Source organism: Chiroxiphia lanceolata, chromosome 17 (assembly GCF_009829145.1).
Source record: "Chiroxiphia lanceolata isolate bChiLan1 chromosome 17, bChiLan1.pri, whole genome shotgun sequence".
Taxonomy (NCBI): domain Eukaryota; kingdom Metazoa; phylum Chordata; class Aves; order Passeriformes; family Pipridae; genus Chiroxiphia; species Chiroxiphia lanceolata.
In genome coordinates this window covers 3,914,601-4,202,958 of record NC_045653.1, presented here as the reverse complement: position 1 = coordinate 4,202,958, position 288,358 = coordinate 3,914,601, and the positions used below count along the sequence as shown (strand labels likewise).

The following is a 288,358-nucleotide window of genomic DNA, read 5'->3' as shown; positions in this document are numbered from 1 at the left end:
GAACAAGCCCTTCCAGTTCTGCCTCAGTGCCCCCTTGCTTTGAATCCCCCTGAGGTGTGCAGTGCTCGGTGTTCTCACTGCCTGGCTGCTCTGGCCACCTCCTGAGGTGCCAGTGCTGGGAGTGGTGCCCACAGCTGGGACTGACCCAGAGCCAGAGCCCACCTACCCCCAGGACGTGGTGCAGCAACAGCTTCAGACAGCTCAGTGCAGGAAATAGCCTTAATTTTTGCACATTCAGGAACATTTGGATAATAGGTGCCTTCAGAAAGACGCAGTCAGTTTTCCCCCCACACATTTTAAAGTGTATGCTGTATTCTCATCGTTGTATAAAACTTCCTGTGGGTGTCAGGGGAAAAGGTCAAATGGGTGTGTGTTCCAGCAGTCTCCATCAATTATTTTGTTTCTGGAGAACAAGCTAACAACACAGTTTAGTTTCTCATTAATTCCCTTAAATAAAGATCATGTTTGCTAGTGATATTAACACTGTGGTATGGAATTCTGGTCAATGCTGCTGGGCAATCATCTTCCTTGCAAGAATGTATATAATGACCTGTAGAACTCATCACTAGCTTTAACAGGCTTCAAAAGACTATAAAACATGAGGTTCACTGTTGTTATTGAAGCCCCTTTTCTAGGTTTCAATGTGTTTGAATCAAATTTTAATGAGTAAGCAGAGCCTCTGGACAATCTGAATTCAAAGGGATACAAATCATGAAGGCTGGTATAACAAACTAATCACCAGCTGAAGGCAGATGCTCCCCTTCTTTCCTTAACAACGTTCATATGTATTTCACGGATATAACACATACACCAGGTTAAGATTGTATTCAAAAAGCACAAAATGCCAGCAAAAAAAAAAGATTTTTCACTTTAATGCCCTTTCCTTCCGTTGCTCTATTTTATTTTATTTACTTATTTGTCAGCTTGATAGCCAAATCCCTTTATTTGTGGATTATACTGCTCGTTTATCCTGAGCAATGCAAATTTCATTTTCTAGGAACGTGAAGAGGAGATATCTGCACTGAGGGTCTGCAGGAGTTTACTGCTGCCTTCCTGCAAGGAAATCTGTATCTTAGCAGGGATCCCATTTCACCTGCTCACATGATGCCACCCACCAAGAGGCCCCTGTTCTCTCTATTATCTGATGCTGGGCAGACAAACGTTTACTGTAACTCTACACCTCTCCTCATCTGATTGGCTTCAAAAAGGAGGAAACAGTGTTTAACAAGTATCACCAACAATGTCAGTGGGAGTTAAACAGTCCTAAACAAGTCTGCTCGAGGGTAGAAAAGAGGCACACAGCCTCTGCAGCTCGTCATTTCTTGTAATTCCAGCTTGTCATTTCAATGTAATTTGGACAAAGATACCAAAAGGCCTGTTCAGTGACCATCTTTAACCTGCAAAAGGAGAAATTTAACACTGCAGCAGACCCCTGGCAGGAAAGCAGGTAGGACACCACTGAATCAGAAGAGCTACAGATTCTATTATTACTCAATTATTTCCATTTAGAAGTATACAGGATAGATATATGTGCTGCCTTTTCATTTTTTTAGAATCCTTTGCTTCCTCATACATTTACAGCCCCACATAAAGGCACATGACTGTCCCTTTCATCTGCCAGATGCACAGCAGAGCTCCCTCAGATGCACCTGTGCAATGCCAAATCCCTCATCAGTGTTCAGCAAGTGATAAATCAGATTTAACAACAATTTAAAAATTATTCCTACTGTAACTTCCTCATGAATCTTGCTTAAAGTTTTCTCCCATCAGAGAGCAAAAACAACATGAGATTCAAGGGCTGACATGCAAATAAGAGGTGAATTTTGGTGGGAGAGTCTTTTAATTTCTATCCAGAGATGTAAACTTCATATAAAAAAAATCACTTTATAGGTTTCCATTACAGTTTCACTACACAAATAATATACATGATACAATGGGTACAGTAAAAGTAAACAATATTATAACAATATATTATGCTGTTGTTAAAATAAAAAAACTCTAAATAAATTCTTCAGTGTTCAGAAAGTACTTCTAAATTAATTTAATTTTGGATATGGATCCTGCTGAGATAACCACAGCTAAAGAATCAATATAACATAAGCTAGCCTGAGGGAATTAGGGCCTGCAAGGGTTCAGAGCTCAGTCTGCAATGACATGTATCAGGGTAACAAAGCTCATGACAAGCAAGAGGAGGAAACCAGATGTGGGCAGGAGTGCACAGATCACTGCTCTCCCATCCCTCAGACCTGCTGCTGTGTGTTTGGTGTTCCCAGTCACTCATCCAGCAAAATTTTATTTTCTCTGTGCCTCACTCACCATGTTTCCAGTTCCATTCCCTGGTATAATATGTGGTACTAGAAGTTTGTGTCACAGTCCCTTGGGTAGGGAGTCTTCTATCCTCAGAGGCTGAACAGGAAAAAACATGAGGCTGAACTTTTCATTGTACACTTTGAGATTCAGGATTGATCCTTCTGCTCCTTCTGCAAAAACAATGTTCTTCTGCAGCCAGCTAATGTTGATTCTGCAGCTCAGATGGAAGGCATCTATTCCATTCTTCTGGGTTTCCAGACATAACCCTGCTGTTGCTGTAGGATGAGATGAGTACACTGAAGATTTCCTTTTTAATCTTAGGAACACACACATGTACATGGGCATGATTTCAAGGGACATTCATCCTACTGCAAAGTCAAGCAGTAGAACACACAGTCTTAATTCTGCATCTTTGAATTCCTGCATTATGAGAGAGTCTCAAATCCCAACTCGTTGCACATGATCACTTCAAACCAAAGAGCAGCAGAGACAAAAGGCTGTATTAAGATGACACAGGGGATGAGTAATCTGATTTATCTCTACACATGTTGGATTTTCCCTACATATATGCAACACTTCAAACTGCAGCCTTAGGAATATTTCTGAGGATATTCTTCATGAACTGAGACACACAGGTACTTCCCAAGATAACTTAATCCAGACCGTGTTACTTGAGAACATTAACTATATGATATGGCACAGATTAAAAGAAAAAATCCCTAATCAAAGCTTGCACTTGCCTTATTTTGGTCCAGTACAGCACAACAAATAATCTCTGAGGAATCCACTATTTTCAGTGTGAAATATTTCTGTCCAATTTCTGCTGTGCTTATGACCCCTGAAAACACTAAAACACTGATAAAATCTCTCACTCTTCATGAGTTGCTGGTGCCTTCCACTGGTTGTGAAAGTTGGATGATTCAAAGGCATTGGAAAGGAAGAAGTCCTACTGAGAAATTTTTGCTGCAAGAGGCACAGTAAGTCAGAATTGCCTACTTCACAGTTCACTCACCTTTTACTTTAGACTGACAAAATATTACTAATTTTAGCTAACAAAGCAGAAGGTTGCTGCTTGGGTCACGGGGCAAAGACTAGAGGGTGTCTTAAATCCCTCATTTGGAGAGAAACCCTGTCCTTGCCTTTGACATGCCTCAGCAAGCACAGAGAAAACTAAACTGGACTAATTTAGTGCTGGGTGGTTTTTTAACCTTTTAACCCTTACATAAATTATACTACTACTACCCCTTAAATTTACATCTCTTCTCTGAGATCTTGTCACATAAGAGAAAGCATTGATGTACATGAACAACTGCAGATCAATACAGTGTTTGTTTATCACTGATGGGGCAGAACTTTTCTCTCACTAACATCTAAGGACTGAGGTTAATTTTCTAATCAGACATGCATTTCCTCTATAACTACGTTTCACTGAGGACAATCACCTGGATGACACAAAACATAACAAATCAGTCATTGCTGCCGTGCCATTTTTGATGCTGACATGGTGACTTGGAATCCAATGAGTGCCTTGCACTGATGATGCCTCTCTGGTTTTGTGCAAGTTTTGCATTCCTGCACTTATAATGCAAAGCCAGATGATCCAATCAATCAGCGCCTGGCAGGTGGATCTTGCCTAGAAAACTGGGGAAAATGCCAGTATTCTTCACAGCATGGATGTTCTACCATCTTTACCTCTTGGCTTGAAGTTTATCAGAGGTTGGAGGGATCAGACTTCCCTTGAAGTCTCCATGCAAGCAGTTTTGGCATTGCACCACAGCTACAGGAAAAACAGCCAGGCTGAAGGCTTGAATTATGATCTTGGCCTTTCCCCTCTGCCTTCCACTGCCAGCATTTTCTTAATGTCCTTTCAAAAACCTGGCATTGTAACAGAATGTAAAAAAGTGGCAAGAATGATGTTCAGATTCCCTTGGATGCACTACTTTTGTTGAACCCATTCACAGTGAGCAAGCAGCCAGTAAGTTTGTCCTTGGGGTTCTCAAGCAGCGAGATAGCCTCACATCACCTTATTCTCTTTTCTTTCTTTTTTTTCTTTCTTTTTTTCTTTTTCTTTCTTTCTTTTTTTCTTTCTTTCTTTCTTTCTTTCTTTCTTTCTTTCTTTCTTTCTTTCTTTCTTTCTTTCTTTCTTTCCTTCTTTCTTTCTTTCTTTCTTTCTTTCTTTCTTTCTTTCTTTCTTTCTTTCCTTCTTTCTTTCTTTCTTTCTTTCTTTCTTTCTTTCTTTCTTTCTTTCTTTCTTTCTTTCTTTCTTTCTTTCTTTCTTTCTTTCTTCCTTCCTTCCTTCCTTCCTTCCTTCCTTCCTTCTTTCCTTCCTTCTTTACTTCCTTCCTTCCTTCTTTCCTTCCTTCCTTCCTTCCTTCCTTCCTTCTTTCCTTCCTTCCTTCCTTCCTTCTTTACTTCCTTCCTTCCTTCCTTCTTTCCTTCCTTCTTTACTTCCTTCCTTCCTTCCTTCCTTCCTTTCCTCCTTTTCTCCTTTCCTCCTTTCTTTCTCTATTCTTTTTAGCAAAATAAGGTGTGATTCGTCTTTACTTCTGGTTTTGTAGGGATTTGGATTATGAGAAATCATAATTAGCAGAAGTTTTTTTTGCTGATTCAACACAATCTGAGCCTTTGCATTTCAGCACCAGGAAGCATCAAGAATTGAAAGCTAAATATATATGATTTCTCTGCAGTGAAGAACCCACTTCCCCCCCCTCAAAGAGAGGTTCTATGAAAAGAAACCCTGTTAAATAGCTCCACAGAAACAGTTCTACAATTAGCAAAAGGCTTTCATACAATTAGCCCACTCTCCTTCAGAGAATTTATATTTTGCTGGCAAATAATGGTCCACTGTAATTGCTTTCCTCACTTTCTTATACATACAAGAGAAGGAAACAGAGCAAGTCTTGCAATTAGAGATGCAGGGGTTTTATCTGTAATAAACTATGTATGGCATGAATAAATCATTTGTTTGTAATTTTCTGCAAAGAGACTTTGGTATTTATGAAGCTGTTGGTTATGCATAACTTTATTCGTAAGTATATTACAGCCTGGCAGGGTTTGAAAAACTATTGTGTTTCAGTTGGTCTATTTGATACTTTGTGAAGCTGTTTGTGAGTTACATGGTCAGTTATTGTTTCTTCCAAGCTGGAAATAAATCATTAGCCTCTTTTTCTTAGCTGTCTATATATGTGCAGCCTTTCCCAGGAACTGGGACAAACAAAGGCCTGTATACATCATGAAAAATGAAAAGGAAAACTGAGTGTGAGTGAACTGAGTGCATTTGAATAAATACCCATGAATGCAGCTTCATAGTATTTCCTTAGCTTCATCCTTTAGCTTTTTTGGTTTTTTTTTAACCCAAGAAATAAGGACAGGCACATTTTCCTGCAGTATTATACAAGACACACCAGTTTTGCTCTCTTCTAGGAATTATGTCCTCCTCCTCCCAACTTAGACTTCCTAACCATTTCAGACACTGTGACTCACTGTAACACTAAAAGCAGGATGACAATAAGAGGCATAAATTCTTCTGCCTGCAGTAATTTAAAGCGGAGCCTGTGCTTGAGCACTTGCTTGTGCAGAATTTTCAAGCCAGGCCTCCAAAACCAGACTTGCCAGCCAACTTTGGTCATTTTGTTTCCACCAATAGGTGTGTATGCAGTAACACGTCAGGATGTTCCAGATAAAAATTATGGTTTTGGCTTGAGCTGTCCCTTCAGGATAAACACATTAGCTCCCCAGTGTTTATGTATCTGCTTGACAACTCTCCAGCCATGACAATGGAATTCTGCCAACCATAATTTTCTGTTTCATCCTTAATGTAAGCAGTTCCTTTGAAAGGCTCCAGGTTTATTGAATGAACAAATAACTTGTTTGTGTAAAATATTCAGGGGAAAATGTCCACAACCCTTCAGCATATAATTGCAGTTTGCCTTCAGACTCATGCAGTATATCAACAAGTCTGGGTTTATATGTGCAGGGGCTCTCCTGCCATAACTGCCTTTCCTGACAAAACCAGTGCTGGTAAGTCAGTTTATCTTGCAGAATATTGATTCTTAATAAGAATCTTATATAGATGAAGCACATCTCAACCATCTAGAATCAAGAATCTGAGTTAGATTAGGCTCCTGTTCTGCATTGCTCCTGTAAGAGATAGTGGAGGGACTATCTCTTTTTGCTGACTATGTAGGCATCAGACACTAGTCTCCCAACTTAGGTTTTTAGACCACATGCCTAAGGTTAAGCTGTGTGAGAACAATCATTTTACACATTCACTTTCCCCTCACTAAATTAACTGGGTAAGAATTCTCCTTGTTATGTTCTGTCACCTTCATGCATCAATAGCATGAGTCAGACCAGTGGTCATAAATCACCCTTTACTCTGTTTGCTTAGGATCTCAGCACCTCATTATTTAGCCACAGGATGGATATAATGACAGTTGCTGCCATTAGGGTGCCATTCATTCAAACAGGCTTGAGAAAAGTACTGGATAATGTTATGACCAAAAGATAACTACATAGTCATGGAAGATTACAATCCAGAAAAACATTAAGGTTCAGGGCTTACTTACAGGCTTCCTTATCTAAATTAGTAGCTCAGCACACACTGAGGGGAGAACAGTAACTGATTATCTTTTTGGGTTGTTTGTCTTCCACTAAAATGTCAGGAGCTGAGCAAAGCTAGAGTCCCTGGTGTACATCAATTACAAAGTGATCTTTAAGGTCCCTTCTGACCCAAATCGTCCTATGACTCTGTCAAAAAGTTTGGGCAAATGCTGGCATCTTTTAATAACTAGAGGATGTGTCAAAGTGAGGATGAAGTGTGTGCTCAGCACTGTGAATGGCTGCAAAGACAATGTCAAAGCAAACGAGCTCCACTTCAGGTGGCAAAGATGCCACATATATAAAGTCCAATGTACAAAGTTCTTCTTGGTCTTTGTCAAGCCCATAAAATAGAGGGACTGTATAACATAAGGAAAAGGAATTAAAAATTTATTTCTCTTGAGCTGGTAATAAGGGCTCCATTTCAGTTCAGCATTCTGTGCAAAAGCCAAACATGACAAAACACTGAGAAGAAAGGGGATGGAAGCTTTTTGCCCCATAACCTTTTATACTTGGGTCATTTTAATTGATTCTTACTCCATAGTCCCATAACTGGATTCTCTCAGCTGCCCTTGTTTTGACTGCTACCTGAAAGACAAAGAGTAAGTTCCCATTTCTCAGAAAGATTTAACTTCTCCCCTGCCAAGCCCTGTACTGAAGTCATGACCCCCCTCATAGCTGCAGCTCAAACCTCAGTTTAAGAGGGTGAACACAAGAAATAGGCTGTCACTGGAGCTGGTACAAGTCAGAAGAAGGGAAGACCTAAGATCAGCATTGTTGCACTAACACAACTTGAATAATTGCTAATCTATTAATATCTGACTACTGAAAAAAGAATAGTAATTGTCTATTTGGTATCTCTCTCTCATTTCTGTCTTTTGCTCATTTCTGTAACCTTGCTAGAGGTGGAAGTTTTGAAGGTGACATTTACAAGGCAATATAATTACTCACAGTTTGTTTCAAAAAGCCTGACTTCAGGTATTGAATTCAGAAGAATTTTGTTTTTCTGTGTTTCATGGCTAAAACATTTTCTATAAAACCCAACATCAGTAGCTTTGGAACAGTATTCCTAAGCAACCCGAAGAGCCTGCAGTGAGTTCTGCAATAGTGTGTATGAAGTGCAGGAATATTCATAATTAGAGCTTTTACATTTTCCAAAGTAATTCCTTGGAAGTTGAAAGAACAGAATTATTTCAATGAATGGTGCTTAGTGTAAGAGGTTTCCCTCACCCCAGGAACATGCTGGAGTAAATGGAGCTGAATGCCAACACGTGGCTGCATCACTCTCAATTCTGCCTCATGGACACTGTCCAGGTTTGTGACATCCTGGATATGAGACTATCAGACCAAAGCCCCAGCTTTCCATTTCTTACAATGATGCCAAGTGGAAATCATCCCAGCAGTGAGAGCCCAAGGAATACTTTATGCATCATTAAGCTCTGAAACAGGGATTTAAAATAGCTTTAGGCCCATGTGTGGGTCCTCTGTTGTGGAGAATCATATTTCCATTCATAGTCTCTCCTCAGCTCATTTCATTATCAGCAAAGCAACATAGAATAACATGTGAAGGTTAAAAATAAAGCATGAAGTCTATTTTAATGATGAATTTCACTACAAAGATTTTACTGTTGCCAGGTTCAGGGTTTTGATTTAATGTTTAAAAACCAAACCAAAGCAATTCCAATACTCCTTTGTGTGTATACTTTGCTTTTGGATTTCAAGGGGCTCCGTGGTTGTGCAGGCCCACATTTTATGCATATATATGTGTGTATATACAAACACACAGGCATGGCTGTGCACTGATCAACAGGACTCATACGTCTCTGGCAAATAACCAGCTAAAACATTCTGAATGTTCCTGTTTTATGCAACCTGCTGACAACAGAATCCTCATGACAGCCCATCTATGCTGGGCCACGCTTACCCCTGACAGGCAGCGAACACTGAATTTGATTTCCCTGCTGCTACGGGGGGAAAACAGAAACAGCACAAAGACAACAAGTCACATTGTGGTCTAAGCTTGAATTCCATTATAAAAACAGAGCAAAGCTACTCCTTTCATGTTTCGGTTCTGACCACAGCAATCTCGAGAAATAAGCGTTACTGAAAGATGGTGGGATTTATGCAGTATCCACCAGAATATTTTTATAAGCATTAATAGAAATACTTTTTAATAGAAAGAAAGGTCTCCAGCACAGTCATTAAAAGACAACAGGTTAAAAGAAAATAACCAAGTCCAAGAAACAAAGGAAGTTAATGGCAGCTTGGGTCCTAAATTACTTTTATTTGCATTTTAATGTGATGAGAGCCTTTCTTGACATCCGTGGATATTAGTCAGAATGACATGCTGCCTCTGATCTCATTGATTAGGGTGGAAGTCTCAGATTTCTCACTTAACTGAATATGATTTGCAGACATGAAAAATTCACACAAGCTCCTTATGTGAACGAATGAGAGAAGATTTGAGATCAGCCTTACTTAGAATAGCTCTGACTGATTTTTCACACTGCAGGGAAAATTCTTTGAAGAACTATCATGAGAGCAAGTGGAATAATTATTGCACAGAAAATATTCCCAGTCAGATAACCCTGTTTGTGTCTCATAAATGCACCAACATGCACTCAGAAATTTGGTTAATACATGAAATAAAAGGCTTGCTGTATTCAATTGGTGAACATACATAAAAGCCCATAGGAACCACAAAGAAGGTTCTTACCCAAAGTATTTGAAAGGACAGAATAGAAAATACAGATAATAGGAAAAGTGAAAGGCAACTACATATGTGTCTATGAAGTGACCTGACATAAATTTGTTGAGAAAGGAAAAGCAAAGAAAGATGTTTTGAATCAGACAAAATAAAAGCAATCCTTCTTTTCCATCCCTCTCACATACAGTAATTTGTAAATAGTAAATTTTAAACTTTAGAGGTTGAAAGGCAAACTTTGACTAACAGTGGATTAAGTGATTCCTGGAATAGTACAGAATATAGATCACATCTTGTGCTTCAATGCTCTGGATAAAAAACTGTGTCTGTCTAGCTTCATAAATTGTATGAAAACTTGCTACCTACCCAAGATCTCCTTCAAACATCAGGAATTGTTTTCTCGGTTAAAAGCTTCCTCATTATTGTTAAATTAGATCACACTGAGATTCTGAAGAGCTTTTGTCATCTCTCTTTTAGAAGTACACTTAAGGAATAATGATTTCCTGTTTTTCTGTGCAAACATCAGAATAAAAGATATCAACATAGTATATTTAACAAACTGTATCTCTGACAACGAACTGTTAATTAAAGTACCAGCTGCATCCAGCTCCATGCTTTGAGTGTAATGAGCAAATCAGGCATTTTAAATTCTATTTAAACTTGATTTAAATGTTTTGATGGAGACGGGTGAAGTGTGAATTCAAAAATGTTAATTTTGTTAAACAGCTGGCTAAAGCTCCAAGAGAATCATAGACCACTGTGCAACAACAAAGACATCTCACCATACTACATTAGCAGAAGAAATAGTCAAGTTAAAGTGAACAGCAGGTGGTAAGAGAAGTTAATGACAGCAAGTCAGTTTGACCATAAGTCAGTTTGTATTTATGTATTAATTTTTTAAAAGAGCTCGTCTTCTTATATCAGCAGAAGTAACTCATATGGCTTCTTTTGTCTTGTTTAACCAAGAGACCCGGTCCCACTGTTGGCTTAGAACTGAGATGCCATAGACTGCAAGACCTGACAGAGTGTGCTCTGTGTTTTCTTGTTTCAGCCATGAAAATAAGACAAGCTGATCGTGTGTGCAGAAGTAAAGGCCTCTCCAGGTCAGTTGTGCAGAATACATGCCTATCATTTACTTCCTAGGAAGGGTGAACACATCATATGAAAATAAACCAATTTCAAAGGCCATTGTTTGGGTGACTAAACTAGTTACAAGAATCATTTTCTTTCTGTGTTCAAACTTCAGCTGGTTCTGTTCCTTCTCCCCTATTTTCTGATAATTTGTTCTGTATTAAAGAACAAAAACCTTGGTAGCTTGAGAAGTGTTGTGCCTCAGCAATGCCCTAGGCCTCCCCCAGAGTAATAGTGGCAAACTCAGTTTGGTCAGAAGAAAAAAACAAAGAGAGCAGCTAATGTACTAGGCATTCATTAACAGCAGGGGTGTCCATTTCTGTGATTTCATCAGGAATTACAGGATAAACCATATATGAATAAACCATATTCATATATGAATCCATATTCAGTGGATTTATAATCCCAGTGATCCACTAGAGTGCTGAGTACTGTTAGGTGGGTGGAATATGGAACTGCACTAGGTTTCATTTCCCATCACATATGTAATGTATTGACCTATTTTCCTCTCTCAAGGTAAGATCTCTTCTTCCTTTAATAATTCAGTTCCTGCTAGCTTAAATTTTTTTCTTTTTTTTTTTTTTTTTTTTTTTAAATTAGAATACTGTACTCTCACACAACCTATAGCTGAGATTCCCCACTGAAAAATATAGCTGCCTCCAGTCTGGAAGTTCCTAAGCACTGCAAGAGCTGCACTTGAAATCAAGCCTACTGCCAGCAATTCTTCTAGCTTGTCTTCATTAATTGAAAAGATTCTAATGGATTGAAGAGTCAGCTGGGATCTTGCCACAATGGAATTAAAAATAACCTGGGGACAAGGAGTACTACATAAACCTCCATAACACAGGTTATTTTGCCAATGTCCCAAAGGTTGTGTGCCATTTTAGTAGCTGTTTAGATCTAAGATTCTTCTTGACAAGTTGCAAAATCTGAATCCATTAGAGAGGTCTTATAAATTCCAAATATCAATTCATTCTGGATGGTAAAGGAGAATGAAGCTAGATGTCTGGAACCACATCAGAAATAACTTATAACAAGTCATAGAGAAAGAGATGATTCCAAGCTAAAAAAAAATAATCATAGAAAATTAAATACTTTTTAGGGATTAACATACAAAGAATAACTTCATGCCAAGTTTTCTACTTATCTAGTTTCCCTGTAAGTTATGTATTACCACTATAATAAACCAGAATATTCTTAGCTTCTATTTTCAGCCATAGAAATATAACTGTCAGCAGCTTCTTTGCCTCCATCAATTCAGCACATTTTCCCCCATCTGCCAAGTGCAGTAAACAGAGACACAACAGCCTAATTTAGCTATCTATGAATATATAACAAAGTAAATCACCCATATCAATATAAGTTTAATTGTTCTGGTTGGCAAAAAAAAAAAAAAAGGTATATATTAGGCAACTACTAGATTTGACTTGAACAGCTTATCTGATTTGAAAAGAATTGGAGTTCTAGACCTGACTGCATGACATCCTGGTAGGTGTGCAGTAATGATCTCAGGAACAGTAACAGATCAAACAGCACTAACTGGATCCTCAGGCTGGCACTGGAGAGCTTAACTATCTTCTCACAGGATGCCACAGTGAGGAAGGTTGGAAGGGACCACAGTGGGTCATCTGGTGCCATCTCCCTGCTCAAGCAGGGTCATCCCAGAGCCCACGGCACAGAACTGAGTCCAGGTGGTTCTTGAATATCCAGTGTTATGAAACAAGGAAGACAAAAAGGAACCCGTTATAGTTTTCTGGCTTAAGTGTGGGGAAACCATTAATATGACCTCATGTTTGGCACCTAATAAAGCAGCCTAAGGCTCCTGTAACCTGTCACTGTCAGGTCTCTGAGTAACCACACTAACTCACAGAGCTGTCTTGTGGGAGAGAAGGTAGAATTGCCAACCACACCACCTCCTTTGGAAGGACTTAGAAAAGTTCACCTATTCCCATTTTCAGATCATCTGACTCAGGGCAGTTTTGAGAACTGTGAACCTTTTTGGTTCAATACATTTAAATTTCCAAAGCATTTCAGGAGCTTTCTTCATATTCCTGCTCATCCCCCCTCTCTCTCTTCAATGAGCACTGTGCCTTTCTTTGTAAAATCCCACTCTGTTTGCTCTGCTTTTTTCTCCACCCAGTCTTTTCCAAGAACACTGAAGGCAAGAGCAGAACTTTCCAATCTGCCGTGTTTGGAATGGTCTGTAATTAGGCAAAAGTGTGTTCACTGACACCTCCAGCAACTGCTCATTATGAAGAAGCTGAGAAAACAAATGAAGGAAAAATCACTAACTATGGAGCCATTTGAGACTTCCAGGTGCAAGGAACAGCTCTCTGGAACAAGAGGACACTGGCCACACAGACTGCCTGCTCTAGTGGACTGTTGAGACAGTTTTTTTCTGGCATTCCTCTTGACCAAAACCAGGTAAACTAACAGCTTTAAGAAGCTGTAAATATTTTACACATTTCAGTTGAAATGACTATTTACACATGAAAATGAGTGGCTTGGGCAGACTGTCACAAATGACACAGTAAGGATTTACCTCTTGCAAGCTTTCCCCTGACGTGATTTTACTTAAAGACATGCACTCATGTGGATTGTGTGGGGTTTTTTTCTTAAGGAGAGAGCCAAAGTTTGGTGTGTGGAAAAGTTTCAAAGCCTGCAGCTAGGGAATCCTTTTGTGAGAAATACATGGCTTTTGCTGGTTTCACTTTTTCAGAAAAAAAGCACAGTGAGTTTAAGCAAAGGAGAATAGAGTGGACAATGAGAATGCAGCTCAGTGCTAGGGCTACAGCAAATGTCAACTGCACATTTACATAGACATCATAAAAGTTTACATACAGACAATAAACATCTTGCATCAGAGCCCAGGTACGATTAAAGAAATGCAAAATTAAATGACTGGAAGAAACACCTTCCAGCATGTACCAATTAATATCAGTTTTTACAAAGGCAGGAGGGGGGATGTGTGGAGAGTAGAAGTATCTTCAAACCGTATTTTAATCTTTCCAAAACAAACCCATCTTTATTCATGTGTTGCAGATGGCTTTCAGCACCCTGCAGAACAAAGATACAATATTGTTTTGCATTTTTGAACACAAGCACTGGCTTTTCAAATCAATGAACCAACAGAGCAGATTTTTAAGTGAGTTGTACACCACACGGGCTCTGAAAACTGAATCTGACCCAAAGAGAATTGAGTGATTCCTGTCACCTTCCCTGGGACTGGAACCAGGTGTTTGTGTGTTTTCAAAGAGGCCAGATTGACAGCCCTGGAGACCATAAGTTCTATTTATCCTCATAACAAGCACAGTACAGGCAGGAGCATGTGATCTCAACCCACACTGAATCCCTTGACAAGGGCCTCAGTCCTTCACTGGAAGAACAGCTTTTTCAGGTGAAAAGGGATTTATTTACTCCTTGGCTTCTCTGATGAAGTTGCCAATTACAGTCAAATGTTAGCAGCTTATTTCTGCTTCCCCAAACTATTGTCACCACTGTTGTGGTGCAGATTTCATTGTTTTTGCTGCAAGTTGAAAAGAGGATTTGTAACTCACTCCAGCCACAGCTGCAGCTGACTGGACCAACTGGCTTTGCAGACTTATTTATTATGTTATCTTACAAAATCAACTAGAAGTGTCAACAGTCTTGAGAAAGCCCTGACCTTGAGGAGAAGGTAGTACTTCTCCTTAACATGTGTTTATTCGTGTGACAGCATGACAGTGAGAAGTCATCACTGACATCTTTGGTTCAGACACAGGGAGTGATTCTTGTGCAAAGGGCCAGCACAATCACCCACAAATTCCTCAGCAGAGGGTACCTTCCAGCCCCGGTGTCTCAGCTACTCCTTGAAACAGTTCAGCCACATTGAATTTCTTTTCTTAAAGGAAATACATGAAATAAGGCATTTCAAATATGTCAACATAAAAATAATCTCTGCTAATCTGCTATATGTTTCCTTTTATAAATTATTCCAGTTTCTTAAGCATATACATTTCCCACCCTGTGAATTTCAGGAAAGACTTCCATTATAGAAAAAGTCTAAATCAACCAAGCTTTGCTTTTTTAACAGTTGTATAGACATAACTACAAGAATATACATAAATTTGATGTGGAGTGGGAGCATCCTGCATTAATTTTAAAGAAACCCCAACCAAACAAACCCCAAACTTCACCATATTGAACTCTCCAAAAGGAATAGTATTGTTCAGTTCAATTCTACAGTGTCCCCTAGAAAGGCACTAAAACTCATAATTTTGCTTCAGTTCTTTCACCAAGTAAGTGTTTCAAATAATACCACTCTGGCTGAAACCCAAGTCCCTCATTTCCTCATTGCCCACCCCAACGTTCAGCAGCAGCAGCTCAGAAGTGAAGAATGCAGGTCTTGTCTCTGGAACCCACCCTGGAGCTGACAGAGCTCACGTGAGGGATGTGAGAGTCACGATCCCCAGCTCTGCAACGGGCTCTTGGGCAACTGCCATGGAAATCAGCCCTGCACAAGGGTGTAAGAGGTTTCAGGAGAGGGCCTCTGGTAATTTTCAGGATGTCAACCAGCTCTCTAAACACTTACCTCATGCTGTCCAGCCTTTTATCACCTAGCTCTGACACAACGCACACACACACAGAGAAAGCTTTGCAGCTCAAGAAACTGTTCAGCACATACAGATGAAGTCAGTGTAAATAGTTTCCCCCCACTCTGGTTCTGCACTGGGGCTAAATTGTTCTGTTCTTTAAGAAATCTACAGGAGAGAAAACGCCCATTTGGAAAGTCAGGGAGGTGCAAAAGAGTTCCAGGGAATTCTCTCCTGAGTTTACAGCCGTGTCAGGCTTTTGAGAACAAAGTTCAGGAGACTTTCTCAACAGGGAAGGGTCTTGTTCAGCTCAGGATCCCTCTAGAAGCTTCCCCTGATCTCATTGCTCCACTATTAGCAGAACTGCCACCTCACACTTTCACACCACACACTTTCACCTTTTCCACACTGGCACACAGCAAAAGAACTATGTGTAAAGCAGCCTTGACACCTGAGCATAATACTGTTTGCAAACTGTCACAATGCAGCACCACACATGGTAGACATTACCTTGCCTTTCTCCATTCCTAAAGATTTTGATAGTGCAAAAGTGAGCTTACCACTTCAGGTCCTATCATACATGAACATGGCCAGTACACAAAATGTTAACAGCCTTCACGGCATTTATCCTCAAGGCTTCTGCGTGGCAGGACAGGGCTTCTGTCCCCATTTCGCAGAAAGAGAAGTGTAGCCCAGAGGTTTGTGCTTAGCCCAGACAAAACTGTTTGTGTGTCTGACTCGTGCTGAAACCAGGGGCACGTGAAATGGGGCACTGAACATGTGGGTCTAAGGTTATTTGCATTAACTCTCATGGGAGGTCTGCAGCAGACTCATAACGACTCATTCTCCTTTATCCCCTGCTTCAGCCCCCACGTGCCTGGCCATTGCTTCAACAACACTTTTGTGACCTGGGCCAGAATCCTCTGTGTGGATCTGAAAGCAAATGGCATCATAACAAAAAGAGGCATTTCCTGCCTCTTTCAATTCTTTGCATTCCCCTCACCTGCTTTTGTTGCAGATGGGATATAAAGATGGGCTCTGACCCCTGACATCTTTATGGAAAATACATGGTATGAGTACAGTAGTTTTGTTATTATTTACCTTTTAAATGTGGAATGAGTTTCCAAGCTGGAAAAAAGTACGTCTCCAAATATTTGCTGAAATACAAACTTAGTTCTCTTTGCCTGTCTGCACCACTGTGAAACTGGAATTACTGTACCATAGGAGCACACCCAACTGAAATCTAAATAGATTCCCATTTTCCTTTCAGGATACTCAAATTTTCCAGCATCCCTGACTAATTTAAGGATTAACAGATCTTTGGGATCATGGCCCAGTGTAAGGAGGTGGACCAACATTTTGCCAGGCGCAGCAGGCGGCTGTGAGTCAGTGCAGAGCAGAAGGGAACTCCAGCTGGCACAGCTCAGAGCTGAGAGCTGCTGCCTGGTTGGGCCTCACTGTAAGGAACTAGAATTAGGACCCAAGGGACTATGGAAGGAGACTCAGAGCACCCTTCCAGAGGCTGCATCAGTTTGACCTGAGGAAATGGCAGAGGCTGAAAGTCACCCCACTTGAGGGATGCTAGCTGGCTAGTTATTACAGAAGAGCCAAAAACACAGAGCCAAAACCAGCACCTTTGTGCTCACAATGCCAAGGCATGCACAGCTTGTAAAAGACTGAAAGCAACATGGTGTGACATCTAAGTGACTGTCACATGGAATCACAGAATATCCTGAGCTGGAAGGGACCCACAAGGATCACCCAAGTCCAACTCCTGGCCCTGCACAGACACCCCAACAATCCCACCGTGTCTGAGAGCCTTGTCCAAATGCTCCTTGAGCTCTGGCAGGTTTGGTGCTGTGCCCACTGCCCTGGGGAGCCTGTTCAGTGCCAACCACCCTCTGGGGGAAGATCCAACCTAAACCTCCCCTGACACAGCTCCAGCCATTCCCTCGGGTCCAGTCACTGGTGGAAGCTGCAGGTGATGACAAGGTCTCTCCTCAGTCTCCAAGTCTCCAGCCTGACCATGCCAAGTGCCCTCAGCTGCCTCTCATGTGGCTTCCACTCCAGACCCTTCACCATCTTCATGGCCCTTCTTTGCATTCTCTCTAATATTTATGTCCTTCTACCCCCAAAGTGCACACAGGACTTGAGGTGAGGCCGCCCCAGCACAGAGCAGAGCAGGACAATCACATGCCTGTCAGCAGGCCGAGGAACCTACACCTTTCTGCAGACTCATGTACAGGCACCATAGACCAGGCATCATTTCTTCAAAGTTAATGACATTATATTCTCATTAAAAAACTCTTATGGTGACATGCCTTTGTTATCTATGGAAAAACAAGCATTTGAAAACTCCCTCCAGTACGAGGGCACATGTACAAACTTGAATGTTTGTGGTAGGTCCCCAGTCTTTTGCTTGTCTAAAAAGAGACCTAGAAAAGAATCTGAAGAGGATAACTGCACATCTTCAATCACATCTGCAGTGCCTCTAACTCTGGTTTTTATCCTCCTACTGGATGTCATTCAATCACTTCCCCTCCAAGGGAAAATGCTCAGCTATGGCATAGATGCATCCAACATGGCTGGCAGTAAACATCATGGACAGAAAATGTGACAGAAGTGACTTTTTGGCTCAATGAAATGCCAATTAGCTCAGTCAGCAGAGAGAATTTAGAACACATGCAGAGGTCTGATATCTTCCATCCAGTAGAGACCTACAAATGCAAGCATAAGTCAAAACATTGCAATTACATGGTTGCTTGGGCACAACAGTGAATTCCAAATATTTCTGCATCACTTCAGGATACAGCTTCTTTAATAGTTTGCCACTATCCTGGTTTTTGGCAACGGATCTTTTTACTGCTTTATGTCTGTAACTCATGTTCTGAGAGCTATAATGCATCCCCTGCATTTACCCTAAAAGCAGCAGATGAAATCACAGAAATTGAGTTGTATCTCTCATATCAGAAAATATATTTGGATTGTACTTCAACACAAGATCACTGGACTAAACAATCCCTTTACATGTGTTAGCATGAGCAAAAGACAAAGGAAAGAAACAAAACTTTGATCAGATGTTATATCTTGCAGGATTCTGGGTTTGCTTTGACCCTTGGTTTTGAACTACTGTTTTCATCTCTCTCTCCACCACCACTCTCACTGGAATCGTGTCAAATATAGCAGATTGGCATTCTAAGAAGCCAGTGAGATTTCAGTTGCCTGAAATCTGTCATTTTTTTCAATACAAAGGCAGAATGTCTGAGCTTAGCACAGGAAAAAAAAAAAAAATTACTCAGGATACTTCTTGTAAAGAAAACCACCAGCACAGGCCATATCATTTTATTTCCTGGCACAGTCACTGCTCTCCAGTATAATACAGGACACCCAACTCTAAACACTTAGTCTGCAGATCATCACAGTGGTGCTGGCTCAGGATTCTCTAGTTGTCATTATCTCCTTGCACTTTGCAAGCTTGAGAAACTTCTGTAACAGCAATTCCCAAGTTGTGGTCTACAGGGAGCTGCCTTGCTCTCCTCCTCATTTCCACAGAAGCCCTTGGAAAGAATATGCACCAGCTTAGCTCTTGTAACAAAATAAAATGAGATCAGCCAGCTGGAAGCTTCGTCTGGAGATTAAACAAGAAATGAAAGTAAATCAAATCAACTTAGGACTGAAGCTGCCAGCCATAAATAAGTCTTCAAGTGGAAGGAGAAACAAACCAACTGGCCAATCATCAGGGCAAAGAACAGAGAGAATAAAGTGAAATAAATGGAGGACAAACACAATTTAATTTCTCACTTCAAAGGTCTGACTGTACCGAAATAAAACTATGACCCTCCAGAATTGCTGCAGGCATGTTCACAGTGAAAGGGAAGATGGTGTCCACGTGGCATTTAAGAATGGCTCACCTGAAAATCACTGAACTGAGCTTCACAACAAAGGCTGAAGAAAGGAGGAAAATAAAGATATAGGGATCGTGGGAATGAGACAAAGCACAACATGGATTTAGCAACAGCAGATCATACCAGACTAATGCAGTATCTTTTTCCTAAGGTAATTGATTATCTCAGGAAGTGCAGCAGAAAAATACATCAGACTTAATGGACCAAAACTTCAAGGGATCATTTAATAAAATGCCATATCAGAAATATTTTATTACTAATGGTAGCAAAGGTAGAAATTAGACTGATGAGGAGCTGCCTAAAAAGCTTAATTTGTGTTCACAAAAGCTCCAGTTTCATATTTTCATTACATTCACAGAATGAGAACTGAAACAACAGAACCTGATGATGACAAAAAGTTGTAAGGTTTCATTAGTAAGAAAACTGGGGTATTATAGAGGAAGAAATTGGAAACTTGTGACCAGAATGACAGGATGCAATGTGTCTTGAGTTTATTATTTATTAAGTCCTCCATGGGCTTTCACACAAACAACTTTCAAGCAGTAGATCTAAATGGATGAAAAACTATTGGGACAGATTTTCTTTTTCAGGTTCCTGGCAGCCCCCATGAATTAGAAAAAACCCCAACTTCTAAAGCTTTAGTTTAAATCTTGTGATGCAACAAGGAAAATGTTTGCTCTGCACTACAAAACTAAATTCCAACAGGTATGTATTGCTTCTGCACATGCTGCACTTGTGTCCCAAAGTATGAAGAACTGCCCTGAAAATGAAGTTAGCATGAGTTGAAACCAGCTCACAAAACAGTTTAGGCAACAGATCCAACAAGGCTTCAAGCCTTGAGGTACAACTGTGAAATCCAAGATGCCATGAAGTCTGCCTGCAGTGGAAAGACTTTTGAAATATGGGGGAGGTGACAGTGAATGCAGACAGAGATAACTCCAAGCACTGTAGGGTAATGAAGACATGGGTAGGTCTTATTTTCTTTCAGACATTTCTTTTACATGTGCGTGGAGTCATCACAGAAATTCTCAGAAGAACTCACACCACCCACGCAGGACTTCCATTTTTTACAGAAACAGAAAAGCCATGATATCTTTCATGATTTTGAATGTCAACTCCAGTAAGATTTTCTTTAGTCTAGCAACAAGATTAAAAAGAACCGTTCCAGTATTAAATTTCAACTTGATTTTCAACATAAAACCCTACTATTTTAAATCTGAGGTATTGTTGTACAGAACTGATGAACAATTATTTCCTATCACCAACGAAAAGTTAAAGATGAGAAAATGTTCTATAAAACTGTTCCTCAAAATACTATGCTTGAAGGAAAAAAGAAAACCAATCTCCATATGGCCTCGTTCTCCTCTGTGAATCTGAGTTCAGACTCTGTTTCCTGCATTGCATCTGTCATTCCTCTGACTGAGCTTTCGTGTGCATCACAGGAAGTCCAGGAAATCACATACTACAGAAAACTAAGTGTACTGGTTCACAGAGGTGACTGGAATGTGTAATATTTAAATTAATATTTGCAGGAGAAACCACGGTGAAAATACAAACCTAAATTTAGGGGACTATCTGGAGATCTGTGACAAAAAAGCCAGGAGTGTGTGTAGAAGGTGGATCCTCTGATTAGTCAGAACAATTTCCTGGCTGTTGATGGCAAATTTTTGAGGAAGAAGCCTTGTTAACTCTGGTTTCAGGCACCTTTTATGAATATTTTCTCGGCTGGGTATTCTGCAAAAAGAAGACTTGACATTCTTGTGGTTTAACTCAGCAGGCAACTAAACACCCCCCAGCCACTCGCTCACCTCCCTGCAGCAGGATGGGGGAGAGAATCACACAAAAACTCATGGGTTGAGATAAAGCCAGTGTAATAGGACAGGAAAGGAAAGGAAAATAATAATAATAGTGGTAAAAGAATATACAAAACAAGTCCTGCACAATGCAGTTGCTCACCAGTGACTGAATGATGCCCTTAGCAGCAACACTGTTCTCCCCCTGAATCCAAAACACAGCACTGACCAGCTACTAGGAAGAAAATTAACTCTCTCTCAGCTGAAAGCAGGACATATAGATGGTGTTTAGGGTCTTGATTCTATAAATACTTCTGCACAAGAACAATTTTGTGTATACAAATGGCAGCCTCTTCTTAAACGGGATGTTCACTTGTATGAGGTTTCCCATTTAGGTCTTTGATATTGTAACTAAAACTACATTGGGACCTGGAGGAATTACATGTATTTAACAATTATTCATGTATTTAACAATTATTTAGCACCCTATCTTTTTTCCTTCAAAAAATTATTCATTCACATCACGATCTGTGAAGAATTCTTTGAAATACATGTTTTGTTGAACTCATGTCTTCTTCTTGGTTCTTCCCTCACCATCTGCTCTATTTCCTGCTATTCATTTTTACTATGGGATTGGCCATCCAAGCCACTGTTATTTTTTTCTATTTAGTTGAATGATTAGACTTCTAAACAGAGAAAAAAATGAGATATTTCAAGGTGGGTTTGTACTGTTTCTAGATGGAATGCAGGGACATGCATGTTTGGAAGGCACAACCTCAAAACTGATAACAATAATTTTATTTAAAGAATTTTTTTTCCGGAAAATTAATTTGAAGACATCACACAATTACTTCTCTCTTTAGGGTTTAGTTTTAATTTTTTAAAATGTATTTCCCAAAAATACTAATAAACCAAAGCTCTGTCCATCACATGAAGGTTTCTGAAAATGGCTCTAGTTCAGAGAACATTTTCCTAAATCATAGCTTGAATGCACACATATGAACTGACAAAACTTCTTTGGCTTGAGTATTTGTGCACATTCATCCTTTGCTCTTTTGTTTCACTTTATTTATTTAAAAAACTGCCTCACTTTATAAGGATACATTCAGCTCTATGAACAAATTGTGGTCTCCAGAGCAAGGGCAGAAAAGGGAAAAGGCTTCTCCCTTCCTTTCCTAGACACTGTGAGCCCCAAAACACTCACACTGACCTCTTGTCATATGTGCTGCATGACCAAAGTACAGTTGCTTGGAGAAACACAGAGGTGAATTGTAAAGATCCACGAAAATAGACAAGTGAAAAGGGATAAAAATATGATAGAAAAATATTTTCCAGTTAATGTCTATGGAAAGGTGGGCAGTGATCCTTCAACCAAGGGACAGGAGGAAGGTTGTACGATTCCATTGCATTTAGTAACACGAGCTCACTGAATAAATTGAAGTGACTGGTGTGTTTGAGACAAGGAATGAAGTAGTTGTAGAGAATTACCTGTTTACTATTACTTAAGATGTTCATTAAAATGATAAGATTTTAAACTCTTAGTGAATTCCTAGTGGCACTACAAACAGCCATCACTGCATTCTGGAATCTTCGCTGAAGGATCACACAAAGAATCCTCTGCTGAAAAGGCAGGGGAGAAAAATGGTCTGTAGGGAATTCTGTCTCATTTGCTTCAAATATTCTGCCTGCAATTCTCCATCTCTGGAAGACAAAGGAGGAGGAATCTTCTCCCCGATGCTAGTGTGAATTTAGCTTGTGTGAATTTAGCTTGTGTCTTTGTGTCTCCATGGAGACAATGTAAACACATCTGTTTTCTCTTTGTGCTTGAGATGGAAGCATTCTACACAGCATTCATCATTGCAGGGAGTGAAAACATTATCTCGGGGCAGAAACGGGGGGAATTCCTCACCACGGGGAAAAAGGAAACCTGGTTTAGTTCATTTCCATCCATGATCGGTGTCATCAGAAGAAAAGAGTTTAAAGTCATATCTTAAAACTCAGGATCTGTGTCTCTTGATAATTGGATTTAAGGGTTAATAAAATGATGGATATCAATCTCATGTTACAAGGGGAGAAAAAGAAATATAAATGCAGGATATTCATGGCCATCAGGTGAAATGAAACATTCCATAATTCTGAAATGTCAATAGGATGTTATAATGCTGCTACAGCTCTTATACATTTGTGTAGCCTCTACCAAGGAGTAATTCCCAAGACCAAACAACAAAACTACATTATCTGTAACTTTATTTTACATCTCCCCCAACATTTATGCATTGCCAGTTAATGAAAGAGGAAAACACACTACACTGTAGTGGTGTCAGACATTTGTTCCTCTCGTTAAAGACGTTTCAACTCCAGAACTGGCCAAGGAAAGCAGAAGTTTAAACAGCATTCATTGTTTCAAGAGCTGAATGTCCATTCAGTGCCTGAAGCATGTTGAGCTGGTTTTTACCAGTCCTAAGAATGTCCCACTTTCTTGTTGTTAATCCATTAACATAATGGAACACACCACTTGCAAACGTCACTGTCTGCAAAAGGAAGAAATATGAAAGCAAGGTTTCCTACCAGAATTTCAGTGTTTTTCACAAAACCAAAGCATTAATTTTAGAAAATCCACATTTATGACAACACACAACCTTCAATACTCATTCCTTATATTCCAGAATTTTCATTCATCATTCCTGCTTGTGGAAACTTTAGCCTGCAATATGAAATAGTCCCATGATGTGCTAATCAAATTTTGGCTGTGGCCAAAAGCCTAGAAATAAATTCTTTCTGTAAAGTATCTTCTCTTAAATAGAAGTGATTACTCTTCTCACAAGAGTAAAGAAACAGAAACGTTTTAAAGATCTATTGGAAATTGCCAATAACAAACTTTTTTGTTATAGACTATTAAAGTAGTAGTAGTTTGCTTTAAAATAAACCAAAACCAAATTTAAGGCATATTCTTTATAGGGGAAAAGTACTAAGACTATTAAGAATATGGAAAGCAACTCATTTGTATATTTAATACATTCTCATTCTTTTCTTTGTATCCTCCTTTGAAAAAAACCTTTGTAGGTATGTAAAATTTATTTCCAAAATCTAATCAAAATCCTATGAAAATGAAATAAAGTCTTCCATTAATTTAGATGAATACTAACTCAGACTCTGAACCATGAGCACAAATACCTGCAAACCAAGTAATTAATTACATATTTGTTGTACTGCATTTTAGCCTTTGAACACTGATAATCTGCTAAACATGGACTACTATAGTTCTTTTCCTCAGAATTGTCTTCTACTGTGTTATCTTCATAATGTTTGTTCTCCCCTTTGTGACAGTGTTTATGAAATGATATATTTTGATTTATATCGAGCTCCATTTCCTCTTAAGCTTGTTACAAGCTTCATTCAATTAACTGCATAGTTAGCTCCCTAAAAATAAACACATGTTTACTTTTGAGATGTCACCTTTAAGAATTTAAATTCATCTGACAGAGAAGAAAAGAGGTGGCTGCAGGTAAGGGTTCTAAATTAGGTTTTGTCTTTTTCAATCTCAGTAATTCAAATTATCCAGAAACTCACATGAGATGGGGGTCTGGGCACAACAGACTTTTGTCTGACCTTCATGCACAACTAACACTGAACAGATTGGCACTACTGGGAAGGTTTATGCCTTCCTGGCAAAGGAACTACCAATATCATGAGGAAGAATTAATCGCATGAAATAAATGAAGATTAAACATAAACTTTAAGATATTAACAAAAATAGCGTCTGCAAAACACCAGGTTAAGTTTAAAACACATGGCTTGGAACCATTGTGGTGACAGGCACAGGTGCTCTTACATTCACAAAGAATCATCCTTTTATTTATTTTTGGTTCCAGCATAAATCCTTCTCTACCTGTGCCCTACCCATAAACCAGGCTCACCTAAGCCTTCTTTTCTTTCCCAAGTCACTGGTAGAACACACTGACTTCCTACTCTGAGGGTAAAACTATTCCTATCATGCCAGTGTATGCCTCTAATGAACAGCACCTTACATGCCAGTTTTATGCAAAATCTGTTCCAATTCACACAAAAGGGACTTTGAATCAAGTCTTTGAACTCTAATCCCAGCATGGAATTGATGTGGGTGCAGAATAAAATACCTTATATCCAGGAGCAGGCAACAAGAAACTCAAATGTCTAAAATTAGACAGCACCGAGGCTAATGAGGAGAACCCCTTCTGTTCAGGTGAGAAAGGACTATCAGATTTGTTGTTTGCCAGTTTTCTGAAATTCAGGCAGGTTTCTAAAACTGAGCTATTGCTTCAATTTTCTTTCTATTTCTTTAAGAGAAGAATTTTACATCGTATTACAAAGGTTTTGAAACAAACTTCTGTGAGCAACACAAGTCTGAATAGCATCCAGGTTCTGTCTAATTAGCTCAATGAAAAGCTGAAAGGTGAAATTTTGGTAGTCCAAATTTAACTTTTATTGTCTTCTAGGACAATAAAAAGTACTTTCTGAAGAATTCGTATTTTCATTTCACTGTTCAACCTATCCATTTAAATATTTCGTATTTGCTAACCACACTTCCACAGGATTTATCCCACCAAATTTCAGAAATGGTAAATAGGCTGTAGCTTTCCAGCAGCACTGTGGCTCCGGCTCCTGCTGTTTCTTGGCCCTTCAGCTGAGCTGTTGTCCATGTCACCCTCACATGACACCCCCTGACTCCTCTGAGGGATGTCACCTGCTTCCCTGGTGAGCCCTATGACCTGAGGAGCCCCTGGCTCACCTCTGTAAGACTTCCAGTGTGCTGCAGTGTAGTCAGCACATCTCAGAGCCATGGATTAATACACTGGGCCCACCTATTTCTTCCAAGAAAACATAACCTGTACTCCAGATTCCCTCACCTGTCCCAAGGCCCTGAAGTCTCTTTTGATCGCCTCTGGACTCTGTGTTGTGGTTTCATCACCACCCACAAGGAAGGGCAGGGACAGGCAGTAATCCAAGGGCTGCATCAGGTCACGAAGTTTCCTGGTGATGTCCTTAACCTGGGCCAAGGGAAGCAGCAGCATCCCCTGGGAGGGTCTGGCACTTGGACCCTCTGTTCCCCTCAGAAGGGAGTTGCCTGCAAGTGTAACCCATGTTTTCACTCTCTGGAGGTGGTTGTGACACAGGGTTCGGTCTTTCTGTCCATGGCAACACCTCTGGCTTGGGTGGGTCATCACCCCATCGAGCATTGACTGGCCTTGTACATTCAGAGCCTCTAACCCCTGGGCGTCTGGGCAAGCGAGGTGGGCAAGGAGGGAGTGTTACTCCATTCACTCATTTCCCTTAAGCTGCTGTTTTCTGCCTAGCAGGGCAAGGACACACAACTCCTTTGATCTTACTTTTTTTTCCTGGTGCCTGTTCCTGTCTCAGGTATGGCAGAGCACGATTCCTCCAGTCTCTCTCTTTCTCAGACTCCCCAGTGCTCCTTAACCTTTCGAGTTCCTCCCACAGCTCTGCTCCTCAGTTTGGGCTGAGCACATCACCCACCTCGTCACCCCTCACACAGCTCTTCTCACCACGCCGAGGAAGGCTCTGGCACGTCCTTTGTCTGCCTCTTCTGGGAGCTCTGCCAGGGCTGCTACAATTGTCCTGGTCGGTGCAGAGGACATGGCTCTGCTGAGGGGACACCACAGCCCAGAAGGTCAGTGTGGAGGACACAGACACGGCTCTGCTGAGGGGACACCACAGCCCAGAAGGTCAGTGTGGAGGATACGGACACAGCTCTGTGCTGGGCCATCACAGCCCATTTCGTTCCCTCAGGGTGTTGGTGGCCCTGAGCCCTCGTGAGAGCCGCCACCCTGAGGGGAGTCGTGCGCTCGGGCCTCAGTTTCCCTGACAAACATCTTTCAGTACTTCATTTATTTATTTATTATCGGCTACCTCGCCGCCCATCAGGAAGAAGTGTTAGCATTCATGTCGCGATTCAAGCTGTTTAATTGCCAGCTAGCTACAGATGCAGCCCGAGTCGTGTTCTCTGGAAGGACAGCTCAGATGATTAAACCCGGAGCCGTTTCACAGTCATTTCACAGCTCCCTCGGCTAGGCCGCGATTTTTTCTGCCTTTCAGAGTACTTGGAGAAGGAATTTAATGACATTGCCATACTTAGAGTGAAAAGGGCACGGTAATTAGTTCAAAGCATGAAAGGAATTGGATTTTATAATGTCAAATTTTTGACTGCATAGTGCATAATGCATAAAAAAAAAGGAAATTATAACTCTCTGTTCAACAAAACCAGAAAACGATCCTTGGAGCCGATGTGAAAACTTCCCCTTGAGTTTCTGCGCAGTAAGACAGGAGTGAAAATGCCTCAGCTACAACACAAACGTGCCCTGTTACCAAGCCCCAGGTCCTGGTTGAGGTGCCAGGGCAGAGGTCCCCGGGCCATGAGGCCACAGCAGGGCCGAGCACAGCCCAGCAAGGGCTCCTGTGGCACACTGGGGCCCTTGGGCCACTCTGCTGGCGAAGCACCAACACAGATTCCAGGGCAGAATGAATCCACTGTAGAAATACACACTGTGGAACCTTCCCTTGGGAAAAGTAAAGTCCTAGCTTGTACTAAATCTATGTTTGAATGACGAACATTACCCAGGGTCCAAGCAATCAAATGCAATATGCAATTACTGTGAACAAATAACCAATTTTGGCCTTCTGTGTACATGATTGATTTAGATATTTAGTTGCATATGTAAACATATTTTACATACATTTAGTTTATTGTGTAATAAAACCTCATTCATAATATAATTAACTTAGCACTTCAGAAGTAGAAGAATGATGCCCAGCTCTTATGCAGCAGTTATCTGAACCTCAGGCTTTCAGGAATGATGTGCTAATGCCTTTTAGGGAGAAAAAGGTACAAGAGAAATCTAGAGTGGTGAATCAATTTTAAATTCTTTATTCGTTGAGTTCAGAGCTTTTTTAAACCTCACCCAATAGTGCTAATATCTAAAACATTTTTCAGAGAGGCTCAAGATTCTGTGTAAATAACTGTTTCCAACAGCTAAAAAAATAAAACTCCATGAATACCAAGAACAAACCAGGAAGGAGACATGTAATCACATAAAAAGAGGAGAGCTCTTACCACTAGGAAGTGTCAGTTAGAGCAAGCAACAGGGATAGCAAAACTAATCTACCAATTCTACAAGTCACCCTTTACTCCTTCATCACCTCCATCATTCACATACAAAATAAATAAAAGTAATAATAACTCTTCTGGTTCCTCATAGAAGAATTTAATGGAACTAATTGTTGTTGTAAAGTTCTGTAGAAATTATTTCTAAAAGAAACTTTACATAAAGCAAGATATTACTCATGTTAAAGCACACACATAAAATCAACTACATCTTTTTTAGGTCTTTTTGTGGGTCATGAATTCTTGTAATATTTGATGTTCTGCATATTGTCTAAGGAGCCCTACTTCTTAATATGTATCAAGTTACTTTTTCAGATTCTCACAAATTGTAGTTTGTTTTGGGGTGTGTATTTTTTTTTTAGGGGGGGGGAGAGCATAATGCATTTTGCAGTGACCTATGATGAACAACAATGTTTTTGCAGCTGCTAACCTCCTCCATCCCTCTTTTTAAATGTCTTGCATTTCTTAAAGGAAATTGTGAAGTCCTTAGGATTTTGAGGTACACCAAAGTTCTTCCATGGACTCAGATACTGTTCATCTAATTTATGAGCTTTTGTCTCAATTATACATACAAACCAGGTAAGTGCAAATTCAGCTGATTAACTGCTGAAATATAAACCTGAGTAACATCAACCAGAATTAACTGCTGATGCAAGTTGAGCAACAGGCAATTTATAGAGAAAAGAGTCCCCCTTTCAGTTCCTTCAGAGAAAGAAGAATCCACATTCCACAACAGTCCAGAAAACAGTTTTTATCACGGTCAAATAAGCAGTAGGGAGTGAGGGGAGAAATGATGATCAGGCTAAACAATTATCTCCGAATTCAGGCTTCAGCCTGCAGCAGATGATGTCAGAACTGTGTGCCTGTATGGAAAATAAACTAAAGAATCAGATGGGTCTACTCACAGACAGAGAACCTTTCCAATGGGAGACCAGCTGCAACACACGTAATACAAGTCATGACTCTGCATCTGTGCTTCCTGCTGCTAGAGGATCTAACTGAAGGTGGGAAACAAAAGGACACTGACATACTACACAGATCCCTTTCTATCCAAATTGACACTGACCAAAACATGCTGTGGGTCAGTAGAGACTGCACTGTGCTAAGGAAAAATTGGTTTTCAGTGAGCTGATGTACAATGAACAGGACTGAGAAATGATGATCTTGTTCTGAGTGACAGCACTGGCTTGGGGGATCAGATGGTAAGAGGGCTACTGAAAAAAACACTCACTTAAACATGGGAATTCAGGCCTCAGAAAAGTTCTATGACAGCCTGACTAAGCATTCGTAAAGAATGAATCCCTTGGCTCCAGAGCAGCGCAGAAAATGCTCCTCTGCCCTGTAGAAATCTGGGATTTAACTTTCTTTTTAACTTCAAAAAGGAAAAAAGGAGAAGCAGACAGACAGACCAAAAGGAGTCCAGAGTTGAAGGCTGACCAGTTGGCAGCTCTTGAGCCACAGGCAGTTTGCAAGACATTCACGTCTCATCCCCTTGCAGTGCTGACCAAGGGATGCAGCGAAGCCCTGCTGACAGAGGGACAGAGAAGAATTCAAATCACCCAGCAAGTAAGCCAAGTAAGTACTGAAACCAACAGCAGCAGGATCAACCATTACCTGGAAACCAGAAACAATATTAAAACCAAAAATTAGAGACCTTTGAGATCTTCTTTCTATAAATTCTTCTTTTGTCTCCAAATAATGTGATGCAAAATTCTGTGGCTCTGTTTTATACCTGAGTTTTGGTAGGTGGTCCTCAAGCCAGAAATAAGTCATTTGCCCCCCAAAGATCTGTCACTTTAATTGAGGAGATGGAAAAGCAATATTCAAACCTAGCAGAGAAAGAAACTGAACCTAAGGGCTCCTGCATGTCGGAGAACAGATAGGGAGAAGGTTGCTCACTGGGCTAAAGGCTCATTGGGCTCTAGTCAAAGACAAATTGGATTTATCAGCAAAGTATTTCTTCTAGATTGGAGATGAAATAAGTAGAGCTGCAACAAGAAAGAAATTCTTCATCCGTAAAAGCTGAAGGCTAGAAATGAAGCAAGAATTCCCTTGTTTTGAATATTGTTGCATCCCTTAAATTTGAAATCCTCAGTTTTCCTCAGTTTGCTAGGCCTTGCATGCTGCTTCTGTTTAGTATTGAACCCTGTTGGGCCCCAGTGATTCATTACATTGAACATTTATGTGTTATTACCCTCCTCACTTTTGATATGAAGAACAACAGGTAAGAGCCAACATCTTTGCTGGTTTCCTGATACTGACACAGAAGGAATGCACAAGCCTGCTGCTTGGAAACTTGAAACTGGAGCCACAGGAACCAACCCAGCTTTGTGATTTCACCTGCGGTGCAAACACCTTGGATTATCCTCATCTCTTCAGAAACACTTGAAAGAGTGTACTGACGTAGTGCACATCATAGGTAAACTATAATTAAAACAAGAGGCAGAAGCAATATGGTATGAGGGTAGAAGAAGCAGGCAATGGGAAAATCAGGATACAAAGGGCTGCTGTGGGGAGTTGGCTTTTGGGGAGCAGGAGGGTATAAAGGCAAAGGGTATAAAGGCAGGAGGGTATAAAGGCAAAGAGAGCCATGGAAGAGAGCCACACATACACATTACACCTACTCTGCTGCTGAACTGCAAGTAGATTTTTCATATATGAAACAGGAAAAAATGTATTTGGTTATTCCAGTGAAATGTCTGATTGTTCAGTTGAAAAGTAGCACACCTATAATAGGAACCATAACATCGCATGAACCAAGAATAGCATAAATAGTGAAGAAAAGATTTACTAATTCCAGTGACGAGTATTTCTGCTGTGTGCACCAAGAGTTCCCAGTCAATGTAGAAATTTTGCTGAGGTGGAGGGTCTTCGAATTACTACTGATAGTACAACAAGCATGTGAAAAAAAAAAACCTTGATAAAGGCAGTGATGTACCTTTGGTTCACAGATGGAAGCAATACAAAACCACCTCGGGACTAAGCCCTGCCAAGCTCTGAAGCACTGCTACATTAAGAGGCAAATGCTAAGGGACTGGTATATGTCCTCAATGGAAATTGCAGAAAGAATGTATATATAACTTATATATATATATATATATATATATATATATATATAAACTGCTGAGAAATGGTCCTCTGTCGAACAATGGAAATATTTAAAGTGGAATCCTCTGGGGGGTGGTGTTCTAAACTTAATTAAAAATATATTTACTATTATCAGTTTGGTTAATAAGATTCGAGGGTAGTTATAAAATCTGCTTGTGGCACGCACTTAAGAGGTTCTGCAAACATTTCAGAGGACAAGATGAGAATTCAAAATGATCTCGACAGGTTGGAGAGAATGTAAACTCAACAAAGTTAAATTCAATAAAGGTAACTGTAAAATGCTCTACACTTAGGAAGGACAAAAGAAATGCACAAAAGCAAAATGGGGACCACCTGGCAAGGAAGAAGTTCAACAGAAAAACATCTAAAGCTTATGGTGAATTAATAACACGATGCTCAAATAGAAAAGACTAATCTCTTTCTGGGAGGCATTGCTACAGGAATTATATGTAAGACACAAGTGCAATATATTGCACTTGTTTGAGAAATTGGGATTGTGTTTCCAGGTTGGGGAACCAGGTAAGACAAAAGTAGAAGAACTGGAGAGATTCTGAAAGAGCAGGACTAGCAAGAGACATGGACACAAAACTGGCAGAGAAACTAAATATGGGACTGTCTAGAATGTCCCATAACACAGAGCATCCAGAGTTATGTAGAAGGTGCTCCTGCAAAAGAGGTTTCACAATAGAAATTAATCTTATTTAAGGACAGAGAATCAGGAGATCTTTATCCAGACTGGCAGAGCAATAATCAGCCATGCATATAAAAGGTTACCAACTTTAACTTAACACAGAAACTAACTGAACTTCAGGAAAAGGCAGTCAATATTTTCCCTCATAAAAGTATAAAAATGAAACTCTCCATAAAGAAGGAACAACTCCTACACTTTGTAAAGCCTGTTCAGTACATACTGCAATATTTTCAGAGGGGAGGCAATTTAATAGAAGAGAATGAGGTAATAGCTAATTGCTAATAATCAAAAAGAGTGGGACTGTTCATATTTGAGATGATCCCAAGGTTACTGTTATCCAAAACTTTCTGACATGTTCTGTCCTTGTTGTAATTTAGAGAATGGCTTTGCCCCCCTTTCTGTGGTCAGCACATCTTCAGTCTGGGTGAAATCAGCCTCCAGCTTTTCCTTGTGTTGGCTTTTGGACAGGCAAGGGAGAGAGGGAGCTGAAGGCTCTGTGGGCACTGGCACAGGGCTGCAGTTCCCCTCACAGGGACAGTCCTGCTGCAGAGTGACTGAATGCAAGAACTGCAGCCCCTAAACCTCCTTGGTGAGCCTGCCCAGTTGTGAAGGAAACCTACAGATACAGGAGGATCCATCAAATCCTTTTAAATAAACATGGAATGCCAGGCTTAGCTGAGTATACTGTTATGCCAGCAGGCTTCTTAAACACAAAGATAACATTTAAAATTCTGCAAGATTATATAAACCAATATTCTGGCCATACTTATGTTACTATCATTTGGTCAGTTTAATCTTTTTTTTTTTTTAAATCCTAGACAAACTAGTCTATTTTCACAGTTACATTAACTGGTGTTAGGCATTAAGCTGTCTTTTTATTTCTTTCCATTCCTGCTTTGACCATTTCAGGGACCTCATCAGGCGAAACAGAGCCCACGAACTCACTGAAACTTCTCAGTTTGTAATGCTGACCAGCTCTGAAATCAAAGCTCTTTCTACTTAGCACAGACCTGGGGAAAAAGGGATTTGTGTATGCTGATGCACATTTTTTGAGAGCAGAAAAATAGGTTATTGCTGTTCCACTGCAAGTGGATTATTAATCTTCCTGTGAATTTACAATACTCAAACATTGACCAAGGAAATATTGGAGATATTTATGAGCATATAATCCCAGAGAAAAACGTGCTCTGTTTCATTGCTGGGATCCAGAATATACTCCTTCACAATGATTCAGCATTAGAAAGAAGTTCTTTGTATCTTCCTTTCTCCCTGTGACACATCAGCCCATTTCCATATTGTGTGTCTCATTATATGGGTTCTAATTTTCCACTGTCTTCTAGTGCACTGTTGACACTGAATGATGATACAACAAAAATATTACTTTCTTAGGATCATACTTGAGAGGCAGATGCTTCTTTGCTGCAAATCAGCACATCATCAACAATAAATTATCCTGCTACTCTCTGTTCTATAAGGGGGTAGGAAGGGGTGGAATTATTAAGAATCAATCAAAACCTCTGCTTGAGACCCTTATCCCCACTTCGCATTCTGTCCATTGGGAAAATAACCTACTGAAAGCTAAAGGGATTCTCTCAGGTGACAGGAATGGACTTCACTCTTTCAATTTTATCTTCAATAATAAAGATTTAAATTAACTTTGGAGTGTACAAATATTATCCCTGTGATCCTCTGGGAGCAGCACACACAATATCCCCTGAAAACTGCACTCCCAGAATTCAAAATTTAATTCATAGCACAGTGGCTCCTTCAGGACAAAATGCCAGACTCCTGAAAGCCTTACCACTCTCTCTGCTCTGCTGCTGAAGGATTGCTATTCCTGGAAGATTTCAGCTCTGTAAGATAAGTGCTAATACATTCTTTCTGCAGGTCTCCGGGGCCTGAAGTTTGAATTTAATGTGAACTGAATAAAATCATTTGCTTTTAATCAGCATGGTCCATGAACCGTGGTTTGAGGCCAATATGTGACTCTAAGGTAAATGAGTTTAGCTCCAACTCCCTAATCCCCAGATAAGATCATAAAATCACCACACATCACTCAGCACTGTTTAGCAGAAAATGCCTGCCTCTGTAGTAATAACAAAACCCCTGAATTATAGTTGCTGGCGTCTCAAAGATGATGGCTCTTGCAGGTTCAGGTGAAGTACGTGATTCTCTGTGGGGAGGATGGAGTGCTGCCAACGCAGCACAATAACCTCCATTTCACACATTTGATTTCTGGAAATCTACTTAAAAAATAAACCATCCTCTTGCCCACTCTTTCTCTTTTAAACAGCAAAACACACACCCTTTTATATGTAATAATTCTGAGTTAAAACTCATGCTCTGCCATAGGTAAAATTCCAGAATCAACGTGGGAGTAACTCCCGCTGTGGATTGTTGTAATAACAAATTTAGTTATGATTTATTCTGTTTATTCACATGCAAACGTGGAAACTCAAATGCAGAGACAGTTGCTGAAACAATTAGTGTTTTCCATAAAATTCATAAAATCACATATGCTAGAGAAGGAAAAGACTCAAATCTGCAACAGCCAAGGTGTCCCTGTTCATATGAATTCACTGTTATTTCATATATTGGTGCCACCTCTCTTGATTACTCGCCACTAATTTGACTAAATAGAAAATTTAGTAGCAAGAATTTCTATCAAGCAACTAAGGGCAAATCAATAGCAAGAATTTCACTAAAATAGACAAGTATATCTAAATTTCACCTCCCCAGCATGCAGAGATACTGCACATCTAACAGCATAAACCTGGCACGGAGCAGAAACAACCAATGCAACAAACCCTCCTGTTTAATAGGTAGAACCTCACCAAATGGAACACTTCTGTCAATCTAATGGAATAATCTTGAATGAGAAATATCCCTGAGAGAAAATGAGGAGGGAAAATACTCTGAACACACTATTTCTTACAATTTCTTCACAAAAGCCTGTGAGATCCTTTAAGATTCTTCACACAGTGAAGGATGAACTCAGCAGAAGACTCTCAATGTTTTTCTCCGAAGCAAGTGTCAGTATTTTTCATTTTATCATGTTATCTTTACAAGAACCTTTTCTTCAAGGGGAATAGACTACGAAACAAACACACAGTTAATAGTGTGATAAAAGTTTAAAGAACAGCAAATAGACATAAGCCAATAAATTCATGAATGCCAATGTTGCCCAGATATTTTTTGTACAATTTAAGCTACTACAATCAAGCACATTCTACTCTGGTGAGCTCTCGAGTGCCCTACTAAATTCAGAATCATTCCATTATTAAGGTGCAGGCAGAATAGCTCCAGATTTACCAAAAGCAGAACAGAATTTGTTCACAGACAGTGTTGTAAAAGCTTAATTTAAGATTCAACATAACCCTAGTGCTTTAAAACCATAGGATTTGCCAGTTTGAGTACGGTCCTTGATTAATCTGCACAAACAGCAAACCAGCCTAGAACGTGAACAGAGCTATCTCACAGCTGTCCACATCTTACTGTGACTATTAATTCAGAGTTAATTAGAAACATGTTTAAAGTAAGCATATTAATCAAAGAAATCTGAAGTTAGAGTCGCTAAGAAAATAATTGTACTGTTTAAACTAAACTAATACAAATCAGTGTGTAGATTAGTTTTAACAGTTTGTGTAATTCTCATTTGAACTTGAGTGCAGAGAATTATCTGACACCACCTCTCACAAAAAAAAAAAATAAATTAAAAAATCAAAAGCAGTTTTGATTTGGCACAGAATTTTTAGGCAAGGGTGCCAAATCCTGAAAATATGTTAGGACTATCCATTCATGCATACCTATTCTACACAGCAGTAAATAAAGTATCAATCTCTCTTGAAAAAAATCCCAAACCAAACCAACTGACAGTGATGTTCAAATAGGAATTCAGAGTTAGATGGTGGTATTTTAAGAATATGTGACTTTACCTCTTGGATTAGAGCAAACACACAGTAATCTGAAAACATGTTCATACTCAGTGATTCACTATTAAGTATGGATATATTATTATCACATTGCTAATTATTCCATGTGGATGTGCTGCAGCATTTCCTTCCAGAAGGGCTCACAGAGGGTCCAGCCCAGAAGTTTTCAGTGCTCTTTCTCCTGGTTCCTTTCTGACAAACAAGAACACGATCATCGTTGCCTTTGCCTTGTTTCAAGCTCAATCTCTTGCTTCGGTTTCTTCCCTCGCACTCCATCACCTCCCCTCCCTTGTTTGACCTCCTTCTGTAGAACTTTTGAGTCTACATTTTTTGCCCTTTCGACATTTATTCACTTTCATTTCCATGCTTGAATTTGTACATTTCCTGCCTACACACTCTGCACATGGCAAAATTCTCCACCCTGTGCACGTTCCTGCTGCTGCCCCTGTGCCCGGGCGTGTTCTCTGCAATGAGGAGCTGTGGGGCAAGAAACAACCACAGAGCATGGGGCAACTGCTTTAGAGAGCTCTCCAATGACAGATGGGAGCAAAATGCTTTTAAATCCCAACTTTTCACAGATGGGGGGAAAACCTCTGTTAATACCAAATGTATTGACTGGGTCAGATAAACCAAGCTGTCAGGCAATAAGAATGTTTAGAATATAGTGATGCATGGACAGGAGCAAAGCCTCAAAAATGCAGGAATTTTTTGTAACCTCTCTATTGTGTATTCCAGCTCGGAGCTAAAACATTCATAATACCCACCAGCACTAACACAGGACTGATAGTAACTCTGCTAAAGTTTCTTCTGCATTTGGTTTTGGGATGGGGAAGAGACGGGGATTTTTTTGTTTGCTTGGTTTTTACATAGCAAGAACTGACTTAGTCTTGGCTAAAACTTCAGCACCACTGAAATATTGTCAGGGTTATATTTGGATGCCAAATCCATCACATCTGAAGTGGCAAGAAACAACTTCACAGCATTTAGCTCAGGTGTGGCAGCAGAACACAAACACAGGGGAATAAGGAATACTTTCTTTCAAATGTAAACCTACACGGAGCAGGTAAAGTTTTGTCATCTGACAAGAGAGCTGCCTGCCATTCAGTGCATGTTTGCAGCAGTAAATGGGAACATATCCTACCTTGCCTTGTGGGACAGTTTGGGTTTGGATTCATAGGGATAAGCAGACAATGCATGCTTGTTGACTAACAAGACAGGAAATAGCAGTAAAGGTACCATTAATTCCCTGCTGTTTTAAACGGGCTCCAAACAATTAAGGACAAAGCATTGAGCATGTCAGGCTATTTGACTGTGGACAGGACTGGGTGCTCAGAGATGCTGCTGCAGAGATAATTGGCACTTGGCTGAAGGACCCAAAGCAAGGGAATGGGAAACACTGACAGAAAATGCCAAGTGGGAACCACGGACTGCTGTCATAATACCTAAAAAATAAAAACTGTCTTGATGGCAAGTTAGAACAAAAAAATATTTTAATTGCTCAAAGAAATGTGACCTCTGCTCTGATTTGGAAGGAGTGAAATCAGTACATGGCCAGAAGTGGATATTTGGGCTCCTACACAGCAGGGATTCGAGGAGGCAGTTATGTACCTCAAAAATGCAGAAGCCTGTAAGGTGTTTTTCTTTGAGCTGATAAATTAGGTTTCAAGGATAGTATTTGGGTGTCAGGCACACAGAGCCATGGGCTTTGAAATCCAGATGTAACACGCTTGACATGAAGATGTAGTTGTGTGACAGCCCGTTGCAAATATAAAACAAGCCTTCAGAACAGGAGACAAGGGAAAACACTGGGAACACTCAAGAACAACTATAAAATACTTTTCCCTGGAAAAGCATTTAACACATTATTATTGTAGATTTACAAGAAGAGTTTAAATTATTAGTAGGAATGATAATGCAGAGAAGTCATTGAAGAGTTATGAAGGAAGGAGATTGATCCATGTGATCTTTTCTGCTTCTGCCATTAATGATCTGAAGTAACATGATGCAACTGAAAGTTCTCTCTTGATTAGGGTTAGAGCTTTATCTAATTAAAGAATCATAAAATCATTTAGGTTGGAAAAGAACTTTAGGATCATCAAGTTCAACCATTATAATATATTATAAATTATGAATGATTGTACCTCAGATGAAACATCACAAACAATCAGAGCTAAGATATGGAATATAAATGGCCTCCGTGGATGTCTTATTTGATTTGCATATTTTAAAATTAAAAAAAAAAAAAAAGTGAAAATATGCTCTGCTGGGATTCATTCCCAAGCCTCCAAGATTAATCAGGTTGCCCTCTAAAGCCTTTGATATATTCCTTCCCATGAAAAGAACCCGCTTTACATAAAACAAATACCCACAAGACAAATTCTTCCAGAGCCATGTAGGAATCAGAAACTGTTGATCAATAAGTGGATGTGCCCTAAACACATCTTTAACTGAATTAAAATGGAACCCTCACACACCTTGCTAACCTCTATGTAAATGTCTCCTACAAAAATATGCAGCAGGCTATGAGCTGGCAGACAGGGCTAACTGAATGTAATTTTTCTGGTGTGCAGAGCCAGCTCTTTCCTTTTTTCCCATGTTACTGATCCTGTTGCTGCCTGATAAGCAAATTATATTTCTCACAATTGCTATGTAAAACATGCAATTAGCATTCCAGTGCACCAAATTGCTGCCAGCCCACTCTACTGGTTTGAGATCTAGGAATACTCAACTGATTAATGCTTCTGATACTGATTTCAGACCGTCCCTACAATTAAGTTGCTACTTTGCTATTTCACAGTGATGGTATAAAAGCTGGGTGATAGTTTGGAGGAAAAAAAGCTCTATTAAACTAGAGCTTTGATGGGAAATATGTGGGAAAGCTGATTTACCCTTGACTTGGCTGGTGTCTGTCTTTGATAAATGAGGAACAGCAGAAGGAATCCTCTTAAGTCAGGAACCTGAAATGTCTTTGATTCTTTTTTCTTAATGGTGGGCAAACATGTTAATTATTGGAGTGTCTTTTGCCGAGACAAAACAGTTTCATTTTTATATAGAGAATATCAATGTGAGGTCAAGAAAATAGCTTAGTAATAGTTTGATAACTACCCTGAGATATACATGTCACACATGTAAGAAATAGTACTCATGACTTAAACTAATACACGCAATCCATGAATGGGTGCTAAACAATGATGCTTCAGAGCTGTTTTCCAACTTCACCTTGCAACACCTGCAGCTCATTGTTTCCAGCAGGACAGGGTGAGAGTAGGAGAACTCTTGACTTCTGTTGTAAACTGATTCTTTCAATGATTTTGTGACTGTTTAGAGGGACAGACTTAAATCTGGCAGACTAACCAATTAACAAATATGCTAACTAGGCTTTTGCTAAAAGGTTGCAAGCCAGCAACCTGGTTAAAGTGTGTTTTGTTCATTAAAACAGGGACTTTCTTTTCTTACACTGTCTTTTATTTTTAAGACTTGGTTAGAGTCATCTTTGAGAATGGCATGATAATAATGTGATGAACACTTATAAACTGGATTTTGACTCTTTAGTAGTGGCACTGTCTGAACTCCAAAAAATATCAAAATAATTCTGCCTTTTTTATTTTTTTTTCTCATCAGAGTAACATTTTTCTTCCTATGTTATCTGAGTTAACAAGTGAGGTATAAGTTGTGCTCTTCTCTAACTGCCAGTTTTGGTCTCTCAGACAGTGCATTCACAGACTTTGCTATTAATTCACGTTTAGAGTGTCCTAAACTTGCCAAGTTGATTGTCATACTGAGTATGACAACTCCAGTTTTACAACATAAAGACATAGATGGTTTGTACTAACAGGCCTTGAAATTTAAATCTGATCCATTAGTCCCCCAGTAAACTTTGTAATATTCAGAAGGAAGGAACTGAAGGTCAGAAAATCAAATCTGATTTTGAAGTTCACCTCCAAACCCTTGCATTTCCTGAAACTGAGCTCATCAATAAAATTCGTTAGTTACCACAATTTATTAAATAGGCATTAAAGATATAATACCTTACGTTACTCTACAGTGGACAGAATGCTTCTAGATTTTACTTAACTAACAGATAAAACATCTTAACTCAGACTTGATATATGCCATAATTTTACCTGCAGGGAGTAATTCAATTTATGGTTTCCAACACAGCTCAGTAGCAGTGATGCCAGAACTGAAAAACTGGCCCTGGCACAGTGTAATTGGGGCCCTCCTGTGCTGCAGTCACTCACCCTTAGATGAGGAGGGGGGGCTCTCTCATATCCCATGGCAGAGCCCACACCAGGACACAGTTTAACCTGCCCCCAAGAGAAGGACTCCAACCAACCTCTGAAGGATTTTTGTGTGGCTACTGAGGCACACCAGGACAGGTAACACAACCTTACAGAAACTCTCCTAAGATAATGCAGCTTTTCAGAAGACAACAAACCAGGAATTTACCAGAGTTACAATTTCAGAACAGTCCTATCTGTCTCTCAAGACTGAAAGACTTTCCCTCACTGGAAGTTTGCTCCTGGAAATTACTCCAAGTTAACAAACGGTAACTCATTTCTCTCCTGCCACTGCTCTCCAGTTTTTCTATTGCAGTTGTACCTGATATTTGTATCTTGGATGACAATGCCAAGAAATGCTTTATGAGGAAAAAGAAACATCCTTACAAAATGTATGTTAAAAAACAGTAGCAGCGAGGCTGCTCTCAGTAATATTCTTAAATTGTTCCGTTTGAGTGTTGATGAAAATTTATGGAATTGTTTCCCAGCTGACCATTGTGGAATATTTAAATCATCTGATGACTCTGTAAAAAAAGTGAGTGCAAAATAGATCGATCAGGTACTGCTCTACTCATTAATATGCATTAAAAATGAGTGTGCCTGAAGCTCGACAGGAGATTTAGCAACCCTTGCATTAGCAAATACATGTCTGGTATCCCTTTTGACTCCCTTTACATTAGTTTAACAATGATTAACAACTCCCATTCTCACGTAAGGGAAAATGATTTAATTATTCATGTTGACAGGTCAGGTTGTAATCAAAGCCAATTTGCTACCCTTAAGGGCGAGGAACCAAAAGGTCTTTATTGCAAACACACCAAGCACACCGTTAAAAGAAGGGATCGATGCCTTCTTTTAATTGCTTGTGTTTTCTTTAAATGGGCAGAAGCATTTGCTTGAAAATTAATGTAGTAGTGGCCACTGATGTCACACTGTAGTCAGCACAACTCATAGTAATGGTAGGACAAGCTGATCTTATTTCCATCAACTAAGATCCAATGTACCAAGTAATTATATTTTACAAAGTATTTTAAGAGCACTTTAAAACACCGGGGAGTTCAGAAAAATAGCATATACCCTCTCAGTTCCATTCTTTGGATATACTAGATCTTCTAAATTGAACAACTAAAACTAGCATTTAAATGCTATGGAAGCTAGTGCATGCTGAAAGATTTATCAGTTCCTTCTCTTCTAGTGGCACATTGGGCCCCTCTAACTGCTTCTGAAAGGAAACCACCTTCTGAGGGTAAGCAAAGCATGCTCACCCTCACCTACATATCTGATAAATAATACTAATCACTTTAACTAAGAAAGTAAAATTAGAAAGTTACTTGCAACTCTTACAAAAAAAAAAAAAAAAGGCATGTATTAACCCACATTTTTATGAAAGACTTGAACTTGCAATATCTACGTGGCTTGAGGGTGACACAAAGATGGGTAACAGATAAAGGAATTGTTGTAATTAGTGTAGCTTTATAACACAACAAAACAGGATTTTTTAAGGCTTACCATAGTAGATCTAAATGGATAAGTTTATTCCAGTTATCTTAGACAAGAGGCAAGGATAATTGTTTATTAATATTTCTCTCAAGGGATTGACTGCTTGACTGTAAAGGATTCTTGTAAGTTGAGACAGACTTTGGGTTGTTAGCAAACACATGGGAAAAGTGATTGACTTGTAAAATAGGTATTGTCTGGGTTTACTAATTGGTGTCCAGGGTAAGAATTCCCAGGAAAATATGTGGAACATTTTTTGTTTATTTTTACAATATATAAAATGAAGTGTGTTATGACAAGACTGACCAGGTAAAGGAGTATGGAATTTGTAATAGACAAAAATGTTGTGAAGAAATAGTGATTTTAATGGTAGAATAGTGGAGCAAGATGAAGTGAATAATGAAGTTAGTATGATTTAATCTTGCTGTGACACATATGTTAATGAAATTATGGCAACAACAGATTTTCCCTGAGTTTACTGGGAGATTATGCATGCCATACATATAATTAATGAATATGTAAATCAGCACCAAGAGAAAAGGGATTCTAAAAATTACTTTTTACAGCTGTTCCTTATGGTCATGCTGCAACGCCTGCTGTATATTCTGTTCCAGACAAATTGTAGTGTGAGTAGGAAAGCTTTCTTTTGATTCTTCCAATAAATACAGCTCCTATCTATCTGGATTTGGCAGAAACTCCACTGCCTTATATTAATTTATGCAATATTTTTCCCAGGGACAAGCCATCTAACATCATTGACAGCCCCAGGAAATCCACGAGTTACATTTGAGGGCAACAGGATCATGTTTGCAGTGTGCAAACGCTCAGGGCTGTTTGCTAGAGGGCAGTTAACATCCTGCCTTGCAGTTCTGGCAGCTTCTTAACTCCCCACCAGCACGGTGTGAGTGTACAGACAGCTCAGCCTCATGCTGAGCTGAGCTGGGGCAGCTTTGAAGGAGCTGGAATCTGTGGAAGCTCCACAAGTCATCCCAGAGCTAAATCCCAAAGGTTCAGAGGTGGCACGGAGTGTATTTATATTGCACCTCCCTCCACACCTTATGGCAGCCAAACTATCCAGATTTTTCCATACCTGGGGGGGATCCTGTTCTCCAGCAGGTAAGAAGTTAACTCTGCACAGATCAAAGTGCCAAACCCAAACCTGTTCAGTTCCAGACTGAGCCAGTGGCTCCCGAGGCTGAGTCCATCTCTTCTTATTTTGCATTAATAGCCCCCAATGTTTCTTCAACTGCCACTGAATGGGCTGATGGACAAAAGGTGGGTGACACAAAATTACCTCCAACTTCGATGGGCTGAAATGAACTGCAACCTTCTGATCAGGAGTTTGATGGCTCAGGCCCCTCCTGCTCCACAACAACAGGGCAGGAGCAAATTACCAGATGTACCACGGTGACAAATGTGCTCATTAGCAGAGGTTGCTGCTTTGCCAGGGAAGACAAGCCCTTCAAAAGCAGAATTCTTCATGCTGGCAGACTAAGAACCACAGCAGCATTTTGCTTTTTTAGATCTCCAAATTAGTACACGTTTTTGTCACATCAGGTTTCTACATCTGTTTACATATTGCAAATATTTATGAATATTAATTACCATTTCTTCCAGAATAGCTGCAAATGAGTCAGTTGGGAACCTGTCATCTTGTTTATATTGTCTAAAGAAAAATTCAAACCACAATAGAATATGAAATTAAGCTAACATTCAGTCTGCAATCCCTGTTTTTGAATACATAAATTGGTGCACTCAGAGCCTTCACATAACCCGAGGTAATTTTTTGTCCCTACTGGTTATATTTTGACCCAATAAATAAATACAAGAGCTGAAATATATAGTGTGATCACATTCCATTAATAGTTAGGCAAAGCATGGCTCAAATGATTCAGTGTTGGACTCTCAGCTCAAAGAGACCAGCAACTTCAGGAGGTGTTGGACACAACAAGCTGAGAATTACAGAGAATAAACCCCTAAAATCAGCAATAAAGATAAATTACCAATAAATAAATTATATACTGACAAATAATAAAGGCTTAATTGGTAAATATTTAACATGGGAGCTTTCCTTCCCATACACCTTCTTCCAATATTATTAAGCTACTAATTTCAGTGTTTTATGAATGCAAATTGCCTTTTCTCCATACTCAGTTAATTTTGTCTCTAAACAATGATGAAGTGTCTTCATTCATTCACATTACCTGCTCTGGATCATTCATACACTCCAGCCAGCAATACTTAGGATTTATGTTCTTCCCTCCGTTTGGGGAGAATAGAACAAATATACAAATATAAATTGGCAACATAAGTGTAACAAAAGGTCCTTTGAAATATTTGTCTTTGACCCTTCTGTAAATATCACGCTTTAAAAAGAGGCTCTGCAGAAAGGCTCAGCTATAGCCAACTGTTGTTTTCATTAATATTGTAAGATCCCAAAGTTTTGTCTGTGAATTAGAATCCTCCCAGGTTTTGCCTTTCTCATTGAAGAAAGCCCCTAATCTAAGTCTGTTAATCAGTGGCTGCAAAAAAATAAATTAGCAGTGCCTTTATAAGGGGCAGTCTTAGACTGATAACACTCTGTAATGTTATTTCAGTGCACAGGAGAAAATTACTTGTATGAGGGACAAGCTTCTAATTGTCTAATGCCCAAATGCAAACCCCTCTGATATGGAGAGTGGTGAAGGAGACAAAGTCAGCCACCAAGTAGAAATAAATCTCACTCCATGATCTGCCCAAGGTAAGTGGCTTTTTGACTTTAAATTACTTTTGATGGACACTTGTTCACTCCTTTTCTATTAATTTTCAATTAAAACTCGCATGCATTAAATTTCAAAATTCTTTCAGAGAAGTCTGAAGATGCTTCCAAAGCTCCCATGCAGCTGAGACATAACAATCAGAAGTCTAGAATTTTACATATTGCTTCAGAAGAAGTCTCTGCACGCAGATTTTACATCATTTTTTTCCACTTTCATGCAAAGGGAATAATGTGAGGCATGTAAGTTAAAATAAAGGTTAATTCCCTCTCTCACACGTATCACCCCTTTTATGACTGACTTATGTGCAGCAGAAAACAATGTACAGAGTATGAATTAAAGCCCAGTTGAAGTTAATGACTGCTTTCTCTTTTCTGGGGCCATGGTCTCAGCTCAGTGGCCATCAATCCCCAGGAAGTGCCTGGTTCCTGGAATCATTATTGCTTAATTGAAAGGAAAGCAACCAACACAGTAGAAAACATATAGCCTTCTAAGCAGAATGTATGAAGTACAGGCTCACACTGAGGAACTCTTTTCTTCCATACCCTCAGATCAGGAGTTGAGAACAACCTGGGAGGGGAAATAAATCTGAGGATACAAAGAGCTTCAGCAACAAACCAGCAGGTCATAAATAAACCCCCCCACAAACACCAAGTGGCTTTGTTTTTCTTTTCTCTCTTTCTTTTCTTTTTTTTTTTTTTCTTTTTTAATCATTATTCACCCTGACATGAATCCTAATTAAAATTTTACACAGTGTGTCTTTTAATTAGCCATGGCTGGAGTGGTGAAAGCTATCAATATTTAGCAGGATAATTGTATGAAATTACTTTTCAAAAATGAACAGCAGGCATGAATCCACTCAGCAGCAGGGGGTTATTCAGCCACACACTGTGCAAGATGGGGTGCCTCAGATAATGTGTGAGAGATAATAATGCACACAGGGAGGGACACATGCTGCCATATTTTGTGCTTCATTGGTTTTCTGCAAACAGCATTTGGCTCTTGTTGCACTCAGGACATCAGGGTTCACACAAGCTTTAAGCTGGTGATTTTTATCTTTATGTTGTTGATTTATTTTAACTCAAATACAAGGATGTGTTTAACAACAAGGCACACAAACAAAACACTGAGACACAGCTCTGTGTATGACCTAGTTGGATTATACTTTGCAGAGGCTAACAGTGAACAAGATCAAGAACAGAGGTCTTCGTTCTTCCTCTTTTTTTTTTAGCAAAAAGAAAAGAAAAAAAGCCTTGCCCCATCCTGGCAGAATACAAAGCAGTAAATTAATTTCTGTTTTGCAAATCCATGGTGTAAGTGTACTCAGCTTGATTTTAAAACAGATTTGCAACAGTTCACTTCTCACATAATCTTTCTCTCCTTTCTTTTACAAAAGAACCAGGACAGGGAATTTGCAGCATGACATGTTTGCTATTTGCTTTCTGCACAGCAAAAAAAAAAAAAAAAAAGGCAGGAAACACCTGCAAATGTTTCCCACGTGCACCAAGGAAACATTCAGTGATATCCCAGAGAGTGGGGTTCTGAGGCACTTGTCACAGTGCAGCCTATGGGACAAAGGCCTTGAGGAACTATGTATCCAGGAGTAAGAACACAAATCCCAGCACACAGACTCCCTGCACAGCCAGCCAGGTATAAAAAGCCCAAATGAGAGCAGTAGCAGTAGCAGTTCAGGTGAAATGGATGCAAGAACCAGCTCGGTAGTTTCAGAAGATGTGAATGAATATGTCTCTTCCTTTACCATCACAACAAAGAGGATTCCCTCAGTTCCAGGGAATTTCCTCATCTCCTGCAACTGGGCAGGTAGAGCAGAATATTGGTGTATGTCCAAGGCTCTTAATAATACTAGAATTAAATGCAAAGGGCCAAACTGGTACTGAAATTTCTGCTCATCAGTAGGGTGGAAGATTGGTGACTGAAAACCGTATGGATCCTGTACAAGATGACAGCACTCATATGTTTTCAGCACACAAAAAAACCCACAGTGCAACAGCCCCCTAAAATGCACATAACTTCAGTACACTTTGGCTTTGTCTTTTTTATTCTTCTTTTCCTTTTTCATAGTGCAAGATGAATAGGAACAACCTGGGCCCACGATGCAGTATTTCAGCAGAAACATTAGTTATATCCTAGATAGGGCACATCATGCAGCACCAACTCATCCAAATCTTTTCTGTCATTCTTTACAGCCAAGTCAGCTATAAAACTCAGAGCCCAAAGACATCCAGCCACACTGTGGATCATCTCAATGCACAGCACACCAGCAACACAACAATTACAAAGCTGCCAGTGGAATTAGATTGACAGGGACACCAGAGCTTTACAAGGCGAGAGCAGCAGGAAAGACTTTTTTTTTTCACAGCTTAACAGAAGTGTAAAGCACTGAGGGTCAGAGCCCTGAGTTCAGCACTGCTGAGTGACCCCTCACAAGCTCAGACCTACAGCCCTGTGCAGCTACAGGAGTCCCTTCACTGAGCTGCAAAGCAAGTTTGTGTGCGAGCCTGGGAATCCAAAATCTTGTTCTCGATCCTGCCAGAGAGCAGTTGAGTGACTTCAGCCTGTTCATTTCCCCCTTCTCTGCCTAAGTTTCAATTTAAACAAAATCACAGCATTTTTTACAGCCTCCATTGAGTAACAGTTGTAAATCTCTTTCAGATTCCTGGGAGGTTGTACGCTGGTGCTAAGTATTTTTGACACTAAACACAATACTGTGTACAGAGCTGGCGCTTAATGATTTAGCAGGAAAGATAACAAACACAAAATATTGAGAGAATTGGAATGACACATCAAAATATCCTTGAGTTAAAAAATTAAAAAATAAAAGTTAAAATCCAAGATAACTCATTTACCCAACTAACTACTTTAAACAGTTCTGTATAAATACCAGAATTTACCCTTCTCTAAACGTGTATCAGATCACAATCAGAATTGGTTTTGTCATTAAAAAAAAAAAAAGAGGACAAAATATGAAGGGGAGGGAAAAGGTTGTGGAAGTAAAAGAAACAGACTTTCTTATGAGTCTGATGGACACAATGAATTTAGAAAAAGCAGCCTGACACATGATTAATAGTCAAAGAACTTTGGGTGGCAAAATTGCATTAAAATGACAACATAACTGCTTTGACTTCCAGGCTACAGCAGACCCTCAGTTGATATGCAGCACCTCTTAATGTAACACACCATGGAAGGGCAGTAACAAGAATTCAGAAGCACAGGAAGACTCACTGAGTGGTACAGCCACTGTAAGAAAAGAACTATTTTCATGATTCCATGGAGTGTCAGCACTGGGGACTGACCAAGGCTGACAATAGCAGCAGGCTGATGTTTGCCAAGTGTCCTGAAGATGGGAAGCTGTGGCTGAAGGCTGGAGTTGGGGGGAGGGCACTGGCACCAGCAAATTGCTCCTTCAGTTGACATAAACCAGCAAAGGAACGAAGTCCTCTGGCAGTATCTGTTACACACCTCGAGGGGCACAGCCTAGGCTTCAACACTGGTTGCACACCCTTGCTCCTACAAACATCACCCTGACACTTCCAGCTCCCACACAAATAAATTAGAAAAATAATTACATGCAATAATCCTTCTAGAGCCACCAGTATCTGGATTGGGTGAGTGACCCCAGAGATCTTGTTACACATTCACATCATTCACAATACATTAATCTTGCTGCCAGTAAAAGTAATTGCTTAAGAATTAACTTGGGTATTTATAAAGGCCCCCTATCCTTCATGTCATTTAGTGAGCCTTGCAAAAGATACAGTAAGAAAAGGGACATTTGGATTAAAAAAGAAAATAGTGTTGGAAGAGTGGGAATCTGCCATAAGTAAAAAAAGAGATCTAAACATAAAGTGCTACAGTAATCTATAAACTGGGTGGTTGTCTCTCCACAACGTTGATAGGTAACGAACACGAAAATCTCTTGGATGTTTTGAAGAAAAAAGGTACTAAACAATAAAGCCTGGATTTTAGACAAAATGAGTATGTAGCCCCGATAATCCAGGCCTGAAACAGAAGGTTTAACGGGCAGAAATACCTCAATAGAAGAGTAGTTGAGTCTATTTTTCGGAGGATAATGTGTGACTACAATACTGCAATAAAGAAGTCATTTAGTTGCATATAAGCTGTCTGAAACCTTGGCAAGTTTGCCATGCATTGTATAATGCAGGGCATTCATTTTAATTCTGCTTCCATCCAGAACTGGTGAATGGTGTTGATGTTATGAATGAAACGAACATAAATTTATTTCTCCTGGTTTTCTAAATACCAATTCACGTCATTATCTCTGTCAGAGCCACCAACATCTTGTGCTATGATATGTACCCTTGGTCTTTTAATAAGGAGCAAATGTGTAAGAAATATTCCAAGCAGAATTCACAGACCTTTAGTCCAGGAAACAGGAGAGAGAAGGGAAGGGAATGCATACAAGCTCAGAGGGCACTGCAGGCTGGACTCTGAGGGCAGGGATGGTCACTGGCAGGCAGTTGTCTGTGAAAGCAAACAGGAGACAGGGATGGGAAAACCACCCACTGGGAATAGGAGGGTGGTGGAATCCCTGCTGTGTAAGCAAGGCCCACTGCCCCCATCTCTGCTGCATCCCTGCAGTGGGTGTGATGCCCCCCTGCCACCCCAGTGCTGCAAGAGCCCTGCCCTTGCTGGGTGGCTTTGGCAAGGTGCTGTTCCCCTGCTTCTCCCCCTGCCTCTCTGCCATGGCAGGATGGGAAGGTGGCAGGTTCATCCTGCTCCCCCCACGGCTCCTGGGGCTCCCTCCTGATCATGGTGAATTCTCTGGGCTGAGGATAATGTCGGTGCTGTTGGGGGCACGACACTGTTGCTGGGGGGGAGCAGCTTCTCAGTTTGCACAGGGGATGGCTGCAATCAGGTGCCATCAGGTCCCCAGGTCCCCACCTCTTTTCCCTTTGGATTAACCAAGGCACAGAGAAGCAGTTAATAAAAAATCAAAGTAAGTCAATGGAAAACTCCTAAGTGACTTCTTGGTGACCTAAGTCATCAAGTCATTAGTCCTCATTCCTTTCCCAGCAGTAAATTATTCCTCAAGGGGTAAAAAGTTAACTTTAAGCTATCATGTCCCTGACAAGGGTAATATCCTTTATGTAACCTCTTCAGATTGCCTCTCTGTGTCAAAAGTGCTGTGTGCATCACTGAGGTCTTTAAAGAACAGGAATTCAGGAAGGTCAAGACCTAAATGATGTATTTCCCTTCAGCCTGCAGGTAAGAGAGAGCAAATTTTCTCAGCACAGTTTTAGCAGTGAGAACTTTAACATTTATCCTTCATATCAAAATCAATATTGAGTTAGGGCTGGGACACAAAGATGAAAACAAATCCAAAAATGTTTCAAGCATCTCCAGAAAGGAAGAACATTCTTCTTGGAATCTGTTTACTTTCTTAACTATCAGTCATCAAAATATAAAGTCATTGAGGAAAAACAAAAGACTATTGTAAGAAGTGAGTTAAAAACATGATTATGAAAGTGCAGTACTTGACCAGGTGAAAATATTATTTAACACCTTAATAAGAGCTTCAACCAGTTTCTAAAGATCCCAAAGCAAAAACTTCGTGAAAAAATGCCCCTAAAACTGAGCAACTTTATTTATAAAGTATTTTTGGTACCTCCAGAATAATTTTTGTTTGCACACTGATCCAGAATTTCCATGCCAAATATATAGAGAAATGAGAACTTCCACACATTCACAGACATGTTTTCACTTTAAAAATATCTTCTGGAGGGGTAAAATAAGAGGCAGAATGCTTTCTGTACAATAACTTAAATTATAATATTCATACCTATTCTGTTGCAAAGGAGATGCAAAGCTTAATAACTATGTGCTTTTTTAAATTTAAAGTTAAGAATAGCTTTTTTTGCTTTTAGATTAATTTGGAGCTTTAAGCAAAATTCTTCATTAATTTCTCTGAAAGCTTTGCTATGATCTCTCCAAGAACAGGATCAGAACTTCTATGTATTAATGTTAAGCTGTCTGTGCAGCACAGTAAGTTAGAAAAACTACATTATTTCAGCCATAGCAGGTGGAACTCACTTTAGAAGATGCCCTTTAGGCAGAGGTGAGTTTGACCCACTAACCTGTCCCAGCTGACTTGCAGCACTGTGGGTTTCTTTTTTATTTCAAAGTGATTTTAGCACTTGATACCTCCTAGATAATCCCTTTAAGCTCCTTGCTTCACAAAGCAAGAACACTGTGGAGAGGTAGCTGAGGAACTTCATTAGAGCCTGATTAGCAAAGACCAGAAAATGGGCATCAATTCAAATAACTCCAGTGGACATTCAGTGCTTAACTGGGAAGAGGGTGGAGATGACAGCAGTACTCTGCTCTTTCTTCCTCACAAACACCCTAAGACCCGAATGCATGAAGGTTATAGATGAGTTAATAAAATGTTTGTCTCCCTGTATTTACCAGATAACATATAGGACACATTCAAACTAGAATTCTTTGTCCCAAACAGCAGAGAGCACATAATCTGCTGCTGCCACGGGCTGTTGGCAAATGGTGCCACTTTTAACATCTCACCATCATTCCATTTAAAATAAGTGCAGCATCAGGATACAAGTGTTGGTCCCAGATGGAAAAAATCCCTAGAAGTGAGAAGCTGCAGATCAATTTCCAGAACACATTTTTTCTGATTGGACATTGTTCTTTAGCTCAGATTAAATGTTCACTTAAACAAGGTAGGTGTGAGGCATCAAGAGAAGACAGCAACCAGGTATGGGTTACTTCAGAATTCTGAAACAGGCTGATCACAGGTAACAGAGGACCTGAATTAAATCACCCTGCTTTTACCCTTTCAGCATAAGTATAGATGAGCTGTCATTCTACCAGCAGGAGAATTTATTTCCCAAAATAGCTTCTCAAATGGAAACACTTAAAATCCACTTTGAATTCACAGCTGAGTCAAGGTTGTGTTTATTCCTATTATTTCTGTCATAATGTACCTTAAATTTGAAAAATGTTGTTGAAGTATTTGTAGCAGGATAGAAATAAAGAAATGGCTTTTTTTTTTTAAATTTGTCTTTTTGTTCTTATTCCCTCTGGTGACCAGCATATCCCAATCCTGTCTTGCAATCCCTTCTGCTAGTTTATCAGTATTGTTTCATTCTAAATGAAACTTCTTATTTGTCTTCCTGGGGGCAATTAATTTTTTTTTTCTCATCTGGTCTGCCTAAATAAGCTATTGATTTTATTTTCAAGGTAATTTAAGGTGGGAATACAGCTCTTATTTGATAACTACCAGCCTAACGTTGAGTAAACAAATATTATGGTTCCAATTTGTTATTTCTGTCACCAAAATCGACCAAACAGCAGCTACTACTCATGTGGCTGGATTTGGAGACTGTCGTGGGAAGCAGTAAGTAACAATAATTCAGTAAAGTTAGTGACTAACTAATTAGTTACTGACTAACTAATTACAAGAGATGGGATATAACACACTCTAATGGCACAAGAAGCTTGTCATTAAAATATACCCTAAAGCAGGTGACAGTGGGATAGCTGCACAAAAAAAAATTGAAATACTGTACATTTTTAGAGGCCATACTTTCATTGTATGACTCACACAGTACAGCTACAGGTGCTGTCTGAGGATGTCCACCTGAGTGACATGGTAATCTTCCATCAGTGCTGGATTGCTCAGAAATCTGAAATAGTTTGCACAAAGTGCCCTTTCCAGCACCAGAAGGTCATAAAAAGCAAGTGGAGACAGACAGAGATAAACTGCCACTATGTTCATTTTCAACCTCCATCTTTTCTACAAGTTTAGAGGTCTATGTTCACATTTTCTTAATAAATACCCCTAATATCCATGTCTGTCTGTAAAGCACATGTTAAAAATGTATTATGAATTCTAGGACAAGTCTCTCAAACAGTCTGAAGGTTTCTCATGTTGTAGAATGAAAATTAACACTGCCCCCACCCCCATACAAGACTTTCATTTTTAAAAACAGCAGCAGCTCCTTAATCCATCTTTAACAACATGTTGCTCAGTTTTTCAAGAGAAAACAGTATAATCCTGTATTACTTGACACTAAAGCCTGGCCTAAACCAAACTCCACCAGTAACCATTTTCAAATGCTATGCTTATACTTTAAATATCCTCATAGAAAATTGTATTTTTCTGAATATTCATAATTCAGAATTAAAACATCCACAGCAACAGCTTGCATCTTTTTGGTGTTAATGTTGCAAGACCTGTGAAGAACCAGTAAATAACAAAATAGTTGGATTAAGACAGAGGGCCAGCTTCAGGACTAAGGAGTACAGAGAGGGATGACCTTCAGGAAGACTTGACAGGTTTCAAAAGGGAAAATCAATAGGAAAGGTGTATCTTTGGCAAAAAGAAAAGGTGACAAATTGTAGCCAGAGCCACCCACTAACAGCAATAATGAATTAGTACTTATCATTCAAGAATACTGCCTCATTTCCTTTAAAGATCAATATGTCACTGCATATATTTTTTGAGCCAATTATTTTCCCATTCTGGCTTATGCAAAAGAATATAAATCTGAATATAAATCTGAAACAAGACCAACTAGATTTTGAAAATATTTTTGCAGTGCATTAATACTACATTATTCCTTTTCTGTTGTGAAGCACATAATCAACAGTCTGCATCTGTTTAAATGTAGAACCAAAAGCCATCCAGGGGCTGACTGCAAAAGAAAGGAAGAGATAAAGCCTGATTTCAATGTTGAATGTACTTGATCTTTTATTGCTAAAAAGGTTATTGGGCAAATTTGGGGGAAAGGCAGAGAAAGGAAGGTCATTTGCTAAAATGTATAGAAACATACAGAAAGTGCCACAGGATTCAAATTCTGCTTCCAGTGCCAGATACTGAAAACAACTCTCATAAATGTGATTTTTGTAGCTCTTGTTAACATAATATCAATTAATTTGACCAGATACAAACACCATTTTAGTTCAAGAGCTGCCATAGACTGGGAAAAGCAGGAACTACCAGGGACTGTTCTCCTACTCTAAGCCTGTCCCCAAAGTCCTGCAGGGTCCTGTTGGAAGGAGGAGCTGTGGGAGCAACTCCCTTTTCCTTCCCCTTGTGCCTTTAAATGGCAACACCAAGACAAGTCAGACTCCTCTGCCCACCTGTTCTACATCCTTCCACAATTTTGCCAGCCTCTAACACCATCTCAGTTCTTTGAATCATGCAAATACTGAAAGCCTTCATATTTTTAAAATTTTCCTTCCTGCAGAGTTGAAGAAAAAAGCACAATGAGGGAGTCTCCAAATATTTAATTCCTGAAAAGCAAACAAAAAATTCTAGCTTTGCTTTTTAAATCTTATGGCTTTGGGTAGAGAGTGAGTGGGCTGACAAGTTAGCAGCTTAAAATACATTATGGTGTTTTAATTGTATTGACATTTCATTGTATTGACATTATTGTAAAGAAATGCATAAAAATGCCAGCTGAAAACCACAGTCAGCTACAAATCTGAAAGTGGTAATGAAAATTAAATTAAAAATAATACATCACAATGAGGAGGAATTTGGAGATTAAGAAAAATTCCAAAGCTGCACGAAAATCCACTCAGCCAACAAGCTTAGATGAAAGTGAGCTCCAAGGATTACAATATCTCTCCCCTCAGCTGCTTGACATTCATCAACAGGTGAGAATTTTTCACATGGAAAAGAAGGCAGCCTTTATGGCTGCTTTTTTAAAAGAAACAGGGAAGGAATTTGCCACTTCATGTGGAAAGGAAAATATTAAATAAGTTGCAAACTCTTCAGGTGAAGGAGAGAGTTACAATAAAAAAGAAATATCCATGATAGAGCTGTAAAAGGCAGGGCACAGGAACTTGCTGAATGGAGATGTCCAGGTGAGGGAGCTCAGCTGGTTGTGTCTAAATTGGAGACAAGTGGTCCCACAGGGCAGAGTTCATAAAACTGAGCTCTGTAAAAACACCTTCCTGTTAAAAATGTCTTTCTATGTCTGGACAGAGAGAGTTGATCTTTTATTCAGATGTTGCCTTCAAGTTCAGAGATCCAGACAGTCACAAGAGGGACAGGTTGAAGGACACCAACCACTGGGTTTCTGGAGGTGCAGTGTTCCCAAGACAGCAAAGCAAGCTGGAGTAGGGATGGTTTTGCTGCACCTCAGTCAGTGTAGGTAGCTTTTATTAAACAAAGTGAAAAGCAAAATGAAAGGAACACTGCCTAAAGTAGTTGTTTAATTTTGTTGTCATTTGTTAAAAAATAGCAGAGATGACAAAAACTTGGATTTACTGGAGATTGATCTTATCATCATCTTACCCCTGCCTTACACCTGGAAGAGTAAAAGGCCTGAAACATGAGCAAATCTGCACACTTAAATGTGCCTTCTTGCAGGAAAAAATTCTGTTCCCTCACAAAATTTCTTCCTCCTATTTGGTAACAAAAAAGGTAGTAGAATTTTATAATAATACATTTTAGAGCCATTTCAATAACCAGCTTTGCATTTTAAAGAAAAATTAAAGCCTTCAGTAGGGTCATTGACATTTAATGAATTATGAAGTGGGTCTTTGAGAGCATCCCAATCTGGTTATCTTGCTAGCCTCATTAAGGTTTTTTCATCTAGAATACCAGGCCTTTGATAATATCTCCTTCCTCTTGTTTTCCCTCTGACAGCTGTCACGGAGGAATGAATGGAATATGTTAAGATCTGTACCAGAGACAATTTTCTTCACATCATTTTGGTGGCATTACATGGCATGTTGGGTAAATCCTGTGCTCACTAGGTTTTTTAAGAGACACTCTCATCCAGTGCAGTCACTGTAAGCATGCCATGAATGAGCTAATGTAAATTATTCTCCAGTGATTCTGAAGAGCAGATCTTTTTCCTAACACTGTATCCTGCAGAGTGTTCATCACCAGACATAAAACTGGGATAGCTCCTTGTTATGGACTAAACTGCCTGTGTGTAGTCACCCAGAGCATGTTATTGAGTTTGACTTATTCATTGTCCTTATATGTAAATACAAGTTAGAATATAGATGGTAGTTAAACTCACAGTACATGGCAAGCACACAGAACATGATGATACAAAGACATCAAATCATATTTGCTGTAATCCACTGCTCAACCCCCATCAGTCCCAGGCATACTAATGTACTATATTATGTAACAGTGTTTCACAAAAAGAAAAAAAAAAAAAGACCTGCTAATTTACTAAAAGCAAAGCCATCAGGAGGCACAGTTACACCTTCTGCAAATGCTCCCACTCCAAATGTTTACAGTAATTTTGTAAATTCCATCAATAGCAAAGAATTCATCTTTGAACACACACACACATACAAACATTGCACACATTCACACATCCTGAACTAGCTTTCTGGTTGAAGTGCAGCTGCCCCACCTGAAAACTCCAAGTCCAAATCAATTTACAGTAAGCCTGCAAGAATCACATAGTTCTGCATGAATTTTGCAGCTGGTATGCTAAAGGAAGAGTTGGAGGACATCATGCCTTGGAGAGACAGGAGGAAGTTCTGTGCCAGCCTGTAAAGCAGTGGGGAAGAAAATCAAGACAACCGTGGATGGTGGTTTCCTTCCAGCACACAGGTCTGGACAACAGAAAAAGGCTTGCTTTAAACTGCAGTTTGCTGGGAGTTCTGCTTGAATAACAAACAAAGCATAGGCTGAGGTTCATCTGTCATCAAATTCGTAAACACTGCATGGCAGAAGAAAATCTAGCTCCTTCAAATAAGGTCAAAGAATGATAAAGATAAAAATAAGGATAATAATGATGATGATGATAATAATAATAATAGTAATGATGTAGGTGCAAGGTCACACAAATTTTAAATCTATTTCCTTAAAAGACCCATAAATCTTCAGCATTTGGGCTAGCCATAAATAATTTTTTCCTTTTTATTTCCAAGACACTACAATGTTTTCTCAAATGCCAGTTTCAAGTTCGGGGAAAAAAAACCCAGTACTTAGAAGGAAAAGACAGGTCTACCACATTGTCATAAATCAAGATATCAGTACAAGCACCGTATCAGGCATCAATACAAGCATGAGTAAGGGTGATTATATTAGAAGTACCAGGAGAGCTGCAAATCAAGAGTCCAAAGCACAAGAGTTATTGTTCAGTTATGCCAGACCAGGAATAGCAGGGTGCTTTTGTAGACATGGATCAGGTCTGAGGTTATTTGGGCTTTTTGTCTGTTTTGACACGCCAGAGCTTGGTCCATTTTGAGTAGATTTAATTTCTATAAAGCCCTCTGGCAATGTCATTTTGACTTCACTGTGATCTCTGCACAGTTCCTGTCTGGGAGCCCATTAAATGAAAAGAAGTTCAATAATCCATTCTGAAAACAGCGAAAGCAAAATGAAGTGTTTAACCTCAGGACATTAAAGGCAAAGCTCCCATCTAGTAGTGTGTGCTCAGAGATGAAATGCAAGTCTGGAGACAGCAACAGAAGGTATTTATTGAGATCTCAGTAGGATCACCTCAACAGGCTTCACTCAAGTGAAATTTGCTAGTGAAAATTTTTTCCAAGCAATGTAACATCGTGTGTTCCAAATGCCCTTTGGGTATCCCTCGTGTGGCACAGGCACAGCACGTGAGCATCAGGAGCACTGCAGCACAGGAGGGGCTGAGAACATGGATCAGTAAAAACTACTTCTGCAAGAGCTGAACATCCCACCTGCAAGGCACTACTTACAGGGGAAATACGACCAAGAGAGTTGGTCCTCAAATGCCTGCAATGAGCTGACAATTGCCAGGATCCATTCTGGCAAAAAGCAGTGGAACTGAATGGAATTAAGCTTCTGTATGATCAGAAGCAAGTGAAAAACCATAGAGTTTTCGGCACCCACTGAAGTCAGTTTTGCAGCTCTTCCAGACTTCTCCTGAGCAGCAAACCTGACATTCAAAGGCCAAACTTAACAATACCAGGGACTAAAACATCTGGAAAAGCAGGAGACTGGGACAAGGTCAGGCAGAGGATACAACAGTCACTCCAGAAGCAGCAGGGCAGGGCTTGATACCAGTGCTCAGAAAACTTTGCACAGACCACCCGCAAGGAAGAGCTAAAACACAGCCCAGCATTCTTTAGGAAAGCATAAAGGGAGTATTCAGATCCTTCAGCAAACACACACATGGTGCTTCCCATGACACAGCCTTTGGCAGTGAGCAGTGCCCTGCAAACAGCATTCTCTACTGAGGGGGCTTTAAGAGAAAGAGAATTCTTTCCACTGCCCACAAAAGCCTAACACTGCAGCAGCATTTCATGTCATGTTGAAGACCATTAAATACCTTATCACATGTAAAGCTATTATGCTTGAAATAGTTATTTTATTCCCTAGAAAAAAATCGTTTATGGAATATAATTCATCTTAGAAGTGCCTTCCTAAATACTGAAGCTTTGCACAAAACCTTTACCATTCTAATTTGGATCCCTTTGGGACATGCTAGATAGAGGTTATGGTCATGAAAGAGAGATGAAGTCTGATTTTTTTTTTTCCTAAAGGATGATGACAAGTAGGATTTGCACATGTTTAATCACTGGTTTCTTACTGTGCTTAGGCAGAGCTTACAGTCTCAGTGGGATATAGCAAATAAATCTGACCAGTTGTAGATCACCTGCAGAACAAGTTGTGCTGGTTACAAATGCAGATCTTCCAAAGCTAGAGTAGCAATCACCATCTCTTACCCTCTAAAACACAGATGGAAGCACCACCCCAAGTATGTAGGGTTATCTTTCCACACATCACAACTACAGCCCATGCTGAAGCAAGTCCTTGGCACCAGCAAGTAGATTTGCTCAGACTTTAATTAAGGACCCAGCTCATTTAGCAAATAATCTGCTCAGTGACTTTAAAATCCAGACTCTATATCTTAAACTGACTTCTGGCACACAGTAATTGCACAGCTTTCTCCAGTTTCTGTGTTCCCCTCAAACACTAAAAATTCAGACAAATGGAGGGCGAATGTTGTGGTTATGAACAGAATTCTGAGAGAAAAAAGCATAAATTTGGCAGCCTTAATGGTGACAACAGTGCCCTTTGGAAACAAAAACTAGAGCTCCTGTACATTCCCTTGTCACTTTTCCAAGCAAGAAACTAAGCCTGTGGTTCAAACAGCAATAATCCTCAGAGCACACTTATGTGAAACACAGATCATTGGCAACCTTTAGGGGAAAGGAAATTGTGCATTACCTCTTCTTGGTAATCACACACAGGCTGATGCAGCAAATAGACACTGCTCTCTCATTTACTTCACTTAAATATCTGATTTATCCAATATCAGCCAAATATGACAGCAGGCTCTGATATGTCAACTGTTCCCAGACACATCAAGTGAAAAATCCAAGCACTGAGCAAGGATAATACTGTAAATTACACAGGTGATTTAAATCGCTTCATTGCAATGATGCAGCCAATGATGAATGCAAAATGTAAAATTAATTGCATTTTAACAGCAACATATATTTCTTTAGAGTTTGAGCTACGTGTAACAGCACTGTATCAGAGTTTGCTGTATAAGCCTATTAAGCAAATCTAATGTACAACAGCTTAAGGGTGAGGCCATAAAAGAGCCTGCTACTTCAGAAGACATTTGAAAGCCATTAAGACTATAAACTAGAAGTAAAAATCTCTGAGAACAAAACAAAAAGCAACACAGCCTTTTTGACAGGAAAATAATAAACTTGTGCAAGACTTTCAGATGCCACACATTTTCAAATCACGTAATGTGATGTGTCACTGACACAGTGAAAACAGCAGTAAAAAAATAGTTACTCTTATTTATTAAACTACAGAAACTGATAACAGCAGATAATGTATGAGGGAAAGATCATCTATCCTTTTCCAACTATTTAGCAGAAAGATAAGGAATTCAGGTGAGACAGCTACAGCTCAGTCACCAAATCAGAAAGGGTCAGAAACACCAGTAATTGTTTCTGAATAGGACAAAATATTCGACTGCATTGGCTTAATCCTTAGTTAACAACAGCAAAACCAAGCAGTTCTTCAAAGCTTATTCTTCTGATCATACATCATAACCAATGAAGCTGTAGTATGAAGAATAGCTTGACAGTGTTACCCTGTGTTTTTCAATTTACCTATTGATTTAGGCAATTAATCTGTCCAATATACTGCATACATACCCAGCGTTGTCTATAAACTTGATGATAAACACGACTGTTAAAGACACTGAAATCTCAGCTGCAGAAGCAGACATCCATTTTCATTCCTATTATTTATTTTTTGCTACGGGTTTCAACGTGATTTAACAGCATACAATACAACAGGACAAATCTCAGCAGTCACAGGGATCATTGCAAAGAGGTGAATGACATCAGTCAATCCAAAACACGGTTTTGTGGGGGACACCTGCCAGCAGGCAACACAGCCTTTGTGGCAACACACAGACAAGAAAATTCTGACTATGGGTAAACCTTTCAAACAATTAAAATATTAAAGAAGAAGCTGTAACGGGGAGAGCACTGGTATCCTGCTGGGAATGTATTCTACAAAGGTAGTGCCTTACAGTCACTCACAGATTTCTGAAAAGCAGAAAAATATCAGCAAACTGGCAGTGCACGTGTTTGTGTGCATGGATGTAGGGGTGCATCAGGCAGGTTTTTAGTAAGGCTGCAGCTTGGCATGCCAGGGCTTTTGTTGTCATCAGCCAAGATCCAATTTCTTCTTGCCTTAAACTACACCACTGCAATCTCGACTTTTGTGCTCTGGGCCATGTGAAGTTATAAACAAGATAATTCTGTGGAGGGTTTAGGGGTTTCTTTTTTTGCTGGTAGATACACGTTACGATCCATGTCTCCACGTTTCACACAGAAAATGATCAACAGATAAAAAAATAAAATTCATCCCCTTATCTTAGCAGCTGGCATCACACTGATTACTGTACAGGCAGAGAACAACATGAGATTCTTGCTCCAGGAAGATAACAATCAAGAAGAGAAATAACAATACAGTTTGAATATGTGGTAACTTACTCAGCTGCTTGGGCCAAATTGGAAGATGCAATCACGAAGTTCTCAGGTTTGCTTTGTTTTCAAAATGATGAAGAATCGTCATCCTAAAATCTGACATTCGTTTATGGCCATGATCCAAAATGCTACGGTTTAATTTGGGAGTAATGCCCACATCTGGGCTGATTACTGGAACATACTGTCATGGTCTGGGGGATGGGAGATAAAGAGGTTGGATCTGAGGGATTTGATTTAAAGGCCAGTGAAAGGAATGAGGAGTAAACAACAGAGCAAGGATAATAATTCACGGGTCTTTTGCAATACTGATTAAACTTTTTATGTTATAAGCTAGTTTCAGTCATAATATTTCTACTTATGTTACTAAAGTGTTAAATTGTAATTTAATGTTATAAATTGAAGTAAATTAGCTGGCATAAAGAAACTCTAAACAAATTAATGCTACAGAAAATGAAGCCTTTGAAATAAGTTCCAGAAGAGTTTCAAACTGCATAACATCGTATCTGGCAATTTCTTTCTAGACATTTAACCATCTTCCCAATATGATTCAGATCCTTATACTTCTTTTATGTTAGAAAATATGCTTACAGGCTTCTTTTCCCTGAGTTAAACTGTATTTTTTTGCATTTTGAAGTTAATTTCAAAACTTAGATTGACAAACGCCTCAGCACCAAGTCAGTAGAACGCCAACAACAAAGCTTACAATTAAACCACGATTATTTGATCTTGAGCTGCCAGTAAAACAGCAGAACTCAGCACATCTTGAAAGAAACTTGAAAAAGTCACAAATATAATCAAATAAACCTGAAACCTGTTCAGCATTCATCATCTTCTCTGTCCTTTGATGTTTTCAGGCAGAGGTACAAAGTCTCATTTCTCAAAATCTTTTCCAGCACAATGATGTCATCCACTTCTCTCGTAGCTCCTGCACTGCATCAGCTGCTTTTTAAACTTACAGAGTTTTTGACAGAGGATACACCACATGGCGTGCACACCAAATTTCACTCATGGTTTGTATCACTCCTATTATGACATCAGTGGGCAATCTACAAACGAATTCTATAAATCTAAATATTTGGAGAAACTGAAAGTATATCTTGGACCTGTTTTGGACAAACACATCAAAGTAACTACAAATGTAAATATGTATTTCTACAAAAACACTGCTATTTGATCAACAAATAAATATTCCTGCGTTCCTCTGTATCAAGCATTCCAAATACATACTTTCATTATTTTTTAAACCAAATTTATTACTCTATTTAAACATGTACTTTTTCAGAAACAGGTTCATATTCCATATGCAAAATCCAGTTAGCATACATGTTGTTTGCTCAACAACATTCTGGCCATTGTGAACACTGGAGTTCAGTGAGCTCCAGCTACATCCTGGCCACACTTTGTTATCTACATAAGAAGGGCAGGGATATCTTGGTTCAGCTCTTTTTAGTATGCAGCCATTTTCCCATTAGCTTGTTTCCCAAAGTTTCCCCAATAGTAACAATTCTCAGATGCAACCAACTTGGGTCAAACTGATTTGTTTCTACAGCCTCATATGAACAATTCCACATGTCATTCCCAACCTCTTGACCCAGAATTGGGATTATTTTTAATCCAACACAGATGATCTGTATCTAGTACTAATCCAAAGATTCAGTCTCTCCCTTTCGTTTTAATTCCTTTTCAATCAAACAGCTCTGCAAAGGGGATAGAACAGGCTTCTGGATGTGTAATTGTGAAGAATAATACAGAGAATATAAAAACTTGACAAAGATGAAAGTGAAGTTACCCTTCTGGGTCTATCAGACAACATTTTAAACTATTTTAATCGCAGAAAGACTATTTGGCTGGAATGTTAATGATAAATGTTTTAATGGATTGGAACATTTCACATCACCTTAAAACAACAAAAACATCTTTAATTCAAAAGACTGGCAGGAGACATTAAAGAATAGGTCATGTCTTTATGTGAATGACACAGGGCAGTATAAAGACAAAAACTTACCACTGCCCCCTTTTTTTCCTGTGAGATTCTACAGGTTTCGACTGGCTAAGCAGGAATTATCTACACCCACAATTAATCTGTAATTATTTTTAAAACTTGCACCAGTAAAAATACCAGCAAAGCTAAACTGCAAACATATCTAAGAAGTGAACCATACTATGGAGTGAACCTAAGAAGCCTTTGAAGTAGCTGGAAATGGGCTGTATTGGCTTTAGCTTGGGTTACCTGGACTTCTCTGCATAAAGCACTGCCCAGGCTAATGGCAGAATGTTTGTTCCTGTGTAGACAGTTCTAAAACACTACACTGAAGAAGTCCAAATTTCTTCCTTTTTTTCTTGCTAATATTAGAATTAATATTTCTACACAGGAGCTCTCCTCACTCCTTTTCCCTGCCCTACCACTCTGCTATAAAATTATTCTAGACTGATATCTCAAAGATTTTTATCTTCCACAATACCCAGATTGGGTCCTTGGCACTTTGGGTTTCACATAACATGCCATTAAGGATAAAATGTCTCAGGGATTGGCAAGAAGTGGAGAAATTTGTCACCTCTGTTACCAGAATACATCCAAGACCAAATAATAAGCAAGAACATTACTGGTTTCCAAATTTGTGGTGGAATAGAAACAAAATACAACATAGGCCAGGAAAAGGCACATTGTGTAACTGGAGCAGATCAACATTTAGAAGCTGAGAATTTCTCCCAAATATCTCCTGGTATAAAATGCCACAACCTTTCTACCTTTCACAGGAGATACATCTCCAGAACCAACTGGTTTATCCAGGGTAGAATGTAACAACATCATAAGATATTTATAGAGCATAAGACACTAACACAAGTCCATGTCAGCAGAGTCTGGCCAGACTGGCCACCAGGGAGCAAGAAGTGTAATTAAACAGCTCAGCTGGGGATTCTGAGATTAGTGGTACACCACTAACCCACGAGCCAGGATAAGAGAACATAATGCCAGGGGCTCAACTCTGAAAGGAAAAGCTGGTAATTCCAAGTTAAATTACTTACACTGAATTTTACCTCTACCATACCTGCACTGACTAAACTATGGCTATGACAGTGCCAGGGCTGTACTGCCAGGAAAACTCTTAGTGGGGTTCTAATATTCCCATGGAGGGGAAGGGGCTCTTGGTGTGACATCAGGAGATGGGATGTGACCATCATGTAACCTGGAGACTCATCAATATGGGGTTTTTCTTGAGGAATGTAGTAGTCTAGTAAATAAGCATAGTTTAGAATATTGGTTAAGAGAGCTCGTATTTGGGGGTGCTCTAAGAATTCTCTCCCTGCTGGAGGGACACAGGTTTATACTTACACAGGAGATATCTTTCACCACATTTGGTATGTGAAGATGCCACCTCCGAAATGCCTTCTGAATCTCAGTGATGAACACACAGAAACACTTGGTACCTGCAGTGACTTTAATCACACAACAGTTTGCCTGCACATACTCAGGTTGGCTGCTGCTGGTAAAATAGAAGTGAGGCCTCCACGTTTGTCAGGTTCAAAATTTCAAAGCAGCTTTAAAACAAAACCATATGTACTGCAAGACAACAAACAATTAAGTTCTTTATGTCAGAAGAGGAAGCAATTGTAAAGGATGAATTACACACTATGAGGTAACTAGTTGTTGCAATCCTTTGCACGTTATCTGTTGGAATGATAACTCCCTTTCCATATAAAACAGTAAACTCACAAACTCCAACGTGCTTTCACCTCCTTACATTAAATATTAATAATACAAGTGGAAGCTTTGGTATGTGCATTTTTCAAACAAAATCCTCTGGGTTTTTGGCCAGTTTTATGTATTTCTGGATCCTATACCTAACCTAAAGATGTTAATATTATCATTTTCTATCTTTGTGAGCTCAGATATCGTATTTTGGTTTCACAAGAAATGGATTTGAATTTGTCATTAAATCCCTACTTTAATAAAAAACGCAAGACCTACTTACTCTTCATTGTGTCTGAATCAACATTTTGTAATAAACTACAGATGTTATATATAAAATAGTAAGATAAATAGGTCTTGGAAAAGGAACTGGAATCAGCATAAGTTTCCCAAAGGAAATGTACCCAGTTTCTTCACAGTAATAGTCAAACATTCCCATAAAGGGAGAAACAGCTCTTTTAAAAAAAGAAAAGATAAATACTCTAAAGAAATTTCACTTATTAAATGCTGCAAAGTCACAAATTTTCTGCTGAAAGAGCCCTTTTATGTGCACAGCATATAAATACGTGCTTAGGACACACACAGGAAGAAGATGAGCCATGAAAATTCATACACAGCTAAAAAAACACTGTGCAAGCCTCTGTGTTCCTATGGGAGGTTCGGCTTTGAAGGACAATATTCCAGATGTCTTTCTTAAAACCACTTGGCACAGGTGGCAGCCAAGGTGGCTGTTAGCCAGCTCTACCTCAGCCAGGGATTCCCTCTGGCAGGAGAAATCCCAGCTGCCAGCCATGGAAAGCTTTACAGATCCTTTCAGTGCAAAGGAGCCAGCACACACTCCATGGCTTAATATTTTTTTCCCCACTAAAGTACATTTTTTGGCAGTATGTACATAAAGAAGAGGCTTGCCAAAAAAAAGACTGGTAAAAGGCTGAGTCCCATACTCAGCAATTAACCTGGAGCTTAATTTTCCACCACCAATTCAGTGTAAGCAGAAATGTTATCATTTAGCTCTTTATTCACAGTTTGCAGTGACCTTGCATAAATCTAGTTAACGGTAGGGAAAGAATAAGCAAATTCAGGGAGTCTATTTCTTTTTAGCAGGTTTCCTTATTTTTTTGTCCTCTTATTCATATTTTACCCTTCTTTTGTCCTCCCATGCCATTCTTTTCATAGGTATTTTTGAATTCTGTGCTTTTCACTGTCTCTCAAATCAACAGGTGCCTATTAAGGTTAGAATGAATGAGTAAAATGGAATGTCCAAATATATCCATTGGAAATCACATCATCCCTATTCCAGAGGAAAATGTGTCTAAACTCTTGTAAAGCATTTGAAAGTGATGCCTCCAGGGAAGACCTAAAGGAGTCTGATGATTTTTAGAGGTAACAGATAAAACACATGTGGGTTTCTCTAATTATGGTGCTAGTCTACATCTTTATTGTTTATATAGCAGCATAAATTTGTGAAGAATGAAAGGATCCTGTTGCATACTGGGGCTAAACAAAAACTTGGGGAGGCAGGAGAAAGAAATAAAAATTCTATACAAAATTTTATTCTTCTAAGATAGAAGAACACACACAAGTTCTCCAGCAGAAGATCCCAGCTGTTAGGTTGCAAACAACATGCAGTTGTTTTATATTTTCTGCAGTTATTCTTTGTTTTACCATCGCAGTATAGAAATAAATATTATTACAAATATTTACAAATATTTAAGTTTACATTCTGCCTGTAAAGATCACGATCCTTACAGCTGCTGTTCAGGCATGTTAAACTAACTTTTGCTATAGAACTTTGGGGGGATAATTTAGTATACTGTAGGACAGCATATATTGAAAAAAGACCCTATCTGGTAAAATCTTTTTAATATAAAAGACCTCTGCTCCAATGGATTTTCCAGAGAAAACTCTGAACCTTTTGCAAAAAACAGAACCCACTTTTTCACTGTGTGAAATGTCAACCTACTTTGGTAGGATTTCATCTTAGTGATTAACGGGTTAAAACCCAAACAACGGCCTGGGCACTTTCTCTCACAGAACCATATAATGAAAATGTCTGTGTGGGATTCTCATCTGCTGCTCTGGCTTCCAAGGAGCTGCACAGCTCAGTCCCTCCCCCTTCATACACACAGTTGGATTTCTCTGCTCTGGTAATAGAAAATTAAAATGCAAAACCCGAGGATTCTAACAATTAGGGGCAGCAACATGTGATGTCGCTGTCACAGGAGCAGATACTTCTTTAATCAGAGTTTCTTTATGTAACAAGAAAACTGTTGAAACTGTTTATTATTTCTATGCTTTGTATCAACACGCCAAGCAGCAAGAAGAGCAGAGCATGGGACTGTACATTTGCTTTCTGTGTAAAGAAAGGGTAAGTGCAAAAAAGGTTGTTTTATTGTGATGTCTCATTTGTGACAAATACCTGTTTTACGCTTCACAATCCAATTTATACCTAAAGCTGTTTGACTTTAGCTCAACACTTGCCCATCCTTCAATAAAAGACATAATTATACAGATGCATGTTGTCTCAGGAAAAATCTTTACAACATAAAGACAGTATATATATGTATACCTATATATATATATATATATAGGTATACATTCAGTGCTTGTATTTGAGAAGAATAAAATCCAAAAGAAATTTTGCTTTTGCAAATATATTCTCTGTTCCCTCACATAAGCAAAAACCTTCAAGTCAACTATCCTTGAGAGCCTAAAGATTCAAAATATGGTTTCATACATGCTGACATGTATCTCACAGGTGCAGGTCTGGTTTGAGGCCAGGTATTAAGTCAAAAAAGGAAAATGGCAGTTCTGTTGGAGATTTTTAAGTGGTAAAGGCTAGCAGCTAAATCCAGATGTGACTGTGGTTCAAACTGCACGTCCCAAAGGTCAGAGAGTGTTTGATTTTAAGGCTCCAAACATAGAAGCATACATGGCACATGTCAGTAAGATACTGCATAAGAATATCTGTGGTATGGACCAGTTAGCACAGCAGAGACAGTGGTAATGTGTGAAGCTTGAAAGATTTGCTGCATAACCAGAAAACCAAGATGCCAGAAGATCAAGTTAAGCTGTCACAATGGTTCCTGCTTCTCTTAATATCTACAAATGTCTATTTGTGTGGCCTGGCCTATAGCTACACCTCTTGCTTTATTAGATCTTAGATCTGGAACAGGAGGCATGGAAGAAGTGTTTAAAGAGAGTGTGAATTAACCTGTGTGACTGAAAACAGCAGACGACCAGTGAGTGTTTGTTGCTGGTGAAGAGTGAAACTCAAGAGCTGACCTAAAGTCTTGAAGAGTACAGCCCTTACTGTTCTTCATCTGCAAATTGCAGATCCACTGGTTAATATACCAGTGTACCTGCAGCACTGTTATGTATGTGAAATACAACCTCCAGATACCACAAGAAATATTTCCCAGTGATAACTCTGTTCAATTCATCAACCACTTTTTAAAAATTTTTAAAAATGAAGAAATTGCATTTTTGGCAATTGGCATTACTTTAGAAATATACAAATAATAGGAAAAATCCATGAACTTGTAACCAGAAATATGCCACATGCACATTCAACCCACACAAACTGTAAGAATTAGATCTACGCACAATCTGTACATGCAACAGTAATTTCACAGATTCCCTGTGCTCTCAGTCTCGTTTTTAATTTGCCTCATTCAAAATGAAATCATCAATCATGAGACCTGAACCATATTTTATGGAATTATTTGATCTTTCCCATTAAAAACACAATTAAAGCATGTCACTCCTCCATACACATTGCATATGTAAGCACATGCATGATATATTGGCACAATCACAATTTTCTGACTTTGGTGAAATTGCAAAGCTTCATTAGAAAGGAAGAGACAGAGAGCCCTGGCAGTTTTCAGATCTTTAGGGGGTCATTTATTGCTGTAATAAGTTTCATTGTTTCTGTCTGAAGGGTAGAGTCTAAATACTGTAATAGAGCAATATTGAAGTATTTATTTTACTTTGTTTTTTTTCTTCAGCTGAAACCCTAGCAAGGGAGTGTTTTTCAGCTTGGCAGCCAGCCAGCCATTTCCCAGTAAGTAATGTGACCTCTGTCCTGCAGCGTAAAGCTGTACATCTTTTAAAAAAATATTCAGTCCCCTGCTAGAGTCTAAGGAGTCTTTGCTTACAAAGTGTGTCTGCAGAAGCTTCTACAGCAAGTAACTTGGCAGAGGATTCTAAACTATATTCAGTTCTTTCTCCCTCTGTCTCTTTTCCCCCAGTGAAATGACTTCATGTAATTGTCCTCCTTAAGATGTTTTTCCTCAGCATATCGGAGATAGGGATAAAAATTCTTTTATGGTCTAACTAAAGTGTATCACGCTCTGTCTTCCACCCAAACTGTGAAAAAAATCTGCTTTGTAACATCCAGTGCCAGATTCCCCAACTGTACCAAAGCAGCTGTGCCATCCATGCAGTGGCTCAGCCAGCCTCATGGGCAGGGCTCCATCAGAACTGTCCATGACTGTGCCACGCACTTCAAATGAAGAAATTCTGTGTAGTTACCAACAGCTGATGTTGTAAACAGGCCCTTAAAAGGGGAACTTTTGGATAGATGTCATTCAGATCTCCCTCAGGCTACCAGCTGGAAAAGGCAGGATCAGTGTTCTCAGGCAGAAGCTGTAGAAGGTACAAAGCCAAGGAGTCCTGTTCTTAACTAAAGCCAAGGCACTCAGTGTAAGTGAATGCACCCAGACAGGTGCATCTTGATGAATGGGACTGAAAATGCAAACTCCATCCTTTGTATGGGATTGTGTCTAAAATTAAATCAATTTTAGGTTAAATACAGAAACCTAAGTTTTGCTTCTAACCATGTGGAAAGTCAGAAAAGTCATTTCTGAGCATGTGTGAGTGGCAGAAGGAACTTGATGGCTGTGATCCTTCTGTCAGCACAGTAACCTGCCTTTGTGTCACACATCAAAGGGAAAATCTAACTTGTGGAAGGAGATAATGAGACTTTTTTTTTACCTCTGTTTATCAGCCAGCACCTCGAGAAAGGAAAAGATTTACAGCCATGTAAAGATTTAAGCACGTTCCCTGTAGCATAAAGAGCAGCTATCACTCCAGCACTGCCCCTCTGCATGTGCTCACTCACCCCACCCACAGCACAGCTCAGCCTTTAAGAGCCACAACAAAGCCCAACTGTTCAGTGGAAGGATTGCGTGCTTCCCCAGAACTAAACACAGAACAGATTAATTAATCAGTGGAGGCAAAGCCCTTTAAAACAGAAAAGTGCTCGAGAAGCTACAGATTGTTATTGCTGAACACTTCCCTGTTAGCACTGGAGTTATAATCCATTTCCCTTAATGTGTTCTCAGCAAGGGGATAGGAAACACGAGATTGCAGTTACACAGTTATGAAAGAACATGCAAAAACTCTCAGTCCTGATCGCTCTCTTTACATACAGAGACTAATCCTGGAGTCCAACAGACAACTATCTTACCTGCTGAAGTTCAGACATCTCTTTCCTTACGTACTTCTTGTACCTCTTGTTGCTATTGCTGCTTTACTGTTTTCCCCCTTCCCCTAACAGCAGAAGATACGGTCTCTGGGGCAAGGACATAACATTTCACTTGCCATCCGCTGGCATTTCCAGTGATTAGCACTGCCCATCCATGGTTTTGTTTTCTCAGGAGTGTCAGCAGCTACATGACATTTCAACCGGTTTCAGTTTTGCAGCTTCTGAGATGAATTTGTTTGTCCAGGTAAACAGATTACCCTAAACGTAGGCTAGGTCTTGCCACATTTGAAATAGCACATTCATTTTCTTAACAGTTCCTGAGTCATGACGGGCACATAACCAAAATAAAACAACCCCTAGTTTTTTGACAGTTTATAAAAAGTGGCAACATTACCACAAATCTGCTTTGTCTTTAAAACAAAGCAACTTCTTTATGACTAAGGCTCTAATGTATGTTGCTGATTAGTTTCTTCAATCCTGAGTTGGTTTTTTTTTCCCACTGGGAATTTAACATATTTCACAAAAAAAAAAAAAAAAAAAAAAAAGGAGGGGGTTATTAAAAATCAAACTTTGTCTTTGCACTCATATGCTGAGTTCCACTCTCACACTTTTGGCTGGTTCACTTCAGAGAACAGCCTGCTGCAAGATTTGAAACTAAATCAGTGGCCCAAGTTTGCACTATTTGGATCTCAGAATTTGCTTTTACATCCACGCTAATATTTAATTACCGATGCTATTAATGTAACTTGATATATCTTTATTTGGAAAAGGACAGTTGGCAAGAACAATCAGATGTGTTGGATTGATTAGGGTTAATGGATCTTCAAAGACATTAGGGATTAAAAAAATTTATTATTGCCGCTAGTGCATATCAATATTTTTAACTCTGCTGAGAGCATCACCCTCACAGATCACATTTCATTCAACTTTGCATAAAGAAAAGATGAGGGAAGAAAGTTACAGGGTAGCTATATGCAACATGCACACAACCACTAAAACCAAAATTCTCAGTGCAAACATGCAGTGTGGGAATGGCAAGAGATGTTTCTGAGCTTATTGCACTGATGAACACCTGCTGCACGTGGAAAACACACCAAAATAGGGTTTGAATAGTTTTGTTGGTGGCACCAGACCGTAATCTTATTGAACTCCTATAATTAATCAATCATTTTTTCGTGAAGAAAACATAAAGCTTTTCAGGGACACAGTGCTCTTCATCATGAACTTCGTGGAAAACTGTTCATTCTCCCTTTCTTCTCCTGAACTATAATTGCTCGCAGCTTTACCTCTGCACACACTGTTAATGCACTGCTTAACCAATTAAAAAATAGGCTTATTCTCTAGATGACTTTCACATGGGATCTTTGATGATTTTAAGATGCTTGCTATATTGGACAAACAATTCTGCCTAGTTTTTAAACCTTGTTTTAAGCACTATAGACTGCCAAGTGTATGCTGCCTAGAATGAAACAGGAGACAATACTGACACCATAGAATCATAGAATCGTTTGTGTTGGAAGGGACCTTAAAATCCATTTAGTTTCAGCCTCCCTGCCATGGGCAGGGACACCTTCCAGGTTGCTCCAAGCCTCGTCCAGCCTCACCTTGGACACTTCCAGGGATGGGGCAGCCACAGCTTCTCTGGGCAACCTGTGCCAGGGCCTCCCCACCTCACAGGGAGGGATTTCTTCCTAATATCAATCTAACCCTGCCCTCTGTCAGTTTGAAGCCATTTCCCCTCATCCTGTCACTCCAGACCCTTGTCAAAAATCCCTCTCCAGCTCTCTCAGAGCCCCTTTAGGCACTGGAAGGGGCTCTCAGTTCTCCCAGATGTTATGATGGGTAAGGACTGGATGTATTCAAAGGTGCTATTTACTACCTCATTTGTTATAGATAAATTCACACAATATTATTACTAATAAAGTGCTCCTCTTCAAATGTGACTATCACAGATCTCGCAGATGAAAGAACTATCACAGGCAAGCTCAGTAAATTGCCCAAGGTCACATTCCAAGATAGCAACAAGTAAAAATCCAGAAGAAAACCCCTGAATTGATCTTGCCCTATTCACATCCATGACATACACAATACTGATGCAGAATTTGACATATTTTTAATCTATACAAAAAAGTAATAGAAAGGGTAATGAACCATGGGAAAGAATCCATATATTTAAAAAAGGTAAACAACTGCTTTTGCAGTACTCATTTTGCTTGTGAAATAAACCACTTAATAGAGAAATATTACTTCGAGACTTAAGGCAGAGTTTTTCATATTTAACAGCAGTGTTTATTACAATGGACTGAGACAGCACTTACCTTCACATGCTTTTGGATTTTGCCAAGATTTCTTGTACAATTGAACAAGCTATTTTTATTTTCACTGTTTCAGAGGTCAGTTGTTTGCCTATAGATTTATTTCCAGCCATCCTTTGTCTTTCATAGATGATGATGATGGCATGCTCTTCACTCAAGTGAAGAGCATCTTTTTTTATGCATATATTGTTACCTAGGTCAGGTTATTTAAGACGTTAGAAGGAATTTCTATGTATTAATAAAATTAACAATAACATTCTTAAAGTAGTAAGACAAAACCTTGCATTAATGTTAGAAACTATCTCACAGAATTATGATGATGAGTCTTGATTAGAATATAGATGGAAATAACTTAGGCTTGAGAATAGCTTTGTAAGATTAATGGAAGATTCACTAGATAATTTCTCATTCTGGTAATTATGACTGTATAGAAATCATTCCTTAAAAGTATCTTGTAATGACAAATCACTCCTTCAGATTTAGAGGCATTTCACATGCATACTGAGGAGAAAATTTTATCCATTTGGAGTCTCAGAAGAAAGATCCCAATCATTTAGAGTATTTTTGAGACTTTTTTTGTAATAATAAGGTAAAGCTCAGCTGTCTTGAGCACCTTTAATGCAAAGATAAAACTTTCCTAGTGGGCAAGGAACAGATCCCATCTTTGAAAGTGTCTGTTTGGAGTAACACACTGAACCATTTACAAGGCAATTTGTAACAGCACTGGTATGGAATACAGGTGATTGGCTTTATTTCCAGAAATCATATTTTTTAATAGTAAAAGGACCTATTGTTAATTTAATTACAAGACTTATTTTGACTCTTTGACATTCACCCCACCTTAAAAATGATATATTATATCTCAAACCCTACTAGTCCTGCAAATTGTATCTGGTCCATACTCTGGTTTTAAATCTGTAATTTAATGACCCTGTTCTGTTGAGAAATAAGGACCTGACAGCTTCAAAAAAATGTGAACCCATGAAAAAATGTACATTTTCTTTCTTTCCACAGCGTGAATCTCAAGAATATTTTAAGTTGTTGCAAGTTGAGAAGAATTTGCATAATTTTCTTGACACATCTTCATACAAATATCACCCTGGGACCTGTTGGAATAAAGCTAGCTTCTTATTCCTTGGATTTTCTGTGCAGAAGCAACAGAAAACGTAGCAACCTGATTAAAAAGCAAGATATGGGAGGTCCGTAACAAGGAAATGATTAATGCAAAAAGAGAGGTAAAACAGGAACTGTGGCTCTGCTTTCGTGAAAGTTTACACCTGCACTGCGAACACCTGAACTACTGTTGCCGGGGGTGGAGACAGGGACCCAAAAATAAGGGACCAGGCACAAAAGGGGGTGTTTGGGGAAAAACCCTTCAATTGGGAACGTGAAAGGCTAAAACTCGAAACCCTGAAAGGGACCCGAAAACACTGAAAGAGCCCCGAAAACCCTGAAAGAGCCCCGAAAACCCTGAAAGAGCCCCGAAAACCCTGAAAGAGCCCCGAAAACCCTGAAAGAGATCCGAAAACCCTGAAAGAGATCCGAAAACCCTGAAAGAGATCCGAAAACACTGAAAGAGATCCGAAAACACTGAAAGAGCCCCGAAAACACTGAAAGAGCCCCGAAAACACTGAAAGGGAGATCTGCCTCGTTTGGGATAGCTCGGTCACAGGAGATGTCCGCGCCTAAACACGCACACATCTGGCCCTTCAGCAGGACGAGGCACATTCCTCCGTGCGACTCCAGCGCCGGCCTCCTGCCACCGCGCACGGGGGACGCCGGGGAATAGGTGGGGAGAGCATAAATTTTATCAGGTCAGGGCTTTATCTCCCCCAACCCCAGGGGGGCGAGACCCTCCCGCAGCCGCTGCTCCGCCGCCCACCCCCCGCCCCGCTCGCTGCCCCCGCAGCGCCGAGGGGCGGCGATGCCGGCGGGGGGAGGCGGGGGAGGCTCCTCGGAGGGGCCGCGGGCTCCCTGCGGTGCCCCCGGCTCGGCGGCGCTGGGGCGGGAGCCCCCGGCGAGGGGCTGGAGGAGGCGCCTCGCAACAGATGGTGGCTGCCGGCTCCTGGCGCGGCCCGCATTGGCCAGCGGCGCGGCCCGGGCGGGGAGAGGGCGGGCGGCGGCGGCCCCGCGGCGGGAGCGCAGCGCCCGCAGACCCGGCTCGCTCGCCTCCCGTGTGGCGCCCAGACCACCCCAGCCCGGGCCGGCCGTCGCCTATCACGGCTCGGGGCCACCTGTGAGTGTCCGCCCGGCGGGGCTCGCAGCCGGCCGGGGCCGCCGGGAGGGTTCAGGCGGCGGGGGCGGGAGGCCCGGAGGGCGCGGCTCCCTCACGGCTGCTGCTGCGAGCCGGAGCCGCCGCCTCCTTCCCCGCTCCGAGCCGCGCGGGAGGGAAGCGGGAAGGGGTGGGGGAGATTGTCCTCCCTGGGCGGGAGCCTGAGTCCGTGGCGGGGAGATTTTTATCACCTGTAGGTGAGGAACCCCCCGCGCCAATTCCCACCTCCCCTTCCCTTCATTGCAGCCTCGTCGGTGCGGAGCCACCTGTGAGTAATTAATTAGCCGGTGTCGGTTCTCGGCGCGCCGTGGCCCGGGGGCTGCCAGGTGAGGAGCGGAGATGCGCGGGGAGGGACTCGCCCAAGGTCATGCGGGGAGGCATTGGCTGAGCTGGGAAATAACATGTGCCGGGCTAAAAACTTCTGCTTCCCAGTCGTGTGCCGGGCTGTTCGACAGCCCTGTAAGGCTGCAGGGCTCCAGGCATAAATCTGGGAGAGCTGTAGGTAGGTCTCTAATTAGCTACTTGTTTTTTTTTTTTTTTTTTTTTAAATCATTATACTTTTAAGAGTTACGTATGGATGTTAAACCTTGCCGAGGTGCGGTATCTGTGTCATCCACCTTGTTTTCTGCGAGCTGCTCATGTGTGGATGAACACATAACTGATCGTACTTTTCTGTGACTAATGTGAAAATTCAATAGGAAACTAATGGCAAAAATATGATGGCTTTTTCTAAACTTTTCTCCTGGCAATAAATATTGTCTTTGCTATTAGCAGTGGATGTCGTCTCATGCCATCAGACAGCAGTTGTGAAAAGCTCCTTAATTGCTTAGGTGGCGGCTGCATTCCAAAATTAACCTGCAGTGCAATAGCTTTTTTCCTCAGTGTAGGTGAGATGTAAAGCGTGGTGGGCCATGCTTTAAGAACTTAAGCACTAGAGTACAGTGTGGTCAGGACTTCTCCAAAGGATGCAACTGGAGCAATAGTTTTGGTGCTAGCTGTATGCATAGCAGTTCTCTCTCCTTCCCTCTCTCGTCCAGATGTAATTTTAAGAAGTTTTCGTGAATGTATTCTTCTGCAGCTAACGTGCAGGGTTTCTTTTGAATTTCTCGTTATGTGAAAGTAAAACTGACACGTTCAAGGATGTCTTTTAGATTAAATGTATTATGTGAGTTTTCCAAGTCAGTCCTCTTCATAGAATTTGATTATTCCTAGCATTTCATAATGTGTCCTGCAGCAGTGAAACTTAAAAGTTTAAGCATGCTGTTCAAAGCCTAAACTGTTCCTGCTACCACCTTTCTGAGTTTTACCTTAGTTGCTCTGCTTGGTTTTTGGGTGGTGGGGGAATGGAATCAGCAAGAGGATTAGGGAAACACTCAAAATATTAGTGTAAATACAACACCTTTATTTTTAATCTGTATTAGGGAGTTAGGTGAACTCTGGACACTCATCAGCACAAATCATGGAATTCAAGGCAAGGTTTCTGGTAGTAGGGGGTTTTCATACTATAGATGTTTTGTTATTTGAATGTGGAGAGTTGTATGCGTTTGTTTCAGTCTCATTCAGAAAATACAGTGGTTTTTTCAAATCATTTAATGGATTTTTTTTCCTGGACTTTGATATTTAAAAAAAAAAAAGACACTCTTAGTTATGATTTGGCTATATAATACAAGGGGGGCTTGTTTGTTCCCTTGTATTTGGAGGCTTTTTTCTGCATTAGACTCCTTACAAGGAATCTCAGTCTGGGTAATTTCTAGCTCAAAGTATTTGCCCTTGCTACATAAACTCATTTTGGTTAGTTTGGCCTTTCACTACTAGTTTCTCTGTCATTTCTCCTAAATGGATAGGAAAATGTCTGTAGCTTTTTTTTTTTTACTTAAGTAGCTAATACTATTTCATTAAACAAGATGTTAAGTTGGAATAGATGATACTTTGCTATGGCTATGTTTTGTTTTCAAGCGAGTGTGTATTTTAGTGTTGTGACTTCTTCCAAGCATTTCTGTATTTTAGTGTTGTGACTTCTTCCAAGCATTTCTGTTGTGAGGATCTCAGGTGGGAAGAGTTTTACAGGTGCTTATCCACAAAATAGTAAATAAAAGAGACACGGTGGTATTAAATTTGCAAATATAACTTGATTTATGTACATGAATAAATGTACTCTCTGTTGCGAGTGAGAGATGAGGTGATGGAATAAAGCAAATACTTTTGCTGTGTAGTGGCAGATGTGTATTTTTGAGTGGGGTTTATTTTGTTTGTTTGTTTTGTCTTGTTTTGTTTTGCCGTTTCCTCCCTCTTCCCAGTCGTGTTAGTTTCCAATGCATGTGGATATTTGTTTAACTTTTGGAAGTTGCCGGGATTTCTCTGTATAGTTTATTGCTGGTTAACTGCCCCCCCCCCCCCACTGCCTGTCCCCACCACCCTCCCTCACCCCTCACACAAATGGTGCCAGGGGAGAAGTTCTGAAATGACAGTGCAAGTTCGATAAGGGAAGGTTTCAGGTAATTAGTGGTTGACCTCTGTGGGAAGAAAAAGGATGTGTAATGTTTCTGAATTCCATAAAAATGGTGTTCTAGTTTCTGTTGTTGTTGTTATTTTGTATTTCTGCGTATATTTTCTGGCATTGGTTCACCTTCCACAGTAAAATCAGAATAGCAGCTCGCAGTTCAGCGAGTTTAAGCAGTATGTTGTGAAATAAAAGGTCTGATGAGTAATCACTAGTACTAATTAGCCATATTTAATGGGTTGTTAGGAGATAGATTAATTTTATTCTGACACTATCAGGCTATTAGTTGTCGCTAATCTGCATATTGTATTCTAAAATGAAGGTTGCAACTTTATGGTGGTGGGTAAACAACTGTAAATATCAATACCTCAAAAGAAATAACATAAGTATTGGATGAAGTCTCATTGCTCCTGAAAGACATGTTCCATTTAGGAAGAGGCAGCATCTTATTTCAAGTTCCTGAAAAGAAAGCAATTGAATTGCCTGCCTTATTTGAAGACTTTAGCCAGCAATCATTGTGAAAGGCTGAAATTATTGATCCCCGAGGTAGGAAGTGCTGTAAACAGTGGTTCAGCTGTGATCTGACAGTTTGATCATCCCTGTCACTGTGTCCTGGACTATGACTCTCCAGCTTAATAGATGAATTCATTGTATTTAAGAACTTGTGGTTTCAAGTAGTATTTGGGAAAGGATGATTGTGCATCTAAAGGATACTGAAGTGTGTCTGGTGCTGATTTTATTTTCAGTCGGGGAAACTGAGTAAGGAAAACTTCTTAAAGAGGTTTTTGGTATCTGCAAGTCCTGATCAACTGACCTGTGACAGATTCTCTTAGATCTGCTTCTGGATTTTTCTTCTGGATTCTGTCTTTGTGGTTGAAGTGCTAACAATGTGAAGTTCTTTGTGCATCCTTTTTTGCAGTGTTATTTCCTGCATGTTATCCCAGAGCTAGCACTGTTCAGTGGAGGGAGAGAACACTGGTCAAAAGGACAGGAGTGTGTTTTAGGGTGGAGTTTTTGTTGCTCTGTTTTTACAGCTTTAATATGAGAATCCTAAGCCAATACATTTTACTTCTGTGACTGAAACATGAAGCCTTAGAAATTGCAGCTTCCTTCTAAGGAAAGTTAAGGTACCAAAACCTAAAGTTCCAATTCTTCTCCCACTCTAAATACTTGGTAGGTGCATGATAAGAAAAGACTAGTAGTTAATGGATTTTTGTTTTCCCCTGTATTACAGTATCAGCAGCATTTGAAGGACTTTCTAAATAATCTGACTCCCTTATGTCATCCTTTCTTTTTCAGAGGAGCTGGGTAGAAGACACGAATGGCTTAAAGATAAAATTATATGGTTTTGCTTTTAGAGAGCTTTTTTCATAGATAGTATGTGCAGAGAAGTTATTTTACAAAATGTGACTGAGCTGTGCATACAGAAGGGCAAGATGGTGTAGTTGCCATTGAAGACAACACTGCAACGTGTCTTCTGCCTTCTAAATCACTAAGTAAATCTTTAACTCTTGCTGGATGTCTCGTAGTCTCATGGTGGAATGGTTTTTGTGATCCTTTTGGACTCTCTTCTGACTGCACACTGATGAAAGTGGAGGCATCTGTAAGAGTATATATAAATGAGTTCTAATTAGTGCATCTAAATCTCTGTCAAATGGTCTGTCTTTAGTCACACTTGTTTGATAGTCTAACTGTAGAATCAAAGAAGTCTTTAAAATTCTATCACATTTCCTTGGTTGTGATATTTGTGTGGGTTCTCTTGGTGCTGTCTGCTGGAGAACAGACTTGCAACCACCAGAGCTTAGCTGTGATACGAGACCTTGTAGGTTCAGTAACTGTTCACAGTGTGATATTAATGGTGTTAAATTGGCATCATCAGTGGTATTAACTGATTTCCTCATTCAGACTGTGACATTTGTTTGGTACAAGGATGATTAAACATGTGCAAACATTCTACGTGCAGTAAAAGGTCTTTGGGCCCTGACAAATGATAAATGAGAAGATTACAGGTTGTAGGAAAATGTCATTCCTTGGGAATCTGTCCTCTGGCAAGACAAAAATGTTCCCCTCTAAGCAGTGAAGGATTCATTCTCCCTTTTCACATCCTTAAATAATGCTGGAGACTTTTTTACATACTTAACACATGTTGGTGTCTCTTCCTTTTTTTCAGGCACTGCTGTTGAATTGGGATTTGTCCTGGTTTTGTTAAGCAAATAGTCCAGCAGTGCACTGTAGAAAAGTGCTGTAGCCTCAATTAACCCCTCCTATAATCTTCTGGAAAATTTTAAGTCTGTCTTATGTTTTTGTTTTTAACAGCTGTAGTTCACTTATTAAGTCCTTTTCCATCAGATGATTGTACATAATACAAACTTGCATATTGAACTGGTGCATGCATTAATTGTACATAATACAAACTTGCATATTGAACTGGTGCATGCATTAATTGTACATAATACAAACTTGCATATTGAACTGGTGCATGCATTAACCACGACTTCAGAGAAGGCCTTTAGGGAAAGGCTCAGTCCAGTTTCAGATGTTCCTCGTGACTTTCTTCCCCTTCCTGTCTGTCACAATGTAAGGATTTGTAGTGTCATGTTGGAGTGCTAATAGTGCTTGCTACAGAACATAAAAGCTTCAACAATATGATGTATTTGCAGTAGTTTATTACCAAATGCAATTTATAAGTAAATTTTCTATCTTCTGCACCAATGGTGTAAAGTGTGACTGAGTACTGCACTTCAGCCACTGCTGTTCATCTCTTTAAAGGGTACAGCTGAAGTTGCTGTGCTATCAAACAGTAAAACTAAATTGTGAGTTCATCCTGCTTTTATATTGCAGTATGGCTGCAGTTTGAAAAGAACCAGACAGCCCTGACAGTTACAGCCATTTTCAAAATTACAAACATAATTTTCGGATACTTAAAAATTTTTTGCCAGTCTTTGCAAGAACGGAAAAGTTACAAGCAGTTAAAAAAACAGTTATGTGAAATTCTAAAAAGAATAAAAATAATTGAAAGGTTTAGCTAGCAAAAATATCTTTCTCCCCTTCTTCTGGAAGTGAGATTTGCAAATAGCAACCCTATAGGATTATTAGAGATCTGTATCTATTAAAAAAAAAACCAACACCTAAACCCAAGCACCTAAACACAGCACAAACCCAGGATTCAGTTTTTTTCAAAATTGAATGGACCCATTCCATTTAGAAGAAGGTCTGATGCCTCTGCTCATTCTGATACCTCTTGAATGTGGATTCTTGCAAACTTTTCTAGGACATGGCTCCCAAGCTATTGAGGCATGTAATTTGATTTATGCCAAGATAACTAATAGCCAAGCACAATCTAATGCGTTCATGGTTATTTGGATGGATCTGAGATAAACCACCAGATACTGAACTTTGCAAGTCTGATTCAGAAACAAGTGTTTTAAGCAAGAAAATGTTCTCCAGTGCAACAGGATCTTCAAAGAAGTGAAGGCTTTAATTTTTAAACAACTGTGTGCAGCACTGTGGGAAGGGAGATGAGGGAATGGGAATAGAACCTGAATTTGGCAAGTTTTATATAGCAAAGCAGAATGTATGCCTCATGATATTTTAGTACCAGGAGATAGAAGGAGTACCTTGGCACCAGTAATGTTTAAAAGCTGAACCTGCAATGAAGCACTTCCCTCATTTAAGTCTTTGGCTGCATTTCTAGAGATTGAGGAATTGTTTTTCATCCCATATTGCTGGGAGCTGTCAAATACTGGCATTTTTTCCTCTTAAGGAACTGTCCTGAAAACATAATACAGGAACTCCCTAGGAAGAATCTAGAGGAAAGGAGCAAAAGGATCTATGCTCTAAAATAATTATTACCCCAATAAGCAAAGACTGAATTAGTGTCCTGGAATTAGATGAGAAGCCAAACAGAATTCCTTCTTCCTAAGATTTTGAGAAAGCCTGTGATTTCTCCCCTGTCCTTTGACAAGGTGGTGTGCTCTGTGACTTACTCTAGTGATCTTGGGCAGAGGGTCCTGAAAATAAGCTTACAGTATGAACATGCAGTACGTGTGGGTGGGGCTGACATGGTCTTCTGCATTTCATATTGCATTTCAAAGAACAGGAGTTGAGTACCCAGGAAAGCTGTGAGAAGTTCAGCAGGTTAGATGGACATCAGAGCTCTATATACCTCCTTTCTCCTGTGGAGCAAAGGTGTAGGCTGGCTGAGCTCCAGGGATCCCTTCATTTTGGAATCAGCCCTCTGTGATCAGGTTGTACTTGATTGCTGTACTGCTGAGGTAGAGGTATATAATGCTTCCCACATTCTTATTTAAACAGTATAGTTACTTGTTAGAACCCCCATCCCTGTGTTAATATTTAGCAGAGTTGTAGTAGTGAACATTAAGCTTGAAGAGGGATCAATTCCCAGACTTTCTCCATTTATCAGTAACCTGCTGAATCAGGTTCTCTGAATAAGTACTCTTTTGAGTATTTTGATTTTTTTTTTAAGGTATTTCTGCTATGTGTATTAATGGAACTGCTTCAGTTGTGAAGCACTTAGTTTAGGTTTGTGTTTCTCATCAAATTCAGTTACTCTGATTTCTCAGTCTCAGAGTATCACTAGCAGGATGAATGTGTTCATGCTGTGGATTGTGTTTGTATCTGATTCCATGTTCCCTATACAGGATGGAGACAAGGCAGCTCTGGTGGCAGAGATGGGTGTGACAGAACCCCGTGAGATTAGATTCATCTCTCTGGATTTATTGCACTTGCTTCTTTTCAAGCTGCTAGTAACATCAAGGAAAGTAGATTTAAAACCAGCTGGGGCCAAAATCAAGGTAGTGATAGGAGTAGGAAGAATCTGGAAGTGCACCATTGCCTGGTTGTGTCAGGCTTCAAGAGGCACTAATACCATTCCTACTTTTCAGAATGTGTAAATATTCGTCTTTATACAGGATTTTAAGTTTGATTCCTGTAGTTTTCACTGGTATGGTATTAAGGAAAGAGAAATGGGTCTGTATGTAGAAGAAATCTGTGACAAAAGAGTATTTCAAAGACAGATTTCCTGTCTAAGATAGAAAATAAACTCTTTGCAATACTTACTTCAAATTGACCTTTTCCATGTGTGTATATAAAATGCTATCAATTACACTGCAAAGTAAGAATATATTTTTATTCTTACCTGAACCAACACTAAATCAGCTTGCCAGACACTGAAGTTTTAATGCTCAATAAGGTTTCCTCATGCAGCACTCTTAGTGTTTCTTTAATTGTCTGGGTACTGAATTTTGCCGTTCTCTTTGACCTCAGGGCAGAGGCTCAGCTCCCAATATCACGTTGATAACTCCCCTTTTTAGTCTTCCATGTGTGCATTCATTGCATGTGCAGTGATGAGGCAGCAGTTGGAGCATTCAGGATGCTCCCTGGGAGCTACAGAGGCTTAGGAACCAAATGTCTGCCCAGTCTTAAAAGCCAGTAGGAGTTATGTCTACATGTGGAGTTCTAAGCAATCTACCTGTGACAGGACTGCTGAGTGAGTTGTGAAAGGGCAAGGGGATATCTAATTTGTTAGAACAAAAATCAGTGGCAGTGGCTAGCTGGAGTTTTCCATCAGTTTACCACAGTGATGCTGGAATTAGTTCTTTTCTTTCATTAGTTCTTTTCTTTCATCTGTGGCATTTGCTTTTGTTTTCTCTTCCCTGCCCCCACGCACCTTGGTCCAGAATCTAGATTGAAAGCAGATCACTGAAAGGACACAAAATGAATTTCTGCTCTGTGTCTGTGATCCTTCTTAAGTTATGGTGTGTATTTCTGTATTCAGATCTTTTGAGGTATACTTGACAAATAGCTGCTCTGGAGTTGTTTAGCACTTTATTAGCCATGCCAGAATTTTTTCATATTAATACACTATTGTTGGGGAGTTTGAGAATTTGTGGGGATTTTTACATGTAATAAAGAAGTAATATGCCCTTATGGTGAAAGCAGGTACTGTTATCTTGGGCTTCATTAGGAGGAGTGTTGCCAGCAGGTCAAAGGATCTGGTCCTTGCCCTCCACTCAGCACCAGTAAGGCTGTGCTGGGTGCTCTGTGTCCATTCTGTGCTCACCAGTACAGGAGAGAAATGGTCGAGCTTGGGAGAATCCCCTGAAAGGCCACAAAGTGTTTAAGGCTGAGAGGGCTGGGACTGCTCAGCTGGCAGAACATAAGGCTTGGAGGGGGAAATATCTTCAAGTTAGATAGACACCTGCAGGAGGGGTAAAAAGCAGACAGTCAGGCTCTTCTCTGGTGTTCAGTGACAGAGGAGGCAATGGGCAGAGAGTGAAACACAGGAGGCACTGTCTGAGCATAAGGAGACATTTCTTTACTCTGAGAGTGACTGAGCACTGGACCAGGCTGCCTGGAGATGTTGGAGTTTCATTCCTTGCAGATAATCAAAAGCTACCTGGACATGGTCCCGGGAAATAAGCTTGGGATGGCCCTGCTCAAGCAGAGGGGTTGGACCAGGTAACCTCTAGAGGTCCCTCCTAAGCTGAACAACTCTGTGACAAACTGCAGACTGCTTCCAGTCCCGTTGCTGGTCAGCCTGCTGAGTTGGGCTGCCTCCATGTCTTCTGTCGTGTTGTGATTGTGCTTGGCACGATGTGTTTATGTAATTTTGTTTCAGTTTTGAATTTTGCCCAGAAGGCACTGCAGTGGCCAGTCACTTAACTTGTACAATTGGACTGTCCTGTAAACAATGAATTACTAAAGCTGGTGCACAAAAGCAAGGACTTTGCAAAATGGGGAAGAGAGAGCTTCCAGAAGAGCTCGGAGAGTGTGCTCTTAGAATGATGTATAAAAGAAAACTGGAAACTCTGTACTGATACCCTAGAAGTCTCAAGTGACTTGCAAAAGGACTGGGAAAATTATACTCTCTCCTAAATATTCTTTGGTTTTTTATATTAGGTGGCTGTGTACCTGGCAAATGTTCCCAGACTGAGAATGGCATGATGTGGAGGGCACTGCAGTGAAAGTGTTAAATGCCCCTTTCTTTGGTATGTTTTTACTCTTCATTGCATTTATAATGTGAATTATTGCAGACCTGTCTGTGAAATAATGATGGGATACAAGAATTCAGGGCTAACTTCATTGCAAGTCATCATAGTCACAGAGCAGGAAAAAAAATATCAGCTGTTGCATTTTCATCACTTGATGGATTATTGGAAATCACTTTGAAGAGGAGATGTCTGATGCTTTTCCATTCCTTGAGTAACTGATTAGATGTGAAGATTAGTAGTGCAATGCTATAAATGCTCTACCACTGAAACCATTTCACCTAATAAGTTTACCTGCAGAAAAACTACCTGGTTCTTCTCAAGGCTTTAAAACTTGCATTTCTGCTGTGGTTTGGAGGAACTGTAGAGGGTCTGAGTTCCAAGTAACTTCAGAAATTCTCACACCCATTGCACTAATTTAAAAATACATGCCTTGTTAATGAGCAAGTGTGCATCCATTGTGCACCTTGGGAAGAGTGCTGCTGTGGAGATTGTCTTACAGTTAGTCATCTTTCACTGTGATCTAGTCTTGTGGATACCCAAGTACCTTCTTCTTAGTGCTAATAAATTCTTTAATGCAGAAAACTCTAAATCCCTTAATTAACAGAAAAGCTTAATATGTGCTTAAAGGCTCTGCTGAGTTTCAGGCTGCTGCTTTTATGGATGCAGAACTGCTGCCAGAAAGATTCCAGTTCAGCTGGATACAAATATTGCAACATATAAGACTGACTTACACAGGATGAAATGGAGCTTCAGTGCACAAACACCTGAAGGATGAGCATGAGTGCCCTCTTTGGAAAGAGTTATTTGATTCTGCTTTCAGTGAAATATCAGATATTTAGTATTGCCCACTTTCCAAAAACCCCTTGCCACAGAGGGAGCCAACATTGCCAAAGGCAAAGAAATGGAATAACTGCAGGTTGTGTTTGGTGAGATGTGTTCCTTTGCAAGAATCCAGCACAATGCCAGGTTTCTGAGTTTCATCCATGAGCAGGAGGTAATGTTTGTGCTTGGACAGTCAGCTGTCTGGCTTGCAGACAAGATGACCTCTGCCCATCAATGTGAATTCTGTTTGGAAATGGGACTCAGAACTTCTGGAGTAGGCCTTTCTTGCCTAAAGTCTTAACTTGTGCTGTAAGGCAGTAATTTTTGAGCACTGACCATTTTAAACCTCATGCTGAACAACAAGGCGTTTTCCTCCTCTTCCTGTCACTGATACTTTTACTTGGCTTTGTTGGGGTGGGTTGAGAGCCAGCAGCAGAATTTAAATGAATTAGGAGTGACAGATGTCTGATTCTTGGATTTGCTATTATTCAAATACTTCTAAAATAATTACCTCTAGGCCAAATGCTTGGCTATTTCCAGTCCCCTGCCATTCCAGTTTTGCTTTAAGGTAAGAAATAAAGAGTTCCCTTGCATAGAAAAGCCTCCAGAATAGATCTAATGCAACATTCCCACGTTGGATCTACTGCCTCAAATCTTGTTTCCTCTTGCCACAGATGTAGTGGAGCATCTTGGGGAAGGGGCAAAAATACTGTGTGTTTGGGTGAAGCTGTCTGCTAAAAAATACAACTGATGGGAAGGAGGGTATCAGCTCTGGGTTCTACCTGTTGGGCAGACCTTTGTTCTAGGGTGGGAAAATGACTTAGAACTTATTCAGGTGTCTCTAAACTGAGCTCTGATCTGTGGACACACAGATACTCCAGATTTTGCAGAGTCTCTGCACTCTTGGAATTAGCTTTTATACAGCAGGTTAATGTGGTTTTGTACTTTTAATAAATATATTTGGATATCTGTGCTTAAATTTTTGAGGGGGAGTTGAAATAGCTGTGGAGTTGTATTGATTTCACTGGAAGCTCAGAGTTCTACAAATTGCACTGATTAGGTGTCGAAATGAAATTTCAGGATTAAGGCCCCTTCAGATTAGTATCTTTTTTATTTTCTTTTCTCCAACCAACTGGTCTACCAAAATCTTCAATGTTTCTGAAGACTTTTGGAGATAACCAGGTGAAAACTATAATTTACATCGTGTTCTGAAATAAACAAAACATTGTGAGGATATTGATTTGAACCTGATTTACTTTTAAATTTTTCTTCAGATAATTAAAGTTAAAATAAGTATTTTCTGCCATTGTAACGAAACAGTAAACAATTTTTTGGTGTATAATTCAGTGTTGCAGTTGCTAACTGTTGACCCTGGCTTTATACTATTAATATAGTATAATAGTATACTATTTATACAGGAATTTTTTTGACTGTGAGTTAGCAGTCAAGTGGAAGCCAAGCTGAAGCAACTACTCTGATGAATGACATCTCAAAACAGAAAGAATGTTTTTTAATAACTTAAGGCATTGCCTGTAGAAAGGGAGAACAGGATTTGCAGGCTGTTCATAACCTTAATTTCTGAAAGGTGCTGTGTGTGTGGGGGTGGTGCCTGTGTGTGTGCATTACAAATTTAAAGTTATTTAGAGAACCCAGAGAGAAAAAAGGGGCAAACCTAAAACTTTGAAGGCTTCTGATGTTTTCTGTGACTGCTGTGGTGGATAAACCAGGTTACTCTCTTGCTTTAATTACATGTGTGAAGAAATTTAATGGAGACTGCCTGTATAGTAAGGAAATTTTATATCAGCAGCAGAGAAATCATTAACACTGAATCTGAGCTCTTAGTTTCCGTGTTAGCACGTGCTCAGCTGCTTCATCCTTCATCAGCTAATGTGTAGTGAGATGCTGTTCTGCATTATTAAATTAAATTACTATAAGCAGCCTTGCAGAGCAAGGTTGTTGGTGCTGAGCACCCAACATCCATTGGAAGCTACTGTTGCAAAGTGATGTTGATTTAAAACAAACCTAAAGCAAGGTCAGAATTTTCCAGTGTGCTGATTTCCTTACAGACATGTGTTTGTAGCAATATGAATTTCAATATCTTGTTGACACTGGTGTCTAGCACATATGTCACAAATCCTAAGAAATGCAGTGTAGTCCTGTGGTGTAGTATTAAATAAATTTTTTTCAGTTATGCTTTTGAATTATAAAGAAAAGGCCAAAGCCAAACCTGAAATAAAATTTGAAAGCATCACAGGTAAAGGCAGTTAAAGGGTCTCTGTTTTAAAAAAAAATCTGCTCTGTGGATTTATCTCAGTGACTTAGTTCATTTGACTCTTGATCACATTTCTATTTTAAATTTTTTTTCCTGGTATGATAGTCCCAGAATTAGATAAACCATTTGCAGATCAGGATTTTAGAACACTGAACCACAATATGGTAGTTTCTATACTCTTTCTCCTATTCTTTCCTTATATGCTGTGAGAAAATGATCTGTCTAGTTTTGATTTATTTTGCACAACATGAACTCAGCTTGTTAAGTCCAAGTCAATTATAATGAAATGTTTGAGCATATGTCAGCTTCCCAGAAAATTGTGTTGTGTAATCCTGCACTTCACTATTCTGACAAGCTGAAGAAATATTTCCAGTAGAGGAATCAGAAGAAATGAATCATCATCTGTGGGGAGATGAAGGGGGAAAAAAAAAAAAGGCAAAAATCGTGCCCTGTATGAATTAAACTTAATTTACTTTTGAGTGAACTCAGGCTACCTCTAGAAAGGTTATAACCCAGAACAGCCCCTGGTACTGCAAAACAGTGTTCAAGTTGTTTGTTGTATTCACCCTCTGTACTTGGCTGACACAGAAGGAAAGATCATCAGCTGTGGAAGGAACTTCTTTGAACCCCTGATCCCAGATTCCGTGGCTGCTCTTGCAGTCAGTGGCCTTAGGAAGGGTATCTGTCAGACTTCTCTTAGTTTAATGTATCTTTAGTGCTGCTTTGTGTTCTGAAGGAAGTAGTCCAAGTTTAGTAGTTCCATTATATAACCTCCTGTTGAAGGAAATAAAAGTTAATGTTGTTCTGTATTATCCTCTTTCCTTTGTAAGCATGTGTTCTACAGAAACCTCTGATAGAGAAATTATTGCACTTCAGGTGGGAACCCCTGCAGAAGATGTCAACTGTTCTTTGTGGTACAAGCCTTAGAGTTCCAAGCTGGAGCTATTTACTGCAGATAGGAACTTGTAATTTTATTTGGGTTTGATCACCATATCTCAGCAATCCTGTTCGTGGTGCACAGGTTTTGGAAAACACAAGACTGAGATTGAAATCACTTTCAATACATTTTAGTTCACTGCAAATTGTTCTGATATGTCGGGGTTACTCTTCTACTTGAGTAGCTTGATTTGCTTTTACTTCTTTAGAAAACCTTGTGTGGCAATATCTAAGTAGCTTTTCTCTTTAAATGGCAGTAAAAGGAGGTAGCTGGGAAAGTGGCCACTGTAGTGTGCTGTGTTCACACTGATGGAGTTGGGAGAGGGGAACATCATCCATTTCTGCCTTGCTAAATAGGGCAAGGATGTTGCACAGCTGTTTCAAGACCTTCTATTTTGGGGTGGTTTTGTAAGCAGTACTGTGCTGCATAAGGTGGTGAAAACATATTTTGAATAATGGAGTACCTCTGTTTCAGCAGAAATTGGAAAATGGCATGTGTTTTATTGGTCTACTTAAAAAAAAAAATCTGTTTAAGAATCTCCAGAGTAAAAATAGTACTGGGACACTGCAGATAAATAACACACTGGTCTAGTCCATTATTTTCATTCTCACACCAAGGCAGTCACAAAGATGTGTCAAGCCCAGTGTTTTATCTCTTGTTGCAGCTGATAAAAGGCACCCAAGCATGTCAGAAGAACCCAGACGTAGAGAAATATGATACTGAGAAGTCCCTATGGCTCAGCAAGTTCTGCAAGTTGTACTGGGCTTACAGTGTCACAATTAATAAACCTTGATGGATTTTCTTTGCCTGTGAACGTATCTTTTCACTAAATTGAACCTCTTTTGTGGTTTAACAATTTTTGACCGTTTGTGTTTGGATTCTTTCATAACTGAAGCTTTCTTCTACATGGTAATTTGTAGTTTTGAGCCCTTCAGTGAGGTGGTATGAAGAGAAGGGAAATAACTTCAGGATAGGTGCATAAGTGTGATTAGAATAAGATTGCTCAGGAGAAAAAAGGCAGCAGAAAAAGAGAGGAAATTCTTTGTTAGACAAATGGCAGGTTGAAAGAGAACAGTTCCAATGAAAGAAAAAACTTAACCATTCTCTGTGACTTAGTTTTTTTTAAAAAAATAATACTTGTTAATTTAAAACTGTGTTCCAAGTCCCAGGCAAACTTTGTGTTCAGAAGAAGCAGCAATTAAAATTGCTTATCTGATGACCTATGAATGTGTTTGGTAGATTATGAAGGTTATTGTGTTCAAGTTGCAATATGATAAGGATTATTTTGACTCCTAGTAGGCAAAGAGCTGAGGCTGTTAATAAACTAATTGCCCAGAAAGCCTTTTGCAGGTTGATTTACTACTGTGTTATAAAAAGGTGTCTCAGGAAGGTGACACTGTTTAGCTGGCCACAAATTTGAGATATTGTTGAACATTACACATCATCTTCTGGAGGAGGGGGAAAACCAAACTCCAAACAATGACACTAAAGCAAGGACACTAAAGCATGTGGTGTGGAAACCACATTGTATTGGTCATGATTTGGGTGGTGGTTTTTCTGAACTCTAAATGCTGTTATGCTTCCCATCAGCTGCTCTAGACACCCTGTGCTGCAGAAATTGTACATTCACGTGGTTATGGAGCTGCACTGGATAGTGCTACAGAATTTAGTTTAGTTAAACACTGGTTTTATTTTTTTTTTCAGTTGTGATCTCGATGTGAGTTTAGGCAAGAGCCCCATTTCTGTAGCTCTGCAAGAAGTGGAGAAGAAAAATGTTATGTTTGCAAGTTCCTAATGCAGGTGCTATATGCTATAGGAAAGCTACATGCTTTTATAATAAGCTTTAAAAAATTTACTGCAGAGAATGAAAAAAAAAAGTCTTCTGTTCTTGCTTTAGATTTATTTAGTTGTTTATTCCATCTAATCCTATTTCAAGGCTTTAAGATCAACCTGCTTCAAAAGGAAAAAAAAAAGTAAATCAACACCTTTGGTTTGAAATCTGTTACACTTCAGTGCAAAACCAGAGAATGTTATTTTGCTTTTTTTCTTTGAGCTGCTTAGGTGTGGATTTTTGAGCTTTTCTACAGCTGTGCAAGATAAGAGTTAAGTGATTCATGAGGTCATTTAATTTCTAGCAGGTGGAGCTTTCAGAAAATCACCAAGCAGCAGATCCAGTCTGTGCTTGCAGTGGAACACAAACCTCTCGAAGTGCAGCTGCTGTCTGACACTGGGCTGGTACTTGACACCTTTATTTTGTTTGAGCCCTGGTTTGTTAATATATTATCTACACAGCTAATCTGTTGTGCAAAACGTGCTCTCACGTCCCTCTGCAGGCAGGTTTTTTCCTCTAACAAATTGCCCCTTTTGCTCTCTGCCTTCCAGCATTTCCATCTTAGTGTTCTGTTCCCCCCGTGCCAAGCTTTAAATAGAACTTGCTGTCTGTGTCCTTCGTGAGTCACCCATTCATCAGCGTGTGTGATACATTATTAATCCTTAATTTAAGGAGTCAAGTGTTGCTGCTGAAAACCTGCACCTTAACCTGTTTTAATATTACCAAGACGGGTTAAAAAAAAAATCAAAATCATAAATCACACTTGTTTTTCCTATGAGTGTTTTGGAACAAAATTGAACTGCTCTGTTTATACTTATGAAAGCTGATAAACTGGGACACAGGGGGGGAAATCCTTTTTACAGAGGGTGGTGGGGTACACAGTTGCTTCATTTAATGTTGTTCTGCCAGTAAGAACCACCTGCTATTAGTGAAGCTCAAGAACTCTGATCAGGAAGTGCACCTTTTGTGTCTTTAGATGTGTTATAAACAATACCAACTGTAGAAGAAGGAGAGACTGTTCAGATTTTGGGAAGCTTCAGTAGAACATATTATGGTGTGCTGAACTTTGGTAATGTCCCCTGATTTTAGCGTGATTTGTGTTGAGAGCAAAGATACAGGAAACAATGCACTACATGTCTACAAAACTTTCAAGAAATTATTCAGACCCTTTTTTACTCTGATCTTAATCTAGTTTACTCACCTGAGACAACAAGTTAGAGATGTAGAAACGAGTTTGTTTCATTATTAAGTGTGGCCACTTGGAGTTTTTGTTAAATATTCAGTATTTGTGCGTGTATTTGCATACTTGCATTCAGAACCATGTAAGTTGTATGCATGTGTGTGTATACATTGTGCTTTGTACATCAAAATGATGTGAAATTAGTTCAAAGAGGTATGAATTGTCATGACAGACTTGGTGCCCTGGTATCCAAGATACGTTAGCATGCTGATAAGTTACTTGTTTTCCTGCTGTGAGAACTGGTTGCTGTATTTGATTCTTTAGCTGAATACAAACTAAATTAAATCTGCAGTGACCTATATTGTGCTCTAGCTAATGACCCAGTTAACCTCTGGTTAATTTTCTGTCTCTTGGTGTCCTGGGAACAGGGACATGTTTACTTCAGTTGCCACAAACCTTTAGAAATGTGCCACTGGCATTTATTATTCTAGAGCTGTGTGTTTTAACAGAAATTAGCTAATGGGCCATGGGGGTCTGCAGAAGTTGTAGAATGCCAATGAGGAGCTTTCTTTCTTTTTTTTCTCCACCCTGATTTACATTACTAAGCTTTTAGCTTTTCTTGATTTCGTTTTTGTTTCTTGAGTATTGATCTGTCTCCTGTAGAGGAAACAAACTATTTGCTTAACGTGCAGGAGGACATTATTGTTGGCAGCTTCCCAGGGGCTCCCCTCTTTTGCATGCTTTAAATTAAACTAGAACCAGTACAGATATTGGTAGGCAAGTTTGTAACTCATGCAGTTCTGTTATTGCATGGCTGCGTTATGCAAATGAGTCCAAATATAACCATAAAATAATAATGAAGATCTTGTCTAAGGGCAGAGCTGAATACCACTTTTCTGATGCAAATGGGATTCTCTGGCACCTGGGTGGGCTCATCTGTGAAGTGTATGTTCTTTTTCAGGAAATGAAGTTGCACAACAATCCGGAAAAAAAGACGGAATGATTATTCACACCCATGTGCAGTAGCAGTTCATGTTGTCTGTCACAGACCTATTAAGTAATTCATGATCCAAAACAACCTGAACCTTTTCTGACATTTAGAGCATCCAGTGCTTACAGGGTGGGGCTTTGAGAAACAGCTGTTCTAGAGCAAATCCTTTCTGCTCCGTCTGTTCCTTGAAGTTTTTACCACACATTTCCTTTGGAGATGAAATCCTTTCTTATTTTTTCTTTTGCTCATGGAAGCAGCAACAACAGGTAGAAACAACTTCCTGAGTGCTCAGCCTCGTGCTGTTGTGGAGCTGCTCTGCAGAGAGCAGATGGAGACAGTTCCACAGCAATCCTGAGTCCCGTGTTGGCCGTGTAGACAGATGGGTTTGGAGGGGCACTTGGGCTGTTTCAGGACACTTATTCAGACACTTGTTTTATTTTGGGACTTGTTATGACCCAAGAATTGCTTCTTGATGATCATACATTAAAAATACATTGAGAGGGACAGAAGAAATTTCCGTGAGCGGATTCTTGGGAACTTGTCCCGTTCCTCCAGGTGGTTGGAGCACCACATGGAATCAGCAGTGTCTTTGCTCTGTGTGTGCCTTGAGCTCTGCAATTTTGCTTCAGGCCATCTACTTCCACCAGCTGGGGAGAGCTGGTGTTCTTTTTTTATGTGTCCTCATTTCCTTGTTACCTGTAAAAAAACATTGAACACAGAGAGAACATTCCTGAGACAGGACTGTACAACCTTTTTCACTTGCTGTGGAACCACTGCCACCCAAACTGGACTTTGTGTATATTCTACCTGGTGGTTAAATGAATTTCTCCTCTCTTTTAAGAGCCTGTAGGTAAAGGATCCACCACATTATATGCTATTGGGAACTGCAATCCTTATTCTAAGGGGGGAAAAATTGTGATTCTGTAGAAATACTACTGAAGTTATGGTTTGTTATGTTGCTATGATGAGGCTTTGTGCCTGAACTTAAATGATGGAAAAGTGTCCTGTGTTTTCCTGGTATTATTGTTTTGATTTGTTTTCTTATGGCAGAGGAAGAAGCAAAATACCAACCTCTGCCTTGTTTTGGTTTCCTTGCAAATTAAGTCCAAACCAAAGGAATTTTTAAGTTGCAAAAATCCCTCTCTCTTTACTGACTGGAGTGTCTTGAAGGTGAAAACTTTTCCTGTCAGTCATCAGAGAGTACAGGGAATGCTGTGTACAAAGGGAGCTACAGTGCCCCACAGCTTAGTCCCTGGGCTTTTCTGTTTATGAGCTTATTCTGTCAGGGTCTGTTAGTTTTGGTATTGTTAGTGGTTTAACAGGATTTCAGACTTGGTGGTGGTCTCCATGGGTCCTTTCCCTATTTCACCTCTGAGTATTCCTACTGCTGGAGGAAAAAAAGCAACTGTGACTGAGAAGATTGGAATTACACACAGTGTAATTCCCTTATTCTAAACATTTATAAGGGAATTGCTTCTCTTGGTTAGTGGTGCTGAGGAACCAAATTGCCAGCTTTTGAAAGAGTGGGAATATGCTTTTCAGGTATTTTGAATCCTAAGCTCAGTGATATCTCTTTCTTGTCTTCTCTTATGTTTAAAAAGAAATCAGTGAGAGAAGTTCCTTTATAGATGTATGTGATGTTACTATTAATTTGTACAAATCTGCAGTCGGTGCTCTTGTTCAGGTTGAAAGCTGAACCTGAATTCCTTCAAGACCAGGTGAGAAAAAATATATTGAGTGTATTAAACTGTGCTCTGGATAATATTCTCATGTGGTGTGTGCTCAGATTAAGTTTTGTGTGTAAAAATAATTTTGCCCTCTTGTTGATGGGCCAATCTGACATCATGCATTCATTTATCACAGGTAATTTCTGACTACCTTACAATGCAATGAATTGTCATCAACTCTCAAAGATGAAGGTGTGAAAGCACGAGAAGGATGAAGGAAAATGTTAAAACATTTCTGGAATAAGATTTCAGCAAGAAATTTCAGAAATGCTCTTGACTGAATAAGATTCTCATTGCATGTATTTGCAAAAAGGGAAAAGATTTTTTTTTTAAAATACTTTGAATTATCACGAGAGATTTCATGTAATGCTTGACGAATATCATAGTAAATAATCTCTCTGAAATGCTTTTGTTTATAGAAAAGAAATTGTCTTCCTAATGGTTCTTAACTTCCAATACTTAACTGAACTCTTCAGAGCTTCCAGTCTCGTGTTTGATTTCCCTCTTCCCTGTACTTTTACATGGATACCTGCAGGAAGGTTAAATGCTGCTGCCCACAGTGTGGGCACATGGGGAGACTTTAGATACCACCTCCATTTGTCTCAAAGGACTGGAAATACTTTGCATAAATATTCTGTAATATAGGTATGATATGAAGCTCATCTCACATTTGTGCTTGAAAATGCTTCTTTTTTGAAGTGCAAACACTCCAATGGAAAAACAGTATATTGTTTTGGGGTTAGATTTGTATTTAAAAGGCAAATATGTGAAAAACAGAGCTAGGTTTTGATCTTGCAAACATGACTGTAAGTGGTTTGGTAACGACATTAATGAACCTACTTGTTTAGCCTGATGGATATAATTTCAAAACCCTTCTTCCCAAAAGTTAAGATGTAAATTGCCAGGCAGCTCGAGGGGGAAGGACCACAGGAGGTTGGTGCTGGCTGTTTGTGGATGCTGATTCTATTACTGTAGCCAAGATTTGAATGCATATTTAGGGTATTGAAATCTATCCTGTTACATTTTTTATTTCAGTCAGAAATTAGACACTCCAGGGCTGGAACTGTGGACAGTTCATATCATGTAAATCTTGTTTTAAAAACAGCTTCTTTGAGCTTTAAGATGCTTTTAAGACTTGTTTCTTTTTGATAAGGAAATGGTATATAATGATGGTATATAATGCCCTTGAAGTGAATTAGTTTGTTAGATGTTTTGTTTTATAATGGTAGTATCCATGACAATTTAGGGAATGTTGAGTGTGAGACCCAAACCACATTACTCTAACAGAGCAGGTTCTATTTACTGACATGGTTTTGTGTGGGAACAACAGTTAAAATAGCTTATTAACATCTGATTTATCTTTATTAGGAAAATAAAATTTGATTTTTGCAACATCATTTTGCCTGCAACAGGAAAAGAATGTAAAATGGGTGAAGTAGTTTATGAAAACTTATTACACATAAAAAATTGGTGTATTTTTGTTACAGCTCTTGCCCTCCTCCCATTCCCCTACCCAGAAGATCTTGGGTTTATTGACATGAAGTCAGTGTGATGCAATATGATGGGATAGGAAAAATGCTTCCTGGGAAGCCCTATAAATGATGCTCTGTGAAACCTGATGTGCTGTGTTTGGGTTACTGTGCAGGGAACACTGTCAGTGCAACACTGCTCCTGTTTACACACTTAGAGCTGGGTTTGACAGTGGCCCAGTATTTGTCTAATGTAGTTTAAAAAAAAAATTAGATTTATGCCACAGTCTGTAGGTTTTACTAAATTTAAATATTTGGAAAAAACCCCAGTGTTTTCTTTATTGTGAAGTACAAATCTACAATTGGAAGTAGCTGGAAAAAAGAAGAACGGTGGTTCTTGGAAAACTGGTTTTGTATTTGCTTTTAGTGAACAGAAGTAATAGATTTCATTCTCCCATCCTAGAAACAGAGCAATATATTCCTGGTAAACTAACAAGATTTTCTTACTTTCGAGCATCCAGTTGACCTTGACTGCAGTCAGTGAATAATCTTATTCTGTCTTCTTGCTGCACTTGTTATTCAGTGAGCAAACAGGAGTGTGCAGATGTTTGTGTTTGACCTTCTGCATGGGTTGTGTGCCTGATGGAGTGGTGGGGCAGCCTTCTGCTGCTTTGGAACTTGGCTCTGCCCTCCTGCTCCTCGGGCTGGAGCTGTAGGTGGAAGGAGGAGACAACTTCCACTGCTGTGGAGCTGCTTGGAGAGACTGGTGACTTAGACATCAAACTGGCTCATAGTCCCACAAGATTCAGGTTGAGGAGCTGAAAGTGGAACTGAAGAATCCAAATTGTCTATTTACTGTTTAATTTGGGCTGGTTTTTTTTAGCTTTTCCTTTGCCTTTTTATGTTGTGCTGTGCATTTATTTTAGAAAAATGTTCTGTGTAAATCAGCTGAAAACTTGGCAGTAGACATCAGCTCTCACTTCTGTGGGTTGCAGGACCAAGGATCTCTTTTCTGCTGTGGTGTGTGGCTGATAAATTTTAATGTTACTTCTGTTAGCAGATGTTAGATGGGAAAGGATCTTGTTGGGAAGTAGGTGTTGAAGTAGATATGTTCATAATGCTAAAGGCCAGGCATGTATGGCTCGGCTATGAAACAAATCATTGCCTTTATGTACTTGCTTGGATTTTAGATAGGGGGAAAAAAAAATGGTGCTTTTGTGTGCTTTGTTTTTTTTAATTTGTCTAGTCTGAGCATTTGATGTTAGGAAGTGGTGAACTTGGAACTTTGGGACAACGTACTTCTTGCTGTTTATTACTTTGCTGATAACACTAGGAATATGTGGGGGGGGTTGTTGTGGGGTTTTCATGTTTTTGCTGTTTGGGTTTTTTTTTTTTATGCCAACTGTTCCCCATCCCCCCCAATATATAATAACAGATGTGTAGTTTTCATTCTGTGTTTTCATTTCATTTCATTCATTTCGTTTCATTTTGTTGCTGGGTAGATCACTTTGAATTTTAATACTTAAACTGTGTAAAGATTGCCTTCCTGCCTTTTGATCAAGCATCCGTGTTCATTAGAAATATGAAATCTAAGGTATTTTCATGCTGAACTTAGGAAGGTGCTGCAGCTGTTTGTCTCCTGTGGGTTATACCTACATATATTTGGTTAAAAACAAAGATGAAACAGATCAACAGAGAAATGACAGAAAGGAATAAAGCTTTTTACAAGTAAAATGTCCAAGTTATTTTCTGTGCTACAGGTGGCCAGACAAATGCCCGGCTGAGGGTCCAGTTGCATGCACTGAATTAGGCTATTTGTCATACACACTTGGATGAGTTGTACTGAGCTTTTTGTTAATTATTTATTTATTGTTTTGTATCATATTTCTCTTAAACCTCCTTTTAACAAAAAATTAGTGTTGCTGCTGCACTCTATGTGCACGAGAGTGCTGCAGCTTAAAATGTCCAAAATATAAATATGCTTTTAAGGCATGTTCCTTTTAAATATGTTACTGTAAATGGAGCAAGCACCAACATTTTTGTGCAGGCATGAATGCTAGCTTAAATTTACATATTCTGCTGCTGATGTTACCTCCTTTATAGCTCAACATGCAGGAGACATTTTTCTTGCTTGATGTGCAGTTTTGTCTCGTGAAGTTGCCATGAGTGTGACTGTGTTTGTGACAATTACTCATCCCTGAGCCTGAGCACAAAGTTCACCAAGCTGTGCTTGCTTGAAGTTTAGCTGGAAGGTTGAGAGTCTTCAGCAATAGCTGTGATTCAAGTTTGTGCTGCCAAAGTAGCCCCCAACTAAAAAGCAGGAATATTTCAATTTTAATGTCTCTCTGTCATCCAGAGATTTGTTTTCACTTGTTTCATCTGATCAGGCTGTGGCAGTTTCAGTTCATCTGTGTGCTTGCTCTGTACTTGGAATGAATATATAGAAATACAGAGAGTCTCATCTTTTGTAAGGAGCTGTGACATGCTGGTTTCCATTTTGAACCAAATTCTAAAGAGGAACAGCATTTATTTCTTAGTAAAAGCCTGAAGCTAATTCCATCTGTAAATTTGTGATGCATTCTTACAGTTAAAGGAAGCTGCAGTGACATGTCTGTGTCAGAATTCTGTCCTTTTTGAATGCTAATTCTTCACATTTCTCCAGACCTTGCTTAATGTGTATGTTGTGTGATGTCATGTATGATGAATTATGAGTCTGAATGAACTATGCTGCAAATTTAAGATGTGTTTAATTCACTGCATAAAAATGTAAGAGATTGGAGAAGGCTTCTCCTTCAGATCACTTCAGAATTTCTTCTGAACATTCTTGTAATGTTAGAGCAGCTGTTTGAAGAACAGTAATAATTAAAAATTTTAGAACCAAGATGCAGTAGGTTCTGCTCTGTGTGGCTTTACATGCACCAAATGCTTAGTGCTTGTTGTGCTGTGCTGTACATACCAATAATAACAACAAACTTTGGGTGATTTTATGGTAAACCGAAATCTTTTCTTGTACTTTTTGGCTGTACTTCTTTATCACAGAATAATGAAGGCTATAAGGGGCCTGTGGAGGTCATTTAGTTGAATTCCTTCCAAGCAGGAGATTACTCCAGAATTAAATTGCGATTTATTACTGCTGTCCCTTGCTTAAATAGGAACTGCCTCCTTCCAAGTGAGGTGCAGCTGAAGTGATATTATGTCTGACCTATTTATCCCATCCAGTCAGCCTCTGCTATGGAGATGGGAATCTCTGATGCCTCTGCTAATGCAGACTGCAACAGGAATACCCTACTGTCATGGAGAGGTGTCTTCATTACAATTAAGTTGTAGAAGCTACTAGGGAGAACCTGGAGTACTTGCTGAGTAACTCACTTTTCCACATGGCAAGTCTAGAATATGCTGCAAGTATCATCCACTCACCAGAGCATGTGCCAAAGAGAATGAGGAGACAATGTGGCTCCTGTGGAGGTCTCTGCTGGTACAGCTGATGTCTGGCAGAGGTGGCCTTGTGTGGGACAGAGACAGTTTCTGGCAGTTGTTACCCACCTGAAAACAGAGAGGAGGCTGTGTAGGATGCAGACCAGGGGTACTGGGAGCTCTTGGGTTTGCTGTGGCTGGATGGTGGTTATTTACTGGTTGAGGGGATCAAACTGAGTCATCCTGTCATGTGGAGCTGGAAGGAAGATTCCCGGGGTGATTCTGGCTCTGAGTCCATGGCAGTGACTACACTGGGGCTGCCCAGAGCCTGCAGATTATTTTATCCACTTTGTCCTCTCCTGAACTTACAGGCTGCTGCATTGGGAGCTCCCTTCCCCTGCACTAGCATTGCCTCAGCTTTTGCTGGGTTTAGAGGGAGCCTGTTCTTATTGGCACTTTGTTTTGTACTTAGCTAATTTAGCCATCAAACACAGTTTATGCTGGTGGCTAAAAAGGAGTTATAGCTGAAATTGTAAGAAAGGATAAGAGGTTAAAGGAGACAAGAATTTCTGTTCAGTTGTTCACATAGAATGGGTGTGGTGATTGGTGTGAAGGTGGGATGGGGAGAAGTTTGTGCATTGTATTTTGGATTTATTTTATTGCTTGAATTCAAATAGAATGGTCATTGTTTATTGTTTTTCATTGTTACCATCAAAAATCTGCCTGGTATTAGCATTTTTGAAGCTAAATTCCTTTTTTTTCCCCCCTCCCTGTCATTTTTTTGTGTTCTCTGTTACAGTTTCTTGCTACCACCATTAGTTTTGAATGTAGCTGCCTTTCACTGACAGTTTGTTGCAGAGAGTACTGTACCCCAAAGTGTTTAGCAAAATATGACTGGTAACAAATTTCACTGTTTCATTTTCTTCAAATGTTACATTATCTAGGCCATAGAATAAAATAACTGTGTAAATAATTTAGCATCAAGCTTTTGGGAGCTCTACACTCGATCTTACAATATAAGCACATTTCAGTTTAAACTGAAACTTTGGAATAACAAATTAAAGACAAATAGCAGATGGCTTCCTACAGAAAAATATCCAAAGCTGGCTTTCTATTTCAGAAGAAAGATACTTAAATGGGAACAGCAGCAATTGCTCTTACAACTTCTGGAAAATACAATAAACATTTCTTAATGTCCACAATATAATGCTGAAATTTTTTCCCAAATGTACCTTTTTTCTTAATGGATTTTCACAATAAAAATACCATACTCCATAACACACATTTACACATAATACACAGGTCAAAATCAGCATGCAGGGCGTGTGGTTAAAAGATGAGCACAGTTGGCATTTGAACATCAGTTTTAATTGAGGCTGTTCCTACATTCTGGACACTTCAAGGCAATTAATGGCAGTGTTGCAGTCCTCCAAGAAAAATTAATTGTCCCTGCTGATTCCTAATTCCTGTGCCTCCTTCTTAAAACTGCTTTCTGATAGCCCAGCAGGTTTGGAGAGCCAGTGTTTGTTTATACAGAATATTTCATTGCTTTGAGGGGAGGATGTGGGCATTTAAAAATTTAGCAGCTGTTTCAGGTCACTTACAGCTTAAGCAGCTCTTTCGTTTTGAATGATTTATTTAGTTGGGCTCTCATTGAGATGTCAGCAGTTTGCAGAGACTGTAACCATGTGAAGAAAAGATGCTAATTTGTCAGCTTGAGAGAAGGGGAGTTGTTTGTAGTCAGAGGGAAAAAAGCATGAGTTCATTTTGTGGGTCTGACACGTTGACTATCCGCAGATGCAGAACTGACAGAAGGGTGGCTGTCAGCCATGCATTTGTGATTAGAGACTGAGAAGGGGTGAGCATGTGAGGTTAAAGGAAGGTAGCAGAGATTGGAATAGGATCCTCCTCCAGAAAAACGTGAGAGAAGGTGCATCTGTACATCCTCAGAGGGAAAACTAGAGGGAGTTGTCAGAACTGTGAGCAGATGTGAATGCGGAGCTGCGCTTTCCCCCAGCTTGAGAATAAGATAAAGTACATGACCTTAAAAAGAAATGTTAAATTAGATATGACTGTAAAGTATATACCTCCTGACTGACTCATCTGCTGTGACAGTTCACAACAGTAGGAAGTTTGTCAGATGTATGGCACAATTGCTTAAAAAACAATAATTCAAAGTGAGTTTGACAAGAATGCCGAAGTCATTTGATGCAAACCTCATTTGCAGATGTAAATTGATAATTTCTGGAAATCAGAATGATGGATGTCATCTGTGTAAGCTGGAGTGCTTTGGCTGAACAAGTATTATGGGGGTGGTAGAGGGTTTCACTGTTTTCTGAAATACTGCATCTTGGCACTTGGAAGGAGTAGGACAACAGCAGGATTAGATGATGATGTTACCATTGAGATGATGCTTTTTTAAATGCCTATCCAAAAACTGTTTGCATTTCAAGTTGGTGATGCTTTTCCCCATGGATAACAGTAAGTATTATTGACACACTTTTAGAATTGGTTTTAGATGTCTGGTTTTGGTTTTGCTTTGTTTGCTTTTGCTGCAGGCCAGCCTGTGAGAGGGATGGATGGGAGCCTTCAGGTTCAAACCATTGTGTTGTAGCTAATGAGTGCAGTAAATGCTGTAGTAACACTTGTCCTCCTCTGTGTGTGAGCCAGCTGTGGGAAAAGCACGGAGGTGCATCTTGCCAGCGACCTAAATAGCTTTTTGGCAACAGCAAGAGGGCTTCAGCAACTGAGGGCTTCTAGGTTTACTTTCAGGTTCCAGAGGGAGGTTTGCAGGTGTAGTTAAAAGGACCCTGAATTCTGTTTCACCCTCCTTGGCTGTACTATCGGCCTTTCACCTTTCTGGCTGTTAGGAGTAATTAACAGCTAATGGGTGCCTGGGCTCTAATAGAGGAGAGAAACAGGTTAAAGACCTGTGACAGGTTGGCTCCGTGCCAGTGAATTTATGGCGTGTTTTAGATGAGTTCTGAGGATATCACATGAGAATATGGTTCACTAGAGACTAGTTAAAGATGTGTACTGTTTCAGAGATTCATTAGGAGGCACTTGGAAGTTGAGTGATGATATATACATTGCAAACCACACTAGGTTCTGCTTTTCAGCCTGTCTTTCATTTAGTCATCTCATATATTAAAACCCACTGTGTTTAAAGGGAAAGGATCAATTAAAGATGGCTGGGACAAATTGCACTGTCTGTGACACTTGTACAAGTAAATTTATTTGATTGTTTAACAGGGTGCATGTTTGTTGTGTAAGAATTATGGTTATTACTGTGCTTGAGGGCAATCACTTTAACGTTTTTGTACCCTATGAAATAGAATACTTAATAACAGAAAGAAATACTGAATTATGTCCTTGATCTTTAGTCCTATTCAGTTACAACACTAAACCCAGGGAGGGTTGAATAATCTTAAGGTAATCTGCAATAATGTTATGGTGAACTGCAAGTAAAAGTTATATCTGGTATATATAGTCTGCTGAGATAGCAGGCAAGTTAACCATTGACTTTTTTTTCGTGGATTTCTAACCTTGTTGATGTTGAACCTTTCATCTTTGGAAAGAGGAAATACAGTTTGGTCCAAAACTGACACTTGTAATACATCCTTAATGGGTTTTGACTCACTCAAGAAAGGTTTGTAGTGCAGTGTGAGACTCTGCTGGGTCAGTTGAGTGGATCCTGGTGTGGGCAGTTAGAAGCACACACGGGTTGTAGGTGTCCTAATGCTTCTGTGTCCAGGCCCATGTGATTATAGGATGATTAGGGAGATGGAGTGTGGTGTGCTGGGCTAGAAAGATGTTTGTCTTTGGAAGAGAAGTGGAAACAACTGGCCCAAGAAGCTTTGATCGTTTTGACGAGGTGGATTAATTGTGACAGTTAAAACAGAGGGACTGAACTTCCCAGGGCTGTGGATCAATGTAAGCTTATATAGTAAGGTTGGATATTAGGAAGAAATGCTTTACAGAGAGGGTAAACAGGCATTGGAATGGGCTGCACAGGGAGGAGGTGGATTCACCATCCCTGGAGGTGTTTCGGGTGAGACTGGATGTGGCATCAGTGCCATGGGCTGGGAACCACAGTGGGGTTGGATCCAGGGTTGGACTTGATGATCTCAGGGGTCTTTTCCAACCTGGCTGATTCCATGATTCTACAACTCTGTACTAGGGGAAACATTGGAATATGATTTGTGAAGCATCCCTAACACTGGCAAGGGGATGAACTGATATTCTACTGTGGGACAAACACAGTTCATGGTTATGCCCTTCGTTTTGGGCTGTCTGTAGAGCTGAGTAGAGATTAGTGATAACATTTTTTTTTTATTGCTTGATTTTCTTTGTGCCCCTGAGCTTTGCAAGTGTGTTTTAATCAAAAGCTGGAGTTCATCTTATGCACTGTCTCAGGCTTTAGGCCTGAGTGCTTATGCTGCATTCTAATTCTACCTCAAAGGTGGTGTTTATATATTTCTGAGAATATCTGTGTAATGGTACAGGCTTCTCCCTGTTGAAGAAGTGTGTAATCCCTATATTTGCTAATTTTAGGTCAATGTTTCCCTTTCAAGGTATCTGAATATCTCCATAAAGCACTGTCTGTGAAGCTGTAAGCAGTTGTCAAAGCCCTGCTGGTGAAGTCCACACTGCTCCAGAACATAAAAATGATCTGTTTGTTATCTGTAATGTCATGACTTGTTTCCTTGAGCAGTAATTGGTGTCGATTGGAGATGATGTCTATGAACTTGAAATTGTGTTGTTTATCTGCCAGGGACCTTGAGAGTGTGATCTTCTAACTCAGTCACAGTGGTATGGATTCCATTTGTAGTGCAGAAATTGTCTAGAGACATAAATTACAGCAATTAAAATTAGCTAGAGGAGAGAGAATGATGCATTATTAATTGGCATAGTCATTAAAGGGCTGAAAAGAACCTAAAAGAGATACAATGTCAATACTCAAGTACTAAAAGTGACAGGCAGCCTGCAAAGACCGTTGGTTTTATTCAAAGCCTAAGGTCATTAAGACACAGGCAATTATGTGGAATTTTATGACTGTGGGCTAAGATCACTCCAACATACTAACAATATGTTAAAAAGGGAGTTTTTCAGGAGTGGTAATGTTCAGATGACTGCTCTGAAGACTGGAGTCGTGCAATTAATTTCTACCTAAAGAAGGTGTAGCACTTTATTAAAATAAAGTTGGAACCAACAAAGAATTGTAAGGAAATCCCATCAGTAATTCGGTGAATTTAAACAGAAAATTAACATTTTTCAGCACTAAATGTAATAGTCTGAGCTCATACAAAGAAGAATAAATCCTGGTACACTGAGGAATGAAGATTTAATTAAGAGTCTCTTTATACTACAGAAACAAAGTCTCACCTGTGTCATGCTGAGAAATATGGCAATCTGAGTAAGAGGGTAATGGTAATGTAGCTGTATATCAGCTACTTAATTTTTCATAAAATTTCTTGTCAGTGAGTTTCAGTGATTTACCTACCTCAGCTAATTTGCCTTATTGGAAATAACGCTTGTTTTGTAAAATAGTTCATTTATAGTGCTATAAATGAGGAACCAATGCTGAAAAGGATCTGTCTTTCATGAGAGAGCAATTTCAGTAATTGATTTGCAAAGCAGAGTAGACTTCAAATACTGGAGGTGTTAGAACAGCAATTTACTTGTTTTGACAACTAGTGGGAGAATGTATGTCTGCTGGGTGGAGAGTTAAAACTCCAGACATCTCAGGTTTTTCTCATCTAAGGGAACCTTGGGAGTTTTTGGCTTTTAGAAACTTACCAACGCTTTCCTATTCTACTTGCTAAGAATTCAGATCTGGAATTCGCCTCACTGTCTGTCCCGAAGTTTAAACACTGAATGTGATTAGTTTTGCTGAGCAGATGTCGAATTGAATGGCCTCTGTTGATTCAGGGAATCTGAGGAGTGTCAGAGTTCAGTTACTGTGCTTTCAGGAAGGCCTCCTGTTGCCAAAATGAGCTTTCTTTTTTCTCTTTCCAAGCTGCATGCCAGAGTCTGGACCCAAGAAAAGCATGTATGTATAGCCACTGAAAGAGCAATACAAATGTGCAGCTACATCTTCCCTGAGCCACCCACACATTAGTTACTCTAGTAGCAAGGTGAGAGGGGCTCCCTATGTTAGAATGTACCTGTTTGCCCAGGTAAATGGTTTTGACCAGTTAGGATCCTTCTGGGCACCAAGAACCAGGGATGCCAGGACTCTGTTTAGCCTCTGACCAATGCTTAAAATCTGTCATGTAAAGCCAGCCTTACTCTTGCTGTCTCAGGTTATCTCTGTTCAGTGCAGTACAAGAGTTTGCTTGTTCCAAGTTTCATGATTTAGCCCTATCATTCTGAAATGTCTGCTTTGTTGTATTTTGTAGGATTTTGGTTTTAGATACTTTGCTGTTACATCCTCAAAACTCTGCCCTGGTTTGAATTAACTGTTGGGTAGTCAAAGCAGGTATCTTATGCTGCAGTGTATTTTATCATTGGTTTTGTTCTCTCTGGATGTTTCTATGATTCAATGCATGATGCCAACCAGAAACTGGAATTTGATGTCTCTGGGGACTGAGTAACTAACAAGCTTCCATTATTCCATTCCTGTCTTCCATTAATTTTGCTGCTGCTCTTATCAGGCTTTTAGGCTGTGTGGGGAACTCGTTTCCTGGAGCTGTAATCATGTCAATCATTAGACTTGAACCAGAATGGTGAATATGCATTTTAAGTCATATAGGTAAATAGGTTTGGCTCGTGTATTCAAACCATGTTTGATGTTGAATGACAGAAGCTGAGGAGATAAGAAACAGGGAAACAATGAATTAAGTCAGGCAATTCTGAAGTGAGTTTGTCTGGAGTGTACAAGTTCTGGAGGCTCAGTGAAATGCTGTCTGTGTGTTCAGCCATTGTGTGGGGATTGGCATTGTAGGATAATGATGTTAAAGTGGTGGCAGCACATTACTTACCCTAGAACAGCAAGCAACAAGCCATAAACCCAAGTGGTTATGTTTCTTCAAGAAGCACATTGCTGCTGTAAATTCACATGTTAGATGTGAATTTACCACCTTTACCTCTAGTAGGCAGAAGTGACCAATTTGGGAAAATAGAGGTGCTGTCTTGGCATTGGGAAAACAACCAGTGCTGTGCAGAACATCCTGTTGGCAGCAGTTTGAGTGGTGGGCAGGTCTTGTGAGCCAAGTTCTGCAAGTGTAATCACAAAGCCATTGTCAGATGCCTTGACTGTGCTCAGGAGCCTGTTGACAGCTTTGCATAGATGAGGTTCCTGACTGGCATTTGATGAGTCACATGTGGCCATCCTGTATGTCACTGGGACAGCAGTGGTCTGGTGTTAGTGCAAAAGCAGTCACCCCTTCAGAAAGGAGGTGTGTGCCCACCATCTCAGCTCTGTTCCACCCTGCTCCTTTGGCTCAGATTTCCTGCAGTGCAACACAAAAGTAAATCAGCTGCACAAAAACCAAACAACCAAATGCTTTAATACTTGTATATTAAAAGATAGCATATTTTATACAAAATAGCAGTCCAGATTAAACTGGTTTTACTGACACTTACTGCTGCTGACTGGTGTGAGCACTGAGCATTTTGCTTTAATTTATTTGAATTATGAAATATAACAGGGAAATAATTGAGTTGTTATTACAGTGTAGTGTACTCAACAGTGTCTGACTGTAGTAGAATGGCACTACTTTGTCACATAATATCAGAAAAGTAGTTATTATCTGCTTCCAGGGCTGTTTTTTCTATTAGCGGGAATCTGAAAATCATGCACGACATGAATTGATAGGATTATTAAGATGAAGACACTTCTGTTTTAAAAATGAAACATATAAAGGTTACAAATGTACTGCAGTGATTAGTGGAAACATTTATATAATTTATATTCTTTTTTTTAGCCGGGGATGGGGAAGGAATAATGAAAAATTATAGAGAAGTTTGTCTTCTCTCAGTCACCACTGGGTGAGCAGGAACCTTTCCCTCAGGTTGTGTGCAGCTGTGGGGCTGGTTGTTGCTTCCCTGCCATTTCCTCAAAACCCTTTATGGAAGTTGGGCACAGAATTACCACGAGCCTGTGTGACCATCCAGGCAAATCAAAAGAGTTCATGGAATGACTTGATTGAAGGGAGGTTGGAAGGTGATGCTGAACTTTTTGGATGCCTGTCAGAATTGTTGTTGCTTGTTGCAGATATGAAGCACCATCTGTTTCTGTTTGAGTAAACAGGAGGCCCTACTGCTCAGAATTGCTGTAAATAATGGTAATACTAAAGAAGAAAGAGATGTCAAATGAGGCCTTTGTGCTATTTCATTTAAAGTTACTTGAAAGCACAGTTCTGGTAACAATTATAAGATGCTGTCTTACAGTTCTCTGGATGACAGACCACAGGAAATAGAGCACATTCTTGGTACAGAAGGAACAGGTAATATCTCCTGTGATTGCATTGCTTGCTCTCCCTTGGCTTGCAGGAGCTTTGCAATGTGCCAAGGTCTCTTTGGGCTTTTTCTGGCAGTTTGACACTGTTGAATTTTGGGAAAAGACTATACAATAACTTTCTAGGAAAAGGAGAAAAAAGTTGAAGGAGAAATGATCATTTCCTTTTTTTTTTTTTAATGTGTTAAGAACTGCTTTCATATGGATCAGGGACTCAGGTTGGCCTGAGGAGTTTGTGGGAATGGTCTTTCTGATTTAACACTCTTGCTCAATCATGAAAACTAAAAAAAAAAATGTTGATTATATGATCTGTAGTTTCATTTGCATGTCTGGCAGCTCTCTTGGGAGGAAAAAAACCCACAACAAACCAACCCCATTTCTTTTGTAATGTCTTTTTCTCTCCTTTTTTACTTCCTGACCAATTAGTTTTTGCATGTGCTGTCCTTTAGAGTGACTGGACATGATTTATCAGGGTTCAGAAGGCCTTTCCACCAATTGTTCTTCTGATCTGCCAAGGCACTGAACACCTGCAGAAATACAAACCTTATATTTTGTTATTGCATTTTCTACACTGAACCATTTGTGAAAATATTTTTAATTATACAGTGAAAGTAAGTGTGCTATACATGAGTTACAGTGTATGAGCAGTAGCATTTTCTGATTTTGATTGCTTTCACTTTATATTTTTACTTGCCTTTTTGAAAGGGTTTTGATAGAAGAGCTGCTAAACCTTACTGGTTTAGCAAGGCTGTACTTTTGTTTTCCTGTATTACAGTTGTATATCCATGATGATGCAGCAGACTGTGAGAATCTGGCAGTGCAGAGAACCCTTTGGTATGACAGGGCAAGGCTTTGAAAATCCGAACAAAATACAGTAATTTGTGTCTGTGGTACAGTCTTGAAATATTCCATTTCAAATTTCTTCCAAAGGACCCTCTTTTTCTTGAGAGCATCTTTTGCCAGGCAGGTGGAAATCTGGCCAGGCAAGTTACCCCACACAGTTTGCACACATGGAGGCTTGTGTGTGCTATGTTTAAAGATGCATCAGCATTGATTTTCCTTTCTTGAGCTTCTTGTGTCATTTATCACCTTCCAAGAGTTCAACCTGACTTTCATAACCAGTTTTTCTGTGATCTCTGAGGTACATAGCCAGGGGACAGCAGTTCCCCTGCAGCAGTGCCACCTTGCAGGTCAGAACTCCTCCACCTGCATTCTTTGAGCCATGTTAAAGTCGTGCTGTGGGTCACACACCTTCCACACTTCTGTTTCACTTACAGTAAAATAAGTTATACTGGGATGTTTGTGGTGGCCTTTGCCAAAATAGATGATTTTAATTCACCTGCTGGAGATATTAGTGGTCACTGGCATGTGACCTGACCTACTTGTGCAGGGTAACTGTGGCACAAACAGTTACTGGCAGGTCAGTGATGTGGATGCAGGGTGCACACTGAGACTTTATGGGTGCAAAGCAGTGACTTCCACTTCTCCCCTGTAATTAGAACTAATTTTTAGCTTTAATGATGGGAATTTTTTATATACTTTCATATACTGACACTAGTTACAGTCCCATTCCCCCTTTCTCCCCTCCATTTATTGCAGAAAAAAATGCAAGATCTGAGCTAGTGAGGTGCTCAACAAAGAGGGGAGTTTTCCTGGTCCATGTAGTTTGCTCTCGAGAATATCTTTTGCCAGTGTGTTACACATTTTCATAGTTTGATATGTGGAAAAAAAATAAACATTATATTAATGAAACCTATTGCTTGATAATTTAATTTGATTTCCTCTGGTTCTCGTATTCTACACTGAGGGTGGTGGAATTGGGGTTGCATAACTTAGAAGAAGCAGGACAAAACAGGATGTCAAGGGTCACAAAAAAAGATGCTGAGGGTTCCATGGAAGAGCAATAGGAGCTTGAGCTCTTCTATTTTTAAGGCCACAAATCCTCACACTTTTAGTTGCTCCTCTCTAAAGAGAGAACATACATATAGCTGGGTTATACAAGGAGATGGACAATTTTAAGCACTATCTTATGCTTTTATTTTTTTACCTCTCTTCAAAAATATGAAACCACCATTACCATGCTGTTGACATGGAGTTGATAACTGCTTACATCTATTGTTTATTGCATAATTTGGTAGATATTGTAGCAGAAATTAAGGGCTTGTATGTGCTTTTTTTGAGATCTGGATGGAGTTTTTTGACTTTCTGAAAAATGTGTTTTTGCTAAGCAGAAAAGAAGCCAGCTGTCAAAATATTACAGTGTTATCCTTGCTATGGTTGCTCGTGGGGTGCTGAAATGATGCTCCCTCTGTTTGAGGGACAAACTGAGAATCAACTTGAACCAAATTACATTGTCTGGCATGTCTGTAACAGGACATGGCTTTGCATTTTTGTTTTTGTGGGAATTTGAAGTTGTAACTTCCTGCTTAATCTTAGTCTCCTCTTTCTCAGCAATGTGTTTTGCAAGGCAGACGAGTGCTTTGTACTCTGTGGTCTCTCGAGGTTATCTGCTGCAATTTTCAGTTGATTATAATTTGCTTTCTTTGTTGACTCTTAATTTCATTTTATCATAACTTGACATGTTGTTTAGCTCCTGTTTCCTGAGGTCTGCAGCTCCCCTGCCCTGGTCATGTCACTTTTGATTAAGCAGCTGCAAAGCCCTTTACCCAGCTTCTAAAGGGTAAAAGTCAAAAATCAATAATGTACCAGTCCTCCCGAAGTGCAGTAGCAGTCAGAGGTAAATGAATGATTAAACATGATGAATAACAGTGTAATGGAAGACACAAAGTAGGGAAAAGTGCTCACTTTAGCCTAAACTCGGAGATTTATTGCTGAGTACTACAAATAATGGAACCATCAATCTTCCAAGGACTAAAAAAAGGCATCTGCTGCAGCCAGTTTAAAATGCAATGAAAGAAATCTTTACCTCCTCATCACTGTCTGCTGTGGTCCAGTTATTCTGAGTATAAAATACATGCTGCATAAAGGGATCAGTACATAAACTTTGTAGTTAAAATTTGGTGCTTCTTGTAGAAGTTTCAAGTTGTCAAAAGTGTTGGCAGAGAATTAAAAATAGCCAGTATTGATTACTCTGAATGTGTGTACAAAGATGCCACTGTTCAAATGGTTTTGTAAGATGGTAATTACACTTACTGAAACGGGGGGGGGGGGAAAGGAATGTTGCTAAAGGGGTGAAAAGAGGAACTTGTCAAGGATATAAGGCAAAGGAGATAATTTAAAAGCTAGAGCTTTTATGGGATGATGGGAAAAATTTAATGCTGGATGCTTAACAGTGCCTAGTGTTTGGCTAATGACAGTGGAGAAGACTAGGTAGAGACAGGACCATTTTCCTTACTTGTTCACCAAAGATGAAAATCCACAGCAATGGAGAGTGTACCATTATTATATAATGGAAGAGTTTGTTGGCTGTTTGTAGCTGTAGCCTCTTGCAGTTAAAAGTTGTCCATGTCAGAGAAGAAAACCTAGGACAGCCCAGCTTCTGCAGGAAGCAGTGCTGTGCATTTCAGTTGAAATTCTGTTTTAAGAGTTCTAAATTTGCAGCCTGAAAAAGAGCAATACCTAAGGTATCTCAAAGCCATTCCTCCACAGCAAAATATGTCTCAATTTCTGATAGTGGGTGGGTGGGAACCAGCTCAGAGAAGCATGGAAATCTTTCCCTGGGGCAGATGTAATAGAGGGAGTCCTGACAGACTGTGTTGCAGCACAGAGCAACATCTCCATAGATGTGGGGCTACAGCCACCTCTTTCTGTAAAGAAGCATTTTTTGGCAAACAAAATGAAAAATAGAGCAGTGGTGAAGTTTGTTTTTTCTTTCTGTCTTTGAATAAAGGAAAGGTTGGTGTTAGAACTTGTTCTGTCTTTAGTATGAGAAGTCTTCAGCTATTCTGAGTTCAGGAACTCATCATTATCTTAGTTATCAGTACCAGCTTCTTGCACAGTTACATTCTAGATGCTCAGATTCATCCTGTGGTTTTTAATGAGATGTGTCATCACTCTTCTGGGTTTTATTCTCACCATCATGTCTCTTCTGTGCTTCCTTGCTTCTTCCCTATAAAAAAAAAAATCCCTTTAACTTTGAGATCTCTTTGCTCCTTGTGTTTCACATGACCTGTTAGCTCTTCAGAGAAATTCTGATCTATTCCTCCTTTGTACTCTCCTTACCCCCAGTACTTGGAATCCACTTACCTTATACATATGTATGTCTGCCATAATTATATGGAATCCACTTACCTTACACAGATCTGTTCTGAAGGATTTATATCTTCTCTATGAAACTTGAGAGTGCTGTACATTTAATTTCATCTGGTGATTCTGATACTTAATTCACTTTGGCAGTGAGGTCAGGGAGCTGGTGTAGAATGGCCTGCAGCCACCTTGGATCCCCAGATCTTTTGCCCAGCCTCAGCATTATTGCAGCAATCTCTTCATTACACATACTGTTAATTTGCCATGGAGTCTGGTATTGATCCTTCAGTCACATTGAACTCAGCTATTTTAATTTTAAAATCAACTATTTTAATTTTAACCCTTTTTCCTTGGAAGAACAGAATTTGTATCCTACCTGGGGTGTTTCCCAATTACTCCAAGTAGTTAATCCCCCTTTTATTTCTTTTCCATTCTTGACTGAAATACAGTGCAAGAAATAAAAAGAAACTTTCTTAAAGAGCTTGCAAAAGCACTGTCAGAAAGGGTATTCTGCCAGTGAGGAGAAGGAAGATGGCACAAACAAAGGCTGTGATTGACTTGCTTGCTAATTCTGCTGAGTAGGGTGATATCCATGTTCCTGGGCAGTTCATTTATGTTTGATATGATCAGTCAGGTCGCATCATTAAACTCTGAGGTCCATTTGAATGGGAACTGCACCATATTCCATTTTATTACGTGCAGTCTGTTGTTTCTTGCTGGCTCTCATTCTGTGCCTGATGCTCTCTTCCATTTTCTGGCTTTTACTGCATTTTGGAGCTGTTTTAAGGGAAGGGATCTAAACACATGGATTTATTGCTATTTACTGTCTATACCCACAGTTTAGATTTATGTGATCCCTCTTAATTATTGCTGTCTCTCTGCCAGTTTGGAATGTAGCTGGGATGAGTATGTTCTGGCAGACAGATTCTTGAGTTGATCTTTTCTCAGTCAGTGAACTAACACCACCAGTACTCCTGATATAAGATTTTGGGACTTTTTTCCTGCCCATACTGCAGCTCAGGGCATCAGATTTTCTGCCTCCAGCAATGGAATATGTTGCCCGCTGAGCTTTTCTCACTCATTCTGTCTTTTAACCTTTATTCATTTTACTGAGCATTGACTTCTTGTGTAAGCTTCCACCAGTTTTCTTCTCAGGTGAAAAGGGTCTAGAGAACTCTTGCTCCCCATTCCACTGGTACCTCATCTCTGTGCCTCACTGCAGCAGCAGAGAAGATGACAAAGCCTGGAGCTGAGTCAGAGGGCTCTGGGTGCTTAGAAAAGGACTTTTGAGTAGGGCATGTGGAATTCCTCAGGTGTCCCGAGGGCTGCAGCTCCATTCTGGGAGGCTCAGCCTGCATGTGAAAATCTCACAGAAGGATTTCCCTAAAGCAGAGATACATCTCATGGCACTGGGCCCTGCAAAGACAGACCAAAGCTGCCAGGCAAGGGACATCAGAATTGGACAGCAGGTTCTGCCTTCCTGTTGTGAGGAAAGTTTTTTTTGTGGCTTTTCTTCTCACAGCAGCTCTCGAAGTGTTCTGCCTTAGGATCTGCCACAGATATCACTTTGCAGAAGTGCTTCAACCACCTGTGAAACCCAGTATTGGGATGTAACAGAACAATCCAAGTTGTACTCCACAGGCCCTTTCTTTGGGGGTTTAGAGTCTGACCAGGCAAAAGGAATGTGTCTGTCTTTCCTCTCTATGGGCTTGCTCTGTATTAAAGTATAAAGAGTGAGTGCTTCAGGCAATCTGTGACCAAATGAAAGGTATATGAACTCTTCATTCCCTGTGCAGCTGAATCATCAGGGGATTAGACATATAAACAGGAAAACATATTTTAGGTTTCCAAGTGACTCTGGGCTTAGGTGAATAGCATGTTGCCACTGGGGTGTACACCCCAGTTCAGGCTGTCACTGCTTGAGAGAAACTCCTTAAAATACAGAATCTCCTCCCTCAAGCATTATAGAAGAAAAGGTTTCTTAATCAAACTCCCTTGAAGGATCTTGCAGTAGCTAAAATGGAAGTTTATAGTTTAAAAACAGTTTTATTTTAAAAAAAACCCCACAAACATTATATTTGACTTTCAGAGTTTGAGAAGCAGGAAAAATAGAGATTTACCTTTCCTGAAGTCACACACTGATTCTGTGCAAACTGCCCTTTCTCACACAGACACTGAATAACAATCACCAGTTTACAGACTTGAGACAGGTAGGAAAAGATCAGGATAGAGGACTTTTACCTTCTTAACTCCCATTCCTACTCTGTGATGCTGATATTTCTGTGGGTTTAGTACAGCATCACAGGTTTTCTTTAACCCTCTGACTCTGAATGTCAGGTTGTGGGGAGCTGGAGAGAGCCTGTGACACTTCATGAAGGATAATGTGCTCATCCTTTCCAGGAGTTCCATGTTGTGGGAGCATGTGTCTGTTGTAATGCACTGAGAGGGAAGGAGACCCTTCTTCTACCCCTTTTTATGTATTTGGATTCAGGGGGGCACAGGGAAGTTCAATCCTGGATAAACTACACCAAACTTGTGGTTGTCATCGCCTGTGAAAGTTGAATTTGATTCTTTCCCCTGTGCACATAAAGTATGTTATGTCTTGTCTCTCCTCAAGGCAAGTTCTGCACAATGGGAAATAGTTTCTACATCATATTGGAACCCTTATTGCTTATTTGAAAGGCTTGGCTTCATGAAATCTTGAACAACATGGTAACCATGCCAATCATATCCTCTTCATGCTGCTCCTCTCAAAATGACTTATGGTCTCAAAATCACTGCAAGCAAGGTACTAAAATCACTCAGCAGCTGGTGTACAGGACATTCTGGACATTTCTGACAAAATATGAAATGAATTTCCTTCCTTGAAGTCCCCTACTGACATTCCTGGAGAAAGCACAAGACACAGGTGGTGATTGGGAAAGCAAGTTAAAATTTGTCTGTACTGGCCTTGTTTATGTGGGAAATTGCTGCTGGGTCAGTTCTGGCATCGTTCTAAACTGTCTAAACCTCTGTTTAATATTAAAGGTATTGCTATACTCAGGAGAAAGTTCTGACACTGTGTTAGGTAAGAGATTTCTGTAAACATTGTTGATCAGCTCATCTGGAATTAAATTTGCAGAACTTCTGATTGACAAGGGTTTGTGCTAATGTACTTCTCTGTAGAGTAGAATGAGCGTTCAATCGATTTATGCTGTTCTGTCCTCGCAGGCAATGACATTTTGATGTACTCAATAACAATTTATTTAGCTCATCTTACTAGGAGAGACTCACTCCATGTGCTCTTTATGAGCCAACTTCATTGCAGTTCATTACACTGTTTTACTGGTTGGCCCAAACCTTCAAACCCAGGGCAGTTCCAAGCTGGATGCCTTTTGCTGTTGAATGTCGACTGCATCTTCATGACTGTTTGTCTCTCAGGAGCTGCTTCAGGAGTTCCTGGTGTTCAGGTGACATATTTCAATGCTGACCTCAGTGGCATTAAAACCATGTTGGAACAGATGTTGTTTCAGAAATCCCTAATGGTGGCAGCCCTTTTCCACAAGTGCAGTGTCCATTAATCACGCCGTGGACGTTGTTTCAACGCCGAAGGCTCCTAGAGGGTGGCCAGATGTCTTCCTTGTTGCTTGTCTGTCAGTGTTGGGGCACCAATATCAATGGTTTTTAGTCAATGTGTAACAGTAGGAACCTGTATCAGGAGAGGCAGTGTTTTCCTCAGAATCTTGGCTATCCTGATGGTTATTCTCAAAGTGAACTTGTCAGGTCGCTTATTTATTTTTAAAGAGACTGCAGGGGTTCTTATTCTTGGAGCATTATTTAGTGAATGCTCAATTCATGTTGAGACTTTTTTTTAATCTTCTGAAGCCTTAAATAATTAAGAAAAAAATCATTTTAACATTCACCTATTGACTTTCTAGCTACTACCAAATGACTTGAAATAAATAAATCATGAAAACAGCCTGACACTTCACAGGCAAACGTGTGCATTGATGAGGAATGCAGGAGTTGATTCAGCCAGGGTAGTGCTGAATGCTGCTGGAAATGACAGGTATGTGCAAAAATGCAATCCTGGCATATCAGACTCCATTCTAACGAATATGAGTACATTTCAAAGGGCTTTTGAAATGGTTTGCTTTGTTTGCAGGTGCATTACACCACACATCTGTTAGCATTTTTTGGTAGTGTTTTCTCTTCTAAATGATTAATTTATAAATCAGAAGAGCCAAAAGAGACTGTATTTTATTCAAGGCTTCGGGATTCTGAGTCCCACAGAAATGCATAAAAAGATGGAGCCTCTGCTCTTGTGTAATTTGATTACAAACGAGGCTGGAGGACAAACAATATAGTTTGAATTATCTCCTTTCTGTGTGGCTTTCTGCACAAACCAGCCCCCCAGCAAGGCTTCTGTTGTGTTTCCTTTTCTCTTTTAAGATGAGAAGACTCCTGGTTGTAGGCATTCCAAGGAAATAAGGAAATATATAAGATGAATTTTCTGCGTAAGAGTGTGAACAATAATCCGTCATGGAGGGCTCCACAGCTGCTGTGTAAGGCCAGTGTGTGTCATCTCTCTGCTCACTGCAACAGGGTTTCTAGGAGTATAAACAGATTAGGATATTTTCTCTGAAATATCTGCCGTGTGTTTGCCCTACAAATCCCTAGAGTGCCTGATAAATATGCAGTATCAGGTTCATTTATTTAAAGAAGCATTGGCACGTGGTGCTTCTTTGAAGTAAAAAGCTTTCTGGCTTAAGCTGTTTAAGAAAAAGATGATGCCCAAACCTTCCTTTTTATTTGTTTATTTATTTCTTTTTAATAGCAGTTTCTTAAATACATGTGTCTTGCTGTTCTGTGATTTGTCCCTTTCGTCTTTTTTTTTTTTTTCCCTATTATTCCCTATTAATTTGTTTTAGAAATGAGTGGTTTTGCCAAGGGGGGTTCGTTTCTTCTGTGCTGGAATTTTCCAAGCTAGAGTTTCGCAGAATATCTTACCTATAAACTTCAGCTCATTTATTGATCTTGTCAGTGTATGTTTCCTTTGAAAGCTCAAAGCAGTCTTGGAGATGCCTTATTTTCCTTGGACAGTGCAGCATGTGATGATATTTGTTCCTGGAGAGGTTCACAGGGCAGACTGTGTGATTCACTTTGTTTGGGCTGTTTGTTTTCTTTTTAATTTCATTAGATGTACAGGATTTCAAGAAGATTTTTTTTTTAATTCCTAGGTTTGCATCAGTTCAAACACCCTGTAACACACATACACCATATAATAGTATAACCCTCTCTGCTCAGTCACACTGTTCAGTTAGGTTTGTCCACGGAGCTTGCATGGACAAACTCGATTGGATTTAGGGCAGAAGTGGAAAACATGCAAGCAGAAATAAAACTTCAAAGGTTTTTTTTTATTCTTAAAATTGTCAATAAGCCATTATTTGGTCTTTCTGAAGTGATGCTGAGGAGAGTGCATTGCTGCCATGCATATAAGCTGCTGCCATAAGTGTTAGCAGGACTCTCATTTTAACATCTCCCTGCAAATATTTAGGTGAGCAGGTCCCTGTGTTCAGTCAGACCTGGTGTGCAGAGCTGAGAATAAAATACTAATTGCAGCCTTACTGCTTGAGTTTTGTGATGTGTTGAAAGTACCTTCTGCTACGGTTTTTTACTTTCCAGGTGCTTCTTAGTTTGGAAATTAAGAGTTTGGACCTTTTTTTTTTCCCAAGAAATAGAGCAAGCAGCGTCAAAGGCTTGAAATTTGCTTAGTTTTGAAGTATAATGCAATGAGTGAGGATGAAATCTTGTATTCTAGGAATTAGGTCTGTAGTTCATTTAAGTTTTATATTCATGCATAATTCTAAAGAAATGTATTTTTCTAAAGGGCAAAGGTGCTCAGACACACAGTTTTTCCTATTAGACAATTCAGAAATCTCTGAGCTGGTGTCTCCTAAAAAGCTGTAATTTGAATTAAGGTCTAACTGGAACAATATGAGCTTACACACTGTGGGTTCTGTGTAGAATACTTCTTTTTCTTCATCTTTTTTTAAGGTGAAAGTTCATGGATTTAGCATACCCTGAGCATATAAATGTGCTGGAGAACAATGAAAGGTGAACAGAACTGAAGAATAAAAATAGAGGGGAAAAATGTGAAAATACTGGACTGAATATGGATAAAGGCTTGTCAGGGCATTCTGATAAGGCCTTTGCTTTGGCAGATAAAGATGAGAGAACATCAGGGAAGTAGAGCTGATATGAGCTTTGTGCTGGAGACAGTGCACCGGTTCTGGGTGTTCTGGAAATGGGTTACTTGTGTAGGAACCTGGAGCAAGTGTGTTGGAAAGATGACACAATTTGTCATGTCCCAGAGTACAGCAGGTCTGGTGGCCATCAGCTTTGCTGAACTTCAGTGACTCAGATTTTAGAACTTTTTTGCTTAAGTGTTGAAGCCATTCTGTTGCTGTTCTTACACCATTCAGGTCAGGATGATGTCTTAGCACCTTTCAGTGTGCTGTCACATAAGCAGTTGTCCTTTTAGCTTGGATTCTCTTATTCATCCTCTCTTTAGGTGGAGGGGTGGATGTGCAACACAGTTCTTGGTTTCAGTAGATTATTTATTTACTTATTTATTTAGGGATGTATTGGATGAGATTTTATTATAAAACAGAAGTTTGACATGCCCTTTGTTTTTAGTGGAGGTGAGGTGTGAATTTTTCTGACCAGGGAAAAGTTTTGTCAGGAAAAGTAGAGGAATCAGGAATTCTTCATCCTTGTTTCCATTGCTCTGCATGTGTGTCATTATTTATGTTGGTATGGATGTGAAATGAGGTGGATAGCATTACATGCAAATATCTTGCACCTTCTTAGCTGCTCAAAGCAGTGTTTAGGTACTGCTGCTTTCTAATGGATCATGCTGGGATTTTGAACAGGGAACCACCTTTTTCTTACTGTGGCCTCCCTTGAAAAAATGGGTAAGAGTTATCAGCCACAAGAATAGCAGGACTGACGAGGAGGGTTCTTAGCTAACTGGTAAATTAGCAGAACTGTGTAACTGCAAAGAATTGAGAGCCTCAGTCTGTACTGCCTCTGTTTCTTTTCATGCTTAAACTGGTTTGTTGGGGACCAGAGCTTTAGAATTACAAAATTCTGAAATCTTGCCTGATTATTTTTTCCTGTTTGCCTCTGAAACTTTTGATAAAGACACTGAATCTTACGTATAACTTTCTAACGTATAGCAGTGCTTCTTTAAAAACCAGAAGAACTAAGATGACACTATTCCATTCTTAAGTACGTTCTATGTAGTCTAAAACACCGTGTGTATATGTGATACTGTCTATTTTCCTGACCTCTTCCTTTCACAGAAAATCTTTAATGGCTAACTGGAGGGAGGAAGCCCAGGCTACCAACTACTTTCTCTACTCACTTCTCTACTCACTTATCTAGACCTAGCTGTCTGTTCTTCCTATTAATATTTTTTTTATTGACTCCCCTGTCTAGCAATATTTATTTCTTTTTTGGCCTGGTTTTTCTGAAACAGTAATTTAAAATGATTATAAACTCTCAGCTTGAAGGTGCTCACTAAGGCACCCACTCAAACTTCAGCCAAGTTCCCTAGAATTAGGTGTTTGATAATCTGCTTGATCTGTCTGGTAAGTTGTGATAAAACTGTTCCCATATGTACTACTACATCAGAAAAGGTAAAAAGAAGTATTACTAAAACTGTAAATATCAAAGGTGCTGGAGAGTATTTACAAGTTTTTGAGGATGCATCACTGTTAATTTATGGAGTTGTTAAAATTTAATAGTCTAAGTGCATGGGAACATTGTCCAGATTTTCAGAGAGCGTTTCTTTTCATTGAGATCAAGACAGTAGGACACCTGAGTATTACCTGTTTGTCATGTAGCTTCATATGTGCATTTAATATTGAATTGCAGCATTGTCTGAGTATTGGTATGTATGAAAGCATGTGAAAATGAAAGCTGCATATTATTCACATTTTAATTGCACTTGAAGAATTCACAATGGTGTATTTAATTTGTCTATTGTAGTTCAGTCTTTTAAACTTAGGAACTGCTGCAGAGCTATTCAAGTCACTCAGCATTTATTTTTAGAGCTGTAGGTCAGGGAGGGAACGTGTAATGCTCTATTCTGGTGGAGATGGTGGGATTATGCTTCATTGTAGCTCCCAACATCCGTCTCGTGTGCAGCTGATATTGTGCCCCCAGGAATAACCATCCTTCCTGTAACCCTTAGGCTACAATATTGTGTCAGACAGGGTGCAAAATGTTCCGAGGCCTAAATTACAGAAGGATTCATCCTCGTGTGTGTAGAATGAGCTGTTGGACTATTTTGAAATGCAGCATGCTTCAGGTTGTAAAAATTAAAGAGGTTGGTTATCCTAATCTTACATAATGGTGTTGCTAAGCATAACCTGCAATTTCCTGTGTGCTGCCTCAGGGCAGTGCAGTTGGGCCTTTTCTGTCAGGTTGTGTCTCTCATTTAAAAGTAGTGTGGGGAAAGGCATGGAAATAACATTGTTTATGTCCCAGGGCTGACACAGAAAAGGGGCCAAGTGGGGGCTGGTGCATATCTTAAGTCAGAAACACTTCGACAACGTAAGGTTTAAAAATCCATCTTCAGTTAATACTGCCTATAACTGTTCTGTAATCATTTGCCACATTATTTTGTTGCTCCTTTCCACTAAACTGATCCAAGGTACTAAAACTTCAGCTTCTAACTCACCACAGTTCATTACTGCTACAGTCACTGAGGCAGGTCTGATGAACTTTTCTCTGCATTCATTTTTGTCAGGCTTAACAGTGAGAGGATAAGGAGATCAGCACATTGCAAACTGAATGAAGAAAAATGTGCCAGTAACTTTTTGAGAAGGCTTGCTATGGAGTTACAGTTGTAAAAGGTCTATTGTGACACTGCCTGCTAAATTGTTCCAGTCTCTTTACCTTATATTTAGGTCTGATCAGCAAATACTCCCACTCCCCAGCTTTGTTTTAAAGCAAAAAAAAAAAAAAAAAGGCACTTGTAGATTGCATTTGTAATCATTAAGATTAGATCTGTGCATGACTGGATTTACTGGAAGTATAAACTAGATTTAGATCTGTCTTTCTGCCAGATTGAAAGAAGCTCATGATTTATTCTGGTGAACTATGGGAGGAGAAGGGATACCTGATGTAGCACAGAGCTTCTTGGGATGAAGTTACCCCAGCAACATTTTTGAACATGTCTGAACTAGCAGAATGGCTTAAAGTCAGCCTTTCTGTTATTGCTCGGATCCTTTCAGGCTATCCTAAAATTCAGTAGAATTTTATTTATTAATCATATTTTCAGCAGTATTCTCACACTCAATTTGTGATTTGTACCTCTAGGTTCATCAGCCATATGCCCACAATTAGGAATGTGTGGGGAAAAATTAGAACTTTCAGAAATTGTAGAGAAGGGAAAGGAGAGAAAAGACATACTGCTTGAAGAGAAAAGTTCTAGTCTAAGGAAGGAGTGTTTTCAGAAGTCAGAACAAGCCCTTGAGGTTTCTCTGGTGTTCAGATTTGATCAGAGAGTAAAAACTGATGAGCAGTGCTTTCTAACTTCAGATGCTGTTAGCAGCAGTGGAGTGTCTTAATGGTTTGAAGAGAGTGTACACGACACAAATATGTCAGCATCCTCAAGGCAGGCTGTAATTAGGTACAAACTGGTATAGCTATGCAAATTCTTTGAGTTATCACCTTGCCTATTATCAACTCTGCAACAGATAAATCTGCGTTGTGCTTGAATTTTAATCAACATTCTAGTCTCTCAAGATCTCTTACAGTTAAGCACTGATGAAGGGGACTCAGTTGAAATGTGATATTTTCTTCTGGATCTTGAGCACTTGGCTGCAATGCTGGACACCATAATTCCAAATGTCCTCCCTTCCCTCTTCTTCTCCCAGCTTTTTATTGCTGAGCATGATGCCATATGGTGTGGAATATCCCTCTGGTCAGTTGGGATCATCCATCCCACCTGTGTGTGTCCCATTTTTCCCCCTCCCCCAGTTTCTTTGTGCACCCCCAGCCCACTTGCTGTCGGGGCAGTGTGAGGAGCAGAAAAGGCCTCGGTGCTGAGTCAGCACTGTTCAGCAGCAGCTAAAACATCAGCATGTTGTCAACACTTGTTTTCATCACAAATCTAAAATATAGCACTGTATTGGCTACTGTGAAGAAAATTAACTCTATCCCAGCAAAACCAGTCCAGATCCTTAAGGGATCAGAGTAAATGGACTGCCTGTTGACTGTTGTAGCAAGATCCCGAATCACGGCTTTCCATCATAAATACATTGATATTTCCCTACTTGCCTTTTTCTCCCCACAAAATGGACAGGACTTGAATAAGTTATAAGTGATTATATCAGAATCCTAGATATTTACTAGGATTTACTAGTTTTGAAACTTCCTCTTATGACTGTTTTATGCCATGTTTCTTGAGCACTTGGCTGTTGTGCCATCGATATGGATGTGTCTGCCTGGGTTGTCAGATGGCCCAGAACACCAGATATGGAAAGAATAAACTGCTTTACTAAGCAGGACTGATTCTGTTTTAATTTTAGTGGTTGGTGTAGAGGTCTGTGTGTTGTATGGGAAGGTTTTCTGTCTCCTTGGACATTGTACCCCACCTGTGCTCTTGTCCTTTCCCCTCTCCCCCTTTCTCTGCCTCATCCTGGACCCCAGAAGTGTGTGTATTGCCCCGTGCAGTAAGAGCTGGAGCTGCAGCACAGGGTAGTTGTGATGCTCTGGTGCATGCACAGAAACTATGGGAAACAAAGCAAAGCAAATGATTACATACAGTGTAGCCTAAAAATTTAATCTGCAGAGCCCCAGAGATCCACGGGCTTCAAGCTGGAAACTGTTAGGCCAGTAAATGCAACAGTGTTGTGAAGCCCAGATATCTGCCTCTGCCCTTGGGACCTAGGAGGAAAAAATGGAATTGTCGATTTGTTATTAAAGAGCAGCTTCTCTAAAAGCATAATAATTTGTATTTTAAGAATGCACAAAGTATGGATTAAGTCTCTCTTTTACTCTCAGTACGTTACCTGTACTGAGAGTAATGAACCTACCATGACACTATCAAAACTGCATATCTACTTGCTGATATTTCTCTGTATTCTCCAGAGAAAATAACCTGCATATCCTAATGCACCAAATGACCTTTCACAAAGTACATCAAGAAATCCCCAAGATCCTTGCAGGTGATCAGTAAGAGAGATGCCAATGACTGGTAGGTGAACATTTCTCATAAAGTAACTGCTCTTATTTCTGATGAAACAATCCTGACCCTCAAGGGACATCCACAAAGCACCTTCAAAAGATGAGCTTTAATATTAAAATTCATGACTATGTTAAAGGGTAAAAATTATAGACTTGTTAGAGATACTGTGTTTATAGGTAGAGTAGTTATCTTCTCATTTCTCCTGTATTCCCACTCCGTAATAAGTCTGCTTTTTTCAGGAGATGAGTAGTTATGTTATTTTAACAGACCAAACTGTGTCTCCTCTTTCTTTGTTAGCAAGCCTTCCTGTATCAGAGACAGGAGCTACTTTTCTTGCAGATGGTTGATTAACACCATAGTTAAATTCAGAGCAGTTCAGCTTTGAAGGTGGCTGCTTCTGTTTCAGATCTGAAGAAGTGCTTGATATGCCTGAGGCTTTGTCTGTTCCTTCCCATATGAAGCAGCTGATCTAATAACAGGTATCACATCTCACCATGAGCATTGCTTCACTTGTGCTATTGAGGCAAGAAAACGAGAAAATTACTTTCTCTGTGTGTGAAATGCTGGCAATTGTGTAATTTGCTCTTTTTGTATTTCTTGAAATGGTATATTTGAAGCCCAGGTAAATATTCAGTCAGATTTAGATATGTATATTACTGTTTAAAGTATTTGAGGTAGAGGGGCAGATTTGCTAAACAGTAATGATTAGAAGAAATAACAAAAAGCAGAGTAAATAAACTCTTAGCTTTCCTAAGGGAGGGGAAGTACAGGTGCATCCCTTTGGACTCTGTGCCTACAACAGGAGAGGTCTTTGTGAATGAAAGTACTTCTGCTGTAGGTGCATCATGTTCACCTGAACCTAAAAACTGCAACCCAAACTTTTATATGGCAAAAAGGACATAACACAGACTGGACACCTGTGCTAATTTGTGAGCCATTTGGAGGCAGGACGTGAAGGTGACCTTGGGGGGTGCCAGGGCTGCTTTGCTGGAGGTGGTGTGGTCACACAGATCCATCCTCCCCCAACGTTAAATGCACAGGGGCCACAGAGCAGAGTGAATGCTGTGGTGTTTGGGTGAGCCCTGCTGCTCTACCCATCCTCTGTCAGTTGATTAGACATTGTTCTGCTTTAAAATCTTTTTGAAATCGGAGCATAGTTGTTTTTAGACCCAGACTATTTCATCATTACATACCTCACTATTTTCTTAGGAAATGTTATTTAGATAAGGGGAGTGGCTGTTGTCTTCTCCAAGAGATTTCTTAGTAAAAAAATAATAGTCTTTTACATTTTGCATCACATGCCAAGTTGTGCTGAGACTGCAGCTAATCATCATTTTAAACAAGGTGTTCATTGTCCTGTTGCTCCATATCCATACAACATTCAGGTATTGGAACAGGGGGCAGCCTGAGCACTGTGTTGAAAGCCTACAAAGGAAAATTAGATCAGGATGTACAAAAGAAAAATATGAGCTCTTTATAAATAGAGAAATCCCTTATTAAAATAAATTATTAAAGAATTGCTGGTTTACAAGCAGCTGTTTTAAGGATAATTTATAAATGGGGTAAAGGGTGGTTTTTTACTGTTCTTGTTTCTTTTTATGGGCTCAATGACCAACAATGGTTGAGTTAACATCCCCTGTGCTTAAGATACATCCTTGAGTCTTAATAATAATAGTAAGACTCAGAACACATGTATTAATTTTGTATGTGAACTTCAGGATCATTCTAATAGTGTTTGATAATTTTCTGTTTGGCATTCCAGGAAAGATTTTTTTTGAGCTTGTCCAAAAAAGGCAGTCACTTTTGTCAGTGCACAGAGGTGTTACTTTTGTTACTGTTACATCTTCTCCGTCTTCTCTGCTGCTTCAATATTTTGCTGAGTAACTTGCTTTCACTGTTATGAGTTCTGATCAAAATTAATTAGAAACTAGTATTGATTAATCTTAAGCTAGAATTATATTAAACCTGGTAAGCTTATGGTTGTAACCAAAATCATAGAGTATACTATACATTCACACAGAAGAGTACAATGCTTAGCATTCAGCTCAAGCGAGCAAGGGTGGGGGGTTTTTTTTCCTTTCTCCTTTGCTTTTCCCATCTGTGTTCCCCTTTTTAATATTTTTGTAGTTTTTCCCCATAATGTGACAGCACGTTTATAGAAAGTGCAACTTGACTTTAAGAGTCAAGCAATTACCCATAAAATCATATTGAGCTGGAGTCTGTTGTATAAAACATGTGCCATGTGAGGGATTGAGGAGTGTTCTGATTTGTTGCAGAACCAGTATTTACACAATTTATGCAGCTGAAATGCAGTTGTTTAAAGTAATAAAAAATTCAGCTCTATATTGCCATAATAATTTGACTCTGTGATCCTTGTGGGTCCCTTCCAACTCAACGTATTCTGTGATTCTGGCTCTGACCAGTGTAATGGTGGACTGATTACTGTAATACTTTACACTGAGGAAAAGCAAGGGAGATCAGGCTTCTGTTCTGTTGCTGGTTTTATATTTAGGTCTTTAAAGATGACTCAGAGAATGTATGTATGCATGCATTAAAAAATATGAAAGCAGAGAGGAGAAATGAATATGACCAATGGTGTGAGAAGTTTACATGGGATGAGCTCCTCTAAAGCCAAAGCTTAGCAAGTTGGAAGGAGGATTAGAAGGCATTGACTGAAGTATGGAGAAGTGTGAAAGCCAGCCCTTCTTTTCTATTGCACGTAACATGAGAACAATATTTGAGCTCTGAAAGCACAATGTATCTGGCAACAGTGAAAAAGACATGCTTCACCCAGCATGTTGCCTAGCTTCTATTTTTGGGGTGGGTTTTTTTTAATGACTTGTGGAACTCTCTCTGACTTGTCTCCTTGTTTCCCAGAACTTGCTTCTCTGTACCACTGACGTGCTGCCCTTCCCTCATGACAGTTCCCCATGAGTGCTTGTTACACCCCTGAGTTTTAGCTGTTGTCTCAAAACTGATGAAAGCTTAAGCTGTGGACCCCCAGTATCTGCCAACTGCATCAAAGTAGTTCTCCCTTCCATGCCTCTCCATAGTTTAGTTCATAGTCCTACATGCACTGTTCTATTTATTACTCTGTGCCACACTACTTCAGAGTGAAGTGGACACAGAAACTGCAGATTAAATTGTTGGAGGAATTTATGTGGCTGACAATGTAGATGGATGTGTGATGGAATTTAAAGAAATGACCACGTCTGTTTTCTCATAACTTTAATAGATATATCCTAGGATGTTTGCTTAGACAAATTAGTTAGATAATAAGCAACATTTGTTATTTGAGGTAAAATAAATTCAAGATGTTCAGTGGTATGCTGTGAGAGAGATATGAAATTTATTTGGTGAAAAAGGTCTGGTGGTGTGGCAGCAAAAGGGAATGATCTTGCTTTTTCATTTTGTCTTTGAACTCCCTATCAGTTGTGATGATCCGTAGACACCAATGGAATCCTTTACCAGGTAGTGAATGAAATGAGTTTGTTCTGTTTAAAAAGTAGATACCTAAAAAATTTCTTCCCCACTGCATAAGGAAGCTATCAGACCTTCTTGTTTTACCAGTAATTTCACATGATTTTATTGCCCTAGACTTCAAATAAACCCCCAAATATCCCTCAAACTAGCTGAAATCAGTAAACTGCTTTAACTTTGAAATCAGTAACTGCTTTAACTTACATTCACTGAGTATGCAAATAGTTGTTACACATCCTGTTTTGTAACGGTGCCAGAACAAGTTCTTTCGAAATGCATGAGATGTAAACCCCATTCTCTAGAAGAGGAAGTACCTTTCACTTTGCAGGGTTGTCTCAGACCAGGGGGTATATTGTCCTCTTAATGCACTTACATAACTCCCATTAACAGTAATGGCAATTACATGCACTCCCTGTGAGGTGAACAGACCCTTTTGTTGAAATGAGCGATCCACTGCGACAGATTTTCCACTGATGTTAAGTTAAATTTAGATTGCTATACCAATGTCACTAATACTAGTTTTATAATCTGTTGTTGCTTGTAGTTTATAATAATGAAAACTCACAATGGAGCTTTATGTTAGGTCATGTGTTTCTTGTAATGGAAAATCCCATTTACTGTGCTCCAGAAATACAGGGACCTTGTCAGTCGTCTTCTCTGCTAGAAAATGCAGACCACTGTATGGCTTTGTGTTTTCTTTGGCTTGGTAGTTGCTGTTTGCAGTCCCTGTAGAGGTAGTTTGTAGAGGTGATGTGTTGCAGGTGGCAAACTGTTGGCTCGTGATTAAGACACAGGAATGCTGGGTTCCTCGTCCTGTTCCTGGCCCGAGAGGCTGTTTGGCTCAGGGTGACTCAGCTGCCTTATCTGACACTAATTCATGTCTCAGATGTGCAGAGTCAGAGCATCGTAGCTCACAGGTGTGTTGTAAAATTAATTGTCTGTAAATTGGTTCATTGTGAGTCGAAAGTTGTTAGCAAAAGGTCAAATGTTATCTCGGAAAGCAATAAAAGGATTTTATCAGAATGTTAGCAAGATGTAGCTCCTGTTTTATGCACAGCTCGTGGACCTGTGATTAGCGAAACTCCCTGTTAGGGAGTGGCTTATTTATCCCAATACAGTTGTGCTGTTGCAGCCCCTAGTGTGGACACGGTTGTACTGACACGCAGTGTTTCACTCGTATTGCTCGTTCCTGCCCACTTGGTACCTCAGCTTGGAAGAATTGTGCCATTTCATTTTTTGCTCATTTAGGGTCTGTCTGTGTGTAGCCGAGAATAGAGCCAGCAGTAAAAAATTGTTCCAGACTATTAGCCTTCTCCAGCAGAGTCCGGATGGAGTCATTGGAGGCAGTGCTTGTGTTAAAGCAAAAATCCAAATAAATCATAGATGGAACAGAATATTAAATACAGTAAGAAGAGTCAGGAAGTTCTGAGGTAACCTGTGCTGCATGGGGCACTGTCAGCGTGGGAATACTGCCAGAAAGTGTTTGTTTCTTATGGTTTTCTTAACAAGTTAATGTACTAGTATATCCTAAAGATACATACTTAAGAGGTCTTTAAAGAATACACTGAAGATATTACCTATTTAGTTAGTTACTCAGACAAGTTCCAAAAGTAAAATGTAACTGTAGTGTAGACAGCACCTGCAGCCCCTATCTCTAAGAGCTTTGGCTTTTCTTAGTTACTAATGAATATCGGGCCTTTAATTTCAGCTGCACAGGTGCAGCGGGGTCTGTGTTACCGACACCTGAGGAAGTGATCGGGCTCTCCCTCGCAGGGTCTCGGTGCAGGGCTCCGGGCAGACACAGCCCCTCAGCCCCTTCGGGGTCTGTCACGTCCCCCCCTCGGCCCAGCAGCGCTGCGGGGAGGGCAGCGCTCGGCAAACGATGGGAGACACGAAGAGCTGAGAAGACGAGGGGCAGTTCCCCGTCCCCACCCGTCCGTGGACTGTCCCCTTCGCTGGTGAAGGCTCTGTGCCTCCGGCGGGAGCTCGGCGTCGGCCCCTTCCCCTCGGAGGGGGCTGGCTCTGGGCCCCCCCGGCTGCCGGGCTGCGCCTTTGCCGCGGTGCCGCCGCTGGACTTTGAACGAGCCGGGGGCTGGTGGAACAGGTTTCCTCCCTGCGCGCCGCCGGGCATTGCGTCAATCCCGGGAGGAGGATCCTCGAGGTAAATGAACTTTTTAAACGGGAAAAGGAGAAAGAAGGGAGAGGAGGAGGAGGAGGAAGAAGAAGCGGGGGCCGCACCCGCCCGAGCGCTTCCTCTGAACGCTCCTCTTCGGGGAGCGGCTGCGGGCGCTGCCCGGCAGCGGGGCCGGAGGATGCGCTTGCCCGGGCTCGGCGGGCGGGTGCGGGGAGCGGCGGGGGCCGGGGCCCGGCACGGCTGAGCGCCGGCTCCGCGGTGAGTGCGGGGCGCTGCGGGGCAGGGCTGGAGCCCCCGCCCGCCGCACGGGCTGGGCACGGCCGGGCTGCCAGCGCGGGGAGCCCGGGGCACACGGGCTGAGCAGGGAGCTCCGTGCGGACCGCGGGGCGGGCGGAGGCTGGAGGCGATGCCGGGAGCTGCCCTGGAGCCTCCCCGCCCCGCTGCGGCCCTGCCGGCCCCGGTGCCGCCGGTGGCTGTGAACGGGGGCAGGGCGGAGGAGGGGACCCGGCCCCGGCCGTGCGGGCAGAGGGAGCCGCGCTGGGCCGGGGCTGTGCGGGGAGCGGTCCCCAGAGACCCGCTGGTGCCGGAGCGCTCGGCCCGCGGTTGGCACATCACCGGACGGGGCCGTGTCTGAACGCCTGCGTGTGTTTGCATCTCTGTGAACGCAGTGAGACTTTCTTTTTTCCTGCAAAAAACCCCGATCTCTTTACTCGCTAGAATGTATTTGTGTAATGGTAGCTGTTTTTACCTGCTTGTTCTGTCCTAAAACACTCGCGTTCATTCCCCTGTGGTATCTTCAGAAGTGAGAGTCTGTGGTTATTACTGTACTTAATACAAGTTAATATAATTATCTTTAAAGTCAAGGACAGTATCTCTATTACATATAATTACATGACGATAATAAGTGAAATAGCAAAATAATTCTTCGTTTCTTTGAAGTTGTTACTGGTTATTGCATGTGGTGCAGAACAGCGTGTTTATTATTGTGGATTTAGGGGATCCAAATAGCAATTTAACCTTTCAAAGGACTAATTAATTCTCTGTGTGTCACTGGGAAGCTCTAACAGTAACATGCAAGCAGTGAACAGAAAGAATAGCATGGATTCATGCAAAGTGTATTGGGCTGCTTAAAACGCTTTTTAAAATATCAAGTCCTAGGGAAAATTATAACTAATTTATAATTCTGTTTTATTTAAAATAAAGTTACAAAATAGGAATGAGATTTTGTAATGCGAGTAAGCTTCTCTGTGATAAATATTTAGTTTTGGTATAGAGTTCACCAGCATAAGGCAAGCGAAACAGAAGAATGTGTCTGAATAGTAATTCAGTGCACCAGTAAGTCTGGAAGCTCTGTTCCTGACTTTTAAAAAAATTGTAGATACTTGCCAATAAAAATGCTTTATCCATAGTTTTTGTAGGTAAATTGGCACAACTGCAGTTTTCAAGAGTCACATTTAGCACTGGGAATTTGATTTTTGTACTTTCTCTTAAATTTTTGACTACCCGGGGGGAAAAAAATCCAGAAAGTAGAAAACTATAAGCAAACACAGCATGTTGTTAGATTACAGCAGTAGTGTTGATACCAGCCTTTTCCATGAGAACCTTGTTTGATTGCAAACAAGGTTCTTCCCAATCCACATATAAAAATGTGTTTGTCTCTTACAAACGCAACGTGATGTTTTGAAACGATGGTTGACAGCTTCAGTGCAAGAGGAATGAGCATCATAACCGGAGCTGGATGCATGGGAGTGACCGAGGAGTTAAAAGAACAGCAGCACAGCTGAATCCATTTAACTGGCAGAGTGGTTTTAATTGGGTTGGTTGCTAGGGAATGGCTCCAGCACCGTGTATTCCAATGAATTGAAACCTTGGACAAATGACACACCTAGGTCTGCTTAAATAATACACCTGGCATTGGCTCCAGCCACACTGAGAGCAGGTCTGTGCTGCTTCTTAAGGCCACTTGGCCCCTACTGTGCCCTTCCAGTGTGTGGCTCACAGGCACTTACCCTGCTCTGTGGTGGCTGCTGGGCAAGTTGAACTTGTCATGCCAATTGTGTGTGTAATGGTTTGCAGCATGCTTATTTAAAAAAACCCCAAACCGCTTAATGTAAGCGTAACTAGAAGCAGCTTCCTAGAAGTAGACTCAGAGCAGGATTAACTTAAGGTACAGAATGAATTAGTTATGTGATTGTACCTTTTCTGTTTATGGGAAGAGTCAGATGCTGCTGTGGGTTATGTTGTAGTAACTGGATTCCCTGATTTCAGTGAAGTTGCACTACTGGGCTTATGCAAGGGACAGTTGTGCTGGGACTTGAATTAGTGAAGTTGGGAGCACCAATCTGTGCAAGCCACTGTCAGTTACTAATTTTGCACACACAGTGCCTGTTACATCTGTGCCAAGCAATACTAATCAATACCATGTTAAAAATACCATCTGGGGTGGAACTGTCATCAGTCGTCCCTGTGCATTCTGCCTGTGCTGCTGTAGAACTGACATTAGTTACTGAGGGCAGTGTTATAAATAAGCCTTTCCTTGGTGTAAATGCTACTTGGGAACAGCCCTCAGCTAAGTTCTTTTATAAATAGAGTAAATGTACTGAAGTCTGGCTTTATCTCTTCAACATTTGTAATGTGACTTAGTGTCACATTAGAATTGATAAGAGGACCAGACTTTCTCTAAAGCAGCCTGCTAGGAGGTTTCATAGGCTTAATAAAGCAAGATGCCACAGCTGAAGAACATTTCATAAATTTCTGATAGCACTTTCCTAAATATAAACCAGGAGTGACCAGACTTGTCAAGTTCATATGTGTAATCTAGGAAAAAAAATAAGAGGCATAGCTAATTCTCATGAGAGGCACTACAGATTAAGCATCTTTAATACTGGAGGATGGCCTGCAGAGGCACAGAAAGCAGTGGACCATCTGTACCACTCAGATCAAAATGCATCGTTGGAGAGGTGCTATATTAAAAGTGAAGGCAGATTGGGGCACTGCTGTGGAGCTCTTCTGGCTTTATCTGTGAGTAGCGGATTAAACTTGTTGACAGAAATGGGAAAAGAACTGTTAATAGAAACTTTGTCATATTTCTTCCCTGAAGTTCACCAAAGACCAGGGGTTAAAAAAACCAATCTGTATTTGACCACTGGCAATCCATGAGAGAGACTCTTCTGTTGCTATTCTGAGAGCTGTCTAAAAGCTGCCTTTTAGATTGTACTGCATATATGCTGTTAGTTGTGACATGTCTGTCTTTTATGAAAACATACTCTAAGAAATAGGTTATTTTCTAAAATTACTTTAATTTTCTTACCTAGTTACTGGTATGAGTTTTGCACATAATTACATACTTTGAATTGGTTCCCAGCAGTACTTACTCTGATAATAATAGGAACATAACACATCAGAATAGCTGAAAAATATTCATCAAGGTGGTGGGAGGGAGGGGGCAAGAAAAAGATAACAGGTTTGGGGGAAGATGCCTGTTGTGCTTGACATGAAAATTCTCTCTTCCACTTGCAGTAACCTCTCAGAGATAACTAATTAACTATAAATATACAAGTGTGGATGAAATAGCTGTGGAATAGCAGTTTGTGTACATCCCCAAATGTGTTAAGTATTTTATAGAGAGCCGAGCAGCTCTCTGAGATGGGACAGCTTCTGTTTTTAGTTACAATGGAGTGAGTGAGTGAGGGGCAATAAACTGTGAGGAAAAGATAGGCTGAGGGGGTCATGAGGTTACTTCGTGCATTGGGTTAAAAGAAGTGAGAAAAATGCAAGAAGATGGTTAAATGCACAGTGCTGTAGTGAAGGTGGTTCTGAGCAGGTATAACAAAAACGGGCAGCAAATGCTGTTATTTTGAGAAGCTGTTGGCTAGTAATAGACAGATAAAACCCCACCTTAACTTTTAGACCTTCAGAAAAATGTGTGTGATGAAAACATCTCTATTGTCAGTTTAATTTTTTTTAACCAAAGTGTATTTGTAGTAATTTCTGGAGAGCAGAAGCCATTTCTCTACCTCCTCCCCTAAAAAGCTCATATATCCATATCCAGGAATATGTGCCTGCTAAACAAGCTTGCTTTCTGTCCTCTCCTTTTGAAACAGGTCCAAGTTTCTCTCTCAAACTGCTTTTGACTGCTCTGGACAGTAGCAACACATTGACACGATTCTTCCCAGTTGTAGTGCTGCAGATGGAATTCCGAGTGCCAGGAGTGAGAATTGATTGGACTTGTCAGTGTTTCTGCTGCAATAGCCTGGCAAATCTCTGGGCAGCAGCGGAAATACTAAAGCTGTAGCTGTAAACTCTGAAAGTTCTTTCTCTACCTGTTGGAACAAGAGCTGGGATATTCAAAATCAATTTTTAGTTTCTATGAAAAAAGTTAATTTCACCTCCCTGTGAAACTCACTGGACAGACTACTAAGGAAGGAAGATTGTTCATTTCTTCAAAAAACCCACTGGTGTACAGTTTTGGAAAGCAGCCTTGATAAATATTCCATCACAATATAGCTACATATCTGTTGACTTATATGAAAATTGAATATGCATTTCTTATATAAACACAGAAACTTCTTCAGAACAGTGGTTTTGCTGTTCCATGAGAACTTTCTTAATCAGAGTTTATCTCAAAGAACAGTCGTTGATGGAGATGAAGTAATAATGTGGCTATGAAATAATCTGCTGGAGTAAAAACTGTTTTCCCACGTGGCTCTAGGGACAAAAGAGCCAACATTTTTCTTTGGCTGAAACACATTGTGCTAGGCTCTTTCGACTCAGGCATTTCTGGTCTTTACAAAAAGCAAATTATCTTTCTTGTGTCAATTTTAATTGATTTTTCCCTTCTCTTACAAGAGATCATTGGCACCAGTCCAGGAAAAGCCAAGGAGCAAGTAGGGAATTCATCAAAAACTGAATCCTTGATTGCTGGATGTGATGAAATAATTAGTACTTGATACTTTCAGTACATTTTCATACTGTTATTTTGACTTCTGAAAGCAAGAGAAAATCCCTTTATACCAAGAGATCACTAAGCAAAACTGTGATTTCAAAAATTCTTCAGCATGCTTATTCATTTCTTGTAATCTCCTTGTAGGAATTGCTAAGAATTTTTTATTGGCTTGTTAACAGGAGCAGTACCAGTTAGATGTGCTCTGCTTTGCAATCAAGTCAATTTTGGGGCATTGTATTTATCACGAAGAGAAGTCACAGGCAATGCAAATCACTTTGGTGCATCCATTCCCAAATAGTAATGGGCTTTCAAATGTGTTCATTAATAATAATGGTATTAAAAATATATATATAATCTTGGAAACCAACAGAAATGCTGAAGGGATATTATTGCAGTAACATCAAAGCTGTAGTAGACTTCAAACAGCATCACACCATAGCTCCAAGATCTGGGCAGCTCTGCTCTCTAATGAAATGTGTAAGATAAATCAGTGTATAGCAAGTTTTCTATCTGAGGATTCTCTGATTTTGCAAGTGTGTTGTTTGTTAACTCAGTAAATTTTACCACAGTCCTATTTAAAAAATATTGATAGATACAGGTTTTTTTTTTCTCTTCAACTTTTGATGCAGTAAACAAAAATGTCATTTGAAACCATCCCTTAAGGAAGAAGGTTGCTCTTTATATGTATCAAAGCAAAAAAGAGTTTGGTACCCTGTGAAAACTTGCTGCCAGATCTGAGCTTAGAGTGAAACTTTGTTGCCTGCACTGGTAACAGCTTATGAACTGATTTTTTCCAAGTTTCTGCTTCTAGCTGGCACTAGAAAACATTTGTTTGCTTTGTTGTTGTTTGTGGGTTTGGTTTTGTTTGTTTTTTTTTTTTCCTTTGGAGTTAGATTATTTCAAGTATGCTGCTTTTTGCTTCTTTGGAGAGAACCTCGCTGTTCCTTTGGGGGGAGCAGAGGGGTCAAAGTATAGATAAAAACTTGTTTCCCTCTCCCTTATAGGAGACCTGCAAACGAAAAAGAAATAGAAGCCATTAAACCCACCTTGTTCAGAGAGAACATTAACTCAGCACAACATGGCCCAGCATAGTGTTGTCCTTGGATTATTCATGATGACTGTTTTATCACTGTTGGATGGAAGTTCAGCTTTCCTGTTAAATCAGCGTCTGAAGGGAAGATTTCAAAGAGACCGTAGAAACATCCGCCCAAACATCATCCTTGTTCTTACTGATGATCAGGATGTAGAACTTGGTAAGAGCCCAGTGTTAAGAAAATTTCAGCTAACAGGTGTGGCACTGCTTTTCCTTGGAGCTGGATTCTCGTGGTCAAAATGAGAAATTTTTTTTTTTTTCCAGTTTGAAAAACGGTAGGAAGCACAAGTTGAAACGTGCCTTTGTGTAGAACCTGCTTTTTGTCTGGATGCGACTCAAGGGCAGCAAAAGTCAGTCTTGAAATGCTAAACTTCATGTTTTTTGGAAATACAAGGTTTCTGCCTATCTGTCTTCATCTAAACCCCTAAACTCTGCTGCTGGCAATGGCAAGTATAGTCTGGGAAGCTGCATGCCAAGGCAGTAGGTTTAAATTCATAACTGATTATTATATCATGTAATGACTCAGGGGTTTTTGTGTAATTGCAGACATTCATTACATATACAATCTTTATTTACTTAAATGCCACGTAACACAGTCATACTATTCTTCTTGTTGACCATTTAGATGTGTAGTTAATTACTGACCAAAGTGTCAAAGAATGAAAAGGTTCTACTGTGTTATTCAACACTATATTAATTGTTGAAGAAAGGAGATGAAGATTAAACACATGCTTTGCTTAATGATTTGGAATAATGAATTAACTGACAGAGTTTGGGTTTTGTTCTGTTACCTGAACAAGCTTGTACTTACCAAATGTTGTCTGTAGTTATGAGAAGTGATTAACACAAACCAGTTTACGTTAATGGTTTTGCATTAGAATTATACCTTTAAGTGTGTACAAAGCCTGGATCATCTGGAAAATGAGAACTTGTGTGTGTGTGTGGTCTGGTGGGGGTTTTTTGACACCAAATTTTACTGCATCAGATTTCTGGTTTGGGTAGGAAAAATTGGAAAACGGACCTCACAGAGGAAACAGAACATAAAATTAATCAACTTGTATTACTCATACACTTACTTATCTTGTTGAGAAGTTGATCACAGCATCATGGCAGTATTTTTACAGATACTTCCTTTGCACCAATATTACTGCATGTCTGCAGTATCATAGGTGTCACTTCTTCTCCAAGGTGCTGAGAAAGCCTCACCAAATATAAATGCAATTCCAGGTAGTAGGATCAGAAGAGGTTTTCATTGTTGTCACTGTTTTTTTAATGGTTATTTGGATCACAAGTGAAGCAATTCCAATAACGTATCAAAGAACCTAAGTACATTATCTTGCAGGCTCAGAAGGTGGTCCTAAAAAATTTATCATCTTCTGTTTTCTGCTGGCCTGTGTGTTTGTGATGCAATTGGCTGAGTCCATTGGGCAGGATGTTTCTCTTCTCTGAGAACCGGATGCTTTCCAGTTTCAAGGATAATGGGCATGTGTCCACACGAATTAGGATCTCACCAAGGAAAATCCATTTGATGAAGCTAAGATGTGATATTCCTCGTTTGACACTAATGGCTTTGGGAGACCCCATATTTGTTGGAATTAATTTTTATTCTTGTCTGTTGTCTGGTGAGCTGTCCGAGTTAATCAAAATTGCCATTTGTGGCGGCTGTGGTTAGTGCATTTATGAAAGATGAAAACAAGATATGAGTTACAAATAAAAGCTAAGGAAAAGTTGGAAGCTATGAAAAGCGTAGCAGGGAAAGCTGTGAATAACTAAGATTTCATCTGTTTATAAGGATATTCTGTAACTGATGGGTGTTGTAGCTTCCATTGTTCTTTTGTGGCTACTTTTGAGGTGAAAGGGAATACAACGTGATCTCAAGTGCCTTTGACAGGCTTTCCTTTATTTATTTACAGATAGATTTAACAATGTACCAGCAGCAGGTGGAGTTTACCAGCAAGAGAATGTTGTCCTTTCAGGGAAGGAGTGCAACTCTTTACATTCCCATTACTGTTAACCAGGAGTTTTACTTGGGAAGCCAAACCTCAGCATTGTATTGGAAAAAGGAAAAGGCTGATGAGGGGCTGATGAATAGGATGCAGAATCTGTAGATTAAAGGAGAATGAGTGTAAATTGTAATGGATACAACTGGGAGAAGAGAAATGAGAACACCAAGAACCACTGAAACATCTACACCTGGCAGACTGTCCAGTCAAAAGAGTTGTATTGACAAGCATAATATAAAGAAGAGGAATAAGTGACAAGGAGGAAGAATTAATTAGAAATAAAGACTTCCTTTTTTGCTATTAGAGCCCTTTAAATCCAAGTTAGTATGATGCTGATGTCCCCTGTGTGATGGACTCAGCAACTCTGGTTTAATTAGGTTTATCTACCATATTGCTGTGGGTTTGAAAAAACATTTCATGATCTCAAAGTTGAAGAAAGATCTGGTTATTTAGAAGGTGTTTCAGCCACAGTAGAGAAATGTGTGTGAGAGGTGATATGTATGTTCCTAGGTCTCCCTCTGTAAACTATAAAAGTGGCTTGGAAGATAATTTTTCTTGGTTATCATACGTGGCAAATTGGGACTTTAGAGCTTTGTTAAATATGAGGAAAAAAGGAAATGATGTGACAGCTGTGTCTAATGAGGTTCAAATAGGATAAAAAGAGAATTAATTAACATTCTGGGGTTCAGTTAGCTTATCTGTGTGTGGATACCACTTCATCAGTTGTGCTTCAGAGTAGACAAGTCACTTGGTGCTTAATACAAGTTCTTCAACAGTTGGAGCTTTCTAAAACATGGAAATTATTTCCTCTGACAACAAAACACAACTAATAAGGACTTCAGTATTATTTCATGAATAATTGGTATATTTTCTCAATTATATATAATTGGTTAATATTAGTCAAAATATCAGCTTTATCCCTGAAGTGAACTGTGAAGATACACTAAGCAAAGTTATGGGTAGCATGCAAATTTCAAGTGGAATTTTAACATAATTTCTGCTTAACTTTGTTCAGTGAGCAGCTTTAATGCATCAAATTGATTAAATTTTCATATTTTCACAGTAGTCTAATGGATTTTTTTTTTAAAATAGCTTAGAAATTTCACTTTTAACTGCTAAATTTTTGTTTGCTATCAGTGGGTTTAGATGGGCAGCAGAACATTTTCTGAATTAAATATTGACACTTCAAACTGCTGCTTCCCATGGTACATCCACTAATGAAACCTGAGAAGGCTTTCCAGCTCAAAAGGTGATGTGATGAGGTTCCTGTTGCTGATTAACACATAACTAATCTACCACAGAAAGGACAGTTTCTGCTTTTTCTCACAATTTTATGTTTGTATCGGAGGCAAGCGGAAGAAAATCAGTTTTGGTTGGCTGGTTTAATGCTGTTTAAAATATTTAAAGCTGGCCTATTTAAGATTATACAGAAGAGTATGCTGGATTTTTACCTTCCACTGGTCTGTCACTCTGTATTAGTTCTCAGACTGGGGAAGCAGATTAGATCATATGTTTTTGTGCTAAAGACTGTTGATATATATATGGGGCTTTGTCATTACAGCAGTTTTATTAAAGGAGGTTACTGTCCCCAAGGGGAGTCTTAACATGTACTGTTATTTATGCACAGATGCCTCTGTCTTTTAAAGGGGTTGTTAAATTGTATTTCAGTATGGGTGAGACAAAACATTCTTTCGGACTGCCTGTTTATGCTTGGGCTGTATCTCGTAAGACAACACAGAGGAAACATCCACAGTTTTCAGGCTCACAGAGTGTATAATTGGCTGTTGTAATTGTTAACTGTGTTGTTAGTACTTTTAAGCACTAACGCTTATCCCACAGCTAGGGAAACAAAAAAAATAAATAAATCTGGCTTCCTTCAGAAACTCCTTTTTGGTGTGTGAAGTTTAGCAGGTTCTAAGGGGGCAGTGCAATAACCTGCCTTGGTTCTTGTCACAAAGTGATGTGACAGGGATGTGCTGTGACCTGGGAAATGCACAAACATTTTTAGGTTGTTTTTTTTTTTTTTTTTAAAACTCATTCCAACAGAATTGTCTCAAGTAAACTAATACCATGGCAGTTTTTAGGTAAAATGACCCACAGTAGCAATTAGCCTTCCTTCATGGTGCCAGAGAGCCGGATTTCCTATGTGGCTTATGACCATTTTCCCTCTAGGTTTTGACTCCTGGTTTTATCAATGTGCCCTGTATCAATTGACTTACTGTTGCCATTTCATAATGAAATCCCTGCCTAAAGAGCTTAAGAGAAACCTAACCCCAGTATTGACAGAAACAACATAGTTTGTGCCAGATGGTTGCAGGATGCATTGATTAAAGCTGAACTGTTAATCCAAGTCAACCTTGGGTAAGTTCTCCCCCAACCCTACTGTAGCCTGAAACCACACCTTCATCTCCATGTTGGCTGTTGGCTTTCCCTGCTCAGAACAGGGTTGGTTGGTGATGGACAGGTTTTCTCTCCTTTGCAAGGTTGTGCTGATGGCAGGTACCATTACAAATTCTTTGGAAAATGGAAATTCTTCCTAGATCAGGAAAATTTTTCATGGCTCGCTCTGATGCAGTTTTAATGATCAGACACTGACAGACATGAGAAATTAAATTTCTTTTTTCTGTGATCCTTGGTTTTTCTGGGTTTAGGAAGAGCTCTGGTATGGATCCAGATTTAGCTAGGTGGTGTAAAGATGCAGTCTTTGACCAAAGCCTTGTCTTAAATAAACAGAACAACCATTTGGCAGCAGTGTGTCTTTCAGTAATTGCTGGCAAAAAGACTTTTACTCCTGTTATCCCAATTTATCCAAGTCCCTGCCAGTTAAACTTGCTTGTTTGTTTTTAGATGGTGGTTGTGAAATACATGGCTATCTGTCCCCAGCAGTCATCTGAAGATCTGATTCTGCAGAACAAAGCCTAAGAAAATGTAGATAGTTTTAGGTAATACTGTTATCAGAAGGAGTGAAGCAGATGGATAGAACACAGTGGGCTGGTTATGGAAATTATTCTGAGGGCTTTATGTTGTCTTTGATTCAGTGACAAGTACAGAAATCAATATCTCCTAATATCTCACAACAGGGAGAGAACAATTTATTTAGAGAACAACTCTAGCACACCCTGCTTGAGCAGTAGGTTGGACTAAATAGTCTTCCAGCCTCAGTGATTCTGTGGTTACAGCCCTCAGGCTTTTGCAGAAGGTTGTCACAAAAGGCCAGTGCATCAGGTTGATTTTAAAACCAAAGATTAAATAACGCTTCAGGAGCATGCAAGCTGTGGTCAGGGTTGCTGCACAAAGTGCATTTCACCCTCAGCTACTGGAACAGTCCTGGTGGCTCCAGAAGGGCTGCAGAGAAGGAGCAGAAAGGTACAACAGTAAATCTTGAACTTAGAGAGAGAGAGAGAAATGAAAGAAGCATCATGGTCCATGCCAGCAGGCTTAAGTCATAACTTAGGACTTCAGTATTTAGTCCTTACTGGAACAATGGGAGAACTTCACTGAGGCAGGAGAATGATCTCTTTGGATCTGGATTCACCCTGAGATCACAGTGCTCGTGCTTCATTCTGGTCTCTGACGTGACGGGAGCTCTTATGTGGCTGTTTCTGACCAAAACAAGAAAACAATTCCCAAACTGTTTTTCTTCTTCCAGGTTCTATGCAGGTGATGAATAAAACCAGACGGATCATGGAGCAGGGAGGGGCCCATTTCATCAACGCCTTCGTGACGACGCCCATGTGCTGCCCGTCGCGCTCCTCCGTCCTGACGGGCAAGTACGTCCACAACCACAACACCTACACCAACAACGAGAACTGCTCCTCTCCCTCCTGGCAGGCTCAGCACGAAATAAGGACCTTTGCAGTGTACCTCAACAACACAGGCTACAGGACAGGTAAGCTCCAGGCTGGCTCCACCTGGCCGGTGCAGAGGCTCGTAGGTGGAATATTTTCCTTTATTCTTGTCCTGGACTGCAGCAGTGCATAATGCCAGAGCTTCAGTCTTGTGTGTTGGTTTAGCTTCCTCATAGCTGTACTGGAGGAAATGTTTACTTACAAACAAACAGCAAAAATCCCAAGACTTTTTTTCAGAAGGTGGGAATAAAACAAGGTGCCTGCTTGAGCTGAAGGCATAGCACGTGTAGAGTATGCCCTGCAATTACCTGAAGTGCACAGAATGACCAAGAAAGATACTGTGAAAAGGAATCAGTGTTTTGATTTTTTTTCTTTTTTATTTTTCATAAAGTGGATATAATAAGCAACTTAAGAGTGGAAGAGAAGGGACTGCTCCTCTTGTGCTTTGGGACAATCAGCTGGTTGGATTTCTCTAGACGATCGATTCCCAGAAAGGTGTTTAGGATAAACAACAACTGAGGACTAATTGGCAGGATCAAGTGTACTCCTGAGAAACAAATGATCTTCTTTGCATACAGGGCTCCTTAGGAACAAATATGCTGTAGAAAGGATTTCAGAAAACATGTAGCCTGTGTTTCACACCTGATTCCTTCTTTCTTCCCCCAGACATTAGATTTAGGTTCTTGCCTGTGACAGTGGTTTTGTTACTTTCCTTTCTGATGCCTTTTGTCATGATGAGAAATAGGCATAAACCTGGTTCTACTTGTGTTATTTATGGTGTATATATACTGTAGTATTTTATTATAGTTGTTGTTAATTGTAGTATTGAATTGTAGTTGTTATTAATAATACACAATTTTTTCTTGAATTTATAGTATTTGAGGCTTCCAGAAACTAGTATAGATCTTGAATAATAGTTGTAACAAAATCAAATTAAATTTGATTACTTGTTACAAAAAATTATTTCCTTTCTAACTGTTCACATGAGTTTTACATGTTATTGCTTTAAAGTCTTGGTCTTAAAACAAATAGGTAATTTCCTTGTTTTGTTTTTCTAAAATGAAGACCTGAATTCAGCTGGAAAGAAATAAATTAGGGGAAGGGCACGTATCTTATTAATTGGTTGTTGTTTCCCTCCCATTTATCATTCCTGGCACTAATACCAGTGATCATATTAATACCACACCAAGGTTAATGTTTTATTCTTTGTAGATTATTTCATTTGTGTTTACTCATGTTTATCTATTGTAATAATTTTTTATATTTAGTGACTGTATTTCAAGAACCTGCAGTTTCTACTCACTTGAATAACCATTGCAAGTGTCCTGGTGGGCATCTGTTTTACATTTTTACATTAACTTAATATTTCAGTTTAGACCCAAGATCTTAATGAATTCATATTACATTATCACACTACCTCTCTTAATTTGCAAACTAAACTTATTGAAACACACAGAAATAGTGCTTTTACAGGTACAAAGCCATCATAAAGTGTCAGTGAGAGATCCTCATTCCTGTAGTTAAATGTGACGTGTTATTATACAAATTGAAATGGAAATTGCCATCATTGGAGGCTGGTGTTCATTTCTGTCCCCCAGTAAAAGTCTTGAGTTGTTCACTTGGAAGAATGTCAGCAGTAAGAAAGTATTTTTTTAACTTTTTTTTCTTTTCTTTCCCCCACCCCTCCCAAAGATCTGATCAGATCTACCTGCTCCAGAAACAGCAGGAGATTGCACTTGAGAACCTTGTCTGCTCAGTTTCTCAAGTTTCAAAAGTAACCTGCTAGGGGGAATATTTTGAAGGTTATGAACACAGTTTCTCTGAAATGGGGAGTCCTCCTTGAACATGACTACAGTGAACAAAGGAAGATGTGGAAAGCACTGGAGTTCATTTGTAGGGTTGTTTATTTTTTTTTATTTTTGAAGTCTTGTGCTGGTACTAGTTTGCCCTGCAAACGTACAGTTTGGCTTCCTGATCCCTTGGGTTTTTGGTTTTATGGTGTTTGGTTTTTTGTGTTTGTTGGGGTTTTTGTGTATTTGTTTGTTAGTTTTTGTGTGTGTTTTGCTGTTGTTTGCTGGTTGGTTTTTTGAAGGAGTAGAAAAAGACGCCGTGAGGAATAAATCCTTCTGAGGCTGCCTTTTATACTTTAAGTTCACAGCCTTGGAATGAGACAGCTATTATTTTGGAAGGGAGTTTGTTTTTTCTTAATTCATAAGCCAGGCCTTCTCTCCCTGTGCTTTTTCTCTTCTCTTTTCTCTTCTGTTTAATCTTGAAGGAAGAAATTCTACTCTTCTACTCCATTTGAACTTCCCTCTGGTTTTATTTTTCTGCTACTGGTTTCACATCTCCTTGCCCTCTTCTCTGTTCCCTGTGGCCTTATGTTCTCTGGGGTAGTGGCATTTGTGGCTGGGATCTCTGCAGGCTTGTGCTGCTGCTGACACCTTTGGGATGTGCCAGTCTCATGAGGGAGCACTGTGGTGGTGGTGCAGGTTTCTCTTGCACGAGTTGCAAGTCAAAAATAGGAAAGGAGATGGAAAAAGTGCATCTTTCCTGTAATTGGTCCTCAGTTTCAGCCTTGGTTGTCAGTTTTGTATTTCTGACGCTTTAAAAAGTTTGACCAACTTTTTTAGGCACTGTACTTGAAAGGATAGAGAGGCTGAGCTCAAGGAAAGTTCAGTCTTTGGCTGTAACAGGATTTTGCCCAACATGCACAGGCTTGCAGTTCCTTGATGTGGATCAGTTAAATATCCTGGCAAAGAAGGGGGGAAATTTCCTTCTCCAGTGGAAGCCACTGAGGCAGTAGGTGTTACAGGCATGTTCCTTCTCCATTAACCTGTCTCTCAGTTTGAAAACTGCCAGTGTCATGAATAGCATCAGGTGTTCCTGTTGTGTAGCCCCCACACACTCCCTCAACACCAGACCCCAATCTCAGCATATTGTCCTATTGCATAATGTGGGAAATTAGGCAAGAAGGACAGTTTATGTAAATAAACCAGTTCAGCTGATGAATTGATCTTTAGAAAAGCCACTGCAAGCAACATCTAAATCATGCCAACTTAAAATAGTGGATGCTGGTACTGCAGCTTGGAGCAGGGCATGGTAAGAATGGAAAAGAAACAAAGAGATCCTGTGGCAAACACTTCTGAATGTCAGTTCTCTGCCAAAGGTTCCTGTGTGAACACCTATCAAAAAAAGGATCTGTTTTCTGTCAACATGCACATCTCTTTCCCCGAGACAGCTTTTAAAATGCACAATGCATCGTTGCATGCTTTGGGCCTGCAGCAGCAATATCAGGATGTTGTATTGGAATACAGATTTAAACTTTCCCTTAGACATTACTTAATGAGAAAAGCTTCTCTTTTCCACTTGTCTGGCTGGCTGAATGATTAAGTCTTAAAATTGGTGACTGATTCCAGAATATTTTGTCAGCTTTATCTGCAGCCAGGAAGTGAAAAGACATGTTTATCTTATTAAATTCAACAGAACTAGGGACGGTGGGTCAAATGCAGCCTGGCAGAAGGACACTTTTGCTTCAGTGATTCTTCTGGGAGAGTTCTGTTAATTTATGTTAGGGCTTAGTGTGGCTCAGTATGCAGCAAATGCTGTCCACATTTTGGCTCACTTCCCCTCCTTGCTCCTTTTAGGCAAGTAGTAGAGCTAACCCTATTCACTTAAATGGACCTGTTAGCAAAGGGAAAAGCTGCTGCTTTTGTGGTAATGTGTCAGTGTCTCATGGTGGTGAGTCCATGCTTGAATTACACAAAGAATTAATAAATGCCATTTCGCACCAATGTTGTATTTTGAACCTAGAGAAAAGTCATTGTGGGACGTCCATCTCTGCCATTATAAAATATTTATTGAGAATAAAAGTAATAATAATTCTTAGCACTTTCATGGGGCTTTACAATAATTAACTAATGAATTAATTAAAATTCAGTGGCAGTTTTCCATTTCCATCCATTAATATTAGAGTAAGAAGATAAGAGTGGCTGACTGCATTCATGTAATTATTTTGCACTTCACTGTCTGAGCCTTTGACATTTTAAAGTGTTTTTAACGAATTGTACAAAAGAGGAGAAAGGCTACTGGTAAATATTTTTCAGGTTCCTTCCTCTCCTTTTAATGTGACCATTTTTTAGTATCTAGATAAAGGCCAGGAGTCAAATTCTTAGGTTATCTGTTTTCTGCTGTAGATTTTGCTCTCCTCAATAATTGCTGCTTGGTATTTTTTATTACAGAAATAGTTACAAACTTAACTGAGATTGATCTCTGTGTATAACAGCTTGGTAGGGAATAACTGGTGACCTGGAGAGTCAAAGGGTAGACAGAAGCAGAGACACAATAGTGAAGTACTTTCTACAAGGCTGTGGGCAGGTGAAAAGCAACATTAAGAAGAGATGCAAGTTTTCATCCACACTCCAGTGCCCTGTCCACTGTGCTGCACTTCTGTCATGTTATCTGCATCAAAAGAAAACATTATCCAAATCAGAGTAACGCCCTATATGCAGGAAGGTAGCTTTTGCAGTTGGTGGAGGACTGAAGGCCATTGTTAAAAGCCATAACCAAGTGAATTAAAAGTTAGACTTAGTTTTTAGAAGTGATTTGCTTGACTAGGAACTGAAGTGGTGTGATGTTCACCTCCAGGACGTCTAAGTGACTTTTCAAAACTGGGTAGCAGGTTTCTGAACTATTTATCTTGAAGGTAGATTACTTTCCATAGATCTTTTGCTCTCCTCTCAGAAATATTCACAGAATTATGGAATATGCTGAGTTGGAAGGGACCCACAAGGATCATTGAGTCCAACTCCTGACCCTGCACAGGTCCATCCCCAAGGGTCACACCCTGTGCCTGAGAGCAGCATCCAAACCCTCCTGGAGCTCTGGCAGCCTTGGTGCTGTACCCATTGCCCAGGGGAGCCTGGTCAGTGCCCAACCACCCTCTGGGGGAAGAACCCAACCTAAACCTCCCCTGGCACAACTTCAGGCCGTTCCCCCTGGTCCCCACAGAGAAGAGATCAGTGCCTGCCCCTCCTCTGCCCCTCACAAGGAAGTTGTAGACTGAGACGAGATATTGCCTTAGCAAGGTCTGTCAAATTATATCCATTAGATGTTATTTGCTTTGTTAAAATACAGCAAATAATTCTTCTTGCACAGCATATCTCAGTATCTCAATATCCCTGAAACTTGGCAGTTGGGTTTTCTTCAAATCCTATGGACAGAATGGCTCTAAATGAAATTCTTTTGGGGGTGGCCCAAATAGCATAGTGCAGACTTTGGTGTTCTAGTAAAGATTCAGTGTTAAGCTGCATAAACTTTTGCTTAACTATTTGTTATTAAAAAATGTCTGGCAGTCCACTGTTGGGGAGGTTTTTGGGTTTTATGTGTGGAGGAGGAAATGTTCCATGTGCTGAGAGGAGGATAAATCTAAATGCTAAGATTCTTCTGTGACCATGGTACATAGAAGGGGCGAGTGACACCGATGGTAAATATTTTTTGAAATGTGTTATCGTTGTAATTTTGACATTGAGAAACATTTTGTGGAAAATCTGAGTGGTCAGGACTGGCTTCCAAGGCATATGAGCAGACTGAGCAGTGCCAGTGAGCTGTGCTGTGAAACTGTGCTGTCACCCACCTCTGCCTGTCTCCTGTAGGAAGTGATGCTCTGGTGATACACCAGGACATCATATCCTGAATTGTAATAAAGATTGGTGATGTCGAAATTGCCATTTCTAGATTTTTTTTTCCCTTTGGCTTTCAAAGGTTGTGTGAGAGGGATGTTCAGAAGAATATTTCTGCCTTACAGTTCTAGTTGTGTTTAAACTTCTGTGAGCTGTGCCATTGGCATTAGTGAAAGGGGGCTTTGGTCCCACTTCCACTGGGAATTTTCTTACCTGAGAAGCACAAGCAAGACTTGGCTCACCGTCAGCATTCTTCAGTTTGATTCCTTCTTGACCATTTCAAGATATTTGGTTTGAGTACTTTTGTTTTATTTGGCTTCATCTGCTCCCCTCCAGCCAATCCCCACGATTCATTAAATAGATCTTGGCACTGATCCCTGGCCACAGCTGAGCAACGTGCAGTACAAACTCAGGAAGAGGAACAAAGGTGTCACAAAGATTACTGTGCATTGCCTTTGTCCTGCTAGATATCAGACCAGTCCTGGCATCACAACCTGTAGGCAACTCTAACTGCAGTGCTTACAAGTCACTGTACAATATGGGGTTTGCAGCTATTATGTTTCATGAATTGAGTGGTATTTTTTACTCCAGTTACAGAGAAGAGCTGTGCATGTAAAGGCTCTTGCCTTTAGTACTACTCCTTTTATGTCCCTGTGATGATGGATGGAGCATGTGATCTTTTAAGAAAATTTTGTGCTCTCAGTGTATTATAGGTTAGAGAAAAATTGGCTGTCAGTGTGCAGTAGACTAAAGTGTGTGTGTGGAAATACACCTGTACTCCTTTTAGTCTACCTGGTGAAATATTTCAGTGAAATCATCATTTCAAGAGCTACTGCAGGCATACAAAAGATGAGAAATAATGAAAAGTACTTGGAACCCAGTCTTCCTTAGCATCCTGAAACTGATGGAACTAAAGGGATCTGAGAACAAAATGTAGTCTTAAAAATACTCTCATATTTAGGAAAATCACTGTGTGTTTTATGAACCCATTAATTAGATTACTGCAGTTACTGAGGTAATGATACTAATGCTGTATCTTCTAATCCTTGGAGGAGTGTTGTATTTCCTGTTGTCACAAAAGGTGCCAGCTGGGATGGTTTTGTTCAGGGGACTTCAGCAGTTAGGAGTTAGTGATTTTTGGAAAATCTCGTCAATGACTTTGATACCTACTAAGAACTGATGTCTGATCTTTCCCATGGAACCAAATTAATACTAAGTTATAGAATTTTCTCTCAGAACCCCCATATTTCTGCTGTAAATACATTAATTTCACTGGGTTTATTCCATTGTACACTGTCAGTTTAAGAGTGTATCTGGCCATGATGTGAATGCAAAACAGAGTTGACCTTTGAGCTTACTGCTTGTTCCATGCATACTAAGCAATCTGAGAGTACTTTCTCATCTGCTTTCCTCTGATTGTCTGTCAGAGGACAGAAAGTACTGAAAGTGTATAGATATACAGCAGAAATAAGCTCAGAAATGCCCCCTCTCTTCACCTTTCCCAAGTGCAAAACTAAGGGATTGCTCAAATGTAGCTAGTTTCTCAACTTTGAGCTGGGAAAAACTGGTGTCAGATACAGAAGAAAAATATTTTAGAGGAGTAAACGAATCCATATCAGTAACTTAAGGTTAATACTCAAAACCTGGAAAGTTGGCTGTTGAAATAGGTCAGAAAAGCAGTGCTCTAAATGTATTTTTAAAGTACTTAATGCACAGCATTCATGTTTAAATATGGTGGGTTAATAGCTTAAAATGAGTTTAGCTTCACAGCCGTGGTGGTAAGTGCAATTTCATGGGGTGCTAATAGGTGGATGCAGCGTGAAGGGTATGAAGAGATGAGTCTGGGAAGGAGGAATGTGTGGTAAAAATACTGAGCTTACTGTCCAGGAGTGACAAAAAGCTGAATTTTACTTTTTCTCAGCCTCAGGATTTGTTATGAGAGCATGAATGTTCACAACTACATTCCTAAATACTAAAGTCCTGGAACAGTGTATATTCAACTGAAGATGGGTCTTGTGAATCATCTGGTCCATCAGAGGGTCACAGGCTAATTCAGGTTGGAAAAGTCTCTTTTCTCCCACCTGCTCAAAGCCTGCCCCAGGCCACGAGGGCTTTACCCAGTCTAGCCTGGAAAACACCAAGGATTGGAGTTGCACAGTGTTTCTGAGAACCCCTTTGACTCCTCTTTGTGAAGAAGTTTTTCTTTTCATCCAGGCTGACTCTCACTTGTTTCAGTCTGTGCTGCTTTTTTCTTGTCCTCCAAGAATGCACCACCACAAAGGGCCTGGCTTTGTCTTCTCAATGATCTCACAGGTGAGAGGGTGACTGGATCTCCCAGAAGTGGAGTTTGTTTTTCTAGTACATACCTTGCCTTGGCTTCACTAGAGCAAGAGCTGTGTCTTTCTCTGCCTCCCAACCGAAGGTAATGTGTTGCAGTCAGGAAGAGGGTGCCAGTACTCCTCTCACACATTCCTTTTTTTGATTTCCTTCTTACTTTATTTAAAAAGAATGTAAATGCTCTGAATGTAAGTACTGTCACACAAATCATCTGTGGAGGGCTAACTGTGGTCAGAATCAGAGCTGCCACATCAAGGAAACAATGAAAGACTGAAGTTCTGTGTCTGAGTCTGATCTGGCAGTTTTGCACTGGTGAATCTCTGACTTCCACTGCGTTCCTGTTTCTAGTTTGAGAACTGAAAATGGTCTGTTGTATCCATCTCCCAGTGCTGGACAGTGTGTAGGGAATAAAGAGGGATGACCTGCATTTTATTGATACATCGCAAATGATCTTGGTTTTCTGTTTGATGGAGAGCTTTGTGAGTATCCTTTGTTAGAGGCATTTTAGCTGTGTGAAGTATTTTTGGGTAGGTATTAGGAAGTGAATTAGTGTTTAAAAAAACCCCACAAACCTGTAGTTTAGTAGATGATATGACAGACAGTAGAACCAGCTTGGACATTTCCAGTGATGATAAATGATGCCTTTGTGTCCCCTTTGATTGTGCTTTTACACTGCATTTGACAGTCTGCTAGATCTGCTTTTTAAGCAACGAGCTACGGTCTTGATATTTCTGTGGTTGTGTTACATTCAGAGCAGACCTTTGTGTTAATTGAAAGCATGGGGAAAATTCTTTTGTGTTCCATTTTTTTTTTTTTCCTTACAGGAATAGTTTAAAAAAGAAAACCTCTTGTAAAAATTCCACTTCATACCAGAGAGTTTTGTAGGTGCTTATCACCGAAGGGCAGGACCCTGAGAAAAAGGATCTTGGAGGGTTATGAACCCCTGAGGAAGTGGTAACAGTGTACAAAGGACTCCATTTGTGTGTATCCTGTTTTTTGTAGTCGTAGGAAAAACTGTGTTGCATGGCATTTGAAGTAAATCGTGTTCCTAATGGGTTTATTCAAAATAGCTGCATGGTTTTTTAACGATCAGCTGGCTGTAGGGACACAGCTGAGCATATCAAACAGCAGCCTCTGTGAATGTTTGTTAATGAAATCTTGGAGCAGTTTGAAACTGGATGTACCAAAGGCATGTGTGCTCCAGAGAGCAGCTGTCTCTGGTCAGCTAATCTGATGAGGGGGAAAAATTGTGTTACAGAGAACGTTATAATGCAAAATGAAAATCTTGGCTCAGCATCAGGAGAGCTTTGTTGTAACCCAATATTTTGTACTGCAGAGGAATGGCATTTAAAAATTTTTTAATAACAGAGGAGGAGGGAGAGAAGAAAAAGACTTGAAATGAAAGATTGGAAATAGCAGAGGAAATTATTTAAAGTGCTGTGACATCCATGCAAGGGTATAAAGACACACTGGGTGTGTACAGTGGGGAGGGTGTGTGTGAAAGGTGTGGGGAGGAACTTCCACCAGGCTTTCCTTTAATGCCTGTGCAGAACAACAGTGAAAAGGAATTCTTTACAGAATGCCTGCTTCCTGAGGGCTTCAGCTAGCTCAGCCACAGCTCCCCTGCTTTTTTGGAGAGTGGATTGGTTCTTGTGAGCAGAAAGGGCAAATATCTCTCAGTTTGGCTGTCATGTGTTGGGTGGGGCACAGGTGGCTTTGGGCTGCCTTGTGCACCCCTGCTCTGACACAGTGGGCAGTGTTTCAATCCTGGGTTCCGTGTCACTAGACAAGAAAAGAAATGTGCATCATCTGTGTTGGTTTTTTACCCATAAGCCCTGTGAGTTGCCTGTCATTCTTTAAAAATTAGAAGCTGTTCATAAAGCAAAATCTTTAGCAAAAAGTGTATATCTTGTATGAATGCAGCCCTTGAGTAATGTGACAGTTTTCATCTAGAGTGGAGTAGATCTTGTTGTGTTCATTGCTGCTAGATTAGTTTGCTTGGTTGGAGAACCCTTTTGTAAGTGACTCATCTGCAAAATATTTTTAAAGCACAATGTAATTTCGAAGAATTTGTTGATTATGTACCGATAGATATGCCCTCCTCATCTTCTGTGAAACAGATCTTAATTTTGTCAGCACTTTCATCACTTTAAAACACTTCAAACAATCTGAAACGTTCACTTTCTCGTGCCTCACCTTACATGTTAATTAAATACATTGAAATTTGTTAAGAAGGATGATTTAGGATGGATTTTTCATTCTACCTAGGCACTCTTTGAATCTTATGGACATTCAGTGCACAGTGTACTTACTACCTGTAAATTTATTTAATTTCATTCCCCTATATTAAAATGTTGCTAGTATCATGTTTCTCACTTTTCTTTTACAAAAAACCCCACTATCAGGTAATGATACAGAGCTCTCTCACATACTATTTTTATCACTGTTTCTCACTGAGTCTGTCTCTCGACAGATATTCAGCCTGGTACAACTAAACATAAATCTGTTTACTTCAGTGAGGCAGACCCCTTTTTCACTGGCTGAAAATCTGTGCTACTCTATGCACAGTATTGTTCCTTGCACTTATGTACATACAAGAAGGTGCAGTGTCAGACACTGTAGGCTGCAAGCTTAAAAAATACTGTTTAAGTACCTGGGAACTGTGAATTGTATGCTAAAATCCCATAGATTATGTGGTGAGGTTTAATCTCAGTCAGAGAGTGGAATCTTAGATTTGTGTTGTCCTTATAGAAGCACAGATAGTTCACTGAGAGATGGCCAGTGTGAGATGCTGCAGACAGTGTGGGCCTCTGGATTAAAAATGTTTGTAGTGACAAGTGGAACAAGTGCAAAGATCACTATGATAATTCCAACTTGTATTGCCAGACCATTCAAAAATTGAGATCTGAGCAACTTCAGTGCTGCCTTGTGGTGCAGTCTGAAAACCAAGAGCAGAATTTTGCCTTTAAGCTTTAAAGAAACTAGGTAGGTGAATGGAGTCTTCCAGTATAATTTATCCTGTAATTACCCAGTTGTTACATAATATCATAATAACAAACTAATACTGAAAGATATGTTCCTATAAATTACTGATTTTTTTCTGAAGACTGTGAAAGCATCACGTTCTTTGGAGAGCTCGTGTTCTTTCCAAAGTAATCTGATGCTTTTAACTTTCCTTAACCCTTTTCTGGAAAATAATTTGTGCCTGTACACTTGTGGCTTAAAGAGCAGAGCTCTTCTGGGAGAATGGCTCAGACCCCAGCCCTGTGTTCTGTAAGAATCCTTGTGCTTGTTCTGCCAGACAGGCTTCGTTTCTTCTGTGCAGCAAGTTTAAAATCCCATCATATTTGCAGTCCTCATTTGCCATCATTTCTCCCCAGCAAACCTCCTGTCAGTGACTTCACTGCTTCTCCCTGTTCCAGAGGTGGAGATTGCTGGAACCAAAATGAGAAATGGAGTTAAATCAGGGGGGTTCAGAGTAGGATGAGATAATGTGGTAACTGGCACTATTTTAAGAATTCTCTGTTTTGTTCATCTCACTCCAAATGTATCAGGCACTAAGGAAAGTACAGTGGTAATTGTGGTCCAGTTTCTCCTGTACACAGTGAGGTTGTAAATCAAAAGATCTGCATTATGGAGATATAAATAAAAAAACCCACAGGCAAACTTATCTCTTATCTTAAATCTATCATCATGGAGAGAATAAAGTTGTTCTAAGAAGAAACAGAAGGGAAAGAATCTGGTTAAATATGGTGTCTCTGAAGTGTTTCTGTTATGCCTTCTTACTACACCTCTGCTTTCTCTACCCCTAGCTTTCTTTGGAAAGTACCTAAATGAATACAATGGCTCCTATGTGCCTCCTGGTTGGAAAGAATGGGTTGGATTACTTAAAAACTCTCGATTTTACAACTACACACTCTGTAGAAATGGAGTGAAGGAGAAGCATGGATATGACTACTCCAGGGTAGGTCCTGTTGATTTCTTTCTATTCACATTTGGACATGACCACAGGAAAGCTGCACTTTATGGTTTCTGTCTAACCAAAGAATTCTTTTTGTGCTTGAAAGCTGGTACCTGTAACATTATCTACAACCTCCAACAGCAGCAGTGTTTGGATGTTATGTTGTCTTCCATTCTGGGAGGGTCATGGTACTGAAAACATCATTAGCAGCAATGGGAACAAACACAATATCCTGAGACTGTATTAGGTATTATGAGCTGAAGATGTGAAATGGATTTAAATGCTGCACCATAGCTATTTCTGTGCTTTGTACTTTAGTTATTGTGTGACTCGGATTTTCATCTGTTCCCTTGTTATAGAACTGTCTTCAGTGGAGTTACACAAGCATTAATAAGATAAGAATCCAGTTTCCTCTAGCTAGACCCATCTTTTTAGTTTAAGGAACTTGTTTCACAGCTACAATGTGATGGAGAATTCCTAGGAACTTGCTACAACTTAGGATAATTCTGAATGAGTGGAGAATTGAACTGTTATGTTTATATTTCTCTGCATATGTTTCCTAATATCCTCTCAAGGATGGTATACCCTGACCAAACTTACAGAAAGGCTTGATGGTCATTGTCAAGTGCAGTATCATTTTCTATCTCATCTACCACGTTGCAGCTCAGTACCTGTTTGCAGTCAGGAGTACATTTATTTCAGCCAAAAGTGTTCCTCCCCAAAGGAACCAGCTTTAGTGGAGCCCTAAAATGGGCTGAAGTGACTCTGAAGTATCAAAGCAAATAAATCTATCCATAAACTACTCTAGTTTTAGGGTATAACACAGGAAGCAGACTCACTCTGAAGAGATTTGTAATGTGTATTTGTTTAGCAGGGATTTGGTTTGCTTTCTCTTCTGGGGCACAAATCCTGCCTCCGTGTTTGTGTTTCATTAGCATTGTGTTCCCAGTCAGTATTTCCTTTAAATGGTTGATATCTGTGATTTCCTGTCTGTGATTTCCCCTTTCCTCTGCCCTATTTGCCTTTTTTAATTGAATGTACTTTGTGTTGAAAGATAAAATTTCACAGCCTTCTAGGGTTTCCTTTTCCAGCACCAGCTGCTGAGGGAAGGGGCAACTGCTGTACAGAATTATTTATCTTTTATTTTCCTTCTGATCTATGAAGAATGAGAGAGCTAATCTTTACAGCTGTGTACCAAAAATGTTATGGTGGGAATTTATCTTATGTGCAGTGGTGTGAGGCAAGTGATTCCATAGGCACTGTTCTCCATCTCCATCCATTGTACCAAGGAGTCACCAGGAAACTTTATGTTCCAGTATCCTCAGCTCTGTTTTGTGTATTCAACACTTGAAAATGTTTAGGACTTCACTTGTAGTTTTTCTTACCAAGTTTAGTAAAAAAAAAAAAAAAGAGATGTTTTTATAATCTTCATATTTGTGCATAATAGCTACAGTAATAAACAAATGATAGTGTGCAGAGCAACAACACTGGTTGATGTTAACACTGGAGTTCAAATGAACAAACAGAAGTTGAAACACAAGACTGTTTGTCTTTCTTTCCTGGCGTATTTTTTACTGCAAACTTAATTTTCCAGCAGTGAACAATATAATCAGATTATAATTTAGTCCTATCTACTTAATATAGTTAATTATGTGCCAGTGGAAAACTAGAAAAAAAACATTACTGATTATTGGGCTCTCCAAAGTGACTGCTAAGCACTTATGCTCTGAAAATAAAATTCTTTTAGATTTTCTTACAGGATATATTCTACTTTGATTTTTCTTTTTCAGTTGCTGTCAACTTTTTTTACACGAATTTTAATTTTGTACATCTGCATCCTCTAAAAGAGCTTTTTAAAGGAGCTTTAAAGAAAAAACTGTAAGAAATCAGCAAATTGAAATGTTTCTGTTTGGTCTTTTGACCTGTTAAACAAGTGGGTTTGCAGTGATTTTCACTTTGACCACGTGGAAACCTTCACCTTCAAAATGAAGTTGGAAAACTGTGCTCTCCAAATGGCTGAATCAAAGATGAGTTACACACTTAAAGTGAGTGACCAGGTTAAAGAAGAGGCACGTTTAAGATAAACAGCACTTGTTGAGAGCACTTCAGTGTTCTCTGTCAGCTCTGAGTATTGTCTGAGGTATTGAAAGCATGTTCAGAAGTCAGTTTTGCTTTGATCTGGCTTATTGTACATTCTCCCTTCCCCTGCTTATTCTTATGACTGGAAGTCCTCCAGCTGATGCCTGTTTATACCTCCTTTCATGAGGGAAAAGATCATCTCAGTATCAGTCCTGATCGTGGCAGTTCCATGGCAGACATGGCTCGTGTTGGGACCAATGTGCAAAATTAGAAATGGAGACTTTGCTGGCCTTGTTCTGGGATAGACAGGAAATAACCTGGGGAAAGTAAGTACAGTCCATGGAAAAGGCTGCTTTGGATGAATGATGAGCTGAGTTCTCAGCTCAAGGACGTTGGCAGTGGTGGAGAGGACCAAGTGTCTGAGCCATGGACAGAAAGCTGTGCTGAAAAGGAGATACAATGCAGTGTGTACCACACCTTGGACTGCTGGCTTGACCAGAGGCAGATGTGATGTCTGATTTTACATTCTGCTCTGACATGGCAGTTATTTTGTTTTTTTAAAGGTGAAGTTTCATATCCTACTCTTGAGGGGTATTTATATTTGTAGCATTTGTATTTTTCCTGTGAAACAGGAGAATGTGGCTTGTCATTAAAAATGCTGTCTTCAATCCCTGTAGCTTTTGCAGATATCAGAATAATAATAATGATACTTCTCAGAAAATAGATAGTCCAGCTCTTCTAAAGGAAGTTTTCTAAGTTCTCAACAATATAGAGCTATATCTCTATCAGATTGTCACTGTAATATTGAATGAAATTTTTGGTCCAATTAACCCACCATCTTCTCCTGACTTCTGGTTCAGAGGGAGGTTAAAAAAAAAGAACATCAAGCCATTTGTATTTTCAAAGCACTTTTATGATGCATGGTCGGACTACACACCTTCAAGATACTGACTCTGATTTTCTTTTTATTTTTTTTATTAATGCCTGGTCATTGTATTTGGTATTGTGATCTTCATAATGTAATTACCCACTTTGGGAAGAAAGAATACCATTTGATCTTCTTTAATGCCATTCATTTCTGAGGAAAAGCTGTTGCTTTTTATATTTCTAGGCAGAAGAAAGAAGGATTTGCTTTTCTTTTTCTTTTTTTTTTTTTTAATTCCTTCCTCCTGTCTTTCTGAGTGAAGTAGCTCCTTTTTTTTTTTTCCCCCTGTTTCTTATGATACCTCAGACCTCCCCATCCCACCTCACCCCCCCCAATTTGAAATTCCTTTTCAAGTGTCTCACTGCACTTTTACTTCTACTTGCAGGATTATCTAACTGATCTGATTACCAATGACAGTATTACCTTCTTCAGACTCTCCAAGAAGATGTATCCTCACAGGCCCGTGCTGATGGTTATAAGCCACGCTGCTCCTCATGGCCCTGAAGATTCAGCCCCTCAGTACTCACATCTCTTTCCTAATGCCTCACAACACATGTAAGGAAAAAAAAAAAACCACCCACCCTTTGATTTTCAGGTTCTGCAGTATGGAAATCCTGGGTAACAATGTTTTTCTTTGTAATACTCTTGGCATAACCTTGTCACAAATATGTAAGAGTTTCTAGACTTGTTTGTTTGTTTGTGTCTCTTCAGATGGGTACAAGTATTTTGAGAATAGCTACAGAATTAATTGGATGTTGTTACAGCCTCTTTGGGAATTAAGGCACTGTTTTTATTTTGAGCAGGGAGATCAAAATCTGGTTCTTGGGCTGTAAACTCTTCGAGGAAGAAACTCCTGTCTCCCTATTCTTATGTATAAATTATATTATTTTATGAGTATTAGCAGAAATCACGTATTATACAGTATTTACTACTCCTGTTTCATATATGGAAAGAAAGCAACTGCAGCACCAGATCAGACAGGCTGTTTGTGAATGAACTGGTCTGTCTGTCCATGACCCTGGGCAGTGTCTTGAATGGATCCCAAAGGCACTGTCACCTGGTTCCTGAGTTAACATGTTCACAAGCTCCACCTTGAGATGGCTCTGGTTTCTAGCACAGGGACAGCTCTGGAATGCTGCATTGCAGGTGTCTCCTTGCAGGCAGATAAAATGAGTGGTTCTCCCAAATCTCCTCTTGACACGACTGAAAACATTCCAGCAGTTTTCTAATTCCTGGCTTCATGCCTTCATTGATGTTCAACATTTGTAACTTTCTCCCTAAGTGCCGCTGCCCCCCTTTTTAAGGGGAATTCTGTCTTATTTTGGATTTGTGAAGGAGCTGGGAACTGATGGAAATAATAATCAGTTGGTGGCCAAAGCTGCTCAAGCCTAGTCCAGAGTCCAGTGAAATCCATTTGAGCTTTTTTGCTTAATTTAAAATAGAATCTGAGGGAAAAAGCTTCCTTTGTTCTATTGTCTGGTTATTGCATAACTTAGAATTACATATTCCATTACTTTCTACTGTGCCCAAAGAGAATCTGTGGCATAGATCTGCAGCAGTGAAGTATTTCATGTTTGTTTGCCATATTGTGCTCATTTATGTTCTTTGAAATGCAAATTACAGAAATGACCAGTGAGCAACTTCTCATGGCTTATATTACTAGGTTCCTTCAGAAGGCATTTGGATCTGGGAGATGATAATCATCTATCATGCAACAGTCTGTACTGATTTACTTGCTAGTTGAATGAAAAAGGGTGGAAGGATTTGAGGAGGCCCAGCAGTGAGAAATACAGACTACGTCTGTTTTGCTTTTGCTCCTGGTTTAAGTCTTATTGTTCACACAAACTAGGCTTATCCTCCTGATTATAAAGTAATTAAACAATTTTATTTCTTTTTTAATTTTAGGTGACTTTTCTTACAATGAGAACAAGTACATAAGAAGTGTTGCTTCATGGAAAGAAGTTTTGTTTGTAAAAAAACAAATTACCTTGGTAGATTAAGGAACTATGTTCTTCTTTTGGATATGAATTTTGTGTGCATCTCACACAGACAAACTGCCAGTCATCCTCTGAACAGTTTTTCCAGCACTGCAATGATACATGATACTACAAATTATAATAATTTCTAAGAGCTTTCATTGACCTGAGTTTAGGAGTAAATGTAAAATATGCAGATCATGTACATAGAGTGAAGGAAACAATGCAAATCGTCCTCTATGTTTTTTCCCTTGTTCCCATATTCCAGGGAATCCCTCAGTGACAGGTAATCTGTCAATTAAAAAAGGGCTGTAGGCTGTTCTTGCTACATATGGATATGGTAGGGCAGGATCAGAACACGGGGGGAAGGAACACTTAGGAATTGCCCTAAAGCAGTAAGAAATCCCCTGGACAGTGTTTGCCCAGTGCCAGGCTCAGGAGACAGGACACCCTGGGCATGGCTCTGTGCCTCTCCTGCCCAAGCCTACAGGTGGATTCTGGAGCTGCCTCCAGAGCCAGGTGGAGGTGGGACTGCAGTGCCTGGCATCCACACTGCACCCTGTGGCACTGCTGGCAGCGCTTCAAAGCTGGTGCTGTGGGGTTTAGCATAGGCAGTCAGGGTGCTGCTTTGCTTGGGAGCTCTGGGATCTACTTCTGTGGCTAATTGATGTGCTGTTCTCGTGCTTCTTTTATTCCACATTGTGGCTGGTCTGACCATTGTGCCCTGCACTGCAGTCCCTCTCCTCCTCGTTCTGGAGAGCTCCTTTCTGGGTGTGTCCGTGGTCTCGTCGTGTTTGAAAATTATTCCCAGAGCAAATCCCTGGGCTGCAGGGCTGGTTTTCCTTTATTCCTGCTTATGCTGTGAGCTGCAGAGAACACGACAGCTGGGCAGCTGAACAGTGATCAGAAATGTTACTGCAACATTTTCCCACCCATCTTTTTCAAGGTCAAACACCGTCTGACTGGGACTTATCTTCTGGGTGCATTGGAAGGAGTCATCTTAACCAACTTCTAGGAATGTTACATCTGTGTATTTTCCCCATAAGACAGACAAACCTGTTAAGTGTAAGAGGGTTACATTTGTAGTAATCAAAGAAAATCACAGCCTTTGGTTGGATTATGTAGTGGGAGGTTTCAAATCAGCCAGGAAATCACGAAGTAAGCTGAAAAGGAATTTGCAAAGCATTTTTGATTCATTCTGGACATCACATAGCAACAGTTTCCATAACTGTCAGCATTTTCAAAGAAGCAATGTCATTATTTCGGCCACAATAACATTCTGAAATTCAAGAGACTATTAACATTGCAGAGACAATAAACACCAGCCCTTTCCTCCCTGTGTGAAGAAGCCTCCACTTGCCATGTATGCACATTTTTCAGATAGCATCTAACAGAGGCTTTCAGCATAAAGCATTTCACTTTCAGATTATTAGCTTCATATTTATATTAAATCTCTTAAGACTACCTGTCACATTCAAAGATATATTAGAAACACAGTATTTTGATAAGTTTCAACTCATAGTTTATCTTCATAACTTACCCTGCTGCTCTGTTGCATACACAGAATCAAGGGTAGAATGTTGCCAAATAGGAGCTGAATGTATCAGGAAATTCTGTTGTTGCTAAGAGGAAAGTGATGGAGTATCTGCTGTTCTTTCCTGTGTTACTGTGTCACCCTCTGGGCTTGTGCATTTGCACAGACTGAGTTTATTGCTCTGAATGAAAGAAGGAAGCCTAACCAAATTACTTAGGAAAAGTAATCTTTAATATTTTAGGCTCTGCAGGCGATGTGTTTGAACCAGGGTGTGGAGAAATTGTATAAAAGATGTTTTTCAACCTTAAGTAATAGCAAACTTTAAAGGAATAGTATTTCTTGCAAGTGTAAGCTATAATATAACTTCTTAGGGAGTTGGTGATGCAGAGAGTTGACATCCTGGTAATAAACCCTTATTTAGGTTCAGCTGACCTAGAACAATATAATTGTGCAGAGAAAAGCGATAGCTGGGACTCCCAACAGTGTGAAACTATGGACAATCAGTTATATTTTTCCTTATCACTTTATTAATGGTGTCCCAGGACCATGAGAACTTGGAGGGGCAGTGATATTTCAGGGGGACATTGAATCCAGTTCTTGGGATTTTGCAGGGACTTTAATTGAAGCTTCTGACGATCACAAAGGTTTTGGTGGCTGTAATGTGTCTTCAGAATACAACCCTGTTTCCCTTCACCCCTGCTTTTCTTGGCAGGTCTTTAACATCCATGTGCATCCACTTCTGCTGCTCACATGCAGTTGGATACCAGTAGGCAGAGTGCCTGTGCTTCTCTGGTGCATGAGTGTGAAAATACTCAAGTAGCCAGTCATGCTAAATTCCAGAAAGCTGTTAAAGAACTTAGTAGAACCTTTTCAGCAAGTTCTGTAGTTATCTTTAAACAGCTTGCACAAGCCATAGTATTTGGTGCTGATGTGGACAGAGTGAAAGCAAAGCAATTTCCTGAGGAGGAGCTCTGTAATACATGCTTCATCTTGATCATACTTGTGGGCTTCAGACTTCTGAGGCTAATCTCCTGGCTTTGAGATGTATCCATATTAGTCTGAAGTCACTGCAAAAACAAGGTGTATTTACTCTTTTCATAGATTTTTATTCCCCCCAGAGTTGTTTTCATTTTTCCATGTTCCATGACATGAAAATATAAGACATTTCCAAAGTGAATCTAATATTTTCTTGTGCACCTCGGAGATTAAGTCCTATGGTGTTGATCAAATAGAAATTACTAATATTCATTGGCTTTTTTTTCTACTTGGCTAAAGCACTGTGGTTTTCTCTCTGTTCCTTAGCACTCCCAGTTATAACTATGCTCCAAACCCAGACAAGCACTGGATCATGAGGTACACTGGTCCCATGAAGCCCATACACATGGAGTTCACGAACATGCTGCAGAGAAAGCGGCTCCAAACACTCATGTCTGTGGATGACTCGATGGAGATGGTAAGATCAGCACTGCCCTTTTTTGGTTTTTTTGCTAAACAGGTGCTTGTTTCTTGAGTTAAGCTCTACCTTGTCCTGTAGATGAAGGTAAGGGAGAAAGGAGGAGGAGGAGGAGGACTGCATCAGTTTTCTAAGTGTGTCATCCTCTCACCTCGGATCATTTTGGCTCTTTATTCTGTATATCAGGATCCTCATCTCCTAAAGACAGGTACCATGAGGTGGTTGGTGTGAGCTGATTTGTTGCCACAGAGCCACTGCTGAGTGAGGGGAAGAGGGAGGGATCCCCTTAAAAAAAATATATATATATCATATGTCCTAAAAATGTACCCTCTGATAGAGAAAAGTCATCCTACAATCTGTTGGAAATAAATGTGTGCTTGTTCTGATCCTGTAACACTGAGTTTCTGAGAGAAGAAAACAACAGCAGCAAAAAGTGATGTTACAGAAGTCCTAACTCTGTAATGATGGAATGATCTCATGGTAAACCCAGCCCAGGATGTTAAGTGTTGGAAATAAATAAATAAATAAGTTGGTACATTAAAAAAATTTAATTAAGTCTGCATTAGGTAACAATGAGATCTCTTAATGCAGACTGGGTGTCTTCAACAGAAATGTCTGAATTCACTAAAAGCTAAGAGTGATTTTCCAGATCTAAAAAGGCAGATTTAAAGGAGTTGCAATTTACTGCTTATCTCTTGGCATTCTTATTCAAAAAAGGTAGAACATAAAATAAGTGGAGTGCTGTAAAGCAAAGATGAGATTATATGGGTGGCATTGCATAAATTTGTTACTAATGTCTTATAATTACTGATTCAGGCAAGTATGATCTCTGTCTCATGTTAATGAACCTGTTCAGATGGTTCAGATTACCAGCATTAGGGGAGGTTGGTGATTTTACTACGGTGTTTGGATTTTCTGTTCAGTAAAATGGTTTCACTCTGGGTGATTAACTGCAGGCAAAATCAGTTAGGTTGTTTTTTAGTTCTAGTTACCAAGTTAGCCTGACCTTTTCCACTGAATTATATGTGTCTAATAGTCTTTCAAAACTAAAAAGAAAAAACAACCAAGTACCTCATGCAAAACAATAAAACCACCACAAGCACACACAAACAAACAAAAAAACGCAAACAAAACAACCTGTAAAAGAAGCAAAAATAAATCCCCAAACCAAGGACATCAGAGTTTGTTTTCTTCTGTGCTGATGGGTTCTGGGTGTGTGTGAGGCACTGCTTTGGTGGTACCTCACCACCTTTGTGCCTTTGCAAGGCAAAGCATCCCATAAAAATTGACCTTTGGTGCTCAAGTGGATACATTTCACACAAAGATGCTCCTGTAAATCTATAGAAGCAACCACAGAGTTAAATCTCATCTTAATTCTCCATATTGAGAGAGTATGACTGAATGTTATTTATCTGGAAGGTATTGTGCAAATATTCTGCATAATGGGGACTCATTTGTCCAAAGGCAAGATCACTGAGTGTTGCTTAAACACGTGTGAGATTTCAAATGCTGTCATTTTATTAAAATTGTTTTCTGCAGGAAAAAGATAAAGGTCAAGAGAAAATTTCAAAAATGGCACCTTGAAACTCTTATCTCTGTTACTGTGTGTATTTAGCACTATCTTGCCAGCACTTATGCAAAATGCTGAACCCAAACACTTGAGAGTGGCACATAGTGTGTTTTACCTTAAAAGAGAAAACAGAAGTGTGCCTTGCAATAGCCATGATATTCAGCTAGTAAAATTAAGATGTGATTATGGATTATTCAGAGTAGTGGTTCATTGTGATAACTCAGTATAACTCAGTGCCAGCCTGGGCTGTTGTAATTTGTTACTCACAGGCAGAAAATGATAGCCAGTATTCCACATGGATACGAATTTCATGGTTTGTTTCACCCTTTTTTTTTTTTTTCCCCCCAGATTTACAACACGTTGGTCGAAACAGGAGAGCTGGACAACACGTATCTGATATATACAGCAGACCATGGTTACCATATTGGCCAGTTTGGGCTGGTGAAGGGGAAGTCCATGCCCTATGAGTTCGACATCAGAGTTCCTTTCTACATCCGAGGTCCCAACGTCGAGGCCGGGTCCTTGTAAGTTCTCCTCTTCTGAAATATGTCCATTCTTTTATGGAAGGACTATACAGATTATACAAAATTATACATGTAACTGTGTAGTTTTCAAGTTAAAAAAATATGTCGTGTCATGTTCACTGCCACAGTAGATAATTATTGCTGAATGTTGGAATCGCTTGTTCCAGCTTATAAAGAATAGTTCATATGTTATCATGCACAAAAGGTTCTTTTTGGTTCATTCTTTGAGACTACATGGCTAGGGCTGTTGGATGCAGTGTGCAGACTGTGCCTGTTAATTAAAATGGTAGCTTTGATCAGCTAAGAAATTATGTAAATACACTTTCTAAGCAATTATTTCAAATAGCAAATATTTGCACTTAAGTAATGATTTTGGACAGTGCCATAATTTACTGCCTTGTCTTTATATCAGTGTGCATGTTTTAGCATAATTAACACACAGTCTTCCACACAAAATTCTTTTTTTTGCTGCAGACGGATCTAGTGTGTAAAACAATAACAAATAATTATTAAAAAAAAAAATCTCATTCCATATACTGGTTAAATTCATTGGTTCATATTATCTGTAGGCACAAAAATGTTAAATTCTGTAGATATTGCACCACGTCCCTAGTTTGTTTTCAGCAGTTATGCATAAAAAAAAAAACAACATTACTTCCCTAAAAAGCAAGGGGGGGTTCCTCAGTTGGAATTAAACACGTGACCTCAGCACTGAAGGAGTTTTGTCTGCAGCAGCCCCCGAATTTCAAGTGAGCTGAAACAGCCTTCTAAGAACAGGCTCTCTTTCCCTTTGACTGCAGTTCTTGGCCTTCCTGGAGAGGGAATGCTCTTATGGCCCGAGTGGACTGAGCTGGTGTTTCTGCAACATGTAGTGCCAGAGACCAGCCACATTATGTCTGCTCTAGTTCAAGGGTCTTTACACCCAGACACCCATAAAAGCTGTGAAATCTTCCCACTGAATTTCATTTTTCAGAGACTTCTGAAGATGAAAGAATAGGAAGAACAGGATAAAATAGCTTGGAGGGGAGAGTATTTCAGAAAATAAATTGAACTTCCCTCTCAGCCTGATTTTTTTCTCTAAATGGTGGAACATCAATCATCCGTGTTTTTTGTGAACCTTATGTTTTTCCTGCAGAGTAATTGTCATGACTCCCTTTTGATACCAACAAAATTTTAATGGCAGTCACTGTAGCAAGTCATTACTAAGCTCTCGTTTCTAATACCAAATATACTACATCATAATTATTAGTAATTAAAATCAAATTAGGTACATCAATTTAATTCATCATCCATGCTCTTGTCAGTGCCTGTTTGCTCACTCACTCAAAAATGTAGTAATTTTTAAATAGTGTCTCATTAATTAGTGTGAATTTAGCAGCTTCCTTCTGTCCTGAATTTTTTGAGCTCGTGTTCTGCACTGCCATGTACAGCAGCCCATCTGGTCCCATCCTGCCTTTGTTTGAACAGAGCTTGGTGTCATTACATGGACTTTAAACTGGCTTCTCCTTTATGTGTTTTACAGGAATCCTCACATCGTGTTGAATATTGATCTCGCACCCACGATTCTGGATATTGCTGGGTTGGATATTCCCTCTGACATGGATGGTAAATCCATTCTAAAGCTGCTGGATTCGGAGAGACCAGTAAATAGGTAAGAACTGGAAATGTGTGTGGAAACGTGTGTGTGTTTGTGCAACAGGCTGAGCAAGTGTTCAGCAGCATGCACCAAATTTAAAGGAAAATATAATAAAATTACCACCTGTAGGATTACATCATTCACTGGGAAGTCTGGAGACTAGTTGACCCACTTCAGTTATTTTCATTTTGGCATATTTTCATTTTCATATAGTAGATGTATGGCATATATGGCATCTCTATATACTAAATATAGTCTGTGTAGAAGAGAGGGATACATGTGAAGATCTTTACCTATGTGAGTTATAGATTTTAATTGTCTCTGTGACATCATTTGTAGCAAAGCTACAAATTTCACTTTGAATGAATTGTAGAATAATTGAATTGAAAGGGTTGGTTGCATATCAGACTATAATATAAAGACAGGCTAGAACTCAAAATTGCAGTTATTATTTAAGACTTTCCATCAATAGTTTTATTGGAAAAAGGCTGAGGAAGAGGATTAGACTGGATGCTTGCTAGAGAAGATCAGCAGAGAAAGGGAAGGAGATTTATTTGCTTTATAAGTAGTTGGGTGGAGGGAGAAGGGGAAAGGAGCAGCTGCTTTAGAACAGGCTACTTGGTGGGCAGTGTGAAGGTTAAGAGCCCAAACTTGAGTCATGAAATCCGGATTTAATTTGTGATCCTTTGTGATGGAGGACGATTCAGTTAATCCACTGTGCCTTAAACGTGTTTATGTTGAAGGAATTGCACTCTCTGAACCTGTTGTGGATTTTTGTCCCTGTGAGAAAAATCTGTCCTGTGTTTGCTCGTGGTTTGCACTGGAGGAGGTGTATGTGCCTGCTTCCCAGAGCTGGATGTCCCCTTGTGCAGTGACATGACATGTTTCTCATTGGAATTGGGGATGGGAGAGAACACTGGGGCACAGCTTGGTTACTGGGTTTGTGGGAGTTGCTTCTTCCTCTCCTCGTTTCCTCCTAGGTTCCACTTAAAGAAAAAGATGAAGGTGTGGAGAGACTCATTCCTTGTGGAAAGAGGGTAAGTAAAGTGTTAATCACAAAGTTTTTCAAATAGAAGGACACTGAATAGCTAAAGCCAAAGCAGCACTCTGCCACAGTCTAAAGCCATTTAGCTGTGCCAGCAGGGACACGGCTGCAGCGTTGCCTAATGGCACTGATTGGAGGGGATGTATGGCCTTTGCCTGCAGCCTGCATAAATGTGCTCTTGGGGTGGGGGGAGGGAGTTTGCTTGCATTGAGAGATGGAAAGGCATCCCATTTTGCTTTCAGCTGCTGCCCTCCCCACCCTCCTGCTTGTATCATGGGAGTATGAACAACCCTCCTTCTCTGCGTGTTCACCTGTGCCCCTGCCTTAATCCATCAGTGGGGGCACGAGGGGTTTGCAGAGTGCAGCTCTGTAGGATGAGGAGGATGTGGTCTCCTTATACTGACTGTTGTTACTGCCTGCCAGTCAGACATGGAACACAGTCTTGATTTTGTATGGTTTTGTATGCTTCCTGAGAGCATGACATGAGTAACTTGTGTGTTCATCAGAGAGGCTGAGTGCTGGTTTCTACTGGACTATGAAGTTTTGGCTACCAGTGTTGCTATGGACTTGGAAAATAACATACTCCTCTGAGTCTTTTCAACAAACTGCATTTATATCTTGAAATTAATGTAAAATTAATGTAAAAATGAATGTTATTCTTTTCCCCCAGTAAACTGCTGCACAAGAGGGAGAATGAGAAGGTAGATGCCCAAGAGGAAAACTTCCTACCCAAATACCAGCGTGTGAAAGACCTCTGTCAGCGAGCTGAGTATCAAACAGCTTGTGAACAGCTTGGCCAGGTAGGGCACTGTCCCCCTGACTGAAAGTGAGCAGTTGTAGTTAGGCTGAGCTTAACACCTTCACTGTGGCAATGTCCTTCACCACATCGTCTGTGCCAGCTTATGAATCACATGGCTCTGGGGCCTTTGCTCAAAACCATATTACAGCATTTCTAAGATTGACTGTCAGTCAGGAAATTCTGATTCAGGTGTTCTGCATTGATTCCTGAAATCTGCATTGATTTCAGGTGGTCAAGAGAACCACCTAGGCTGTTCTAACATTCTGTTCCCCAAATAGAATGTGGTTTGGGCTTCATTAGTGATGAGGAGCTACAATGTACAGATTGGCCTTCTTCAAATATATATAGTTTACTTTGCTTTGAATTCTCTATTTAATTCATTTTGTTGATGTTGTTATTTGGACTTACATGTAATAATGGGAAACTGACATTCTGTTAACTCAATATATTCCTCCTCTGAGCAAAAATAGACTGGGAAAACACATGCAATTATGACTGGAGGCAGTCTGGGATATGGGCATAAAGCTCATTGATTTTGTGTCATTTCTCTTGTTGCATAACTGTTCTGGGCAGATAGGAAAATATGTTCACTTTAGATCCAAGTTGCACAGAAGAAATTCAGGGGAAAAAGCTCTGGAGTGGTATCAATACGTGGTCTTGAAATGCACAGGAGACGACTTTGGAAATTACAAGAGCAGTGCAAAGGCAAAGCACAGCTGACTCCATGGATAGAATTCCCCACTCCTGGGGGAATTCTCATCCTCTGGAAACACGGCAGAATTGACTCTGTGCCATTGCTCTCATCCAGGTGTGGGTCCCAGTGCCCCTTCCAAGGACTGTGACACATTCTGCTGTGGACAGAGTGGGGAAGGTCAGTGGGTCCACAGTTACCCTGTCAGTTCTTAGACTGGCATTGCCTCATCTCCTGGCAGCTCAGAGGGCTCCCAGGATGAGTCAGACTGTGGAACATCTGTCCATGCAAGCACAGTCTGAATGGTTCACCAGCACTACAGTCAGTAATGGACTGCTGAGGCTACAGTAGTTCATTTTTTACTGTCAGAGACCAGACTTCCTTCTTCTGCCTCTACTGATCATGTAGTTCAGTGTACCTGTGAAATGACTCCATTGTTACTTAGGTGTTTGGATCCAATTCATATGTATAAGAATTTTCCAGGTGCTCTTTTCTTCCTATGGCTTCTTTGTCAGATGTAGTATACTGAGAAACTACAGTCCTGTTCTTCCTAAAAATACTAAACTTGAATATTACATACAGTAGTTTATTGTCATCACATGTCTCGAGCTGCAGTTTTAGCTGTGTGGGAGCAATCCATTGTTTTATGAATTTGAAATGTTATTTGAGGAACTGGAGGAGAAGTTACTGTTTCTGCTACAACATCATTCAGTAAATAGTACAGGGAAATACAGCTTTTCTTTTTCCATCAGTACTGTCTTTTTGAAAGCTGTTTCAACTTCTTCCTTTTGTCTTTGTCTTCCCAAATATTTTGAACGTTATTGTAAGAACAGAGGGGAAGAGAGACTTTCCAAACCCGTGTTGTCACTGAATCTGTCACTTTGCATAAGGTAACTTAGCTATGTTCAGGCTTTCTTACTCTTAATTACCACATGTCTCAGTTGTGGAAGAAAGGGGGAAGGCCCTGTAATGTCTACACTCATTCACAGGCTTATGTTTTCTTTCATGGGCGATAAAATATCTTTGACCTCTTTAAGAAGTGGGTATAAAACATCAACTCTGCAGTCGGAGTTGCCAATAAATTCTGAAGTAAAGATGTGCAAATAAGAGATGTGTGTGCTGCATCCTCATTGTCAGGAGACAGAGGGGAGAAGAGTTGTTTTGAGCAGTTCAGTCAGACGTAATTGGAAGTGATGGGATGAAATTGAGCAAAAAAGAAATTTACGTTGGACATCAGGAAAAATTGCCAAACAATCAGGTCGATTAAAGTCTGTGAAGGGCTCTCAAGGGAGTCTCAATCCATCTCACCCCTACTCTAGAGAATATGTCCTTGTAGTCTGTCTAGACAATAGGAACAGTGGGAGATAAATGTGCTTATTTGAGGATAAACTGTGCCTAAAGATGGGTGCACCCAAAAATCTTTTTGGAGTGAAGCAAGACTAACCTCTCAAATGACAAATGGGTGTTGTCTGTTTGCTGGTGCTGCTCACAGCTCTGCATAGTAAGTAGAACAAGCCCACATTAATAACATGCCACTGCCTTGGGGGAGTTCATGGTATGCAGATACAGTGGTTATTTAGCAGATGTCTCCTCATCCTGCAGCACACTCTGTTTAGTAGTATCGGGAGTGTTCAGTAAAAAAAGGGAATTTTCACATCCTGATGCAAAGATGAAGAGAAGTCTGGGTCAGAATTAGTTGAAAGCTTGCTGAAGTCATTGGGATTCTTTCTTTTGGTTTAAACAAGATTGGGGGACCTGCTGTTTGGTGCACAGAGAAACCTGAGCAGCCCCAGGGAACGTGAAGTGTGAGCGGGAGACAAGAGCGGGAGACAAAGACTCAGAAGGAGAGTGAAGGACAAGAGAAAAGGACAGAGTTTAAAGTAAAGGAGAGGTAAAGAAAGCTTTGAATGTGAGGTGGAGAATTTGAAATTCTGCTTTGTGAGTGTGCAAGGTTGTGAATACAGTTCTGTTGCCACAAAATGATCTTCCTTTGCAAATCTCTGTCACCCTCCTTAACTTATAATCGTTTTGGGAAGAGAGCACCAGCATCATGGAGAGGAGGCCATTCAGACTGTTTAAAACCTTGTTTCACAGTCCATTATGTGGAACTTTTTTGGCAACACTAATGTATGTAAATTCTCCTGGGTGCAATGGGAATCTGTGTGTTGCCATGTTTTCTTTTTCCCTTGGTGGGGTTTGGTCTGTGTTAGTTATTTGCATCCAACAAAGGGTGACTGCAGACTCAGGTGAAAGAGCAGTTCAGCATTTATATTCAAGGATTTAAAAGAGATGAGCTCTTCCCACATGAAATAAAAAACATTTATCCTGGTACCTAACGGCTTCCACACAAATTTTTCTCTTCAGCCTAGTTTGGCCTTTCATTCTAAACTGATTGGTGAGTGGAAGCTGACCCACTTTTATCTGGCAGTCTGCATTAATGTGCTTTTGTGGAGGCCAATTATGATATCACCATTGCTCAGTAGAGTACTCCCAGCAACTCCACAGTATCATAACAACAGCTGCACAAAATCTCCCTCCAAGTAATTTGCCAACTTTGTGCACATTTGATAAACATGCAATACCTGCAACAGTGCTGGTTGCTGTAGGGAATCTTTGTTGTGCTTGTAAGAAAACCCCAAAATTAAAAGATAGTGATTTTTGTCTTTAGCTGGACCTGACACAGTACAGTAACATTGCCAACTCATAAAGAAAAATAGTTGTGTGAATTGACATCATTTCCTTTTCAAATACTTTTTATTTTCAGAGCTTTATTTACATGCAAATCTAATACAAGTAGAATTGCCTTTAAATAGCATAAAAATATCATTTTATGTGGCAGTTTTCACAGGAGAACATTCAAAACACAAATATGGGCACTTTGTTTCCTTCAGATGTTCTGCAAGTGAAAGCTTTGGCACACAGTCTTCCCTCCAATCACTTTGTGCTTTGCCAGGACCCTCAAGGGATATTCTCTTTTGTAACTGGCCTGAAGATACCAAAAGCAGGTCACTTATGTGCTTGGTCCCCCCAGTTCTCTCACATCCCAGTGGGGAAAACTCTTGTGATTTGGAGTGTGCCTTCCTCAGCAGCTCACAACTGGCCCCTCTAGATCATATTCCTGCCACCACAATCATGGCTGGCCATTGTTTAGTGCCAAGGGAGGAGCAAGATAAAAAAATTGCTTGTATATTCTCTATATTCTCCTTTTCCTGAGTCCACTTGGACTTACGTCAACCTGGCCTAGGACACAGTGTCAGGTTTTATAAGGAGTTTCTTTAAAAACTGGGAAGAAAACTTTTGATCTGTCTATCTTTTGTGGTTGTCTGGTTCTTTCGTAGCTAGCAGAGATATCCTGAGGTCAGTAAAGAATTTAGGTTCTGTTGATAAGAGAAGTGTATCAAGCCAGCTCGAGCCCAGATAACTTTAATAGCTCTTTTGGCAGATCACTGGAGTTCCTGAATATCAGCACAGGTTGCACGAGATCAGCAACTTTCAGGATCAAGCTCTTAATCTGTGATTGCAACAAGAAATGACTTGCTGATAACTTCATACGCTAAAAATTTTATCAACCCTCAAACTGATAAAATTAGGAGGCAACAAACCATGAAAATTAAAATAATGGTGATTTATTAAGGCTGTTATCTGAGGATTGTATTCCTCATCAGGAACAGTAATTAACAAAACTGTTTTCCTCCTTCAGCTAGAAATAGCATGTAATGATTTCCAGAGGCTATTTTACTTACAGGATTTTTTTGCTTGTTGCTTCACAAACCCAAGAAATTTGTGTTTCTTATTAAAGGAGATTTTTTTAACTCCTTGTCATTGCAGTGGTGGTGGTTGTAAGTAGCTTGCTAAAATCAATACCAACATTTAATAAAACCCCCCAAATTTTCAAACATCCTGATAGGAGTAGCAGTGTACTTCAGTTCAAAAGAAAATGAGATGGAGGTCAGGAGATTGGCTACAGACTCAATGTGGGACCTCAGACAAATCAATTCCCCTTTTGATGCTGCTTTTTCCTCCACCACTAATGTAATTTCTGCTAAGGCTGCACTCACTCCTCAGCTTCTGCAGTGCCTCACACAGCAGCTGGGACCATTTGATACCACAATCCAATTATTATATTAATAATAAATGAATGACATAATTGTAATCTTAAAATTAGCTGGATACCTGCTTTTTTTCATTTGCCAGCTAGTTGTAATTGTCCCACCTGCCTCACTTCAGCTACAGTTTGTGGCACTAAAAAGCCCTCAAAATATTCTGTCAATAAATTGTTCATCTATCTTATAATTCCAAGGTTTGAGGGATATGTGGTGTGTGACAGCTGAAATTGAGCTGGGAGTTCAGAGGTCCAAATCTCCAAAAATCATGAGTCAGTGTAATGAAATAAGGTCCTGTTGGAATGAAGACCAGGCAATGCTATTTATGTCCTGATGACTTGAAATGGAGGAAGCCACACTCATCCTTTGCCAGTGGATGAATGGGGAGGAGGAGGTACTGGGAGAAAGGGGGAACCCAACAAAAAAGTTTAAAATAATTAGAAAATAATACCATTTGGTAAGAATTGAGGAACTGGGCATATTCAGTCAAAAAAATAGTTGAGAAGAGAGGAGTCTTTCTGCTTGAATCTGAGAGATGTAGAGAAGATATGAGCTAATTATTTTAAGTCAACAAGAGCAGAGCAGTGATGTGTGTGAGACAAACAATGGGAAATTCAAATTGTCTGTTCCCTGAACCCTGTCCCACCTGAGCAGCAGGACAAGCTGCCAGCAAAAGCAGTACAACTACCTCTTGTAGAGTGGGTGTATCTCTCTGGATTTTGCTGTTTTGTCCTCATTACCCCAGTGAAAAATAACACAAGGAGCAAACCACAGCAAAGGAGAAGAGCTATCTAAACTGTCACTGTGCTCTTTCAGACAAGGAAAAAAACATACCCTGACTACTCATGAATCAGTTTAGACTGCAGGTTAGAATATTTCTAGCCATTAAAGCAGTTTGTCTGTAGCTCACCATCTAGTGTGGCAGCAACATTGGGTTCAGAAAGCTTCTGCATAAATTAAACACGACAGATATTACTGAAGTGTTTTTCTCAGGTTACTGGCAAAGACAGAAGATTTCATTATCCTGTGCAAATGTTGATTCCTAGAGCCCATATTGGTAAAACTGTTAGGGAGCCTTGCTGGCACTGATCAGACTGTTTCACTTTTTACTTCTCTAAAAAGGAACGGAATCTCTTTCACTTAACAAAAAGAGGAGCTGATGAGACACAGCATGAGGAATTAGGGCTCAGCTCTGGAAGCTGGGTGTTTCAATGGGATATTTTCTTAGCAAGGCTTGTGTGATCAGCCCTTTTCCCCCCCAGAAAGCAGTGTCAATTGAGAGAGACTCACTGAGGGAAACGAGTGAATTGTAGGGAAAAAATCCTGTAGTCATGGCTATTTATTTCTGATTTGAGCCTCTGATAATGACTTTGAATTAACATCTGTGATTGCTGTAGTGGTGAGAAGACACTGATGCACAATAGTGCAAAAACCACTTCATGGCATTGAAGGCTGGGAAGGAAATAACAGGTTTTTAACACATAATAAAATACAACATGTCGTCTTCTGCTAAGGGGTCATGTGCATGTTCAAGGTGAACAGTGTTGCTACAAGAGAACCTGTTCAATCTACAACTGCTGCCATTAAGATTCATGTTTCATACATAGTGGAGTCCTAATTTACCCTTGGGTCCATGTAGCAGATAGTTTGGGCTGGAGGGGAGAGCACACCTTACAAACTGTGGGTTTGGGGTTGGTTTTTTTGCCTTTGCAGTGCACATTTGAACAAGATTTCTGTTCACCACCACCCACTTCTCCATTGAACTGAAGCCCAGACTCCTCTGCTTGGCAAGCAAAGGGCTGGGCAGCATCAGTGGGGTAGGGGATGGAGCAGAAGTGTCAGAAGAAGCCCAGCACAGCTGGTGGCAGAAGGCAGGAGCTCAGCAAGGAGCTTGGCCTGCCTGGGGGTGGGGGGAAACCTCCAGCTGGAACAGCCTCAGTGTGTAAATGAGGTGTCCAGAATGTTTTGCACAATGTGAGCTTGATGGACTTCAGGACATATTGCAAAAGCCATTTATTTGGTGGCTGTTCTGACAAGCCTTGCAGGAGGAAAGAAAGGCTCTTCCTTTGGAATTTTGATATGAGCTGGGGTGAAGATTGTAGGGCAGTCTCAGTTTTCCACTGACTCTGGGCTGGTGTTAAACTCCCCTCCCTTTCAAGTGTTATGAGCTATAGAACTTGATTTAGGAACACATCATTTGCCCTAATGAAGAAAATACCTGAACAGTTTGGTGCAGGTAGTAAACTGAGGGGACTTTGTTTTCTTGACTGGTTGAGTTAATCCACTATTTATAAATAATTGTGTTTTGCTGCTGGATAGTTATCATGTGTATCTGTGAGCCAAAGTATCTCTGGGGCACTCTGAAGTTCTTCATATAGAGATTTTATTATGTCAGTGATTATTTCTTAAGAAATATTTTAGTTGTTGCCAGGGTTTCATCACAGAATCAGGATGGTTCATGTTGGAAGGGACCACACTGTTGAATCTGACACATTCTCACATATGCCCAGATCTATTTTTGGGGGAAAAAAGTAAAAGCTTCTTTTTTTTTTTTTTTTCCTCCCCTGCATGTGTTCAATGTTTTTCTTCTAAAGTAATTTATGTGGCTCTGCACTGCAGTCATTCAGCAGTGGACCTGTTCATGCATACAATGTACCCTTCCAGCAAAGCCTTTAAGATGTTTTCACTGTAGCATAAAGCTGCATTGGAAAGATTTAAAGTGCACCAAAAATTAAAGGATTTTTTTTTTCTGGTTCACCTGGAGGGGAGAAATGAGCATCACTTTCTTGACAAGAGATGAAAGAAATAGAGAAAAAATATTTTTGGGCCACACATCAGAGCACTTGCTTGCAGTAATTCTCATCATAGCATTTGACTTGCCTTCTGTTGAATCCTCATTTTTCTTGCATTAGACACCTATGGCACAGAGCTCTACTGAGCAGAAAATGCAGTTTGTGTGTATATTTTCAAAAATAAAGTTGAGATTAATTGAAGTGGGAAACAGCAACAAACATTTTTACGTCTCTTTTTGTTGTGAAAGGAACCTCTGCTTATTCTAGTGAAATAACTTTTAGTTCACACCTCAGTCTGTGCATCAATCAATGTTTGGCATTTATAAAATTAAGAGAGCAGTGGGTAAATGTGTAGTGCTCTAGTTGGGGACAGTCATGCAGAGGGGTCTGATTCAAATTTCTTATTCTCAGTGTCTCTCCTTGATTTCCTGTGATTCCTTGTGCTGAAAGTGAAGCGAGGTTTATATGCATCAGTGCAAGGCTTGGGAGCTGTTTTTCCTTCTGTCCTTTTATTTTGGAAGATTCTCAATATTACAGTGAGTCCTGGAGGCACAGACTTGGGATTTTGTAATAGGAAAAGGGAGGAACTCTTCTCAAGACTCGGCAAGAAGCTGAAATGTTTTGGAGAGGCTCCATTTAAAGCAGTAGCAGCTGCTCCTACAAGGGTTTTTTTGTATCTTGAAGCCTCTGTATTTGCTAGAGTGTTGGTAAGTTAAGGAGTGGGTGAAATCATTTTGGGAAGTGGGTAGAACTTCTGTGCCAGGTTGAAGGCAGCTGAGCTGCCTTGCCCTTGGTACAGCTCTGACAGCAGCACAGAGGGAACTGTGAGCAAGTTACTTCAAGTTTTGAGTAACAAAGGGTGTTGGAGATAAGAGATGAGATTTTCCTCTAGTTTGAGTGCAAGAGGGAGAGGATTCTCAACTTCAGAGGCATCCAGTGCAGCTCAGCATTGCCAGTCTAGCCCCAGGGGTGTTGAATGGGAAAAGCTGTTATGAGAAACACCCAAGATGGAGATAAACTTGTCCAACTACAGACTTCCACAGATGCTCTGAGCCTTTTAAAGGTCAGTTAAGAGAAACAGGCACTTTTTGCAAGGCAATCCTGGAGAACACTCTGTGCCTGGAGGTGTTCAAACCCAGGCTGGAGGGGGCTCTGAGCAACCTGGTCTAGTGAAAGGTGTCCCTGCCCGTGGAAATGGGTTTGGAACAAGATGGTCTTTAAGGTCCCTTCCAACCCAAACCATTCCATGATTCTATCTGGAGAGCTTCCACAAAGTTGAAGGTTTTGGTCCCACAGAGTTGTGGGTTATAAATGTAATGAGATTATCAGGATTCTTGGTTTATGCCACAGTTATGCTTCTGAAAGTTGTCACTTGTCACCTCCGTGTTTTTAGCTGTTGTATTGATTTTGTTAAGAAATTTCCATTGTTCTGCCTCCAAGAAACAAAATGAGAAACAAATGTGAGGGTGTTCCAAAGAGTTCCTGGTCTGTCTGAAAATGGAAGATTGCAAAAGCTCTGGTTTGGTAGTAGGTGACAGTTGAGCCCCAGTTTGCTACAATGAGGAACATCTGATAGATTGTTGGAGTTGGCCATTAGACAGAGCTCAGCTGGGACAGAGTTTCAATGACCAAATTTTTCTTCCAGAAATGGCAGTGTGTGGAAGATGCCAGTGGAAAGCTCAAGCTGCACAAGTGCAAGGGAATGGCCAACTTGGCAGCTGCAGGCAACCGCAAAGGCACCTCCAACCTTCTGCCCAAGTATTACAGCAGGAACAGGGAGGACTGCAACTGTGAGGAGAATGAATACAAGCTGAGCCACGCTGGACAAAGAAAGAAACTCTTCTCCAAGAAAAGTAAGTGAAGCCACTGCATGTTCTGTCTCTGCCTTGGGAAGCTGTTACAGGTTTGTTCCCTGACGGGCACAGTCGTCCTCGCTTTCCTGGGCATTCTGTCAGTGTGTTTGCTGTGTGTCCTGTCTGTGGAACAGTGGGCCTCATGTTGGACAATCAGACTTGAAAATATTTCTGTCTGTAGGAAGAATGTTTTGTTCTGGGAAATGCAGTGCACACACCGAAGGGGCAAATTGCACCTGGTTATTTAGGCCATGGATCATGAACAGTGTTCTGCAGCAAATACTCCAGTTTTCAGTAGCTGCTGCAATGTTTGGAGGTGCTGCTGCAGTAATTTATTTTTAATAAGGATGTGTGTGCTTTGTTACAGAAGCTGCTTGCTTCTAACATCCTTTCCTTGTGCTCAGTCAGCAGAGACAAGGCTGACTTTTAACCAGAGATAACGACCAAAGGGGATGACTGTTTCTAGTTCCCTTGGCACAGATCAGGTGCTTTCTTTAGAAAGTCCATTTTACTGACCTTACTCAGACTAACAAATATATTTGAAGTATATAGCCTAATTATAGATTAGAGGCAAATGGAAGCACAGAATTATTAGTGACTTGTAATGTTTCTTTCGTCTCACTCCACAAATACAGAGCCTTAATTATTTAGCAGATTAGTCTTTCTATATAATGACCTGGCACAAACTTCAAACAGAGAGTTTAAATTGATTTTCTCCCATTATATTTGCTTTGCAAGCTGATTAGTAGCTACTAAGCTAATTTTTAGTTGAAAAAAAATTACTGGTTCCAGGGTGAAATTACTCAACTATACTTGATGTTTAAATATGTGGCACAGCAGATTATCTAGTGTTATTTAAACACTGGAACTTGCACTTAATTGACTACTTCCTTTTTTAAAGTCCCAGAGAAGAAAGTTCAGTCCTGGGGATTCAAATAACAGGTGAAGATTGAAGGCACTTAAATGAGAAGAGGAAAACAATTTAAGTGAAGGCAACATAATGCTATCTGATAGCACTTAACACTCACTTAAGTACTTTTCCTCAGTGCTTTTCTAAACATTACCTAATTTCCACAACATCCAAAGGAGGTGGTTAAGTGCATAATTACCTTTAGTTTATGTGTGTGGAGAGGTTGAGGTAAAAGAAGTGAAAGTTGCTCCCTCTAGCAGGGCAGTCAGAATGGTGTTTTTTCCTGTGTTCTGCTCAGAGGAGGCAGAGTTTTTACACTTCAGCTCCCTCGCCTCGTTGGACCTTAAGGCATAAACTTCAGCAGCTCAAGATAGGATCTTGCCAATTACGTTGCCACTGCCTGTGTCTTAAGTAAAATAATTACATCCACAGGTGCTTTGTCTCTCCCTCTGCCCACATCCTGTGCTCTGCAGGGCAGAGGTGAACTTGGACCTGTTGGCAGAGGCTCTTTGGTTTGCTGTTGGCTGTTCTTTCCCATTCACTCATCTGATCTATCACACCCCAAATGCAAATGAGCACAAAGCAGTGCAAGTCAAGGTTTTCCAAACATCTTATGTGGAAAGCTGGATTGTGTATAGTAAGAGGGGGACCTGGATACTCCTGATGTGTATTTGGAGTTTTATGTTCTGTTTCACGAGACTTTGGGGTAAAGTGCAGTCTGTGCTGGGTTGTTTAGTTCTTAGGGAACCTTTGGGGTTGGCTACTCAGAATTTGGTGAGTGCATGAGATTATCCTGCAGCCCTGTTTGAATGCCAGTAAATTCATCAGGTTGAACAACTGCTAAATAGAAAATAGACATTTCAAAGTGGACTGGGGTCATGTCCTCATGAGTGCAGCAGTTCCCAGCAGTAGTGTGGGTTTGAAGGAAATGCCCTGACCAACCCCTGCCTCCTGTTGTGTGCAGCAGGGATTTGCAGAGGGCAGTTTTGGAGGATTCTAATCTACAGACACCTGCAGAAATCCAGGTTGGATGCCCTGCACGTGTGGTGCCTCAAGCATGTTGCAAACCCTAACGGGGTAACAAGGATTGACCTTTCAGAAAGATTAAACCCACTTATGTATAGTGAGAACAAGTGGTCTGAAAGGCCAGACTAAATGGCTGATAGAGGGGCTGGAGCACAACCTGTTTTGATAAAATAATTCTAATTACTCATTTTCAGGTGCATCAGTGCTTTTAGCAGGCATCAAGTGTTTTTTTAGATTGAGTCAGGTCAGTTTTAAAATGGGATCATGTCATGTATGTGCCATTTGGGCTGCCTAAAAAATGCATAATTTGCACACAAAGCTCTTAAGTGCCAGAACCACATAAGCATTAATATTTGGTGTGTCTGGGTTTAGGTGTCAGGAATATTTGAATTGTTGCATACGTTTTCTTTAGTGTGGTTTTTATTCTTATAAGAAAGATGAGATAGAGCTTTGCAGTAGGTAGAAAGTTTAAAGTATCAGTGAGCTCTTAAAATCTTTGCCTGTTTTGTGGTCTGCTGTGTTCTTATTGGTGTGGATTTGATCTCCTCCTCCTGTGATGGGCAAGTTTGTGTGATTAAAGGAATTCTCAAGCTGCATGTAGGGAAATGATGATAGGCCACACAGGTTTGTAAACAAACAGAAATGTGTACAAAGGGCTTAGTGCATCATTATTCCAATTTTCCTGTCATTCATTTTTCTTTTGAGGTAGTCTCAGTGCTGGAGCAAACTGGCATTCTTTGTTGTTAAAAAAAAATAATCAGTTACTTTAAAGATAATGCATTTTGAAGTATGGTTTTTCATAGCAGTTGTGAGAAATGGGATACAAGAAAATTTTGTGGGTTGGGTGTTTTTTCCTCTTTGAAATACCTAGGGATGCAGGTTCAAAACGTGATTTCGAGAATTCCCGTGGCACACAGTGCCCAAGAAAAAACACCTCTAAACTTTATTGATATTTCTGGACACTGGAGATACTTAAAAAAAAAAGAAAGTCTTTAAAGTGCCCGATTTTACTTTGTGTCATGGAAAAAGAATGCTTTTTTTGTCTACCACGTGCAAAGTATATAGATGTTAGTGGGAAGTGTTCCTTTGAGGTTCCAATGAAGACAGCCGTGCTGGCTGTGTGATCCAGGAAGACCCAGGTGGATGGATGGGGCACTGAATTCAGTTGGCTTTCTTGGCTTCAGTATTTCAGGGCTCCATTTTGGGGTTTGGCTCAGTTTGGGGGTTGCAACCTCTCAGCAGTACCATCTTTAAGGCAGGTGGTTTCTGGACTAGCTGAGGAAGAGAGGCATTGGGACTCAGCTTAGCAAAGCTGAACTTCAATAACTTGAAGAAGGGAGTACAGATGTTTTGGGCCAAATATTTAACAGCCCTGGATCTCCTGGTTTTGGGCTGTGTACAGAGGTAAATTGATTGGAGAGTAAAATGTGAACCTGGGAGAGGATTGACTAGTAAGTAATTAAACATTGGCATTTATGCCTGCAGTGCACTTTGCAGGTGGGAGAGCACAGCACAGATGAATATTGATCTCATGAAATATTTTAACCACTTCCTCAGAAAATGGTAGAGTTTGGTGCTGATCCCAGCACGGAGTCAGTGCTGGGGGTGGGATAAAGCCCTACAAACAAGTCCTGGAGGAGCTGCCTCACTGCAGCCCTGCTTGTTCCCTGCAAGGCTGTCTTGGTTTGGCTGCAGAGGGAGGAGAGCTGCTGGCTCCCAGCTCCTCAGGGATGTGTGTGGATGACTGTCTGTGGAGGTCCAGCGTGCTGGATTTGGCTCATTAGACTTGGAAGGAAGATAAATGCTTAGTTGGGGTGAGCTGAACAAGATGAAACGAGGGAGTGATTAAAGAAATGGGAGTTTATACTTTGAATCTAATTGTTAGGGTGTAGCTTTTTGGAACTTTCTCCTACATCTGAAAAGATGGGAGTTTCCTTCTCGTTTAGTCAAACATTTCCTGAATGGGTGCCTGAAGTGGGGCTGGTCTTTTGTGGCTTTTTTTATCCCTTCAGCGGTGACTCACCTGGCTTAATATCAGCAATAAACTTTGAACCACAGGTGGAAAATGTGCAAAGCCAGCAATCCAGCTGCTATTCTACTTTCCGTGTGTGGTGCTGACAAAAATACAGTGCTTGGCCCAGTTTCAGGTGAGAGGAGATGTTTATTTCACTTCCCACAGTCTGCAAAACGCCTTTTGAGACTTTGCAGTCTATCTGAAGTGAACGTAAGGCTTCCTGAAGAGAAATCACTGCATCAATGCCAAAGCATGACACGTATTTCTTTTGTCAATTTTGGTTGTTCTACCTCCAATTCCCCCCCTTTTTTCCCCCCCCTGCTTGCTTTGCTGGGGAGATTAACCCCTAGAGAAAGCTGGTTTTTCTATGGGACTTGGGAATGCAGGAAAGATCAGTCAGATCTCATTTGGCACACTGGTTGAGTTTTCCCGTGAGCAGGTTGCAGAGGGAAGTTCCATCTCAGGAGATGTGTTTGTCTGTGTGAAGGAGAAGTGATTGAAGGAGGGGCTCAGTTTTCCAGTAATGTCTGAGGTAACTCCAAGCCTCATACACAGAGCAAAGCCTCAGGCTCCCTGGGGCAGGGAGCAGAAGGGACTCTGTGGTGCTTAGGTTGTACTTTTTTCCCCAAGGAATGAGGTGATTGTGCCAAGTCCAGTCAGTGACTCTCAGCAGTCACTGGTGGTGAGCAGGAAATACAGGCAGAGATGGACCCATTGTGCAGCAGGGAAGTTCAGATATACATTTAGATTCCACGGCTAGGTTGTATTTGTACCATTCCAGACCAAACAGAAGAGGAGTTCTGGGGATCTGGGCTGGAACAGAGAACTTTGGAAAGCAGTCATGGTGAAAAGATCAATGAGAATCTCATAGTGCACAGTGGCAATTCATAGCAAATGTTTCATTTTGCTTTTGGGCTGCAAATTCAGAAGCAAAGTCTGAGGGAGTGCAGAGCACTGGAGGGTGGTGCTTTGTGGAGAAACTCATTGATTGGGATGCACGTCAGGAAAATAACTGTGAAGCAAAGAATCAGACGTGGATAAAAGTACAGATTCGGATATTAATCCCTCTTGAAAAAAATCAAGCATCCAGCCTTGAAGATGAACACAGGATTGAGAAAAGGCTCAGGCTGAACACGGGGGATACTGGGACAAGTTCCTGGAAGTGTTGGGGGATCCTGGCAGAGGAGCATTGTCAGGAGGGCAACAGAAGGGCAGAGCCTGGTGGGTGGGGGTACCCGGTGTGACTGTGGGTGGGGGTACCCGGTGTGATTGTGGGGGTACCCGGTGTGACTGGGGGGGTACCCCGTGTGACTGTGTGGGGGGGTACCCGGTGTGACTGTGGGGGTACCCGGTATGACTGTGGGGGTACCCGGTGTGACTGTGGGTGGGGGTACCCGGTATGACTGGGGGGGTACCCGGTGTGACTGGGGGGTCGGTGCCCGCGGCGCGGCTGCCACCTGGTGACCGTGGGCAGAGCAGCACCCACCTGAACGAGCTCTTTGTTCTAAGCGATGCCGCACTAGAACGTTTTCTTTCCCCTCTGCCATTCGTTTGTGTCTGCGTTGTACCTGCCCTCTCCCTGCTGTGGGGTGTCCGTCCATCCCTCTGCCCGTGCCAAAGGTGAGGAAGCAGCAGCTCAGAGCAACAACTGCAACAAAGGCTGTTTGTCAGCCACTTAATTCCAAACAGCACAGTGTGGGCTGGTTGTTTTCCCTCCCAAGAACCACAGAGAGGAGTGAACTGTAACATGCTGCTTCTGCCCTTCTGTCACTTCTTTTTCCATGTAGAATTCAAACCAAACTACGTCCGGAATCGCTCCGTCCGTTCCGTGTCTGTGGAGCTGGATGGAGCTGTTTATAACCTGGGATTAGAGGATGGATACCAGCCCATCTTCCCAAGGAACATCTCCAAGCGTCACAAGGTGCAGAGGGCTGTTCTCCGTGAGGAGGAGGACAGGGACATGGGGGAGTACAGTGGCACTGGTGGCATTGCAGAGTACACAGCCCCTAACCTGATCAAAGTGACCCACAGGTGAGTGCTCGGGGTAGAGCTGGAAAAGATTTTGGTGCTTAAGTGGCTGCTTTACATAAATGGGTGGGTTAAAGTGTGCTAAGCATGTTGGACACCCAGTCTAGCTTCACTAAAATTCATATTCCAGCCTGTACAACAGCCTTTGGTTCTGCTGTATTTTTGTCAGTGCAGAGGCTGAAGAGCTGCAGCAGTGCTTTTGTGTGTCCTGCACTGGGGAGAGGCAGCAGTCACAGATCAGGGCATTTTCCAGAGATGCAACAGTTATGTGACACCTGTGTGAAAACAGGAGAGGCCTCACCCCTGGAAATCAGTGTGACCTGGCCTGGCTGGAGGCCAAAGGCTCTGACTGGAGTATGAACTGGTTTTGGGTCTCTGGTTGCTTTGTGCAAGCTTTTCTATAACCAGTGCTAGGAAAGGGAAATCTGTTTTATGAATGAAGTTGGAGGCACCAGGAGCCTTGGGAAATGGAACATAGTGGGAGAGAGGGAAGGCAATTGTCTGAGCACTCCAGTGGCTAAAAATAATTTCCTCAGGGAAATTTCCTAGGGACTGATGGTGTCTTTTCAACTGTACTCTAATGAGTTTAATCACCATTTCCGCTTGTGAATTATCAGGAAAGCCACCAATCATTATTGACTGTCATTAAATTGTCATTAAATTGTTTAATGACTAACTCATGTAAACATGCAGGAGCCAGTTAGCTGCTCTTGGTATCTGTGTTTTCCATTTAACTTCTGTCCACAGAACTGAGTTAGAGACTTGCCAGTAGGAGGAAAGGGATCTAGGTTGGCATCAGAGAATTGTCCTCTTAACCCAGCTCTCATGAATGTTCAGGACTCATAAATCACCATTTGTGCTTTTCTTCTGGAACAAATTTAATTGACTTTTTGCTGCCTTGCTGGGTGAATCCCAAATTCATACAAGGAACTGTCAGGAAGGCTGTGCATTATTCATGAGGAGTCCCCAGGAACAGTAGCAGAAAAGAAGGCAGTGGGACAACATGCATGAGGTGGTTTAAAGAAAATAAAGGAGTAAATAAAGGAGCTTTAATTTAAACAAGCATTCAGAAATGACTGTGTGGTATTTGACCTTCTCAGGTAAATCTGTCAGGTGGTGATTTTTGTTTGCTTGTTTATTAAAGAATTTTAAAAACTGGATTTTACTAGAAGTCAGTGAAACATAAGGACTTAATATTGCCAGAGGGTATTTTGCCTTTGAAGTCAGGGAGATGGGCTCAAAATTGTATCCCTTTTGTAGAAAACAGCAAAATTTCTTTGTATCTGGTTTGTTCTTTTGGGTTTTTTTCCCCTTTTCTTTATGGTGTGGTAATACATCTTATACTGAGGTACTTTATCATTGCCCTTACCCTTGCATCACTGAGTTATGCACTGGGAAGCTGCTTCTGAGTAATGCCTTCAGTGCTTGCTGGTTAGTAGAGATTTATTTAGACAGTCTAATGAATAAGCAAGAACTCTGTGCAGCACAATTTACATACAGAAATTAAGCAGTCAACAGGTTCTGCTTGATAGAAATAGTTTCCTTGAATTTTTCTGCTTCTTTAAAATTTCCATGGCAACTCAAAGCCAGACTTCTTTCCTGGCTCAGAACATGTTTGTATTCTCTGGAGTGAATACTGGTCTTTGAATTCTGCATGTCATTTGCAATCCATGGTCTCATTTGTCCTGGAGCTGTGTTATTAAAAGCTGCTGTTTGCCTTGCTCTGTGTGTGTATCTCCTGTAACAAACACTGTTTGCTTTTCCGTGCCAAGGTGTTACATCCTGGAGAATGACACTGTTCAGTGTGACACAGATCTGTACAGGTCACTGCAGGCTTGGAAGGACCATAAACTTCATATTGACCACGAGGTCAGTGCTGCTTTCAGAGTGTGTTTTCAGCAGGGTTTTCTGTGGGCTGATAGGATCATGCTGACTGTGTGTGTCTGTCTGTCTGCCTCTGGGTGTCTTTGTCCCTCTCTGGAACCTTTTGAACTTGCTGGCTGATTTCTGAACAGACATTTCAGAGATAATTGAGTTAGTACAAGTTTGTGAAGACAGGATGCTGAGTGAAGGAGAGAACTGCGACTGAAGGCACAGCTGAGAGGTGTCATATGAGATAAATAAGTGTCCCCATCCTGGGAAAAAATGAATCTGGATCTTTCTAACCTTTTAATAGCCCTGCTCTGCCAGTGTACCTCTCAAAACCAAGATTTCAACATCAAGTATAAGACCAAGGAAAAGTGAGGTCCATTAGTTTGGTGCTTCTAGGATTAATTTCTTTTGCTTGCTTGTGCTTTTCTTAACCCTCGCACTTTGGAATTGAATTTTCTCATAGGCTTCTGTATATGAAGAACCTGGAGATGATTTGCCCTATGAAATTTGCCTGTAAAACATCATTTGATATTTTTGTCACTAATATTTAAGAATGTAAGCTCAAACCTTTCACATGTATTGTGTACAACAGAGGATCTGGGGATCCTCTTCCAAGGACCAGGTAGTGGTGGAACAAATGCCAGAGAGGAGCATAAAGGACAGACCTCCTGTAATCTCCTACCAAATTACATAAATTCACAGTTCTGTGTAGGAAGTTCTTGGCCCCCTTTTATGGTACAGTTGACACAGAAGGCAGATACTGAAAAATTTACTAGTCTGCAAAGATTTAAAAGGGCAATTTCAATCTCACCACGCTCTGGTGATTCTCTTTTCTTCAGAAAACTTGGGCAGTGTGGAGTGTCAGAGGACATGAGAGCTCACTTCTGTCCTGTTGCGTTCCTGATTTAGGGTCATGGGGCTGGATTCTTGGTGTATTTTCCTTGAACACCCTGTCCTGTCTCTGCTCCAACAGCCACGAGCTTCCACATCAGTGACTGCTGGTACTGATGGCTCGTGGTAGTTCTGCAGACTGTTGTTCACAGTGGATTACACTGGTTTTTTCTGCTGTGGAGAGAACTGAGGTGGAGGCCTGCAATACCCATCTGAGGGTACTGCACTACCCACTGTGTATAACCAGACTGATCAAAAGCAGGAGTTTCATTTAGTGAAAAAACCAAGCAGTTCACAGTAAAGCCCTGTGGGTGGCACAGTTGACTGCCATGCAAACCCACAGGGCCTTGCTTTCAGAGCCTCAAGAGGGATTTCAGAGCACTCCCTCCCCATCCCCTTCGTGGTGTCAGAACAGGCTGAAATTTAAAGGTTTCATTTTTCTTGGAGCAACCTTTCTCCCCTTGCAAATGTGAGCCCAAGAGGTAAAACCCCAATGGAAGCAGGAGTGTCTGTGTGCCCCCCATTCCCTCTCACAGTCACGAGGCTTCCTCCTGCTGGAGTTTCCTTCTGGAAAATCAGATAGTTCAAAAATACTTGTTAGTGGTGAGAGTCATGGCACAGGGAGTGAAGAGGAAGCATTTGGTGACAGCAGAATGGGTTTGAGAAGGTTAGAGTAAGACTAAATCATGCTGTATTTTTTTAACCTCTGTCTTTTCCATTTGTTTTCCCCTTAGATTGAAACCTTGCAAAATAAAATTAAAAACCTGAGGGAGGTGAGAGGTCATCTAAAGAAGAAACGACCTGAGGAGTGTGATTGTAACAAGATAAGGTATTTCTTGTGTACTTCAGAATAATTATTTGTAGTGTGAAACTGTAACTGATTTATCTCCTCACAGGAGGGATCAGGATCTGGTTTGTTCAGTGGTTGCTTGCTTACTCTGCCCTTGAATGTGCTTTCAGGGGAGTTGGGCTGCTGCCCAAGTGCATGACACACCTTCTCCCAGGCAGGAGTTTAATTGCCTGTGTCAAGTGGTGATGGTGTAACGTGGCTTGTAAACCAGTTAGTTCTGCTCTTGTACTGAAGATGCTGCTGTTAAATATCAGAGATGAATATTTTAAGCTGCAGGGTTCTTTCTGGCAGCTTTGACACGGGCAAATTGTGGTTGTGGAGCAGTGTTACACAAATCTGTTATAAAAACAGTGGGAAGATGAGAGGATTTCTTCCCATTCAGTTTTTTCCAAGGCTGGATGTATTATCTGCTAAGATGAAATCACTGCATTATTTAGCAGCTACATCTGTTGGGAGAAGCAGGAATTTAACAGCTGGTGCAGAGTTACCTGTATTTGTAACCACCACTGGCTCAGGGCAACAGAGACTTCTTTCCCTACTCCAGATCACTTGTGCAGTAAGTGCAGCAGGCACTGGAGTAGTGATCAGGTGTTAAGGTCTCTGCATAGTTGGTTCTTACACAGCCAAACATTTGCAAAGTGGCCACAGGGTCAGCCCACTGATTACATGGAAAGGAGGTTCATAGAATCACAGAACATTAAGGTTTGGAAGGGACCTCGAAGATCATCCAGTTTTTCAGACTAATATAGGTTACACTTACTTGTATTTGTGCACAGCATTTTTAAGGTGACTAATCCTACTCAATCCTAATCAATGAAGTTAATCATCAGAGTTATAAATGTTCATGTGTTTGCAGAACTGCATTGCTTTAGAATTATTTAATCTGTGCAAGGTTAAAAAAAACTGAAGGAGATAGTTCTTTATTAATCTTACTTTGTTAATTTGTTATAAGGATTAAATTTAGGAAAGCTCCCAATAGCATTAAGAATTTAAAAGATTTGTTTTGGAGGGAATTTTAATCTGCTTACTAACTGAATTCAGAACAACATTTATTAAACTTTGTTTGTGTTTGACAATTTTTTTGGGTAGTAACTTTATTAGTAAGAAAACACTGCCATTGGCTGAGGCTGTTTTGTCTCTGTTTACCTTTGGTAATTCCACAGAAAGGAGACTTCTGCAAAATCATGAAAGGGTTTCTGGAGACAGAGGCAAAGCAGTAGGCAAGGGTGTGTATGTCTGCTTACACCCTCATATCTCAGAATATATTAGGCACTGCTCTTGCTGGGACAGTTCAGTCCATCTTGTTAGCTTTCCTGGAACTTCCAGCTAGTAACAAAGGAGGAAACCCCCTTCCCTCAACCCTATAGTGCAGCTGGCATTGAAATTCTTCCATTCAGAAGGAAAATAACAGGAAGGTGGTATAAGCTGGTCATCTTATCAGCTGAACAAATGGGTGACTATCCAGTGGAAGAAATGTTGTAATTTAATTATCAATCTGTTTGCTTTATCTGCCCCATGTAGGGAAACAAGCAGTTAAAACTGAAATCCTAGTAACCTGCAGCTGGAGCAGTGCGTGGCTCGAGCCTGCAGTGCAGTGGGAGCACACGGGGGGTCACTGTGGGCAAAGGAGCCGAGGGAAGGGCACAGGGAGCTGGGAAGGGCCCGGCACAGTCCAGTGAGGCTCTTTATTCACTGTACACTAACGAATGGAGAAGTGACACTGGACTAAATCTGCTTCAAACCCAGTCTGATAGTGTGGTACAAATAGGAGGGGTTGTCTTTGTTCACCAACAATGCTGGTTTTATTTTCCAGTTATCATTCAAAACACAAAACCAAGCTGAGGCACAAGGGATCCAGTCTTCATCCTTTCAAGTAAGTGACGGGCTGTTCCTTTGAAAGAGGATGTGCCAAGTCATTATAACATTTGGTCCACACAAACTAAGCAGAAGTACTAGTGCTTCATTTATCCTGTATTAAAAAGCATAAACACAGAGACACTGGGCAAGGAACTAATGCTAGTAAATTCTGAGATAAGGTTCCTGCTTTGGGAAATGTCATATCACAGACCTCAGGCAAGCCCTGTAAGCCCCTTTGGCTGCATTTTCATTTTCCAGTGCTGTTGAATTGCAGAGTCATCTCCATCTGGAGGAGAAGCCATTTAATTAAAAAGATGTTGATTCTTTCCCTCAGAGCAGCTTATTTTACGAGCTATTGGGGGTTTTTTGGGTGCATTCAAGTGTAACAGAGTTTGCATGACCCTGATGTTTCGTGTGTGCAGGAAGGCCCTCCAGGAGAAGGACAGGCTGTGGCTGCTGCGGGAGCAGAGGAGGAAGAAGAAGCTGCGCAAGCTGCTGAAGAGAATCAAAAACAACGACACGTGCAGCATGCCCGGGCTCACCTGCTTCACCCACGACAACCAGCACTGGCAAACTGCTCCCCTCTGGACACGTAAGGATACTGCAAACTCGGGAGCAGGGAGGTGGGTTCTGCCTGGCCCGGGCCGGGCTGTTGGGTTCCGAGTTTGGGGTTTCAGTGCCTGTGTAGCCAAGGCTGCCCCAAAGGAAAGAATCTGTTCCAGTGCTGCACAAAAGGCAAGGGAGGTAAAAACAACTGCAAGTAACCAGCAGACAGTGCACAGTGTACAGTGATGGGTGTGGTACCTCACCATCTGGAATGTTTCCCAACTGGAGAAGATGTTGCTTTAATGAGCCGTGTGGTGTGGGTTAGGTGTGCACAGAGCAAGAGATGATGCTGGAAGGCATTCTCTGCTTTAGAGCTCAGGAGTGAGAGTTACCCTCTGTGAATCAAGTAATGCTTGTAAACAGAAATAATTAGCAGTGCTAAAGACTGTAGCTGATGCCTTTATAACTCTTCCATTTGCAGTGGGCCCTTTCTGTGCCTGTACCAGTGCCAACAACAACACGTACTGGTGTTTGAGGACAATCAACGAGACCCACAACTTCCTGTTCTGTGAATTTGCTACTGGATTTCTGGAGTATTTTGATCTCAATACCGATCCATATCAGGTATCTGGTCATAGACCTCAAGAAATAACAGCATTTTTTGTTATTGACAATCAACTGAAATTGCCCAGTATTGCTGCAGGATGTAATTTAAGGCCTCTATCACTTAAACCAGTATAATTTGGCTCTTTCCTGTTACAGATAAAGCACCTGTATTCCATATATGAAAGCTATCAAACTACAGAGCAATATTTACTAACAAGAACCCCCTGTTTATTGCAGCTAATTAATGCAGTGAATACACTCGACAGAGATGTTCTCAATCAACTGCACGTCCAGCTCATGGAACTCAGGAGCTGCAAAGGGTATAAGCAATGCAATCCAAGAACTAGGAACATGGATCTAGGTAAGTGCCTCTCCTGTTGCACTCACAACCCCCCCCCCCAAAAAGGAAATGGGGCTCGCTCTTACCATTATGAAACTTGAATCAGTCAAAAGGATTTTAGTATTTCTCAATACTGGTAATGTCCTGCTGAGGCTGGTAACTGCATGCTTAGATTTTTGTAGGTGTTCAGTTTGTGTTATGTGATGTTTTTAAAATTAAGAATGATATTTAAACAGCCTAGTGATGAGTGTTACAGAGATGCAGAGGATGATGAGGAAAGAAAGATACTGGTGAAAGAGGGAAAGAATACCCTGATAGCCACTATTTCAAGCTCATAGGCCAGTTCAGGTTGGAAGAGACTTGTGGAGTTCTGCTCCAAACTTATGCTCAAGTGCAGGGTCAGATGTGAGGGCATGCCAGGTTACTCAGGGCAGTGGGTGATCTGTTAAGTTATTAAGTCTTTTTTAAAACTGTCTTACCTGAGACAGGCAATCCCAGGTAACATTGTTAATTTTTCTTTACCTAGGACTTAAAGATGGAAGCTACGAGCAGTACAGGTACATTTAAAAAAAAAAAGTTACTTTTTTATTGTTAAATGCTACTTTCATGCTGAAAAAACAAGTGTGGGATTGGGAACCACATGGACAGGCATGGCCTGGAAGGGCATTTGAAAGGCCCTTCCACCCCAGTTGCTTTGAAACTTGTTTCATGTTCTAACTTTGGTAGTCAAAATTCAGGCTGAACTCTTCTCCTTCCTCATCTTTCAGACTGTAGTGCTGCTGGTTTTCTTGGTGATGGTTAACCTTTTTCTCCTTTTGCTGCTTGAAAATTAGGCAGTTTCAGCGTCGAAAATGGCCAGATGTGAAGAGACCATCATCTGCCAAGTCACTGTGAGTTGGGAGCAGTTCACCAAAAGCTTTTGCTTTAGCTTTTTCCTTCTCTTTTTGCATGCAGCACCTTTTATAACATCATCATCCATTCTCATGGAATGCTTAAGTGGGAAGTCCTCTAAATTATGCAAGAAATATGATACTTGCACATCATTACTGACAACTGCTGCTCAAAACCTCTTGGTCCCTGTTTTCTGGCACTCCAGGAGCGTTAAGGTCAAGGCAATTTCAAATGAGTAAAGGTGGATGCTCAGCTGAAGAAACCAGTTATGGTCAACTGCCAGTTAAATTTAAAGACCAGTATGTTGGTTCTGCCTAAATTTAAATTAGTAGCAGCTACCTTGTGGTTTTTCACCCAATCCAGAAAGAACAAAACCGACTGTAATTTCTCACGAGCAGAGAGACAGTACCTTGTGCTTTCTTGCTCTTTATCTGACCACAGCCTTCTGTTGTGAGCAAAAAAAAGGAAGTTAAAACAGAAAGTAGACTACAAGACAGATTTGTATCTAAGAGTACTTTTTTTTCTTACTGAGCTGCCCTTTAAAACTTGACAATGATATTCAGTTCTCAACCTGCCAGAGCTCAAAGGCGAGATACAAATTTAAGTTCTTAAAAAGTTACTGTCTCTGAATCTCCCCTTAAAAAGAAGGCAGAGATTTCAGTTCATTAAAAATCATAAAGTGCTCTCAAACTGTGCAGTGGAAAAAATATGCACAAGTCCCTTCCTAGACAGAGTGTGGCCTTCTCACTTGCCCAAGAGGATTTGCTCATGTAATAGAGTATTTTTATTTCTAGTTGAAGAGATCTAAGACTGGCTTTAGAACCAGAATGAAGCTTGAATTAGCAAGCTTTGTACAGGTTGAAGTTTCAAACAGAGTTGGATTGTTTCTGTCATACACCTGCTGTGGTTTTATAGGTGGTGCACAGCGTTTCCATTGGTTTTTACTGCATGGAATCATTAAAAAGATTTAACTGCTTTCTACTGGAATGTTGTACACTAAAACTGTGTTTGTTTTATTTTAAAGAGGACAACTGTGGGAAGGCTGGGAGGGCTAATCTCCCCAACTGCTGCACCTCCATGAGGATACAAACTGGCCAGAACTTGAATCCATGTACAGACTAAATGAATTGTAACATTAGCCTGAAGGACTGGATAAACTCTGAGGCTGAAATAGGTAGAACGTTTGCACTGGTGAGTGAGTTGAATAGATGCAGTGAAACTGTGGGAAATGCTGTCAGAAATACAGGTCTCTGAACTCCACTATTGTACCTGCTTTTTGCTTTGGATTATACCTCACCTGCTTCACGAGGCATTTTACTTCCAGAAGACACAAGTAACGCTGAGGCAGGAATTGAGAGAAGAGGAAGCACAGCCCCATCCCCAAGGGAGCCATTCCAGCGTTTACAGACAGCTGAGGGAAACTCCAAACAATTTGCAGTTCAACTTTCTCTTCAGTTGTCACCAGAAACACTTCAAAGCCAAGTCTAACTCTAAAGCAAGATTTAGAATCATGGATGCTTTTGCTTCTCACTGGGGTGAAGGCAGTGGTTGAGCAGAACTTTGAGCAGCACTGAGTGTTCTCAACACCACGACATTTCTCCCGTCTCCTCTGAGGATACGTTTTAGTTCCACGTCTGTTTGTCCATCCTACTGCCACCTCTATGAAGATTGAGAGAAAATCTTCACTAACAGATCTTTGGAGGGGTTATGTAAAATATTGCTCAATATACTGTTTGCAAAGCAATTCCTTCAGGTTGTAAAGAATTTTGTTAATAAAAAGAGTGTAATGCCCATGCCCTGTTTCTCAAAATGTTACTTACTGTGGCTTAGGACAGTCAGAATTCATCCATTTTTAGAAGTACTGAAAAGTTTCAGTAAATGTACATCTCAAATTTTAACAAAATCAGATTTGTATGAAGGTTTTTTTTGTGGTAATAGCCTATTGTGTGTTCAAAACCAAAACAACTCCTTTGAGAAAGCGGCGTTTGCTCAGCAGTGTAACTTCTACATTTATTTTTTAAAAAAGGCAGCTCTGAGAAGTTCAATACTTGTAGTCAATAAAGAATAACCTAGTTAATAGTTTAGCCTACAAAAAAAGTTGAAGTTCTGAATGACAGTTAGTGTTTAAAGGCTTTTAAAGGGAAAAAAAAAAAAACCCTATCATTTTACTAAAGAAGCACAGTGTACAGAGTTATTTGAGTATTTTCATAAGGACATTATTAAATACATTGTAGTACAGGCCATTGTAGCACAGGCACTAGTGGTGGGATTTGTATTTATAATCCATGTTACTCTGCTACCTGTTTTAAAGGCACGTGCCCGAGGGTGCTCATGGGGCAGGACTTGACCAACTGTGGCCTTCAATCCTAACAAAGAGGTACTTTTTCTTCTAAAACAGAAACTTAACTTGCTCTTTTAGAAATGTAGTGTAAAAAAAAAAAAAAAAGAAAAAAATACAGCATGGAAATTATTCTTCCTGGTTTTTGCACATAAGGAAAATCAAGTGGAATCATATCCAGGCATGTAGATCTCTGGTACCACACCCCCCTACTCAAAAATTAGACTTGGATTTAGGAACTAAGGAAAAACCAACCAACCAAACAAAAAACCCTCATAAAACAAAAACCTGCTCCAAAAGCAGAAGTGGAGTCTTTGTAAATGTGCTATACAGCAAGACTGGGCTTGAGTATTTGTATTACATGTGATAAGTCAAATATACTTCCCAAAGTTTTCTTGCAAGCTTTTTTAAATTATGGAAGTAAAATATGATTGTCTGTCTTAATCTAGCCATAGAGTTTCTTTGCAACTTGTTACAGCTTTCATGGATTATTAGAAATATCTACTAGATGATGAGATCTTGAATCAATACAAATAAGTGAAAAACGAAACACATTTTTGCTGCTTCCCAGAGAAAAATTTTAGCCATCTCCTAAACTTTACAGAAAGAATCTGAGGTTAGATGTAAAAAAATTGGCACTTACCTTTTTTTGTGTGTTCAGCCTTTAGTCCTTGGCCAGCTGAGGGTGTGATGGTGAAAATCCTGCAGGGCCCAGTGTTCCTGCTCCTGTTGAAAAAAGTTACCGTGTTCCTTTACACAGCCCCCTGAGCTGTGGGGTTCTTTGGGACACAAGAAGCAGCTGCTGTTTTGTGAAAGGTAAGTTGTTGCCAAATTGGGGAAGGCTGCCACCTCTTCACCTTTCAGCTCTTGTACAAACTGCAGTTTGAGTTGACAAAGACAACACATCTCGGTGCTAAATGGGTCCCAGCAGGGAAAGGTCGCAGTTGTTGCTCCCTCAGCTTTTGCAGCCAATTAGGAGAAGATGGAAATCATTCTCTGCACAGTTTTCCTCAGTGGCAGCACCGAATTTTCTCTGACCTTTGCAGGATACAGTCATGAACCTTAAAGTATTAGACAGCTAATCAAGTTCTGATTTTAAATAGAAACCTTTATTTACATTATTATTAACATCCAAACACAAAAGCCAGAAGGGCGGTAATACCTTACAACCAACTCTTTTATAAATCAGTCCCCGTGATTTTTCTGTTTTGCAAAATAAAGATACAGATATTTCAAGCAATACTTACAATGTAAACTAAACTTAAATGCAGTTCTCAATACTGTATGCCTTCTCCTGAGAATTTTTTTAAATATTGCTCTCAGAATTACATGGTTTCATACTTGCTGTATCATTCTGTCATCTGGTAGCCTGCACATAAATTCTAAAATAAAAGGTGTGCTAATTGGTGCAACATTCAAATAAGTTTTGTCTTGTGACTGAAACGTGGTCTGGATTTTCTAACTTTGAAAGCAGTATTTTAGGCCAAGAAAAAAAAAAAGTATTACATATGAGTTTTATTAATAACCACATGGTTTCTGTGATCAAAAGAGACACGTAGTAAAACAACACATTTATGCAGCAGTGATCAGAGGTGGCTGTACTAGCTAATTGATCTCCTACTGTTGAATAACATTATACAGGTTGTTTTTTAAAAGCATTCAGAAAAATCTGCTGCCACAGAACCAAAGCAAAATTGATGTCAATAACTAAATGTCAGCAGATGTCAAACTAGATGTACTATGCAGGATTAGTGCTGCCAAGAAAGATGTCATCATCAATGCTTTTTAAAAATGCCCCCCTCCCCCTTAATCAAGTTTAAACTAAAAATCTTTGGATTCAGCAAAAAAAAAAAAAAAAAAAAGGTACAATCTAAACACAGATGAGAAAATGATGATCCTTAAAACATCAGTCAGGTACCAGTTAAACACAGATGTACAAACAGAATCACTTTACAAAAATTGTAGGGCAGGATGTATAAAGCAGTCCATAGTCCTAAGAGCTCACTAATGAAAGCAACCAGGGTTTGTAGTTTCCATCAATATAATGAACAACTACAAAATATAAAGATTGTTCTGCTCTGATCTGATATAAAAAGCATGGGATTGTTGCCTTTCAGCTTCAGTAGGCAGCACTTAAAATAGATATGTTCTAAGAAATGTAAAAAAGGAAAAAAAAAAAGAGAAAAGTTCCTCAGGCTTTTAAAAGTTTTGCATTATAAAACACACATGAATTGGACAGAGGATTTCAAATAAATGCTGTCACCTGATCTGTTTACTCAGTGCTAATGGCAGAGATTGACTGATCTACATTCCCTTAGGAATACAACTGGATGCGAAGGATGAATGTTTTGAGACTATTTCTATTTTTTAGAGTTATTTCTATTAAAATGGAAGATCACTGAATATTCTGAACAATAAAACCACCTCTTGCTAAGGTACCAAGAACAAGCAATAAAGAACACAGATCAGGGTTGGTTTTTTGTACTCACTTGGGAGAATTCAGTCTTCCATTACACAGTGAACAACAGAACAGGAGCACCACACATCTTAAACATTTCTGGGTCATCACTTAGGGAAGTTTAGAGGTTTGACTTGTTGTAACTTTAAAAACTGCAAAGGGATCTTCATTCCAAGGCCCCAAAATGGAGGGGAAAAAACCCCCCAAGTTATCAGCAAATAATATGTAACCAGACTTAAATACTGATATCAGAGAAACCTGCTTAGAAAATACATTCCTTCCTATTAGACCAATCCAATGGAGGTGCAGACATTTGGGTAAAGTGTGGCTTAATATCCTTGAAGATTTCTGGATGTCATGTAACAACAAACATTTTGCAACAGACGAACATTTCCAAAGATAACACTTAGAGCTCATTAAAATTGACCAAGAAAGACACAATCCAGATTCATCAGCTGAAAAGGTGACCTATTACAGAAAGACATGACTGTCCTGACAGGCTGGGACATCTCACAATGCAGAGCCTTTGTGTCAAACTGCCTTCTGTAAAAAAAGGACATGTAACAAAAGTGCTCACAGGTGGAGAAAGCATTTTACAACCGGTCTTTTTTATAAAAAGCTGTATGTTAAAGATGTAAAAATAAATGAAGTGTTGAAGACCGAAAAAAGAGAAATACGTGGGCCAAAGTCACCCAGCTTTAAAGTCATTAAATCTAATTAAAGAAAAATTCTATTTGGACCTCAACTACACTGAGTTTACAGAAATCAATTTTGTTAAATATTTAGCTTCACAAACTCTGCAAAAATGAGTTAGTGACCTACAAAAGTCATATATATAATACATTATCTTAAAGATCATATTTACAAAATTTATTCACAAAAAAGACTGCAAAATTCTGATTCTGACTGCAGTGCCTTGCCTTTTCTGAAGTTATTTTCCAAAAAAGATGAAAGATTATTGCTCTAATTTCCATACACAGAACACATTACATTATGCAGTCTTTTCAAATAATTCTTAAGAGATTGTGTTTGAGAAGGAACATGAGTACACCCCTACCTTCATATTAAGTCCTTATCAAAGATATTGCATTAATCCATTATATAGTCTTCTATAAAGTGCACTCAGCTGCACAGCAATATGTAAATATTAGTCACAACTGTGTTTAAATAATTTAAACTGTTTATCCTCTCTTTTTAACCCTTGGCTTCAGTGGACAGGATTCTGGACTAGAATGTGCCAATTCATTTTGCACTGCTACTTTGCTTGGGAAATCCCTGACTCTTGGGGGTAAGAGACTAAAAGCAGCATTTATATTCAGGAGTTAATATAAAAGAGTCAAGGCTAAGACTACATTCTCTGTCAGATACTGTTACTAGAGAAATCAAAAATTCTTACCACTGTGACTTCTCCAGGCACTTTTGTCTGCCTGTAGCTGAAGGGCTTTGGATACAGTAAACAGATCAGGTACACCAGGAGCCTACCCATCCAATCTACTAAAATGCCATTACCAAATTCACAGTTCTAGAGGAAGAGTGCCAAAAATATTAACAAACTTTTTTTGTACTCCACAATATACAGTAATACAGAGACTTCTTCTACTAAATTTTTTTTTTTTTGGGATAGGTTTTTTTTTTTTGGCTTATTTTTTCCTCTGAATGAAGTAACTTCTGCAAGCCCAGTCTGAGTCATCTTCCTTTCCAACACTAGTGCATCAGTAATACAGCCTTTCTTGCTTGAAGATGTGGTTCTGGTGTCAGCAGTACTTCTGTTAAAGAAAAGAAGAAATAATCATCAGAGAAAATAAAAAACACCTCTGCTGAAAAAAATACTGCATTTGGAAGAGGAAACTACTGATAATCAATGTCTGTAAGCAGAAGAGTAGCTTTTCAGTGCTCCACTTCTTTGAAAATAAATACCTAGAAGAGAAATGCTCTCCCAGAATCTCCTAAACACACTGTTTGGGTATCTTCATGTAGGTTTGGAAAATCTGACATTTCCCCTTCATTTTCCCCTTTATGAAAGGCATTTGTTGTATCAAAGTCTTCCAAACCCTTACTTACTGCCCAGAAGTCCTCAGATTATTTTCCTCAGGTACCTGGGACAAAATTTCATGAGGTACATTTTCCTTGGACAGATTTAGCTTATGTCAGTATTATGTTGCTCATCCCTTAGTATTTTGTGTTAAGAGTGCAGCAATATTTTGTAATTCATCTTTCTTTTCAGGGCCTATTATTAGCATGATAGTTTTCCCCCTAAATGAGGGGCCTGTATTTCCCATAGTTTCTGGCCATGCATACACAAGCTATTCCAAGGTAACTACCAGCAGCAGCAGCTGCCAGAAGGATCCCACACTATCAGGATTCTTGACTCATAAGAGCTATTACATATAATTTTCAACATCTGCTGAAGATGGTTTTCACAATGTCCAGGGGTGGCTTTCTGGGGTTTCTCCAGGTTCAGAAGTTATTTCATCATCCTTTGTGCAGTCTAAGCCTTGATCCTACCTATGATATTTAAAAGTCAGCAGCTACTCAAAGCATCCAGCTTTGGTGCATCGTGGATTGGATTAAATATCATCAATAATAAGGTGTCTCTTTGCACATAAAACTGGCAGGTCCCACACATGTGAGTATGAACAGGATAACTGAGAGCAGGACTGTGCCAGAGGAATGGATGGAAGCAGCCCCTACCCCAGTGGAAAGAGTCAACATCTTTTTGCCAGTCTGTAGGAACAACTCACCTGGTCTGGACCCATGGGCATTCCTGACATAGGCATGGCATTAATACTCATCTGTCCCATGTGGCCACTGCTGCCATTCATGTGCATCATACTGTAGGCTGCTGGATTGCCCTGATGGCTGAACTGCTGCTGGGGGAAAGAACTGAGGCACAAAAGGAAAAATAAAATTACCTTCCGAAAAGTTTACACACTGATACATTGTCTTCCCTGCACCAGCTGGCAACACATGAAAGATAAAACTGCTTTAACATTTCCTTGTTCCTACCCAATATCTGTTTCACATGGAAACAAATTTCCCTCCCAAAAGGAATTTTGAATTTTTAGAAACACAGAGAAGTATCTGCGTGCTGGGTGAAACCTTTCTGGAGGCTCCTGTTAGGGCTGTATCATCCACTGTGATACTATTCTGAACTTTAGTATTTCCCCACAAGTTATTTTTTCAATATTTAAAGACTGAGTGTTGCTCCTGGTTACTAAGACTGCAGAGGTCCAATATGAATCAATGCAGCTAAGCATAAAATACACTTAATCTGTATTATCTAGGATAATACAGACACCAGAAAGACAGTGATTTTTTTCCTCTTCTAAATCCTTTTCCTACTACAAGCTATTTAACGTAGTTTCTACTTTGAACAAAAGGAAAGACACTTTTTGAGAAGCAGGTTGTAACTGGGAAGTTCACCTGTTCCTGGCCATGCTTCCTGATGGCCAGCCCTTCATCTCTGAGGACTGGTACATTGCTGCTGGCTGAGGATGCTGCATCACAGCATTCTGGGAGGGTCCAATTCTTGATGATATCATTGGGTTGGGAGGGCTTGATACTCTGCTAAATGCAGGATCAGGTTGTTGGCTTAAACCTTAAAACAAAGGAGACACAATACACTTCAGTTGCCATCACCTTGTACGTTTAGTTTATCTTCTTGCAGCGATTGGAAAGGGAAATGTCATCCTTTTTTTGTAGCAGTATATTCCATTTTTCAGAATGATTGGTATTTAGGTAGTTTGGGGTTAATAAAAGACAGGGAAAAGAAAACCAGACAGATGAAAAAAAAAAACCAAACCATGTTAGTACTAGTACCATAATTAGGTGGATAGGGGAATTGCTGTGGAGGAACTTGAGCCATTGGAGGGCCTGTCAAAGCACTATCCATGCTTCCTGTGGCAGTCACATTTGGTGGTGGACTGAAGGCCTGAGGTTGCTGTTGCTGCTGCATCATCATTGCCATCCTCTGTTGTCTAAAATGGTGACTTATTAGTTCCCTGTTACGCTGAGCCACCATTTGAGCATTAAGAAAACCTTGCTGCTCTCCCCCAAAGAAAAGAAAAATCATATTAGAAAATGTTTTTACAAATGAAATCACGACAGAGTCAATCAAACCACCTACACTCCTTCTAAGACCCAGCATATCCATTACCAGAACAGGAAGTTAAGAAAACCCCACAGTCAGTACAAAAAAAAGTCATCAAAATATTCAACAAAGGTTTTCATTAAATTGTCATTAGTGCTAAACAAATTATAAAGTCGATTAGATATATTCTACATATAGAATAGAAAAACTATTGACAAACTGAATTGATAACATGACCTAATGAACAAATCCTCTGCAATCTCAGGAATAAGGGAGCTAAAAAAACCACCTTTTTTTTAATTGTGCAGGGGGACAAAACCAAAGAGGAATGCTGTGGAATCGTGAAAGAATGTCAAATTCCAAACAGTGTAATAATTACTTACCTGTGATCCCACCTGTGGCTGCATAACTGGTCTCATTGCTGAGGTATTTCCACTGACTGGACTTTCCATTTTCATTTCAAGCGTCTGACGGGTCTGATTCATAAACTTGGAAAAAGACATTTTAGCAGAATTAGCCTGAAAATAACAGTATCTCAACAAAGTAATGGCAACTCCTGCAAAAAAAATTTACTTACAGACTTCTTCAATCCATGAAGTGCAGTGGTTAATTTTTGCCTTGTCTGATGTACCCACAAGAACAGCTCAAACACACACAAAAAAGAAAAACCCTCCAAACAGTGCACTACTACTGGGCTTTGGGTTTTTATTTCCCTTGAAATTAGCACTCTTTAAGAATAAAGAGCAGACTATTTATTTGTTCCAAATCATGTACTGGGCAAAAGGATATAACCACTAGCTTTGCTTAAAATAATAAAATTCTCTCCCCTTCCCTCTCCCTGACATAAGGGCAAAGCCACACAGACTGAACTAGTGTCACAGAAAAGCAGAGAGAACACGATCAAACACCACCATTCCACATCACACAGCAGTAGCTCAGTTTTCCAAGTTTTCTTTGTACACTGTATTTGATACCAGGCCTGCATTTCCACATGGGGAATTCACTGTTGAAATCATGCACCAATTTTGTAAGCAGTGCTTTCAAACTAGTGTTACCATCTATGTGGCTGTATCTATTCTCTCACCTTTCATCCAAAAGAAAATACCTAAGTGAACATGGACAAAGAGATCATCCAGAGCTACATTGTTCAAGAGCACTGTTTAAAGTCACAACACTGTTGTGTGCTGCAGGAACCAATCCAATGTGTAGCTGGGGAGGCTGATGGAGAAACACTTGTCCTGATAAAGGTTCTTTCACTCCTACAGCCATCAGGCACTTGGTGAGAAGCACTGGCAAAATCAGAGATCTGTCCTCTCAATCATCTGTTGTCATGTCCATTGTCATACTTGTGAAGCAACACAATTCCATGTGCAACTGATCCCTCTCTGAAACACGAAGGAATTGTGAATGAAGGAGCAAAGAATTACCTGTTGGCCCTGGAGCCTCTGCTGGAGCTGCATGCGGAGCTGCTTGGGGGTGTTGGTCCGAGGCCTCATCACGTTGGCCCTGGGATGCACACTCTGCAGTGGGAAGTTGCTTGGTTGGCCCATCTGATTCATCACTGAATTAAAAGATGGCTGTTGTCCCTGGATGTTACTAAAACCTCCTGGCATTGTTGCCCCTTGCCCTTGATAGGGCTGGCCATATAACGAAGGCTTCTGGTCAATCATGACGGAAGATTCCTGACCTTGAAATGAATCTTGTTTGGGTTCCAAAGCTTGTCCCTTCAACAGATACAAAAGTGCTTTCACTAGAAGTATATTCTTTAAGTAGGAATTCCTAAAGAAGCAATAGAACTAACACAGCATATTACAACAACCAGTAGTTTCTTGGGTAGAACACAGCATGGACAGGGACTGTTAGTTTTCTCTCCAAACTAATGAAACAGCAAAAGTGATAATTTATAACTTTTCTTTTAAACCAGCTCTGCTGCACAGTGTGTACACAGGCAGATCAGTGTCATTGGTCAAGCCCTTCCACACTTTTAAATGCTATTTGTACAAATGATTTTGTGTGTGTTAGCAAGTTCCAAATTATTCATAATTTTTTTCCTATTTGCTAGCCATGCAAATTCAAGCTGGAACTGAAGGAGATGGAAGTACACACGTCACTGCCAGTCAAAGATTTCAGAACATAAGCTCAGCTGACAAGAGGTTACTAAAAAACCCCAACACAATTCCCAGCTTATAGAATTATAATGAATTACACCCAAAAAACACCTCTTTACACCAAGGCATGATACAATAAACTTCTACACGAGTATGCCATTTTATCTTCCTTGTAGTGCACAAGAAGGTTAATCCACACTGAGTTTCTCCAATGAAAATCACTACTCAGTGTAGAGGTTTCCAAAGGCAGGTGTAGGAAAATGAGGATGAGGAAGTGAGGAGAGGGAGTGAGAAGGCCCTCTTCAGTTTCTTTTCAAGGAACAAAAGAATATAGGATTTTGGAAAATAAATGGCCAAAATCTCTGTTTACTTACTTGGCTTACAAGATCAGGAATTCCTAATGCTCTGTCGATTTCTTCCAGCCCTGTGACATCTGTATTGCTCAGCAATGTGTGCAGCTGATCCAAAAGTGCCCTTTCATCATTCTGGCCTTCCATATTTGGAGCTGAACATAAGAGGTCATCCAAAGAGTTTCTAACTAGCTGTCTATAAATATAAAAACATTAAAATCATAGAATCATTAAGACTGGAAAAGACCTTCAAGATCACTGAGTCCAAGTTGTGCCCAATCCCCACCTTGTCCCCCAGCCCAGAGCACTGAGTGCCACGTCCAGTCTTTCCTTGGACACCTCCAGGGATGGGACTCCACCACTTCCCAGGGCAGCCCCTTCCAATGCCTGACCACCAGTGAAGAAATTCATTACAACCACTACAACCAAACCCACAGTTTTTATATAACATATTGACTTGGAGATGATTTAAGTACTATAACCACCAGAAGACTGAAGTAAGACTTATCAATTTCAGTCCCAAATTTAGGTTCTAAAATGTCCAGTCACCTTCCAGGTATCCTTGAACACAGGTAAATTCTGTTTTCTCCTGGCTTCTGCCATGTGCCACAGAGATATAATTTCAGATTTTCCCATCTCTTTTCTCTGTGACTCCCTTCTCAGGGATTGATTGATTTTATTAACAATGCCTTTTGTGGAACTGGAGTAGAAGATACCCAGTTTCGTATCAGCAGCAGAAATGGAAACAGATTCTCACTCCAATCTGTTATTCCCACTGTGTAGGCTACACAATTTTTTTTCCAGGTCTTAAATTCTTTTGACAGACAGTGAACAGCTGTATTTAAAATTTATCTTAAAACCTTCCCCAAATCTACCTGTTCTGTGACCCCCGGGACGCCTGCTCCACGGACAGCACGTTGTCAGGCCACAGTCCAGGCTGGTTAGAAGGTCCAGGCTGTCCATAGGGATTCCCTGCCATGCCAATGTTTATCTCATTTGGCCCTGTGAGGTAAAACATTTGTGGGTTTTTTAAAAACTGAAGGTGTCATCTTGCTCTCCTGGTGTTCAGAGAAAGCACTGAGGATGATCATGCAGATTGTCAAGCAGCTTCACGAGCTGTCCATGAGCATGTTTTACAGTGTATCCACACACAAACTCATACTCAACATCATTTCAGAAACATAACAGACCACAGATTTAAATATGACAGACAGTGATCTAAAGCTGCTGCCCTGTCAGAGCAGAACTCTTATTTCTAGTCCTTTAGCCCCTAAAATCAGAATCTTATAGATACAGCACATAGCATGAAAAAAAAATTAGAAATTTCTGGCCAATGACATCTGGGTACCAGCAAATATACATTGTCATATTGACATCAATATCTGGCATTTTAAATTCCAATACAAAGTGAAAATCAAAAGAAACAGTAAGTACATAACATTTTGCTCTTTGCTTTCCCTCTACACACATAGCACTACATAGGAGAGTTTATGTCAACCCATTATTTCCCAGTATCTGTAGGAATCACCTGGCAATAACCATTTCTAGGAAGCTGAGCTGAAGAATTCTGACTCAGCACTGCACAAATTTCTTCCTGATTTAACCTTATAACCACATGTTGCATTGAAACAGTAAGAGAACTGGTAGCAGTCCTGGCAGCCTTCCATGATAAAAATGGAAAGGAAGGAATGCTATTTTGGCCATTTTGGGGCATACCAGTATTGGCACAGTAGACTGAAAAATTTCAGCTCTAGGGTAAACCTTTGTTAGAGATACAGAACAAAAAAACCACACAGGCTTCAAGGTTCTGTTCACATTTTAGACACACAGTTTATTTTCTCTCATGCAAACTTGAATACTTTGAAGAGAAACTGTATATGCGATGCAGTTTCATATGAAATTTGGCTACTCCATGTGAGAAGAATTTTGAAATACTTGAGAAAAAAAACTTTAAAAACCACTGACTACCAAGAAGTTGACAGCAAAAAAAAAAAGCACCTATGTCAAGTATGATGAATTCAATTAATATCTTCAATTCAATTAATCAATTCAATATCTTGAATTCAATTAATATAGAATCACAGGTGCCATTTAGTTCTTGGAATTTAGCAGAGAAGCACTGCACTGAAAAAAATACACAGAAATTATCTCCCCAAAATCTGGAGACTCACACAGACAACACCAGAAGATAACAAACCCGCCAAAAAGTCACTGAATGTCACAGTCAGGGAACAACAACAGCCTTTACCTTCAAAAGTGTTTTGATGAAAATACAGCGTTCTACCAAAATTGAGAAGATTCTTACGATGAATGCTAACTAAGAAAGCAGTGAGACAGTGCTGAGCAGGACAATAAGAAGTGCAGAACTTACTCATGTGGATCATGGGCTGCTGCAGGCCTGGCCTGGAGGCGGGCAGGCTGTGGGAGCGCAGGGGCAGAGCCCCAGAGCCGCCCGCGGGCCGGGGCAGCGCCGCGGGGCCGAACTCGGGGCCTGCCCTCAACAGCCCGGCAGAGCCTGCGGGGTCCAACCTGCTCCCCTTGGAGTTTGGCAAACCCCAGTCGGGCTGATGCTGATTCATGGCCACGTTCCTGTTGGGAGCAGTTGCTGTAATGGAGAGTGGGAAATGCAGTGATTTGTCATCCAGGCGTATTTTGGGTTAGGAATTGTTATTTCAGCAACAAGTGCATCTAAAGCTTACCATGCCAAGTTTTAAATCATCAAAACCCTATATGAGTCTATTTAAATGACCTGTGACCTATATTTAAAGGTCATAATGACTTATACAAGGGCTCCCTGAAACAACATCTCAGCCTTGGCCATATTGACCATCATAACTGGTCTACTCTGGCCTCCAATCAGGTCTGGAGACACACCATCTACAACGCTGCTGATGTCTTGGAGAATGCAGCAGGACCACCCTTGAGGAGAAAAGACAAGGCAGAAAGAATCGTGCCTTGCAGAATTTACCACCTAAGGAGTCTTTCTGCTGTGCCTTTTGCACATGGACGTGTCTGTCTCATATTGGCCTTTTTAGCCACCAGCGTGTTTGTAACAAATGTGGGCAAAGTGCTTCCCAAATCTTCCTTCATGAAGCCTGGTCATCATGATGATGATGATAATGACTTAACTTACCATTGAGACCTGTACCTGCTTCTATACATCAAAAACATACACTGAAGACTCAAAATAGTAAAAAACAGTTCAGCTACTTAATAAAAGTAAAGTTAATGATACCCAGGTAGTAAACAGTTATTTTCTTATGATTTAAGCTAGGATAATAATTAAGAATTATTAATATGTTGATGGTAAAGTTAACATTCTTTAACATTAAGATTTCTTCTAACCAAAACTCATATTATAATCTTGAAACCTTTTTAGACATAAAAGCTTTTTCCTTTACAATGAGATCTACTAGTAGACAATCAACGAACCCAGATTTGCTCCAAAATTTTCTTGGTTTTCAATCATTCTTGGACTTCCACCCATCAAGTTTTGCTTTTGTAACATGGAGAATGCATTGACATTCCTCACTGAAGAGCTTGAGCCCACAGGGCTGTCTAAAGACATGGCTCTGTTAAAAGGAGGGCGAGTAGCCTGCACAGACTGGGAACTCTTCACACCTGTTAAAGAATTAGAAGATGCATGAAACTGTAATTTTAAATAGAAAGTGCCATTAATGACTTCAATAAATTAGTCTGATCTATTTATGGGCACATATATTTGATCTTAAGCAAGCCAGGAAGAGTTATTTTGCTTATGTTCTCACTACAAAAATCACATTTTGAATACATAGTTAGGATATTTTACAGTAGTTCCCTTTGGCCCTAGACAAAAAAAGAGATCGTTTTAATTTAAGTACTGTAATGAACCATGTTTTTAACACTTTGAAACACACTAGTATTACAGACTCCTTGATATATATATATATATACACACCCAGGCTTTGGGTAACTCTGACATGAAGATAGAAACAAATGGTTCTGTTTGGAACAGCTTGAATCCAGAGGTGGTGAGTTCAGAGCACAGTGTGCTACATGGACAATTAACCCACAATTAGAATTTTCACAAAGAATAAGAGGGAAATTAGAAGCTTGCCATCAGTTCCAAATTATATCTCTAGACATCTACAAGGGATAAAAATTCTCCATTTTAATTTACAACTCGCAAAACATTTTTCCTGATGACTTGCCTCTGAGAAATCTACATTAGACAAACCCAGAATAAACCATAAAACAAGGAACTGAATGTTATTCCTTGTGTATATAGCAGGCGAGTGCTGCCAAGTCAGCTAATAGTGCACAAAATAGCCTGTGAAAGCATAATTAGACATTTTGCATTATGTTTCTCCTTGAAGATATAGGAGATGAAAGTATTCTCTAAGAACTTGAGGATCTTTACATCAGGTAAGAAGAAAACCCTAACTTTAAAACCAAAGTGATATGAAATTCCTTACCCAATAAGGCATTTCCTTGAAATAATGCTTGCTTTGTTCCAAGGTTATTTCCATTGGCAGACATAGCATTATTGTAAAACTCTGAACTAGTCAGATCACCTAGAATTGCATCCAAATTATCCAAGTCTCCATTCATCTGAAAATGATGCAGTAAAACACCAAGGTTATTTACTCTTATATGGCCATCCTTCAGGTTTTATTCAGCTCCTCGCTAATCCTAAAAGATGTAACTGGGAGACAAATGTTTTAATTCACTGATGTTATCTTGAGCTAGACCTCAATTTCCAGAGAGCTTCAGATACCATTTAGCTACATTTTTTTTAGAGTATTTTGCTCAGCTGATTTTGAGAATTAAGAGAAACTGGAGGACCACATAACTAAAATGAAAAGCCCCTCCTAATATAAACATTTCAGTCATCAGAAACTACAAAGATAAAAACACTAATGACAGCCAACAGCATCCAGAATGTGTATTATTCAGTGATAAACAAAGTATCTGTCACACAAAAAGCCTAATTTGATTACTGGCAAACATGACAACACATGGAAATTACATACAGGTTTTTCTGGTCATAGGAAAAGAATTCATATATAGTGGATTCACATCTTTACAAAAACAGCTTCTCTGAATACCTTAATTAGATCTCAGGAGCAAGGACTGAAACTACATGTTGGGTACTATTGCACAGTTGTTAGTGACTTTTCCAGAAGTGGTATTCAAAAAAATGTTACAAGGTGTTACACTTATAGTCAGCCATTAGCTAATACAAAAACTGTGCCTCATTTTTTTTATTTACATATTTATTATCACTTGGGAAATTCAAAGTTATAAGATACCAGTATGTTTTCAGTAAACTCTGCCATACTGACCAGTACTGCTCACTTTGAAGAGGTTCCAAATCTGACTCAGGGCTTAAATACAAAAATATTATACACAGATTATAATTTTAAGAACAGCTGTCTCTAACTGACTTCTTAGTCACACTTGTAGTTTCAGAATAGTTGTTGGATGGTGCTAAGACCTTTTGCTGTTGTATTGCCAACTAATTACACAGGCAGTCACAGCTCCATTTAATAAAATAAGCCATAAAACCAAACATGTGCTATGTGAAATAGCAATGTGAAATAGCAGTGTTAAAGATCTGGTTTTGAAGGAATAATTTGTTAATAATTAATTAATAATAATTAATTAATGTTACCTTAATCATACCATACCCTAAAGATAACATTAATCCAGTACTTCAGTACACCAGATGTGTTTATATACATATATCCTGTAGTTCTCTTTGTTTGTGCTTTCTTATTTACAATGAAACCTGAGTGCACTGTTTCATTTGCACACAACTTTAGAAATGTTTACACGAGAAGTGTTCTATATTTAGCCATTCACTGTAATAATTAAATATCAGTTAGCTCACTGCCATCATTTTACATTATACTGTACCTCCTCTGCTGGCTCCATTTTTATTTTCATCTCTTTTTCTTGACTAGAAGTAGGAATTGTAGAACTAGTGCACTGTCCCATCTTATTATCCACACTTTCTACTTTAGGCTTCAGCTCTTTGGAAAGCGGGTCCTTAACATCATCTTTATCTAACAGGTATCTCAGTAAAGCATTGTTCTCCTTCTTCTTTGGGCTCAGTTGTTCCTGTTTGACGGGGCCTTCTCCACAGGAGGTTGTGTTACCAGCATCATGATACGTGTCTTTGCCAGTAGCTTCAGCTGTGATCTTGGCCACCTCTGCTGGAGAGTTGCCATTCTGCAGCAATTTATGTAAAATCCTGTGCTTCTCTTGCAGGAGCGACCCATGCACGTTTGAGGAGGAAGACACCCCTCCAGATGTTGATGAGGAAACTCCTGAAGGACTGGTAACACTGGTAGAAGGCTCTTTACAGTTTGAGTCTAGAGGTGAGTTTGATGCTGTAGAATGTCCTCTTTCGTCTGAGGAGCACGTGAGCAGCTGAAGGAGTTTTTTATGCCCCTTGCTCTCAGACGGTCCTCTCTGACTTTCAGATGCCTCCAGATTTCCCTCTTTACTCTCTTTTTCACTAAGGAGATCCCTGCTGTTTGACTGGCAGACAGAACTTTCCACTTGGTTTTGTTCACAATACAAAGCAGAAGGGCTTTTGGAGTCCTGGGTACTTGTTTTACTTGGCGGAGTTACGCTCATGTTTGGGGAATTATCCAATTTTGGACCCGGTGAAGAAAGTGTTGATAAAAGGGAATTTCCAACACCCTCACTAATGGCTTGCAGAGCACTGAGAGAGCTGCTAGAGAAAGTGCTGTTGCTTGTGTTGCTGGCAGATCCCATTGGTGAGTGCATACCTGTATCACATGACAGAGATCACACTCATTACGTTACAGTATTGCCCGGATCTACTTTTCCTTTGGATTATGTATGACTGTCACACTGAGTTAATAATTTTAAAATACGTTTTTACCACGAAATCAGGTAAACCACATTGAAGTAACACATATAGGGTCATAAAGAACTGTTAAAAAGGATGAATGATGAGACTCAGCGAGAAAAGACAGCTTAAAAAAGAAGAGCTTACAGCAAAAATAAAATACCTGTAACTGGTGAATACTGGTGTGAGCTCATTTTTGGACTCCCTCGATTCCTAGGAGATATCATCAGATTCTGTTGGTTGGAAGTTAAACCAGGACTACCATGTGGTGGGCTATTTATATTTAACCCATAGCTGTTGTTCTGATAAGCAGAGGATTGCATTCCAGGTCCAGAGCTCACTGGCCCCATATTCCCAGGGCCTCCATATCGAGTGCTGCTGAGCTGACCCACTGCACTGGGATCTCCCATACCATAGTTCCTGTTCTGCACTGGCATGCCTTGACCAGGTGACATGTTCATAAGACCACCAACAGAATTTGTGTTTCCAGCCACAGGTGTTCTGATGTTTTGCCCAACAGAATTGGGATTTGGCCGATATCCATTTTGTTCTCTGTAAATTCAACAACACCCCCAGAAATCCCAAGAAAACAAATTAAAACCTTATTTGGAATCAAGTGCTACAAAGACATTATTAAATAATCTTCCAAATATTTTTTTCAAAAAGAGCAGTGAGAATTTGAGCTTCCACAAAAGCAGAACTAAGCTGTGCCACTCACTTATTCATTACAGAAATGCTTGGTCCTTTAGGTGATTTGAGTTATAAGTACATACAGTATCACTGCTTCAAAAGGCTTTAATCAACAGTCATTAGTCAGATTTATCAATTTAAAGATCTTCTTTCTTTTACTCCCTTCCTGAGTCAGTGCCTGACACCATTCTACTGTGCACACTAATGATGTCCTGAACCACCTCAGGTACTAATTTTTCAGCATCTGGAGGCACTCTAATGTCAGAGGCAGACAGATTCCCTCCAGAGTGACACTTCAATCATTCCTGTAATCAGCAAGAACAGGTCACAGGAAGTGCTATTTAAGGTACATTTAACTTTGAGTCATGAATGATGCACCTGAAGGTGTTCTGTTGTCTTTTTAATTGGCCTGCAATTAAAAAGAGTAAGATAAAGCATGTGACCGAGCATTTCTGTTTTCAGTGTTCCATCAGTATGTTATCCCAAAAGAATAATGGATACATGATTCAGGTTACATGTGGGTATTGAGGAAAAAACCCTTGTCTTCTGACTGACTGCCTTTCTGGCACATAGTTAAGTTGGGACTGTGGCACGTTCACACATTTATTTCTATGCTGTGCAACTCTGTTTTCCAAGTTATTCCCCCCCTCTGTCTGAGTTTTAATCAGACACAATATTTTAGCATGCTATTTTTCTCAGGTACCTTCAAGGTCAGACATATTTTTAAAAACTATGACACTTAAATTCTAAACAGATAGCACTGATTTCACCTTTGGAGGAAGTGGGTAGAGACAAATCCATGGCGGTCATTGGTTACAGGATTTCGGAACAGTTTACTCTTGGTTTGTGCTGTCACTATGGTCCCATCAGCTAAAGAAAACCGATACAACGGGGTTTCAGCATGACCCTGTGTATAAGCTGTAAAGGGAATATACAAATTTAGCTCGCATTTAAAGCCCCAAGAATTATTAATATGCCTTCTAACATATTTTTAACACAATATCCTTCATTTGCGGAAGATTAAAAAAAAACCACCATAACATGAAACTTTAAAAACAAACAAACAAATAAATAAACAGACTAAAAACACATATTAAGAAAAAGGAAGTATTCCACAATTTCTCCTAAATTAGTAGAGGTAAGATAAAAGCAAACAAGATTATTTTGGTGCTGAAGTATTTTGTGCTCACCAGACACAACTGGCAAAGTTCTCTATTTGTTAACAGACTTTCAAGGCTAGGTTATAGGTTTCCATGGCTCCTGCTTGGGGAAGTATTTCTAAGTTTAAAAGTTTTGTTTCTGTCAAAAAATTGTGGAAAGCACTGCTTTTAACTGGGCTCCAGATTTCTTTTTAATTTAGGATTTATTTAATCAGTTATGTTGAAGTACTTCCAATGGAATGGCAACTCCAGTTTTTGCCAGTGTGAGTTTCTCTTTATTTAATATCCCCTCTACCTGAATGCCTTTGTATATCCTTCAAAAAGACCAGAGCTCAGAATACTTAGAAAACACCATCTTTCTTACTGAAGACCGTGGCTGTACTTCACTTACCTATCAAGGTTATCAAATTACAAAGGTTATCATATTACAAAATATGTAACACTGGAACACTGAAAATATTTTAAACCCTTTTGTCTTGAATAAGAAAAAGGCATCAACACAACTGTTATCGCTTTCAGAGAGGGACTGTTTAACAAAAGAAAGGGTGAATTAAAATAAAGTCAAATTAACATTAAGCAAAAAAAAAAACCAAGCTAATGATAATTGAAGATGGCATATTATCACAGAAATATAGCTGCCCCTGTCATTGCTGTGTCAATCTGTGGAAAAACAGATTATGTGTCTGATATTTTCCATGAGACAAACACATTAAAAAACCAAAATAACTTGCATCAGAATTTCTAGTTCTCAAAAGGCCCCCCTCCTTCAGCGTGTAAATGCATCACTGCAACTGACACTAACCAAAGCTACGAAAAAAAAAAAGAACACAGGCAGAATTCAGCATTTTTGTTTTGCTGGAAAAGATGCAGCCCCCAGGGGAAGCAGTACAACCACACATGGTAAATTGATTTTTACCTTCGTGATAGTGGCGTTTGTTTGACCACGACTGCCCGTCGTTGTGGCACAAAAACCTCTGGATACAGCGACGAATTATATCTTCAAAGCCAGGTCTCATGGAAGAGCGTAAGGAGTTTGTATCAATGTTGACAAGTTTGCCTTAACAGGAAAGAAAATACACAAGTTAAACTCTTTATGACTTTTGTATAAATGTGGTGCCTTCTGTAAGGCTCCAAAATCCCCCTTTAAATCACCGAATTCTGAGCCTGCGGAATTTAAATTTATGAATTATCTGTCACGGGAGAATATGATGCTGCTTGTTGGAAAACATCAATATTCAAGGGGATTTATATAACTGAATAAAAGGAAGTTAATCCACACAGGTCAATGCCAGAGCTTTGGAAAACAGTAAACTTAGTCTCTGGTTACAGGCACCCAAGGGATGCACAAAAAGTAAAATTTTCAAAAATACTGACCAACTACACCCACAAATGAACATCATAAACACAAACTGGCATCTGAAAAAGCCCCAACTAGATTATGTAACCACTTCAATTTAAACCACATAAACCACTTTAAACACTAGCTTATGTACTGTATAAAAATACAGACATTCTAAAGAACTTCCATTCGTTTTGGTTATGATTTAAAATATTTCTAACGTGCAAAGGAAAGCACAATGACAACCATTTGAAACGCTGCCAAGTTAAAACATAAGTAATGCTTTTTACTAAGCTACCAAACAACAGCAGAGAGAAGAAATGCATCCCACAGTTTTTATTACATCCCACTGCCAACAATGGTACATTGCAAAATCAGTTGGGAATTCTCGCTATGAATTCTGCCATTACAGAGACACAGTTTACCTACATACTCCATTTATTTAAAACAAGAGCACACTGACAAAGAAGACCCCTTCATACCTTAATCCTGGGTACACTTCCTACCTGAGAGATCATGTCTTGTAATAAAGCTCTCTGGATTTGTTGGAAACACCCTTTCTGCAGTTGTGATACGACGCGCCACACAAATCATGCAGGATTGCAAATCTGTATTTAAAAAAGAACGGGTTTTTTTTCTTCTTTCATTTCTCACCTGTTTTACTCTACTGAAGCATCTAATAAAATAGCTGAAGCATTGTTTGTTGTTAAAATGGAAGTACAGACAGTAAGAATTAAAGTCATTGCATTCTTAAAGGTGAACTGCAAAAGCTACAGATTTCATAACACATCCCAGACACGGAAGAGCTTTGCACAGAAATTTCTTCTATGCACTGTAGTTCCACAAAATTTCCTACCTTCCCCCTCTTCCATCATAGCTCTTGGCTGTGACAAAGCAAAGCACTGCATGGTTTCATATCTCTGCCGTCCATCCTGGTGGCTGCCCACGTCTTCCAAAAGCTCATGGGAGCTTTTCACCATCATCCGGCAGTTGAACGTGTGACTCTTCTGCCTGGGGGTTTCACTGCTCCAAGCCACTCCATTGACTTCAAAGAACACAGGAAGAATTTAGAGAGATTTTCAGAGAAAACCCAAACTGATCCTTCTTAATTTAGATACCCTGTTCCCAGATTACAGGTATAAAATAGTAGTATTGAGAACTAAGTAAAAAATACTCTTTCACGTGACGCTTTCAGTCACTTGAGGGAGAGTTGGAAAGTCATTTATATATTTTAAAAACAAGCAGTTCCTTCAGCTAACCTTGCGACATTAGGAAACGTGTTCCTGTTTTTGAAGTTACAGGTAAACAAAATGCAAAGGCTAAAGTACAGTGTGAATTTCCAGCACATTTATTTGTGGTGGTATGCTGTTGTAAAAACACAGGAATGTTTATCAAGATTAAGGTATTTTTGCAGTCAAATATTTTTGCACAAGTGATCTGTTTTGAAAGGTTATCCATTACAAGGTCTTTTTTTCTTCTCTGATTGTTTTCAAATAGCCTACTAATGTACTATAAATCAACTTTTATTACCTGAAGATTTAGGTAAGTTTTTAAGAAAGTCTTTCCGGTCCTCTTCATGCAAGATCCCATAGACACTTGTATTAACCAAATCCTCTTGCTTGTACTGCAGATACTGTGTGACATTTTCTGATACAAACACTATGTTCCCATCTCGATTTACAACAAACAGGAAGCCATCCAATGCCTAAATATTAATATGACAGCACATCATTTAAGAACCACTGCCTAATTCTGAACATAAATTAGTTTAAAAACTACACGGGTGAGAAATGTCAAGTTACAACACATTCATTTATTTTCAAGGCTAGAGCTGAAGTTTTAAATTCTCTGAGGAAAAGTGTGTCTAGTAAGGAATAATTCTAATATTAAAAATTAATCTGTTCATTTGTTATTCCATTCAGCTCTTTCACAGTGATAACCAGCCTTCTTGCTTCATTCTTGATCCATATGAACAGCAGATTATGAATTCATATTATTACTTCAATAACTAGCAAGTTGGAACAAGAAGAAAGTCAGTAGAAGCAAGTAGTAAGTAAGTCATTAACATGAAGACATTTCCACCAACAAGTGATAACAGAGGAGGGTCTAACCATATATTAAAATACTGTATTTTCTTAACTGAAAGAAAAATTCAATATCTATGTGGAACAATTAAGTTTCAAAAGTGCTTTTTATTGCATTTGTAAATACAGGATTGGTTTTCTAGGCATAGAGAAAGGGTGTCTGCTCTGTACCTTTGTTTACAATGATTCTTAGCTTATTTTACTTGATGGCAACGTTCATTTAAAATGCTTCATAATTTAGTAACATGAACACCAATACACATAACAAACCTCCCCAAAACTCCATCCATTTAATGTCTTTCCCCTAAAAAAAAGTAAAATACTCCTTGTATTAACAATCACTGTTTCAGCAGTAATTTGCTAATGACTGCTGGAGAAAGCAAAGCACAAGAATATAAGACAAAGCCAAAGACTATTCTTCTATTTCCTTCTATAGAGAATTCCAGCAAAATGAAGAAAACATTGTAGATTTTATTCCTGACCCTTTCAAATACAAGTCTGTATAGTTCTGGCATACTATTTCTTACTATAGGACTGCATGTTTTATTGGAGCATTTTCACCTGCCTCAAGTGTTTGGTTCCCCAGGGATTTAGGAGGGCTTAATTTGTACTTGCCTGTAACAAAAGAGGCCCCAGTGAATCCTTGTCAATAACTCCTTGACCGGTAGAAGATACATCAGCTTTCTGAACATCATCATCATTAGAAACTGCTTTTCCTGAAACCCAAAGGAGACATTTCAGTAAAGGAACATTTCACAGGAAGGCTCCAATTTTAATATTACAAGTCAGATTTTATCATCTCATCAGCAGTGGTCACAGTCTTTAGATGCCACCCCATTGTTCTACTAAAAGGCTTTGACTCATGTTAATAGATGTGTGTGTTATGTGTACCTATGTGTGTGCATGTAATAAACCAATAGTTTAAGAATCAAAATATCCTAAATTAACTGACTGCAGGGGAAGGTGGAATGGGAATCCAGCAGAATTACAGAAAATAAAAAGTAAGCTTTGTTCTGTGGTACTTGCTGGCTGGCTAAGCAGGCCACAAGAGGAGTGCAACATCCTATGGGAAGATTATCCTGTACTCAACTCTGTAATGGAGCGTTAGAACACACTAGATGACACTACAAAAAACCCTTAAAAACAGAAGATGAATTTTTATAATCATTCTAACATGTCTTTTTAAGATGTGGCAAGGTAAAACACACACTGTAGGATACTTGATTTTTTTAATACTTTACTGCCCAAATGGCATAGGGGAGGCTGGGAGGCTGCAGACGCTAGGGGTGGTGTTGTGGGTGGAGTGGTGTTTAAAAAAAAACCCAACAAAATTACACATACTCCTCGCTCTACATTTCAAAACACAGGTTTTGTGTACACCTGTTCATTAAAATAAAAGTATTATAGCACTCAGGTTTACCCCAGCTGAGAGAAGTTACCAAGATATGATGCACTGCTACTTCCTCCTTTGTTGACTTGACTCTATACTGAACACAGTCAACCACACTAATTAATTATCTGATCTCAATCTAGGTGTGTTTTAAATATATAGAGGCGTCCAATACTTATCATTTAGGAAAGGTGTCATAAACAGCACGAGAAAACATAATAGGAAAAAATAGCAATAAAAGTCACTATCTCTGGTTGGAGGCTCACTCCATAAGAAAAGCATAAATTTCCTTGAAGTGAAAGGCAACAGCATGTGTTCTTCATATCAGTGGGTATCTGGGATATTGTACAAGCAGATGGTTACAGTACCATCTGTTTTTTTTTACCTTGTCCGTGCACTAGCTTAAGCTTTTCTAGTATTTCCAGGAAACTGGTAAGAAAGGCCATACAAAGTTTTAAAACCTGATTCATAAGAAAAAGTGATGATACATACTTGAGTACTCTTAACCTGAAAATCATTTCAGACATATTTAAGGTTTGTTCCGAGTCAAAGCCCGAAGACTTGCTCGGTTACATGCTGTTGTGAAGACCATTACTCAACTTCCCAAATAACAACTGCTCTGAGAAAAGAATCACAAGAAAATTGAGTTGTTTATTTTGACTGAGCAGAGGACTGTACCTTGGTCTTTTATCTGTCGAATCTGCCTCACGGTTTCTTTTAAAATAGCACATTTGTCTGGTTTGACATTGAAATTGTCGATGTCGCTCAGATTAGCAGAGATCAGCTCAGCCAGTTCTTCAATGTATTTGCTTTCCTGCTCACGCCGACGCTTCTCACCACTGCAGGTCAGACTAGGAATCAAAAACATTGTTTCACGTGTTTACATAACCCCCAAACAAAACCTGGGCTCACTCTGTGAACTTTAAAGTACTCCATGTCACACCCACCCCTTAAACCCAGGCAGTTCTTATTCTTCCAGCAAACAGGAATTGTGAAAGGTCTGTGTGTGTGTTTTGTTACACTGTTGTTTGGTTTGGGTTTTGTATTTGGTTTGCTTTTTTTTACAGAATTTTAAGCACAAATTTACCTTAAGAAGATATAAGAAAGCTATTCACCCCCTCCAAAAAAAAAATCCTCCTGTGTTTACTCTATTGTCAAATTAAATGAAAAGAGCTATTACCTGTTATAAAATTGTAGCACTCATGCAGAAAGTGTATTTTAATCTTAGAAGCTGTCTTAGAGATGCTTAAAAATTTTTAGACAAATGAAACAGAATTTTAATATTCTATTAAATCCCTTCAGCTTGCTTGCAAAGAGATGACTACAGAAGGTGATACCTCAGAAATTTCTAGGCATCAGGACAAAAATGCCATCTCAGCATCCAGGAAAAGCAGAATCCCAGACAACCTAACGTTGCTGGATAAAGTCTCTTTGAAATTCCTTTTCCTACATGGGTTAATGTGCTGAGCAAAGACACTGTCTCCAGCCTAAATCAACAGGGAGAAATGTTACACACACAGTACAGCAGGAGCAGGAAAAGAAGGAAGGGGAAGGGGCAAGAATGGACACACCAAGGTAATCAAAAGAGAGTGAATGTTCTTTGAGAAGAAACCAAGTGAAAGAGTTAGGAAAGTATTCATGGACCAATACTGGAGAATACAAATACATGACAAAGCAGGAGCTGGAAAGATAAAGAAAGCTAGTGAAGGGTGACAATCTGAAAAACAGAATTCCTGAATGGGGACAGACAGACACTGGGGAAAGGGAAAAAGAAACTGGAACGGAGGATTCTCATAACGAGACACTGGGATATGGTGGAAGAATCTGAGGATCTCACACACAATGTGTTTCATGATGAAGGTAAATGGCCTGGGACAGTGGGGATGTATCTCTAAGGGACAAATATGAGTACACACAATGCCTGGGACCTTGGAGAAACTGAAGACAAATTTAATCTGAGTTAATACTCTGTGGGAAGAAGAACATGAGAGGATAACACAGAACACTTAACATGGTGGAGAGCAACGAGGTTTGAGGGGAACAGAAAACTGCATCCCTCAGCCAACAATATCTGCCAGAGAGGGGTGAGGGGCCAGAAGGTAACACAGAATGCCAGAATTTGAGATGAACTTACAAAGAAACACAAGTACAAACAAAGAAAAAAAGAGCTCAGCCTCTTGCAGAACTCTGTGCTGAATGTAACCACCTGAAATAAGGCCTGTCAAATCTATTACCAGATACAAAATGATGCCTTTAAAATTCCTGTGAAGTGAGAAGGTTTTCTTCATTTTCCTTGTAATCACAGCTTCGAACAGTGATTCCTTTTCTAGTGGAAAGTGTCCCTGCCCATGGCAGGGGGACTGGAACTAGATGATGTATGAGCCATTCTAAGAAATGTTCACTCTATTAAAATTCCCACAATTGTCTAATTATAAAGCCCTCAGCCCTGGCACATCTCCACACAACAGTGAAGTGACCTACCTTCACAGCAGCAGAAGTTTTCAACTGAACAAATTCCTTAGATAGAAATAACTCTAAAATTGCAACGAAAGCTTGAAAAATGTTTTTTAAAAACTCATTTGAAACTGAGGAAGTTCCACATAAACCTACCTTGCACCTGGTGTATCACAGGGCAATGGTTTGCGCTTCCTCGACTCGTTGGTCAAGCTATCCAAGGAGTTTTCTCCTAATCCACTCATTTTGACCATGCATCAGCAACTAAAAGCAACAAAATAGTGAACAGTGAATGAACCTCTCAAAATACTAATTCACAGAATCATAGAATCATAGAATCAGATGGGTTGGAAAGGACCTCTGAGATCATCACGTCCAACCCTTGATCCGCTACCAAATTCAAAAATACAGAGAACTTTCAGCTAAGTCATTTATTTTTATCAGATTTACAAGTCAGCATTCATACTGGAAATCAATATTACCTTTTTGCTATTAAAAATAATGTCTGCTTACCGTTTCTTTAGAATCTAACTTTTATTTAGCCAAAACACCGGTTCATAAAGCTTTGTGTCAATGTAAGCAAAAATAAAGGTTAAAAATTTGTTTCAGAGATATGCACTAGGAAAGGAAGGGTAATATATTTTTTATATCACAATAAAATTAAAACCAACAGTAAAACACAATCTCGCATTTGAAATAAAGAATTACAGAAGATGCCTCACTCTGTACTGTGGGCATGAACTGCAGAGGTAAGAAGTTGGTCTTACATCTAAATATTTGATACAAAACCAGGATGAATAAGACAAACCCAACATACAGAGAGATGGAAGAGCAAGTCTGAAGACCTTTATTCATTCAGATATTCCTGCAGGGCAAAAACCTCTCCAACACACGTATTAGGGCCCAGGAAAAATACACTGTTGTGCCACTAGATGACGGTACAGCACTAAAAACTGCAGGGATCACATTTCCTTCAATTAAGCAGCTGAACTTACTCATCTGAGTAAGTGAGCAGTTGCAAAAAAACCAGATTATAGAAACATCACGCAAAAAGCAGCTGATTATCCGAAGGTGACACTCAACAGAACAGATGACTCATGAGGTCTTATGCCCACAGAGCTCCCAGCTAAGGCTGGAGCCTCAGTCATGCTGGGGGTGACACAAACCCCCTCCCAGGGCTGCTGCTTCCCTCCCTGGCACTGCATTAGCACATATATATATATACTTATATACACATATATATATATGTAACTGCATCTGAGTATAGACAGAGAGCAGAGCTGTCGTGGAAAGTGAAAGGAAGAGCTTAAAATATAAGTCTTAAGGCAAGCTCAGGAAGGGTGTGGGCATAGCAAGTGTGTCTGAAGCCAAGAGTAAATTCTGCTTAAGAGGAGGAAACAGTTGAAAATTTGAGCTGGGACAGACATTTCATGATAACGTAATTTTGAAGGTTACAGGGTTGCATTAAATGATTTATGTTGGAAATGTCATTTTTGTTTTAGCATTTACTTGTACTGAGAGATAATATGAGTAAATAGAAAACCATAAATTACCACATTTTGACTCAGAAACATGATACATATCAAAGAGTACAACCCTTCTATTTAAGAAAACTGTTCAGTCCCTAAATATAAGAGCTTGGACACGGAAGGAAAAATTAGGTGATCTGCACAGGCTGTTTCCCTGCTCTAAAACCTGGTGGTGGTTTATTCAGGCCTGAAGCTGCAGAGTTCCTGCACATGTATTTCCCTTTTCCTCAGAATATCATTCCAAGCTGGGCAGGCCTGTCATGCCCAGAACAACTCTGTAACTGTTTAGCTGAGGAAATGACAGAAGCTGCTTCCCAGCACAGATGGATTTACAGTACAAATTGTTAACAGTCAAACTAATTTCCCAGCTACAGGAAATATTTGCCAAAGAAGCAGCTATTGTTCAGTGAGTTAACAGGGGAAGAAATCCCCAGTTTAAAAGTACCAGGTGTTATATTTATTCATTGAAGATGAGCCTGTAGCTTTCTAAGGGGCTAAATGTTTTTCCAAATAGAAACCCAGTTTTGGAAGTTCTGAGGAGTATTCCTGAAGTGAATAATTATTTCAATAGACAGCTCTGACACACAGCTTTCAAAAGTGAAAATTTTTTATGCCTTTTTACTACTAAACCCAAAAAAATTTAGTATTCTACTACTATTCACCAAAAAGGACATGACAGCTGGGAAGGTTTTGTCCTAACAGGAGCCCAAAAATACAATTAGATGCTTCAGATTTAGTTTTTATGTTTGTTTAGCTGAAACAGTTGACCACAAACAACTATATAATACTAATTTAAAATGTATAAAAATACTTTTTAAAATAATATTTTTTGCATGAAAGCATTTTTAACACTTTGCTGACCCTATGAAACCATGAAGTTTTTCCTAAATTAAATATATGCACTTGTGGTATCTTGCATGCTTGGAAGTTTTTCTGTCTGAGATGATTTCTTGTTTGGAAAATGCACTTGGCAAAAAAGCATAAATTGGCTCTTAGCAATAAGGCAATGACAAAGAATTAAACAAGTTCTCTTCAATGAAGATGGCCTGGAATTTTTTTATTTTATATGTTAAAATATTAAATATAATCCTCTCTCCCAAAAACCAAGCTGTAAGTCACACATTTTCGTAAGATGCAAATTACAATGAACTGTTTTATGCTAAGAGAAGCCCCAAATATTTAAATTTTATTTGATATAAATAAAACTAGAGGACACTCCATTCTGCAACTCTGTATTCTAGGTGGAAATTCATTATTCAAACTTGTATTTCCCTCAAATAAACATATGTAAAAAGTATCACAGCTTTCCAGTGAAACTTCTGAGTCAAAATATTCTTGATATTATGCAAAGATTCCTTTGTTATAAGACTGATCATAGAAACAAATGATGTTTTCACTTACACAGATAGGAAGCCACAAGAAAATAAACAGAAAATTCACTTTCTGACAGCAGTGCAATAAGTTTGGGTTTTTATTCCTTTTTCCCTCCCCCCTCCCCTTTTTTTTTTTTTTTTAAGAATATGCTTCTTATATATTAAATTGTAGCTTTAAAAACAGTAAGGGAATAATTTTTCAGGTGTATATATATATATATATATATATATATATATATATTTCAGCTATGAGATGAGTCACTTACTCGTCCTTAGCAAACATTCAAGCACAGCAGGTTTTTCAGAGGACCTTCAGAATCAGAAGTCATTTTAAGTCACATCCTGAAAAACAAAAATAACATACAGTATATAACTGCAACTAACTGTCATCTCTGCCATATCCTAAATAGCTCAAAATATCAACATCACAAGTGCCAACCAGTAAGGCAGATTTTCTTTTACATGAGAACTAAGAGTATTTATGTTGAATGTATTTTTTTTTTTTTTGTTACTTTGGAAGAAATGATGTTTGATATTAGTAACTTTTAAATCTTAACATGAAAAGCCACACTCCCAAAGTAATTACTCTGTAAGGACATGACTGGCAAGTAAAATTAAGTGTGCAGCCACTCTGTGTCAGTCTGTACAAACTGCTTGCACATAATTCTTCAGGAGAACATCAAACTGTTTTCAGGGCTATGAACACTCATGTTCCTGTTTCCCTGTGAAATTCTAGGAATCATTAACCCATATTATCATGCATCTTATACAAGGTATGATTAAGTGTACTAATTAGTGAGATACTGAGAATATCCAGAATTACAGTAACTAAGGAAAAGTTTGAAATGACAGTTCTGTGATTGAACTGATTTTCTGAAAACCCTTTAAAGTGCTACACGAGGCAGAGGCTGTTCAAGCTCATTAGAAAAATAAATTGCTCTTGGGAAATATTTATGAGACATTCACACCACAGTCCTACTCAAAATCGAGAGTTTAAAAACTGACACTTACACCCAGACTACTTAATAGATAATCACCAGCAGGCAGGTAAATGAATTTTATTTGAGTAGTTAATTTCTTAAGAAATTAAACTGAAGCTTTTCATATCACCTGGTTGCATATGAATTCATCTGCTTTTTAATCATCCCTTTGACAAAAGCACACAAAAAAAAAAAAGGAAGAAAAACCTAAGAAATATTCAAGAGTCTCTCTGAGGAGCTGACCCAGGCAGGAGGATGAATGGCACAAAGTCACTTAAAGGGGGAAGGTTTAAGATGCACAAGTATCAGAAGGATTCTGTATGACTGGAAATGCAAGGGGACAGAGAAGGAAAATTTACAGAGTTGAAGACCACATAAAATTCTTAACACTATTTAAATTAGTTTTAGAATATTCCTTTTATATTCCTCCCAAGTATATATTAATTCCATGGATGTCAACATCTGAGCTGTTTAAGCAGAAGATAGAAAATAACTTCTCCAAGTAGTTCCACAGTAAAGTAACAAAAAAATAACCTTCTGAATAATCTGAAAGTTCTTGGAAGACTAGAATTTGCACTCTTTGGTCTGGACAAATGCTGCAGAGGAGCTTTCTAAAAGAACTGTAAACTGGGCAGGGCAACCTACACACATATCCTCAGTTCTGTTTTACAGACCAGGATGAAATCAAAACAACTTTGGGATGTAGGGATGAAACCCCTTCCCAGTGAACAAAAAAGGTAACAGCAAATGTGCTAGAGAAAAATTCTGTCTCATGTTCAAAGTAAATCAGACTTGAAGCCACTACCACTATAATTAAAATGGGATATTAAAATCCTGTAATCCAAGAAGTGATTCTTGGGGTGTCCCTGCCAGGAGCTGGACTCGATGGTCCTGATGGGTCCCTTTTAACTCTGCATATTCAATTCTGTGATCTACGACATCAAAAATGAAAAAATAAAACGTGTCCATCTTTTTCAACAACGTTTGGACTTTTTCTTGCTAATCAGAGCCCAAACTCTCACGTACTGAAAGCTGACCATTCAACTCTGTTGCCCCTACTCTAAATCCACATGTTTCCTCTTCTGAATATAGAGGTAACAGCTAACTTCTTAATATCTTAAATACAAAAAATATTTTATTTCAGCACTGTGTTCTGCTCTGCTTCACATGAACTAGTTGAGGTTATCAGGTGCACAGCCAGTCTCACACTCAGTATTCTTGTCCCAAGCCTGGCATTTGGGGCCCTGCAGTCGGCTCCCCCACCACAGATCTCACCACACCAGTACAACTTTCAACACATGAACATATTTCCTGTCTAAAAACTCAACCAAAACCCGAGAGTGCTCAAAACCAAAACATCATTTGGCATGTTTTGACCTCAGGGAGCTCAACATACCGACCTTCCACTGATTTCCACACCCTCAGGAGCTGCAAAGATACTCAAATCACACCATATAGAAACTGTGCATCCAACACAGCCTGGCTACCAAATTTAAGTTTACACATGGTACAGCATTGGAGTCTTGATGGGCTGGCTAAGGGACAAGCCATATTATGTTATCTGTGGCACAGACAGCAACAAAAAGACAGACAGCTAAAGCCACACTGTTTTCAGGTTAAAAATATACATATATATTCATAGTCAAACGTGCCAGAGATGGTAAACACAATGGTTACTTTTTAAAAGACATAAAAAGGGTAGCATTTGCACTCTTCCTTAAATGTTTCAGAGATAATTGATGTGCCTGTTTAAAAAAAGGAATCAAATGCAAGATACTACACTTTAAATTACAGTGCATAAGACCAGCATATTGTTAAACCTCTGAGGGAGGGGGGAAATGCAGCAGATAAAAAATGCCACTGAACCTTAACTACAGCTTTGTGAATCTGAAAGTGCAATGAAGAAACTACTGAAACAGACAATGAGACTCAGGTACACTGAGCTAATAAAGAGCTTTTTGTGAACTGTAACTAGTTTGTACTAAAGAGCCTTTCATTAGCTTTTAAGATTAAAGCACCTATACTTATATTATGAAACAAACAGGAAATTATATTGATTGTATTGATACATCACTATGCTAATCTAGTATAACAGCTAATAAAATACTATTCCAGAACATACACTTTTTAATCATTCTCCACTCTTCCCCTCCCTTCCCCCACCCAGCCAAACACCTGATTCAGACACTTCACTGAACCAGGACTTTCAGTTAAAAAAAAAAACAACAAACACAAAAAGGTGCCACCTCTAAAGTGGTAGCCAGTTAAGCACACCTTGTTGCAACATGTTAAATAACCTTAACTCAGCACACCTCCTTTTCACATTACACATTCCATCCTAGGCAGACTAATGGTTCAGGCCCTGTCAGGTTTCATTCACCAATTCCCCTGCAGTGTTTAGTAAGCACTTTGTATTTCTGGACTATTTTTCACACGTGACAATTAACTTGAGCCTTGTTCACTTTGCATATATTAAAATGACAGGACACTTTCAGTTAAAGGATGGTCAGAGGTGGAGCACACTGGGAGTTGGTGTCCTGTTCCTCTGCTAAATAATGTGTGTGCTCTATTTTTAGAATGTCATTACTTGTTAATTTGTTTCCTGTGCATCCCTGTTTGCCAGCCAGAGTAATAGATAAGAGGGCTGCAGTGAACATACTATTATAAAAAGAACTATTTGTCATCCTTACACACTTGTGAACATTTGAAAGAATTTTTCACCTGTGAGCTTTTAACATTGTTAAGTCCCTGAAGACTTGAATCAGAAAGGAATTAGTAAACAGCTATTTTAAAAAACAACTTAAAATTTAATAAATACACACATATATATATAGAGAGAGAAAATCTCTAGCTCAAATACCACAAAGAAAGAAACAGGATGTGATGTGTGGGCTACTACAGTGGGACTTGTAACTACTTCAGTGGTAGGAAATGACAGAACACACTCTTCTGTACCTGCAGCCACTTTCCAGCAGGAGAAACTCAGGCAAACACTGAGTGAGCAGCTGACTGAAATACTAGATCTACTTAGATTTTATGTCAATATTTAATGAAGTTCTAAAAGTGGAAAACATTTCTTCCAGTGATCCTTGCCAAAAACAGTGAGTACTATGGAAAGAGATTGTCCTATGACCAGTGCATGAACCTCTCTTCTATTACTAACACCAATAAAACTCAAAAAAATAGGATATTTATATAAAAAGACAAAATCCCCTTGGCCAGAACTCAAAGGAGAATGCCAACATAACAGTATTGAAAAGTCACTTTCCAGCTCTATATACACCTGACTCATAAGTGACTCCAGGTCATAGGACACACAGTATAATTTGCAGGTAAGAATGCAAGCTGGACAATTCATCTCTACATATTTCAATGTCATCTTAATTAGGAATTCATTTTGCATCAATTAATATAATCTCTTAAAATGGAATTATGGAATCCTAAATTATTTAAAGATTAGTCCAAAGTATAAAATCTCTCTAAATTAGTAAAGGGCATCAGCTAAAAACCTTAGAATATGAAACTATCAGTGTGACCGTATAAGTCTGAAAACATTGCTTATCTATATTTTAATCACTTCTAACCTTGTTTTGTTTCTAAGTGGGAATATTAACTAATGAAAGCTTGTTTCATGCCAATCAATACATGACTTTGATTCTTACACAGTTTTGACCACCAGACATCACAATAATGGGATCACCTTTTCAGTTCTAACTTTAAGCACTGCCATGATAAAGTCCAATGCAAAGGGATGACTGTCAGAAACCAAGTAACTATCACATCATCATATCAAATGCAAATACAGAGCAAAAACCGCTTGCAGAAATCAGATGGGATTCATGGCACAACTTACAAAATTAGGACAACTATATTTTATGGGGAAAGAACCCTACACACAAATATGTGGTCTTTTTTTCTTACAGAAGAGAGCAACTCCTGTAAGATAACTGAGTGACAGAGGCATCTTCCAACATGATCTAATAAAGATACAGGAGCTCTTACCTTAACTTAACAATGAGTAAGAAATTAGTTTTCCCTTACAAGGGTGAAAGCAACTTCTCAAACACAGTTTCAATACAGTAGGAATTCAATTTGCAGCAACAACCATAATTTTCTTGGAGGCAGCTATGCAGTGTCTGCCACTTCCCAGGCTGAGTGTACTTCAAAAGTTCTTGGTGAAAACAGGAAATGTAATCAACTAAATACACACGATCCCTGTCCAAGGCATCAACAATTCCATTCTCTTTCCTGAAGCTCAGAATGTGCCATCAGCAAGTCCATTCTCCTTCCTGATGCTCTGACTCAGAGCTGACACACATTTTTATATATGACACTCATGCAATGGTTTTGTTCTGCCATTCTACCCTACCAGTGCCCCATGGAAGCAAAGACTGCTTGCTAATAGAGAGAGACAACTTTAATATAACTACAGTATTACAGTTTAGCACTAACTCATTCAGTGTTATGGACTTGTTGAATCAGACCCTATCATGCCAAAATCTTACTCATTTCACAGAGATGACAGTTTTATATAACACATGTTTAGAAACAGAACAGTTCAAAATCAGTTTTCCGAAGCAGCAGTTAAAAACCAGGCAAAGTATCAGCAATCTCCTTGTAAAAGCCTGTCCACTGAAAGCTTAAATTTAGAGACAGAAGTCATTTCACATTTGGATCAAAATCTCTAACAAGACCAAAATGCCTTCAGACAAAGGGAAAAACTTTTTTGACAGAATAAAACATTCACTGTACACACTATCAGCTTCTGACCTGTCATCTCTAGCAAGTAGATGCCAAGCTTAATGCCAGCTTTCCAACTTCTACAAGCAGAACTCAGAAAAGCATTGAAAACAGATGAACTGGCTGCATTTTCCACAGCTATTGTTATAAACGGATGTTCCTTCTGAGTATTTCCAACTTAGTCTTTGAATACTGTATGTAAATTGGAAGTATTCATCAAGTCTTCATCATGGAGACTGACTTTTAAGAAAACTGTTTATTTGAAGAAGTAAACTTTCAAGTGTCAAGTTGCTGAGTAAAAATATTTTTAATTAGAATTATACAGCTGAGAAAACATTCTAACCATTCTTCTTACACTTGCACATTTAAAAAGCAAACTGCTCAATTAAAAAACAAGCCTCTAGATTAAAAGCTCTAAGTACTGCAGAATTTTTGCAATTATCTAACTGTTTTGTTTCCCCCATTCTACTCTGGGCAACTGCTCCTCTCGTTGATGCTCATGTTCAGCCTGTCAGCCTGTTCACTTCCTCATTTCCCAGCACTTGCAGAATCACAAGTTATTAAGAACCACCAAAGTTTACCAACAGCTGGAACCCCCAAATCCCCAAGAGGAACAGTTGTGATGCTTGTAAGTATTTCTACACAGCTCTGTCATATTTTGCCTTTGTGGAAGTCCTGGGGAGCAGTCAAATCTGATTGTCTCTGTGCTGGTGTGGAATCTCCTGGCAGACACTGCAAACTTCTAACGAAGCTCCCCTTTCGTGGGTGTGTGCTACAAAACACACCATTGCCAGCCAACCTGACCAAGAGAGGCAAGTTCTTATATCCAGCATAAAGACCTCTGAAGTGAACGTGCTTGAACATTAAATACATGAGATCAACTTCAAAATGTACTGGAATGTGCTGGCCATCATTAGAAAAAGTATTTTTAGTCTGACTAAGAAGCATACCTTTCACTTTTCTAAATGACACAAAACAAGCTCTGCAAACTATACAAGCCAGTTTCAAGAATCTTTCATGACAGTGTGTCCAAACAACAATCTTTTGTTCTGCAGTTTTAAGAACACACAGTTTGTTACACAATTAACAAATTTGTTTCTGATATTAACCTTGGAAGAACTCCATTCTCTCAAGACTTCCACAGCACAAATACCGAAAACACAACACAAAATAATGCTTAATGGAATACTTTCATTCTAATCTTTATGATGCTTCAAAGGCAGATTTTGGTCTTTAGTTGCAGAGTTACAAACAAACAAATTAACAGAAGGAAATAAGCCTCACTGGCAGTGCTCTGTGTCCACAGCAGCTGAGCTGAGACACGAGCCACCCAAAACACGCTCACAATACTTTCAGCCCCTCTTCCTAAATACTCAAAGCCAGTTTTACAAAACATACCATCCCACACTACCAAGCCTCTAGTACTGGACAGAAGCACTGATTACCCTCTGAAGAAAAAGTGCCAAAAATTGGGTGGCACTGCTGTCATGGATTCGCAGCCAGCTGAAACACTTCCAAGGGCACAAGTGTTTGAAGGAACAGAATTCGACAGGACAAACAATAAGGAGAAAAGGATTAAATAACTTAGCTAAATGTTTAATTTAATCCTGTAAAACAGTATCCCATAAAACAACTAGAAATTACGCTGTATCAGCAGACTTTTTTACATTTTGAGTGCTCTTAAAAAAATAGGACAAGACAACAGGCAAAACCGCCTCCAGAAGTGATAAAGAGTGTGAGCTGCTGGTATACTTTGAACACAGTACCAGTTTTAACTGGAAAATAAAGCAGCCAACCATAAAAGGATGCTGGTACAAGGCAGCTCAGAAATGTAATGCAAAACACAAAATAGTTTCCTGTTTCTGTAAATGCTTGCTTTTTCTACCCAGGAATAACCTGAGAAGCATGTGAAAAAGGAACCTGCTTGCCTACAGCAAAATCATTCCTAACGACTGGACGACCAGTTGTTTTAACAGCAGAGGTGAACACACCTGGTTTCATCCCCAGGAAAGCATAAATATGGCTTTAAAACCCAATTGCACACTTATGTTTCATGCTAAAACTGCACACTCCTTTGGTGAGATTTTTCAGCCAATGATCTCTGAGGTGATAAAATATTTGTTGGATGAAATTAATTTTGCCGTATCTCGCCATGAATTTCCAGTATATACAAATACAACAGGCAGCTAAATCTCCCTCTCCCTCAAGTAGAATAATCTAAAAATTATTTGTGACCTAAATTTCGTTTTGTACACGGCCCGGGCCAATTTGCCTGAGAAAAGGAATCAAAGGAGTGGTGGTCATTAGAGCTGCAAGAGAGAAAAGAAGCCATAGGAGTGTACACATCTGTGACATCTCAATATGAATAGAGACAATAGGAGCCTTATACAGCTCGAATGGAGGCTGTGGGGGAGGAAGGAGCCGAAGCCTTTTTTGTTTGTAACATGAAGATGTGAATAATTTTGTAAAATGCAGTCAGGAAGCCTTATGTGCCATAACTAAATTAGAGTCTTATCTCTTACTGGATATCTCGGCTGAATTCAGTTTTTAGATGAATCAGGCAGAAGTCAGGAAACAGATTCGAACACAGAGAAACAGAGAAAGGAGTCTTTGCAGGAGGAGAAGAAAAAGTAACCGGCTGGGTATGATGGACACATTTTCTAAAAACCAGCAAACAAAAGGGCAAATCCATGGAACAAATAATGCCTCAAAAAACATTATTGCCCGGCCATCAGAGAGAGGAGATCAGACCCCTTCAGAAATACTGAAGCAAAGACAGCAGAAAACAAAAAAGATCAAATTCTTACCAGAACTCACCAGATGCAGACTCTCTAAATGTCATTCCAAATTTGACATAGTATTTAGGGATCTTTATCAGACCAACAGGAGTACAAAATTAAATTAATTGGCTTGGAATACATCTACTGTAAGTTCCAAAAAGGCCTTTCAAACCTCAAGCTTCATTTTTAATATGATTTTTTTTACTAGGAACGTGCACTGGCAGACTGAAAAGAACGAGTATTAGAATCACTACAAATTCCCATCTATTCAAAACTTTCATTTAAAATTTAACTTTAAATTTAAAACTTTGAAGTCTTGAGTTATGAATTGAGTGAAGAAGAATTACTAGGAATTCTGTGAAATACTTTTCCACATCAAAGACGTACAAATTGCATGAGACATATATTCTAAAATTTTTAGCATATTACCTGGTTTTAATACTTTGAATTGCAGCTACAAATGACGTGATATAGTGAGGAAATAAATACAAAGTTGTATCTCAAATAGTCTTAACAAGGAAGGAAAAAGCAAAAGGAAGCCAGCACTTTAATCAGTGACTGCTTGTGCACACAAATCAAAGAAATGCTGAAAGATGGTATTATTCTCCTATGAAGTTAGTTGTGTTTAAAAAACAGCATACAGTTTAGAAGCAGTGTGGAATATTAATTTACACATCTCTAGAGAATGTATGACTGCATTGTGATAACAAAAGAGAGACAGACAACAAAGATGCTGGCCCTCAAGTGAATTGTGGATAATAGCTGCTACACCTACATAGCTTTTGGAGTAGAGAACAAAAACATCCAAAAAATACCTCTATGGCTCTATAAGACAGTTAAGGGGAATGCCACAGGGAAAAGGTTTAGCATTTAAAAAGAGGAAAGCTTGTTTACATGGGAAGAACTGAAACCCACACAGAACATGGTGAATTGAATGCAAACAGGAAATACAGGACTGAAAAAAGAGAAGAGTGCACCTTGCACTGAACTTCAACAGAAAATAAAAAGATGTTCAAATAACACATCAGAAGCAGGAAGGCAGCTAGGGAGACAGTGGACCTCCTCAGGGCAAAGGCATAAACTGGGCACAAAGAGGGATAAAGCCATAGCTTGGAAAATCTCTTCGTGTTGGCTTTCACCACTGAAGGCACCGGAGAGATTCCCAATTCCAGCATTTCTTTGGAGAGAACTGGCTGGAGAAGTCAAATGAACTCGTAAGAATTACAGAGGGAGAATTAACCAGACCCACGAGGTGTCACCAGGATACCCTTCAGGCAAGAAGGGGCTCAAAGGTGCCTCTCCAGAACTCCTGGACAAAGTGCCCAAGCTGTCAGGAACTGGCAGTGACCAGCACAGCTCCCACTGACTGGGACCTGCTCTAATACACACTTTGTACCAAATGGGCATATTCAGCTTCAAACCAAGGCAAAGAGAAAGAAACCTTTGTTCTGATACCTACTTCCAATTCTGTATTTTTACAGCCCAACTTTACCTGAACATTCTTCTGCTGTAGTAATCACTCAGCATAAAATTGGAATTGTATCTTGCAGAATTAGCCCAAGAAACTGAGCACAGTCTTGGAACATTTGCACACCTGTGCACTAAGAGTGGGACAGGAACAGGTTGGCAAAACTCTTCATTAAGAAATGTTCCTTTTTAATGTGATATAACAATCAACTCCATCTACAGTGCTGTCCAGTTAAACACTGTTTATTATTCCCCAGCTCCCCTATTTGAAACCACATATAATTTATCATTCTTTGTACAGGAAATATTATTACGGTGCTGTTGTTATCATGCCAAACAGTGAAGTGCCCTTTAAAAGTGTCACATGTGAACAAGCAGGTTTCTTCTTCCACAACTAAGTCTGCAGCACTATGACAGTATTCCATGAATTTTTATTAGAAGTATTTAGGTAGTTTTCCTGAACAGGCTAAAAGCTCAGTGTGTTTAAAAAATGATGAAATACACATAATGTCAATGCCTTTCCCTCTCTGTGTTTAAGTAATAATTATTTTGACCCACTGAAAGTTAATATACTTCTACAGGGATTTTCAAAAGCATTTAGCATTGGTCTAAGACTGTTTTTCTGTTAAGTGAGTGACCATTTTATCATCAGTTCCAGCAGAAATTCTAAGGCTGAAAGTAATATTTCTTTCAAAATTTTATCCTCAGACCGGAAAAAAAAAAAACAACTTTTACCCAAATACTTTTATTAACCTCAAGTAGAAAGATACAGTAAATGTGTTTTTTCCTATCTGAATATCTAAATTTTATTTAGAACTATTTCCCAAGTTATTTAGAAACATATGTGTGCACTGTACCTAGAGCCAACAAAACCAGATAAAATATCTGTTTGCTCACAGACATCTTTTAAGAATGTTCTGGTACTATAATCCATGTTTAACCTGGTGTCTGCATTCAAGCAATTCTACTTAAAATCATTATTCCAGTCTACTTGACATTTCCTAAAAATGTCCATTATAACCTCCAACATTCACACTATTTATTACACACATATTATTATAAAATAAGACATTTTTTATACACTACGACTTATTTTTCATTATAATTTATCTATATGATTTTTTTATCAACCACATTGAACACCAGTGTTGCAAAACCAAAACAGTAACTGCTGAAAGCAACTTTACAACATCTGTAAACAAGATTGGGTTTTTTAATGACTGCACTTGAACAACACCCTGAATTCAGCTTCCAGAAAGCAAAGACTAATTTTGCTTTTACAGCCCAGCAAGGCCACATGTTCCTAACTTTCTGAGCCACTGAATGACCAGCAGCCTTCAAAGGCTCTCAAAAGCTACCCCAGAACTTTATGAAACCATTAACTGAAGAGCACTGGGAAGATGGCATGAACAGTACACTACATAAAACAGTGCCACTAAACAGTATTAATCTTGCTCTGACACACTGTAATAGAGCAAATAACAAAGAGAAATACAGCTTAGAATGCTTGCTTCTAAAAAGATCAGAAAAGTGAAAACATATAATTGATATTTATATTATGTACCCATAAACAAATAAGAAAGCAAAAGAGATGGGGTATTTTCTTCAAATAAACATTGTTTAAATGTCTGGCACTAATGTGTTCATTATCATTATGTGTTTGCCACAAAAGCACAGAAATCACCAATGTCATATCAGAGCCTCACTTGACTCTACTGAAAAGGGGTGAACCTACCAAAGGGAGGTTTAGTTTCCAGAAACCAGTAGGACACTAACATACACCACAGAATATCCTTATAAATATAAACTCCCCTAACCAGAACCATCAATATTCTCCGATTGAAAAATACAAAATGCATTTTAGTATTCTAATAACTTGCCTGACATCATGAGCATGTTAAGTGTATGAGTGAAATTTTTAAAATCAATTTTAAGTGGGTTTGCTTTTCTGTAACAGGATGCCTTGCTTGTCCCCCCTACAAAAACCCACAACACTCCAGTCTGTTCCTGTGCATCATCCTCTGTTATTCAGCTTCTGAAAATCTCAGTCATTTGTTCTCTCTCCAAATGTTCTCTCTGCTTCTTATTGATCTAATTTTTTTTTTCATTTTCAACTTTGGGCTACTTCAAAATAAGATTGCTCTGAGTGAAATCCTCAGTTCTAATCCTGTCACAGCAACTTGTGAGCGATGTTGACACAGGACCCAGGAGTACAACATTACACAGGTGGTACAGAATCAAGGTGAAAAACAAAGGAAATCTCAAACAAAGAGACAGAACTGCTTTTCCTACTTTAATAGTGTTGTGGCAAAAAGAGGGGGAATGACAGCTTCTGAAATAACAAATCACCTAATGAATATTCTATACGTGAAGCTGGAAAAGAGAAAAAGAAGCATAATTAAAGTTATCAAAATATTGAATATATGTGATTTAAATGTATGAATTCAAAATTCCTGCAATCAGTGTTATCAGAAATGTCACCATCTACGCAGGTGTTTTTCTTAAGAACAACACTCAGATCAATTAAAAAGGATATCATGACCATTACAGAGCTTGCAATTCCCCTTCCTCCTTAATTTGCATAACTCAGCTTTGCCTCCTCTATTTACGATTAAATAGGCATTGAATAAAAAGTAGAATGATGTTTTCCCCCCATAAGACATTAGAAATTCTTCCCTCAAATAGAATAAACTTCTTGCAATTGTCCATGCTCAGTACACACAGCCCTTTTTCTTCCCTAGGACAGAGAAAGCTTAGCAGTAGAAAAAAAAATTAGATAGGCATCACTAATTTTCCAATTCTCTATCACATCACATCCTGAGGTATTAAAGAATGCTTATAGTTGTCTCTTGTAGTGCTAGAAATGGAATTTACAATTCATTTGCTGCTTTGATAAGTTGCCTGACAGGTTATACTGATTATCACCCTAAAGTACAACCACTATATATATGTTATATATATGGTCAATAAACATCAAAAGGAAAGAAAGTTTAGAGAAGTCAGAGTTTATGATGAACTAGAATACATGACATATAACACATATACAAAAGCTCAGTGGAAATGGCAGACAGGGCCCTACATCAGCAAGTGGAATTGCTTTGAGCAGCCCCATCCTGGTCCCCACACAAGCAAAAAAACCTAAGACCAGTTTTAAACTGTGCTGGAAATAAAGCAGACCCTTCTAAAAAGATGGCAGAGTAAATAACCTGGTCTGCTCCTATGGTAGAAATGAGTAAGGAAAGGAACTGTTTTACAGTCCCTGTGGCCTGAAAAGACCTGAGCCTCTAAGAGAAGCTAGGAATAACCTGATTATCAGGGCATATCAACCCACAAAGAGTTACACAGACAATGCAACCTACAGAGATTACAAATGCATAAAGTCCTTCAGCCAGAGCAGCCAGTCCTTGGATTTACCACATTTTTCAAGACAGTGCGGGAGGTGAAACACAACTCGCAGCAGGAGCTCTGCTTCCCCAAGATCACACCACTCTTCTATCAGAAAAACACTGCTTTCCACATACTGGTTTGTATACTAAAGAGGAAAAAAAAAATCTCAGACACTGATTCCTGATAAACAAGACTGTGTGTATGCACACACACGCTTAAAAGAATTCACGTGGCTAGCAGTTGAAATGTTCTGCATCTATTCATGTAGCATCCTGATGGTAATGCAAGAGAACTTAAAAAAAAATAGTATACTGACAGAGAGGGTAAAAGAATGAATAGATTGATTTTTTTTAACTCTCTTATAAGAAGTTGTTATAAACATGCTCTTCCAAAAGGCATTTCTGTTGCAGAAGCACAATCCATTATTGCTGCAGAACACCAAGAGTTTGCTCATCACTGAAGAGTTGGAACAAGGATGCAGACAGGACAGTTTTGAGACAAACCTATCAAGGAAGAAGCCAAGAAAAAGCCACTTATTGCATCATGCTTGGACTGCAGGTTCATCACCAATTGCAACAGATATAAAAGTAGAGAACAGATACAATGGTAATGTTTCAAAACCAAACAAAAATCTAAGGTCCAACTACTGCAGGTCTACTCTTTTTCTGCATCATTTATGCCAGCACAACAGTTAGGAGCTGATTTAGGGGGAAGTGCCAAGCCTTAATACTGGATATCAGAATGCACATCACTGTGCAACTCCATGATCAAATCCAGGAGACAGAGGGGAAATCACCCAGCAGAAGTTTGAAGTGTGCAACAGTAGCATTGGTGAGTTTTGGAATATAAAATAGTTTTCTAAATTGAGAGGCTGTGCTCTAGAATTTCCTCTAAGTCACCCTTCTACCCTTCAGTAAAACTGCTTACTCTAGATAAGGGAAAGAATAGATGAAAATACCTTGGCATGAACTTCTCTTTAAATTTCTCATTCACAGTATGGTGAAAATTCTACCAGGGCAGCTCCAAAGCAGCTGCCAATTCCCCACTGTGGAAACTGAGGAGATGAAACCAACCTCAAAATCTACTCTGAATAAACACAGAGAATAAAACAGCATAAAATGCCAACGTTTATTTTCAGTTTGTAACTGGGCATCTAATGCTTTTTGGTTATAAAATGTGTCAACAGTGTCCCTGATACCCTTCTTTCTGCCACATTCATTAGAAGTGGTTGCACAGGTGATTTCTCATTGCCAGCAGCCAGCTCTCCAATAACACTCCCCCCAGGCAGGGCACTTGGAAGTTACAGAATTTACAAAGCTGATCAAGTTTGTGTTTCAGGAGTTTGAGTGTCAGCATTTATTTTTTTTCCTATTTCCCACCCTACAGCTGGCACATGCAGTAATGTTTTTAGAGGTCAGGGATTTCTGACATTAAAACAATGTTACCACAATGCCATCCCACAACTGGCCAAGAGAAGCCTTTCAGGCACATTAAATGACGCTTCAGAGAGTTCAGAAGCGATTCTTGGTTTCTAGCAGTTGTTACTCACTCTTCTTTCCTTCAGAAGAGCATTTATTCCATTTCCTTGTGATAGGCACCTTCCCTGCAGCTCCACTGTGAAGGCAGATGAACTGCCATGAAGTGGACAAGGAGAAGCACACAGGGAGGACAGAACAAAGAATCACAGGGAGTGAGGGTAAATAAACTGTGGAGTAGCTGCTGCTTAGGAACACGAGCTGGATCACACAGGGAGGCCACAAACTATCATTACAAGTGCATGTTTCTTTTGCAGTTGCAAAAACAATTGCACACAAGAGGGTGCAGAGGATCTGCCATTAATCATATTATATTCATTGTTCCCCAAGTGTTGCTGTCAATGCTCCAGGAGACTCCTTCAATTCCTGGAGAAAGGGGCATCGGAAAAGCAGCACTACAAGAACAGCCCACACTGAACCTTCACAATTTTGTCCTATATATTAATACTGCTTCAAACTAAACACTGTTTAACCACTAAACTGCTAATCAAACTGAATTTTTAAAAAGAGTCCAAATCATAGCAGTTGAAGGTTCCTGCCCAGCCTAATCTCTAATGAGGAAAATGGACACGCTGCAGAAATATGACAAAACTATTTGCAAGAACAAAATGCTAGAGATGTGAAAACCTGAGCCTGAAGCAGTCAAGCATCAGGTTTCTTCACTGAGGAAGTTCTGAATGTTATCTCTAGGTGAGGTGCTGAGTGACTCCTTGATTAGGTGGCACCTAACATCCAGTAAGTTCAGGGTTCCAGCAAGAACACCTGTGCCTGGGAGCCAGCGAGGGAGAAAATGGAAGCTGATGCAGTAAAGTAATGAAGTCAGCTATTTTTTTTTGTTAGTGAAAAGACAGGCATGGTTAAGGGGAAAGAAACACAGATGAACTGAATATTGTATTCATGCCTCGTTCAAAAGGTAATGCTGCTTTAATTTGTTTGGTTTGGCAAAGCTACGCAGAAAAGATGAGTTTTCTCAGCCACAGATATTTTTGGTTTGTGACAAACTCCGCATAGCATGCAAGTGACACACACTAATCAGGCCCAGAATTTGCTAGAGTCACCCACCCTAAATAAAAATTCATAACATTGCCTACCATGGGCCTCTAACACTTTGCAGGTTGGCAACCAAGTCGAGCAGGCACTACTTGTGTCCCAGACTGAGATGTTGTTTGTTTGTTTGTTTTTTAGCTAGGGAAGATGCAGAATTGAAAAACTGCTCGTTAGGTAAATATGTATTTAATTTACCGAGGTAGGAGCTAAGTAGTAAAACTGAGGCATTTCTACGTCGGATTTCAATAAGGAGAAACCACTTCAATCTCTTAAAAAACCCAACAGGTTTATTAAGCAACAGAGAGAGTGCCGGGTGACTCATCCTCCCTTCCCCACTTTCTAATTAGCCCTGATCGTCAGTATCAATGCGGCGGTTGTTTTTTTGGTGGGTTGGTTTTTTTCTTTAACCACAGGAAAAAAAACCACGCTGGAACTTGAAAAAAATGGACTCCTACTTGTTTACTGCTGGGAGTTTTCGAAGATAGCCGGTTAAGGCATCTTCCAGCTCTGCCGTCAGCAGCGCACGGAAACTCCTTCGCTGGTTGCCGTCCTCCCCCTCCCCGGGAGAGGCTGCATGCGGCACAGCACGATCGCAGAGAAAAAAATACAGGAAAAGCGGGGCGGGGAGGGGGGGGGAGAGAACCCTCAGCTCTTGGCAAGGGGAAGGCGTTCCACAAGAACTGCTACAGGGTCAAAAGTTTACCGTGGTTTCAATTTCACCTTTTTGCAACCAATGAGCGCGCGGCGGCCGCGGCCAGAACCGCGGGCGGCGGCGGCTTTAACTCCTTGCGGCCCGGCCCTCCCTGCCCTGCCCTGCCCTGCCCTCCCTTCTCCCCAGCCTCCCGCGCACCTTCCAGCGCACAAATGCAGAAGCAGCAGTGCCTGCGAGTCACAAGTTAAGAGCTGCACAAGGTCCCCTCTCCCCCCGTTTTAGTTGAAAGCGATGGAAGGGGCAGGAGCGATGCGAGGCAGCATCAAAGCAGCGCTGAGCTCTGGAGCCGGGACAGCTGCGGGATTTGCGCTGCAAACAGGAAAGACTGACCTTGCGAAAGGGAGGGAGGGAGAGGACCAGCACAGAATTGTCGGAAAGGATTCTGAAGGCACAGTCCAGAGCTGCAGTGATTTACTTTGCTTCATGGTGCCGTGGCATACTCTGAGTATTGCTGCTCCGTCCCCACACTACAGTTAATAATAGTCTGTTTCTAGATGATCGTGACTTCAAAACAAGACATCCTCCATCTGCTCGGTGAAGGATGGACGCGGAATTTTTGTGACTCTTGGGTACAAAAAAAAACCCATCAGGTTTTCAGTGTTGCGCAAGCAAACAAGTAACACCCAGCCACAACAGTGGGTAGCCATAAAAAGTGATCTGGACGTGAGACGCTTGTAATGGGTTTCTTGCTTTGGCACTGAAAAAGACAATATCAATCTTCATCTCCACTTATTTTATTACAGAACTAGAGGATGAACATAGAACAGGCTTCTTGTTCCACTGTATCAGCACTAACAATGCAGTTTCATCTCAGAGTCTACAGACTCTGTGAATCAGTCCATGGTGGGGCACCCCAAAATCTGTGTTGATGACAGCAGATACTGAATGACACAGTCTATGATTGTGTTCTGGCATCCATTTGATCTTGGAAAGTCAATGTCAACTACACTTCAGCAAGGAGAGCAGCAAATTTATCACCCCATTATTGGCCTTGCAGACTAAAAGGAAAGAGGACTAAAGCACTCGAGTTCTCAGTTCAGTGCAGCAACAGACAATATAAAACAAGGCAGCATGAAGAGAAGTACAAAAAGCATGTAATTCAGGCAGCTTCTGTACCAACATAATCTAAGAGTGTGGTTCAACACAGCAGAAAGGGGGAGGGTTACTTAGAGATCTTAGCAACTCTGCCTTGATACCAAGCAGAATGGCAAGTCACTGCACACATGTGCAGGGCAAACAATGTGGAACTAACCATTCCAAAGGAGGCAGCAGTGACATCACAAAGCACTTGGGAGCATCTATGTCAACATACTCTGATCTCCAACACGGGGCAGAAAGAATGGCAAGAATCTGAATCTAACTGTGAAGAGGTAAAATGAGTAAATATGCCATCGACACGCAGAAAAGACTCATGCTAAAGGTGCCAGTTCAAACAGAACTTAGCTTTCCAAACCCTTAAGCCAACCAGATGGTGGATTGTTCAAGATAATGCATATGACAACCCAAGGGGGAAAAACCATTAGTCAGTTGGCAGCTACTACTAAATTTCCAGCGAGATGCAGTTTGAAAATTGGTGAGTTATCTTACCCAGAACCTTAAAGGCTTTCACAGCACTTTGCAATGGTCAAAGACACTCTGGTCTCAGCCCTCTGTATAGGTCCAGAAAAAGGATAAAGACTCTTAGAAACACCTATACCAGCTGAAAATACTGATGGTCACCTTTCTGTAGCTCAATTCACAAAACAGTTTTAGGCAATACGATAATCATGCAAAACCCCTTAAAACCTGCTTCAGGAATCGTCAGCCACTCCATTTAAGAGCAGCCAAAGAAAAAAACCAACTTCCAGCTGTTGGGCAAGGCCAAACAGTGATTTCTTGAACAGACACAGGTAGATTCCTTTCTTAATCTATGCAAATAGGCATAGCAGCTTAATGCAGCTACTATGAGGTTAAGTGTAATGCCCTGAGAGCTGCTAACAAAAGATGCAGGGAGTGATTAAAATACATAAAGTCAGAAAGCTGAAGACATCATGAGAATCTTAGCTGATTGAGTTCATGCCCTACTACCAAGCTTTTCTACTCTAGTTCAAAAATGGAAAGACACCAACAAAACTGGTCTATTTTCATACTTTAGCTAGGTTAAAATACAGTTTTGCCAACAGCAGTTTAAGATTTAATTACATATATAAAAAGCTCTCAGTATTTTCCTCTCAGTAAAAAGAGCAGCTTGGTTTTGCTGTTTTACCTTCTCTAAATACCATGTCATTTTAGAGAAATTCTTCTAAATTGAGAGATCATCAATAAATTCCCTTTTTATAAGATGGCCTCATTTTAAAAGAAAATGGATGCTATAAAATTTTACATCAAGTCAGCATGTTACCAAGAAGCTTTTCTGTGTGTTCTGAATTTGATTAATACAAGCCAAGGTCACTTCCTGAAAGAAAGATGCCTACTACTGCAGCTGCAAGCAAACTAGACTCCTCTGAGCTCAAAAGCTGGGGGATGGGAGGACCACACGAGCAATTTCTAACACTGTCTCCAAAAATATACCAATCACAAAACCTGAGTAATATTTGGAATTTTTTTTACTAGATTACTACATAAATAACCTGATAATTAAAGCCTGAGTCTGTATAATCACCGTTCCAAGCAAAAGATTCACAATGATGCACCAGCAAGCCTGCAAAAAAATCACTAATTCCGAGGACCCTTTACTAAACTGCATGAATAACTACTTGAAAATGTACCTTTTTTTTTTTTTTTTTACTAGGTATGTTTTATTATGCAGTTCATGAAGCTGGTAAGAGACTGCCCTTGAATTAACAGCATTAACATCCTACTGAGACTGTGAGGCTCCACCCAACTACACTGTGCCCTATTCGGGAGCCATTTAAGAAAAAGGCATTTCAGGAAAGCATTCAAGCTCCTTACAGAATACTACACCAGTTTCTGAAGGCTATACCTAGCCTACAAAACCAATTAGAAATTAGCCATGTTCACCTGTAACCTTTAAAGATATTTTAAGAGATGTAAAGGTATTTTAAAAGTTACTTTAAAAACGTGCCACATTTGCATTATGCATGAGGTGAAACAGATGTAGTTTCTTCCCCTCCCAGACACTGTTAAAGCTCCCAGGTCATGAAAATAAGACCCACACCAAACAGAGAGCATTATTTTTGCTTTTTGTGTGTACTAAGATTCTACAATTTGGAGTACCACAGCAGGGGCAGGGTGGAAGGAATCTATTGCTGGAAAACATTTAAAACCATACACCAACAGACCTTTCCACAAGGACATCTGGGGACACACACTCACCCTCGACTTAATATACTTCATCTTTAATAAAACAGCCTTGATACACCCAACATTGCAACAGATGTTCATACTAGGCTGAAGTTAGGATGATCTACTGAATGAAAGTTAATTTTGACAAACTGGTGCTCTTAAAAGAAAAGAACCTTGCTGGTTTTGGGTGGGCATCTTCACCTGAAATAGAAAAATGCACTACAGCATATCATTACCTGTGCCGGCCCAACTACATCTGTGGTTAAGGATGCATAACATTTTCCATCCCAGCAGCTTGTTCTCATTTTTTAATGACTGTCTCTGACACACCCCTCAGAACTACTTTTTGTGGAAAACTCGTATAAAATTGGTTCAGGCAATTAAAAACAGAGTGGAGAATTCGGCTGAACAAAGTGTAACCTTTTATTCAGCCCAAGAAGTCAAAGCTTTAAAAGAGAAACGGATTAAATGCCTGAACAAGCTGAACTTCATCTTGCTGCTCCAGTGAAGATCCCTGCACAGACAGTAACTGCCTTATTGAAAGTATTTGAACATGCTCAGTTTTGTTTTAAATGCTTGCCAAGATGCTCAAGTATTTTATTTGACCAAGGTAGCTGTGCTGCTGCAGTGCTGACAGGACAGAACACGCTTTATCGCCGTGTTACAAAGAGCGAGAGCAGCTCCTCCAGAAACCTGCCAGCTACAAAGCAGTTCAAGAGCCTGGCAGCACAGCAGCCAGGGAACAGGGACATTTTTCCAGGTTGTGCTGCCCCACCCATACACAGCACCCACGAAGCATGAGGCAGCAGCAGGATCAAGGGCTTAGTGAAGGCCACCCCTCCATCCCTCCTAATTGGGGAGCCCGTTGGAAAGCGCAGCTGGAGGGCTCAGCCAAGAGCACTAAAAGCCCAAGCTCCTGCCCCTCCAGTGACCTGCCCTTGGAGAAGGCCCTGTCCAGTGACCAAGGGGGTGTTGATGTGCTCTGTGGGATTCCAGCTGAAATTTTCCTTAGGGTGAATTATGCTGGTTTTGTCCAGAAGCTTTTTAAAGGCGTACAAAAAGTCACACCGGAAACACTAAGGGTGTGTGAGGTCACTTAAAAAACTTCAAAATGGTGTTGTCAGCTCCAACTCTCAACACTCCTTTAACCCTCGTTGCACATATTTAATTAAGCAGATTGCTGTTTAACTGCTTGTTAGACTGTGTGGGACTGGCACCCATCAGTTCACAGAAAAGACTACTATAGGCTTATCTATGTCTGTTGTGTCACCTGTGCAGTGCTCTACTTCTACAAGCACTTTCTTTACTACCCAGTACCAGATAATCGTGTCATAAATGGAGATCTGAGGTGTCTGTCAAGGGCCTGCATCCTAAGCTGGCCTTTGACCAACACAGGGAATTTCTGTGATATCCGAATTAGGACACAAAAGTTTTTCCCAATGGAGAGTGAACAACACTGACATACACTGCCTTGCTTGTGACAGATACCAACTTCTGATTAAAGTCTGCTCTGAAATAATATTCTTAAACTGGCATTGAAATCACTGATTTAACAGTTGGAAATATTTACACCCATCAGTAAGGAGGGCCCATGAGCAGGAAAGAAACACACTCCATAAATCACGTTGACTTGCCCTGGGCACATTTTGCTGGTCAGCAGATGCAGCACTTGTGAACATTTATTCAGGTGTTTGCACAAGGACCAAGTTATAGAATTAATGCCAGCAAATATATCAACTTACACTAAACCAACTAATTTTAATCAAAGCTCTGGATACACCTACACTTTTTAAAAGGTAGATTCATATTCTGAAGAAGTGTTTGAGTGCTGTGGGGAGAAGGCAGCTCTCCATAACAGGGTTCCATAGTGTGTGAGTCTGTTCAGACTCACCCAAACCATCAATGGGAGTTAAATGCCTGGTGTCTTAGAATGTTTTTGAGAATCCTACTTAGTCTCATTTTTCATCAGGCTACTAAAATAGATTATTTGTTAAAGTTTATTGAAAAAACACACATCCTCTTTGCTTTTAAAATTAACCTTGGCATCCTATGATCTCATAATAATTAAGGGCCTGTTAATGAAGTTTAGGAGTCTGGCATCACTCGACTCTCAGATTTGAGAGTACAAGATCAGAGATTAAAAACAAAAAAGGCACTGAAGAAAGGAAATCAAAATAGTTTAAGTTTTCCACGCATAGTATTAGTGCTTATATATAATTTATTTAATTGTAAGGAATAAATACAGCTGCTTAATACAAAGGTGACATTTCTAAAATGAAATCTGACCTTGAAATATGGAAATGTGTTTCTAGCTTAATGCTGCAATTAAAATCTGATTAAGTTTGAGTGTATGCAGGTACACCTCATTTGGCTGCAAGAGGTGTTCATTTAGCTCAACAAAAATGCTTGCCATTCAAACTTTTTGTAATCCCCAATTCCATTAATTCATCTCTCCACAGCACAGTCAGCTTATCTGGTTATATTTCAAACATTGCCCTTTCACTGAGTACCAATGGTTGTAACACAGAGCAGCTGCTAAAATTTACTGTGCAAACTAAAGCTGGAACAGTATTTTGCACATCACTGGTTGAATGAAATCTTAGATCTAAGGGGTCAATTATTGTAAAATGAAGCAAAATGGAGGAATAAAAAAAAAAACCCTCAAAGGTTGGTAGCTTTGTTCAGTGCTACACAAAACAGAAAAACACCACCTAAAGGGATATTATAGACTGGAAAGTCACAGTCTCCTCCAAGCCCTACAACAAAAGGGCAGTAGGAAAATTCTACAGCCTGCAATAAGTTAAAATTCAGGTTTTAAGTAGAAAGTGAACAGGGGATCCACTGTCAGACAGCCTATGGAATCTCTATCCTAAAATACCTTCAAAACTTGACTGAACAAAACCTCAGTCAACCAGCACTAACTTTGCTCACAGTGTTTGCATTGATGTGTAATTTCTCTATGATTTCCAGTCATCAGAGAATTATGAACCGCAGCCCAGTGATAAACTGGTACCATTATAAAGTGGGCCACTAAGACAAGAGAGCACCTCACAGTTGATCCTACTTTGTCTTAAAATTAAGATGTATTACCAGATTCTTTTTGGTTGTGATTTAAGCAGGTATGTTTTATTAATCTCACGTACTCTCTAGATTTTGCATACATCCATTAACACTCCCATCTTTACTGGACAAAAGCATGTATTCCTGACCACAACATTAATTCCTACTATCCAGGACCTTTTTTCTCCTCATTTATGAGAAAAAAAACCAGCATGCTTTTGAATAAGGTTCTCAGTGCCCTCTGGATTTTTTTTTTTCCCCTCAAAAACTTTTCTATTCTTTACAAGGAATTTCCATTGCTTAAAACTTTATGCTTCCAGTTTTTCTAATGTCCTGTTAAAGAAGCAGTATCTTCTCTTTCATTAAAAAGTCATTTTTCAACAAGTCTCACAGTAAGCTCCCTCAGATTCCTGCAGCAGGCACAAAATCAGTTTTACTCACGGAAGTTTTTATACAAATGGCACTCCTCAAACACTAATGTTTATCTGCAGAGCTTTCCAAAATGACACTACCAACATTAGCATAGATATTCCAAGTACTTTCAGGAAGATTTGCAGCCATTCTAGAAGTCAGTACAAGAGGTCAATGACTGCCAAAACCAGAAGGGATCATATCCTTCCCCTTCAAGTGCCAAAACCATTGGTAATGTTTTGTTTCAGGTCCAGTCACTTCCTTGTTTGCAGATGAATGGCTAAGCAGTTGGGTAGTTTCACATCATCAGGAAGCAAATTTTATGCATTTTTACATAGTGTACTGATGGAAATGCCAGGACAGAACTGTTGATTTTTTTTTTTTATTATTGTTACTTTCTTACATGCATTTTATCTGTAGTTCCCATACAAGAGCAGACCAGCTGAATTGTATCTTACACTCAACAAAACCCTGAGCTGGAGAACCATTGTTTGAGCATTTGCCTGCCAATGAGACATCCAAGATGCATCCACCATGATTTAAACAATTCTGTTTTACTCGACTTCCAGGACATTCTGCAGTTTAATTCAGTTTAGCTTTACAGTTAGTATTCAGCCACACTTCTGCACTGGGAAGTTGTCATATTTGCATCTGATAAGCAGATCCAACATAGTAATTAACTGATTAGCACCAGTCATGCATTTATGTCATAGAGCTGGACAAGATCAGCTATGGAGGGTCATTGCTGCAGTGTGTTTTCTTACCAGTAAATGGCACACAGCATTTGTCCAGGGAATGACCTTCTCCCACAGCACATCACACCTCAGCACTGGGGGAAGTTATGCTGAGGCACAACACAGTCAGAAGTTTATATTCCTGGGCCCTGCCAAAATTATTAGAAGAGTTACTAATAATTGTCTCTAGGCATGGCATAGCTTTTCTTTTCAAAGCCCAGTAAAAATTTTTAGTGTACATAAGAGTCCACTAGAAGTTCAAAAAGCTACAAAACCTTACCTGCACCTGAGCTTTCAGCTCAGTTAGATTCTCATATAAATGATGACTACAAATAATGGTGCACAAACAATAACAGGATAATCATGGCACACCATGGGGGGAACACAGGAAAAAGCTTACAAAACTTAAGTCTGATATCATTAATCCCCTTACAGAATAAAAATGCTGTGACTCAGCTTTTTTTCCCATTGGAGGTAGGTTTATGACAGACAATATGCTCAGACAAGTGTCTCCATCCAGTCAAGAGCAGAAGTTATTTATCCCTTCTGTCCACCACACACTATTTAACTCAGTGTGTCATCTGTCTGCAAATCATGGCTTAGGAACTGCAATGTTTTAATGAGCACAGCTATGGGAAACAAAAACCAGTCTTTTCTGTCCTTTGAAGAGATCATTGTCCAAAGGTTTTTCTCCCCCTGTCTCCTTTCATTTTCCTCAGTTTGCTTTAACCTTACCTTATTCTAACCAAGCCAGCTCACCTGAATTCTATTTCAGGGCACCTGCTAAACTGCAGAGCTGATCTGAATTCAGATTATTCTGAAGGAGTTTGTAAAACAATATTCCTTTCTTGAGAGCAAAATCCCACTGAATGGAATGTCCAGACAGGTTTTCAGTTTTGCTGCACTCCAGCAACAGGTACAGAGGCTGACATCTCAATCTATTTGAGGCTAAATTGGTTACCCTAGAAGTTATGACAGACCCTCAAACAAACAACACCCACCAGTGAACAGCATTGTGTCTGCACAGGGCCCAGAACAGCTGGAGCCAAGAAACCAGACTTCATCACCATTCTTTCAAAAGAACTGTTCTGAGCAAAGCATTCACATCATCACTGACTTCAGGAAAAAGAAAACTCTGGTATCAGTGGTAGAGAGAATGAAAAAAACAAAGGCAGATATAAACACAGAAGGATGCTACCATTCCATCCCCTGACTTTTAAGAGGAACATCTTTTAGTGGTCCAAGTATTCCCCAAAAGCCTGACAGCATTAGATACCATGACACATATCAAGGTCAGGTCAAACCATCCATTCCCTCAAGTTTAAGGGAGGTGGAAGAGAGCAAACTATATACCATATTAATATAGAGCATAAGAAAATACCTTTATTTTTCTAAGCCAATTGAAATTATTTTTCTCCCTTTTCCTAACCCCCTAAACATCAAGGGTTTATGAGAATGGATCCAGAGCAAACAAAGCAGTCCTGACAGGAGACTTACCTAGCACAGTGTTCTCTCCAACAGAAGCCCATAGGAATGCCTAGGAAGAAAAAAAGCATATGAATGTATTTTAGCACACTGTCAAACTTCACAATCTACTGTTCAGGAATTTCCTGGTCCAAAAAGGAATGAGTTTCCCAGTGGCTGGATTTCTCTCCTATATAAGTTCTTCCCTTTTGAACCCATGAAAATTAATACTGCTGCAATATTCTGTGGCCCTCAGTTGTGTAGTTAAGCTCCACACTATGTGAAAGTGTCAGTTTTTTTTATTTTTAACCCTGCCATCTGATAATAAGGAGAACACACGAAATGACTGGAGAGGAAAACGCTTTCTTCCTGTTGATTTTCCATGACACTTGTGGTTTCGTAAAGATCCGCCTCGTACTGTCAGGCCAAAAAAAAGAAGAAAAAAAAAAGATGAGAGAGCACTGCTGGAAATTCTGTTTCTCATTAAAAATACAGAGAAACATGAAGTGCATTATACTCTTTTTGATACTGCACATACCAGAAATACTTATATTCAAGAGGAAGGCATAACATGACTGTACAGTGATGTGGTATCTTCAGTTTTCTAATTTTTCTTTGCACAACACTACTGGTCTGTAGTTTTGCCAGAAGATTTAATTCAGATTTCCTTTTTATTTTACTGAGTGGAAGAAAGCTGGACAACAATATTGGTTATAGAGTACCCTCTTCTCCCCTAAGGAAAACACCAGGATAAAGACAAAAGCATCACTGAAAAAAGGACAGATCTCCTAAATCAAGTGCTAGGGATACATACAGCCACTCACCCTGAACAGAAAGTTCTCTTAAATCACCAGTTTCTTCTTCAGTGATCACCCTCAGTGTAATTATTAGCTACCAAATCTTCATTTGTAGAGGACAAGAATAAAATATGAGATGTAATCAAGCCACATTAGGACCTACTCCCAGAACAAGAAGTATTAGTTTTCTCTTTAAGAGTGAACCAAATCTTCATGCATTATGCTTGGCAGAATTGTTTCAGTCAAGATCAATCTTATTTCTATCAAGTATTTAGCAAACTTACCACTTAAGTCAATAAAAGAATTTACAATAAGCAGAATAAAGAGAGATGCAAAACCAATCTCAAAGAACTTCTGTAAGGCCCCAGTAACAACCTCTATAGTGAAATATCTGATGTGCCACCCTGGCTTTATCCAAAGCCCAAGTAAACAAAATGAGTTTGTTTGAGGCTTTGACAATAAATACAGTTGTCTTATGGCTTCAGCAACATATTTTGCCTTCAGGAAAAACAAGTCTTACTAAGACTTAGAAATCCCATCTCCAAGCTTTAACTTTGCATCACACTGGTAAAGTAACATTTAGATAAATATCCAAAATGTAAACAGAGCAAGGGCAGCAACTTTATTTCACAACACGCTTTATTTCAGCACTTTTAATCAGCGAGAAAGCAACTAAACAATACACAATTCACAACACAATCCTCACAGAAGCTGGAAAAGATATTAAGGTTCATGTCAAGTTCAATGTGCTCTATTTTTATCTTCAGTCATTAGCCTTCTCATTAGCAGTAACTTAATATGTGAGAAAGGATTAGGAGCAGCTAGGAAGTTATTCCGGTATAGAAATTTATTTATATATTTCAAAAAAAATTTTAGCCCAACAAATAATTCCAATAAAGTTTCTTAGACCCAGCCAACTAATGCAATCTCTCATTGTCCCAGTATACCAAAATAAGGCTTATAAGTTGCTTTAGAAAGTAGTAATTAATTGCTTACTATTTCTTCATAATTATGGTGTACTTCATAAGCTTGTTTCATTTCAAAATTAAAAAAAAAATTCTGGACTCCCATTCTGCTCCAGCTCACAGAGGAACAACCTTCACATCCCTGTAGTTTGACACTAATGCAACAATTCCTTTAGCATGTCTTTTTTCAATGGTGATATTTAGAATAGTGCTTTAAGAGCTGGCTGAAGGTACATCTTAGAGCATTGCACACGATCAAACCGAGCCTGGGAAAGCAGAGTTTACACTAATAGGGAACTCAAAGACAATCCCTTTGAAAGTGTCCCAGTACTGCTGCACTCCAAGGAGGCTACAAACAGGCAAGAGGCACCAGCATCTGCCAGTCTTTAAGAGAAAACCAAGTGGTTTTGAGCACTCCTGGATGTGTGAGCACCCTCAGCACATGACAGCCTGGTTTGGAGGCCAGAACTCTTGCAAGAAGTCTCAGGGATAAGAACTACCTGTTTTTTTCTACAGACAGCCTTAGCACTAGCAGACATCAGGACATCTGTATACTATGGAGATCCTAAAACCTTTTCAGATGACTGCTAGCAAACCAGTGAATTAGTGGCCCTCTCCATGTTATTTTGTTGCATGTAGGCAATAACTTAATTTCTCTGAGAGGATTAAACTAACTCCTGCCAATTCTGACATCAGTAACTTCTGCTCTGTCCTGGTAATACAGAACTTAATGTTTCCAAGATGACAGTAATAGCTTTTTACCCAGAGCAATAGGAAAGTGTTGTGGTAAACTTTGCCTGGAGCCAATTTAGTTACATCTGGATATATGGCACCAAACCCAAGATAAATTATCCCAAGTGGAAAATCACCAAAATATCTTAATTCTAGAAGCTCTGTTTTCTGCTTATCTAAAATTATGAAAGCAACTTAATGTTCTTTCTTTTATCTGACTCTTGATCTGTGCTTTGTCCTTCTGTTTCTCTAGAGATACAATCTGAGACTTTGTGGAGTGAAGCAGATTCAAGATAATGCCAAGTTCCAGCAGCCTTTGTTGAGAAATTCCTCTTGCACTTAGAATGAGGAAAGAACTACTAAGATAGCTGCCAATGAAGACACTTGATTGGAAATGTGGGTAAAAACCTTTATACCTTAGGTTTTTTCCAGACTTGCTTCAAAAAAAAAAAGATACCAGTGATACAACTTTCCTGGAAAACTTGTTATTTTGGCTGAGCTGTACTTAACAAGCTGTATCCTTTCATAAGAGTTAACAAAGTTTCAGTGTTAAAAGCTGCTTCATCTGTTCTGCAAAACACGTCTACCACATTGTCTCACTTAGCAAATCTTAATGGAAACTCCTCCAGCTATGAAACACCAGCTGTAAACTAACTGATTATCTCCCTCACTGGAGGGATACTCAAGAAGTGCCTGGACACCATCCTGTGCCATGTGGTTTAGGATGACCCTGCTTGAGCAGGGAGGTTGGTCCAGATGCCCCACTGTGGTCCCTTCCAAGCTGAACCTCTCAGGGATTCAGTGATGGTGGCAAATCTTGAATTAGAACTTAAGGAAATGTTTAGTTCTGCTCCACTCTGCCACAGATTCTTGAAATTAATACTGAAGTGCATGAGGAATTCCTATGTAAGCATCCAGAGAAAAGTCAGAGCAGTTTCTGAAATCCCTGGCTCAGAGGTGAGACCTTTAATTTAGCCAAAAATGCTACCTTAATAAATTAGGCAAGTTAAGCCCCTTTTCAGCTGTTTGCTTTTGTGGGTGGGGTTTTGTTTTTGTTTTACACTAACCAACAGCCCTGGCTGATACAGCTGAAGTCTCTGGAGGACTGTTACTTATTTTTTTCCATTGTTGATGCTATGGAGCCAGCGTAAGTCTAGAAGAGAAACATTCCGTTTCATGTACAGGCCTTTCTTTGTTTGTTTGTTTTTAACAATAACAGTACATGAAAATATTTTCTAAATGAATCAATCTGCGGTGAAGTGCCTTGCTAACTCTGTTTGGGGAGGAAGAAAAGCCCGAGAGTTTTGCAAGTTTACTATTTCAGAAAAAAAAAAAAAAACAAGACCAGACTGAATTAGAATTACTAAATATCAAGACTCAAAACTTTCAGGGCAGTGAATACGACTACACAAAAGTATCCAACCTTTTGTTCAAAATATTACATTAGAAAGTGGAACCAGCCTTGCTACTGCAAAGAAAAAATAACCTTTGAAGTTGCTAAGGCAATTAGTGTACCTAAGCTTGAGTCCCTTTTGGCTAGAGCCAGTGTATATATTTTGGAATAAAACACTGCCACTGTCTAGGATCCTCAAGAAATCTGTAACAGTTGTGGAATATCAGACTGATTCTCTCATGAACTCTTGGACAGTTCTTAAGTAGAAGTAATATACTGTAAATACCCTGAAAAACACAGGTGTAAGGCTGACCCCCAAGTGTAGCCTGTTCACTCTCGGAAAACCATATTGAGTGCACATAATGTGAAATACAAATCTGATTCTGTGGTTAAGCAGATAATAACATCTGTTCTACAAGGATTTATTTTAATAAAATTTGCATGAATGTGCCTTAGGTAGCTTTGAAGTTACTTTTTACCCGCAGTGTAGCAAAGATGTCACCACATTCAGGGAGAACTTCCTTTACCATCTGGATGAACTCAGCCTGGAAGTCAGCACAGGCTCCCAGCCCAGCTGAAGGCAGCAATCCTGTGGGGGACTGCACAGAGAGCTTGGGGTGATCAGCCTGTACCTCAGACTATTAACACATCTCTAGTAATTAATGAAGATACCAGCTCTGTGGCTTAAATCATCTTTCACCACGTGCAATTTGTAGTTGCCTGTGTAAGGCTTTTTTTGTAGACAAGGCAGTGCTTTTATATATCACTACATCACATCCCATGGAAATGCCCTGCAAACATCTCTTAAGTGGCACTGATGAAAATTGTTCTTCTCTTGTTATGTGGATACACAATGTGTGTTAAAATTGGGACTGCTCACTTCAGTGAGAATGACACATTTATCACTAATGCCTCTTACAGATCACCCTTAATAAAGCAGAGATTTGTCTTAACTCCCTTTTACCAACAGTTTAAATGTACAACTTGATTCCACCTTCTTACCTAAGGTTATTACCTAACCCTTGTTATACTGAGGGTGAAAGGAGACTGGATTACTAACCTGACATCCTTCTCTCATGTTTTCATTCACTCCTTACATCTAGGTATATCCTGTTAATCTAGAAACAAAAATATCAGCTCATCTATCACCTTTGTGTAGTACCAGTAGTACTCCAAGAATGGAGCTCCCTGGGCTCTTTGGACAACTACTTGTGGAGATATAAAAGACAAGCACTTGGGAAATAATAATCCCCAAACCTACAAACCAGTGAGAAGTTAAAAAACAACAGATGGGAGAGAAGACCAATTAATACATGTATTTGAGAGGAAGTGAGAATAACTTCTAGCTCCTAGCCTAGAAAGCAAAAGGAGGGATTAAACTGCTGTCTGAATACATTAAGTTCTCAAAATAAAAGCTTACCACTTTTTCTAAAAAAGATTGAGAAGTAGTCAGCCATAATATCAACTGCTGAACCTAATGGCTCTTTCTGTTGCTCTCCTACTGTTATTTTAGTCCATGAAACGGTGGAACAAGAAAGAAGAAAGGCAAGCTTACATCCAAAAAGGAAAACTAGACAAAGTGCCACATAAAACACGGGGGCTTTTTACCAGTCAGGTAAAAAAAATGTCATTCAGTGTCATTCTAACCAAGTTTTAGTCCAGTGGGTTCAGCCTTATGGCTGCAGTGTAATAGAATCTCTTGTAACCTCACAAGAGCAACTTCACAAACCACCCCTTCTCTAGCCTTGCCTGTGATCACTGTGCATCAGAGTGAAAATGCTGCTCAGTGGATTTGACAGTCTCTGACTACACACACAAGGATTTAGATGCCAGAATGCATCTGCATGTCTCATAAAAAAAGCCCTTAAGTATATGAAGGTCTGAATTCTCAACACAATGTAGGTTTCACCATCTTGTCTGAATTTCACCACCACAAACAGTCATTTTTGCACCAAAACTTCGGGCTTGGTGTCACTGGTGTCACCAATATCGATTCAAGTTCTTCAGTTTCTAAGGGTTCTATTTTTTGTTTTGCTTTTAAATATGACAATTTTCACGTCATCGAGACTAAATTACTTACGACTTACATTAGAACTAAAATAGAGCCCTCAGTGTTCCTAAGAGTCTTCAAATATCTAATGGATGATAACAGAGGATAATTAAAGAGAATCTCCTTTCCCTTGACTCAAAAATAAAACACTGTTCTGTATCCCTATTGTTGCTTTTCCAAAGCAGGGTGATCGTTTCCGGAGTTGTTTGGTGTAGATATTTTGCTTAAGCAGCAAACACTCCAGGCTACAACTGATGAGTGACCTTGAGACAGCTCTTAGAAGGCAGTTGCCATAGTAACACCACCACAAATGTGGTACATCCTCAGCTGACACCGCCAATCTGGTGCAACAGATCCATAATAAGTACATCTACTCCCTATCAGTGTCTCAGTGTTAAAGGAGGAAGTTAATGGATTTTATTTTTTTTTTTTTAGAATTATTTAAAAAAATCTTGTGCTGTGGTAGACACTGTGTATGATATCAAGTGACTGAGGCTATATATACACACGAGGCCACACAGTGTGAAATAAAGCACCCTAAAATAATGTACCACTGAAAGTTAAAGGTACTCAGTGTGTTACTGCAGAGGAGAGTCCTCAGCCAAGGAAGTGAGTCTACTGAGGAAACCCTGCAATAGCACTTGAACTTATTTTCTTAGTTATCTTCTTCCAGGTTCTCTAATACAGATGAAGTTTCTGGAACCCTGCTCTGTCAGACTTCATGCAAAATGCAAGCACAATGGATTATTTTTGCATGCCAGAATATTCCCAGTTTCACATGTGCAACTTCATCACCTTGAAAAACCTTTCAAACCAACCTGGCACTGAGGAATAGTGTTGCCTTAAAGGGTTTCTCTCCACATAGTGTCCTACTGGTTCTTGTGAGCTCAGAGAGGATGAAAAAGGTGACTCATTATTGAAATGTCAATAAAAATGAAACAGAATTGAAGAGTGCTAGGTAACAAACATTAAGTAGAACCATTTCTGCTTAAAGACAAAAGATTAATGAACAGATTTATACAGTTCATTATAGCAATTAGCAGTCAGATGTTAAAGTTTACTCTGAAACTAAACTGCAGTTTCAAAACCCTCAAACTAGCAGCAAAGGCCAATCACATACATTTCAGAGTTTGTTCATGTTCAAGAGATCCTATTATAGGTAAAACAGTTGTGGATTCGAATCAGAAACAAGTGCTAGGACTGTTCTGCCTCTGCTGAAGTCAGCTCACTTCAAGGGTTTGCCCTATCATAGCAGAAAACTTTTGTTGAACTTCCAAACCAGTGAAACCTGTGCATCAGCTAAGAGTTAATTCCATTTACAAGTCATACACTTAAAACAAGGGTTTTGGACACTCCAGTCTGAAGAGTCTGGTCCATAGTTAACTCAATCAAATACCTGCCTTACAAACTGACTGGGGAGCTCCTGCATCCAGAACTGCAACATAAAGGGAGATGGAAAACAGAAAAAAACTTCACAGACAATATTAAGCAGACAAACCAGCTGCCCCTCACCCCAAAAATCAAATTATTTTTTGCAACTGCATTATAGCACAATTATCAACAAGTCCATTACTGCTTTGTGTCACTCTTCCCACTTCCATCACCTGTGAAATTCCAGGTAAGATGGTTACATTCCAAACTGCCCTGTGTCCTATAAATCTGTGTTATTGGCACTCATAGATTCTTTTTCTACAAGTCTTCATATAAACATAGAATATTTAGCAATAGCTTCCTACAATAAACAAACTACAATGATTTGTCTTCCGCTGTGCACGTAGTTGTTTATTTTGGCTGAGCTGCACAGGTTAATTTGGAAACTATCTAGACCTAGACATGAAAAGCACTCTTGGTGTAATAGTAAGACAATAGCTGTACACACAATACATTCTGTACTGTCCTTCTCTCCCTTTTGTTTTCTCCATATAAAAAAAAAAGTAAATCTCTCCAGACAAAAAATTTAACCTTGATCTCGTGGAAGTGAAAACTAGAATTTAAGTAACACTAGAATATTAAGCCCTGAGTCTATCAGTGCTGACAACTCTGTCAATCTGCTCTGCAGGTTCCTTCAGAAACACTGACCACAGCTATTAAAGATCTTGACTATTCTTAGTCCTCAACCTTAACATAGAAACCAGGAAGTCTCTTACCACCACTGATCACAACACCATAGGAGAAAAGCAATAAGAAGTTTTTCATAACAAAAGCCAATATATTTGTATTCTACAGTCCTGTTAAAAATCCTTCACCCTAACCCCAATAGCATGGGATTGCTGATCTGAATCTTTACAGAAGTGATGCATTCCATAGAATGATTCTACTCCAAAATAAAATGATTGCAGTACTTATCCTTTTCAGCAGGTTATTCTGCTTAGCAATACATTTGTGCTACAGTAGAAAAAAAAAATACACATTAAATGTTTCATATTGCTCAACATCAGGTTTCAGAACAGCACACAATATATCGACTCAGTCCCTCCTGACTTCAGTACATTATGTTTTTAATGCAGATACACAGGTAAGGAGCTACCAGTAACAAATCAAGAGTACCTCATCCAACTCTTCCTTGTACAGGTGGGTAGAGGGGGCTGAATTTGTCCTACCCCAGGGACCACCTGAGCCTCTCTTCTATACCACATTTGTTTCAGAAAGAGAATCTTACAGCAACTCCATCCAGTTCCATTTTGTTTCCACTCTGGCTGCTCCAGTCCCACCCCACCCATTTCCTTGCACTACTACTGGTGTTTGTGCAACCAGGAGCAAGCTGAACAGCCAGGAGCTGCCAGGGGTGGTGGAGTCTGATTTTGGGGTCCAGGTTTTATTTGTTGGCAGGAGGGAGGGAACGGATGATTTTGCACTTCAACCTGTTTGCTGACTGCAGAGCAAGAGAGGGAACAGAAAGGAAGCACAACAGCTCTGACTTGGCCCAAGAACTGTAGGAGTGGACTGTGCTGCCTTAGACAGACAGCATTCCATGAAAATGCATTTAAAGGGTTCTGGATTTATATTTTCAGTTAATACTAGGAAGATGACAATCAGTTGTGATGTTGCTTGCTTTTTGCACAATACACTCCCTTAGCTCCTACCCCAGCATTCCAGAAAAAAAAAAAAAAATCTCAACCCAATATATGAAGGATTCTTTAGGCCCTAACCCAAAACAGCCCAAGTTAATAATAAATATCTGTAGTGACAGAAAGACAGGACACAGAGTTCTTTAAATCTCTGAAAGGTCAGGGAGCTTTTTAGTAAACAAGAAGAACTTACACAGAAAAGAGCTTCAAGGTAGACAAATGAGGTTGAACCTGTGGACCATTCAGTTTGATTTTCACCATTGTATCTGAAGATATGATGATTTTTAAAATAACCATTACATAGGCTTTGAAGTTAACTGTTTTTACAAAAGAATACTATCAGAACAAGGTGTGTTTCCTAACGTCTTTCTTCCCTTACATATAAAGACAGGACAATTAAAATGTCTAGTTTAGCAGCAAACAGTCTTTATTGGAAAGGTTGGCCTGGAATTACTATCAGAAGGACAAGAAGATGGATTGTCACCCAGGAATGATCACATAGCAATAGGAACAGTTAACACAAACTGTAAAACAGGAAACTGGAGACAAGATTAATATAATCAATAGTTGATTTTCAGCAAGCATTTGCTCACCAAAAAACTCAAAGTCTCAGTCAGAACAGGACTTCTAACTGAAATTCCAGCAATATAAGTATGCCTGCATGTTATTAAAGGAAATAGTGGAAAATTTTGCAGGCTGACATCCAGAATGTCTGCGGTTCCTTTTCATATTTCTCTTCTTGCAAAGCAGTTATTAGACCAGAACTTAAAATCTTTTTTTTTTTCTTTTGTGAAGCCTGGAAATTTCCACTGCTTTTAAAAGATTTTTAAAAAGCTTTCTCAAATGTACTGCTCAAACAACCTTCCACTTCTGCCTAGGCAGGCTCTTGAGTTTAAGGCAAAAATTTCATTGATACAAAGCAGAGCTAGGACGAGGGGGAAGGAAAAAAACCTTGCTCATGGACCAAAAGCATTGCTTGGCCAATCTGAAATATTATCATCCTGTGTGTTAATCTTGGTAGAGGTCACTTGAGGTTCAGGCAGATGGGCAAGAGAAGATGAAGCAGCTGAGGATAAAGCTACTTTGCTGCTGTTCATTTGAACAGAAATTACAGTGGATGAAAATTCTGTTCCTCTCAAGTGACGGCTCTCCTCCCATTTCCTCAAATTTGCACTCATTTTCCATTGCACTGAATCCCACTCATCATCCCTGTCACCTGCCTGTGGTCTCTAGCACAGCCAGTCCAAGCCTGGCAAGTTTGGCAGCACTGGATCTGTCCCTCCACCAGCCTGACTGATGAGCCTCCAACACAAAGGAGGAGGAGTTCCAACACAAACCTGACAAGTGTAACACAGGAGTCTTTGAAAGCTTCTTCACCCAGTGCAGGTGTTTTACTTTTCCAGTTTTCTGTGCACTGATCAGAACTGCCTGCCTTTTATGGGGAGATCAAATGGGCATTCTGGGTTAACAGGAGGTGCTGGGTTTGTTCCATTTTGTTCAAGTGAACAGTTTGCAGATAAAGTACTTGTGCTTTTGTTGCCTTTCTATGATGAACCTGTCTATGAATATAGATTCACTAGATAAATACTTGTAATTCTGATTAAGAGGAGTGTCTCTCAATTACTGCCTAAGAATTTTAGGCCATGTGTTGAGGGCTGCCCACTGAGCCAGGAATCTCCACTCTGAACACCAAAAAGATAAAACCAACAGAACACAGAAGATAAAACCAAGAGCATAATACAACAAAAGATGCTGCTAAGCCTGCTTTAGTTCATTGCAGCAAAGATGAACAGAGCACAAAGGAAGTGCAAAAAAAAAGTCATAATTCCCTATTTCCATCTAACCTCTCTAGCTCAGCCTTTATGGGGAGAGAAAAAAGTTGTTATAGGAGAAGAGGTCTGAAAACTCTATCCAAGTCACTGGGAATGAAGAAGTTGCAAATTTTTGTTTCAAGTCATCTCCTTAAGATGTAACCTGCTAAGAATGGAAAACACTTCTAAACGTCATTGTTGTAAGGGAAATTAATTTTTGAACGTTTACTACTTCTTCCATAAGCTTCAAAAATACAATACAGCGTTTCCACATCCTGACTGTATGCACACACACAGCTGCACACTTCCCAGAGTAATAAATTTCCTCAGATTAATGGTAACTAAGAAGTGATTTGAAAGACAAATGAACAATCCTGGAAATCCTAAAAGTCAACCAGAAGCTGTTTGATGGAATTTGAGCAAGTTGGTTCATAAGTGATTCTATAACCAAATATTTCATGCTGAATCAGCACTGGAAATGGGATTTGACTTCATACCATTGTCTAGATGTAAATGACTCAGCTCATCAATATTTGAGCAATGGGAATTAAAAACCATTAAACCCATGCAGTCTGGAAAGGTTCCTTTCTAGACCCACAGCAATAAGTTAAGTTATTGTCTTTTAAGAACAACAATAAGGTGTCTAAATGAAAATGAACCACTGTGCAAGTCAAGAAGGCACCTTAACTGTACACCAGAGATTTTTGTCCTCATGAGATTTTTAAAGTTACACTTCACACATTTGGATAAAAAGTAAATAGTAAAATAGTTCCCTTTGACTTTCCAACGTAAGGCAGAAATAGCTGCTTAGTTTTATGATGCTACATTTCATGTCTTGTTCTCTAGCTAGAGCTCAGAGTAGTCACAGGCCTGCCTAAGACTCAGAAAAACAAGAATTCAAAGGCTTTCAGATGAGTAAAATGGAAGAAAAAAAAACCACCAACCCCAAACACAGAACTCTGCTGTGAGCTTCCATTGCTTAGTCACTCTCTGGCACAGGGAAGTATCAGAAACACTTCAGCTATTCTTCACAAGGCTTTCCAAGATTATGCTCTTATTCTTTTATGTCTTTTTGTGAAAAGAAACAAGTCTCCAAGACAGCACATAAGAGAACTAGAACAATAATTTGGCAGTGGCTGGTGCTGTGAGCCAGCTCTGCATTGTGCCTGTGGAACGAGGATGTATATTTATACTACTTTGTGTAGTTCAGAAAATCAGGGGATAAGGAACAGTCTGCTGGATTTTACCATGCAGCCCATGGCAAACAGGTTTCAATATTGCACCATCTTGTAGACAGGGAAAGTTATCAGCAGGTTATATTCACAGGCACTAATCCTCAAGTTTGTCACAACAGTTATGAAAGTTGAGATTTCTAGAGAAACAAGGCTTTCAAAGAACCAAGGAGAGGGGTATGGGACGGGTTATTTTTTAAATCTTCACCAACTCTTCCTCAAGAGCTTGATGTGTCATGATTTAGTATTATGAAAGCCTGGAAGGGACAGCAGGGTTTGTATTTTAATGCATTACCTGGAACTGTTGTGTTAATGTTATCATACAGCCAACTAATTTAACATAAAAGCTGTCAGTGTGAAGAAAAAACCACTAATAATCACTTGAAAGTTTCCCATTAAGCATTATGACAGATCCTTTCAATTAAAGCTCTTGCCCTTGTTCTTCATTAGGTAAAGACAACAAGGATTTGTTACTGTTGAAATAGTGTATAAAAGCATACTGTATGATCTGGAATACAGAGGTATTTTTCCTTTAAAGTTCCAAACTACCTGTTAATGAGCATAGAGCAGGAAGGACATTTAGCACATCTCTCCTCCTACCTCCAAGAAAACCTCAATTTAATACAGCACCACATCATACCAACACAGCTCTGCCTGACTTGGTTCAGTGAGAGGAAGAGAGATGCTTCCCTGGACACAGCAGGGTGACAACTGAGGTCTTGTCCAGCTTGTGACCAACTACAAAGATAAATGGGTGTTCTAAGATCCTCCTAAAGAGTGCAATATGTAAATTAACAGTCTTCCTATAGTTGCATTAGGAAGAGAGAGGTGCTGCATTACAGTTCTGTTGAGCACATGACCCAGACAGACACTGGCATTTGGAAAGAAATGCTCAAAATTAAATTAATTGGGTAAGCTTCAATAAAGTCTTAAGACACTTGTTTTGAACACACACACACACTGATCTGCTTTATTCTACACTGGTACACTCAAAGTGGCAGGACAAACCCCACCTCTGCCAATTGTTCTCTTCAGCAAAGACAACTGGCAAATAGTCTCTAGACAACAGATTTTGGCTTGCTTTTCCTAGCCTGGCTAGCTTCCCCAAGCATAATTTAGTTTCTTTCCCACATTCACTAACTGCTCTTTGGCACATATTTCTACCTATAGTAACACTCAGGTTGAAGACTCCATTAGAAAGGATTCCCATTAGAAACAATTTAGGAACTAACTGTATTTGCTGAAGGGGGCACCATCCATTCTTAATTCTTTTCAATTTGTAGTGTTGTTCAAAGACATGCTTGTGCTGCCTAATGATAAAATACCCCAGCAAGATTAATTTTTACCATTTGTTTTCATTAAGGGAAAGCCACTGGATCCCAAGGGTATCACATTCTACTTCCACCTCACCTACAAGTTAATAGGGGAAAAACACATGAAGCCCTTTGGAGATTCAAAGAGCAAGTTTCATCCACACATTAAACAGCTTTATTTAATGGTTCCTGACCAGGGAGATAAGAGGCAATGTTGCCTTTTCTTTTTGCTCTCTTCCCACTGCTAAGGGAAGAAAAAACCCCATACAACCACACCAAAACCAAAGTGTTAGGCTACAACACAACTACCCAAGAGAAACACATAATATTGATGATATTTTTTGTCTTTAGAACAGCAGAAAAGTTCTCACTTCCACGCAAGCAGATAAGAGGAGAGATCATCATAACTCACCAGCCACATGCAGAATATTCCACACATGCAACCTGCCTTGAAAATACACTCCTAAAGGCCTCCTGGGTGTACCTGTGAGACCTGAATTATCTCGTTCCATGGCTCTGACACATCTCAACATGCACAGAAACAGTGGAGCCAGTCAAGGGTTTGTGACCCCAGTAAAGGGTTTCTGTCTTTGTGACAGAATGTCCCAGGCTGGGGTAGCCAAGGCTGCTGCAGGTGCTGCTCATTTTGGCCAGCAATCCAGCAATTTTAATTGTTCTGCAGCCTCTCCCTTCTCCCTCACCCCCCATCTTCAGGGGCACCTGGTAAGTCAGGGCAGAACTGCTCTGTAGTTTAGCCACATGTGCAACAACTTGATGAAAACTGTTTACCCCCACCTACCAATTACAATGGTTCTGGAGAACTTCTACAATGTTTTTTAGATTCTAGAACAATCTCATCCATTAAATGCAGCTGTGATAGTTTTAGACTTCAGTCAAGACACCACCCATGTTCTAATCATCAAAAATGAATTTAACCTGATGGAAACAACCCTTTCAAACCAAGTTCCAACAGGGCAATGACCCATAACCTAACAGAGAATGCTGGACCTGAACAGGCTCACATTTAAGGATAAAAGTGACAAAGGTGGGGCATGTGGGTGTACCACCAAAACCAAAGCAAAGTAAAAAAAAAAAAAGCCCCAACACCAACCAACCCAAAAACCCCACCAACCAACCCAAAAACCCCACCAACCAACCCAAAAACCCCACCAACCAACCCAAAAACCCCACCAACCAACCCAAAAACCCCACCAACCCCCAAAAACCCCACCAACCAACCCAAAAACCCCACCAACCAACCCAAAAACCCCACCAACCAACCCAAAAACCCCACCAACCAACCCAAAAACCCCACCAACCAACCCAAAAACCCACCAACCAACCCAAAAAACCCACCACCAACCAACAAAACCCCACCAACCAACCCAAAAACCCCACCAACCAACCCAAAAACCCACCAACCAACCCAAAAACCCACCAACCAACCCAAAAACCCACCCCAACCCAAAAACCCACCAACCAACCCAAAAAACCCACCAACCAACCCAAAAAACCCACCAACCAACCCAAAAACCCCCAACCAACCCAAAAAACCACCAACCAACCAAAAAAACCACCAACCAACCCAAAAAAAAAAAAAAAAAACCCAAAAAAAAAAAAACAAAAAAAAAAAAAAAAAAAAAAAAAAAAAAAAAAAAAAAAAACAACCAAAAAAACCCCACCAAACCCAAAAAACCCAAAAAAAAAAACCAAAAAAAACCACCAACCCAAAAACCCCCCAACACCACAAAAAACACACCAACCAACCCAACCCAAAAAACCACCAACCAACCCAAAACCCCCAACCAACCCAAAAAAACCCACCAACCAACCCAAAAAACCCACCACCAACCCAAAAAACCCACCACCAACCCAAAAAACCCACCAACCAACCCAAAAAACCACCAAACCAAAAAAACCCACCACCAACACCAAAAAACCCACCAACCAACCAAAAAACCCACCAACCAACCCAAAAACAAGCAGCAACCCTCCCCACACATACAGCAGACAAAGTCAGGAAATGCTCAAAGGTGGACAGACACCTGTAGATCTGACCTTATCATCTCTACTGTTCTAGTGTTGCAAAAGCAGTCCCAACCTCAGAAGTCAGTGACTTTTACCATATCCCAAGGTTATTTGCAGTAACAAACCTGACTTTCCAGCATATAAGCAAAATGAGCAGTAAAACCAATGGTGGTCCCTTTACCTTCTTCCTCTCGTGTCTCTTAAGCAACCACCTTTTCCTTGCCTGTTCACAATGCCAGAACAGGGCTGACTCTAGATAACATAAAAGAAAATGTGTATCTACACCTAAACCCATAAAACCTCACCACCAATAATGCCACACACTGCACATGAAAGACTAAGAATCTCTCATTACATTAAGTTTGAAGGCAAGGTAATTTTGTTCCACTTTACAAAAAAAAAAAAAAAACACAACATTTTATTGATAACTGTCAATTAAAAAAGTCACCAATTAAATTATTAGAGTCCATTTCAAGTATACCTCCCATTTATATGGGGCAAAAACCAACTTGATGTACCTTCTTCCAACTAGACGTAGCATAGAAAGATGAGAGTGAGTGGAAACATATTTCAAAGCAGACTTAAATCAGCAGCAGGTAAATTCTTTCACAACTGCCTCTCCCTAATACACTGCATTTAGAATCATTAATAGGTGTGGCTGGGGAGGAGGGGGGGGTAAAACAAACAAAAAACCCCCCTACAGGCATGCTGCCCCAGGATTCACATTACATTTTTCACTCCCCTCTCATATCCCTGGCACAAAAAATATTATTTCTGCCCTCCCTCGCTCCTCCATTTCTTTAATTATAAAAACAAGTCAGGGGAATATTTAAGATATTTCTAAATACTCAGAAAGCTTCCATGCACATAAAATGCAGGATATCCTGTATCACACAGTCACTCAAGATCACCTCTTCGAGGGAGGCTCATTTAAATGCAGAGTTGAAGCAGCCTCCAGTGTCAGACTGGAGTGTCCAATATCATTTTACATGCTACCAGTGGCTTAATTTTGCAGACAAACATAATCAAGACGCCTTTTCTTTCTCAGAGTTCTTGAAAAATAAAACCACACACCCCTCTTTTTCTGTGCAGCTGTAACACAGATTAATCTTGAAGGTTTTGACTGTGATTTCTTGTCCATTATTAATAAAAAGACGATCAAAAGATAAGGTTCCATTGTAAAACAGATTTGCTTCTCCTTCCTACTCTGCATTTTTGTCTCAGTGATACTATGGAAAAAAAATTGATAACTAGACAATGCAAATTTCCCAGTTAATAAATCCAAAGCCAGGATGTACAAGGGCTACAAAGCAAGAGTCAAAAGAAACCCAAAGCCACTAACAAGCCCCAAACTCACATGCCAAATAAAATCAGACTGTAAACAGCACAGTGGAATCAGGAAAGGTACTTAAAGTGAGGCTGAATACTGGGTTTCTTCTGTCTGCTGTCACTTCCCCTGTCCCCCAGCCTTCACATCACAGCAGCAAATCCATCAAATCCACTGCTATTAGTTAAAAAACCAAAATACAGTAGTAGTAACAGAGTTGAAAGAAATTCTGAACATCAGTCAGTTGAACAGCCCATTGTAACAGCTGCTAACAGTAAATACAATTACTGTATGTTATAATGCACAACCCAGTTTAAAAAAAAAAAAAGTAACAAAACCACAGCAAACAAACAAAACAAAAAAAAAAGCCCCAAACCAAAAGAACACGACATTTTTTCTGTTTCCTCTAAACCCAAGTCTTTATGCTTGGGCTTTCACTCAGACTGTATTTGTTTCTATGAAGCTATCTCGTGTTTATATTTAGAACACGCAACTCTGTCTCATGTGTAGCAGCACATTGTAAAGTTGAAAATATTTTATGAGAAAATACTCATTTTTACAACAGTGATGATAGAATTTTAAGCTTACTGTAAGTGTCCATTTTAACTATATTGCAGATACCATACAGCTAGACATTACCAAGCCTCACACTTGCAGATTTGCTGTAGTTTTGTCCTGTTATTCCAGATAAGAGTCCAACACAGTATTTTCTATAACTTTTATCTAAAAGAGGAAGGAGATGCTGTCTGAATATGAGCTGACAACCGAGAGGCTTCTCTTTCAAAAGCAAGTTGGCTGTGCTTATGAGTAGGAGCAGAAACCACAAACAGAACCAACTTTAGAACCAAAGAGGATTCTGGGAATTCAGTCAACCTCAGACAACATCCCCACTCGTGTTCACCCCATTTATACCCTAGAGTCACTAAAACCTACAATGGTATGTGACCTCAGGGGGGGAAAAAAGAGACAAATCTTATCTCCATCCCTCAATAACACAGTTTCGTTAGAGCTACGAGGCAGAAACGGATAAGAGGCGTGGAAATCAACCTTTCATTTACAGTGTTTGTCGTCTCTTTCCTTATGACCAGAGATAAGGAGACAAAAGAAGTCACTCTGAAATTTACCGAAGCTACGGGATGACCAGAGGGAGATAACAAGGCTCGGCATCAGATAAACCCCGATGGTGGCGGAGGGGCCCTTCCAGCCCGAGTGCTTCCCCACACAATCCCCGTGCTCACGCTGGGAAACCGCGGGCGAGACGGTTCCAAAAGACAAACCCGCGATTCCAAAGACAAACCCACAGCGACCTCCAGTCTCCCGGTTGCCACAAGAGGAACCTCCACCCAAAATCACCGCGCTCAGACCTGCATCACACAGGGACACGGGGAGCCCTCGCCCACAGCCCCGTCCCCCGACACCGCCCGGGAATGCCCCTTCCCAACTCAGCCGCCGCCAAAGTTACAATGAACGAGACACCGGCGGCCACGCAGCGCCCGGGGAACCCCCTCCTCCCCAGCGCTGGGACCACTCCCCACCACAGCCCATCGACGCCCCGCTCCCCTCGGGGAGCCAAGTCCGTATGGAGGAGGGGGGCGAGAGGCAGCAAAGAGCCGCCCCCGAGGGCGAGCCCCGAGCCGCTCCCTTCCCCGGCCAGCGGGCAGCGCTCCCTCCGCCATCCACTGCCACCCCCGGCGCCAGGAGCGGGGGGAACACGAACGAGAACCCTCCTCCCTCCACTCGTACTCCCGCCCCGCCTCCCTCCAAGCCCGCTCACCTGGGAAAGGAGCCAAAGCCCCGGCTCCCTATCACCGTCCCCGCCACCCTCAGCCCCGCGCCGCCATTTTCCTTCGCTGCCTGGATTTTTAAATCGGGCCCCGAGCGGAGGCACCGGCGGCGCGAGGCGGGGCGGCCCCACCTCCCTCCGCGCGCGGGGCATCAAGGGATTTGTAGTCCTCGGTGGCGGCTACGCGCGCGGGGAATCAAGGGATTTGTAGTCCCTCGATGCCGCCTCCGCGCGCGGGGCATCACGGGACTTGTAGTCCCGGGGCCCGCCACCGCCTCCCCGGGGGCGTCTCTGGAACAGTGTCTGTCTCGTTCCGTCTGACTCATCCTGTGCCTCCCTTGGGCCAGGGAAAGGGGGCGTGGGAGGTGATGTCATTCGGGACACGCCGATGTCACGGTGTGAGCGGTTGACGCGGTGCAGGAGCGTGGAGTGGGGAGATGAAGGGGGCTCGTGGAGGGTCCTCCCCCCCAAAAAAGAGAAAGGTTACACCCCCAAAATTCACGGGAGGGCGTGCAAAACAATATTAAAGACTGTAATGCTTCTCATCTTTGTATATATTGAAAATGAATGTGTAATTAACGTATAAATTAATTTCAAAATGCAACCCGGTATCCTTTGCATTCCGTACATTACGTACCATACAGACATCTTAGAGCATAGGAAATCCCTACTGTGTATCTCTAGGGTTTGAAAATACAAACTGTAGCTTTGTACGTATAAATTCAATGATAAAGGGCTGGCAAACGCGAGAGAAGATGACGGATGTGAAGGGAACAGCAGCGGAGAGCTGTCGATGTTCCGGTGCCGCCGCCCGGCGGCGACCGCGGGAACTGCGCGTGCGCAGGCACAGAGCAGTGCTGCGGCCGGGACAGCCGCGCATGCGCGCAGCCAGAAAACGAAAGAGTGGAGCACGTGGTAAGTGCTGGCAACATGGCGGCGAACTAACGCATGCGCACTGCCTAAAACGGAAGCAGCAAAACACATGGGAAGTTTTTTTTGGTAACATGGTGAGGCGCTCGCGCATGCGCATGTCAAAACCGAAGCAGCCGAGCACGTGGTAAGTTTTGGCAACACAGCGACAAAGTCGCTCACGCGCGATGCCTAAAATAAAGCAGCCAGACACAGGGGAAGTTCTGGCAACAAGGCGATGAGCTCTCTTATGCGCACTGCAAAAATCTCATGGCTAGGCTTCGCGAACGAAGATTTGGGGAGGGCTCTGCCCACGTTTGTTACAAGCTAAAAAGGCCAATACGACATAGGCACGTCCGGTTGCAAAAGGCACAGCAGAAAGACTCCTTAGGTGGTATATTCTGCAAGGCACGATTCTTTCTGCGTTGTTTGTTTGCACTGCAAAAAACGAAACAGCAAAAACACATGGGAAGTAATGGCAACAGAACGACGAACGCACGCATGCGCACTGCCTAAAGTGAAGTAGCTAAAACACGGTAAATATTGGCAAACACGGCGACGAAATTACGCATGCGCAGTTACTTTACTGATGCCCACTGTCAAGTGTGGGCAATTTGGCACAGAGCTGCACATGCGCAGTGACACCGATGACTCTCTGGCGCCTCTGCTGGTCAAAGGCGGCGCTACAGCGAAGGAACCTGCGCATGCGCAGTGAGCGGGCGGGCCGAGCGGAGGCTGAGCGGGGAGCGGGCTGCGCTGCCCCGTTTTTTCCCCGGTTTTTGCTTGTAAAAACAGCTTTTAAAAATAATTTCTGGCGAAAAGTTTATCTTTTTACAGGCTATCAAATAATAAAAAAAAGAAAATCACCCTCCAAAAAAAGGAAAAGTTATTTTGTGTGCGGAAAGAACTTTTACAGATGTTTTTAATTTATTTATGTGTGTTGTCGCTCTTGACCTCTTCATAATATCCTTGATACATTAAGAGGCTTGATGTGGAGTCCTCCCAAAAAAGGGAGGTTACCAGCACAAAAATGCCTGAAAATTCATGGGGGGGGGGGGCGGTGCAAACAATAAAATGCTACCATTTCTATTTTTTCTATATATTGAAAAATAATCCTAAATTATATAAAAATTTATTCTAAATAGAACCTTGTATCAACTGTATTATGTATATCGGATCTTAGAGCGTGAGAAATTCTGAATATAGATACACAGGGTCGGAAAACACAAATATACCCTTTTTATCCAATTAAATTAAACAATAAAGGGGACTTGAAAGGGGGAGAAAATATGATCGACACGCGGGAACTAGAAATAGCGCTGTGTATCCGGAGGGGTTTTTTCTGGCCCCTCGGAGGGTAACACGCCAAGTCTCAGATTTTGGTTGGGACTCGCATGTCCCCCCCCGCCCGAAAAAGAGGCAAATTTGGTTTTAATGACTCGCTGGTGTCACCTGCTGACGGAAAGCGGTGCCGCAACCAAGGTTTCTTTATTGATATGTGTTACGATTATTAGACATGATTAAATTATTAAAATCCGAGCCCAGAATTGCGATTCCTTCCTGGAGCTGACACGATTATTAAAATTATTGGAATGCTCTCTGCCCGAATTAGGTACAAAACGAGACCAGATGCCAAAGTCAGTAGCACGGGTTTTATTTAATGGTAAATGTGAGGCAGAGAAGAGAGATAGAAGGAAATAGGAAAAGGAGGGGGGGAGAAGAAAAGAAGTGACAGAGAGAGATTACAATGGAAAATGGATCATCACTCCATGGAACCCGGCGGCGTTCCGTGGGTCTGGTTGTTCTGGTCTTCTGGTGGTGGAGTTCCCATAAAACACAGAGTCCAGTGGATAAATATCTGTTCAGGACATTCCAGGCACCTCCCCTGGGGGTGGGAGGGAAGCTTTGCAGTGTCTTGAGGCAGGGTCGGGATTTGTGCCTCCCTTGGATCACCTGCAGTCTCTGGTGGTGGAAGGCCTCAGGAACGAGCTGGGGGGATGCTTTGGGGGGTCTTCGGGGTTTATGACCCTTCTCATGTGAATGTCTCAAGTGTAAATGGCCTTCCTGGAAGGGGAGGGGTTACTCCTTTGGTTTGGTGTGGAGGTGCTTTAAGAAAGCACCATCACACCCCAGAACCTTCTCCTCCACCACCCCCTGGGCCTTGTTTACTTCTCCTCAGACCTGAGATGATAGACAACAGTCTTACCTCAAGTCCCGCTTCCCAGTCCAAATTCCCGTCAGGCTTCAGTGGTGCCAGACATGTAGTTGCTTCCTTGCAGTTTGACAAGAAGTCTTTCTATGATTTTGGCCACGTTTAATACATTACCAACGCTTCAGTCCCTCACAATATGAACACACAAGGCAGGGAGTGAGGTGGTGCTCGGGCAGGTGAGCCAGCACTCAGTTCCAATGCCTCCCTCAGGAGCAGTCGAGAGAGTTTCCAGTTTGGGCTGGGCTCCAAAGGAAAAGGCACCTGAAACTGCTTCTTCTCATAAATTCCTAAATAGGGGAGGCTAAAAGAAGCTCACTGCTGTAGCCAGCCAGTAACTTCCACTGATATCTTGGCTATTAAAACCAGTGAGTTTTATTTCCCCTGTGCACAAACCCTGATGGTGTTTGTTAAACTCCCTTGCTGAGCTGTGCATTGCTTGAGCAACCCTCGCCTCTTTCTGTTCCCCTTCCTTTGGAGGCCAAATCTACATCCATGTAGCTATTCCAGTGTGGAAACAATAGCAGTGTCCTGTTTTGCTGTAGCCAAGGATGAAATGTGGCGACTGCAGTAATATATTAACTCTTTGTGATTGGGAAGGTGATGAAGAAACTGAAGAGCAGCTGGCCAGTTACACCTACACAGGAAGAGGTTTTTTGGGTGAGTTGTGCTGTGCTGTCCTTGGCCAAAGCCATCGTGGCAGATCTGCCTCTGGCTGGGCATGACTGAACATCAAAGTTGGGGGGGGGGTTGTTCACCCCACTGCCTCTTAACCCTGTCCCCAGTGCCTTGGCGGGGGTGAAACCAGAGCAGAGCTGCATAAATTTCATTTAGGTTGTGGCTTACATTGGAAATAGAGTCAAAAAAATCCTTGCTGACAAACTTGTTAATAAAACCTTGGATCCTGGGAAACGAGGGAGGTTTAGAAACCCAGCCCGTTTTTCATTTTTACAAGCTTGGGGCCAGAGCAAATCCATGAAGTAATTTTTATTTCTGTCTCTCAGTGCTGCAGTGTTTGCTTTGGAAGGACGGCTGGGACCACTTGTCTGGAAGCCTGGCTTTGGCTGCTCCCACCCTGGTGTTATTTTAAGAGAAACTGTCATAAAACCATCCCTCTCTGCTCAGGCTTTAGCGAGCTCAGCTGTTCCTGTGCTGGGTGACTTCACAAATCCGAGCCTAGAAGTGCAGTTCCACCCTGGAGCTGGCAGGGGCTGCTGGAGAATAAATCAAGGTGTGGGCCTGGCACCTGTGTTTGAGAGCTACTCTTAAATTACAGAATGATGAGGCTGAGAATATCAACTGCTGCTCTGATGCTGCAAATCCAGGCAGTGAGGGGTGTCCTGCATTGCAGAGTGTTAATGGAGAAAGACTGAGGGGCAGAAAAATACCAAGGAAAATGAGCAAGGTCAAGCACAGTTAATGAGTAAAAAGATAATTAGCCTTTAATTGGAAAATGGAGCTCTTTCTGGTGTGGATGTTGCCAGCCTGGCTTGGCTGTCCTGGGGCTCAGGAATAGGCATTGCTCTACAGGTGGGGAAGCAAGGTTGCTCTTGTTTTGTTTTTCTTGTTAGTTTGGATGGTCTGCTTTATATCCAGTAAAAATCTCGTAGAGTTTGAATTTCATGCTGGCTGTGGTGTTCCTGGGCTGGAAACCCCTCTCAGTCTGAGGCTCCCTGTCCCTGGCTGTTGTCCCTTTGAAGCCTCTACAGACACACAGCCCTCTTGGGCTGCACAACCTTCATTCACAGAGAGAAACCTGGACTTTTAATTCAGCTTTAAATGAAAGACCAGGTTGAAAGAGTTCCAGCAGCCTTGGCTGCTGTGGGAGAGGAATGCTTGCTGGAAAGCTGCACAAACCCTGTGGTGCTGCTTGATTTTAAAGATTGTATTTGGTTTTGGTATTTTGCATTCCTCAACAGAGTAGATGACTCCTTGTTTGAATGTAGATGTGGAAAAAGGATTGATTATTATCAGGGATTGGAGGGGAATAGTAGAGCTGGAGCTCCTGGGTCATGGCAGTGCCCTGACTGCAAAGCTTCCAGCTGGGATAAGCCCCTAGAGACACTGGGAAGAGAGAAACTAATAGAGTAAGGAGAAAAACAGAAGGACATCCAGGGTTTTCTATTGTCAGACTTCCTTTGGGATGGAGCCTGGTGGGGCTGAGCAGTGCTGAGCTCTCAGCTCCATGGTTGGCATCGTGGGACCTGCTGTGCCCCTCCAAGGGCTCTCTGCTGCTGGCCTTGTTCCTGCTGCTCCCAGGGATTTCACAGCCCTTTTATCTTGTTTTCACAGCTAATTCTGCTCAAGCCCGTGCAAACAGCAGGTTGCTCACAGGGGGCCATTTGGCTCCACTCCCAATGGGATGAACCATCCCTGTGTGCGACCACAGAGGGATGTGAACGGCGAGCACAGTAATTATTCATGTTTTGTGTATTTCCTGTAATTAAAGGAAATACAAGAAACACACAACTGATGTACCTCATTCCTCAGCTCACCCACAACACCAGCCCTGGCAGAGTGATGGCTTTGTGGGCAGGGGATCCATGGTTTGGGTTCCAGGGCCCTGCTGCTCCCCACCAGAGCTGTTCCAGAGGTGTGTGGCTGGGCTGGCACCTGCTGGTCCAGCTGCAATTCCTGCTGCAACCCAGACTGACCTTGCTGGTTTCTTGGTAACTGATATGATGGCACAGAGTAAATTGCAGAGGCTGACAGGATGAGTAGTTGCTTAGTGGTGACACAGAGGTTTGAGTTTTAGCATCACCTGTATCCACAAAAGCACGGCGAGGCTGCAGGGAAGGTGTCCAGTGGGTTTGTCCTGCTGGAACAGGAGGATCCTGTGGGATCCTGGGTTACAGCAGTGTGCAGGTGTGTTGCTCCATCCCTGTGCTCCTCCTGCCTTTCCTCACAGGGCAATGGGGTTTGCCCAGACTCTGCATCCTCCAGGTGTGGGTATGCTGCACTGGGGTGAAAAAAGATTTATTTCACATTAGTGGCTATATATTAGTTTTTTACAGCTCAGTGATGTTCCATGAGCTTTATCAAAGCCCAGTGCAGCAAAGAAGGCTGCATTAGACCCTGTGTTGGACCCTGTCATGGGTGCAAAGGGGTGCTGAAGTCATGATGGGTGTCCCACTTCTGTTCTGCTTCACCAAAAAAGTGCTTTGACTCTGGAGGTTGCTGAAAACAGCAAAGTGCCTCCTCTCCTGCCTTTGCTTATGGCATTTATTGAGTAGTTGCTCAGCAATAACCTTGTAAAATTACCCATGTGCTTTTTTTGATACTCTAACCTGTGAGTTTAGAGGTTTAGGAAATTAAAAAGGACGATTTTAGCTGGGCAGATTCATGCTGAGGATTAGCTGAGCAGCTCCTGGGTTTTGCAAGAGATGGAGACAACTCGTGTTAAGAGCTGGACAGGAAACCAATTGTGCTTTGGAAACTTAAAATCCTGCCTGTCCCTGTCTCTGGAGTGAGGAAACTACAGTCCTTCATCTCTGCATGTACATAATAATAAAAGATTAAAATATGGTACTGGGTCAGGGAAAAGCATTTTCCTGTGGAAACCACAGGGTTTGGGGTGAGGAAAGAAGTGTTTCCATTTTCAGAATGTTAGAAATGAGAAATGTCAGGGAGTTAAAACCCGTGTTGTGAAAAGGCTCAGCCAAACCACCTGGGGTACAAGCACAGACACATCTCTCCTGGCCACTGGCAGCCCCTGGCATGTACAGGTGTCCTGGCAGTGGCCAAAATCATCACCTGGATTGTATGTGACCTGCTGACCTAATAGCTTGTGAAAGGCAAATCTAATACTTTATTGCAGGTTTTTATTTGTAAATGCATCAGATAGGTTTTTTCTTTTCAAGGTTCTAAATAGATGTTGTAGGAAAGTACACAGGAATTGCATTCCTGATTCCCTGAAGGTGCCTTAAATTGATTTGGTTTTGGAAATCTCACCTGAAGCCTTGACTGTGAGTGTGGCAGCCAGCCCAAGAGATGGCCTTGCACAACAGTGATGCCTTTAAAGGTGTGATTTGGGGTTTTGCTGTGCCCAGTCCTGAATTCAGCCAGGGGCTGAAAGCACCCAATCTGTCCCCTGGGGAAGGGAGAGCCCAGTGCCCAGCTGTGCTTTGGGCAAAGGCCCAGGGCAGTGTCTTGCTTTGGATAGGAAGAAGCTCCAGGGTGTTGCATGGATGTTCAACAACAGCCTGTGGTGCTGCCAAATGCCTCCACCTGAGGAGGCCACTGCTCCAAAACCTGTTATCAAATTAGAATCTGCAGCCTTGTAAAAATAAAGCCTGTTATCTGTAATTGTGCAGCAGGTAACAGGTGCCAAAATTGCTGTCAGATCTGCAGAAAGGGACTAGATAAGAGGAAAAATATAAAATAATAACTTTAGATTCAATTCTGCTGATGTACTCACCTATTCCCAGGGTCAGTGTAAATCGAGGTTTGAATTAAGCCAAACCAGCCCAGTTAATGTCTAAATCTGCCATTTCTCAGGCCCTGCAGAAGCAGACAAACACAAAATCGATATTTGTTCTAACTGTTGCTAAGTCTTCTTTACAGATTAATTTCTGCCTAATAATCCCTGCAGTTCTCCAGAGCCCTCCCTGCCATGGGCTGTATCCTGCCCTGTTGCTCCCTCCCAGCTGGTGATCCTGGGCTGCTGTGGCTGAGGGAAGGTATGAGGACCCTGCCTTACCCCCAGCCTGAACCCCTCTTGAAAAGCCCACCCTACTGTGCCTTCAGGGGAGCGCACAGCATCCTTCCATTGGGAGGAAGAAGCTCCTTTTCCCCTCTCTGGATGTCAGGCATCTTTTTTTAGAAGGCTGAAGTAAATCCCACGCTGTGAAAGTGCAGCCGGATTAACACCCAGCTCTACGCGCCGGACCCGTGCTGAGCCAGGAGATCATTTTGTCCCTTATTAGAGTTATTTCTGCTTTGAAGGATTGTTCTCGGCTCCCGCCACTAAGGGGGAGTGTTGCCACGCGGTGGAGCAGCTGTGGGACTGGAGGAGCCCGAGGCAGCAGGTCCTTTCCCTCCTCGCAGCCGCTTCTCCCTCCTGGAGCGATGGGAAAGGCAGAAGTGACAGAGGGCTCGTCACAGCATCACCCAGGGGAGGGAAAATACCCTCCTGTTCGACAGAAAAGAGGCGAGTGGCCCAAATTTCAGACCTGTCTTGGACAATAAGTGCAAGCATCATCCTCCCCTTGCAACCACGTGGGTTTTACAACGTGGACTAAGAGACACTTGTTGATCCATGGAGTGCTTTGGGGCCCCGGGATAACAGGTGCTGGTGTAGAGTGGAGAGGGCTTGATGAGGATGGAAGGAAGGTGACTGGAGGCTTTCTTGCTTCTGGAAGGACTGGATCAAGAAGAGAAGAAATGGTCCAAAGCTGCCTGTGGAAGGGGTCCCTCCCTGCCTGGAGAAAAGAGTTAAAAATGGGTCTTAGGGACTCGTCGGGGTAGGACAGTTCAGGATCTCTGATTTTGGCAGCTTTCACGTGGTCTGATGCTTGTGTCATAACTTATGTGCTTAGTTTGTCCTCAAGGTCCTTCCCCTGCCCTGTGAAGGAATGATATGTACGTGTCCTTAGTGCCCCTGTTTCTTTGCCTATTAACTGCAGATAACCTCACTCATCTAATTTTTTTACCTCTACCTGCAAAGGGTTTTGGGATCTACAGATGCCAAACATGCTTGTTTATGGCTTGCTGGGGTAAGAATTGTGAGGTTTTTTTTAAAGTGTGTTCCCTTTTCAGTTTCTTATTTCACTTCAAATGTCATCCTTTTTCTCTTCTTCTTTCAGGGCCACCCAGGGATTTTATTCACAGAATTGGAATGAGCTACAAAAGGGATAAAGATCATTCATGGGAACCTTGAAAGAATTGCCTGAGCTCTATGAAATGAAGATTAAAAATAAAACAGGGAGGTGAAGCACAGGCTCCAGCACGAGCATCTTATAAATACTTGTCCATGAAATCGAGAACCCTTCCCACCGTGCCGGGCGATCTGCACGGGGAGGAGCTGCTGGATCCACCTCAGTGGGGAGATGGGAGCACAGCCCAAGGGCAGGAAAACACAGCAGGTTGGAAAATCTGCCAGCTCTCTGTGAAACGTGTTTCTGCTGCTTCCTCCCCGTGTAAAGTGAACGGGTGAGCTCTGCCAGGGGTTGTCTCAAAGCTGGTGCATGTGAGCAGTGGCACCGGCAGAAACCTCCCGCTCCTGGGGAAGGAGAGGGGAGCAGGAGTAGGAGGGAGAAAGAGCTGTCATCACTTGCTGCCTCCAGGCACAACCTTCTGCTGCTTTGGTGCTGGTGTAAGATGAAGTCCCTGCTGCTCTGTGTGAAGGGGGGGCTCAGCAGTGGTTGGGTTTCTGTGCTGGGCTTTGCCCTGGAGCTGCTGGTGTTTCTGGGTTAACTGGTTGCATCTGCTCCTGGGTCTGAGCACCCAGAGCCTTTTTCACAGCCCTGGCAGGGCTCTGGTTTGCCTCCCCCTTCATAGTGCCTGGGAACCCCCTGGCCAAAGGCCTGGGGCTGATCACTTCCAACCCTTGACCTGTGTCCAGACGGGTGTTTATGGCTCTTGTTTCATCCCATCACATCAAAAATATTCTTATAAAGCACTTTCCTCCTGACTGGTATTCCTGATATTTCCAGGTCAAACCCATCCAGATCCCACACTTGTGCATCCCAATCCCCCCTGTCATGGTGAGCAGCATTGAGAAGTCCTCAGCCTTGGTCCTGTCCATGTAGTTCTATTTAGGAAGGTACTGCTGCTCCAGCTCTGGAGGTTAAGGCAAAGAAAGGGTTTGTGGAAGTTGTGAAGTTACTTGGTGAGGGCCCACACCTGTTTATGCACAAGGATTTTATCTTGCAGCTTGGTGAGTGTCCTGTAGCCCAGCCTCTCTCACTCTCCACCCCCAGAAGTCTTGCTTGTGGGGCTCAGTGACACTCTCAGCTGATCTGCCAAGGGCCCAGGGCTCTCCCTGCCCCTCTGCCTTTCCCAGAATGTGAAACTGGTTGAATTGTGATTGCTGTGCTTTGGAATCCACATCTCCCCCTGCCATGCACACACATCCCTGCAAAAAATGACAGGACCTGCAGTTCAGCGTGGATGTGATGTATCTGAGGGGGAGGAGAAGCAGCAGCTCCTGTCTGTGCCCTAGATAGGCAGGAGAGGCAGCCAGAGACCAGGGCATTGCTGAAGCACAGGTCTGGGAGCTGGGATAATCCCAGTTCCTGGCCATAGGAGGGAGAGATGTCCTGTGGCTCAAGCAGAATCATGCAGATGACAAGGGACTGATCTGATCCCTCTATCAAAAGCTCTTTTGTGTTGACAGACCTTATTTAACTGTCAGGAAATTATGCAGGACATTAAATGCCAGCTGAGCTGAGCTTCTCTGTGAGCTAGTTCTGTGCCTGTGTGGCAGATATGGCAGATACCTCTGTCCAGCCCACCTTCCCATTTTCCCAGCTCTCAGTCAACATCAGCCCTGCTGGGCATCTCCACCTTTATGGCATGTACCTCTCATGAGTCCATTTTTTTAGGGCTTTCCAAGACCATGCCAGTGTTCTGGCAGTGCTGTGCTGTGGGAAACCTTCCTTTGCCCAGGTAGATTTATCTGTTTGTTACATGTGGCTGGCGGGTCTGAAAGGCACTTGGTTGCACTCTGTGTTATTTACTGCCTCTCAGGTGAAGTAGGTCACCAATCCATCTTGGATTTATTCTGTGTGAGGCACGAGAGAAGGCAGTGAAATCCCATTTCTTCCCTGTCCTCCTTCTCCCCACCCACAGGCCATAGGAGGGAGGAGAGTGAAATCCCAGGGAGAAAGGCCTGATCTGGTGTTGTGCTGGATCCTGTGCCCAAGTGGAGGCTGTGACCTAAGGGAGGATGGTTTATGCCAGGGCAGCTGCCAACTGACTGCTCTTGGGCTGGCTTTGGTTTGCTGGGAGATGTTGGGCTGTGAATGTCAGTGGCTGAGGAGATGCTCTCTGGATGCTCTCTGGCAGTTGTCCCCACACAACCTGCCCTGGTTTTGGGTCAGGCAGGGGACTCACACATGGTATTTACGTTAGAAAAGGCACCCTTAAGCATGAAGTGTTTGTGCTATTCATCCTGTTGCATTCTCTGGGTAAGTGACCTCAAGAAGTGTCTTTTGAGATAAGGTGAAGGGAGGTGAGCTCTTTTTCTGTTTGATAAAAAGCCATGCTGTGTCTGTCCTGGCTGTTTTGGAGTATTCTGTGGCTGGCTGGAGACCTGCTGAGTTTTCTGTGTTATCAGTACAAGTCACATTGAAATGCAAAACCTTCCAGTCCCTCTCATTTTGTTTAAGATTCCAGTTGGGGGTTATACTGATGCCTGTCTGGCTCTGGCCTGGCTGCTTTCCCCTCCTGCCCCTGTGACCACAGCCCTGGTACAAGGCTTGGCCAGGACATCAGATTGACTTTGGGGGCTGGAGATGACCAGGAGCCAGGTCGGGGTGGGAGGCTGGTGAGGACACCGAGGAATCACTCAGTGAGGACAAAGAGCTCCAGCTCTGCATTAGCCAGCCAAGGCAAGGAAGGCAAAACTGCTGTTTCCAAGGATAAGTCCTCCTCCTGAAAAAAAAAAAAAAGTCATTTTGGTTGTTGCTGATAAGGCATCAACTGAATTCCTCCCTTCTCTGTCCCCATCTCTGCAAGAGATCGTTCAGCTATTCAGGGAAGGCTTAGCACACCGGGCTTTTGAAAGCATCTTGCTGCAAGTGCTTGGAAAATGCTATCATTTAAATCCATAATAGCTCTGTTAGGAAACATGCCCCAGGCATTCACATCAGCTCTTGGTGGTGCAGAGTGTGTGTCTGGTACCGCTTCACATCACCCAAGCCATAAATAATGTGAATCAAATGCAACACCAGCCTGCCTGGGCTCGTAGGCAGCCTCAGGCCACGGGCCCAAACGTGGTCCAGTGTGCCCAGGTGGGCTCCCAGCCAAGGCTGGGGCTGTGTGACAGAGCCTGGTGTCCTCTCAGGCAGGAGACCCTCCCAGCTGAGCTTTACTAGCACATCTGCTGCTGCCAGTGGGTCTGCTCGTCCTGCTCCCCACTGGGGCGTCCGCGTTGGGTGGTGGGAGAGGCCAAGCAAAGTGGGAAGGCATCAGTGAACCTTTTTCTCGGGAAAAAGTTAATTTCTGGAAGCAAACCTGGGAGTGCCACCAACTCTGTGACGCTCAGACACGTCCATGGCGCAAGGTCTGAGTAAACCCTGCTTAGCCTGAGCTTTTGGTGGCAGTACTGAGGTTACAGAGGGAGGTCTGTTGGATCCTCTGCTGATGTCTCCGTCTGTTCTTCTCATAAAATATGGATCTGGGAGATTTGGAACGCACTGCTGCAGTTACTGAAGTGCTTTTACATCACTTAGTGCTTGCTGCTGCCCACACACCCTCTGTAATCGTAAGTTTCTTCTATAATTACGTTTATTACACACTTGCTATGGTGACACGCTATCCTGCGCTGTGGAGGAGACTGCAGCCAACCTGGAATTCTGCCCTGGGAATCAGTCCTGGGGAAATCCTTTCATAGCCTTTCTGTCAGGCTCCCCCTGCCCAAGACGGGATCACAGCAGGTAGCACAGAAATTAATAACAGGATCATCTTTCCTGTGTGTTTTGGTAACAGCAAGCTAATTAATAATGATGGGTCAACAGTTTTTAGGCTTTCAGGATTAGCCCCAGGTTTAGAGGAGGATCATGTGCATGTCTGAGCTGCAATGCACAGATGTAGGCAGGTGGGTTGCAGTAAATGATATATGACCCACATATTAAAGTAGGTTTTTTTGCTTTTTTAGAAAAAAAGTTATGAACTTAATCCTCTTCTTCCCCCACCTGGCCCAATTCATTCAATCCCTCTTATTTAGGATAAAAATAAGACTTTAGCTTGATCAGGTAACAGCTGACTTTTGGGTGAGGTGGCCCAGCCCCCAAAGCCTCATGTTATTTTATGGATTGCCTCCCTGATGTGCTGCAGGGGTGAATTACAGCTGAGGTGCTGATGACATCTCGTGTCCCAACAGGCCCACAGAGGGTTGTTGTGACTGGGAGATCAGTGGAACTCCACATGTGATCTGTGGTTCAGGAAACCCACGAATCCTGGTTTGCAAGGGCAGCTGTGGGTGTGCTTGTATTGCTGCCCTGCAATCCTGCTGGCAGAACAAGGATGGGGAGACCCTGCCCCTCTCTGCAGAGCTGTGTCATGAAGCCCTTACCGTGGTGATTAAACCTCTCCTACCCCCTTCATCATCCCTGTCCTTCCCAGCCGCTTCCCTCTTCCTCTGAATATCCTTAACCTCAGCAGCAGCAGGATAATCCTCCAGACAGGAGCTGGGCCAGCTCAGCCCGGCTAGAAAAGCTCCTTTCTGCCTTTCCCACCTCAGCTTTCCTTCATCCCTGAGGGAACTGCCCCAGAGCAAAGAGCGATGCGTGACAAGCGGTGCAGTTACAGCACCCTGTAGGAGTGCCAGGCAGTGAGCATGGGCTCCCCACCTGCCTGCTGGGAGCCAGCCTGCCTTCCTGGAGCCTACCTGCCTGCTGGGAGCCAGCCTGGAGCCAGCCTGGAGCCTACCTGCCTGCTGGGAGCCAGCCTGGAGCCTACCTGCCTGCTGGGAGCCAGCCTGGAGCCAGCCTGCCTTCCTGGAGCCAGCCTGGAGCCTACCTGCCTGCTGGGAGCCAGCCAGCCCCAGCCCACAGTGTGGGTAACAATAGGGTAATCAGTGCCTAAGCTGCTAATTAAAATATAAGTGCACTGCAGTGAGAAGGGGCTTGTGTGATGGACCTTGAAACGCTTTGTTTGCACAGCTGATGAGATGGTTAATGCTCGACAGAAACTCTGTGCTGCACATATGGAAGCCGGTGGGTGCTCTGCTGCTGGGGGCTCCCTGACCTGGTGGTCCTTGAGTGTCCTGCTTCATCCCAGTGGCTGCAGCAGAGTCTTGGTTCAGTTTATATCGAAATGGTGTCTAAATGTGCTGGTTGTTTATTTAGGGACGACCCACCTGCCTTGGGGAGCACTGACAGGGTGTGAGTCAGTGGGGACAAGGAGCCTCTCGTGCTCCTCTCCTGCTGTACCTGCTGTGAGCTGGTGATTTGCTCACCCCCACCTGCATGAGGAGGTGTGTGAGCCTTGAGTTAATCACTGTTTGCCAAAGTGCTTTGAGATCATGGGAGGAGAAATGTGGACTCAGGTGATTTGTGTACTGAGCCAGACCTCGACAGACCCTTCTTTTGTCTTGCCTGTCCGTGGGGTCTGAGCAGATCCAACATTTGCTCAGGTGGCAAAGTTAAACAGGGTCAGCACACCTGCACACAAGGTAGGGAGAGCTACAATAGATAATTCCTCTTACAATGGACATGGGAATTTAAACAGAGAGGACAGGAATTAGGCAGTTCTATTTTACAGAAACTGTTCCTAGGGAAGCTTCTTACCCCCTGTGCTGGAGCTGTCCTGCAGACCATGGCTGTTCTGTACCCCTTTACCTCCAGGTGTACAGATGTCCAAACATTTTTTTGTTGATTTTGCCCCCTCCAAGCAGTTGTGCCTGTTCTAGGTGCCTCTTTCCCTCAAGATCTGATCCTGCAGCAAAGTCTGAGTTGTAGAAGTTGTTGCAGGGATGAGTGTAGTGGCAGGAGCCCAAGGTGCTACTGAAGCTTCGTGGGAGTTTTGTGTCAGAACTGGCCTGAAGGTAAGTCCCCAGTGCTGGTGCAGGGTCTTTTTGTGTGATGCTTAATGGAGATCTCACTACAACACTATGAGGTAGAGAAACACTGTGATATGGGAGGAGATGGGTGTGGAGGTCTGTGCTGGGGAGCCTGGACCCCCCCCTCTTGTGCTCTAACCAAGGAGCAGCACATCTGTCCCTCTGTAATGGGACAGAAATCAAATGTAGGGAAACCCCTGGGGAGGCAAACTTGAATTTCTGGGAAACATCACCTTCACATCCAGGCAGGGAGATGCACAGCGATCCTGGGCTTGGAGAGGGTCCCTGTGAAGCAATTGCCTTTCTTATCCCTGTTTTCTGAGAAAAGCAGCACTGGCATGTGGGAAGAGGCACTTCAGCTTTGTTTTTATTTGCTGGAGAAGGGATCTTCCAGCAGCTGCATACTTAATGGCTTTCCAGGGCCATCCATTAACCCGACAAGTCGACCAGCGAACCCAGAGCAATGATTCTACCTGCTGCCACGACATCTCTTTTTACCCCAATAAACATTCCCACTCCTTCTATCTCAGCTGATGAGTCTGCCCTGAGATGCAGAGAAGGGTGTCTTCAAAACATGCATCCACGTCAGAAGATTTGCGAGCAGCCAGCCAAACAATTCCAGACAGAGAGACATGAGAAAGAACATCATTCCTGAAAGCGCTGCATTATTGATTAGGCAGTTGTGATCCATAAAACATAGTAAAACCAAGGGGCTGGCTGCAGAATGAATTCCACCAAAAAAAGGTCGTCTTTTACTGTCTCTGATCCTCAAGGACGAGGGTAAAGCAAGTTTAGTACCAAGCAGGAATTCATTTGTATAATAATGGTTTTTGATGACTCGCAAAGGTTATTTTATGATTAGCCATCTAATTATAAAATGGCCAACAATTTCATCTTATCCAAATCTGCATCAGCTAAATTATGAAATGCCCTTGTTTTATGCAAATTCTGGAAATACTGCTTCTTTAACCTCCCAACCCTGCTGTCTGTCAATGCTTGTGTGGAGCATAAATCTCAGGGCAGTGCCAGAGCTGCAAATAAAACACAGTGAATTAATTCCATAGGAGTACCCAGAGATGGGAATGGTGGTGGAGGTGCAGCACAGGGCAGATGTGGATGTCTAACCCCGTGATGTGGCTCAAGCTGAGCTGTCCTGTCCAGGGAGGTGCTGGAGCTGGCACAGGAAGGTAGGAGAGTGTTTCAAGGGAAGGGTTCATCCATCATCCAAGGGGCTGGAGATATGAAATGTCCTCACTCTCAGGCTGTGCAGGTGCTGGGGGACAGCTGCCCTATGCTGGAGCTTCTCACTCCATGCCCTTTGGACCATAGAATGATTTGGGTTGGAAGGGATCTTAATGATCATCTCATTTCAATCCCCCTGCCATGGGGCCACCTCTCACTAGCCCAGGTTGCTCAGGGCACCATCTAGCCTGGCCTTGAATACTTCCAGGGATGGGGCAGCCACAGCTTCTCTGATGCCCTGGTTTCTCTCTTCTTTGGTCAGTTGGGGTCAAGAGTATTTTTCTCTTGGGCCTGAGGAGTATTGCTGAAAGGTCCTACAGGACCATGGCCATGAAGGACAAATTCCTCCTGTTCTTGTCCCCTCAGAGCACCTCTTTGAGGTGTTTCTCACCTCATGTTCCTGTTAAAATAAGCCTTTAATTAAGGATTTGTGCCTGTGTCCCTGGCGAGCTCTTGAGGAGATGGTGAGAGCAGAATAAGTGCAGTGGGAATGAGGAGCTGGACTGGGAAGCCCTGGAGGGTTTTCAAAGGCTTCAGGATGGTTCCTGCAAGAGCAGCTTGTGCCTCTGGTGGGCTTCCTGGCAGAGACTGGGATCTGACACAGCAGGGATGGGGGAATCTTGGTGCTGGAGGGAGAAAAAGCAGCAAAGGAGGAGAAGAAACACCAGGAAAGGGGGAGGAAAGGAGGATTGTGAAGATTAGGTGCAATTAGTTACGTGCACTTTAAACATCAGATCCTATTAAACACTCCTGGTTTAAAACCAGGCCCTATTATATGGTTGCAGCTTCCAGACAAAGTCCCGTTAAGTGGAGCTGCTTTGAAATCCGGGGCCTCAGACACAGCCATTATGGAGATCAGGCCCCATTAAATATATTCAGTTTGAAGATTAGGTCTGGTTACACACAGGCAGTTCAAAGCTGGCCTCTAATTAAGCAGAGGCGGTTGGAGATGTGGAGCTTGAGGGGAGAGGGGGACCTGTGGAGCAGCTCTGTGTGTCTGCAGTTCCTCCCTGCTGGGAAGGAGCCTCTGGCCAGCCGTGGGCAGGATGTTTGTGGTACTGCCTGCACAGGCTGGGTAACCCCAAATAGACCCTTCAGCATGAAAGGAGTTAGGGGTGGTCTCCAGGCTGGTCAAGATAGAGGCTTGAGGCTTCAGGAGAGGTTTGGAGGTGATGCTCACAGGAAAAACGGGGGGCTGAGGGAATACCTCTGGCTGGATCAGGGGCTTGAGGAATTGGGGGAATTTCTGTGTCCCCCTCAGTTTTTTCTGGGGGCCGTAACATCTGGAGTCTTTGGACCTGGAGAGGAACAAGGGCTGTGCTGCAGGTGGTGTGGTTCTGTGCATGGGGAGGTAAATCCTGGGTAGAGCTAAGGGGTTTTGGTGTCCAACAAAGTGTGGATTACAAGGAAACAGGGACACTCACCTGTCTTCTAGGACCAAAGGAGCTGTGCATGGCGTGGCTGGGAGCTGTGTTGTGGGTGCTTGAGAACTCCAATCCCAGCAAGAGGCTCCTTCTCTGCTGTCCATGACAGTGCACAGGGCAGACTGGGTGACTGGGGACCTGGTGGTGGTTTTGCTGTAGCACTGCACATTTCCTTTGGATTTCTTGTGTGGACACTCACCCTATTCATGGGAAGGGTTAAGAAATACATCTCAGTAACAGCCTGGGGGAGAGGATGGAGAGAGTGACAGCAGTGGGGTCCCAATCCTCTGCGTGGACAGCCCAGAGCTGCTGAGCCTTGGCTGGACATGACTTGCTTACACAGCTGACATTTTTCCTGCAAAGTACTGTCAGCCATCCCTCCTTGTCCTGCTTCTCTACGTGCTCATCACAGCTCCTGCTCTGCCTCCACAGTGTGATGCACAGAAAACTGTGAAGAGCAACAAGGGTCATTTTCTACCTGGTCCCCACATCAGTGCAGGTCAGTGAGGAGCCCTTGAGATACTCTCACAAACATTACTGGCATAATTTCTATTTCTTTCCATTGGATTTATTTGGTGCTGAGCCTCAGAAGCATCAGATCACTTTAATTAGTGCTGAGTGCTTTTATCTTTGATGGAGCAAAGGATTTTGCCATTTGGATTTTGGCATATGAAATATTAACTTAAAGATATATATTTAATTTTTGTATTAAATAATATGTAGCAGCACAATATTAATATTAAAACTTAATACAATGTAAATGTCAGAATGAGTTGTAGTGATAAAACCTAAATGAGACATATTTACCTCTCGTTTCACTTGCAACAGCAAAAGATTTTCAAGTCAAACCAGATTTTTTTCACTTTTCATCGGAAGTGCTGCTTCTTTGTTCTCCAAGTAACCATTCCATTAGCAGTTGTTTTGGGTGGTTTTTTAGCACTTCTAAGCTCGTGACTTGAAGACCCAGGGCTTTAAGGAGTGCTGAGGCTGAGACCTGTGGTGAGAGGTGGGAGTGCTATCAACTCCCATATCTTCTCATCCTGATCTTTTCTCTTCTATTTGTTCCCTCCCTGGGTACCTGACCCTGGCTGATGCTCTCGTTGCACAGGTGGTGCCCACAAGGGTCAGTGGGAAGAGTGGCTGCTCTCTGCTGCTGAGTGATGCTCAGACAGGCCAGAACAAACAAGCAGCCCCTTTCCCTGTGACCTGTGCTGGGCTCAGGTAGCACATACACATCCCAGGGAGTTGTTCAAAAGGCATGCAAGGGTGGATTTGCTCTGGGCATGCTTGCAGTCCTGCCTGGTGCCCAGGATGGGAATGGTGGCAGGGGGAGGAAGCTGCCCCTGGGTTCAGGGAAGCACAAGGGGATGATCCAAGCCTGTGCTGCCATGAAGAGTGTGAGACAAGAAGACTTTGGGGTAGGGAGGGTGCCCTGCTCCAGCCTGGCCCATCTCCTTGTGCTGTTTGGCCTGGCTAACTCAGCTCCTTAGTGGAAGGGGGATGGAAGAGCCTCCCTTCCCCTCCCAGCTGTTCTCTCCTGCTGGGAAGACTGAGCCTTTAGCCTTCCAGGACAGAAGTGGAGAAAAACAGTGAGAGAGTCACTGGGAGACTGTGGGGAAAGGTCAAGGGGATGAGGGACTGGGGCATCCCTGTCCCACCCTGCTGGCTGTGCTGGTACCATCCAGGTGAGCTGAGACACCGGCAGGCTGTGGGAATGCCTGAGCTGGCTTGGAGTGGGACCACAGTGCCCAAAAAACCCAACCTGGCTCCACTGTATTAACAAGAGATGCTCGAGCACCAGTCCCAGCAGGAGAAGTTGGCTTGACCTGCACACTCCTTTGCTTTTGATGTTCCAGGTGGCTGTGACAGAGAATCCCTGTCCCAGAGGCAAAGACTACCAGGACAGGCTGCTGGGAGCCGGGAGCTGGAGCAGTGATGTGGGAGCATGAGGGCCCTGCTGATGGAGCCAGGGCCAAGCAAGCCAGTCTCTGGGAGCAATATGTACGTGCACGAGGATTCCTTTTCCTTTCGTCCTTTTATCTGCATCCCTTTTTTGAAGAAGCAGCAGATGAAAGAGCCCACCACTCACATCAAACCTCCATCAAGAGCATTAAAGGAAATGTTTTTGGCTTTATGGTTTGCTTTGAAGGAACCAGTGGCAAAATGAGCTAGGAAGGCATGAAAGACACCCCAGCCAGTTTAGCTGCATTTCCAGTGTCAGAAATTTGTTCTCAGAAGTAATTAAGATGCAGGTATTTGAAACGATGCACGAGGGCACATCATTAAGGTGCACTTAAGCGCAGCTTCTTGGCTTCTGCTGTGCCCCAGGGATAGCTGCAAACTGCCCCAAATTACCTCATGGGATGAAGGTGGAGATGCAAAAACATTTCAAAACTTGCCTCTGGATAGACCTTCTCTTTTGAATTCCTTTTCCTTATTGAATGCAATAAATCAGATGCGATGGCTTCCTGTATCAGGAATGAGACGCTGTCCCAGGCTGGGGAGATGGCAATGTGGGATGAGGTGTGGAGCTGCTGGGAACAGGCCCAGGGTGGTGTGGTGGATGCAGGAGTGGAGGGTTAGCTGGGCTCTCCCACCTTCTAGGAGATTGATTTCCCTCTGTCAGTGGATTTGGGACCAGTGTTTAATAACAGGACACTTCACGACTGCAAATATCTTAAACAGGGAGATGTGGTGATCTCATACTTCCCTGTGTGTGAGCTATAAACTGTAGGGCTCGGGTCCAGATGTGTGAAGGTTAATAAAACCAAATAAAAAATTAATTCCCTTCAGCAGAGATGGTTGCTGATGATGTGCCAGTGAGCTGCTCAGGGCAGAACTGCTCCATGCTCCATATGTGGATTCCCTGATTTCAAGGCCAGGAGGTGCATTCACAGGTGTAGCAAATATCAGCATCTGTTCCCCTCCTGTCCAACTGCCAGGAAGGAGCCAGCATTTGGTGGAGCTCCATAGCTGCTCCTGTTGGTCCCTTCCAGATGTGCAATCCCTCAACGGAGTGAGCGAGTGGGCAGTTTTAGGATGAACCAGTGGAAGGACCTTTTGCTACAGGGTGTCATTAACCACAATTTTCCCATCCTGCTGAGGAGTTCAAAGCTATGTGTAGCTTCTGTGGACCAGAGTGGAGTACTTTTGCATCCAATAAACAGCCTTTCTAGATATTATGTGGTCAATTGTTTTGGTGGTCATAGCTCATCTCTAGGGTGGAAACTTGTCCGCAGAGGGGGAACCCTGTGGTCTGGTGGTCATGTACAGCCTCCAGAGTGCTGTGGAACAAGTGTCCTTGGTAATTTCCAATTGCTTTTCTGTAGGGGTGTCCTGTGGGAGCTGGGTGAAGACCAGAGATCCAGGATTTTGGGCAGAGCACACAGGGCCCTGAGCACACAGCCCTCTGCTCCTGTAGCACCTCTTTGCTGTAAAAGTATAGAGTAGTTAAGTGTAAGTCTGAAAGGTGCTGCTGTGTCTGAGGAGCCTTTGTTCGTGGCTCTGGCTCTCTTGAGGGGTGGTGCCTCATGGGCACCCACATGGTCACCCTCATGGGCAGAGGAATGCTGCTGTGGCACCCACAGCCACGGGGACTGGCACACAGTGGCTGTATTATATAATTTCTGAAATGCAGAAGAATATAAAAATTCAAAGGATAGCTGGAGTTTGACCTCTACAGGTGGAAGGGGAGCACTGTATTTTTACCACTGGGCACGGAGGGACTGAAACTAAATTGAACCCAGAATCTTCATCTTGTTTTAACGAGCTGGGAAGAGCAGGCAAGGACAGCAGTTAGCAGGAGGGATAGGATGGGATGACAGCTGCCCCAGCAGGTGAGAACCAGCCTCCAGGAGCAGGGATTGGCCACAACTCCCTTTGCCTCACACACAAGGGACCAAACCCAGTTAATTCCCCTCCCTGGGATGTACTGTGCCACTTGGTGTGATGCTGGGTGGAATCTCATCCAGCTTCAAACCGAGTTTGGGGGCTGGATGCTGTGCAGCCTCGTGAGTCTGGGCTGACACACCTTGGTGAGCCACAGTCTGGCTCAAACACCCAGCTGGCAAAACTGATAATTCCTCAATGGATAACTCTGCTTTTTTCTTCATAAACCTGATGTAGGTGGTCTCTAGATGTCCCTGTGCCATGTGGGAGAAGGGAGGGCCAAGCACCGAAATGCAGATGGGCAGGAATGTCGGGGTTGTCTCCAGCTTTGTGTTGGGTGGCTTTGGGGACTGATGACACTTCATCTCTGCAGCTGCTATTTCTCTCCCAGCCCAGGCAGGCAGAGGCCATTCAGCACAGGCCTGTGCCTGAGGAGCTGATGAGCTGGGGAGAAACCTGCCCTCAGACTGGAGGCGTTTGTAAGCGTGGCTGCCTGGATGTGGAGGGAAGCTCTGTTGGGCTGCCATGCTATTGATTTAGACATTACCTGGGGTTTGCAGCCTCACTCCTCTTCCTTCCCATTTGCTCTGGGGCTCTGCTGCCACGCGTTGGCAGGAGTTGCTCCCTTCTTGCCTGGAACGGGGAGTTGGGTCGTGACTGCAGCCTGATCCCCCCGGGCCAGGCTCAGACCTTCAGAGTGAAGCTCCTTGATGGACCCCCAGGCAGGATAGCACTGTCCCAGCAAGGAAATTAATTTCTCTCCTTTCAGGCTCAATTTTCTGCTGTGGTGGTGCACAGGAGGCAGAGCACAGCCGCTGAAACCTCTCCAAAATATCACCTTGGAGTCATACACAGAGAAAGCAAGGATTTCGAGCAGGCAGCACTTTTCTTAAAGAAACTTCCAAGTTCCCCCTTTTTGCTGGGTGATGGCATCTCTCAGAACATCACTAAGAGGAGGTGTTATGAATGCTGATGGCCTAAAAGAGACCACCAAGAAGAAATCCCTTCTTCCAGACACTGCTTCAGGATCTCTCTCCAGGTGGTATTCCCCCAGTCCTCACGCCTTGCCCTGCAGAAGGGTCTGGTGAAGCTGCTGAGCACTCAGGGCACTAAGCTGAATGGAGAGACTTAAATCTGCTGGCTGGAAAACCCACAGCAGCTAGGGCAGAGTGTGATCACTGCCTGCAGTGAGCCCCTGTCCCCAGTGCTGTCACTGCTATGGCCCCAAGCCTTGGGGGATGCAGTGCTTCACCCAGCACTGCAGCTCCTGGGGTCACCTCAGCCTCACAAACCCATCCAGGGCTGCCCTGTTCCTCCATCAACGTGGTCAGACTCTGCTGGGCATCTTAACACGTGGATGGTGGATACAAAACTTTCTGGCTGCGTTTCCCTTTCCACTGGGAGCCGGGCAGGTGGGTGTGATGCCACAGGACTCAGATTTCTGTTCTCTTCCCACTCAGTTTTTGCTTCCTAGGTCCATCTTGGCACCTTCAGAGGGGCCACCTGCAGTTTATTGAGGTGAAAAAGGAACATTTGGGGCACAGGGTGGAGAAACTGATTTTTTTCCTTTTGTGAAGGACAAAAAGTAAATCCTCAATGCTGGTGTGAAATGGCATAGAAAAAGAGTTGTCTGGATTACGGGGAGAGAAATACGAATTATATTAAAATGGGGGGGAAATCAGGAAGGCTTTATTTGGGCCATTCACTGACAAAAATTGCAGCTACAGGCTGTGCATGAGAAGGCTCAGATTTGAATCCACAGAAGCATTTGGGCTTCAATAATCCTGCGGTATTCAGGCGAAACTCCTGTGGGGTCCAGTGGGAGCCTTGCTCGGGGCCTGGAGGATTTACCTTATCGGTCTTTTGAAAATGTTAAAGAATTTAAAACCCCCAGCTGACTTAGCTGGAGGAAAATGCAGCGCACAGCAATGCCAGTGCCTGTGTGTCACGACGAGAGCCGGCACCGCGTCCCCACACAGCAACCCGGCTTTTCCCTTTGTCCTTTCCCACTCCCCGTGCAGTGGGATGAAAGCAAGAGCCTATAAAATTTCTCACACCACTCTCTGTCAGTTCTTTTTTCCTCCTTTGTTTCATTGTGCCTGGCTGGGCTGTGAACCCTTTGCTCCAGGCTGCCCTGGGTGCTCAGCCAGGATGCCAAGTGGCCAGTGCAGGGTCACCAGAGGAGCGTTCCTGGGATGTGCAGTGCTTTGTTAGTGATGGCCCTGCCACGTGCCCCTGTGGTGCTCACTGTGAGCTGCACAGGCACTGATGTGACTCATGTGACATAGGGGACGAAGCTTTTTTTACAGACCAAATGCCCCCCTGGGACAGTTCTGTACCAGCACCATGAGCACCTGCTGTCCCAGCTCTTCACACTGGGATTCAGGTGTTTTAAGTAGCAGCGAGTGCTTCAGACTATGGTCCCTGGGGACAACATCCCTTGTCCTCAGTGAGTAGGAGACAGCTTTGCTTGTGACACTCTGTGCTGGGGTTGTTTTTCCCACACAGAACTGCCCTGTGCCCGTGGCTGTGGTGTGGGATGTACCCCAGGCACCACGCGAGACAGACAGTTAAAAAAATTATTTATCAACCTTTTTCTTTTTTGTGGCTACTGCAATTGTTTTGGGGTCCCATGTCTTTCCCACATGACCTGAGTTTTACCCCTTGAGGCAATGGGATTGATGGAAACCCTTCTGCATTGTTGTTTAAACCCAAAACTAAGAGGAATGAGGGGAAGTGTTGGAAAGCATTGATTTTCAGGATCTCCACTTTCCAATCTGTGATGGAGAGAAGAGCAGACCCTGGTGTGCTGTGACCCTGCAGTGCATGGGCTATGCTGGTGTGGGTGCAGCTCCTCACCAAAGCACGTTCCTGCTTAGAAAAGAGCACCTCCTTGGAAGCTGGAAACCAAAGGGCATCCTGATGTAGAAGGAGCTCAGGTGAGGAGCCTCTGGGGACTTACTTGCTGGGCAATCAGAAATGAGAAGTTCACACCAGGCAGCTCAAAACACTGGAGCAGGACCAGCTGCTGCAGAGGATGTTCCTGCTGCCCCATGTGCCTGCAGCTTCAAGGGAAGAATGGGAGAAAGTGGTGACTGTTGATAAAAGGAAAGTTCTTCATGTACTCAGACCACATCCTGAAGAATAAACCCTTGTAACCCACATGGCATTTTTAATCCTGTTCTTCAGGTGGCCCTGGCTCTCCTCACCATCAATCTGAGCATCAGATCAACCTGAGTCCTGCACCGCTGAAACCTCAGAGATAATTTGCGGCAGCATTTTCCAGAGGTTAATGATACGTTGTGGGAAGTGGTCACTTTTAAATTCACTGCCGTCTGATTTCACTTTATATCCTCTTGTCTTTGTGCTGCTGCAAGAAAACCAGCCCCCAGTTGCTCATTGCAAAAGCATCTGGCTTTCACCTGATTATTAACTCCTTTTTTTTTTTTTTTTTTTCTATTTTGGGATCCTTTTCCCTTCCTGGTAATTGGTGCTGGGTTGCTGTGGGGAAGCCATCTGCGTGACTGGGGAGATTTAGAGAGTCAGTAACAGAAGGGATGTTATCAGTCTGGTATCTTAGAAGACTATGGTAATCCAAAGCTGATTACAGCTGGGCTGGTGCAGTGGGAAATTCGGGACATATTGGACGCTGACACTTTCCAGCAGCATCAAGCTGTGCTGGGCCGTCTGTGCGTGCTGGGGGCGGGAAGGCTCTTCTCCCTGTTTGCATGGAGGGGGACAAACAGTGATCCTTTCCCTTTGAGATCATGGCTGCAGGGCTCCTTTGCCAAAGGAGGTGAGGAGAGAAAGGAGATAGGAACGAAAAAAAAAAAGAGATTGAAAGCACTAAAGCACTGCTGATGGTGGGTATGTGGCTGTGAGGGTGAACACGTCCACAGACAGCACTCATGTTCCCCTGCCATGACAAAGTCCCCGTCCAGGGCTGCTCCCCATGGGCATGAGTCAGTCCCATACAGCCTTCCTGAGCCAGCAGATTGATGTGCTTGGGCTTGGCCAGACTTCTGTGCTGCCCTGGTGAGTGATGCAGCCTGAGCAAACCCAGCACATATATAATCACTCCCTCTGAT

The 288,358-nt window shown here is 40.8% G+C and overlaps 2 protein-coding genes and 2 long non-coding RNA genes across 11 annotated transcripts; 3 read left to right on the top strand and 1 right to left on the bottom strand.

Moving 5' to 3' along the window:
• The first annotated feature begins 26,382 nt into the window (after positions 1 to 26,382).
• LOC116795493 lies at positions 26,383 to 30,700 on the top strand. The gene is made up of 3 exons (XR_004360069.1): positions 26,383 to 26,736; positions 28,644 to 28,751; positions 29,671 to 30,700. It is a non-coding gene; the product is annotated as an uncharacterized LOC116795493 (long non-coding RNA).
• Positions 30,701 to 39,654: 8,954 nt separating this feature from the next.
• On the top strand, positions 39,655 to 47,989 carry LOC116795495. Its single transcript, XR_004360071.1, has 3 exons — positions 39,655 to 40,282; positions 44,278 to 44,420; positions 47,586 to 47,989. It is a non-coding gene; the product is annotated as an uncharacterized LOC116795495 (long non-coding RNA).
• Positions 47,990 to 74,108: 26,119 nt separating this feature from the next.
• On the top strand, positions 74,109 to 192,370 carry SULF2 (sulfatase 2). 7 transcript variants are annotated; one of them, XM_032704545.1, is made up of 23 exons: positions 74,142 to 74,156; positions 74,439 to 74,518; positions 83,614 to 83,702; positions 133,821 to 134,069; positions 139,562 to 139,801; positions 151,588 to 151,739; positions 155,126 to 155,295; positions 159,553 to 159,703; positions 161,622 to 161,797; positions 163,320 to 163,448; positions 164,414 to 164,470; positions 165,149 to 165,278; positions 174,509 to 174,716; positions 180,454 to 180,697; positions 182,467 to 182,563; positions 184,192 to 184,286; positions 186,121 to 186,180; positions 186,587 to 186,756; positions 187,192 to 187,334; positions 187,554 to 187,677; positions 188,183 to 188,213; positions 188,490 to 188,546; positions 189,572 to 189,866. In XM_032704545.1, exons 4-23 carry the CDS (start codon positions 133,895 to 133,897, stop codon positions 189,600 to 189,602), a joined length of 2,640 nt encoding a protein of 879 aa, XP_032560436.1. In that variant the 5' UTR covers positions 74,142 to 74,156; positions 74,439 to 74,518; positions 83,614 to 83,702; positions 133,821 to 133,894; the 3' UTR covers positions 189,603 to 189,866. The 7 variants fall into 7 exon arrangements, with proteins under 7 accessions (XP_032560437.1, XP_032560436.1, XP_032560442.1 ...); XM_032704546.1 differs by lacking the exon at positions 74,439 to 74,518 and having other exon boundaries at positions 74,109 to 74,156; XM_032704551.1 differs by lacking the exons at positions 74,142 to 74,156; positions 188,490 to 188,546 and having other exon boundaries at positions 74,379 to 74,518; positions 189,572 to 192,370.
• NCOA3 (nuclear receptor coactivator 3) lies at positions 186,091 to 262,991 on the bottom strand. 2 transcript variants are annotated; one of them, XR_004359977.1, is made up of 25 exons: positions 262,865 to 262,991; positions 244,408 to 244,447; positions 219,035 to 219,114; positions 216,027 to 216,134; positions 214,095 to 214,267; positions 212,642 to 212,742; positions 211,473 to 211,647; positions 210,799 to 210,987; positions 210,449 to 210,550; positions 209,520 to 209,660; positions 208,214 to 208,361; positions 206,917 to 207,305; positions 205,790 to 206,670; positions 204,346 to 204,481; positions 203,324 to 203,512; positions 202,263 to 202,496; positions 200,767 to 200,893; positions 199,916 to 200,087; positions 198,861 to 199,160; positions 197,817 to 197,921; positions 197,163 to 197,385; positions 196,767 to 196,941; positions 196,085 to 196,226; positions 186,376 to 195,109; positions 186,091 to 186,276 (listed from the first exon to the last, which is right to left on the bottom strand). XR_004359977.1 is itself a non-coding variant. In XM_032704544.1 (24 exons), exons 4-24 carry the CDS (start codon positions 216,122 to 216,124, stop codon positions 195,098 to 195,100), a joined length of 4,209 nt encoding a protein of 1,402 aa, XP_032560435.1. In that variant the 5' UTR covers positions 216,125 to 216,134; positions 219,035 to 219,114; positions 244,408 to 244,447; positions 262,865 to 262,991; the 3' UTR covers positions 191,976 to 195,097. The 2 variants fall into 2 exon arrangements, 1 of the variants encoding a protein (XP_032560435.1); XM_032704544.1 differs by lacking the exon at positions 186,091 to 186,276 and having other exon boundaries at positions 191,976 to 195,109; positions 198,861 to 199,157.
• Positions 262,992 to 288,358: the final 25,367 nt, after the last annotated feature.

What these genes read in the sequence shown, in the direction of transcription:
- SULF2 (XM_032704546.1), top strand. Translation starts at nt 133,895, where the DNA reads ATGGCCCAGCATAGTGTTGTCCTTGGATTATTCATGATGACTGTTTTA. An exon ending in CAACACAGGCTACAGGACAG is followed by an intron (nt 139,802 to 151,587) that starts GTAAGCTCCAGG and finishes CTCTACCCCTAG; the next exon opens with CTTTCTTTGGAAAGTACCTA. An exon ending in AACGTCGAGGCCGGGTCCTT is followed by an intron (nt 161,798 to 163,319) that starts GTAAGTTCTCCT and finishes TGTGTTTTACAG; the next exon opens with GAATCCTCACATCGTGTTGA.
- NCOA3 (XM_032704544.1), bottom strand. Translation starts at nt 216,124, where the DNA reads ATGGTCAAAATGAGTGGATTAGGAGAAAACTCCTTGGATAGCTTGACC. An exon ending in TATGATGGAAGAGGGGGAAG is followed by an intron (nt 210,551 to 210,798) that starts GTAGGAAATTTT and finishes TTTTAAATACAG; the next exon opens with ATTTGCAATCCTGCATGATT. An exon ending in TCCCGGGGGTCACAGAACAG is followed by an intron (nt 200,088 to 200,766) that starts GTAGATTTGGGG and finishes TTATATTTATAG; the next exon opens with ACAGCTAGTTAGAAACTCTT.